The following is a 288,358-nucleotide window of genomic DNA, read 5'->3' on the forward strand; positions in this document are numbered from 1 at the left end:
CTGGCAACTGCAATAAGAGAAAGTTGGAGCCGGATTGATGAAGACTAAGTACAAGTGCTGCTTTGTAGTGTTTTTTTCATGATGCCATAATAATTTCCTCAGAATTGAGTGATTCAATATTTTTTTTTCCTCTGCTTGATCTGAAAAACAGATGCAATTGACTACAGTTTTTTCTTTTTAATTTTTTCAAGTGTTTCTTAAAGCCAGAAAGGTGGAATGTTAAATGAAAATTGTTTTGAGGCATGTCTGTGATTGTTTTTTTTCCTACACAATTAAACAGCTGAATCAACATTTTGCAAGAGTGGTGATTCCATACTTTTTGCCAGGAGTTTAATACAAATGCAAACTTCCTGACACCACGATGGGATTTGGTTTCTTGAACAGGGTGGTTCTCCAACTCTCTTGAACAATCAACATTTACACAATCCATGGTGATTGAAATTAGGGAGTCTATGCTGTGTGGATAACAATTCTGGGGTATAATCCTGAAACTCATTTGAAATGAACAAGTGGCTTGGATAAGCTACAAACTGTCCTCAGCATTACAAAACAAGCCCACAGTTGTATATGACTAACTATGGCTAGCTATACCATGATCTGATTAAATCAGAACCTTTACAGACATATGACCTGGAAGATTCATACAGCAAATAGAAATCATATAAATGGCAGGATTTCCTATACAGTATATTCTTGTCCCAGAATTGTGATAGAAACTGGAAGTCAAAGCACCAGCATGAAAGTCAAGCAACTAGAATTACAAGAACTACAAGTAGAACACAACATATTTGCCTGTCTGTACTGCTGCTTCTGTCTGTCTGGGCACAAACCCATACACATGCAAGTCACTGTATCATATCTATGGCTAGTCCATACGGTAACACAGAATACCTGTCTGCATGTATGTGTATGTTTGTGCTAGGTGATGGAGGTGAAGGTCTTTTGATAGTAAAATAATTTGTTAGCATCTGAACATTATCTAAATTCCACAAAGGTAACCATAAGCAGTAGATGGCAGTTGAACAAGCAGCAACTGTTTCAGTCTCTGGGTTCCTTTACTGGAATGGCCTCCTCAGATTGCCATTTATATTTAGCTTTTGGAGAAGGACATGGGGGCAGAGGTGCTGCTAGAAATCATGGGGCCCCACACAGCTGACCTAACAGCCCCCCTAAACCCCCAAATGTCAAAACAATATTTTCACACAAAATACATTAAAATCATTATTAGCAGGCATGTGAATGTAGGTGTATGGTCCCAAACACAGACAGTGTACATAAACTCCTCAGTCCCTTTCTCTTCAGCCTTAGCTGCACTGGACCATGAATGAACAGAACACACTATGTGTAGAGACTCCTGTTCATTCATAAACTGAAGCACAGTAAACACAGTTTACTATGCATCAGTTATGAATGAACACAATGAGTGATCAGTACCCATCACTCATTGTGGTCATTCAGGAAAGGAAGGTGAGGATAACTATGACATATAAACAGTACCCGCCCCTTCCCCCACTCTCCATCCTGAAAAATCCCCCTGTATGTGGAAAGAGGATAGTGCACAGGGAGGGTGATTGGTGGGGCAGGATTACTGGAACTGATTCCCTTTACAGCTCTCTCTGTAGCAGCTGAAAGCTAGGTGGAGGGAGAGGAGGAGCCATAGAGAGAGAGCCATAAAAGGGATTGGTTCCAGTAATTGTCCCCCCGCCCCCATCACCCTCCTTACCCACATCTAATTCCCCCTGCTGCCTGGGTCCCCCTGCTGACCCAGGCTCCATACAAGAGGACTGGTGGTACCCCCTTATCAGCAGCCCTGCATGGGGGTGAGTAGTAGATGCCTCAGACACTTGTTCACATGTGGGAAAATTATAACAGTAGGAAAGGTGATCTTTTAACTATTGGCTATGACTCCATGAATCTCAGAAAGTAGTGACTGCGAGTCCACCCCCCCCCCCTTTCCGTAGACATTAGACCATCTCTTTATTTAAAGTGTCTAGGGCTGTAGGCTTAGGGGGACAGCACCAGGTTTCAAAATTTACAATCATCTGGATATTTATTGCTAAGTTCCGCAGGTGAAGTAGAAGTAATAAGGTGTATGGCATGCAAAGAAGTCAAAAGCCTCTTTATTTCTCAGGAAACTTGAAACCATCTCTCCTTCCTATTGTTTAGATGTAAGTACAATCAAAAACTAGTACTGTGTATTAAGGAAAGCACAAGCTCCTTTCAATAGCAAGATCTATCATTAGTTTTTTTTTACGAAATTAAGAGACAAGTGACACAAGGGACTGTTTTTGTACAAAAGAGTGCCATCATTCAGTGTACCTAAGGCAGCATGATGACATCCATCTGAGCTACTGGAGCTCTGAACCTGACAACATTCACCTGACACCTGACAGCATAGATGGATGAAAGAACAGAGAGAATTGTAGGAAATATTTTTCATAACACTAGAAAATCTCCCTGTGAGATAACCATACCTCTAAATACCAGCAGCATTGGAATCATCCCCTTGGTAGTAAGGAAGAGCTTGGTTATTACGAATTGCAAGCAGTGTTCAAAGATGGGGACATTGATTGCAGTCATCGGGCCATTTATGGCTACACCATGTTGCATTTTGGGGTTTTTTAACGTTAATCTTTTTCTTTTATTGAAAATGTTGTCTAACAAACCCTCAAAATCTCTGACAATGTGGTATCAGTATTATTAAATTTCATTGTCCACCAGGCAGTCTGATGAAAACTGACTTGATGTCACAAAGAAGTATCGCTTAGTTGTGCTATGATTAGTGACAAGCCAAGATTCAGTGGAGCGAAATTAAGTGTTCCAGGAAACTGGTACTGACAGCTTGAACAAGACAACTTACTTTATCATAACACCGCAAATTGAATCTCATAACTCATACCGTGAGGTTAAGGAAAATCAGCTGTGATTGCCTTATTTAAATTGTAAGCCGCTAAACAACTGGGCAAGAAATCAGCGATTCACATTTAATCAAATCCTCTTTTTACAGCTTCACATTTTCTGCAAGATTTCTTGAAAGTCAGAGATCTTAAAAACCAACTTGAATAGTTCAGCTGCATACACAAGTTACCCAACAATATAGTTTCAAAATATAAAAGGATTGCAGTGCAGGTAATCTGGGAAAATCATATTAATAAAACAGAGATTTATCATCTGATATCATTTAACTCCAGAACTCCGGTAAGAAGAATGAAATCAGCTACTTACTGCCAGCAGCACCAGTCCCTGCAGCAATGTAAACAGAAACGACCCCCTATGGGACTTTAATGCAGCAGACATACTGTCACATATATATTCATAAATAACTTTTTTTTACTCATATACTTTATTGTAAAAAAACTTAATAAAAATACATTTATATTTAAAAACACACTAGCTCTGATGACAATTCCAGGGATGTATTCCCTTTTTAAGATTGCAACAATACAACATTCCCAAATTAAACTGACGCGTTTTGATCATTTCACTTTTAGATCTGCTTCAGGATGCATAAGAGCAGGAGGAATCTAAAAAAGTTAAACGGTTAATGTTGATCAGATATAACGAGGATCCTCCTGCGCTTAAATGGAGTCCTAACCTCAAAGCTGCTGACACTAACCTTATACCCAATAAGTGAATGAACCAATAAATGACACAGTGCAGCGCTAACAAAACTAAATAATAAATAAATAAATAAATAGTGATCATATAAACCAACTTAGTGCATAATATTCAATCCCCTTAATATCCACATCAGGGAGATCCACATATAAATAAATATAAGTGTATATTAATATATAAATGATTGTGTAACACGTGAATCCCCACTCACTGGGAATATACAGTGCACATAGTGAAATGTTAACCGTACACACAATACTGTGAAATAACACAAAAAAAATGTGCAGAACAACTGTAGACAAATGGTTATAAATAGTCCCAAAAATAACAACACATATAGTGGTACTCCAACTTCACTCTCATGCAGTTGTAGTGCTGTGTGGGAGATTCACAAGCGACAATCCTCCAATAGCCAGAATGCCCCCTCACCTCCTTACTTAGACCCCAAAGGGCCAGCTCGCTTTAGGGATCAACCGATCCTACAAGGACAGACTCCTCCCAGGGTTCCCCTCAATGGTGGCATGCGTCTCCAGCCTTCAACCAACTAGCAGCCAGCTCCTCCCAGGATCATAGTAAAATACAAACAGAGACCCTCCATAGTGAAACCTGGGATGAACTGTCTTTCCAGTGTCCTTGTGAAATATTTACATTGCTTCCTCTTACAGGCTTTAGGTTAAATGTGTACAAGAAAGCCTGTAAGAGGCAATATTACTACCTAGTCCCATCTACCATCAAAGCAGATGGAACATGTAGTGCCTGCGATTCCTAATCCCTCACTGCTCTGCAGTTCAGCAGCATTTTCTGCCTCAGGTCTGCATGAACCTGAGGCTGGGGGAACAATTTGCATTGCGCATTACACATGAGACACACTGATTAAAGGTGCAATACCCTGCAGGCTACATTGCAAAAAAAATGTAAACCCACACTGATTATGAGATCAATGTTTCTGCATTTACTACTTTTTGCCACATGTAGACTGTGCCTTTAACATTACTAAAATGTATGTTAAAAAGAGGTTTTTTTTTGTTTTGGAGTCTGTATACCCGCTGAGGATATTCCCCCTTATTTGTGGTACTGCTAACTATTGTCTCTGGTACAAAAAAATGATGGGAGTTGTCACAGGAAAAGGAGAAGTAGGAAGATCATCCAGTAGAAAACCTGCTCTGGTGACATCTGTCTAAGATGAGCTATCCCCTCACTTTGAAAAGATGTCTTCTTACTTTCTGCTATATATCTGGAACAGAAAGTGAAGGGGCAAATATTTCAATCCTTAAATTAATCAATTAATTTATAAATTTGATTTTGGGTCTTAAAAGAGAAGTATGGGTTTTAAAGTGCTACTCAACCCAGGACCCTGCATTCACTATATCTGGTCTCCCACAGTATACAGAACATGGAAATGCAATTATTTTAGTAAATTTAAACTGCTAACTACCTTTTCTCATCAGTATTATAGAGCAGTCTTGTGACTTCTATCAATGTCCAGCAGAGCACTGGTTAAAGCTTGTAGGAGGAGTTTTCTTTCTGCTGTAGGAGGATGTGAAACCCTTGACCCTCTGCCTGAACAGTGCTGATTGGCCCTGTGCTGATCACATACACTCTCCCAAGAAAAAAAAAAAACCCAATAGCAATACACACCAATCTGAGCATGTGCATGTGACTACGGATTCAGTCTGTATCAGGTGGTCATTTCAACAAAAGGAGTATAACAAACATGCTTTACTGCATATACAGACTGATTTTACTGTTGTGGGTTTAGTAACACTTTAAGGGAAAAAAAAATTATGCTCATCGGTCCAGTGTTGCATCTGTCCTTCCACTGTTTCTAAGACTGAGAACTGAGGGATCAAAAGACTGCTGAATGCTCAGTTCTCAGCCTTCAATGAGCAAAGAGCCAGGGACTGTCAGTTTCTGCTCTGCCCCTCCAGCGCTTACTGGAGCACTAGGCTGTGGGGGGGTGGGAGCGGCTGGCTCAGTCTCCCAGGAGCTCGATCAGAGGCTGAGCTAGCTGGTCCAGACACCTGGGTGGATCCTGACCATATGGTTGGGATCTTTTCAGAACCAGCTCTGGACATCAGCCAACAGTGGACGTTAGCTGGCTCTCGGCTGAAAACAGGTCACACGAGTGAATGAACTGCACTCCTGTGATCCATAAGATTAGTATAGTTAAAAAAAAACCCTCTGACTATACTTTTCCTTTAACAGCTTTAGCTCCGCCCCATAGCAGAAATGCTGCTACAAAGCAGTAGCTGTGTGCAAACTCACTTATATACTGTAGATGTGATTTTGCAGTTCCAAGTAGGGGGCACGAGCGAGGTGCACACGCGCCCTATCCGTGCCGCCATTTATGGCCTCGGCTGCCAATCACTGGGTCCTACCCGGTGATTACTCACTGGCGCCCTGTGATTGCTGAGGATCTCCGACGGGGGAAGAACTGTTAGTAAACAAAACAGTTCTCCCTGTTACCTCCTGCACACTGCTTTGCATGGCTGTGCACAGCACAGCCATGCAAAGCAGTGTGCTTACAGTGAAGCACAAACACAGAACATGATGTAAAACAGCACACAATTAACCCTTTGATTGTCCCACATGTCAACCCCTTCGTGCCCAGTACTATCAGTACAGTGTCAGTGCGTTTTATTAGCACTGATCACTGTATTGGTGTCAATGGGGAAGTCACAAAATCAGTTCCCCCCAGTGTCAGAATGGCCACCACAGTCTAGCTATAAGTTGCTGATCGCCGCCATTACTAGTAAAAATTAAAAAAAAAAAGCCTAGTATATATACCGCCATTTGTAAACGCTATAACATTCACGTAAACCAATTAATTTACACATATTGGGATTTTGTTTTTCGCAAAGACATGTAGCAAAATACTTTTTGTCCTAAAGTTATGGTGAAATTTGATTTTTTTTTATTTTTTTACTGGACATGTTTAATAGCAAAAAGTAAAAAATATTTTTTTTTTCTCAAAATTGTGTATTTTTTTTATAGCGCAAAAAATAAAAACCGCACAGGCAATCAAATACCACTGAAAGAAAGCTCTATTCATGGGGAAAAAAAGTACGTAAATGTAATTTGGGTGCAGCGTTGCATGACCGTGAAATTTTCATTTAAAGTAACACAGCACCGTAACACAAAAAATGGCCTGGCCAGGAAAGGGGGTAAATCCTCTGGAGGGCAATTCTATCCAAAACTAAAAAAAAAGGCTTGGCTTTACACTTTATAGGTATGCTCCTTCAAATTTTTGCAGGCATGTATCCATTGATTTGAAATAAAAATGTTTACATTTTGCTTGTTGTTAAAATAGAAATGACACATGGATAGAGAATTTAAAAACAACATTCAGTCCAATGGTGTACAGAGATAGAACACTGTCAGGGTTACATCTTTTATTCATAAAATACCTGATCCAGGAACCCTGGACATTACCTTCATGGCAGGATCAATCAGGTATTTTATAAATAAAAGCTGCAGATTTGAAAAAAAAGACTAAATACAAGGATACATTAATGGGTCTAAGATTATATGTTAATAATTGTGTTTATATATAATTAAAGGCTCAGAAAATATTATGTGTTTTTGTGATATGTTTTCAATATGGTAAAATAAACAGTTTGAATTTTTATGTAACTTAACTAGGTATTCTCAGTATTATTAACACTGAGGGATTTTCCTAATTAATATAAGGGATCTCTTTTCTTACTAGGTCACCAACCAGCTAACTGTATGGACAGGCTTCAGCTGACATCCGCAGAATTTTGTACATTCTGACTGGAGAGTTCAGTTGCATCTAACTGGCTCTTTTTTGTTCATTTCTAGTGTCCCCTGCATGATATGGCCTTTTAACAGTCTGGATAAAAAACTTTTGCTGATTAGAATTGGCTACCAGAGCAGATGACCAAATGTATAGCAATTTGTCTGCAGCTGAGATGCAGAATTGTTGGATGGCTCAATATATCAGGACAGCATTATGGGGTTGATTTACTAAAGCTGGAGAGTGCAAAATCTGGTGCAGCTCTGCATAAAAACCAATCAGCTTCCAGGTTTTATTGTCAAAGCTTAACTGAACAAGCTGAAGTTAGAAACTGATTGGGTACCATGCAGCTGCATCAGTTTTTGCATGCACCAACTTTAGTAAATCTACCCCTAAGTGTGAACCTTTTGAGTGAATCAGCTATCAGACTCAACACTGACAAATCTGCTGGTAAACCACCTTTTCTGCAGCAAAATAGTTTGTCCTATCCATTAAAACTGCTGTTTGTGTGTTAACTAATACAGTTGGAAGCCAGTGTTCATGGCTTGCTATAGTTCTACGATCATGGTTCAGTTACAATGGTATCACATTCATGGAATTCCTATTTGCCTCCTACCACAGGCTTGGATGTTCAACATATTGCTTATGGAAGTTGTTGCTTAACTGGAGACACAAAATACTTCCTGTCAGCTAGGATGTCACCATCTATTTCTAGAATGGTATCATAATTGGATTAGTGGAAAACAGTTTACCAAACACACAGGAAATATAATTACACTGGAAATATATTTGCAACTAGAAGGATTTTAGCAGGACAAATTGATTCACAGATCTGTTCTTGCCATAGAGGTTCGAACAGTATAATAGGTCTTATTAGGTATAACGCGTGACATAATTGTGTAGATGGTATCTGTGTATTTCATTTGGGGTACAGCATTTTTCATTACCTATGCCAGTTTTGACATTATTAGAGAGCAAGTCAGTCATTTTATGGAAAAATGACTTGCATTGCATTGTATCAATTTTTCAATTACTGACAACATAACACAAAATAATTCTTCTGTCGTCAAAGATTGCAACAGCAGTCAGGGTTTTCATTAAATCCTAACTACACTTTTGTTGAAAAAAAAATCCCCTCTGGGTAATCAATGCATATTTTGCAGAAAATTTAGCAAACTTTGTTACAGATTCCCATTTTTTTGTTGCTCTGAAGAAAAAGCGTCTTGTTCCGCTATGTCTTTTGGATGCTGGTTCTGAATGAGAGTGACTAATTAATTGTAATCAGCTGGTGCACTTGGAGTGCTCTGCTGAGAAATGCTACAGTGTCTGTGTTCCTTTAGGTGTGGTTAAACGTTAATTAGTAGGTCACCAAAATTCCATTTTTGTTGCAGAGAATGACCAAAATCTGACTTTTACCGTAGTACAGAGTTCTTCACACAAGGTGGAAATGACATTCTGGAAGCCTTCTGCATCTCAAATGTGTACAGAATGCCTTCAGGAGCCATACTGCATTACCTTTTTGGAAAAAACGGAGCTTCAGATTAAAAAGGAAAGGTAATTTTTAATAAATATTTTAATAATTACAATATGGCTTGTGTAGCAATTGTATATGCTATATTATATTTTTTGCGATATATTCTTACCACAAAAGTGGAGTTACCCTTTAAGTCAGTGAATAAGAAATGTGAGGTTCAACATTCACTTTTGTGCATTACTAGTCTATGGTGCTTTGCAGGCCATCTACTACCTGTTGGCCAAAGAAATCTTTGCCCTAAAAGTGAGGAACAATTTAATCCTGGAAGGAAGGATCTCAACAACAGCGCTGACACTGGGCCTTGTGTAAGAAAAGTGACTGCAAATAAAATTGTTCAGTATCACACAGCATCTGTTCTGATTCCTACCATCATTTTTCAAGATGTATCTAATCATTATTGAACAATCATTCCACAGCGTTTGCCAATGGCAGAGTGGTTATGCTACAGCTGCACAAGTGGCCCCAATGGAGGTGCTTAAAGCACAGCTTTGGTCAAATTGTAAAATCATATATTAATTTCCACTTTTAATTATTTTTATTAATTTTATTTCTTTGAATTCACTATGCTCTATGAGTAGGCACTGCTGTGTCACACATTTCACAGAGCCTGCCTTCTGAACAACAGAAGAGCAGAGAGGAGGAGATTCAGTAGGAGTCAGTACAGGAATCACAGCTTGCAGACAGCAAGGTACCATGGGATATGTAGTCATTAGAAATCAAAAGTAACACAGTAAACAGCAGAGAATAAGCTGCAAATCATGCAGGGTATCCAGAAAGTTGTGGAAAGAGATGCCCAGCAGACAAGCAGCACTTACAACACAAAAGGAGATTTTTCGAATAAGCCTAACTACTTCCAGTCCAGGCCAATTCTGCCATTCCTCTTGTACATGTAACAAACATCATTTTTTCTGGAAAACGACTTAGAAGACCCCAAAACATTATAATATATATATATATATACACACACACACACACATATAGAGCAGAGGCCCTAGAGAATAAAATGGCGGGCATTGCATATTTGTCACACGATATTTGTGGTTTTTCAAATGCAAATTGTTTGGAAAAAATTCACTTTAATGGATTTTAATGCATAAAACACAATATAATACCCAATTGATTTATTGTTTGATTGACCATTCAGATGCTGCCTTCCGAACTGTCATCACTGCAAGGAGATTAAAGAAAGCTTTCTCTCCTCTCCTAACACTGAAACTAAGCATGGGATGCCTGCAGGGAGGTTTCCTGCACGTCATGACATCTGTGACAACCCTGGGTTCACGCAGAAGCAGTGGGGAAACCGCATGCGATCTGGACAGGAATTGCATTCCTGCTCAAATCGCATACTAATCTTTGCAGTGAAATTTGCATCCATTAGCGCAAGTCGCACCGCAAAGTATCGGTTAAGGTATCAGTAGTATTTTCACGAGGATGAGTACTCATGAAAATACTCTATTGCCACCGATACCAGTATTCATGCATCCCTAATATGTATATTTCTATAATTTTATGCTTAAAAAAACACAGAAGCTTTTTTTGCACAATAGTATTGTATTATTACGTTGTATGGCACAATCTAAAGATTGATGGGCACACCTATGGATATTATTATATTATGGATTATACGCTGCTCAAAAAAATTAAAGGAACACTTTTTATTCAGAGTATAGAATCAAGTAATTTAAACTCCAGGGATATTGATCTGGTCAGTTAAGTAGCAGAGGGGGTTTTTAATGAGTTTCAGCTGCTTTGGTGTTAATGAAATGACAACAGGTGCACTAGATGGGCAACAATGAGAAAACCCCCAAAACAGGAATGGTTTTACAGGTAGAGGCCACAGATATTTTTTCCCCTACTCATCTTTTTTTACTTTTTTTCACTAGTTTTGCATTTGGCTAGATTCAGTGTCACTACTGGTAGCATGAGGCCATACCTGGACCCTACAGAGGTTGCACAGGCAGTCCAACTCTTCAAGGATGGCACATCAATATGTGCCATTGCCAGAAGGTTTGCTGTGTCTCCCAGCACAGACTTAAGAGCTTGGAGGAGATTCCAGGAGACAGGCAGTTACTCTAGGAGAGCTGGACAGGGCCATAGAAGGTCCTTAACCCATCAGCAGGACTGGTATCTGCTTTTCTGTGGAAGGAAGAACAGGATGAGCGCTGCCAGAGCCCTACAAAATGACCTCCAGCAGGCCACTGGTGTGAATGTCTCTAACCAATCAGAAACAGACTTCATGAGGATGGCCTGGGGGCCCAATGTCCTCTAGTTGGCCCTGTGCTCACTGCCCAACACCATAGAGCTTGATTGGCATTTGCCAATGAACACCAGAATTGGCAGGTCCGCCACTGGCGCTCTGTGCTTTTCACAGATGAGAGCAGGTTCACCCTGAGAAGCCATGGAGAACATTATGCTGCCTGTAACATTGTTCAGCATGACCGTTTTGGTGGTGGGTCAGTGATGGTCTGGGGAGGCATATCCATGGAGGGACGCACAGACCTCTACAGGCTAGACAATGGCACCCTGACTGCCATTAGGTATCGGGATGAACTCCTTGGACCCATTGTCAGATCCTACGCTGGTGCAGTGGGTCCTGGGTTCCTCCTGGTGCACGACAATGCCTGGCCTCATGTAGAGAGAGTATGTAGGCAGTTCCTGGAGGATGAAGGAATTGATACCATTGAATGGCCCCCATGCTCTCCTGACCTAAATCCAAAAGAACACCTCTGGGATATCATATTTCGGACCATCTGACGCCGCCAGGTTGCACTTCAGACTGTCCAGCAGCTCAGTGATGTACTGGTCCAGATCTGGGAGGAAATACCCCAGGACACATTCCGTGGTCTCATTAGGAGCATGCCCTGACTTTGTCAGGCAAGCATACAAGTACGTGGGGGCAATACAAACTACTGAGGACCATTTTGAGTTGCTGCAATGAAATTTCAGCAAAATAGACCAGCCTGCTGCATAATTTTTTCACTTTGATTTTCGGGATGTCTTTGAATTCAGTCCTCTGTAGGTTGATCATTTTCATTTCCATCAAACAATGGAGCATCCTTACATTCCTAACACATTACCCAGTCCATATCAGTATAGATATCCAGCATGATATTTTTCCCCATTAAGATCTTATGTGTTTTCAAAGTGTTCCTTTAATTTTTTTAAAGCAGTGTATTTAGATAAAACAATGTTTTGAGGCATATAAGCGCAGCACAGTAAATATTGATTTATTCACTGAAGGAGCACACAAATTTATGGGACTGTGTTTGGTGGCAGCAGTTCCTAATTGAGATCAGTGTTTTCAACCTTTTTTCAGTCAAACACTTTTGAATTGTGCACAATCTCAGGGCACACCGGTTTGAAGACTCACATCAGGTAGTGCATCCAAGCGCACTGTGTTTTTTTCTGTGTTCTAACGTGGCCCAGTTTTCCTATCCTGGCTGTCCTACCCCTGTGAAACATGTAAAAAAAAAGGTGCCAGCATAATTTTTAAAATTGCGCCATACCATGAGTTTTAGCAGGTGAAAATTAGCATTTTTGTGCGGTGTGGGAAAATGGGCAACAAGACCAAAAAAATTTAGTTTGTGAGGCTGTCATCTGTAGGTTGTATGCAGAGTTCAGTAGTTTGTAAGAGTTCAAAGATCAATAGTTTGTAAAGCAAACAAATCTGCTGTTTAAATTACTAAACTGTGCTTTACCAACTACATAACTGTGCCTTAAGCTGGCCATAGATGGCTCAAAGGGACCGGCTGAGATTCAAAACATCTTCGGGCAGGCTGATTGTACCCAAATTGATTGTTGTATAAATTAGGTACAACCATCCTGTTGGATTTTTCATATGAATACTGCCAGCAGCTATAGCCACTAGCAGTAATCACTGTGTTCTCCCAGTGTGGATGGCGCCCCCCTTCCCCCTGCTAGGAGAACACAATAGATCTACAGAAGGGATTCCCCCATCAACATTGCATCATCTATGACTGGCTTTAGATGTGACCATAGATAGATTGACATTTTGTTGGTTAAGAAGGAACCCTTCAGTGACACAGGGATACAGAGGATCCACACAAATTGTGTAAAGGTATTTAAATGTAAGCAGGGGGAGAAGAACATTTGCCTCCAAAGGCCTTGTACAGACATGGAAAAGACAAAGAGTATTTAATATTTATTACAGGCAATGATATGTTATATATGAATCCCTAGTTGATAACCAGGCTTCAAAAATATATTAATATGAAACACAAGAAAAAAGGGCTAGGGTATCGACCAAATATAATTGTACAAAATAAGACATATATTTTTCTAGCCCTTAGGAAGCAGACCACCTTTACATTAAAATAGAACACAACAAAGTCCCCATATACAGATTTGTAATCAAATATGTATGTATTGTTCATCAGCTAAGTACATCATTTCTTGATGGGGACGACCCTGAATATTTGTCAAGGTTTAGCAAGTTAACCATTTAAAATGTCTCTTAACCACTTGCCTACCGGGCACTTATACCCCCCTTCCTTACCAGGCCAATTTTCAGCTTTCAGCGCTGCCGCACTTTGATTGACAATTGCGCGGTCATGCAACATTGTACCCATATGAAATTTTGATCATTTTTTTCTCACAAATAGAGCTTTCTTTTGGTGGTATTTAATCGCCACTGGGCGCTTTACTTTTTGCGCTATAAATTAAAAAAGTGCAAAAAATTTGAAAAAAAAAAAAGTTTCTTTGTTTCTAATATAAAATTTTTCAAACAGGTATTTTTTCTCCTTCACTGATGTGCGTTGATGAGGCAGCACTGATGGGCACTGATAGGCGGCACTGATGGGCACTACTAAAGGGCACTGATAGGCAGTACTAATGAGGTGGCACGGATAGGCGGCACTGATAGGCAGCACTAATGAGGTGTCACGGATAGGCGGCACTAATATGCAGCACTGATAGGTGACACTGATGATGGGTACTGATAGATGGCACTGACTGGCATCACTGCTGGGCACTGACTGGTGGCACTGACTGGCACAACCGCTGGGCACTGACTGGTGGCACTGACTGGCAGCACTGCTGGGCTGCACTGGTGGGTGGCACTGGTGGGCAGCACTGGTGGGTGGGCACAGGTGGGTGGCACTGGTGGGCACAGGTGGGTGGCACTGGTGGGCACAGGTGGGTGAGCACTGCTGGGCACAGGTAGGTGGCACTTCTGGGCACAGGTGTGTGACACTGCAGAGTGGCACAGGTGGGTGCACTGCTGGGCACAGGTGGGCAGAGCTAGTGGGCGCACTGCTGGGCACAGGTGGGCGGAACTTGTGGGTGGCACTGCTGGGCACCGATCATCAGGGCACTGATCATCAGTGGCCCTCATGATCGGTGCCGATCCTCGCTCTGACAACTGCCGGTTCTCGGCAGTATTTCCTCACGATCTGACAGCATGAGGAAAGTGCAGCCGAGAACCGGCACTTGCATTTCCCTGTGATCAGCGTGTCATTGGACACCGCTGATCACGTGGTAAAAGGCCGGTATGATCGGCCTTTTACCACATCTCATGATCAGCTGTGTCCGTAGGACACAGCGATCACGGAGATCGCCGGGTGCGCGCCCCCTGGGGCGCGCAGGAGAGCGCGTTCTAGGGGGACGTCATATGACGTCCCCCCAGAACTGGCCGGCCGCAGTGAAGTCGTCATTCGGCTATCTGCGGTCAGCAACTAGTTAATTTACAGAAACCACAGAGATCCTCCAAACTGTGCCTGGAAATCAGAGGTCATGGAATAAACTATTTAAAGTGAATCTGTAGTTAGGCTTTAAAGAACAAAGCTATTAACAGTTGTTTTTTTTCTCAATTTTCTTACCATTGCAAAAAGCAACTGTTCTCAAACAACTTGTTTTTGATATTTAGTAGTAGTTTGTTGTGGGATTTTGATATATCGTTTTTTGTTTTTTAATAGTTTCTCACACATTTGTTCATATTTAAATGTATCCATAATAATCATATTTCTGTGTTTTGTTCCAGTGGATTCTTATCCAGAGACAGTCTTCAAAACTTCCTGCTCTTTATCACTTAGAATACACTTGATAGCTTTATTTACAAAAAGAGTTGATCAATGTCTTTAGAAACTCAGCAAAGGAGGATATGTTGGCATTAAGGATATCCAACCTACGGCCCAAGACGGCTATGAATGTGGACCAATACAAATTCTTAAACTTAAAAATGTTGATTTTTAAAAACATTTTTAAAAATGCGGCTGAATAAGAATTTGAGAGGGTCTCTTTACTGGACTTTTATAAGTTTTATCCTCCCAAAGAAAACTATTCCACACTTCCGAATCACACTTGTTAATGTTTCTGGCAGCACCTATATTTGTGAGCAGCTAGATTCAAGGATGAAGCACGCAAAGGGCAAAACCAAAATATCTATTGAGCACCTTGAGAATTGCTACTACATTCATCGCACAAGGTATTGATGCGTTAGTTTACCAAAAAAACAGAGTCAAATATCGCACTAGCTTTAACCTCCCTCATGGTCTGATTATGTCCATATTTCTGTGCTCAAAGCGGTACATTTTTTTGCATGGAAATATGTAGCTTTTTATTGTAGGCCTGTAATTTTTTAGGAATAACTCACTGAAATCTGTCCGAACAAGAGTCTAGTAAACATCCCGGGTATGTTAAAATTTGAAACACGAAATCATAAATTATAATTTAATAAATAATCATAAAAAATAATAATATAATAATAAAAAATGTAATTCAATAATATAATCAAACCAAAAACACTGAAATTTGAAATATAGCGCCAAGTTTGCACATTACTGAGCAAAGTCGTAGAATCGTTTTCAGTGTCTGATGACGAATTTCCCCACGAATCATTATCACTCAATTCTCAGTTCTAATTTACTATCGCTATTCTCTAGCTGGTCTAAAACCGATTTTGACCTTAAGGGACGCTTTTTGGACGCCATGGATGTTTCTCAGTTTCCAGGCAGAAAGAACAGTAAAAATGCAGGCATGGCACAGGACAAAGCACTCGAGACAAAATGTATGTGAAATGGTTTGATACAGTAATGTTATTTTAGTGAATATCACTTTTTGTCATTTTCAAATTTCCCGCCGTTCCATCCCCGTATGTCCCGTCGTTGCAGGGGACGGAACCCAGAAGACAGATGCCGGCATCCGCCGGAGGACATTACAAGGGACACTGCAAGAGGGACATCACGGGAGCGCAGGACAAGGTAAGAGAAGAACAGATCCCGAAGCAGCGCTGCATGGTAAGCCTGAGTGTAGCTCGGGGTTACCGCTTGTGGTACTGAAACTTTACCCCGAGCTACACTCGGGAATACCTCCAGGTAGGCTACATTTCCCTTTTTTACAATTAAAATATTACAAAAAAAAGGACATTTTATTACTCGGGTAGGTACATTATCTATATCAATGATTATTAACCTCCCTGGCGGTATGATTATTTCAGATTTTTGGTGCTGAAAGCGGTACCATTTTTTTGCATGGAAATATGTATTTTTTTTATTTGTAATTTTTAGGAAAAACTCACTGAAATCTGTCCGAACAAGAGTCTAGTAAACATCCCGGGTATGATAAAATTTGAAACACAAAATCATAAATTATAATTTAATAAATAATCATAAAAATAATATAAAAATAATAAAAAATTTAATTCAATAATATAATCAAACCAAAAACACTGAAATGTGAAATAGAGCGCCAAGTTCGCACATCGCTGAGCTCAGTCGCAAAATCGTTTTCAGTTTCTGATGACGAATTTCCCCCACGAATCATTATCACTCAATTCTGTAAGTGGTTCTGATTTACTATCGCTGTTCTCTAGCTGATCTAAACCGCTTTTGACCTAAAGGGACACTTTTTGGACGCCATGGACATTTCTCAGTTTCCAGGCAGAAAGAACAGACAAAAGGCAGGCAGGGCGCAGGACAAAGCACTAGGGACAATATGTATGTGAAATAGGTTGAAACAGCAATGTTTTACTGTGTAAAATGAAAAAAAAAAAAAATGACTTTTTTTTAAATTTTTAAATTTCCCGCCGCCGGCGGCGCCCGTACGTCCCGACGTCACAGGGACAGGACACAGAAGCCGGATGCCGGCATCGGCCGGGGACGCTGCAGGGGACACATCGTGGGAGCGCAGGGTAAGGTAAGTGAAGAACACATGCCGGAGCAGCGCCGCATGGTAAGCCCGAGTGTAGCTCGGGGTTACCGCTTTTGGTACTGAAATGTTACCCCGAGCTACACTCGGGAATACCGCCAAGGAGGTTAACTTATGATCTGCCCAACTTTTTCTCATAAGCGATCCTTATTGTTAGTGTATTTTATGCGTGCCTCAAGACAATTCATCTTCATTCCCCTGATGAATCCACGTGACCTGGTAGGGGAGGGGCTCTGACATCACGACGATTAAAGGAGCATCACACAGAGAGTACAGGCAAAGTGGATATCATATTAAGGATATCAAAATACCAAAGGGCATTTTAATGTTCTGGAATATGAGTGCATTAATGTTTAAAGCCCAAATAAATATTTTAAAGAAGATAAGGCACTATATTTGATTCTTTGATTGCATGTTACCAACGCATGGAGAAATAAGGAGAGGAGTTGTAGGAAGTGGAAAGACCCCCTGGAGCAGAGAGGGAGAAATCCATCCATCTTAATCCAGTATAATGGGCTCTGAAGGACAACAAGACACCCTGTGGAAAAAGAATATTACAACACTCATCCGCCCGTCCGTCTGGTATAAGGATACAGTCTGCAAATCACCCACTAGTTCATATAAGGGACACAAGCTGTTTTGGCCATACTTAATGGTTTGGTCAAAAAATAAGGTGAGTGCATAGAGAAGAAGGAGCACTATTTTGCAAAATCATCACAAAGTGGACTTTTGATTATAATTATGTTTATATTGATTAATATTTATTTGATTGCATCCAATCTGAGCACTTTAAATTATTTATTTTTAAATCAAAGGAAATTTTCACTGCACTATTTACAGTTTATGGAAATTGTATATTAAAATTTTTTAATTTTGAAAATCAACATATATTTAGTCACATAAGGCTATTAGTATAATTGTGAGTATTAGTGGAGTGCGACACAACTGTATATAATATTGACTGGAACTGCACATGAATATGGGTAGGTGTAAATTGTAGGCGAATCACAAGAATATTATTTATTATTCATTGATTTATAGTTTAAAATTGGTTTCAATACACCATAGTAGCTCACAAGCACTGCATATACATGTCCACTAGGTTTACTTTGGTCATCATCATCATTCACATGTTGTTTCTTCCACAAATCCCACAGACCTGTCAACTCTCTGTATGCTCTTCCGCTAAATTGTCCCTAATCCTCAGTTAAGTCACCTTTTCATTCAAATCTTTGATAGCTTCAAACTTATAAATGTTAGAGGGAGTGAAGGTTAAACCTTTCTGAATAATTGTATGTTCCTTCTGTGACAATTTCCTCAGGGACAAATTAATAACTAGATTTTTAATTTCTACAGAATAAAAAATAGTCCAAGTTGCCTTTTTTGGGATAGCACCCAAACCTTGTATGACAGTATATGTTGGAAGTTCAATATTGTGTGGGTGAGTTTTCAAAGTGGATAGTGTAGTAATTGGTGACATAGAAAAAGTAAGATATAACAAAACAAGATATTGAAGATGGTTGTGTATTTTGTGTAATCAGGTTTTGGATTAGTAGATGTTTCTTGTCTCTTATGAACTTACCGTATATACTCGAGTATAAGCCGAGTTTTTCAGCACATTTTTTGTGCTGAAAAACGGCCCCCTCGGCTTATACTCGAGTCAACGTCTGCAGGGGGCTGCTGTCTCTTACCTGGCTCCGGTCCCACGACGATCCGGTCCAAGAAGCGCGGCTGCTCCTTCATTCGGTTCGTCCACTGGATGTTCGCGCGGCTGCTCGGCTCCGCCTTCTCACCGGCGATTGGCCGCCAGAACTGTAGCTCAGGAAAGGCACACAGGCGGCCAATCACCGGCGAGGAGGCGGAGCTGAGCAGCCCCGCGAAAATCGAGTGAAGGAGATGCAGGTAAGTGTGCCGTGCTTAGGTGCTGCTCCAACCACATATGCTGGCTGTAGCAGCACCATACTGGAACAGGGGTCAGCAAGTGTCAGTGGGAGGAATAGTGCCCCATCATTGGTGTCACTGATACCAATGATGGGGCATTATTCCTCCCACTGACACCAACAATGGGGCACTTTTCCTCCCCCCCACTGACACCAACGATTGGGCACTATTCCTCCCCCCCCCACTGACACCAATGATGGGGCACTATTCCACCCCCCACTGACACCAATCATGGAGCACTATTCCACCCCCCACTGACACCAATCATGGGATACTATTCCTCCCCCCCACTGACACCAATCATGGGATACTATTCCTCCCCCCCACTGACACCAACGATGGGGCACTTTTCCTCCCCCCCACTGACACCAACGATGGGGCACTATTCCTCTACCACCCCACTGACACCAATGATGGAATACTATTCCTCCCACTGACACCAATGTTGGGACACTATTCCTCCCACTGACACCAAAGATGGGGCACTATTCCACTGACACCAATAATGGGGTGCTATTCCCCCCACTGATACTAATGATGGGGCACTATTCCTGCCACTGACACCAATGATGGGGCACTATTCCTCCCACTGACACCAATGATGGGGCACTATTCCTCCCACTGACACCAATGATGGGGCACTATTCCTCCCACTGACACCAATGATGGGGCACTATTCCTCCCACTGACACCAATGATGGGGCACTATTCCTCCCACTGACACCAATGATGAGGCACGATTCTTCCCACTGGTGTTCCCACCCTCGGCTTATACTCGAGTCAATAGTTTTTCCCAGTTTTTTGTGGTAAAATTAGGTGGGTCGGCTTATACTCGAGTATATACGGTATGTGTTTTGTATGGAAAATGTATTCATGTGAGCCTATGCAGGTGAATTGCTTTGCTTACTTTTTTTTATGAACCTGTTTGTATTGTGGTTTTGATAGTGACAGACATAGTGAAGGTACCTCTATGCATCCTCATTACTCTGGATCGCCACATCACAGTGCTTACCTACCTTTCAACAGGACCTTGGTTTATGCAGTGATGTTTGATAACTGCTGGATAATGGCCTGCATAGCAATTTCAACTAATGGGAACTGATGATGTAGACATGCATATTTTGGCTTATCAAGCTACATGGTACCCATTGTAGGGTTGCTGGTACCTTTGACTTTGTGCCTTTTTCTGCTTTTGGAAACAGATAACGAATATTGATAGAAACTCTATTTTTGTTCAAGATGTATCACAGGACATTATTTACACTGTTCTGGCCAATTCTTTAGGACTTTAAGTGAGTCTCATCTCACTACTGTAATGTGCACAACTTTATAGCTGCAAGGATATTATTGCATAAATCTTAGTCCCCAGTTTCAGCCACAGTTGGCCAACAGTGCTCATGACTTTATATTTGTACTGCAATGGCAGATACACAGGAGTTCTAGGGTTCTTTGCTTCAATTCAAGCTATGAACATTTTATAATACATTGCCTTATCCTTTTGGAATATGACTGCCTGACATGTTTACACTTAGAGTGGTTTTAAGGGCTAAAGGTTTTTTTTACCTTCATGCATTCTATGCATGAAGGTGAAAAAAAAACCCTTCTGTGTGCAGCAGCACCTCCAGCCCCCTCAATACTTAACCTGAGCCTCATCACAATCCTGCGATGTGAATAACAACTTCAGCTGTCCTGGGTCTCTGCTTCCTCATTGGCTGAGACTGTAAGCAGGAGCCATTGGCTCCCACTGCTGTCAAACACAGCCAGTCAGCCAATGAGGAGAGAAAGGGTTGGGGCCAAGCTGTGGCTCCATGTGTGAATAGACGCATGGAGCAGCAGGTGCACCCATAGCAAGCTGCTTGCTGTGGGGGCACCCGACAGCCAGAAGGAGCCAGGAGAGCCTTCAGGGGACACGAGAAGAGGAGGATCCAGGCTACTCCGTTCAGAAACCACTGCACACAGTAAGAATGACATGTTTGTTAATTTATAAAAAATAAAAAAAAAATAACCTTTAGAATCACTTTAAGCAACTGAAGAAACTAGCATCCTTAAATGATATGTGGTGATAAATTTATCCTCTTAGAGAGTTATCCCTAGAACAGATGTCCTCATTGGAAGATTTTCTCTTACCTCTTATTTTGGAGAACATAAAAACTTAACATTTCTCCCCACTTTCTTTCTTGGTGACAATTTTTACCAGTACAAATAGAAGGTCTAACCCTTCCCCACTCTCTCCAAAGCTACGAAAATGTTTTGCCTACAGTTACACTTCAAGGATACGATTTCTGCTTCTACTTCCACTGTTGAACTCTCATTCCTTTGTAAAGTAAATTTGTAAATTCTGTATAAACTTATATTCTATTTTGTATGATTTGCCTATGTATTGTACACTGCACTCATTGTGCACACGGCCCTAATAATGTTTTGATTAGGTTTGCATTCCTTCAAGTCCTGATAAGAAACTAGCCTGCCTATGTAATGCCCCTTGTTACCATAAAAATACAATTGTAATATTAATGCGATACCTACATAATCATGTGTATAAAAAACTTCAAAATGTGCCGAATAAACAAAACAGTTATTTGGAAAGAAGCAGAGTGTATCTTTTCCCTACTGCAGTAGTTATTAACATCTTGAGGCATACTTTTTTTTTCAGACTGTCACTCACGTTGTATCACCCCTCAAGCCTTCAAAGGTTCCATGGAAATGTAGTCTAGTCCTAACATCACTTTTGGGTCCCCTGTTTGATAGAGGATTGTGAAAGTACTTCACATCATGCTCAGACGATAGCATTTCTAATTGCCATCACCTCAGTCAGGAAACCGTTCAAAATGGCAACCCTCTGATGCAAGTTGCCTTTCCTGATGGTTTCTAATAAGGGATTAGTGAATCTACCCAGGTGCAACTCATCGAGGATTTGGCAAATCTTGTATGAATTTTTTATGAACGTGGTGGTGAATCCCATTGAAACCTATGGAGAGGCGAATCCTGTTTCTAAATTCTGCCCATTTACGGGCTAAAAGGCAACCTACTGTCAAAAATCTTTGCAAATACCCGGGGGGGGGGGGGTCCTTAAAGCTGTATGTGACATTACGAAACATTACAATTTTCATGGATAGCATACGCTGACAGCACATATTTGGTTATGGCATTTCTTTTCTTTTACTAGGAGCTTGGCTTACATATAGCAGCAGCACCACAATGGCAAACATCACCCCTCTAGTCTTCCCTGTCAAACTACTTAACCTTAAATAAACACAAAAGTGTGTGGTTGCCCCTTTAAGATGTGTGTAGCACCTCTAAATAATAACAAACAGTGAGGAGCTCAAGACCTACACCCATTTACAGTGTCGGTAATATTAATGCTTGAACAATGTTAATAGTGTTTAAATAGATAAATAATACGTGAGTTCTTTAAAAATAAAATCCAGTGAGTAACCAAAGTTCTTATACAGTGTCAATATAATTAATCTCTAAACAAAATTGGTACTTAAATATATAAATAGTACATAAGTACAAAATATATAAATAGTACATAAGTACAAAAAGTGAAGTCCAGTGAAGTACAAAAGCCCTCAATAGCCAATAAAAAAAAATTTCCACCTTAACATGTTTCAACAATCAGGCATCTTTAGGAATCTTCATGTGGTGGTGGCTGCATGTGTAAAGCAGAAGAGGATTTGTTTACCTTGAAATGAAGCCCTCCAGCAGCGCACTGTCACCGCTGACAGGGCTTCCATGTCCACCTGGACTTCCTTCCAGGTTCGTGATCTCCGGCCGGGTGACTGGGCAAACCGCGATAACGTCACTCCCCGCATATGTGTACGGGAGTCTCGGCGGCGGCACACAGCTCTGAAGGAAAGGGTATGCCATTCCTTCAGAGTGCATGCACCGTTGAAGTTACCGGCGACAGTAGAATATCTCCTAACATTTAGGAGATATTCATTTTACCTACAGGTAAGCTTTACTAGAAGCTTACCTGTAAGAATAGAAAATGAAAGTTTACTGCCACTTTAAGTACTGTATCAATATTGTTTACAGAATAATATTATTGACACTATATAAAAACTTTGGTTACTCACTGGATTTTATTTTTTAAGTACTCATGTATTATATCTGTTAAAGTACTATTTACATTGTTCAAGTATTAATATTACTGACACTATATATGGGTGTATTTTAGGTGTTTAGCACCTCAATTCGGTGTATTTCGGTTTGAAAAAGACCTTTTTCCCCCCAGTAGTTTTAGCAGCCACACGTGTTTGCATCAAGCAGAAGCTGACCAGAGATTACTGGCCACTATTTTTCTGGGACTCCCCCAGGTCTCATTAATGAAAAACTGTCCTGTTGGCCAGCTTTCCTAGCACCAGCTTCCAATACAATGATACTAGGGCTGCTTTTTTTTTTTTTTTTTTTTTTTTTACATAGAGGGGAGCAAACCAAACCTATCATCCCTATTAGCCATTCTAAACCTGCCAGTCATAGTTGAAGCAATAATGCAGCGCATTATGATTTTTAAAAAAATTCTCCCTTAAGAATGAACACAAATTTCCAGAGACCACACATCTGAAACACGCAGGCCATTAAGCTCATGGTGACAGCAAACCCCAATCTTATCCTAAATCATAAAGACGAGGAGGCCTTTTAAACATGATCCATCCTTTCTTCCCAAGATGGTGTGTTTCTTGCACATTTGTAAGGACATCATTCTGCCCTCTTTTTGTTCTCCTTTCGATCAGAAGGAAATTACTCTTTCTTGTCTGGATATAGTGAGAGCAGTCAGAATCTACCTTAATTATACTTCTGTTTTTTTGCAAGGTAGATTCAATATTTGTAATATCTGAAGGCCCTCGGAGATCTCTTTGACTTCTAGTGTGGCTATCACATGAAGCATTCCTCCGACAATGTCTTACTTAAGGGACAGGTATCTTCATTCCCTGCACTGCTCATTTCAAAAGAGCTGCAGGAACATCTTGGGCTGTTCGACATCAGGTTTCCATGTCTAAGATATACAGAGCTGTCACCAAGTCTTTTGGTCAAACATTCACTAAGTTCTAAAGTGTGGCTGAGGCAGCATAGCCTCCTTCGACTGAAAAAGCTTGCAAATAACTGTGTGATGAGGCAGACCTAACACCTGACAGATACTCTAAAAGTGATTTCAAAGTAAAAAAATGTATTTTTTTAAATTAAATATAACTAACAAAACTCACATGTATCTGATTTTTTTTTTCTTAAAGTCCCTCCTCAGGGCTTACTTTTTCAATTGTCCCTTAGCCACACTGTTCTATTCCCATTCTCTCTTTGACCCCTGCACTACTGTAACATATGGCCTCCTCAACGTGCGCACTCACACTCTGTACTACAACTGTATGTTCAGCCATTCAGAGCACCACACACACTGCCAGTGCAAAAGACCACAGAGTAACTGTCATTCACAGATATAAAAAGGACAGGCGTGGCTTTTGCTCTGTGTCCCTCTCCAATGATCCTAAATCATTAGAGAACAGAGAATGGACTACTCTCCTCCAATCCAAATCCAGACTCCATTTATGAGGGTGGAGGAGAGATTGTGGCATTTATCTACACCTCCTCCTTTCAAAGAACACCTTGCATTTTGTGAAAATACTACAAAACTTGTTTTAATGGAAGAGGTGCCAAGCAAGCAACCCCTTATATCTGTGTACTACAGCCGGATTTATAGATTGCAGCACCAGTAGTTTGACACTTACTGTACGAGCTGAATGAAGGTAAAAAAAAAGTTTACCATTATGCAGCAGCAGCCACACGTCATACACTTGATTAGTGGTCATTTATTTTTACAGTGCAAATGTCCAAAAATAGTTTTGGCCACATTTAAACTTTAAGTTGAAAAGAAATTTATGTATATTGACTTAGTGGGGGCCTCACATTCCAAAATTTGAGCTCAAGTCCTTTATAACTGTTGTTTTTCCGTTTCTTTTTTTTCCTTTGCACTATAAAAATGAGAGCAAGAATACCATTGCTACAATCAACACAGCCACATTAGATAAAATACACCCACTGTTCACTTCAGTAAAGTCTAAAACAGCAAGGAATAAAATGAGTCACATTTTAATAAACAATTATCTTATTTTCTACAAAAAAAAAATAAAAAAGGATCTTCTGAGGTTGCGCCATGGAGGAAACATAGTATAAGTCTTTAAGTAAATAATGGGAAGAATGATCAGCCAATATCAAAAGGGGAGGAAAATAAAACCTGCACAAGGTACCAGTGTATTAGATCACACACCCGCTCAAATATATTAAGCAGAACCAAATTCACTCATCCATTTTTCATATTTTTCTAGATCTGCAGCAGAAACAGATTTTGAGACTTTCTTTAATGCCAAATCAAAGTCTGTCATTGTCACAGGCATCTGTAGTTCATCCTTTGACAGCGCACGGATCTGTTCTGGAGTTAAGCCCTGGATTCTCCGGCGCATGGCCATCATGGAGGCATCTCTGGAAAAAAAAAATAAAATAAAAAATGTAATTTGCTACAAAACGTGCAACACAGAGATAAAGTAGTGTTTATAATGCATTGTAGAGTTGGTTGCAAAATCAGCTGAAGCTGGATAGCTTCAAAATACCTACAGCACTTGGTGTCTTGGAATGACCCTGAATCTATTTATGTTAAAGTTCAGGCCAAGTTATGTGACAAGAGGATGCAGCTTTAACAAGAGCTGTTTAGAGCTCTATGTAATCTCTTCTTAATTTTTTCCTCAGCTACTGAAGCTGGGGCTGATACTAATATGAAACCTGCCTGACCTCCTAAATTTACTGCAATAACAGGAAGATCCTGTTAAAATCACTGCTCTTTGAAAATGTCAGCAGTTAGCAGAATATAAGCTGCAATGTATGCAAGTTAGAGATGGAGATGAGGGCTTACTGACTTCTCACAAAAAGTCTAAATCTGCATATCACGAACAGCACAGTTAGGTAAAAAAAAAAAAAAAAAAAAAAAGGACTGTTTTAAACGTCTGATACAGCAAATTGTGAAATGACAGCTGTAGTTACATTCTTAAAGTGTTACTAAACCCACAACAGTAAAATCAGTCTGTATATGCAGTAAAGCATGCTTGTTATACTCACTCTGGAATCTAAAGGGTTAATCCTTTGCATTGTGCAAAAAGGCCATTTGATCCTGTCTTTTCTGCTCTTCTTCTTGTTCAAATGTCCACATCTTATCTCCTAATAAGACAGACTGAACTCGTAGCCATTCGGCAAATGCTCAGTTTAGTGTGTATTGCTAGAGAGGTTTTTTTTTTTCTTGGGAGAGTGCATGTGATCAGCACAGGGCCAATCAGCACTGTCCAGACAGAGGTCCGGGATTTTGTATTCTCCTAGAGCAAAAAGAAAACTCCTACAAGCTTTAACCAGTGCTCTGCTGAACATGGATAGAAATCACAAGACTGCTATATATTGCTGATGTGAAAATGTATTTAGCAGTTTATATTTACTAAAATAATTGCTCTTCCATGTTCTGTGTACTGTGTGAGTCCAGATGTAGTGAATGCAGGGTTCTGGGTTTAGTAACACTTTAAGGACTGAAAAGTGTAATTTTAAAAACCAAACTTTTTTTTATTGCTAGCTGATAAAAATATTTGTTTGCCTAACATACTTTGCACTTTTGGTTTGCTAATAGCAGATCCCCCTCCCATGGCAATTTTTAAAATGGATCATCTCTGGCATCTGTAGAATGCTGGGAATACATCAGAAGTGACCACTGAAGGAAAGGACATAAGCAATGTGGGACTCGGCAGAAGTGGTGGAGAAGATGGCAGCTCCAGCAGATGTGGTGAGAGACAGCTCTGTCATCGCTGGAGTTGAAAACTGGCTGGTGAGTACAGTTCTGCTTTAAGCAGTTTAAAGAGTTAATTCACCTTTACAAAAAAACTGCCTATGCAGATAAAGGGACATCTGTGAATAAATAAAACAAAACAACTTGTGCAGCTCTGACTAAAGTTAAATGATGACCTTTCTATAGGTGTAGGCAATGTACGTACCTCCTGAAGCCTGACTGGAATACTTCCAGGACATTGCTAAGATGTTGCTAAGTGAGGCCTAGTCATTACTGCTCACCTTCACCATCACAGTGAGCTTTTTCTTGGATTAAAGCCTCCTCACATACACTCTCTCCCCACTGATGCAGTAGCTTTGAGCTGAACATTTGATAGCTCACTCCTGTGATGGTGGAGGTGAGCACCTATAGAAACGGGTGGAAAGCCTGTATTGAAGTTAAAGCGTCTCTAAACCCACAACAGTAAAATCAGTCTGTATATGCAGTAAAGCATGCCTGTTATACTCACTGTGGAACCTAAGGGGCTAATCCTCTGCATTGTGTAAAAAGGATGTTTGATCCTAACTTCTCTGTTCCTCCCCTTCTTCCAGTGTCCTCCTCTTATCTCCTGATAAGATCATATCATGTGGAGTCACTCTGCACATGCTCAGTTTGGTGTGTATTGCCACAGAGGGTTTTTTTTTTCCTGGGAGAGAGCATGTGATCAGCACAGGGCCAATCAGCACTTTCCAGACAGGTCAGCGGTTCTGCATTCTTCTAGAGCAAAATGAAAACTCCTCCAACAAGCTTTAACCAGTGCTCTGCTGGACACTGATAGAAGTCACAAGACTGCTCTAAATGCTGATGAGAAAAGGTATTTAACAGTATATATTTACTAAAATAATTGCATTTCCATGTTGTGTGTAATGTGGGAGACCAGATATAGTGAAGGCAAGGTTCCCCTGTAAGACAAATAATGTTACTGCCTACAGTTACCCCATTGAGCTAAGCTATTCAACCCTCCGCAAATGTATTCATACCTCAAAATTGTAGATAAAGCCTTCAATGTTTGCATCCCTCTCACAAAGCTGCTGTGTCTGCATGGTGGCTCCTCATAGACTTCTATAGAAGTCTAATGTAAGTTACTGTGCAATGGCCAGTGAAGAATGAAGAAGACCATCAGCGCAAGGGGGAGATTGTGGAGTACGCTGTTCCCTTCAAGGTGTGGCTAATTTTCATGCCGAGGATTAAGTGTTCTGTTGGAGACATCTCCCACTTCTGGTGCATGACAGCTTCACATTTCATCTAACTGTGCCCGACGTTGAAACAGGCTGACCTGTTTCTATGCGCATTTTATATGCGCTTCTGGTGAGTGCATTATAAAGAAGAAATTTATCACAGATTCACTTATCACCTGATGTCACGATCTTCTTTGGACTTTTTACAATATTGATTATTGGTCTTTGAATTTTTTTGGATTTGCCATATTTGTTGATTTGTTTCACTGTAGTCACGATATTTGTTACCATTGCGCTGCAATCTCAGCACTACACTATATTCATGCATGTTATTCTGTTTTTTACATAACCTTAGCACCGATAAAGAGCACTTCACTTAGATTGCATTATTTGTAGCTGTTTGTTCACTCAAGTCACCAATTATTTATTTCATTCAGTAGAACGCGAAAGCGGAGAGAGTCATTTTCTACTATTTTATTGTTCCACATTATTTTCACTAGCGCTGCACTTTTTTTGCTGCTTTTTTCTTATCTACTACTACTACTACTACTACTACTACTACTACTACTACTACTGAGGATATAGAGGGTTGTCCTTTTGTGCTAGCGGCTGTTTGTATTAATCCCTCCCTTTTACGGATTTTGCCAACATCTAAGGGCTACACATAAATTTCTCTAAATCCAAAATACTCAACAAATTTCTACCATTTCCATTGTTTCAATCTTTAGAAGTCTCACACAAATAAGGGAGTTTCCATTGGTATTTGAATATCACTTCAACAAGTTATTTCCCATTCTGTGCAACAAACTATCCATCCCACTTACTTAGGTTTAGAGAGTTACTGTGAATCTAGGACACTTACCTCTCATGACAGGAAGGGATAGCTGCTTTTAAAATGTCCTCCCTATGTTACTCTGTTATTTTTGGAACCTGCCTGTAAATGCCCCTTCCTATATCTTTTGAATCCTGTAAAGGCAGATTTCTTGCTTCATTTGGCAATATGGCAAACTGCGACTACCTTTTCACATCATGACTTAAGCCAGAACTAAAATGTTGTCTAGTCTTCCCTTGATTAACAAATGTTTTCAAGTGGCACAAAGAGCTCTATTAGCAAAATACAATGCCAGCATTATAAGTGGCACTAGAAGCTGTAAACTGTGACCCCTTGGCCATACACAACTAGCTTTTGGATGCCCCCATTTACCCAATCAAATTATCAGTCACTCCTATAGGGTTTAGTACAGAGTGAAATATTCTGGAAGTTTACTTTTCCCACATATTTTTACTTCCCAGGATTTGCAACTCTTGGACTCTTCAAATTTTAGGCCTCACCCGTTTGTACAAAATTAACTACATCCAATGAACCCATAACATTTCAGCACTTGAGGTACCAACATAAGCTCACAAATGCTAAAATACCGAGCTACCTGCAGGTCAAACATTACTTTCAAACAAACAAGCATTTCAAAACCATTACCACAACAACCTGTGGTTAGCACGTCTGCCTGGCAGTACAAGGGTCATTGGTTCGAATCCCAGCCACGGCACCACCTGCCTGGAGTTTGCATGTTCTCCCTGTGCCTGCGTGGGTTTCCTCCGGGTACTCCGGTTTCCTCCCACACTCCAAAGACATGCTGGTAGGTGAATTGGCTCCTGTCTAAATTGTCCCTAGTATGTGTGAATGTGAGTTAGGGACCTTAGATTGTACACCCCTTGGGGGTTAGGGACTGATGTCAATGTACAATATATATATGTAAAGCGCTGCGTAAATTGATGGCGCTATATAAGTACCTGAAATAAAATAAATAAATATTCGAACTACAGTGCAAAAATGACCCCACTCCCTCAGACTATAAATTAACTGATCCTGACCCTATACTAGATGAAGACAAATGAAATCTGTCTCACTATTATTATTATACAGTATTTATATAGCGCCAACAGTTCGCTCAGCGCTGTACATTACAATGGGAGACAAAACATGCGACAGTACAATAACAATACAATGCGATACACGAGGGGTTCGAGGGCCCTGGGAGGTGGAGTGGTAGGAAGAGTGGAAGAGGTCGGGAATTAGCGGGGGGTGGGGTAGGCTTCCCTGAAGAGGTGGGTTTTCAGGGTGCACCTAAAGGAGAGGAGAGTAGGTAATAGTCTGATGGATTGGGGTAGGGAGTTCCATAGTATGGGTGACGCCCTGGAGAAGTCCTGGAGGCGGGCATGGGAGGAGGAGACTAGGGAACTAGAGAGAAGGAGGTCTTGTGAGGAGCGGAGGGTGCGTTTTGGGTGGTATTTGGATATTAGGTCGGTGATGTAGTTTGGGGCAGTATTATGGACAGTTTTGTACGTCAGTTTTAGGATTTTGAAGTTGATCCGTTGGGCAATCGGAAGCCAGTGGAGGGATTGGCAGAGGAGGGTGGCGGAATTGGAAGCGGTTGGTAAGGTGGATGAGTCTGGTTGCCGTATTCAGGATCGATTGAAGCAGGGATAGTCTGTGGCGAGGCAGGCCAGTGAGGAGAGAGTTGCAGTAATCGAGTCGTGATATGATGAGGGAGTGGATGAGCTGCTTAGTAGTTTCTGGGGTTAGGAACGTGTGTATTTTGGCGATGTTGCGGAGGTGGAGTCTGCATGAGTTTGTTAGTGAATGGACTTGGGGCAGGAAGGATAGATTGGAGTGTAGAATGACACCTAGTACTCTGGCTTTCGAGGCGGGCCTGATGGTGGAATTGTTGGACGTGGTGAAAAAGTCATTGGGGGGTGGTGTGCAGGCTGGGGGGAAGACTAGGAGCTCGGTTTTGGAGAGGTTCAGTTTAAGGAAGTGGAGCGACATCCAATCTGATATGTCGTTCAGTAGGCTTGTGATTCGGGCTGAGACTGAGGGGGTGAGGCGAGGGGTCGAGAGATAAACTTGCGTGTCGTCAGCACTATGTAAAGCTTGCTCGCACAAAGCTCTTACCCTACAAAGCAACTACCAAGAACTTACATGCTGGTGCATAGTTCCGAGTCGCCTAGCAATCATTATACTACCCATCTGTCTGCTTTCAACGATGCATGAAAACAGAGACATGTCTTCTCATATGGTTGACGCCCTATGGCACAGAAATTGTGAGCCAAACTATATAGCATAATATATTCACTTTGGGGCTACCACAAATGCAAAGGTCCTAACGAAGTACCACATTTCAAACTGACAGATATTGATAAATAATTTAAGCTTCAAAACCAGCTGTTTACTGCCACAAAACAAACTATTGCCAAATCATGGAAGACCCAAATCCTTTTCTGAAAAGTGTGACTGTCTCAGACCATGAGATCCCTGTGCTCAAATCCCAACAGCTAGTGCATGCATTTATCCATCAGGTGCTAAAGGGGTGTAACCACATATTAACACTAGAGATTCTGAAGACCCTCTGCACACTGGTATATACCCTTTGAAGCAGACTATGCAATAAATAGGGATATTTTGTTCACACATATTGCAATACATGCTTAATCTGGCCAACTGCATCAATGTAATCCACTCTGTGGCCAGTCCTACTCTGCTCTGCCTACGCAAATGCTACTGTGGACACAATGCTAGCATAGGGGAAAAGACACAATGGGGAGAGTTACAAGGTACAGGTCTGGCTACTGACCCAACAATACAACAAACAAGAGATCCCTGTGCTCAAATCCCAACCGCTAATGCATGCATTTATCCATCAGGTGCTAAAGGGGTGTAACCGCATATTAACACTAGAGATTCTGAAGACCCTCTGCACACTGGTATATACCCTTTCAAGCAGACTATGCAATAAATAGGGATATTTTGTTCACACATATTGCAATACATGCTTAAGCTGGCCAACTGCGTCAAAGTAATCCTTGTAGCTCTCCCCATATTGTCTTTTCCCCTATGCTAGCATTGTGTCCACAGTAGCATTTGCGTAGGCAGAGCAGAGTAGGACTGGCCATAGAGGGATTACTTTGACGCAGTTGGCCAGCTTAAGCATGTATTGCAATATGTGTGAACAAAATATCCCTATTCATTGCATAGTCTGCTTGAAAGGGTATATACCAGTGTGCAGAGGGTCCTCAGAATCTCTAGTGTTAATATGTGGTTACACCCCTTTAGCACCTGATGGATAAATGCATGCACTAGCTGTTGGGATTTGAGCACAGGGATCTCTTGTTTGTTGTCTCAGACCATGGTCTTAAGAAAAACAAAAGTCCAAAATAACTGAAAGAATAGCACTGAAAAAAAACCTGGGAACCTTGGGCACTACATTTCTCCCCTAAGAATTTTGACTGTGGTCTTCCGACATGCTAACTCTGCTCAGAAGTCCAAATGCCCAGTTGCCTCCCCTTCCCCCAGCTATCCATACCTCCCGCCCCCTCTTATTTATTTTCTATCCATCCATTTAGTTATTACATTTTGATACCTACAAACCATACACTCCTGGTAAAACCTAAAGGATAGCCACTTTACAATGTTATTCCATACCAGATATCTTTGTATGTTCTATGCCATGCACATTTTGTGTAACTGTATTGCTGTACTGAAAAATGGTACCACCTTCTTATTACCCGTACTTTTTGATGAAAGAAAAAGCCTTTGTGGGTAAGATGGGAAGACAAAATGGATAAAACGTACTATGTTTGAAAGTGCACTTCTGCTTTAATGTATGTGTCAGGAAAAAAAACTTAAATAAATCTGCAAAAATACTGGCTGAGATATTAAAATTTGTAATTACACTTCTAAGGAACTAAAACACATGATTGTGCAGGCAGATGTGCTCAAGACATTAAATGGACTACTAAATTATTAACAAAAGATTTCTGTTTTATCCAGTGAGGTTTTACCTTTAGCGTTAAACAGGCAAATGAATTGTGCATTACAATGAAGGAAAATTATAAATGAACATAGTGCATATTAAATCACCTTGTGTCTAGCTCTTGGCCATCTACTTTTTTAGAGTGGTCCTCAAATATTACATACATTTTATAAATTTTACTACCTGTTAATATTGCCAGCAGATCCTCATTTTTTCGACTTTCTTTAACAGGATAACAATGTTGTAATGAAAGTTCACAGCAGTGTTGTCACCCTGTATACTAGGTAGCCTTAACTAAATATGTAATTTTAAATAGGCTTTAAAGACTAGCTATACTCTAGCAAACCCCCAACCACACATACACACTTTGTTCCCTTTAACTTTCATGGAACTCCCACGTTCTGCCCCTTTCACAACTTTTTTCAGTCTACACAATTTGTTCTACAACTCTTTACCCCCTCAACTCTTTTCCTTAACAAATCTCAGCATCTACAATGTGTTACCCAAAAACTATAAAGTCAACGCTCCTACCCTCAACAACTTTTCAGCTCCCAAAGTTTGTACCCCTAACAGTTCTATTCGGATAAGCCCCAAGTCCTTCTGTAGTTGGTCTATTTTTTATGTTAAAGTCAACTGGCAGGTTGTAATGACAAGCATAGTAGTTTACAAATCATGTTGAGTTACCTACTGCTCCATCTGTGTTGCCATATTAAGTGTTAGGTGTAGGCCATGGCTATGTCTATTGTGGAGTTGGGCCAGATAACTGAGTCTTATCGTGAAGTGCTGATTGTTTACCCCCTAGTCATGTCTGCAATTTTATGGGCAGCTTAGGAAGGTGTTGCAGGTATTGGGGTCACTCCCGATGCTGGAACAGAATGTTGAGTAGTGGTCTGTCAGCCATCTTGGAAAAGTTCCACCTCTAATAGTTCTAGAATTTCTAATCTCAGTCCAAACATCTCCTAAACATTCTTTACCTCACATGCAGTCATTCAAATTTTAAAAATATCACACTGTCTCTGCTTTCTGTAACTAAGAATTTTAAGCAATGCATATCATACCTGCAAACATTAGTTATATCGGCACCAGAATACCCCTCAATTTTCTCAGCAATGACATCCAAATCTACTCCAGAATCCAATTCAACTTCTCGTAAGTTTATCTTCAGCAGTTCAGCTCTTCCAGCAGCTGTAAGAAAAAAGGAATTTTGTTTCTTTTTGTCTTGGATAGAATGTGGTAGAGATATTTTATTGATCCTACAATAAAAACAGAACTCTATTAAATTAATTTTGTTCATTTTTGTGTTCTTTCTAATCTAAAAAGACTAGACAAACTCTCCAAAATATTAGTCAAACAAAAGAAATTAACTGTCTACTATATTCAAAGATAAAACAAAGCATTAAGTTTAGATAAAGACCTATACGTACAGTAGACAACACCTGTGACTTAGCAGTAGTGAATGACAATAAAGCTGTCTATGGGATAGAACATATACAGGTGTACCTCAGTTTACGAGCACCTCGGTTAATGTAATTATCGGTTTACGAATGAAAATCCATTGAAAATAATGCCTCAGTTTACAAATTTTTTACAAATTTTTTTCGCAATACGAAGTGTATGTCAATGCTTATTTTTAAATGCAATTGCCGGCTTTTTTTTTTTCTTCACTATAGCTCACAGAATTAGCTGTCACTTTCCCCGGAGCTAAAGGATACTTTGTTTCTTTTATCTAAGAAAAGAAACTAAAAGGAAAAATTGTTTCTTTTAACTCGGGGAAATAACTAAAAGGAAACTTTCTTTCTTTTAGCTCGGAGTAAAGTGACAGCTGATTCTCTGGGCTTTAGTGAAGAAAAAGTCGGCAATTACATTTAAAACCGGCACTGACCTATAGTGACGGCGACTTTTTTTTTTTACTTTTTTCTGACCTCCAGAACAGATGAATTGGTTTTCAATGCATTCCTATGAATTTCCGCGTTTAGGTTTACGAATTTTTCACAATACGAAACGTCCCAGAGAACACATTAAATTCGTAAACCGGGGGACTGAAAAAGAGGTGGTAAGGGACGTATAACATTTAACCTTTACTATCACTTTAAGCCTACTATCTAGGTTCTGGTACCATTCTCAGGTGGGGGGGAAACTGTAATTCAGCTTTGCAGAGGACTCTTCCCCACACACACACACATTCAGGGGACAATTTACTAAAGGTTATCGCATGCGTTATGTCGGTCAGGTGACCACATACCGCATGCGATACTGAAAATGTCAATTCACTATTGCTAGTATGCTGTATTTACCGCAAATAGCAAAAACGCTTTGTTAAATACTGCATAAAAAGACCTTAAAATCAATTCACAGAAATAATTAAATGCATGCAGTAATTCAGCAGTGGTCAAGGCATGCGGTATGTGCTGGTTGTTAAGGAGCAGGTGTCCGCCGGCATCCTTAACAACCAGTAACTGTCATGGTTGGCAAGCAGGTGGCTGCCGCATCCTTAGTCATCAGCTGTCAGATACTGTCTCTTGTCAAAAACTGCCTCCTGTTTTTTTTTTTTTTTTTTTTACACTACACTTTTTTTCCTTGGTGAATGAGAAAGGAGGTCATGTACCCCATATTCATTCACATGGGGGGCTGTCCAAGAGCTGGCCCGCAGACCCCCACAATCACTGGCCAGGGTTGTGGGGAAGAGGCCCTTGTCCCCATCAACATGGGGACAAGGTGCTTTGGGGGAACCCGCTGACAGATGACTCATTACTTGTTTTCACTACTAAAATACGGCATGACTAACTTGTGCAGTATTTTAGTAGTGTTTCTTAGTGAATATTAAAAACAAAAAAAATTAAAAATACGCTGTGAGGTATCTTACCGCATACTTGGATGTGGTAAGATACCATTTTGTGAATTGTCCCCATCAGTTCAGGTTTCTGGTGGAAATTTTTTAAACAGATACCATTTCTGCTGTCACTCCTGTATTGCTAGATGATGAAAAGTTTTGCACAAGACTAGTTGCGCTGTTCTCTAAATGAATAGGTAAATAGATACTATTGTGGTATTGTATTTGGACAATGTAAACTATTGGCCAGGAGAGCAGACATTTTTTAGCTATTCCGTTTATTTTAGAGGAGGTCTTGTTAAAACACTAGAACCAAGTTATATAAATAAGAGTCAACAATAGCCCAGCCTGTCATATATGACACATGGTGTGTATCATATTACAGTACCATCTAGAGTTTGGAGTAAGAAATACTCCTTCATAGAAACTGATATAGGTAGGAACTGGAAAAGGGCTACACCCATGTGGGAACGGTTAATAAACTTAAATAAAAGGTCAGCAGTACATCCTAAATGGGGGACTCCACAAGACCAAGGAAAGCACGCTGACAGAGGGAACTCTGCCAAGAGGTAGCACTAGAAGCCACGTTACAAGAGAAAAACAATACAAAGAACCTGGTCTCTTGCAATTACTTGAAATGCTTGGAGTCCTGTTTGCTGGACACCATGTACCAGTTAAAACGGAAACTAAGTAACCTTTTAGTGTGTCCCTATAATATACGGACTATTGTCAATGTGTGTTGTATGCATATTTGTAGTACTCTGTATGTCTTATATTCCTGTGACTGTAGATAGTTTGTATATGTAGCATTCCGGTTTAGTGAAAGCATATTAATATTACTACAGAGTCAGATTTCTTATCTTTACTGATTTCTTCAGAATCAGAAAAACAGTAAGAGTTTCGATTTATATCAATTTCCAATTGAAAACAATTTGGGCTCTCATTTGAGATTTGCACATCCCGCATACAAAAAAAGAGAAGCCTTGAGACTGTCAGATGACCATCAGTTTAGGTGAGTATAAACTTTTTATGCCAGCAATTAGTTTGGTGGGGGCAGTCTGAAGTTTAGTTTTAACAATTCTTTAGATTCCCTATAAGGCAGCAAAGCCTTATTTTTTGAGTATGTACAGGTCTACTTTAAAAAGACCTTTAGAAAGAAAAAATTCAAGGCCTTAAGCCAGCCATACATGGGTCGAATTCTGAACAAATTTTCTTCCGAGAAATCATAATTATGAATTTCCGTTCGAATTTGAATGACAACTTTTGTGCAGCCATTGTATTTAAGTGGTTGGGCATGTTGGAAATTTTTTGAAAACTGAATGAATTTCTAATCAATGATAGGAGAATTGTGTGGGAAATATAATCGAAAAAGAAATGCACATGAGCTGTGACCTGTAAAGAAAAGAAAATGTCCAGACACAAAATGTCTTTTCTATAGCAACATGAGATGAAATTGAATGCTTGGTTGATCGAATTTCGTAATGATTGGAGGCACCATCAGATTACAAATCGCACAAAATTTGCTATCGACAAATTGTTCAGAAGTTAACCTATGTATGGCCTGCATTATATTTACTTGTATATTTGCTAACAGATGCACTAAAGTAGCCTAGAAAACATACACTATATTGCCAAAAGTATTGGGACAAACCTTTAAATCATTGGATTCAGGTGCTGAAGCGCAGAAGTCGCCAACTGTCTGTAGAGTCAAAAGCTACAGACCTCCAAAATTTGTGTGGCCTTCAGATTAGCACAAGAAAAGTGTGTTTAAAGCTTCATGGAATGGGTTTCCATGGCCGAGCAGCCCCAATCAAGCCTTACATTACCAAGTTTGCAGTGTTGGATGCAGTGGTGTAAAGCACACCACCACTTGACTCTAGAGCAGTGAAGACGTGTTCTCTGGAATGACCAATCACGCTTCTCTGTCTGGCAATTTGATGAATGTATCTTGGTTTAGTGGTTGCCAGGAGAACGGTACTTGCCTGATTGCTTTGTGCCAATTGTAAAATTTGGTGGAGATGGGATTATGGTGTGGGGTTGTTTTTCAGGGGTTGGGCTTGGCCTCTTAGTTGCAGTGAAGGGAACTCTTAAGGTGTCAGCATACTAAGACATTTTGGACAATTTCATGCTCCAAACTTTGTGGGAACAGTTTGGGGATGGCCCCTTGCTGTTCCAACATGACTGCGCATCAGTGCACAAAGCAAGGTCCATAAAGACTTGGATGAGCAAGTTTGGGGTGGAGGAACTTGACTGGCCTGCACAGAGTCCTAACCTGAACCAGATAGAACACCTTTGGGATAAATTAGAGCGGTGAGTGCAAGCCAGGCCTTCTTGTCTGACATTATTATTATACAGGATTTATATAGCGCCAATGGTTTGCTCAGCGCTTTACATTATAGTGGGAGACAATACAGTAACAATACAGTTCAATAGAAGAGGGATTTGAGGGCCCTGCTCCTTGGAGCTTACAATCTAGGAGGGAGGGGTGAACGGTACAGTAGGTAGTAACTGTGGGGGATGGAGTGGTTGGAAGAGTAGAGGATTCCAGAATTAGCAGAGGGCGGGATAGGCTTCCCTGAAGAGATAGGTTTTCAGTGATCGCCTAACATAAAGCCAAGTAGAGTAGGTGATAGTCTGATAGATTGGGGTAGGGAGTTCCAGAGGATGGGTGACGCCCTGGAGAAGTCTTGGAGATGAGCATGGGAGGAGGAGATAAGGGAGCTTTATATAAATTGGGGCAGTGTTGTGGATGGCTTTATATGTCATTCTTAGTGTTTTGAATTTTATCCGTTGGGCAACTGGGAGCCAGTGGAGGGATTGGCAGAGAGGGGTGGCGGATACAGAAAGGTTAGTGAGGTGGATGAGTCTGGCAGCAGCGTTCATTATAGACTGGAGGGGGGATAGCCTGCGATGAGGTAGGCCAATGAGGAGGCAGTTACAGTAGACGAGCGCGTGATATGACAAGGGAGTGAATAAGTTGCTTAGTGGTTTCCGGGGTTAGGAACGGGCGTATCCAGTGCCTGACCTCACAAATGCGCTTTTGAAAGAATGGTCAAACATTTTCAAACACACACCTAAACCTTGTGGACAGCCTTCCCAGAAGAGTTAAATCTGTAAAGGGTGGGTCAACTCAATATTGAACCCTATGCACTAAGACTGGGATGCCATTAAAGTTCATGTGCGTGTAAAGGCAGGCGTCCCAATACTTTTGGCAATATAGTGCATTTATGCAGCTCACCAGCTATTACCACTCCACAAATCACATATCTTCTACTCCACAAGTATGGGTTAACACCATCATTTCAAAACCAAAAATGTTCACTTTTCACAAGTCATTTTACCATTTTACATAATTATACCCCACTACTAACACAGGATATTAAAATCATTTTTTATATAAAAAGGTTTTCTACAATGTGTTATTTACTTCTGCAAACATGTTTAAATATAGTTCATCTCTGCCCCATATATGAAACACAGCATTTAAAAAAAAAAAGAAAAAGTGAATTCTTTCTGTGAAAGGTAGATTAAAGCAACTGGATTGGACGTGCAACTTGCGGTTTGTTTTCTGTATGCTGCTTGAGGTGTACTACATGCAACTGTCCCAGGTATAAAATGTACACCATATAATCTAGAATTTAATTTGGTCTGTCATTACATGTCCTTGAACTGGAAGAATATTATGGGATACAGGATTTACAGCATCCCCTGAAATGACTGGTGTCTGTATATTTAAATCTATGTACAAAAAGTTACTCCTTGTAGAAATGGGCCATTATATCCACCCATAATGTGACATCATTGTTTAGTTGCTGAAAATTAAAAATACAATGGAGCGAATTTATAAAAATGATGAAAGAAAAGGGTATTAGATTTCAATTTTAAATTTTTAGACAGTGGATTAAAACAGGGATGTATTTATCCTACAAATTTGGGCTCGTGCCTAGGGATGTGCCAAAAGTCAAGTCCACTTTTTCCTTTTCTTTAATATTATGCAACCTTCTTTATTGGGAAGATCTGTGAAAGGAGGCATCATTTATAAATGCCTAAGGCAGTTTGAACCCTAAATATGGCCAGAAAAGAAGCTGATTATCTGTCAGGGCAAACTGAACAGATTTCATAATAAATTCGATGTCAGACTTTCATACAAGTGTTTTGTTCACTGTGTTGGTTAAATGTCACCTCAAGTGTGTAGAAGAACCTTTAAACGGGATTCTGTCATGAAGCAAAACACTCACCCGATTAGGCTATGATTAATACAGTGAGGAACAGAAGTATTTGAACACCCTATGATTTTGCAAGTTCTCCCACTTATCATGGAGGGGTCTGAAATTCACATTGTAGGTGCATTCCCACTCTGAGAGACAGAATTTAAAAAGAAAATTCAGGAAATCACATTGTATGATTTTTAAAGAAGTTATTTGTCTTGCACTGCTGAACATAAGTATTTGAACACTTAAGAAAATCAGTGTTAATATTTGGTACAGAAGTCTTTGTTTGCAATTACAGAGGTCAAACGTTTCCTGTAGTTCGTGACCAGGTTTGCACACACTGCAACATGGATTTTGACTCACTCCTCCACACAGATCTCCTCTAGATCTTTCAGGTTTCAGGACTGTTGCTAAGCAACACGGAGTTTCAGCTCCCTCCAAAGATGTTCTATTGGATTTAGGTCTGGCTAGGCCACTCCAGAACCTTGATATGCGTCTTACGGAGCCACTCCTTGGTTATCCTGGCTGTGTGCTTCGGGTCATTGTCATGTTGGAAGACCCAGCCACGACCCATCTTTAATGCTCTGACTGAGGGAAGGAGGTTGTTGTTCAAAATCTCACCATAAATGGCCCCATTCATCCTCTCCTTAATACAGTGCAGTCATCCTGTCCCCTTTGCAGAAAAGCACCCCAAAGCATGATGTTACCACCCCCATGCTTCACAGTAGGGATGGTGTTCTTGGGATGCAACTCATCCTTTTTCCTCCAAACACGACGAGTGAAGTTTAGACCAAAACGTTCTACTTTGGTCTCATCTGACCACATGACTTTCTCCCATGCCTCCTCTGGATCATCCAGATGGTCATTGGCAAACTTCAGACAGGCCTGGACATGTGATGACTTGAGCAGGGGAACCTTCTGTGCAATGCATGATTTGAAACCATGACGGCGTAGTGTTCTACCGACAGTGACCTTTGAAACTGCGATCCCAGCTCTCTTCATGTCATTGACTAGCTCCTCCCTTGTAGTTCTGAGCTGATTCCTCACCTTTCTTATCAGTGATACCCCACGAGGTGAGATCTTGCATGGAGCCCCAGTCCGAGGGAGACTGACAGTCGTCTTTAGCCTCTTCCATTTTCTAACAGTTGCTCCAACAGTTGATCTCTTTTCACCCAGCTGCTTGGCAATTGCCCCGTAGCCCTTTCCAGCCTTGTGGAGGTCAACAATTTTGTCTCTGGTGTCTCTTGACAGCTCTTTGGTCTTGCCCATGGTAGTAGTTGGCGTCTGACTGACTGTGGGGTGGACAGGTGTCTTTAACGAGCTCAGACAGGTGCTACTAAGTTAGATTAATGAGTGGAGTAGAGGTGGACTTTTTAAAGGCACAGTAACAGGTCTCTGAGAGCCATAATTCTTGCTGTTTCTTAGGTGTTCAAATACTTATGTTCAGCAGTGCAAGACAAATAAATTCTTTAAAAATCATACAATGTGATTTCCTGAATTGTTTTTTTTTTAATTCTCTCAGAGTGGGAATTACCTACAATGTGAATTTCAGACCCCTCCATGATTTCTAAGTGGGAGAACTTGCAAAATCGCAGGGTGTTAAAATACTTCTGTTCCTCACTGTACACCCATTCCTCAAAGTACATGCCACATACTGACTAGACTAGTTAGCTGCAAATCTAAAAGTTACCTGTTAATAGAGTTAGTACTCAGCCCATGGGACAAGAAATAGCGGCTTCCATGAAGGCATAATCACACAGATATTTTGCTTTGTGATAGGTTGCCTTCAAGGAAAGGTCAGTCTATGCAAACTGATATTTCAGATTTTGATTGATGCTGAAGAGCTGGGCCAGTTCACACCAGTGTGTTGTCTTAACACATGTGCGTTGGACATGCACTATGATTTACAATCGATGTATCAAGAAACATTTTTTTTCTTCTTGATTGAGCTGCAATTCAAGAAACTGATTGTTTACGTGTGGGGGCTGTGGTGCATTAGAATGCATGTGTACTAGGGTGCATTATGTTAGTGCACTAGGGTAATAGTCAAATAGAATGCTACCGTAATACACCACAGTTCATTTACAATAACACACTGTAAAATACGTGTTTTATAATGTCTTATTGCATTGCACCAGTGTGAAGCAACTCTAACTGACCATTTCTTTGATCTCCTGGGCCTGTACACCTGATGTGATCATTATCAGGGTCTCCCAATATCCCTATGGTATTTATAAATCATGCTATAGTATGGTGGATTCAGCAGGGGGAACTGGAATGAGCAAAGAGGGGCAGGAACACAAAACAAGCTCAGTTAGATAGGTATTATGGAAGAGAGATCTCATTGTTGTAGTGTCCAATACATATAGGATTTCAAAGGTTGACCACTAGACTCCACCCTAAATCTAAAATTTTGCCTTCGGTAGCCTGAACTTCTATCTGCTGCACAGCTTCAATAGATACTCCTAAATGTATGACATTGAGTCTTCTTACTTATCGATATGCTGAAAGCATGTTTAAATTCCCCCTTTACCTGAACGCCAGAGCTATGAAGTGAAATCTATTTAATAGACCTGTGGTGAACTACCCACCTTCACTTTTCTTTTAAATATAAATTGATGAGCTGCCATTTAAATTATCAAACTTTTTTCATGGTAACATCAAGACTATAAATGCAAATGATAACATAAGAGGTAACTAATGCATTTTATGATTTCGCTAACTTGTCTTCCAATATTATATTTGGCTCAAAAGGTGGAGTTCTACTTTACTATCTAATTTCACACATCCAGCTATTGTTCTTTCCAGCAGCAATGACCGCTCTGAATGTTTGTGAAGTCTAAACAGCAAAGTCACAGACAGCAGCCATCAGTGAATTACGAGTGAGATCTGAGCCTTCAAGTGAAAAAGAAACTTTTGTTCTTTTCCCAGTTTAAACATTAAATGCAATAGATGTCTTCAGCAGCTTAGAACCATTTTGAGCTTACTCTCTTGACATTATCTGATGTATTTATAAATATTTAAAAGGTGAATTGCATGTGTTAACAGTGGTTAAAGGAAACATCCCCAGGGAAGAATTACTTTGTTTTAACTGTAGTTAGAAACTCACCGTTGTATACAGAAGTATTGTAAAGTTGCAGCTTTCCTGCTTACCATCATTTCTTCAAAATGTACCTGTCATTTTGAACCAGTCGATATAGGATGTGAAGGAGGACGAAAGTACTGCTAATTTTTTCTCCCAATAATGATGGGGCAGGGGGAAGTTATTTTTAATTCCGTCCTTTTTTTTAAAGCATAAAGAAAAATGATGGCAGAGCACCCTGTGACAGACTCTAGAAATGGAAGAATGGGAAGACATTTGGAATTATGCCAATAAAATGTCCTTATGTACATTCTATAAAGAAAACCAATGCAAAATTCTGTTTCATTGGTACCTTTTATACCTGAAATCTAATATAATATTAATCCAATATTATCTTCCGCTTGTTGGAGATGCAGTGAGTCTGTAGGGAGGCTATATTGGGAATGCCCTAGAATAAGTCTCTTTTGGGAATCTACAGAAGCCCTTTTAGAATCTCTTTTTGAATCGCCAATTCCTTTAGATCCAGTTTACTTTCTCCTAGGACACCCCTTACGTAACACAGCTAAATCGGCAGTCAAATTGATTAATCATAATCTAACCATTGATAAATGCTTGATAATGTTAAAGTAGAAACAACTACCACCTTCCCAAACTGATCTTTACAAAGGCATCTACAATGTTCACAATATGCAGTATTTGACAGCTCAAATTCACAATTCCGTATCCAAATTTAATAAAATCTGACGTCCCTGGCATCTTTTAGATTTATAATCCTATCAGTAGATATACTTTCTCAGTGTCTTGCTCATCTGGAGATGCGTGGGATTGACCAGTAGGGCAGGATTGGTTGTATCCCCACTACCCCTCCTCCCCTTACCTTTCTTCTAATTCTCTACTGTTCTTTTCTCTCTCTCTTTTTCTTTACCCACTTTCATTGCATGACTTGTGCTGCAAAAGACTTAATCGCCTACCCCCCACCCACCCATATATATGCCTTAATAATGACAGTCATGCTTTGGCACTTTTGTATTACTTCTGGATTTTGGAGTATTTCTTTTTAATACCAATGATGCATGGTTTATATGCTTGCATTGTTCAATCTCTTCGCTATAATTGTGTCATATGATGTTAGGATGTTTGTTCCACTCTATTTCATTATTGGATGATTAGACCTTGATGCAGCTTATTATACCTGTATTTTGTTTCCTAAAAATATTATTAAAAAAAAGAAAGTTAAAAAAAAGAAACAACTAATATCCAGAGCACTTGGACTATCTAAAAATGACTTTATTCAATGCAGGTTAAAAATGTTGGTATGATTTTTACAAATATATTAATAACCACAGATCATCACTGATTCAAATGAGATAAAGTTGTCTTAAAGTATAATTTTTTTTTTTTTGTATAGAGTGGAGAGGGATTAGAATATCATTCAGTTTTATTGCTGTCTGTGTTCCCATTAGAGAGATTCAACCTATTTGTCCTGTTAATGAATGAAAATGAGAGTAAAATAAAATCCCAAATTTTGGGTTGCCCCCAATTGGTGGTCTTCCAAAGGGGACACAAGTTTTGGCGACCCTGGTGATAACCAGGGATTCCCTAACATTAGAGGGATTTTCTCTCACTTTCTGTGTTGGCTATGGAATAGAAAGTGAAGAGAAATCTCTCTAGTGGGACACGGATGGCAAAAATAAACCTTACAGGGGTTATAGACCTCCCTTACTTTATCCAAAATGAAAAACGTTTTGCCTTTAGTTTTACTTTAACATACATATTACCGTATTTTTCGCTCCATAAGACGCACCTGACCATAAGACGCACCTAGGTTTTAGGCTGGCCATACATTATACAATTATCTGCAGATTTTCTGCCCAATTTCCTTTAGATTTACCTTCAACTATGTAGTGCAAGGGCCTGCCTAATTGGATACAACTGAAAGTGTTGTTTAGGTTTGTCCTCCTATTATATGGTTTTTGGTAAATCTAAACCAAAAATCTGCAGATAATTGTATAATGTATGGCCAGCCTTAGAGGGGAAAAACAAGAAAAAAAAATATTCTGAACCAATGGACTGCAGACACAGTGCAGGGGATGACCAGAGACTGCGGACACAGTGCAGGGGATGACCAGAGACTGCGGACACAGTGCAGGGGATGACCAGAGACTGCGGACACAGTGCAGGGGATGACCAGAGACTGCGGACACAGTGCAGGGGATGACCAGAGACTGCGGACACAGTGCAGGGGATGACCAGAGACTGCGGACACAGTGCAGGGGATGACCAGAGACTGCGGACACAGTGCAGGGGATGACCAGAGACTGCGGACACAGTGCAGGGGATGACCAGAGACTGCGGACACAGTGCAGGGGATGACCAGAGACTGCGGACACAGTGCAGGGGATGACCAGAGACTGCGGACACAGTGCAGGGGATGACCAGAGACTGCGGACACAGTGCAGGGGATGACCAGAGACTGCGGACACAGTGCAGGGGATGACCAGAGACTGCGGACACAGTGCAGGGGATGACCAGAGACTGCGGACACAGTGCAGGGGATGACCAGAGACTGCGGACACAGTGCAGGGGATGACCAGAGACTGCGGACACAGTGCAGGGGATGACCAGAGACTGCGGACACAGTGCAGGGGATGACCAGAGACTGCGGACACAGTGCAGGGGATGACCAGAGACTGCGGACACAGTGCAGGGGATGACCAGAGACTGCGGACACAGTGCAGGGGATGACCAGAGACTGCGGACACATTGCAGGGGATGACCAGAGACTGCAGACACAGTGCAGGGGATGACCAGAGACTGCGGACACAGTGCAGGGAATGACCAGAGACTGCAGACAGAGCAGGGGATGACCAGAGACTGCAAACAGAGCAGGGGATGACCAGAGACTGCAAACAGAGCAGGGGATGACCAGAGACTGCAGACAGTGCAGGGGATGACCAGAGACTGCTGACCTTTGGGGAGGGAGAGGGAGCGGGTACCTGAATTTGACAGGTACCCGCTCCCACTGTGAGGGACCGCCGAGCGGCACCACTAGCACTCCACTGGTCAGGCGCGCGCAGAGTGCGGAGTCTAAGCCCCAGGGTACTTGTTCACCAGGGCCCCTGATGGTGGGGATGGACTTGTAGTACCCCGAGACCAGGTCGCCTCTACTGAGCACACCTGTCAGTGGTAGTGGTGTTCGCCAGGGGTTCCAACCAGGGAGAGCCAGATGTGAGGAGGTCGGGAGACCTCGATGGGGTGGATGGATGGATGGCGGAGCAAGTGCGTAGTCAGACAGGCCGAGTCGATAATGTAGAGGACGGTAAGGTACAAGGGAACAGGCACAGAATCGTCGGGTCACACGCCAGGTCAGCAACAGGAGGTCAGATCTAATAAGGGGCATCCAGGGAGAGAGGTCAGGCAAGCAAGGGTCTGGGCAGGAGAAATCAGCAAGGTCAAGAGTAATCCGGGTCAAATAACTTACTAGGCACAGGTACAGGAACACAGGAAGCAGGTAAGACCAGAAGGCAACGAAATGACAGCTCAGGGACCTTTAAATATCCCGCCCTGCGCTGCCATTGGTGCCCAGCGGGCGGCCGCGGCTTCTACTGCGCATGCGCGAACTCGAACGCCGCGGCCGGCCCGGACCTAGTGCCCGTGTACTGGGTGGAGCAGTGCGCCTGCGCCGGGCCCATCGCGGCGGGGATCGAGGAGATCCCTGACACCCACTTCCGTGGAGTTGTCCTTCCTTCCTTCTTCCCGGGCCGGCTTCTGTGACAGCCGGGTGCCCACTGTGCATGCGCGAGAAGCGCTGCGCTTTGTGAATGGCCCGGCGCCTTCTGGAACCTGTCATGTGTCCCAGAACACACCGGATCATTCACAAAGCGCAGCACATGAGCAGTGAGCACCCGGCTGTCACAGAAGCCAGCGCGGGAAGACTGTGCAGCGCTGGAGCGAGGAACAGGTAAGGCCCTGCAGGAGAGAACAGCTGAGCGGCCGGCCCGGTATTCTGACATGGTGGCGGCAGAAATACCGGACCGGCCGCTTTATATTCGCTCCATAAGACTCACTGACATTTTCCCCCCTTTTTTGGGGGGAAAATAGTGCGTCTTATGGAGCGAAAAATACGGTATATGGCTCTCTGTGTCCATACACTGTGAGTGCAGGGCCCCATGGTGTATCCCCTCCCTGTCAGAGGAAAGGTCCATGATACTATATATAACCAGAGTGCAGCGCTAAGAAAGAGAGTAGATGCAAATATACGTATACAGTATGTATATGTATCGTGCAAAGAGTTCAAATATGTACTCCAGAATAAAGTGACTCTTGTGCTCTGATGACTAAGGGGTCCGGTATCCGTGTGATAGTGGTGAAGGTAATGTGCACTCACCGGACACGCATTGATATGCGCTTTGTATAAACAAATCCAGATGTCATCAGATGTAGGGTAATCCTCCCTCTAGTGTAATGTAGTATGGCACCGGTAAAGGTGGTCCTTATCCCTTTAGGGGTTCCCCTGTGATCCTGGCGAGTAGTATCCCTCTGGATAGGCAGATGTGCTGCAATGGTCCATCCAGGGAGCAGGTCTGTGGGCTAAAGCACTCCCCCAAGGGGTAATAGAGAGTCTCCCATAGTGTAGTATGTATTAAAATCTTTTATTGTGATGCATCAAGTTAGGGTGTACCAATGAATCCAGACGGAGATCAATGATGACTTCCCGTCAGATGTAGTAAGATGGCCGCCGGAGCTCCACGTTGCTCCGGCGGCGTGACGTCACGGCGTGGTGTGGCTCCTCTTGACGCGTATCGTGCTCAAGCACGTCCTAAGAGGGGAGTCATACTGTATACGTATATTTGCATCTACTCTCTTTCTTAGCTCTGCACTCTGGTTATATATATTGTTATTTGAGGGTGATATTGGTTACCTTTTTGTGTACAGCAGCTTACATCCATATCAAGGCGCTTATACCCACAATTCCTTTATCAAAGGTCCATGATACCCTACACTCACAGTATGTCCTCAGTCATCCAGCTGAATTAAGAGGGTTGTAGTTGCACACAAAGCCTCTTTTTATTACTTCTGGGGTACTAGAAAACAAAAAGAGCTGGGCTTTAAACATGTTACTAAAACAGTGCTGGAAGTTTAGGTGACACAATAGTTCGGTGTTCTTAGCACCGATATGATACAAGTAATAACAAGAAAGCTGGAGATATAAACAGCCACTAATTTCTCATTAAAAGTGTCATATCATTTTACTGCAGAGATAACTATCAATATCCCTCTTGATCTAGGAGCTTCATTTGAGAAAGCAGCAATATGGCCTTACTGTGGTCATTATAGTGACAAAAATCAAGACCCAAAGAGATTACCCAAAAATAAAAAATATCAAATATATATAAAAGAACAAAAATAAAATAAAGTCCCAATATGCAAAGTGTCCAAATAATGTGTCCAAACAAAGATCAATTTCTTGATAGGAAGACGCTTCCTACTCCACTGAAGAAGATGCAAATCAATCACAGGTGCTCTTCAAATACCTCAAAAAACAAAATCTCAACATAGTATATTACCTTTTAAATCCCAGAACTAAAGTGCCACACGTGTATCATGCAAAAAAAAAAAAAAAAAACACTCCAGTGTCACAGCACTCATGTGTGAAAAAAAAAAAATGTAAATATCACTGCAAACTATATATAAAGTGCATAATTACCCTAAAACAAACAAATTCCAGCTTGTAATCAACCACATATGTACAGAGTGTCCTTAGATTGGTATCCTCTTGTTCCTCAGGACCTCACAAACAGACCAGGAATCAGTATGTGAATTATAATCATATATAAAATTTATTGTAGCCACTTACATATAAAAACGATAAGATCAGCAAGACAGCATCAAACTCCTCATGCCCAGTATACGATCCCCTTTCCGTGTGTAGAGGGTCTCCCGATCACCAGGTAATTCCCCCTTGCTACTCCTATCCAGCACTATCACTTTGTAGCTCTGGGGGACACCTGAAGTGCACTGTTACTCTCCAGACCTCCAACACACAGGGATTCCAGAATCCAAAATGGCTGCCACAGCACTTCCGGGAACATCACGTGCCCTGGACGCGTTTCGTCTCTTCTGGACTTTGTCAACAAGGATACGGACATAAGGTTCCAGTTCTTTAAGTACCCACTCCTAACCTGGCGGAAATACCTCAGCGGCCATCTTACAAAGTGGAAAATTGAGATGAATGACTACCAAAGCTGATATACCATGCTAGATAGTCCATAGAGGAAGCAATATTACATCCCCACCCCATAGCTCTCATCCCTAAGTTATCCTCAAGCCATACTTCAGTCCCAAGGATAATTATACCACCTGCAGCCATTTTGGAAACTGAAAGAACAATTTTAAATAACCATAAGGTCGGGGGTAACACCACCCCTTCGCCATTGATTACAAAAATCTACAAATAATAAAATCATTCACAAAAATTATAAAATATTAAAGAATATTAGAAGTACATACTAAAAATTAAATTAAAAAAAAAAAAAAAATTACATTTATAAAAAAAAAAAACTTTAAAAATTAAAATTACAAAATCAGAAATAAAACAATTTAAATCCAAATCAATATTAAGACCCCTAGGTTTCAAGGTATTAAGTTTAAAGATCCAGAAAGTTTCATTACGGGATATTTCCTGTACTTTATTACATCCCCTCCAATGAGTATCAAGAATATCAATACCACAAAAACTCAGAACACTAGGATCCGAATTGTGAAAATCACGGAAATGCTTTGAAACACTATGTTCCTTCCTTCCTTTTTTTATGTTCCCCACATGTTCTTTAAGTCGAATTTTAAGATCTCTTTTCGTTCTACCCACGTATTGGATTTTACAGGGACATTCCAACAAGTAGGTGACATACTTCATATTGCATGTTATAAACTTCTTGATCATAAACTCCTCCCCCGTAACTGTAGATTTAAACGTGGAGATCTTTTTCACTTTAATACCAGTCGTTTTACATATCCTACACTTCCTACATGGGAAGAAACCTGTTAATCCAAACATCCGTGATTTTCTAGGGGGGGGGAGATAATCCCTTTTACTAATAGGCCCCTCAAGTTATCACTTTTTCTATATATAAAGGAAGGTTTCTCAGGTAGCGTCTTGGCTAGAATATCATCTTTATGTAACATCGGCCAATATTTTCTAATGACATTCTCCACTTCCCTATACTGGCAACTAAATTTGGAGATAAAAGCGTATTCCATTGAACTTTTCCCCTCCCTCCTTTTTTTCTTAATATTTCTCTTCTCCTTCCCATCTCCCAAATACTTTCTACTTACTGCATATCTCATCTTCTCTAGAGAATCCTGATCATACCCTTTAGCAACAAAACGTTCCTTAATATATTCCGACTGTGCAATATAGTCTTCCAATCTTGTGCAGTTTCTCATAATACGAATAAATTGGCCTTTAGGAATCCCTTGAATCCACAAAGGATGGTGACAACTACTAGTCGGGATAAATCCATTCTTGTCGGTATCCTTAAAGAACGTTTTGAAGCACAATCTATTCTCATACTTGAAAACATGTAAATCCAAAAAATTTAAATGGAATTTTAAATGTAATTTTTTTTTTTTTTAAATGTAATTTTTTTTTTTAATTTAATTTTTTTTTTTTAATTTAATTTTTAGTATGTACTTCTAATATTCTTTAATATTTTATAATTTTTGTGAATGATTTTATTATTTGTAGATTTTTGTAATCAATGGCGAAGGGGTGGTGTTACCCCCGACCTTATGGTTATTTAAAATTGTTCTTTCAGTTTCCAAAATGGCTGCAGGTGGTATAATTATCCTTGGGACTGAAGTATGGCTTGAGGATAACTTAGGGATGAGAGCTATGGGGTGGGGATGTAATATTGCTTCCTCTATGGACTATCTAGCATGGTATATCAGCTTTGGTAGTCATTCATCTCAATTTTCCACTTTGTAAGATGGCCGCTGAGGTATTTCCGCCAGGTTAGGAGTGGGTACTTAAAGAACTGGAACCTTATGTCCGTATCCTTGTTGACAAAGTCCAGAAGAGACGAAACGCGTCCAGGGCACGTGATGTTCCCGGAAGTGCTGTGGCAGCCATTTTGGATTCTGGAATCCCTGTGTGTTGGAGGTCTGGAGAGTAACAGTGCACTTCAGGTGTCCCCCAGAGCTACAAAGTTGATAGTGCTGGATAGGAGTAGCAAGGGGGAATTACCTGGTGATCGGGAGACCCTGTACACACGGAAAGGGGATCGTATACTGGGCATGAGGAGTTTGATGCTGTCTTGCTGATCTTATCGTTTTTATATGTAAGTGGCTACAATAAATTTTATATATGATTATAATTCACATACTGATTGCTGGTCTGTTTGTGAGGTCCTGAGGAACAAGAGGATACCAATCTAAGGACACTCTGTACATATGTGGTTGATTACAAGCTGGAATTTGTTTGTTTTAGGGTAATTATGCACTTTATATATAGTTTGCAGTGATATTTAAATTTTTTTTTTTTTTTTTTTTTCACACATGAGTGCTGTGACACTGGAGTGTTTTTTTTTTTTTTGCATGATACACGTGTGGCACTTTAGTTCTGGGATTTAAAAGGTAATATACTATTTTGAGATTTTGTTTTTTGAGGTATTTGAAGAGCACCTGTGATTGATTTGCATCTTCTTCAGTGGAGTAGGAAGCGTCTTCCTATCAAGAAATTGATCTTTGTTTGGACACTTTGCATATTGGGACTTTATTTTATTTTTGTTCTTTTATATATATTTGATATTTTTTATTTTTGGGTAATCTCTTTGGGTCTTGATTTTTGTCACTATAATTGCGGATTTTGGGTTTAAGTCAATGAATATATGTTTTATTAGTACTTCAGGGGAAGGATATTGATAAGACTTTAAGGGATTTCTGAGGATTTTATATATATATATATGTGTGCTGATTTATACTTATTCTTACTGTGGTCAGATTCTGGCTTCAAAAAAAAAAAAAAAAAAAAAAAAAGAAACATACATTTATAAAGCACAGCATGTTTTTACAATTGTGCTCAGTCATGTGACCTGTCAAAGTCATGTGACTGGCCTCTCCTCTAACCATGGAGTTCTCTTTGTGAAGCAGAGAGAGCTCCATAGCATATCTCAGGCTCTACACTGTAGTCTGCATATTATGAAAGTGATGTAAACTGCAGGCTGCTGGGTGGAGTATCACTGCAGAATAGACTGAAGAGCGGTCAGCGATAACCACTCACTGTTCTAAATGGAGCCGTAAGTGATTCTTGTTACTCTACTTTTTTGGGACAGTAGCAAATGTGCATAGCAGAAGTAAAGAAATATTATATTTTATTAAAGGATACAGTTTCTAAGAGACATTATATGAAAAGAGGAGAAAAGAGCAGCTCCTGAACTAAACCCTATGTATGCAGAAATGATTTCAATATAAATATTAAGTGTGGAAAATACCTCTTTGGATGAAATTAAGATTTAAAAAATGTCATTAAATTATTACATGCCAAATATGCCCATGTATATTAGAGGCTTGATGATTGGAAACAACCCCATGCCCTGCAAACATCTGGAATGATATCCCATTCTTCATACAATAAAGATCACCAATAAAACTCTCACCTTGAGGAAAGCCTACAAAGTCGTTAGTAAACATTTCCAACCTACATGACAGACTTGGGTCCCCTGTGATATCTAAAAAAAATGAAGGGCCCCTTTTAAGCAGTCAGATCCTCTCAAAATGAAAGCTACTGAAGGCCAAACGGCGCAATCGTAAACATTTTAAATTTACAGATAGCTGAAACATGTTAAGATAAAATACTTTGTTCCAACAAAGAAAATGGATAAAAATAAATCAAAACTGATGGGCCAAAGAGAGGTATTGGGGCAGACTGGCTAGCTCTGAACATGTGTAGGAAGAGTTGGAACTTGCATATTACTGTGTACAGGGTTTCGAGGCTCCTTATGAAGATATGAGTAAGCACCTCTAGTCTTTTCCGATTTAGGCTCCATGCACAGCTAAGCTCCTAGAAGCTATTATGAGACTTTTTCCTGCTCCTAGAAGCTATTAGTGTTATCCTATGTGTCCATGCATACTAGTTTATGTTAGAAGAGTTTTTCGAGCGTCAGCTTCTAGGAACAGAAAAAAAAAATATTTTTGTAAATATATAACAGGGTGTAGCGCTGAAAATAACCATATAAATATATATTCAGGATAAATGAAAGAACCAATAAGATCATAAAACCATAGATGATGAATAACAAAGTGCTAATGATAATAAAGTGACTAAGTGGTATCATAAAAAAGTGCCATTCTCATCAAACTTACTTGCATATATAAAACATAAAATATAGCACACGGATATGTAAGTGACTTCAGTGATAAGGTGCTGACAATTAAATAAAGTGACTGAATAGTGATCCATTCTGTCACTATGTAGTGACCAATGGTGTATAAAGTGCTTGAAATGATAATCAACATAAAGTCCAAAATAAGGTGCATAGGAGATCATGATGATCTTCAATATCTGGTGGTCTAATTTAATAAGGTGGTGATGTGGTCCAAATTATAAAGACTGCGCACTCACCAGATGCGCAATCAATCTGCGCATTTAGAGAAATCAATCTCAGAAACCTGGAGGTCCCTTTAAGGTCTGGTCTGGTCTCCCTCACTGTCCGACATCCGCTGGCCGCAATGGCACAGCCGCTCGGAGTGTAGGGGAGGACATCCTCGTCTGATATAATCACTTGGTGAACAGCAGATTTGGGTTGGCGACTGCAGAGATTCTCTTTGTCTGGTAAAGCTGGCCTTTTTAGGTTGTTCTGCAGGCTGCCTTAAGTCTGATGGGGAGGCCTGCCAAGATCCTAAACTCCTTGCACCCATGTGAGCCTGGACATGCCTTAACAAAGATGGTCGCCACAAGAGGCCCTCTTCACAGTGTATGCATGGTTGCCATAGTCAGCCATGAGACTGGAAACAGCCACAAACCCCGTATCGGATCGTGCACATACGCTGGTCACAGGTGAAAGGAAAACTGCTTGTTGGTGCATTTAGCAACATGAGATGCAGGACTGCGCCTGGGAGAGGCTGAACCAAGACGGACTCCAACTCCGTTGGCAGGTAGGGACTTAACGCAACATCAGTCTTGCAGGTGTAGATCTTGAGGACAAAAAGGAGCTTTTTGTAAAGTTTTTGGGAGTGTTTTCCTGGCAGAAACAAACACTCAACACTCCTAAAAGCTCTTTCCAGGCATATTTTTTCTTCATGTACTGTAAAAACGCAAATAAAACACTCCTAAATGCTTCTAAAACGCTAATACAAGCCAGAGCAAAAACACGATTAGCAATTTTCAAACCAGCGTTTTTTTCCTGGCGTTTCTTGAACTTATAAAAAATGCTAGTGTGCATGGAGCCTTAAAATGTATCTGCTTGGTAAATTTGGAATCCGAATGTTATAGGAATGCTAAAAGGCATCAAAATTCAGACATAGTGGCAGAAAAAAAATCTGCTTTTGTCAGATAGGCCATATTACATGTGCCTGACAGGGAGGGAGCTAGAATCAGAGGGGAGAGGAGTCATCATAGAACATTGTTCTGGAACAAGAGAGCATCTATCACTCTGAGTGGTGTTTTACATTCCCTTTGATACATTGACAGAGGGAATGTCAGTCGGGCCTTTTATCCCAGCTCCCTTAGTCCACCATTGCTAAAGTGAGGGTCATGGATTATGTAATGGATGTGGAGGAAGAGGAGTTTTACATATCCAGGAACCACTATAACCCAGGTGCTGACTATGTTCCTTCATTGTGTCTCCACAGCAGAAGTCAGCAGGAAGTGCACCAAACGTGGTGTGCATGCTTTCAACCAATAGGGCAGGTGGAAGTCCTTAAAGGCTAAGTTCACGTTAAAAATAAATAAGTTCACAGATCTGTGCCAGAGAAAGACACGGCTGTCTGGACAAAGCCCTGCACTGCCGCACTGTTTTTAAATTGTGACAGCGGGTGTGGGGAGAGGATCACCTGCCCGCTGCCACAATGGGGGATCAGGGGGTGAGTGGAGTGCTGCATTAGTAACATGTAACACCCTAAATATGGGTGGAACGTGTAACATCTTACCAAAGGTGAACTTATTCTTTAACTGTTGGGACATCCAAAAGCAGTCCAACTGAGGGGAAAGGAACAGCAAACAAAACACTAACAGGCCCACTAAAAACAACAGACCTAGGGACTACCTCCAGCTCAGGTAGTCACCTAAAAAACCTTATATCCAAAGCTGGCATCAGATACAGCCTGAACAATCACCTGGTAAAACTTAGAAAACATGTGAACAGAAGACTTGCATTAAGCCTTGCACATTTGGAAAACAGTAACCTGATGTCAAAGTGCCAAAAAAAGCATTCCTAGGTCTAGTGAAATGTGCTCTGACTGGAAATGGTGGAACCCTATCCTTAAAACCATGAGATTGGAACCACAGACAGCTGGTGGAATAAAAAGTTGTTTCATCCTTAAGGTTTATCATTCGCAATAACAAAAGAAAGAGTCAATCTTTCTTAAAGTGGTTGTAAAGCCTGGAGATTTTTTAACCTCATGAATTCTATGCAAGAAGGTAAAAAATCTTAGATACGCATCTCCCCCCGCAGCCACCCAATACTTACCCGAGTCTGATCTCGATCCAGCGATGTGCACAAGAAATTGTAAACAATAATATTGGTGTAGCACTACCATAAGTGAAATAGTAAATAAATATAATCAATAAAAAACATATAGAAGCATAATATTCTGACTCAGATTGTTGTGATAGCGATTTATCCCTTGTGAGACCTCTCTGCCTAGCCTGTATAAGCAGATATAATCACTGTGGACAATCATTATCAGATAGCTGAACTCACCAATACTGTGTTCATCCAGAAGTTGCTTTATTCTGTACATGTGAAACAGGATACAGCAGAATGAATGGTTTCCAGTATTATACGGTCAAAAGATGATACTTTCTGTAGCGTACTATGCAGAATACATGTGTGCCTGTTACATGTGGTCTGTTAGCTGCCTCCATGACACAGGAAGTGCTGAACTCAAGAAGAAGGGAGGAGCTTCATATACAAAGGAATTGTGTCATAGATCTCAGGGAGGCAATATAAAACAAATGCATTACCAAATAAGACCACTGGATGGCAGCATTACCAACTATAGAAATGTCCATAGGAAATGGTACAAAAAATAAACTATATGAATTCTCATGTACATTAACATAAATATTAACTGTGTAACAACATACATAAATAAGTGATGGATCCTTCAGGGATCTATATAACGTGAAACAACAAGTGACTAAGTGCATATATAACTGGTCACAAAACTGGACCCACAATACAGTGCAAAAACACCCAATCCCAATTTGGGATAAATAAACAAACTGACCTAGTGAGTCCAAAATAATGGGATAACCTTTGATCAAAAGTGACTAGTGCTGAGACTCCCAATAAATATATATCAAATACACGTTAGCTGCTTGGTAAATTCATTTATTCATACATTATCTGTTTAGCGCAGGGGGATTTTTTCCTATTTTTGATGTGCACAAGAGTAGCCGCTTTCCTGGCCCTCTGCCTCCTCATTGGCTCAGATACATTGTGGGAGCTATTGGCTCGTGTTGCTGTCAATCACAGCCAGTGAGGAGGAAGCAGAAGTGGGGCCGAGCCCAGTTCTGTGTGTCTTATCGACTCACAGAGCAGGGCTCTGGATCGAGCACACACAAATGTCCCCATAGCAAGTGGATTGCTATGGGGGCACTTGGTAAGGGGGAGGAGGTCAGGGTGCAAGCAGGGACCCAAGAAGAGGAGGATCTGGGCTGCTCTGCGCAAAACCCTTTTAATTTAAGCCCTTAGTATCACTTTAAGGAAGCAGTAGCTAAAAGATAAAGTATCACAACCTAAACCACATCAAGACAATGGAGAGAATCTCCTGATGAACTGGAATCAGACAACGGAAAGGAAGAATGTTATCCTGGTTGCTGTGAATGGCTGAAACTATCTTAAATCTTAACTCCAGGTTTTGCATTGCTTTACGTAGTTTGTTTAGGCCAAGTTGGCCTAAACAAACAAATGATTTCATTCACAAAGAAATGCTGCTGCCACACAATGATGCAGGCATTTTCACGACAGTGAGAGTAGGGGCCTGAGCATGGCGAAGTGAGCAGCATGAGCTCCAGGTGCCCGCCATCCATGTGTGCAGCCCTGTTGCCAATCTGCCCTGAATAGACTGACCAGAGTCCTGTCTTACTTGGGGCCGGGTTGGGAGCAGTGTTGGAAGCTGCGGTAGATCTGGGACCAGGTGGTCCTGGTGGCGGAGGATGGACTTGTGCCACTGGGGAAGGCAGAGGGCCAGTGAGGTGCACTGGATCCCTGGGAGAAGGAGGCGGTGGCTTCGGAGGAGAAGGGGACGGTGAGAGAGTCCCTGTGATCACTAATATGACTGCCCATGTGGCAGTCCATGTGACCGTGGCGGCAATTTTGAATGTGACAAGCCGTCCCAAAAGGTCCAGGAGAGCGGTGAGGCTTCATGGATGAAGAGGAGGTGGTACACTAAAGGTGATCCACTCTAGATTGAGACAGCACTCTTGGGAGATCCTGAGACACCCCAGCTTGCTCGATTTACAGAGACCCCCCACTGATGCATATGATCTTATCTGGAACCGGGTTCGAAGGCAACGGTTGGGACTGAATATGCAGTGGGATGTAAAGATTTTAATCGGTCGGCACAGGCAGTGTTGGTGAGTTGCCGTGGGTAACGGTGGGACACTTAATCTTGTGATGTATTCGATGTAATTGCTGCAGCCTAAAGCACTTCAGAGCATTGGGGGGACGGAGGACTACATTTGCTGGGGTTCTCAGTGATTTTCAGCGGCTGGCGGAACTGGTTAGATCAGTCCTGCTCCCAAAGTTACATAATAGATGATGTTAAAGTCACCAGAGGAAAAAAAAAAAAAATGGATCTTTCCTGGGGGTGGATAATACTGCAGTTGTGCACTAATAGCAAATTCAGCTGCAAAGTCTAAAGAGATAAAGGGCAGATCAGCTGGGGGGGTAAAAACCCCTCAAGGAGATGCGAATACTAGTACAGGAGAAAAGCCCAGAGAATTTAACCCCACACAAAGAACAGGTGAGAACCAAAAAAGGGGTGGGAGATCAATCCAGAAAGTCACTCGGGACACAAGAAGCGAACGAGATCAACGAGCTGATAAATGTGGATAGTGTAACAGACCAAAGTATTTTGAAACAACAGGGAGCTATGTCACAAATACCTACAAAATTTGATATGGCAAAATTGGAGAAGTCTGTGAAAAATGAAATGGTAGCAATACATAATGATCTGGGCTGAATGTTGACACAAGTGGAAGAAGTCGAGGGAAAAATGGAGATACAGGCGATTTTGATTACTAAACTAGAGACGCAGGTTAAACAGAAGCAAAGAGAACAGAGCAAGCTCACATTCAAATTAGAAGCTCAAGAGAACAGAGAAAAAAGAAAGAATTTAAGGATTCGCGGTTTACCAGGAGAGTCCCAAGGGGAAGATTAAAATAAAGAGAGTGCTTAATCCATTGATAGGCAGACCCGTAACAGAGCATTTAAAAATGGAGAGAGTACACAGGATAAGGCGGCCGCAAGGAGTGTCAGCAGACTCGCCCAGAGATGTGATTGTTTGACTCCATCACTACGAGGATAGAGAAAAAATATGGAAAAAACTCAAGGAGACCACAGAAATAAAATATGGAGAGACAAAGCTGCAAATATTCGCTGACATTGCAACTGAGACGTTAGCCAGGAGAAGATCCTTGAAACCGTTGCTGGAACAAATGAGAAAAAAAAAAAACTATATAACTGGGGTTTCCCGGCCTGTCTGATTGGGTGGAAAGATGAGAAATCAGCCAGACTGAGATTCCCAGAAGAATTAAGTGACTTTTGTGGAAAATTAGACTTACAGAAAATGGACATTGTGGGGTGGTCAGGAGGGTCTTTTTTCCCCACATTGGGGTGGTAGTTTCCACGTACTGAGAAAATCGGAGGGCTAGATAGGCAGTAGGAATTAGGTAGAGGATGAGAAGGTAATGGTGGGTTGTCTGGAGGCTAAATGCACTACCAAACTCTAGATCCCCTATGCTGCGAGAGGGGGGGGCGGAGTGGAAGTGTGTGTTTAGAGCTTCACCCCGGTATAGGAATCGCTAGTGGGAACATTCCACAACAGATTCTAGTGCAAAATTTAGGCTAGGGGTTTTGTAAAAGTAATATGGGGAAAAGAAAGGGTGGGTGGGTGGACAGAGGGGGGAGGGAGGGAGGGGAGGGAGGGGAGAGGGGGAGGGAGGGGAGAAGAGAGGGGAGGGGAGGAGAAGAGAGGGGAGGGGAGGAGGAAAGAGGGGAGGGGAGGAGGAAAGAGGGGAGGGGAGGAGGAGGAGGGAAGGGGAGGAGGAGGAGGGAAGGGAGGGGAGAGGAGAGGAGAGGAGAGGAGGGGAGGGGAGGGGAGGAGAGGAGAGGGGAGAGGAGAGGAGGGAGGGGAGAGGAGAGGAGGGAGGGGAGGGGAGAGGAGGGAGGGGAGGGGAGAGGTTGGAGGGGGAGAGGAGAGGAGGGAGGGGAGGGGGGGATGGACAGTCCTTGTTCTACTGTACATTATCTAGGTCTGTATTCTTTTGAAGGGAAGTATAGTTGAAAAGTGACTTAGCTTCAGAAATGAGTTTGATCAATTTTGTAACATATAACGTGAAAGGACTAAACTCCCCTACTAAATTACATAAAATACTTAAGGAAATCCACCAATATTCTACGGGTGTAGTGTTTTTACAAGAGACACATACAGTGGGGCAAAAAAGTATTTAGTCAGCCACCAATTGTGCAAGTTCTCCCACTTAAAAAGATGAGAGAGGCCTGTAATTGGCATCATAGGTAGACCTCAACTATGAGAGACAAAATGAGAAAAAAAATCCAGACAATCACGTTAGCTGATTTGGAAAGAATTTATTTGCAAATTATGGTGGAAAATAAGTATTTGGTCACCTACAAACAAGCAAGATTTCTGGCTCTCACAGACCTGTACCTTCTTCTTTAAGAGGCTCCTCTGTCCTGCACTCATTACCTGTATCAATGGCACCTGTTTGAACTTGTTATCAGTATAAAAGACACCTGTCCACAACCTCAAACAGTCACACTCCAAACTCCACTATGGTGAAGACCAAAGAGCTGTCGAAGGACACCAGAAACATAATTGTAGACCTGCACCAGGCTGGGAAGACTGAATCTGCAATAGGCAAGCAGCTTGGTGGGTACAAATCAACTGTGGGAGCAATAATTAGAAAATGGAAGACATACAAGACCACTGATAATCTCCCTCGATCTGGGGCTCCACACAAGATCTCACCCCGTGGGGTCAAAATGATCACAAGAACAGTGAGCAAAAATCCCATGACCACATGGGGGACCTAGTGAATGACCTGCAGAGAGCTGGGACCAACGTAACAAAGGCTACCATCAGTAACACACTACGCCTCCAGGGACTCAGATCCTGCATTGGCAGACGTGTCCCAATGCTTAAGCCAGTACATGTCCGGGCCCGTCTGAAGTTTGCTGGAGAGCATTTGGATGATCCAGAAGAGGATTGGGAGAATGTCATATGGTCAGATGAAACCAAAATAGAACTGTTTGGTAGAAACACAACTCGTCGTGTTTGGAGGAGAGAGAATGCCGAGTTGCATCCAAAGAACACCATACCTACTGTGAAGCATGGGGGTGGCAACATCATGCTTTGGGGCTGTTTCTCCGCAAAGGGACCAGGATGACTGATCCATGTACAGGACAGAATGAATGGGGCCATGTATTGTGAGATTTTGAGTGCAAACCTCCTTCCATCAGCAAGGGCATTGAAGATGAAACGTGGCTGGGTCTTCCAACATGGCAATGATCCCAAACATACCACCCGGGCAACGAAGGAGTGGCTTCGTAAGAAGCATTTCAAGGTCCTGGAGTGGCCTAGCCAGTTTCCAGATCTCAAACCCATAGAAAACCTTTGGAGGGAGTTGAAAGTACGTGTTGCCCAGCGACAGCCCCAAAACATCACTGCTCTTGAGGAGATCTGCATGGAGAAATGGGCCAACATACCAGCAACAGTGTGTGCCAACCTTGTGAAGACTTACAGGAAACGTTTGACCTCTGTCATTGCCAACAAAGGATATATAACAAAGTATTGAGATGAACTTTTGATATTGACCAAATACATATTATCCACCATAATTTGCAAATAAATTCTTTCCAAATCAGCCAATGTGATTGTCTGGATTTTTTTTCTCATTTTGTCTCTCATAGTTGAGGTCTACCTATGATGCCAATTACAGGCCTCTCTCATCTTTTTAAGTGGGAGAATTTGCACAATTGGTGGCTGACTAAATACTTTTTTGCCCCACTGTATATCACATGACACAAATGTTAAGTTATACTCAATGTATTATTCAACCTGGTATTATGCCGATTCACCAACAAAAAGAGCCAAAGGAATAGCAATTGGGTTCTCAAAACATATGGTTTTCACGCTGGAAAAGAGACTGGTGGACACAAAGGGTCGGTTTCTTTTCCTGAGAGGAAAATTACAAGGAGTTGACTATACATTAGCGAACATCCATTGCCCAAATAATGAACCAGTTGTATTTATGGAGAGTGTGTTGAAAAAATGTAATGACTTTAAAAAAGGTAGTCTGATTGTGGCAGGAGACTGTAATTTTTGTTTGGACCCATGGATGGATATGTCATCAAGTGCGCAGAGAGAAGGTGGTAGAAAATTAAAACAATTAAAAAAGGAACTACATCAATATCAACTGATAGATACGTGGCGAATGAAACATCCAAGAGAAAGGATTATACCTTTTTCTCTCCAGCGCACAGCTCGTACTCACAATTGGACTACATAATGATCGAACACAGACAATTGGATTCATTGGTCAAGTCTAACATAGGGGTTATGTCTGTGTCAGATCATGCACCTGTCAAAATGAGACTACGTGTAGGAGGAGAGCAGAATAGATTACCAAGTGGAGATTGAACGAGATGCTTATAAGAGACCAGGATCTAGAGAAAGGGTTAAGGAAGGAATTAGAGCAATTTTTTATACTGAATGAGACAGAGGAGGGATCTGTGGCCACAATATGGGAGTCACAGAAGGTATATATCAGGGGAATTTTGATCTTGATGGGGGCGGAAAGAAAGAAAGACCAGGAGAAAAAATTAAGGTTGGTGACAGAGGAGTTGTATAACTTAGAACAGTTACACAAAAAGAAACTAAGTTCAGAAATACTTCAGAAGATAACTACTAAAAGAGAAAAACTAAAAGATCTTATGGAAGTGGAAACAAGGAGGATCTTTAATAGGGTCTCAAAGGAACAGTATCAGTGGGGGAATCGACTTGGGAAATTGCTAATAAAAAGACTAAAGGAAAAGAAATCAAAGGATTACATAGAAAAAAATGAAAAATGAAAAAAGGAGGTATATTCCACCACTGACATTGCTAATACGTTTCAAAAATATTATAGTAGGTTGTATGATGTAAAGAATGGGGATCGGAAAGAAACGGAGGAAGAAAAGAAGGGAAAAAAGCAGAACTATCTAAAGGAGGTGGGTCTACCAAGAATCCCAGAAGAAACGTTTGAGGTCCTAGAGAGAATCATCTCCCTGGAGAAAATTATTTTGCCATTGAAGAGTACAGCAGCAAGAAAGAGTCCAGGTCCTGATGGTTATACGGTGGGTTACTATAAGAAATTTATAGATATACTTTTCCCTTGATTAGGTGCCTATATAAACGCATTAGGAGAAGGTCTGGAGATGAGAGAAGAATCACTGTAAGCATATATAACAATCGTACAATGTGCCAGCTATAGACCTATATCATTATTAAATATTGATACAAAGTTATATGCGAAAGAATTAGCAACTAGGATGAAAGAACTGATGCCGGAATGGATACATCTGGATCAGGTGGGATTCATCCCAGGAAGAGAAGGGAGGGACAATGGATTGAGATTGCCATTTCTTTTACAAAAAGCAAAGAGAAAAGCTGCCAGCAATAATTTTGTCGAATGATGCCGAAAAAGCTTTTGATAGGGTAGACTGGGTTTTATGATGGATATGTTAGAGGAGTTGGGTTTAGGGCCTAAAATTCTAAAATGGGTAAAAGGGCATTACAGTTGACCGTCAGCTGCAGTAAAGGTAAAACGGGTCCCTTTCACAGTTTTTTAAAATGAAGAATGGTACAAGACAGGGATGCCCATTATCTCCCCTGTTATTTGTAATATCTTTGGAACCCTTATTGGCGATGGTCAGAAAGAGTGTAGATGTAACAGGGATTAAGATAGGTGAAGTGGAATATAAGGTAGCAGCCTAGACAGACGACATGTTGTTCTATATGGTGGACCCCAGATTATCACTGCCAAATTTATTGAGACTATTAAAAGAATATGGAGAGTTATCAAATATGAAGATAAACTCCTCAAAGTCAGAGATCTTGAGTATTAGTCTCCCAAAAACAGAGAAGCAGCCATACAAAAAGAGTTCCCATTTTCCTGGAGGCAAAGGGAATTAAGCTATCTGGGTATAAAACTAATGTCATCAAGGAAGAATTTATACTAAGTAAATTATGTCCCATTAACAAATGAAATAAAGGGTGAGTCGGGGAGACTTTCAAGGGGACGGGCATCCTGGATAGGTCGCATACATTTGATAATAGTGCCAAAAATCTTATATAAATTTCACATGCTCCCAGTGCATATACCAGGGTCCTTCTTTGGGACATTAAAGAAACTGATACTCAGGTTTATTTGAACTAATAAAAAAACCAAGAGTAAAATATGAAGTATTGAGTTAAAAAAAAAAAAAAAAAAAAAAAAAAAGAAGAACGGGGGGCTAAATTTACCTAATTTTAGGAAATACTATTATTTCTGAATTGCCATCACGTATTGTAGATTATACACACAACGCACATGGGAAATGTTGGGCAATTATGGAAGGTGTTCTAAGTAAGGCACAATTAGAGAAGATTATTTGGATACCACACAAGTTTCATATTTTGGGTGAAAACACCAGCATGTTGACACGTAAGGTACTAAGAGTGTGTGATGCACTGCATAAGCAAATTGATTGGAAATACAATTCAGTATTGATTCCTCTGGTGGACACTAAGTATTTTCCACCTGGGAAAGACAATATTTTGGGATAGTGGATCAAAGATAGAAATGAACGTTTGAACGATATAGTAGATAAGGGGAAATTGCACACTTTTCAAAACTTAAAGGAAAAAAAAAAAAAAAAGATATATTTTTCACATTAGATGAATGGCAGTACTACCAACTAGGACATTTTGTTGCAGCACTATCACAACCTCTGAGGATGGTGGAGGATATGTGTCTGTTGGAAAAAATGTTGCATTCAACCATAATACGGAAACATGTTACCTCCAGGATTTATAAGATCCTTACTGATCTGGAGGGTTCTGATCCTCTCCCATACCTAAAGATGTGGGAAAAGGAGCTGGGAACAAAATTGAACGATAAACAAAAAAATAGGATATTTGAATTAACACACGAGGTGATGAGCATGAATACAGTTAAAATGAATTATAAGTGCTTAGCAAGATGGTATATCACACCAAGTGTGGCATATAAACAATGATTAGATGTCTCACCATTATGTTGGAGAGGGTGTGGGAATAAGGGAACAATGGCTCACATATGGTGGGATTGCCCTAAAATTCAGAAGTTCTGGCAGGAAATAATTCAAAATAAATAGGAGATATCAGGGACAAAAGTGTACAGAGGGACCCGTGGGTGTGTATATTTTATAACACAGAGACTTCTGTGAAACAGTACAAAAATAGTGTATTATATCATCTAATTAGTGCGGCCAAAAGTCTTATCCCTAAATATTGGCTAGCTCAAAAGCCCCCAAAAATAAAGGAGTGGATAAAGAGAGTCAAATACATATATAAGATGGAGGCGTTATATCATATGGATGAGGACAAAATGGAAAAATTGAGAGAAGTGTGGAGTAGATGGTATGATTTTAAATCATCTGAAAGATATTGGGAAGTGGTGGGAGCTTAAGTTAGGAAGAGTGGGGAGAGTTGGTAAGGGCAAACTGAGTAGCTATGGAAACTTGGATGAAGGAAAGGGATATAGTCTTTGAAGAATTTTTTGATACAATGGCTCGATTAAGTTATTTTAGATATGAAACAAACACTAACGAAATCCTGCATGCCTGCTGACGAAGGTAATTAAATACCCAAAGTCAGAGGGAATTTTGTAAGCAGTTCTGAAAGAAGACGTAATAGAAAAATAATTAAGCTGGGATACTATGATTACATATCTTAATTTACAAAAAAATAGAAACACAGAGCTCTACAAATGCATAGAGCCTCTGGTCCAATTGATAAGGACCAATATTAATATTCAAGGACTATGTACATATGCTATGTCCCTTTGCAGGACCAATCCTATCATTTCACTACCTAACTACTCACCACTCTCTCCACCATCCTCAAATTTTCTGAGCTGACAATAACCCCAAATCTAAGATGCTAAATAAATGCATCTATCGGGAGACTTTTTATTTGTTGCAACAAAGCTTTGAGTTTCAAAAGGCCACTGATCAATTACAGTATTTGGGGATATAGCTGACCGGAATAAATGGTAAACTATTGTCCTTGAATTATCCAACCTTGCTCAATAAATTGAAACCACTTCCTATTGCTAGGAGTAAATAGAATTTCTCTCATAGGCCACTCTCCCATAGGCTTGGCTGAGAGCAGTGGGAGCCATTGGCCCCTGCCACTGTCAGTCAAACCCAGTGACTGACAGTGGCAGTGTGTGTGTGCTAATGGAACCAGAGCCCAGCTCAGGAGTAAGCCCACACGTGTGCAATTATAGAAAGCAGCTTCCTATGTTGGCACATGCAGAAGGGGAGGAGCCAACAAGGGCCCCAGAAAAAGAGGTCCGGGGCTTGTCAGTAGAATATGTTTTTTATTTTAGGGGAAAAAAGAATTGAACTTTACAATTGCTTTTACTTTTTCGGAGTGCTCCCAATACAGGTTCCTTCTTACATTCTTGTAATTCCACAAACCCAAGTTAGATTATTTATTTGGAACCAGGTGAGACTTGGAACATTTACTCACATCTCACACCTTCGAAGAATAAGTGGCACAAATTTAGTTGCACAAAATCAGCCAGCTTACAAAGTGCTATACCATTTTTGAAACCCCTTTAGAGGAGTATTGAGGTAATGGAAATTGAACCTCTTCAAATAAATATTTTTTGGCTTCTCCTAAAATGGAGACATAAATCCTATTACAGATCATTCCAAATGAGTTTGGGACTCCATTAAATACTCCAGCAACCTCCCATCACTACACCTTACGCTTTTGTCTCATCAAAATAACTCTTCTTTTACTCTAGGCATCAATTCGCCGGAATCTTTCAGGTGATCAATTCAATCTAACATTACATTACTCAGGGATGCTCAATTCATATCGCCATGTAGTTCCAGGCGCCGGGCAGGTATTTTTTGTTCACCTTTAGCCCTGCTGCGGGCAAGCAGCAAGGCTCACCTGTCAAGTGGAAGCATTTGGGCGGCTGCACCGCCGCACAATTGCTTCCACACAGCCCACAGTGCCAACCTCCGCCCCCCTGCCTGCTATATGTTCCAGGCTCTGCTTGCCCATCTGCAGGCCTGGGGCCAGTCAATGGCTGCCGGTGGGTATAGGGGAGGGAGGAGAGCGGACACATCCACTCCCCCTCCCCTTCTTGTCCTGGCCCGGAAGTGATGTGACGTCACTTCCGGTTCCCCGTTGATCGATTCCTGGCCATCGAAGCTGGGAAAAAATGTGATAAAAAAAAAGTAAAAAAAAACACTTTTTTATTTTTATAAAAATTAAAGTTACACCCAAGCATATAACCCAAACCAAAATTCTTCAAGGCCCCTACCCCCACATATGTACGCACATACAAATGTAAAAGCACACGCTGGGGCGCCTATGCATGAAAATGACGATTGCGATACATGTTTTACACATCGCTGTGCATGCCAGAATGAGAGCAAAAATTTTAGCACCAGACCCCCTCCGTATTACTAAATTCTACTCTATGGATGCAATAGAACCCTTCCAATTCTTTCAGGAAAAATGCAAACTGCCTTCAAACTCTTCCCATACCTTCAGAAAAGAAACTTCATCCTAAACACAATTTTAAACCAAAATATTGTGATGATCCCCACAGTCCAGGCCTAATCTCCTTATGTTACTCCCTACTCTAGTCACCGCCAGCATATGTTACAAAAAAGCAAGAAAATTTAGGTTTCTCTATTGGCGATGAAACATATGGTTTAAGATACAAAAAAGGTCCGGTGCACACATTTACCGAAAAGTGCTATGTCACATCAATAACAAAAAAAATGCTGCAAAAAAAAAAAAAAATCTTCATGCAATTTTTTTATATGCTCCACCACCTTGTGCCACTAATATTGCACTCATCAACCATCCATGATCCCTTAATTAAAAGAAGGTCATATGCGCTTGTTTGCCCAGGGCTTTAAATCCTGGTGGGTTTCTCCTCTGTATTTTCAGATATCATCCCAATATGACCATATCCCTCAACAACAAATCATCATATACCAAACGAGATAAATCTCATAGTGTAGTAGTTTTATTAAAATAAAGCAATGTGAAAACAGGTATGTGCTCACATGATCCAGTTCCCAATATCTTGGCACTAATACACGCAGCCATAATGTATCACCGCAGTTCTGCACTATAGAGCCAGTGTATGTTCCAATCGCCGGAACCAGAGGTAATGTAAATCAATAGACTTACCGGGATTTAAAGCCCTGGGCAAACAAGCGCATATGACCTTCTTTTAATTAAGGGGTCATGGATGGTCGGTGAGTGCATTATTAGTGGCACAAAGTGGTGGAGCATATAGAAAAATTGCATGAAGATTTTCTTGAAGCACCAGGGGAAAACTTGTTTGCACGCTATATGGTGTGGGACTTTCATTTAGTGATTATATTATTAGTTTGTGTTATTGATACATAGCACTTTTTGGTATATGTGTACGCCAGATCTTTTTTGTATCTTATTGAATTTTAGAGTGTACACTTTGGGGGCAGCTAACACATATTATGAAAATTTTTCACAATTTTGGGATTAGGTTAAGGTTTAATTTATTTAATTTCTACTGACGATTTGTTAAAGGAAGGCGCTCGGTTTTATTTTTCTTACACATATGGTCTACCACCAAGTCCTGCTACCAAAACGTTCTTGTTTATGGAACAAACTTCAGAATCATCTCTAGATGGTACTTGATGCCAGAAAGAATAAACTCTGCCTGGGGTAATTCCCAGGGTGCGTAAAGCAGTAGTAAACTCAAAACCAAACATTTAATATATTGCAGATTACTAATCCTTAGATGTGGTAGCTGCATTTGTTTCCTTTTTTTAGCCTTTTTTCCCCTTTGTTTTCACCTGCTCATGTGTCCATTAATGCACCTCCTGTATTAGAGTGCCCCCACTCTGGATGCAGGAGCCAACCAAGACAGCAGAATTGTTATTTCTTAAGGGGAAGGGAGTGTACATTTAGATGCACTAACAAATTGAAGCTAAACTCCAACTAACCATTTTTTAAGCAGGTACAGCAACAGTATTTTCTTTTTGAGGTAAAGGGTTTACATAAATAAAAGCTTGCCATTGTATGCACTCCTGACAGTGGTAAATGGTTTGCCTGCCCAGAACACTAGTTGAAAGAAAAGAAAGCCTAAAAAAAAGAAAAAACTAATGCAGCCACCACATCTTAAAACTGGTAAGCTGCAGTATAATAAAGGTTTTTGGGTTTAACACCACGTTAACACCTCATTTACTTTCCCAAGTGATACCCTATATATCTGTATGAGATAACATGCCAACACATTCTAGGTTTTGGGTGGAGTTGGGCTTTAAGTCTTGATGTAATCTGACACAGCATTGGTTTTTTAAGGACTTTAATAATTCATTACGTATGCAAATGAGATAGGAGTAGTTCAAAATGATTTACTGCTTTCTGTACTCACCTGTAGGTAAAGGTATGTATATCCTTTTCTCTAATCTCCTTCGTAAAGCCTCATCAATGTCCCATGGGAAATTGGTAGCAGCCAGAACCATCACCATTTTCGATGGATCATCATTTTCCAGGGCACCTCCAACACCTAGTATATTAAAGATATAATTTCCAGAAGTAAAGCAGGAGCTGGGATAAAAATATGCAGCATGATTTCAATTCCAAACAAACTTCCCCTCAATGCTTTTAAGGATCACATCTCGGAAGCTCACAAGATGGCTCTGGTAGTTCAACAAGGTATATATTTATAGAGCAGAATGTCTCAGGCAATCTTTCAGATGGTATCTGTGTGTATATAGTAACTGGGGACTGAACCTTGAAGGCTGAACACAAAATAACTAGTGCTTTGCAGAGACAAATGAGTTACATATTCAACTGTATTCACTGCCCTCAAACTGTATATACTAATTTGTTCTTTGTTTAGCCGAGCCTGTAGCAGCATATAGTTCATTTTACTGGTATAGCTGCTGATTTTATTTTTTTTTTTTGGTCCAGCTGTACTGTAGATGTATTCCATCTTCCCCTGATCTTCTTGATAATTAGAAGATATAGGTTCTAAAGCTCTAAAGCTGAACATGCAAGACTAAGTTTTTTCTGACAGACACTATGCAGCACAGATGGAAGAATCCCCCTGCTGGGCTATTGTATTCTGAGTTTTCTCTGCAAGCGTTTTGAACATTTAACAGCATAAAAATTCAAGTTAGACTTTCCATTAATTTGTTTTTCCAGACATCTTTCAGGACAGCACCGCCAGAGACAGGAAACACTTCACCACCAAAGCTTAAAAAGGAGGCTTCTCCCCCAAAAATCCTCAGTTGTAGTAGAGTACCTCCAGCCAAGCTGAAACACATAAGCACAACAGAGTATAATACAGCATAAGGGAAGGCAATTGTTGCTGTTCTGAAAGACTATTGGAAAATAAGTTACCGATAAGTCGAACTTGAATTTTCCCAAAGCATCTTACAGGACAGAGAGGATAAACGAGAACTTACCAATGTACAGAGGGACAAAATCTTGCAAGACCTCTCTATCAAAGGCCTGATCCCTCACTAACAAAAGGGTCAATCTATTGTGGCGAACTGTGGATAGGCTTGACCATGGTGTCGCTTTGCAGATTTGTTCTGGAGTGGCATGTGGCTGCCAGAGCTCTACTGGATTGGACATGACTCTCCAAGGGTAGGACCAGGACACAGGCTTCTGTAGAAGCCATCCTTAGCCATCTAGCTATTGACCCTTTTGAGGACTTTAAGCCGTTTTTGGTGCCAGCATACAGAGCAAAAAGGATGTCTGAGCTCCTAAAATCCTTGGTTACCTCTAGGTAACGTAACACTGCTCTTCTCACATCCAAAGAAAGGACATTTTTTTTCCTTCTCCCCTGACTGAATCAGGATGACAATGACCTGAGAACAGTGATAAACGGAAGCAACTTTTAGAAGAAGAAATCCCGGATCAGTTTTTAAAATAATCTTATCTGAGAAAACAGACAAAAACGCTCCCTAATAGACAGAGGATGGAGTTTGTTGATTCTGCGTGCAGAAGTAACTGCTATCAGAAAAACTGCCTTTAAAGTAATGAATTTCAGAGATGCTGCATCCTCGGTTCAAAGGGTTCTTATGTTAGAGCCTGCAGTACTATTGATATATCCCATTTTGGAAAGACTAATTAGCACAGGTCCAGACTGAGCTACAGCCTTAAAAAAAAAATCTTACAATCAAATGTTTGAAAGAAATAGAACTTTTCAAAAATACACCTAAAGCAGCTACCTGCACCTTGAGGGTGCTGATTGCCAGACCCTTGTTTACAACCTCTTGTAAAGATTCTAGAATAGAGGATAGGTCTTCCAGCTGAGGATTTAAAAAAATACACCACAATTTGTATACTCTCCACACTTGACCATAAATGGCTCTTGTCACTTTCTCACAACTTGCCAGAAGAGCAGAGACTAGGCAGTCAAACAAACCCTTTTATTGAAAAAAGCGGCTCATCAGAAATCAGACTGTGAGGCTCAGTTTGGTTACCTCTGGGTAACAAAGGTTCTTGAAGCAGCAAGTCTATCTGACTGGAAGAGGCCAATACGGCTTGATTGCCAGATGAAGCAGCATGGAGAACCATGCTCTCATGGGCCAGAAGATGCTATGAAGGTGACAGATTCAGAGGGAAAGAATTGCATTCTTAGAACCTGGGGGATCCATTGAAAAGGGGGAAAGGTATAAAGCTGGAACTCCCAGGGATGTGCTAGAGCATCTCTCCACAGGAAACTGTCTTCTCTGTTCAGGGAATAAAACAGAGAGGCCTTCATGTTCTCTTGATTTTCCACTTGAGGATATCCCCATCTTTCCATAATCATAGAAAAAAAGTCCACTCTGCTTTCTGTACCTGGCGCCTGCTCAGGAAGTCGGTGACCAAATTCAAAGTGCCCTTAAGATGGACTGCCAATAAAGATGCCAAATGGCGCTCTACCCAAACAAGGATCTCCTGTGCCAAAGTTTGTAATGCTCTGCATGGACTCCTTGTCTGTTATAGGCCATGGCTGTAGCATCCTCAAAGAGGACCTGAATGTGATGACCCTGAAGGTCCTGAAAGAAAACTGAAAGGAGTTAAAAGCTATTGCTATGGCCTTATCCATTAGAACAGGGGTGTGAAACTGGCGGCCCTCCAGCTGTTGCAGCACTACAAGTTCCATCATGCCTCTACCTTTGGGAGTCATGCTTCTGTCAATCTTGAAATGCTTCATGGGACTTGCAGTTTGGCAACAGCTGGAGTTTTACACCTGTGAATTAGAGGATCTTGCTGCTTGGGACTTTGTCCGGGAGCCCTGCATCATTTTCTCTTCCAAGTAAACACTGCAATCCCAAGATTGCATCCGTGGTCAGTCTCTTTTCGACTGGAAAAGACCATGAAAGGCCCACCGTAAGATTTCCGCAAACTTGCAGAGGAAAAAACTGAAGTGGGCAAAAATGTGGCTTTGCCCACTGAATTGCTAGAATGGAAGGAGGTTAGAATCCCAAAGCCCAGATCGGATTTCTGATAGACTGGTGCTATTTGGACTGAAGCATAGTCACAATTGCCTGCCCACTCTGCCTTCTCTCTTGGCAGAAAAATGTTATGTTCCACAGAATTGATCAGATAGCCTAGAAAAGGAACTTCCTGAGCAGGAATTAAATTCGACTTTAAATATTCAAAATCCAACCAAGAGCTTCCAAATGTTTTTGAGTTAGACTTAAATCCTGCCTCAAAGGCTGCAAAGAAAAAAAGATCATTGAGATAAGGAATCACTACTATCCATTTCAGCCGTAGAGGAGCCAGGTCTTCCACCATTATCTTTGTGAACACAAACAGCCCTGTACTGCAGATCCAGACCCTGATCCACCAAAATCAATGCTTGCCTCAGGAATTTCTAATATTGAGGGCCAATAGGAATGTAGTCAGGCATCCCTTAGGTCTATCGATATCATGTAGAAACTTTGCACCAGGAGATTTCTGACTGAAAAAATAGTTGCCATCTGAAACTTTTTGTATTGGACAGATTTGTTCTATGACCTCAAATTGAGAATTATGTAAAACGTTCCCAAAGGTTTTCCCACCAGAAAAACGCTGGAGTAGGACCCCAGTTCTTTTTTCCTTTGGTACTGGTATAACAACTCTCTGCAGAATCACTTCCTGGATCAGGGAGTTCATTACCAGAGATTTTGCTGGATTCTTTGGAATGTATGTTACAAAATATCTTCGTGGGAGACAATACCCAAAGTGTACTCATTTTAAGTGAGGACTCCCATTGCAGAAGAAACCCCTGCAACCTCTTGTACTGTGCAGGAGGATGAAAATGGACTCCTGCTTTTTTACTTTTAAGAGTTCCATGTTTTCCTTTTTCATGTGCCTTATCCTCTTGCTGTTGAGTTCTTTGAGGATGAAAAAAAATCATCTAGATGGCTGTGCTTTCTTCTTTTTAACCGCGACAGACTTCTTTTTGTCTGCCGACGGTCCAGAATCAAGTGGATTCTCCTGGACAAGTTCTCAGTCAGAAGACTCTCCTGGCAGTGTTTGTAAGTGCCACTGATCTGGTCGACAACGGGAGGGTTCGGCTGAGGTGCCTGAAATACTGTACAACCCACAGCTTTGGATAAATTTAGGAAAAAATCCTCTTTGGAAGTACCTGTGATAATGAGCACTTTTAACTGGTTAAGCCAGTATTCATGTTTCCTAGCAACACAACTAGTTGCCATAGCAGGAATCAGATCCCCATAACAGACTGCCAGGATCTCTTAAGCAGAAGATCCATTCTTTTGTCCATCAGCTTCTTTAAAGTTAGTCCAAGTCTGCAAAAGCTAAATTCATACTTTTATAAGACCTGGGCTAGCGGTGTCACCTGTGTACATATGGTGGTATCTTATTTCTCTTCCTCAAAGCCTAGCGTAGCATGAACTCCATTAAGGATACAATCCACTACTTCCAACAATAATTTGTATTTAGAGTCTTTCCTCCTCCTCATCTGACTCCTCAATGGATATGGAGGGGGAATTAATTTCCTAGACAGAAGATCCCCTAGGCTCTGTACTAAGGCAGGCAGAAGACTGGGATGGGTGAAGATTTTAAAACAGCAGAAGCTTGTGAGGTGGGAATGCCCCACAGCATGGTGCAAAAAGATTGAAATGTGGCACAGAGATAATTTTTGATCAAGGAAATTGGCTCATTACATACTGCCAAAGATTCCTCCTTAACCAGCAAAGCAATACAGCCTTTGCACAGGGTTTATTGCCATGTATCTCCACCAGAAACATGGCACCACTTGTCAAAAACCAGCAGAGCCACTTCTGAAGATAACTGGGCTAAGACAACAGGCCAGCATAAGTCCTCCCTAAACACAGAATGGAAATAAGGAACCACAATATCCCCCATGCATATTAACATGATGCTTGGGAGAAACTTCCATAAGAAAGGAAAAAGGTGAAAAGGAGACATCCAGCCTTCCAGGACAGCCCTGAAAGATCCTAGCCCCCTCCCAGTTCTGAGGAGTTCCTGACAAGCCAGTGGAAACATGAAAGTGGAGGATGTGAGAGGACAAAAACTCCTTTTAAAAACTTTGGTGGTCACTTGCTTCCTGTCTTTGACGGGAAGAGCTTTAATCTCTTTTCAGGTGCTGTACTACAGCATATGTGTAGGGCTCATTGTACACTTACAACCACCACAATAGATCATGCCTGCATGCCATAGGACCTATTAGGGTTGTAAGTGTACAACAAGATGTACACATATACTGTCATTGATGTTATATAGGGATTGTATAGGATGGGTTTTCGGTCTGTTTTTTAGGTCTATAAATATTCTCAATACCTCGGAGGAAGAGAGCAACTTCAAAATGCGTCGGGACATGAAAAACTGTACTCTGCATTCTGGATCATGAAACCTTTGTGCAGCTTTGTGTAGTGCATTTATAGAATTTTATAGGTTTTGAATAAAACTTTTATACAGTTATCAATGCTAATATCTGGAATGCCTGTAAAGTCTCATTGGTCTTTCATGTATGCAGAAAATGCAAAGCATTCTGAATGGCATCTATAATGCAAAGCCAACCACCTATGTTCACAATGCATCAGGCAGACCGCAAGCAGAGATCACTAAAGCAGCTTCCACAGGCATTGGCTAGGGATTGGTTATACAGTCAGGTCCATAAATATTGGGACATCGACACAATTCTAACATTTTTGGCTCTATACACCACCACAATGGATTTGAAATGAAACAAACAAGATGTGCTTTAACTGCGGACTGACAGCTTTAATTTGAGGGTATTTACATCCAAATCAGGTGAACGGTGTAGGAATTACAACAGTTTGCATATGTGCCTCCCACTTATTAAGGGACCAAAAGTAATGGGACAATTGGCTTCTCAGCCGTTCCATGGCCAGGTGTGTGTTATTTCCTCATTATCCCAATTACAATGAGCAGATAAAAGGTTCAGAGTTCATTTCAAGTGTGCTATTTGCATTTGGAATCTGTTGATGTCAACTCTCAAGATGAGATCCGAAGAGCTGTCACTATCAGTGAAGCAAGCCATCATTAGGCTGAAAAAACAAAACAAACCCATCAGAGAGATAGCAAAAACATTAGGCGTGGCCAAAACAACTGTTTGGAACATTCTTAAAAAGAAGGAACGCACCGGTGAGTTCAGCAACACCAAAAGACCCGGAAGACCACGGAAAACAACTGTGGTGGATGACCGAAGAATTCTTTCCCCGGTGAAGAAAACACCCTTCACAACAGTTGGCCAGATCAAGAACACTCTCCAGGAGGTAGGTGTATGTGTGTCAAAGTCAATAATCAAGAGAAGACTTCACCAGAGTGAATACAGAGGGTTCACCACAAGATGTAAACCATTGGTGAGCCTCAAAAACAGGAAGGCCAGATTAGAGTTTGCCAAACGACATCTAAAAAAGCCTTCAAAGTTCTGGAACAACAGCCTATGGACAGATGAGACCGAGATCAACTTGTACCAGAGTGATGGGAAGAGAAGAGTATGGAGAAGGAAAGGAACTGCTCATGTTCCTAAGCATACCACCTCATCAGTGAAGCATGGTGGTGGTAGTGTCATGGCATGGGCATGTATGGCTGCCAATGGAACTGGTTCTCTTGTATTTATTGATGATGTGACTGCTGACAAAAGCAGCAGGATGGATTCTGAAGTGTTTCGGGCAATATTATCTGCTCATATTCAGCCAAATGCTTCAGAACTCATTGGACGCCACTTTACAGTGCAGATGGACAATGACCCAAAGCAGACTGCAAAAGCAACCAAAGAGTTTAAGGGAAAGAAGTGGAATGTTATGCAATGGCCAAGTCAATCACCTGACCTGAATCCGATTGAGCATGCATTTCACTTGCTGAAGACAAAACTGAAGGGAAAATGCCCCAAGAACAAGCAGGAACTGAAGACAGTTGCAGTAGAGGCCTGGAAGAGCATCACCAGGGATGAAACCCAGCGTCTGGTGATGTCTATGCGTTCCAGACTTCAGGCTGTAATTGACTGCAAAGGATTTGCAACCAAGTATTAAAAAGTGAAAGTTTGATTTATGATTATTATTCTGTCCCATTACTTTTGGTTCCTTAAAAAGTGAGAGGCACATATGCAAACTGTTGTAATTCCTACACAGTTCACCTGATTTGGATGTAAATACCCTCAAATTAAAGCTGACAGTCTGCAGTTAAAGCACATCTTGTTTGTTTCATTTCAAATCCATTGTGGTGGTGTATAGAGCCAAAAATGTTAGAATTGTGTCGATGTCCCAATATTTATGGACCTGACTGTACATAGTTACATTGGTCTAAACTGAATCAATGTAACTATGCAAAAAATATTCCTGGAATTCATCTTTAAATTTAAATATGACCCTGCACTGTTCTACAAGTTACTATGGATTTTTATTACAAAATGTTGTATTATAGTCAGAAAATTAAATTAAAACAGCCTTATAAGGATTAAAATATTGTTTTAAATGGTAATACTCTAATACAGAACAATAATTTAGCAAATACTTAAATACTTATAGCGACCTTATAAATTGGCATGTTCATCCATAAATTATTTTTGCCTTCAGCAGTTCTACCAAGCAATTCAGCACTTGAACGGAGTTTGTCTTTTTTAAGAACATTCGCTTCTTGTAAATTAGGATTCATCCATGGTTTATTACAAGAGAGTAAACCAGCAAATTTGGAAACACAACTGGAATATTTAGGATCCCGTGTTTAAGATCACATGGCAGCAAGTGAGTGCTTTGATTGTGTGCAGTACTGGGGCTTATTTGAAACAAGGAAAAAAAATTAATATTGAAGAACCTGTAAATGTCATATCTCAGAGAACAGAACATGAAACAGAAATCCATTCCTAGACAATGGGTTATATGCTGCTACCGTCAGGTGATTGGACACTAGTAAAAGCTATACCAAGTCTGCCCTCTAATGTACCAATATAACCCCCTGCCTACTCCATGTGGCTCCAGTTTTTTCAGCAAGCAATTAAGAAACAGAGAAAAAAAGTGGAGGGACCTGCTTCATCTACTGTACTATATGGAATTTAAAATTATGTTGAAATTCCTATTATCGTTATTGTACTATACAGGGCACAGGAATCAATTCATCTGCGGGGGGCATAGTCACAGATGGAGCGCAGTTTTATGCGTGAGTGCTGTTTTTGATGGAGTGCTAAGAAGCAGTTGAACACAGCAGTTTAACTAAAGCAGGATAACTCAAGTAGCAGGAAGATACAACAACAGGAAACTCTACTGCATGCTGGATAGACTGCAAGCAAACACCTTGGGAAACATCTCTTACAAGTCTGAGTCCCACTCCATGCACCTTTTAATATGTCCCCTCTACTCCTCCTTTTCATATTACTATCCTGCGTTCCCAAAATCTCACTTCTTTACCCCTCTGCTCCACCTCAAAACTTGTACATCTCACCCTCACTGCTACCATCTCCCTACTACTGCTCTCATCACCTCCTGCTGATAGTTTACTCTCCTGCTGACCCAAACACCATGACAGGAAGACATGTGCACTCGTGTACATCCCGCTCCCATCTTACTTTCCTCACCCTTCTTCTCCTAACCTCTGGGGATATCTCCCCAAACCCTGGTCCTCCACTATCTCACCCCCACACCAGGCATCCTCTTTCTTCTGGGAATAGCCTCAATCCCCTCGATTTAATATCAGTCCCCGTGCTCCCAAAAACCACCCTCCCTTATTCATGTGCGCTCTGGAATACCCGCTCTGTCTATAATAAGCTCACCTCTGTCTGTGACCTTTTTGTCTCCCACTCCCTTAACCTACTAGCAATTACAGAAACCTGGCTTTAAGCAGCAGATTCTTCTTCTCCCGCAGCACTTTCCTATGGAGGCCTTCTCTGGACCCACTCACCCAGACCCAGTGGTCAGAAAGGTGGTGGAGTTGGTTTGCTTCTATCCCCACTGAGCACCTTTCAAGTCCTCCCTAACCCTCCCTCTCTATCCTTCTCTTCTTTCGAGATTCACTGCATCTGGCTGTTTTCTCCCATTTCTCTGAGGATTGCAGTGATCTATCAGCCTCCTGGCCCGGTGTCCCGCTTTCTTGATGATTTTGCCGCCTGGCTACCCTACTTTCTCTCCTCTGAACTACCAACTATCATTCTCGGAGATTTTAACATCCCTATTGATGTCAACAACACGGCTACATCCCAACAACTTAACCTCATCTTTTGCATTAGCACAATGTATACAGTCCTCCACTCACTCTGATGGGAATACATTAGACCTTGTTTTTGATTTTGATATGGTTGACTGTCCCCTCCTTCTCAAAAAACTCCACTCTCTTGGCCTCAGAGACTCTGCTCTCTCTTGTTCTCCTCCTACCTATCACAGCGCTCCTTCAGCATTACCTATAATGCTGCCTCCTCCTCTTCACTCCCTCTTTCTGTAGGGGTCCCTCAAGGTTGTGTCCTTGTTCCCCTTCTCTTCTCCATCTACACCTCCTCCCTTGATCACTTGATAAACTCCCATGGCTTTAAGTACCATCTCTATGCTGATGACACACAAATCTATCTTTCTACCCCTCACCTCACCCCTTTAGTCTGCTCTCGCATTACTAATCTACTAAGTGACATATCGGCATGGATGTCACTCCACTTCCTCAAACTCAATTTTTCCAAAACTGAGCTCTTAGTATTCCCCCCAGCCCGTGCCCCCTCCCCGGACTTCTCCATCAAGATCAATAACACAATCATCAGTCCCTCCCCTCATGCCAGGGTACTAGGTGTAATCCTAGACTCCCATCTGTCCTTTCAGTCCCAAATCCAATCACTGTCCAAATCTTGTAGACTTCAGCTCCGCAACATCTACAAGATACGGCAGTTCCTAACCTTGGAAACCACTAAGCAACCTATTCACTCCCTTGTTATATCTCGCCTTGACTATTGTAACTCCCTCCTACCTAATCGCAGGCTATCCCCTCTTCAGTCGATCATGAATGCTGCTGCCAGGCTCATCCACCTTACTAGCCATTCTGTATCTGCCACCCCTCTCTGCCAATCCCTACACTGGCTTCCCATTGCCCAATGGATAAAATTCAAAACAATAATAACGTATAAAGCCATTTATAACTCTGCCCCAAATTACATCACCGATCTTGTCTCTATATATCACCCAAACCGTACTCTCCGCTCCTCGCAAGACCTCCTACTCTCTAGCTCCCTTGTCTCCTCCTCCCATGCTCGTCTCCAGGACTTCTCCAGAGCTTCCCCCATCCTCGAACTCTCTGCCCCAATTTATCAGACTGTTGCCTACTCTGCTCACTTTTAGACGATCTCTGAAAACTTATCTCTTCAGGGCAGCCTATCCTGCCCTCAGCTAATAATGGAATCTTCTACTCTTCCAACCAGTCCATCCCCCACAGTTACTACCTTTTGTACCACTAGCCCCTCCCTCCTAGATTGTAAGCTCCAAGAAGCAGGGCCCTCCTATCCCTCTTGTATTGAACTGTATTGTTGCTGTATTGTCTCCCGTTATATTGTAAAGCGCCGAGCAAACTGTTGGCGCTATATAAATCCGGTATAATAATAATAATAATTCATAAACCATGGGATGTCCCAAATCAATAAATCAAGGGATGAACAAGAAATCAACTTAACAGCAGCAACAGGCCCACAAGGAAGGCACAAGAGGGGTTTACACACGTTAAATAGCAGCAGAAACACTCTGAAACCAGAGCAAGCAACAGCAGGCTCAAACAGCCGCCTTGCAAAAAAGTAGTCTGGGAGAAATGTTAACAGAATTTCAAGTGGTGGCTCTGCACAAGGGAGAAGAACAGAAGCTAGATGCTGCACAGGCCTAAAGACCGGACCTCAACAGAAGAAGTGGTTAAGACAGGAAGGAAGGTTCATTTCCTGAAGGTAGAAGTCCTATATAAAATAGGGTCAAATAATCACCCAGCCTGGTGGAATAGAAGAGGGAAGCATCAGGCAGGACCTCCCTGCAAGGAATTGAAGAGAACAGGGGTCATGCCCCAAAGAAAAACGTGGCGCATAGTCACAGATGTCATGCCTGATCTTATTGTTTAAGATGAATGAAAATCATGCATTGTGCCATCTGGCAGAATGCGGGGAAAAATGTGAAATTCCTGTAAAGGCAATAAGACGTGCTGCAGGGAAGCAAGGAGAGAACCAGCTTCCAGGCTACCCACTCCACAAAGAGCAGAAGGAGGGAGAAAAGACAAATCAAAACTACTGCTGCTGAAGGTAATAGAGAACAGCAGGATCAGTTTCAGTTTTCATAAGAAATCCATGAAAATGGTAACTGAAACAGAAAGTGCTGACAGGAGGTTCTGCAGGAGCCTCAGCAAGGAAGAGCCATATTCAGAAGGAAGTGCACACGGCCAAGGGGTAAAGAAGGGCCAAGGGGTAAAGAAGAGGGTATACAAGGTTAACCGATATTACAGGGTACCAAGTGATACACTGAAATCTTTACCAGACAGTACAGGATGGGGAACAACAACAAACCCCATAATTACTTTCCCTATTAGCCCACTAGGCAAAAGAGTTTTTAGCAGAAGACTACTGCAGCAAGGGGGAAGTGACTTGCATGGTTGGAGAATAAGGGGCATGTCTAACTCAGAGGTTGGGAAACTCCTTCCTAGGGAATATCTGGGAATAGGGATAATATGAAATCACTGTGCAAGGCTGTAGAGCAGTGATAAGCCGCAGATGAGAGTTGAGCAAGGCAGACAAGTGCCGAAGCCTCTACAGACTGCAGGCGGAGAAGTAAGGAAACCACCGAAAGAGTATACTGATAAGGTCTTGAGAAGGTGAGGGCAGAATAGCCACATTAGCCCATAAAGGGGCAATTTGGCAATCTGCAGCTGTGGAAAAGGTAGGGAAGAGTGCTAGAGGGCTCAGGACAAAGCCCGAGGACTGAATGGCAAGGAGTGATATGATAGTAAGGAGTAGCAGAGGCACTATGTTTTGGAACTAGAGGGGAGTAGGATCTAGGAAACTCAGTGTAATAAACTACACCTGGGCTGTCTCAAAGGACAACCAGCATACATGAGAGTCGTCTCATGAGAAGCAACCGAAGAGTTCCTATGAGGGGAAAAAAAAATAATATGTGAGCATTGTCCAGATGTATACAAGACTGCCATGCTAAAGGAGAATGTCAGGCATAGACCTGTGCAGCAAGATAATAAATGATTGGGGGGGAAAACACCAGAAGGATGTGGGCTCAGGCACAAGGGAGTAATGTGAGCAGCAGTCAGGTATAAAATAAAATACAAATTCAGATTTCTGAATGCTGTGGTATTAAGTTTCCAGGGAGCAAGCAAAGCCCAATAATTTAGCACCACAAAACATTGCAAAAAAGGAAAAATGAAATTGAAATTTTTAATGTAAGACTTAGGGCTGTTAAGGGATGCGTGAACAGAAAACCATCACACTGTGTACTTTAAAAGAGCATTTCATTTCTTGAATTAGAGCTCTAGCAGCAGGTCTATAGGAGGCTAGACAAAATCCTAACTATGAAAACTAGACAACTATCGGTGCCAGAGGGGACCTTGTGGGAGCCTGGTCCTGCAATAGTTTTCACCAACACATTATGGGCATGCAGCCCCAAAAGGACAAGGGTTAATATGTATGCTTGGAAATCCTTGTATTTCCCAGAAGGAAAGAAAATTAACACTCACTGTGAAAACAGGGCCATAAAGTGGCTAGGGAATAGACAGAAAGAGGGCATCAATAATATTATTTGTGTACTTCTCTAGAAGGCAAAATTAAAGAAGGGCCAAGACATTCCATTTCCAATTTAGGGTAAATGTCAGTAAACTACCCCTTTGCCGCCAGAAATAGAAATTTCAATGTGAGGAAGGTAGATCTGGTAGGCTTAGAGGAGGAAGGACTGAAGGAAAAAAAGCTGTAATCTTGAAGAATGATTGGGATTATTTATATCAGGAGAAAGCTCACTAATAATTTTTCCATCCCAGTTAGCCATGGTCTGATCATCAGATAAGGTGGCTATGGCTATCTGTAGGGCAGAGCCTGCCAGAGCAAAGGGGGACTTCCAAAGAGTCTACAAACGTCTATCGACTGTATCTTTGAAGGAGGGGGTATCCTCAATAGAAACAGTAGATTGAGCATTCAGTGCACGAATGGGTAGGTCCACGGTGGGAACAGAGCATTTTTGTTAAATTCTGTACCCTCAGGCTTCAAAGTTGTCATGAAGTGAAAATTACCTCTTCAAATTGCACCAATTATTGTATAAGGCCCAACTTGACTGATGTAGAGTAGAAAACAGCTTTCTGCAAAGGGCATTATTTGTGCATTATGGAACATGTGGGGGCTGTGCAGTTCTAGGTGTATTTATGCAGAGACCAGCACATACTGCCTCGATGAATGAGTCCACTGTAGAAAGCATATGGCAAGAAGCTAAGGAAGTAACTTTCCTATATTGTGGTGATGAACGTTTTTGAGATTCCTCTGCTAAAAAGCTTGAAAGAAAAAAGGGGGTGCTGTTGCACTTAGGAAAAAATTAATTAACATATATGTGAAAAAATAAAACTACAGTATATAGAAGATATCTATATAGCAGCAGTCCTAAATGTGAATTCCTAAACACAAAATCGTATACATTTAAAAAATGGACAGCACTAAGGTCACAAATAGACAAAATAAACTTTGCAATCTTTAAAGTGATAGCGCTCAGCAAAATACAAATACAATATTAATATTCAGTCCCAACATGTGAATAATTGGTGCAATGGTGCTGTATCTTTAATGGTGATACTCCATATTGAAATGACAAGTGCTTCACTGTGTTCACACTGGTGCCTCACATAGATGTAAACTCACTGTCATTTCATGACCACCTATCTCTAGGTAAGTCACACTCGCTTTTTGGGACTATCCCAGTTTGCAATCCGGTCCTGATGGCAGATATTCCTTCGCCCTTATAACCATGGTTACTGGTAGTAGCCAATATTTCATATTATCAGCATAACTCAAAACAAAACCAGACATCCCATAGTGTAAAACTGTATACAACTTTAATATGGGGTCAAACAATAGAAATGCCACTCACAAAAAAGTGCCTTTCCTGGTACTAGGTACTTCATGAGGACGATCTATTGGTCGAAACTAGTTGAGGGCTTATGACACAACTTCCGCTGATGTCACTTCTGGCATTTGGAACACATGCTGGAATGCGGCTGCCATCTTAATTCCCATTCATAATATACAAAGCTAAATACACCTAGTGCCAGGAAAGGCGCTTTTTTTGTGAGTGGCATTTCTATTGTTTGACCCCATATTAAAGTTTTACACAGTTTTACACTATGGAATGTCTGGTTTTGTTTTGATTTATCAGATTAGTCAGATTTCAACAAAAGTGTCAGTGAGGTAAACTAAATCTGGTGAAATCAGCAGGAAATTTTTCTCCAAGAGAAGGCGTCCATCTCCTAAGTACACTAGCAAAAACTGGCAGCCTCAAAAGTGGGCAGGGTTATATGAGTACACTAAGGGACAGACCTAGCAAAGCTTTTGAAGGTTGCGGCATGCAACCCATGGTCTATAAATCGATTCATGTGTCCTGTACTGTATGTTAATGATCTAGAACCATTATCCACAGCAAGTCTTTAGATTTTAATTAATGTACACTACTAATTCCACACTAGAATAGGATGGCATAGTGGTTTAGTGTTTAGCACTTAAGCCTTGCAGCACTGGGATTCTCAGTTTGAATCTAGGCCAGGGTACTATCTGCATGTTCTCCCTGTGCTTGTGCGAGTTTCCTCCAGGTACACCGGTTTCCTCCCACACTTCAAAGACATGTCATGGAGGCTAATTGACTCCTGCCCAAAAATGGTACAGGTATGTATGCATGTGAGATAGAAACCTATATTAAGGGTAGGGACGGTTGTGAATGTACAGTATGTAAACTGACAGAGCTATAAAATACATGTAATATAATATTATAATATATATCATGCATACATGCATATACAGTATATATATATATATATATATATATATATATATATATATATATATATATATATATATACATATACACATACATACATACACACACACATATACATATACACACACACCTCTATCTTACAATCGGTTTGTTCACTCCCAAAGTATTTTTGACAAACAAAAATTGCATCCAGCAGAGCTATTAGCCCTGGTTTCTCTGATGCAAATCAGCGTTTGGTTGCAATTGAGTTGGACATTTTTTTTTATATGTATCAGCCACTGCAGTTAGTTACCATACCATCCATCTGAATGAGCAGCTCAGACTTGACTCTTCGACTGGCCTCATGTTCATCCGATGTTCCTCTACGACTGCAAATCGAGTCAATTTCATCAACGAAAATAGTAGTAGGTGCATAGAATCTTGCCTGTAAGAAGCAATAACTATTACTGATAAAATATACACTGGAAAACCATAAAAAGTACTGGAGTATACGTATAACAAAAGCACATGAAGCAAAATATATTTTCAGAAATGTAAACTAAAACCTATGGGGGTAATTCATAAAGGGTTTCATAGATGCTACTTAGAATTCTATTGGGCTTCACTGCAACTACCAGAAAAAGGTACATGAATCTGTCCATGGCCAGCTATGAGGTAGGGATGTAAACACTGGATCCTCCCTTCCACAGTGCAATCCCTACCTGGCCGATTTTGAAGTGAAGTGGGTGGAGCCCGACGGAGAACTAAGAGACTACTTACCATCAGGTCTGCCTTGCTTCTGATTGACAGCAGATGTTAGTGTGTGGATGCATAGACACTATTCAGTCCAAAATCAGATTTCTAATCATCCAATGGTATTTGCTGTCAATCAAAACCAAGGTGGATCTGATAGGGAACTAGTCTCTCAGTTCAATCCAACCAAAAGGTGCTGTGGCCATAATCACCTTATCAGGTCAGCATTCCCTGTGAGCTTGCCATTTTCCAAATAAGGGCATTGGTATATTTGGGTACTGACAGCACCAGGATCCCCAGCCACTTTGCTTACATTTATCTTTTGGCCAAGGAATATCCCAGCCGACACCCGAATGTAGCGGGGGATAGAGCCCTGTGTGGGACGCTATCTCATTTATGACAGCTCCCAGCACAGACACGTCCCATTCTGAGAACTAGCATGCCTCTGTATACCAGCTCAGAGCTGGTCTTAAATACTGCCAGTTTCCTAACCTAGTAACTGGGGGTAATACTTTTATGAATCGGTCACTGCCTTAGTTACATGTTCTTAACCACTTGCCTACCGGGCACTTTTACCCCCTTTCCTGCCCAGGCCAATGTTCAGTGCTTTAGCACGTTGAATGACAATTGCGCGGTCATGCAACAATGTACCCAAACAAAATGTTTATAATTTTTTTTTAGACCGATAGAGCTTTCTTTTTGTGGTATTAAATCACTGCTGGGTTTTTTTATTTTTTGCTAAACAAACTAAAAAAGACTGAAAATTTTGAAAAAAAAAGTTTTTTCTTAGTTTGTTATAACATTTTGTAAATAAGTATTTTTTTCTCCTTCGCTGATGTGCGCTTATGAGGCTACACTGATAGGCTGCACTGATAGACAGCACTGATGGGCATTGACAGGCATCACTGGTGGGCATTGACAGGCATCACTCATATATGGCACTGATAAGTGGCAGTGACTGGCACTGGTAGGAACTGTTAGGTGGCACTGCTGGGTCTCACTGACTGGCACTGATAGGCAGCACTGACTGGCACTAATGGGCACTGAAATGTGGCATTGATGTGCACTAGTATGTGGCATTGATGGGCACTGAAAGGCAGCACTGATAGGGCTACACTGATGATCAGGGCACTGATGATCAGTGTAGACGTCCCCTCTGGAGAATGCCGCTTACCAGCTCTCCTCTCCTCATGCTCTGTCAGCATGAGGAGAGGACTGCTGATAACCGGCATTTCCTTTTACATACGACCAGCTGTGATTGGACTCAAGAGCATGTGTCACTGGCTCTTTACTGCGATTACTATCCCAGGGACACAGCGCACCACCAATCGCCGTGCCGCGCACCCCCGGGGGGCGCATGCGCAGCTAGAGTGGGAGGACGTCATATGACGTCCTCCCATGCTCTGTCAGCGTGAGGAGAGGACTGCCGATAACTAGCATTTCCTTTCGCATATGATCAACTGTGATTGGCCTAAGTTGATCACGATAGAGCCTGTGTCATTGGCTCTTAACTGCAATTACTATCCCAGGGACACGGTGCACCACCAATCGACATGCCTCGCACCCCCAGGGGAGCGCACACGCAGCTAGAGTAGGAGGGCGTCTTATGACACCCTCCCAGAACGAGAGAGCTGCTGCCCGCCCGTCATTTCCTTATAAGGCGGGTAGGAGGCGATAAAATTGGCAGTAGTAAGTTACTTGAATTTGATGCAAGTGTCAGTACTTGTACCGAAACAAATGCAAATGCTTGCCAAATATATATACAGCAGCCTGAGTTGAGGGGGTTAAGGGTGATCGCAAAAAACAAACTGATACGAGGCATGGAGGAGCTCAGCTATAAGGAAAGATTAGAGGAACTGAATTTATTCTCTCTTGAGAAGAGGAGATTAAGGGGGGATATGATCAACATGTATAAATACATCAGTGGTTCATATAGGGAACTCAGTGTAGAGTTATTCATCCTGAGGTCATCACAGAGGACAAGGGGGCACTCTTTACGTCTGGAGGAAAAGAAATTTAATCTCCAAACATGGAAAGGTTTCATCACAGTGAGAGCTGTGAAAATGTGGAATAGACTCCCTCAAGAGTTGGTTCTGGCCAGCTCAGTGGATTGCTTTAAAAAAAAGGCCTGGATTCTTTCTTAGATACACAGAATATAACTGGATACTAACTTTTATAGGTAAAGTTGATCCAGGGAATATCTGATTGCCTCTCGGGGGATCAGGAAGGAATTTTTTTCCCTGCAGGAGCAAATTGGATCATGCTCTTTGCTGGGTTTTTTGCCTTTCTCTGGATCAACTGTGGGCATAGGATTATAACTTTTTTTTTTAATGGTTGAACTGGATGGACTTTTGTCTTTTTTTCAGCCAGACTTAGGCTGGCCATACACTATACAATTTTCTTACAATTTTCTTTAGATTTACCTTCAACTATGTAGTGCAAGAACCTGCCTAATTGGATACAATTGAAAGTGTTGTTTAGGTTTGACCTCATATTATATGGTTTTTGGGAAATCTAAAGCAAAATTCTCAAGAAAATTGTATAATGTATGGCCATCCTAACTATGTAAATTTGCCTAAATTAGGCAAGTTAGTTTTAAAGGGAACTACTGCCAGTAACCCAATGTATAAGTTTTACTGAATTTTCCTCGATAGTCTCAGTTCATACAGTGGTTAGTACTGTTGTGCTGCATTAGGACCTGGGTTTATATTGCAACAGGGACACCATCATTGGTTAGAAAATAACAGTTCTCTTGAAATTTGTGTGATTTTGCTCCACAACACAAAACCACGCCTTCAGATTATTTGCTCTCTATGTTATGAGGCTGATTAAATGACTGCTAGTATGACTGCAGGGCCATTTAAATGTGCTTTGTTTTGAAGACTGTCTAATGTGCACGATTCAGTCTGTAATGTGCTACACAATATGGCAGGCATCGGCAGCAAATATATCTAGGTACCTAATCAGTATATCAGCCACCCATTCAGTTTAAAAAAATCAAGACAAACTAGTTAGCAGGTAATTTATATAGAATAGACAGTTTTGTCTTTAAAAAGGACAAAAATGATTTTGGTTTAGACTGGAGATTTCCCTTTAACACAGTTACTCAAGGAAATCCTCAACTGTGCTCCATTGCTTGTCATTACCCCTACACATGTCTAGCTTTTATGTCTACACTTTGTACAAGGAATTGAAGTTTTAGCATTATAATAGAATGCTACAAAAAGGGTACTTAAATTAATTTTCAAACTGTGCACCACAAAAACATCTATTTTAGAAGCTATTGTACACAGGGCTCATTGAATTACTGAATGATTGGCTACAAAAGCCATGTCAAAAAATTACAAGACAACAAAATCAACAGCTAGAATACGTATTTAGAAAATGACTCTTCAGAAGAACAGAGTTATGTACTAGCTTTCAAAGGGAATTGACTGAAGCCACCGTACTTCCTGTACTGATGAGGCGGAGAGAAGAAATAAGAAGGTGCAGGTACCACCAAGACAGGTAGACCCAGAGGGCTATAACAAAAAACCCAGACGTTTGAATCCCTCCCCACTTTACTAAATATACATACTTTTGGTACTCTCTTTATCATCATACACACCCTGTCTCTGGGACGAGAAGTGAGAATGAATTGCCCAAAAGAGAAAAAAAAAGACAGCAGTAAAAGCCTGGCAGAGGCTTTAACCCCCCTCTACTGTACAATACTATACATTAAATGTTTTGGCTGGAGTTTAGCTTTAACAGTGAGATCTTCTGGCCACAATACAAGACCCTGTCCCTGTTTGCTTGTTGAATGGTGCAAGAACTGAAGTTTCATTCTCCATAACAAAAACCGATAAAAAAACCCTGAAAACATTCTGGAGAGGTGCTGCCTCTCCAAGGGCCACAGCAGGTCTACAGACCCAGGACATCATTGCACATATTACAGGGGTAAGGTACCCATGAACAAGAGATAAAAGTTATTTATTAAGAAATATATTGCAACTCTGGAAAGATCCTTCCTATTACATCTGTGTGTGAAAAAATATATATATATACATATACACACACACATACAGTGGGGATCGAAAGTTTGGGCACCCCAGCTAAAAATTTGTATTAATGTGCATAAAGAAGCCAAGGAAAGATGGAAACATCTCCAAAAGGCATTAAATTACAGATTAGACATTCTTATAATATGTCAACAAAAGTTAGATTTTATTTCCATCATTTACACTTTCAAAATAACAGAAAACAAAAAAATGGCGTCTGCAAAAGTTTGGGCACCCTGCAGAATTTATAGCATGCACTGCCCTCTTTGCAAAGCTGAGACCTGCCAGTGTCATGGATTGTTCTCAATCATCGTCTGGGAAGACCAGGTGATGGCAATCTCAAAGGTTTTAAATGCCCAGACTCATCTGACCTTGCCCCAACAATCAGCACTATGGGTTCTTCTAAGCAGTTGCCCAGAAATCTCAAAGAACTGGAAGACTTTTGTAAGGAAGAATGGGCAAAGATACCTCAAACAAGAATTGAAAGACTCTTGGCTGGCTACAAAAAGCGTTTACAAGCTGTGATACTTGCCAAAGGGGGCAGTACAAGATATTATCTCTGCAGGGTGCCCAAACTTTTGCAGACGCCATTTTTTGTTTTCTGTTATTTTGAAAGTGTAAATGATGGAAATAAAATCTAACTTTTGTTGACATATTATAAGAATGTCTAATCTGTAATTTGATGCCTTTTGGAGATTTTTCCATCTTTCCGTGGCTTCTTTATGCACATTAATACAAATTTTTAGCTGGGGTGCCCAAACTTTCGATCCCCACTGTGTATATATATATATATATATATATATATATATATATATATATATAAATAATATCTCTCCATTTGCCGACCGTCTCTTGTAGGAGTACGACAGCAGAAAGTCTCTCGTGTGCTAGGGGGCACGTTGGCTATGCTGTGCTTAGTCACAGCACAAGTCAATCTGCGGGTGCCAGCCAATAACAGACCAACCGCACCAGCTGATCAGCGAGGAGGAAGACAGGGCAGAGCTCTGTCAATGTAAACAATACAGGGCTCTGCCTTGCCAGTGGGGATGTGCCAGTCTGTTTCCCTGCAAAGGGAGTAAAAACCGGCACATCTCTTAGTGAAAGCACCTGACAGTACATACAAACACTGGTTAGGCACACATTTAACCCCTTGGTCACCCTAGATGTTTAACCCCTTCCGAGCCAGTGTCATTAGTACAGTGACCATGTATATTTTTAGTACTGATCACTGTATACCACAAAGTGTCAAAAGTGTCAGATTGCCCACCATACTATTGCAGACTCAATAAGTCGCTGATCGCCGCCATTACTAGTTGAAAAAGAAAAAAAAAAATTTGCAGTATACAGTATATACTATAGTTTGTAGACGCTATAACTTTTCTACAAACCAATCAATATATGCTTGTTGGATTTTTGTTTACCAAAAATATGTAGCAGAATACATATTGGTCTAAATTTATGAAGAAATTTGAATTTTTTTACTCGATATCCTTTATAGCAGAAAGTAAAAAACGGGGGGGGGGGGGGGGGGTTCTGTAATTTTTAATTTATAGTGCAAAAAATAAAAATCCCAGTGGTGATCAAATACCACCAAAAGAAAGCCGTTTGTGTGCAAAAAAAATTCTACATTTAATTTGTGTATAGCGCTGCGCAACCGTTAAAGTAACGCACTGCCAAAAAGCAAAAAATGGCCTGGTCTTGCAGGGGGGTAAATCTTCCAGAGGTCAAGTGGATATATATATATATATATATTATATATTATATAATATACACATACACACACTTGCCAAAAGTATTGGGACCCCCCTCCAAATCATTGGGTACAGGTGAAAGAATGGGTCACTCTCAGGAGCTCAGTGAACTCAAGCGTGGTACCATGATAGGTTGCCGCCTGTGCAATAAGTCCATCCATGACATTTCCTTGCTAATAAATATTCCACGGTCAGCTGTTAGTGGTATTATAACAAAGTGCAACTGGAAGCAACAGCAACTCAGCCACAAAGTGGTAGACCATGTAAAATGAAAGAGCAGGGTTAGTGCATGCTGAAGGGCACAGTGTGCAGAAGTCTCCAACTGTCTGCAGAGTCAATAGCTAAAGACCTCCAAACTTCGCGTGGCCTTCAGATTAGCACAACAGCAGTGCTTAGAGAGCTTCATGGAATGGGCTTCCATGGCCGAGCAGCTGCATCCAAGCCTTACATCACCAAGTGCAATGCAAAGCGCCGGATGCAGTGGTGTAAAGCACGCCGCCACTGGACTCTGAAGCAGTGGAGACGTGTTCTTTGGTGTGACCAATCACGCTTCTCTGTCTGGCAATCTGATGGACGTGTCTGGGTTTGGCGGTTGCAAGGAGAACTGTACTTGCCTGACTGAATTGTGCCAAGCGTAAAGTTTGGTGGAGGGGGGATTATGGTGTGGTGGGGCTTGGCCCCTTGGTTCCAGTGAAGGAAACTCAAGGCGTCAGCATACCAAGACATTTTGGACAATTTCATGCTCCCAACTTTGTGGGAACAGTATGGGGATGGTTCCTTCCTGTTCCAACATAACTGCATAGCTGTGCACAAAGGAAGGTCCATAAAGACATGGATGAGCAAGAGTTTGGGGTGGAGAAATTTGACTGGCCTGCACAGAGTCCTGACCTCAACCCAATAGAACACCTTTGGGATGCATTAGAGCAGAAACTGCAAGCCAGGCCTTCTCGTCCAACATCAATGCCTGACCTCACAAATGCGCTTCTGGAAGAATGGTCAAACATTCCCATAGATACACTCCTAAACCCTGTGGACAGCCTTCCCAGAAGAGGTAAAGCTGTTCTAGCTGCAAAGGGTGAGCCAACTCAATATTGAACCCTATAGACTAAAACTGGGATGCCATTAAAATTCTTGTGTGTGTAACACACACACATATATATATATATATACACATATACACACACACACACACACACATATATATATATACACATATACACACACACACACACACACACACACACACAGGATATAAAGTCTACACACCCCTGTTAAAATGTCAGGTTTCTATGATCTAAAGAAATGAGACAAAGATAAATAATTTCAGAACTTTTTCCACCTTTAATGTAACCTATAAACTGTACAACTCAGTTGAACAACAAACTGAAATCTTTTAGGTGGAGGGAAGTAAAAATAAAAAAACTAAAAAATAGTATGGTTGCATAAGTGTGCACACCCTTAAACTAATACTTTGTTGAAGCACCTTTTGATTTTATTACAGCACTCAGTCTTTTTTGGGTATGAGTCTGAGTCTATCAGTATGGCACATCTTGACTTGGCAATATTTGCCCACTCTTCCTTGCAAAAACACTCCAAAATCGGTCAGATTGCAAGGGTATCTCCTGTGCACAGCCCTCTTCAGACCACCCCACAGATTTTCGATCGGATTCAGGTCTGCGCTCTGGCTGGGCCATTCCAAAACGTTAATCTTCTTCTGGTGAAGCCATTCATTTGTTGATTTGGATGTATGCTTTGGGTCGTTGTCATGCTGAAGTTCCTCTTCATGTTTAGCTTTCTAGCAGAAGCCTGAAGGTTTTGTGCCAATATTGACTGGTACTTGGAACTGTTCATAATTCCCTCTACCTTGACTAAGGCCCCATTTCCAGCTGAAGAAAAACAGCCCTAAAGCATGATGCTGCCACCACCATACTTCACTGTGGGTATGGTGTTCTTTTGGTGATGTGCAGTATTGTTTTTGCGCCAAACATATCTTTTGGAATTATGGCCAAAAAGTTCAACTTTGGTTTCATCAGATCATAACACATTTTCCCACATGCTTTTGGAAGACTTCAGATGTGTTTTTGGAAAATTTAGACCAGTTTTCTTCTCGTCTTTTCATCAATTTTGGAGGGATGTCCAGTTCTTGGTAATTTCACTATTGCAACAGATTTTCTGCACTTGATGATGACTAACTTCACTGTTCTTCATGATATATTTAATGCCTTGGAAATTCTTTTGTACCCTTCTCCTGACTGATACCTTTTAACACTGAGATCCCTCTGATGCTTTAGAAGCTCTCTGCGGACCATTGATTTTGCTGTAGGATGCGACTAATAAAATGTCAGGAAAGACCTAGTAGAACAGCTGAACTTTATTTGGGGTTAATCAGAGGCACTTTGAATGATGGCAGGTGTGTACTGACTATTTAACATGATTTTGAATGTGATTGCTTAATTCTGAACACAGCTATAAGAGGGTGTGCACACTTATGCAACCACATTATTTTAGTTTTTTATGTTTACTTCACCCCCCCTAAAAGATCTCAGTTTGTTTCTCAATTGAGTTGCACAGTTTATAGGTCACATTAAAAGGTGGAAAAAGTTCTGAAATGATTTATCTTTGTCTCTTTTCTTTTATATCACAGAAACCTGACATTTTAATTTTAACAGGGGTGTGTAGACTAATATATATATATATATATATATATATATATATATATATATATATATATATATATATATATATATATATACACACACACACACACACATACATACATACATACATACATATATATATATATATATGTATATATATATATATATATATATATATATATATATATATATATATATATATATATATATATTTTGTGTGTGTGTATAGTATTATATTATATATACACATACTTGTAAGGATTAAATGGAATATAACTGAATCCATTTTGTATACACTAGTACAAGATGCTAGTTTAACATACATATATATGAAATTTGTACACACTAACAAAACTGTCTATGGCAGCTTCATGTAGAAATGAGTGTTTTTGCAAACTTTACAAAAAAAAAGATAAGCTTTACTCTCATTTCTGAAAAGTTGTAACCACAGCTTATGCGTGGGGTCAGATTACAGCCATGGTCTGGGCGTTAGAACAGATATGGCATGACAGATAAAGCAGAAGAGTGAAAATGCAAACCTCATACAAATAATTGTTGAGTTAAGGTAAAAAAATGTACATGTATTTGATTGGATGGTCTGAGGGTGTGTTTGCCCAAAGACTACAGTATAAAAACCCTGACGTTATGCCAATAAAACTGAAGTGCTTGCAATTGCAACTGAGGTGACTTGAGTGCATTCACTTTCCAAGATCTCGTAGCTGTGTCCAGGTGTGACCGTTGGTATCTTGAGGGGGCCCCCACGGAACAGGAAAAAGACCACCTACCTACTTGCAATATTCTTGAAAAAATATTCATACCCCTTGAAATTTTCCACATTTTGTCCTGTTACAACCAAAAACATAAATGTATTTTATGTGAATGTTGAATGCAGTTTTTTTTTTTTTTTACCTTTAGCCCTGCTGCGGGCAAGCAGCAGGGCTCACCTGTCAGGTGAAAGCATTCGGGCAGCCGCGCTGCTGCCTGAATGCTTTCACACAGCCCACAGTGCCAGCCTCTGCCCCCCTCCCTTCTGCTTGCCCATCTGCAGGCCTGGTCCAGTTCAGCTTGCGCCTTCGGCTAGAGGGAAGGGAGGAGAGTGGACATGTCCACTCCCCTTCTTGTCCTGACCCAGAAGTGACGTTATGATGTCACTTCCGTGTCCCTGTTGACAGATTTCCTGGCCACCAAGGCCGGGAAAGAATGTGATGCAATGTGATGTGCACTGCTTTACATTCAGTGGAGCACAGGGGAAATACCCAGGGTCTTTTAGACATGGGGGGGGGAGGGGGAAGCATCAAGTTTTTTTTTTTTTTGAGAGGATGTTATGTGCTTGGCTGTAACTTTAATTTTTCAATTAAAAACATTTTCTTTACTTTTTTTTTTTTTCATCACATAGGGGACAAAAAAGTCCCTTATGTGATGATCACCCACAATCATCACATAAGGGACTTTTTGTCCCCTATGTGATGAAATAAAAAAAAAGAGTAAAAAAAGCGGAGTGGAAAACAGGAGTTTATAGTAGGAGTCTACTAATCGGTGACAACTGATATTTCCTGTTAATATTGTAACTGGGATAATGTGTGCTAGCAGGGTTGAAGGTTTTGTGCAGTGCACAGTGTGCTACATGTATGCAGCAACAGCTCCAGGATGGATACCGCTGCAACATATGTGAGCGGCTTGCCCTTCTGGAAACTCGCGTTAGAGATCTGGAGGAGAAAGTTGCAACACTGGTCTGAACTTACAACCTGGAAAGGGGTCTTCTGTTCTCTGAGCAGGGAGCTAATGGCACTGATGTGGAGGGGCTAATCAGGATTATCAGGGAAGATGGGTTACTGTAACGAGTGGTAGGGGCTCACAGAAAAGGAAGGCCAGCCCTGGGTTTGAGCACCCAAACAAATTTGCCAAGGTAGGTGAAGATGTGGGGGTGGCATGCTCAGGTGTGGCAGCCCTGGATGTCACTGCTATCCCTAACAGCCGGGAGGGCAGACCATCTGGGAGGGTGGTGAGGGTAGTGCAGGAAGGCCTAGACAGCTGGTGGTAGTAGGGGATTCTATAATCAGAAGGACTGATAGAATAATTTGTTGCCAGGATCGCCTAAACCGAATGGTCTGCAGTCTCCCTGGTTCCAGGGTTCGGCATGTGGTGGACCAGGTTGATGAATTAGTGGGAGGGGCTGGGCATGACCCAGCTGTCTTGGTTCATGTTGGAAAATCGAAAAAGAATTCTCCTGCGCTCCAAGACTCAGACAGGTGGCACAAGATGGAACCAGGCCTGGGGAGAACGAACACCACTGCATAAAGGGCTGTGCAGCTCCAAACCAAGGCTGGGGAAGCCCAATCAGCACTGTAAAATGAAATAAAAAACAAGAAGCGCACCAGCCTTGCGCATTACCTCAGCGACCAAAATTTATTACTTGTAAAAAACATACTCACAAACAGCGAATAAAATCAGGCATGTAAGTCCTCTCAGGGACTTGAAGATAACATGAGTCCCATCAGGGGAATAGGTGTTCAGTACAGCTGACGCGTTTCGAAGGGAGTCTCTTCTTCCTCAGAGCTCTGAGGAAGAAGGGACTCCCTTCGAAACGCGTCAGCTGTACTGAACACCTATTCCCCTGATGGGACTCATGTTATCTTCAAGTCCCTGAGAGGACTTACATGCCTGATTTTATTCGCTGTTTGTGAGTATGTTTTTTACAAGTAATAAATTTTGGTCGCTGAGGTAATGCGCAAGGCTGGTGCGCTTCTTGTTTTTTATTTCATTTTACAGTGTTGGTTCATGTTGGAACCAATGACAGAATACATGGAAGGTGGAGGCTCCTTAAGAATCAATTTAAAGAACTAGGCTGCAAGTTGAAGGGAAGGGCCTCCAAGGTGATATTCTCTGACATATTCCCTGTGCCATGCGCAACTCAGGAAGAAGAACAGGGGGAAATTAGAGAACTCAATGAATGGCTCAAGATCTGGTATAAGAGGGAAAAATTTGGGTTTCTAGAACACTGGGCTGACTTTTCATTAGGGTGCAACCTATATGCTAGAGATGGTCTGCACCTAAATGGAAGGGGGTCTGCAGTGCTAGGGGAAAGGTTTATGGGAAGGCTGGAGGAGTATTTAAACTAGGATCGAGGGAGGAGGGAGAATTCGCTTATAAACAGGGTAGACAGATCAGACAGGGGTCAATATTTATTGTTGGTGGGTGGAATGGGGAAAGATGGGGGGAAGGCTATGGCAGATGATGAGAAGGTTCCTATGTAACAAACAACCAGTGGAATTGGTACCATTTGTATGAAAATAAAAAATATGCAAAATACGTGTGAACAAGATGTCAATGAGTTAAACTGTTTGTTCACCAATGCCAGAAGTCTGCCAAGCAAAATAGGCAAGTTGGAAGCTTTGGTATATGAACAGAACTATGATTTAACTGGTATTGCTGAATCTTGGCTTCATTCTTCACATGACTGGGCCATTAACCTCCCTAGTGGTCTGATTATGTCAATATTTTTTTTGCATGGAAATATGTTTTTTTTATTGTAGGCCTGTAATTCTTAGGAATAACTTACTGAAATCTGTCCAAACAAGAGTCTAGTCCCAGGTATGATAAAATTTGAAACACGAAATCATAAATAATATAATAATCATAAAAAATAATCTAATAATAAATTAAATTCAATATAATCAAACCAAAAACATTGAAATTTGAAAAAGAGCGCCAAGTTTGCGCATCACTGAGCTCAGTCGCAAAATTGTTTTCAGTGTCTGAAGACGAATTTCCCCACGAATCATTATTACTCAATTCTGCAAGTGGTTCTAATTTACTATCGCTGTTCTCTAGCTGGTCTAAAACCGCTTTTGACCTAAAGGGACGCTTTTTGGATGACATGGACCTCTCAGTTTCAAGGCAGAAAGAACAGTAAAAATGCAGGCAGGGCACAGGACAAAGCACTCGGGACAAAATGTATGTGAAATGGTTTGATACAGTAATGTAATACTATAAGATTTTAGTGTATTTAGTGAATGTCACATTTTAACATTTTTGAATTTCCCGCCGGTTCCGTCCTGATGCTCGAAGGGAACGGAACCCAGAAGACAAATGCCGGCATCGGCTGGAAGACATGGCCGGGGATGCTGTAGGGGGGACATCGCAGGAGCGCAGGACATGGTAAGTGCAAGAGGGAATCCCTGAGCAACACTGCAGGGTAATCCCGAGTGTAGCTCAGGGTTACCGCTTTTGGTACTGAAAGTTAACCCCGAGCTACACTCGGGAATACCGCCAGGGGGGTTAATATTCCTGGCTATGTTCTCTTTCGGAGAGACAGGGTAAATAGGAAAGGTGGTGGTGTCTGCCTCTATGTGAGAAGTGATCTCAGAGCGAGTGTGAAAGAGGACCTAGTTGATGGAGAGTGTGATGAGGCTGAAGCATTATGGGTGGAACTGCATATGCGGGTGTGTACTACAAAAGTAATCATTGGAGTTTGTTATAGGCCTCCCAGTGTTAATGAGGAGATGGAAACTCATCTCCTTGCACACATCAAAAGGGCTACAAGGGCTGTGACAGTGATAATAATGGGGGATTTTAACTACCCGGAAATTGACTGGAATAATGGTACTGCAGGAACAGTTAAAGGGCAAACATTTTTAAACAATTTTATGGTACAGTTCATAGAAACCCCTACTAGGAATGATGCTCTGCTGGACCTGGTAATCTCAAACCATGCAGAGCTTATTACTGTCAATATAAAAGAACTTCTGCGTAGCAGTGACCATAATATGATTTAATTTATTGTTAGCTGTAAACAGCAAGCACCTACAGGAATAATAAAACCGCTCAATTTCAAGAGATCCAATTTTCCAAGCCTGAGAGCTGCTCTCCAAGACTTCGACTGGGAGGGAATATTGGCATCGATGAACACAACACAGAAATGGGAGTTCTTCAAAAAGACTGTATGCGTACACACTGCAAAATATATTCCCATGAACAACTAGTTTAAAAGGCTAAAAATCAAACCTATTTGGCTTACGGCCAAAGTTAAAAAAGCTATAGATAATAAGAAAAGAGCTTTTATTTAATATAAAAATGAAGAAACGCTATCATCGTTTAAACATTACAAAGAATATAACAGAATATGTAAAAAGGAGATAAAGGCCGCAAAAATTTAAAATGAACGACAGATTGCAAAAGATAGCAGGACCAAGCCCAAAACAATTATTCAAATATATTAATAGTAAAAAAGTCCAGTCTGAGCATGTAGGCCCTTTACAAAATAATCTAGAGTGGGTGACTGGGGACAAAGAGAAGGCAAATTTATTTAATACCTTCTTAATCTCGGTGTATACAAAGTAGCATGGTGGAGCTCTTGTCCATAATGGGTATGGTATTGACACAGCTCCAGATGATCCACACTGGCCCACAATTGATATGAGCTAAAAATATTTAGACAGTATAAAAGGTGACTAAAGCACCTGGACCAGATGGCATACACCCACGGGTCCTTAAAAAATTGAGCTCTGTCATTTCAAAGTCATTGTTTCTAATTTTTGGGACACTTTAATGACTGGCATAGTACCACTGGATTGGCATAAGGCCAATGTGGTGCCAATATTTAAAAAGGGGTCAAAATCTTTACCAAGTAATTATAGACCTGTTAGTTTAACTTCTATAGTTGGGAAGATACTGGAGCGTTTAATAAAAGACCACATAGATGAGTTCTTGCTGCTGGAAAAAATATTTTAGGCAACAGACAGCATGGATTCATGAAAGACAGAAGTTGTTAAACAAATCTGATTTCTTTTTATTAGGGGGTGAGCAAAACCTTGGACAGAGGGGTGGCGGTGGACGTGGTATACTTGGATTTTGCAAAAGCGTTTGACACAGTTCCCCACACACAGCTAATGTGTAAGGTAAAGTCTACAGTCTTGGGAAAAATCCGTATGTAAATTGATAGAAAACTGGCTAAAAGATTGTATTCAAAGAGTAGTGGTTAATGATTCATGTTCTGAATGGTCTAGGGTTGTCAGTGGTGTACCCCAAGGTGCAGTGTTGGGACCCTTACTTTTTAATATAATTATAAACGATATAGGGTCTGAGATTAAAAATCCCAGCTTGGTGTCTTTGCAGATGACACCAAGCTGTGCAGTGGAATAACATCCTTACAGGATGTCTTCAATTTACAAGCCGACCTCAATGCTCTGTTTAACTGGGCAACTATGTAGCAAATACTATGTGGCAAATGAGGTTTAATGTTGATAAATGTAAGGTTATGCACTTGGGGGCTAAGAACATGCATGCATCATACATACTAGGGGGGTACAACTGGGGGAATCAATGGAGGAAAAGGATATGGGAGTTCTGGTAGAAAGTACAGAGAAGGGCAACTAAACTGATAGGAGGCATGGAGGAGATCAGCTATGAGGAAAGATTAGAGGAACTGAATTTATTCTCTCTTGAGAAGAGGAGATTAAGGGGGGATATGATCAACATGTATAAATACATCAGTGGTTCATATAGTGAACTCGGTGTAGAGCTATTCAACTTGAGGTCATCACAGAGGACAAGGGGGCATCCTTTACGTCTGGAGGAAAAGAAATTTAATCTCCAAAACATGGAAAGGTTTCTTCACAGTGAGAGCTGTGAGAATGTGGAATAGACTCCATCAAGAGTTGGTTCTGGCCAGCACAGTGGATTGCTTTAAAAAACGCCTGGATTCTGTCTTAGATACACAGAATATAGCTGGATACTAACATTTATAGGTAAAGTTGACCCAATTGCCTCTCAGGGGATCAGGAAGGATTTTTTTTCCCTGCAGGAGCAAATTGGATCATGCTTTGCTGGTTTTTTTTTGCCTTCCTCTGTATCAACTGTGGGTATAGGATTATAACTTTTTTTTTTTTTTTTTTAATGGTAGAACTGGATGGACTTTAGTCTTTTTTCAGCCATACTAACTATGTAACTATGTAAATGACTGCCTAAAGTCTGGAACCCATGGACATTACCAAAGACTGGATTTACTCGTTTCTGATGCTTTGCCAGGCTCTAACTGCAGTTCTTTGTGGGTCATTCTGCCTTTAGTTTTGCCTTCAGCAAGTGAAATGCATGCTCAATTGGACTGAGATCAGGCGATTGACTCAGCCACTGCAGAATACTCCACTTATTTTCCTTTAAAAGCTCCTGGGTTGCTTTTGCAGAGTGTTTTGGATCATTGTCCATCTGTACTGTGAAGCGACGTCCAAATCAACTTTGCTGCATTTGGCTGAATCTGGGCTGACAGTATCTCTAAACACTGTAGAATTCATCTGGCTGCTTCTGTCACATCATCAATAAACACCAATGACCCAGTGCCACTGGAAGCCATGCACGTCCATGCCATCACACTGCCTCCACCATGTTTTACAGATGAAGTTGTGTGCTTTGGATCATGAGCTGTTCCATGCCTTCTCCACACTTTTTTCTTCCCGTCATTCTGGTGCAGATTCATTTTAGTTTCATCCGTCCAAAAAATACTTTTCCAGAACTGGTCTGGCTTTTTTAGATGTTTTTTGGCAAAGTCGAATCTGGCTTTTCTATTCTTCAGGCTTATGAATGGTTTATACCTTGTGGTGAACCCTCTGTATTTGCTCTCGTGAAGTCTTCTCTTGATTGTAGACTGACAATGATACACCCACCTCCTAGAGAATGTCCTTCACTTGTCTGGATGTTGTGAATGTTTTTTTCTTTACCATAGAGAGGATCCTGCGATCATCCACTGCTGTTTTCCGTGGACGTCCATGCCTTTTTACGTTGCTGAGCTCACCAGTGAGTTCTTCTTTCCTCAGAATGTACCAAACTGTTAATTTGGCCACTCCTAATGCTGCTGCTATCTCTGGATTTGTTTTGTTTTTGAAGACTTACAATGGCTTTTTTCACTTGCATGGACAGCTCCTTTGAACTCATGATGTAGGTTCACAGAAACAGATTCCAAATGCAAATACCACACTTAGAATCAACGCCAGACCTTTTACCAGCTTAATTGATGAAGAAATAACGAAGGAGTAGCCCACACCTGGCCATAAAACAGCTTTTGATTCAATTGTCCAATTACTTTTGGTCCCTTGAAAAAGGGAGGGTGGCTAATCTTAAGAACTGTAATTCCTAAACCCTTCCTCCTATTTGGATGTACATACCCTCACATTAAACCTGAGAGTGTGCTCTTTCAGCCCATATCCATTATAGAACTATAGCTTGAATATGTTTTGGTAAATACATGAAAAAACTAAAAATTGTGCCTTTGTCCAAATGTATATGGACTTAACTGTATACACACATTGTATATATTAATATAAAGAGCTACCACACTATCTTCCCTAGAAGCTTTATTATCCTAAACTCTTCTGGGAAGGCCATTTTAGGATTTTGTGGAGTGTGTTTTTTAGCTGTATGGGCACAAATTCCCATAAAGCATTTGTGAGGTCAGGTGATGTTGGTTGAGAATACCTGGCTCAAAATCTGAATTCTTAAGCTAGTCAAATTTTTTATTATTATTATTATACAGTATTTATAAAGCGCCAATAGTTCACTCAGCGCTGTACATTACAAAGGGGGACAGAACATGTGACAGAACAATACCAATACAATGCAAAACACGAGGGGATCGAGGGCCCTGCTCTTTCGAGCTTACAATCTAGAAGGGACGGGATAGTGGTACAGGAGGAGATAGCTGTGGGGGATGGAGTGGTAGGAAGAGTGGAGGAGGTCGGTCAAGTTAGCAGGGGGTAGGCTTCCCTGAAGAGATGGGTTTTCAGGGTGCGCCTAAAGGAGAGGAGAGTAGGTGATAATCTGATGGGTTGGGGAAGGGAGTTCCAGAGGATGGGTGACACCCTGGAGAAGTCCTGGAGGCGGGCATGGGAGGAGGAGACCAGGGAACTAGAGAGAAGGAGGTCTTGTGAGGAGCGGAGTGTGCGTGCTGGGCGGTACTTGGATATTAGGTCGGTGATGTAGTTCGGGGCAGTATGGTGGACAGCTTTGTACGTCAGGGTTAGGATTTTAAATTTGATCCATTGCGCAATCGAAAGCCAGTGGAGGGATTGGCAGAGGGGGGTGGCGGAAACGGAAATTTATAACCAGGTATGGTCATTCTGGTTCATGAGAAGAAGTCGATCTGTGAAAATGCACTGCAGACCATAGGCTGCAGTGCTGATCTGTGTATTCTGACAGCTGGGAGGCAGAGGAGTTTCCCCACAGTCAGAATAGAAGAACACAGTGGGGAGGATTCCCGTATCCACACCAACTGTGTGAATGGGGGATTCAGTTCAGTTTTTTTTTTCATTCAGCTTGCTTGCTGAACGAAAAAAAATGGAGCCATGTATAAGCACCCGTACTCCTCAAAGGTGCTCAGTAGAGTTGAGGTCAGGGCTCTGTGCAGGCCAATTGAGTTTCTCCACACCAAACTAATTCTTCATGGACCTGGCTTTGTGTACAGAGGCATGGCCATGCTGCAATCCCTTGTGGTGTGAAAACCTAACTCCATGAAAATAACAAATTTCTAGTTTGTAATTAGTTGTGAAACGGCTTGAATATTTTCTGAATTATCAGCGATATGTACAACTAACTTAAAGAGAAATTTAGAAGGCTATCATTCAGGACCTTACAGAAGTTGCCTGTCTCTGGCTTGAATACAGATTTAGAAAGCAGCACAGTGGCTAAATGGTTAGCACTTCTGTCTGGCAGCACTTGCCTGGAGTTTGCACATTCTTCCTGTGGCTGCATGGGCTTCCTCCAGGGACTCCGGTTTCTTCCCACACTCCAAAGACATGCTAGTAGGTTTATTGGTTCCTATCTAAAACTGACCCTAGTATGTGTATGTATGAATGCGAGCTAAGGACCTTAGAGTGTATACTCCCTGAGGGTTAGGAGCTGATGCGAATGTACTATATATATATATATATATATATATATATATATATATATATATATATATATATATATATGTAAAGCGCTATATAAATTTACAGTGCTATACAAGTACTTGTAATAAACAAGAACTTAAAAAAGCCATAACTCCTGATCTGTACATTTGCTCTAATATAACTCCAACACCATGACAGGCAATTAATGTTTTCAGAAGGAAAGCTTAGCAATGGCAACCTCCATATTCTCTCACTACAGATTTCCTTTAATGAATTGGCTTGGAAATCCCTGGCATGCATACATACAAGCTCAAGATCTGGTATTCACAGAACACCATAGTATGGATGACTACAGGATTTTGCAGTGAGGTAGCTTGGTGTACTTACACTAGAATGATGACAAACAAAAGAAATGGGCAGATAGGCTGTGGCCATTTTAAATATTTCAGTGCTTGTCAGGAATGGACTTGCCAGTAATGGTGGGACTCACCTGCCTTGTGGGCTGCAGTACCAGAGCTGGCCAGCGGGTGCTCCCAGCAATCAGAGACTCAACCCTGCAGCCAGCCAAACACCTGAAGTTGATTATGCTGGTGTATTTAAGGGATGGCCAGACCTGCAGTCTGGGCCTTGGTGTGTGTTTTTCCTGGGCCCTGTATCTTGTTCCTGCATCCCTGTCCCCGTCCCTGTCTGATTCGTTGCTGACCCTGCCTGATCCGGACCTCTGCTGACTTCTCCTGTTTTATCCCTGGCTTGTGACCCCGACCATTCTCTGCCTGACCCCCTGTACCTACCTGCCCGATTGTTATTGACCCGGCCTGCCTGACGACGCTTGCATTGTATGTACTGTTATCTGTGGGTGGTTTGGTTTGGTTCGTTTGCACTGTGTTATGTTTTAGTATTGCACTGCGTTTATGTTTGTATTGTTAGTCTTTAATAAATTATATTGTTTATAACTTATCTGAAGCCTGCGTTTCCCTGCGTCAGTTCACATACCTCTGGTCATACCCTGGAGCCCTGACATTACACCAAGGCCAATCCTGACCAGAAGTGGCTGCACAGGGAAGCCATCTTGGCTTGTTGCTGGGAAGGATGGATCTTGATGAGGTTGTGTATTTATCTCTGCTAGTGTTAGATGACAGAGAGTATGCTTATCAAACTCTGAAGGAGTATCCCAGGGATGAACTGCTAGAATGTATACGGATCGCTCATTGCCTAGTAGATCAGGGCACAGAGTTCTCTGAGGTGCAGCCATTGATTCAGGTTTGTGCTGAGTTGGTTTCATCTGGTACCCCCGAATGCAGGGATGAATTTTTGCCCCCATTTAGTGCCGACCAGGTAGAGTCCCTGGTATGGTTATTAGAGGATGATGTGGATTACTTTCTGGAGCGTTATTCTGCATGTTCACAACAGGTACTAAGAGATTGTATAAACGCAGTGCAGTCTTTGGTCAGACAGGCTTTGTGTAAGCTGAGCTTTGTTCAACCCGTACTGCAGACATGGTCAGACTTGTTGCACCCAGCCTCAGTCAGCTTGCAAAAACCCAGTCCTGCTTCTAATCTATTTCTTCAAAGCTATATTCCTGCATTCCCAACAGCACCTCCAGTTACAGCCCAGTATACCCTGCTATCTACCGCATGTCAGTCCCCTGCTCCCACTCGCTGCACCTATCCTGCCTTTAACCCTGTAAAGAAGCCCTCTGTAGCAACTGTTCCCTCCCCTGTTCCATCCTCCAGCTCTTCTCTGTCTCCAGCTGCTCCATCCGTTTACAAACCTGCGCTTACTTACGGTGCTCCGGTAACTAAAACCAGGAAAAGGCAAAAGTTCTTTCCAACCAATACCATCCTGCCAGTATCCAAACCGGTCAGCCTCCCATCTGAGAACCTGCCTTCCGTGGTGCAGCCTGGTGCCTCGGCGCCCACAATTCAGCCTGATGCCTCTACCCAGCCTGATGCCTCCATTCAGCCCGATGCCTCTACCCAGCATGATGTTTCTACCCAGCCTGATGAACTGATCCAGCCTGATGATTCCATTAGGCCAGTTGACTCGATGCCCGCTGTCGATCCAGACGATCCGGTACCTGATAACCCAGTACCCGCTGTCATGCCTGATGACCCGATGCCCGCTGTCGAGCCAGACGATCCAATGCCTGATGACCCAGTGCCCGCTGTCATGCCTGGTGACTCGGTGCCCGCTGTCGGGCCAGACGATCCAATGTCTGACCCAGTGCCCGCGGTCATGCCAGTTGACTCGGAGCCCACTGTCGTGCCTGGTGACTCGGTGCCCACTGCCTTGCCAGATGACGTGGTGCCCGCTGGCGAGCCAAATGACCTGATGCCTGGTGACCCAGTGCCCGCTGTCGAGCCAGACAATCCCATGCCTGATGACCCAGTGCCCAGAGCCCTGACAGTGCTTAATATTATAGAGTAACTAGAACAGTGTTTCTCAACCTTTTTCAGTCAAGGCATGCTTTAAAGTTATGCAAAATCTCAAAGCACCCCATTCTAAAATGTAAAAAACTAAACAATTTTACATAATGCAGCAACATCTACATATGTAGGACACTCAACTTGATTTATTTGTTCAAAGTAAATACACCTTTGCCCAGTGGTACTGACTAGTATTGCAATGTTTCTCTACCTCATTCAGTTAATGTAATGGAAAGGGGCGAGGAGGGGAAAACAAAGTTGCTGTGCAGACAGCGAACATCCTCCTTATCAGCTGATGACATCAATGGTTGTTAGGATGCTGGCAGCTGGAAGGTTGTAATGGTGCACAATGAAAATCTATGATTTTGTCTAATTAAAAGGCAGAATTGGTCCACCGGCTGACTTGTTTATTTTGGGGCAATTTTTAGGCATTTTGCCAAGGCATCCTTGAGAAAACCTGAAGGCACCCAAGAGTGCTTGAGCACCCTGGTTGAAAAAGGTTGAACTAGAGTAGGTATTTAAAAGGAACGATAACCATTAGTTGGCTGACCTGGCTTATGACATTTAAGCTGTTCATAGAGGAGAGAGGATTCTCATTAGATATTTCTGCTTTTGAGTGGACTGGCCAACAATCTCATATTTATGGTGGCAAAAGATAACCCACAGCTGACTACTCCCTCGAGAAGTAACCAAAATTGTCTGAAAGCTAAACATTTTCTTGTTTGTACAGAGTAAGGAATGGTAAACCCCTGTCAAGCTTTTTTTGTTTTGCTTTTGCAATGTCTCATTGAAGAGATTTTACTTCACTTCCTAATTAAGCAGCTGTCACTGGAACAAATGTCCACATTGGAAAATTTACCCTCTAATCTTGTTTGGTGACAACTCCAAAGTTTAGATTTTCCCTTCCTTTCAGTCCCAGCGAGACTGAATTGTCAACAGGACAAACAGAGTGGATGCATCTCCCCAGTGGGGCACAGACAGCAATAAAAACCTGATGTGGGTCTTAATCCTTCCCTGCTTTATATAAAAAATAAATGCATAAATAGAAATGCATTACTTTAATTACTATTCTTTCTGCCATGGTAAGGTGTCACTGGTTTTAACTTCTCTTTAATTTCTTCATATTTGTATGAGGTTTTATCCTGTGCACGTTTTTTGTGACAGATGACTGACAGATATGCCTTTGACTACCCTGGTATGTCCATGGTCCATTATAGGCTCCCATCTCATTTATTAGTAGTACTTGCTATGGCTTACTTCATGTTGTATTTTTCTATATTAAATCAGCATTTTAGAACGTGCCAACTTCTTGCAAATATTCTCACACTGTATCATTTCTTTAATTCTATTCTCATTTATTTATACATTTTCCACATTCCTAGATGTCTCTTCCTGCTGCTTTCAACATTTAGACAGATGAAGCTGAGTCATGCAGTGAATTTCAAAGAAAAATGTACCATTTCAAATAATAATCGGACCAGCTTTTCAGACTCCCCTCTGTACTTGGACGTTAATGTTGAAGAAGAAACATTGAAAAATGTTGTTCCGCATTCTGTGGCTACAGCTTTAGCCAGCATAGTTTTGCCAGTTCCAGGTGGTCCAACCATTAGAACACCCTGAAAGGGAGTAGATTAGGTTTATATTACAGTTTTGTTTATATGCAAAATTATAAACAAACTTAGAATAAAAAGGACCTTTATTACTCATTAAATATATTTCAATAAAAAAAGAAATCTACACATTTTAAATCTATAAAGGAGAGCTGATACTGCTCTCTGCTGAATACATCAGATTTTACTTCATTTTACAAAGCATCCATAAAAAAAAATTAAAAAAAAAAAAAAAGACTATGGTGTGTAGCCTGTGCTGTCTGCCAGATGTGTGAATTAGCACATTTGTCAAGCAGCACTTAGGTCCTCAGTTCGATCTTGGCCAGGACACTATCTGCCTGGAGTTTACATGTTCTTTCTGTGCTTGCATGGGTTACCTCTGGGTACTCTTCCCAAAGCAGAAAGACACCCTAACAGGTAATTGGCTCCTGAGGAAAAGGAATTTATAATCTGTAAAGAGCTGCATAAAATTTTAGGCACTATATAGGGTCTAATGCACACTAGAAAAGCTAAAAACTACTTTAGAAACGCTGGGCAAAAAAACGCTAATGCTTTAGCATTTTTGTTGGCGTTTAGCAATGTTTAGCCTAGGGTGTAAGCTAAGTTTAGTAGCTTCGGCGTTAACAAGCTGGGCTTTTGTTAATGAGAGGGCCAGGAAGTCCACTCCAGCCTTAACCATGGATGAGTCATCAGGGGGTTCTCCACTGACAGCTGAATTAAAAAAAAAAAAAAAAAAAAAAAATCATTGCTGGCAATAATAATTAAAAAAAAAAAAAAAAAAAGTGAAAAAAAAACTAGCGTGGGAGTCCCCTCCAATCCATACCAGGCCCTTTGGGTCTGGTATGTTTTCTAAGGGGAACCCCATGCCAAAATAAAAGAAAAAAAAACTGCATGGGTACACCCAAAATACATACCGGACCCTTATCCGAGCATGCAGTCTGGCAGGCCAGGAAAAGGGTGGGGACGAGCGAGCACCTTCCCATATCATACCAGGTTACATGCTCTCAACATGGGGGATGGTGTCCCCATGTTGTCCAAGGTCCTCTTCCCCACAACCCTGGCCGGTGGTTGTGGGGGTCTGGCCGCCAAAATTCCAGAATTACCTGGCTGAGGCATGCATTCAGTTTATGCTGAATTATAAAATGTTGGGTGTACTAATCTTTAAAACAAACATTTTATATATTTAACTTTCACTGTACACAGTGGTGAAAATAATTATTTGATCCCTTGCAGATTTTGCAAGTTTGTCCACTTACAAAGAAATGGAGGGTCTTTAATTTTTTATCATAGGTGTATTTTAAATGATAGAGACAGAATATCAATCAACAATCCAGAAAAAACACATGATACAAATGTCATAAATGGAGTTGCAGATCAGCGAGTAAAATAAGTATTTGATCCCCAAGCAAAACATGACTTTGTACTTGGTGGAGAAACCCTTGTTGGCCAGCACAGAGGTAAGAGGTTTCTTGTAGTTGGTTACCAGGTTTGCACATATCTCAAGAGGTATTTTGTTCCTCTCTTCTTTACAGATCTTCTCTAAATCCTTAAGGTTTCTTGCGGTTTGGCAACTCGAAGTTTCAGCTCCTTCCCTAAATTGTCTATAGGATAAAGGTCTAGAGACTGGCTAGGCCACTCCGTGACCTTAATGTGCTTCTTCTTCAGCCACTCCTTTGTTGCCTTGGCGGTATGTTTCGAGTCATTGTCATGCTGGAAGACCCATCCATGACCCATCTTCAGTGTTCTGGCTGAGGAAAGAAGGTTCTCATCCAAGATTTTACAATACATGGCATGGCAGAGAAAGAGCCCCAAAGCATAATGTTTCCACCTCCGTGCTTGACTGTAGGGATGGTGTTCTTAGGGTCATAGTCAGCATTTTTCTTCCTCCAAACACAGCGAGTCGAGTTAATGCCAAAAAGCTAAATTTTGGTCTCATCTGACCACAGCACTTTCTCCCAATCCTTCTCTGAATCATTTCGATGTTCACTGGCAAACTTCAGATGGGCCTGTACATGTGCCTTCTTGAGGAGGGGGACCTTGCGTACGCTGAAGGATTTCAATCCATGGCGGCGTATTGTGTTACCAATATTTTTTTTCGCAACTGTGGTCCCAACTGCCTTGAGATCATTCACAAGCTCCTCCCATGTAGTTCCGGGCTGATCCCTCACTTTTCTCATGATTATTATTATTGCACAGCATTTATATAGCGCCAACAGTTTGCTCAGCGCTGTACATTACAATGGGAGACAATACATGAGACAGTACAGTAACAATACAATAAAATACACAAGGGGTTCGAGGGCCCTGCTCCTTGGAGCTTACAATCTAGGAGGGAGGGGAGAGTGGTACAGGAGGAGATAGCTGTGGGGGATGGAGTGGTGGGGAGATCGGAGGAGATCAGCAGTTAGGTGAGGGAGGGGTAGGCTTCTCTGAAGAGATGGGTTTTCAGGGTGCGCCTAAAAGGTGAGGAGGGTAGGTGACAGTTTGATGGATTGGGGTAGTGAGTTCCAGAGGATGGGGGAAGCCCAGGAAAAGTCCTGGAGACGGGCATGGGAGGAGGAGACCAGGGAGCTGGAGAGTAGGAGGTCTCTTGAGGAGCGGAGAGTGCGTTTTGGGTGGTAGATGGATATCAGGTTGGTGATGTAGTTAGGGACAGTGTTATGATCATCCTTACCCCATGAGGTGAATTTCTTGCATGGAGCTCCAGAGCAATTGATAGTTATTTTGTATTTCTTCCATTTGCGAATAATCGCTCCAACAGTTCTCACCAAGCTTCTTGCTGATGGTCTTGTAGCCCATTCCAGCATTGTGCAGGTCTACATTCTTGTGCCTGCTGTCCTTTGACACCTCTTTAGTCTTGCCCATGTTGGTGAGAAAGATTCTTTGGACAGGTATCTTTTATACACATAACGAGCTGTCGTTAAGAGCACCATCTTAAATTGACAGGACTAATCTGTGTACCACATGAGCACATAGCCAGTCTGTGGGAGCCAAAATTATTGTGGGTTGGTAGGGGATCAAAATACTTATTTTACTCAAGCAAACCCTGCAATAAAAAAACGCTGAAAACTGTGCAACCAAATCAATCCATCAAAATGTGTCAAACCCTCAAAAGGGATCTTCAGTATCACCGGATCATACAGCTGCACCTCCAGCCAAAATTATTGTGGGTTGGTAGGGGATCAAAATAGTTATTTTACTCACTGAACTGCAACTAAATTTGTAACATTTATATTGTGGTTTTTTTTCGGAATTTTGGTTGATATTCTGTCTCATTTAAAATACACCTATGATAAAAAGCCTTCATTTCTTTGTAAGTGGGGTGATTGTAGCCATATTAGTGCACTTGCGACAGAATTGAGTACTGTCCGTGATACTTTTTTATTTGCACTAACATACAATTTTGAGGACGAGCTTTTGGGGTATGTCCATTTCTTCAAGGTCCAGGCAGTACTACTTCACAAAGTTTTAGCAGAATGTTAAAAGAAATATTAAAAGGGGGAGGAAAAAAAAAAAAAAACAGAAAAAAAAACACACACAAACAAATGTACTCAGCAATGGTTATATCAGTAGGAAATTTCTTTCTGATTATGATGTCACAAATAATGGAGGCAAACCCTGCAATACAAAACGCTGCAGACTGTGCAACCAAATCAATCCATCAAAATGTGTCAGACTCTCAAAAGGGATCTTCAGTATCACCGGATCATACAGCTGCACCTCCAGTAATGTTGTGTACCTTATCCAGTGCAGAAAATGTAGCAAAGGATCTTACATTGGCGAAACAGGACAGAACCAAAATATTAGTGTCATTAGTTCTATACTAACCCGCCAGGGTCTTCTGATGCCCTTGAAGAAATCAGGCATCCACATTGGCAGGACTACAGCTTCTCTTAATAGTTTCTTTGCTTCCTCTAGATCAGCAATGTCGTCCCTATTTAATAAGATAGAGAAAAGAAAGATTTGTAAAGCCTATAAAGTGTCGATCTTTTCATAAACCATTGGAAAGATGTATTAATTTATCCATCTCTATATGATTTGACATCAAGGAGACGAATTTGGAGCTAGAGGCATAAGCCTCCACTCCATTTTTTGTGTATTGTAACATAAGGAACTTTCATGGTACTTTGAAAACATATTGATACTAATGGGTGCTCCATATGCTTTACTGTGTTTTGAAAACAACCAGCAATTTAAAGTCAAATGAATGAAGACCTTCAAAATGGCATTGCAAGGCATCTGAAAGCGCACATCAGCTGGTAAATCCTACATAATACCACTTTTTGGTTCAGTCAAATCTGATGGCAATGAGCTTTCGGGTTCATTTGTTTAAAGATGAATTACAGACATGGATTTTTTTGCATACTGACATGGGTCCAGCTAAGACCAATGTATATATATATATATATATATATATATATATATATATATATATATATATATATATATATATATATATATATATATATATATATATATATATATATCATACATATATACATATACACACACACACACACACACATATATACACACACACACTACACACCTCAAAAAAATTTAAAGGAATACTTTGAAATACATCAGATCTCTATGGGGAAAAATATCATGTTGGATAGCTATACTGATATGGACTGGGTAATGTGTTAGGAATGTACGGATGCCCTATCATTTGATGGAAATGAAAACCATCAACCTACAGAGGACTGAATTCAATGACATCCCGAAAATCAAAGTAAAAAAATGATGCATAAGGCTAGTCCACTTTGCTGAAATTTCATTGCAGCAACTCAAAATGGTACTCAGTAGTTTGTCGTCAGGCATGCATACAAGCATGTGGGGGCCATACAATGTCGGGGCATGCTCCTAACGAGACGACGGATGGTATCTTGAGGTATTTCCTCCCATATCTGGACCAGGGCATCACTGCGCTCCTGGACAGTCTGTGGTGCAACCTGGTTGTGTCAGATGGACCGAAACATGATATTCCAGAGTTGTTCTATTGGATTTAGGTCAGGCAAGCATGGGGGCCTTACAATAGTATCAATTCCTTCATCCTCCAGGAACTGCCTGCATACTCTCGCCAAATGAGGCTGGGCATTGTCATGCACCAGGAGGAACCCAAAACCCACTGCACCAGCGTAGGGTCTGACAATGGGTTCATCCCAATACTTAATGGCAGTCAGGGTGCCATTGTCTAGCCTGTAGAGGTATGTGCGTTCCTCCATGAATATGTCCCCCCAGACCATCACTGACCCACCACCAAAACAGTCATGCTGAATGATGTTACAGGCAGCATAATGTTCTCCACGGCTTCTCCAGACCCTTTCACGTCTGTCATATGCACTCAGGGTGAAACTGCTCTCATCTGTGAAAAGAACAGGGCGCCAGTGGCGGACCTGCCAATTCTGGTGTTCAATGGCAAATGTCAATCAGGCTCTATGGTGCCGGGCAGTGAGCACAGGGCCTACTAGAGGTCGTTGGGACCTCAGGCCACCCTGATGAAGTCTGTTTCTGATTGTTTGGTCAGAGACATTCACACCAGTGACCTGCTAGAGGTCATTTTGTAGGGTTCTTGCAGTACTCTTTAGACTGTGCTGGGAGACACAGCAAACCTTATAGCAATGGCACGTATTGATGTGCCATCCTGGAGGAGTTGGCCTGCCTGTGCAACCTCTGTAGGGTCCAGGTATCGCCTCATGCTACTAGTAGTGACACTGACCATATCCAAATGCAAAACCATTGAAAAACAGAAAAGTTGAGTGGGGAAAAATACATTAGTGGCCGCCACCTGTAAAACCATTCCTGCTTTGGGGGTTTTCTCACTGTTGCCCATCTAGTGCACCTGTTGTTCATTTCATTAACACCAAAGCAGCTGAAACTGATTAACAACCCCCCCGCTACTTAACTGACCAGATCAATATCCCAGTAGTTTAATTGACTTAATGCTATACTCTGATTAAAAAGTGTTCCTAAATTTTTTTGAGCAGTGTATGTCATACCTGTGGGATCCCTGTGGAGGAGCTACTAAAGTGGTTACTGCTGTCTTCCAGTCCTGAATCATATGGCTGCCCTGCTGCATAGTGAACACAGTGGGTCATTAGCTTGGGACAGATGCCATTCACAGAACGCTTTGCATTATTTTCAATGCTCTCTGACTATCCACACCTGAAATTCAGCTTTCAAAATCTGCATGGAATTTGTATGTTTTGTAACGCTTACTCACACAATTAAAAAAAAAAATATACACACACACATTCAATAATAAGCTCCACTGAGGGAAAATAAGTGGACTATTAAATTAGGTATAAACCCTAAAATGTGTGAAATTGTGTTGGCTAAAAACACCCTTTTTCAACCAGGGTGTCCAGGCATTCAGGGGTGCCTTTAGGTTCCTTCAGAGGTGCCTTGGCAAAATGCTTAAAAGTTGCACAAAAAATGTATATCAGCCAGCAGGTAGATCAAACTGAGTTACACAAAGTCCCAGATTTTCATTGTGGATTATTATAACCTTCCAGCCACTGGTGTCCTAACAACCAATGGTTCATAAGGCGGATGTTGGGCACCATACAGCATCCTTGTTTGCCCTTCCACTGCCCCTCTTTGTCAGCACTGGGGTAACATTAGTTCAGTTAGGAGATAATCACTGCAGTACTAGTCAGTATCAGTGTGCAAAGGTGTATTTGCTTACAAAAAATAAATCAAGTTGGGTGTCCTACATGTAAGAATGTTGTTGCATTATGTAAAACTATTTGTTTAGGTTTTTTTTACACTTTAGAATAGGGTGCCTCGAGATTGTGCGAAATTTTAAAGAGTGCCCCGACTGACAAAAGGTTGAGAACCACAGAGCTAAAACATTGTGTGTTAAAAGCAACTCATAAAATACTCTTTTCACCTTTGTTAGTGAGTGAGCATCATCATCCACCACATCTAAAGTCTACTAAGCTGCAATATATTCTATTATTTTCCTTGGATTTGGATACATTCAGACTGTAAATTAATGAATGTCAAAAGCATGATAAACACAAGGCCCAGGGCACTCAAGAATGGGTACTAATAATAATGGTATGTACTCTCAGAAAGGGACACAGAAGCACAGTTTTTGCAGATGCAAATTCTCTTGGCTTTCCAAATATCACCGGTGAGTTCCCTCATTTCACGGAGCATGCACAGAGAATTAAAATAAACCCTCCTTATAAAAAGAGAATATATTTTCCCATTAAACTTGGATTTAGATTTTGCACACTACATAGTAGCCTATGGCATTTATTAAAATGAGCCCTAGACATAGGACTTTGAAGCAGTGTTTACCAGTACTCTGCCCAAGCTTTTTATTTACAATACTGAGATATTCTCCTACAAAAAAAAAAAATCATCTCATTGTTAATACAACAGCCGGTCCAAATATGCAGCTTTATTGTAAATACATATTACATTTCAAGTAACTGGAGAATAAATTCCCAGGTAGGTGCAGGATTTACAGATTTAAATATAGCCCTATTTTACTTAGTCATAAATCATTTAAGCCAGTAACAATTTCCAAAAAGTACTTTTGTAAAGATTGGGGATTTAACTGTACTGCTGCCACTTGGTTTTCTGCATATGGACATACTATATTCATTAGCTAGGAAAAATATTATAAGTGGTATTTATACTTATCTTACACCATCACCCAGAAGGAAAAGATCTTGGCCTGATCAACCATGATACCGAGTTGCAGAAATTGCCAGAAATGGGAAGCTAGAGCTACAGGGCTAGACACACATACTAAGCATGACAAATGCTGGCCATTGTAAAGCAATATTTTTAATGTTTATCAGCCTGATAGGACTGCTCTAGTACTTTTTAGCAGTCAAGGTAATCCAAAACTATTTAGGGCCCTTTCATACTGATTTTTTACGTGCTTTCGGTGTTTAACTACTTCCTGCCTACTGCAGAAAAGAGGCCAGGCAGGAGTACCGTTATCCTGGGTGGAAACTATATGATGTTCTCCAGGCGCACCTCCTGCACGCTCTAGCGGCTGTGCTAAAGCTCGATTTGTCACCCATACAGATGACAGATTGTTGTACCGGGCCAGCCCCGGTACCATGTGATAGCTGTGACCAATGTCAGCTGTACACAATGAATGGATTTCATTCATAGCCATTCATTGTGTACTATTGTGATGACTTTTGTGATTAGTCACAGTGATCACATGGTACAAACAGGGCTAATCAAAGCCCATCTATACCATGTGATAGCCGTGACCAATCATACTATCACAATAGTACACTTTGGCAATGAATGGATGCCAGTCATAAAAATGATTGCATACAACAGTGATTACCACTATTATAAGCAATCAGTGTTAAAAAAAAATTAAAATATCTATTTAATTTCTTCCAAAAACTCACCATGCCTCTTACGAAATAATTGGACTATCTAATTTCAGACTACTTTTTGGGGGGTATTTGTACTGTCCTAGCATTTTAGTGCCTCACAAAATGGGAAAGCAGTCAGTAAGTCATGATTGATCAACTTTCAAATAATTTTATATATATATATATATATATATATATATATATATATATATATACACACACACACACACACACACACACACACACACACACACACACATATATATATACACACACACATACACATATACATATATATATACACACACACACACACACTCTATTTTGCCAAACATGTTGGGATACCCCTCCAAATCATTGGATTCAGGTGTTCCAGTCACCTCCATGGCCATAAATATATATTTATTAATACATCATATTTTTTAATATTCAGACTCCATTCACATAAAGGCTTTTGGAATCGCAGATGGAATTGCCGCGATTCTGCCAGAGATTTCTAAACCTGCTGTTAAAATGTGAAATTGCTCATCAGCGTGTTCAGATGCCATTCATTTCAATGGTACATGAAAACATGGGATCATTTTTCATGCAACGTGTATCCCCCTAAAGTAGTTCACGGTAATTGTGGCAAAATCACAGCACGTTTCCAGGTTCCATTGAAATGAATGGTACCTGAACACAGCAATTTCACATTTTAACAGCGTGTTTTGAAATCGTGGGCACAATTGTGGCGATTCCAAAGGCCTATATGTGAACGGAGTCTTACATAAACAAAATATTACACACAGATTTGGGTTATTTTTACAAATGAAATGTAGCAGAATACATTTTGGCCTAAATTTATGAAGTAAGATTATTTACTGGCAAAAGCAGGAAGCAGGAAAAATGGGTTTTTCATTTTCAAACATTTCAGCATTTTTCCACTTATATAGCAAAAAATGAATTTCATACCATGAAAAGAAAGCTTTCTCTGTCTTAAAAAATGATAAAATTTTCATTTGGGTACAGCGTTGCTTTACTTGGTAATAGTCAAAAAGTGTGAGAGCACTGAAATCCGAAAATTTGCCTGGGCAGGAAGGGGGTAAAAGTGTCTGGTACTGAGGTGTTTAAAAAGCATAACAAAAATGCATTAAAAAAAGGGTATCACTTAAAGCCTATGGAACTCTTCACACCAATGTGCTGCAAAAATGCAGTGCGTTTTTAAAAGTCCTGCATGCTGCATTTTTAATGCATGTTTAAAAAGTGCAACAAAAATGCACACTCGTTAAAATGAAATGAAAACACATAAAAACCCCACTGCGGTTGCCTTTGTTGGTGCAATTTTTTTAGTCACATGTCCAGGGTTCCCATGTGCATGATTGGAATCTGGCAACCAGAAAATGCATAAAAAAACATCATGTATTTTTAGTCCCCATCCAAACAGGGCATTTCAGTAGCTGCTAGAGAGAAAAACATACCAGTAGTTTGTACAATATATCCTGAAAATGCAGGGAATGAGATTGCTGTGCTTTTGTTACCAGGTCTGTACACTTTCTGCAGCCATAACAATGTCTTATTCTCCCTGGTTGATTTTTTTCATGCTTAGACAAGTAATTGAACATCAATTTAACCTTGCAATGTTTATGAGGGATGACATGGAACTGTCACAGCCTATTTAATTATGCAAGAGCCATCTATACAAGACCAAACAGCAAATTACATAATGCCCTGGTTGATTTTATATTAATGTTATATACTGGAACAATCAGCCAAGGAGGATGGAAACCCTAAAAGTCCATAAAAATGAATAACTAAATAATTAATAAGAACCTAAGACTTGGTTTAGCCCATCAGACTCTACCTATAACTGGGATTCACTGTGGACTGGACTAATCACATTCACATATATATATTGTTTTTTCTGTTATAGGCACTGAAGAATAAGTGGTGAATTCTGAATTCCATGTTGCCAACAGAAACTGCTATCAATGACTAGACTCTCATGAGGCAAATGAAAGTTAAGCCACAAAATGACTAATGAAAGGTCATATCCTACATAGATAACGAGTGAACATTCCAAGAGCTTTAAGGTTCTGGAGAAGAACCATTTAGGTTGTGTAATAAAACTTTCCTCAACATTGAACCAGACCACCGATAAACAAAAAAAAAAAAAGGAAATGTTTAACTACATCTTGCCCTTTCAACACTAAAGCTAGCCAATACATGGATCTGGGAAAAGCCCTACAAAAGAAGCAGAGAAGCCAAACCTTTGTCTACGCAAAGGAAAATCTGAACTGGTCTAGGTAAGGTAAACCCTGTGGGGCTGAAAATCCCTCTGGAGAAGGGGGGTTTCTGAGTAGGGAGTACTGAGTACCAGAGCTTGAAAGTAAAGGATCCATCTGAGGGAGGGAGTGGAAGTCTCGAGAAGGTACAACTCCAACAGCAACTTCAACATACTGCATTATTTAGGTGTAAATTTGGAGTGATGGCAGGAGTTCCTTCAAAAGGTATGCTAGGACTCTAAATCTGAGCCAAAGATGGTAACAGGGGCCATAAGCACAGCTTTATTAAGGGGTCAGGGAGGGACTTAGCAGGAGAGGCCGCCAGATCGCACTAAGAACCTCTGTGGAAAGTATGCCCAGTGGATGAATACAGCCAGTTATAGTCTGGAGGGCACACGAGGGAAGACATTGCTTCATCTTACAGAGCTGATGAAGACTCCAATAAAGATGACCCTATAATAATAAAGGGTCCCAGATTCTAGATTACAGGTGTCTGTTCTGCGTATGCCAGGTAAACACCCACCAGAACCACTAGGAGAGTATGGGCCTAGGTCACCGGTCACCTATGGCAGCAGGAATGCCCCTTCTGGGTCTTAGCAAAGGCATGTTGCTTCTGCACAGCAGTAATGCATTAGGCCCCATGCGAGGCAAGGCCAAGCAGTTACTAAAAGACCAACTCAGACAGGAGGTAGGGAGGAATACTGGTTGAACTTCCAGAGGAGAAATTAAAAAAGGAAAAAAGAATAAACTGAAAAATATACTGTACTCAGAAGAGCTGAGAAGGCATCCAACCTTCAAGGACACTAGCAAAAAACGGAGGCATGCTAAGTAGAGAGGAAGTGTTATATGAAGGCTGGTTTACAATTTTTCTCTTTCCTAGTGTCCAAACACCCAGTAGGCAGCAGTATAACCTGAATGTGGGATGATAAAAGAAAGGCATTTGAAAGATGCAAAAAAAAAGTAGCGGTCTGATCAGCAAAATGTAGCTTGTAAGCCTTAGTGCTAATTGCTTTGCCAAATGCTGCACATCACCCCTAGAATGCCATCCCCACAATGAACCACAGTATTTTTTCTTTGCATCTGCGAGGCTTAGGAAACTTCACCACAAACTATACACATACCAGTGAATATTGGGATTCCTGGAAATAATGTCTCTTTCTAAAGCTTCGACCAGATCCTTGTCATATCCAGCACAATCAAACTTCTTTATTTCACCATCTCCACCTACATCTTGCTGATTTTTCCGACCCTGTACAAAAGAAGGATAAGACAAATTTATCATGACTCAGCTCAATAAAAACAGAACAAACATAGGATTTCACAGAAAGTCTTGCCATGCACAAGAGATCCCTCATTATTCATCTGAGACTCTTTTTGATTTGAAGTTGACATGGTGCTACATGTGATCAGTTAAAACACCAGCCATTTGATGGCTTGACAGTTTGTTTGAGAGCACAAGCAATAACCTTCACAGCATGCCTTGAGTATAACGGTTTTGGAAAATAGTTAAACTGATGAGTTTAGTTCCACTTAAGATCTGTGAATTTTGGAGCAATTCACTCTCTCTGAAACAACCCAAGATTCATTAAATAAGTAGTAAATAGATATTTAAAAATACATTTTAGCTTTTACCTTCATTTTTAAATCAAACTTGGCAAACTACCACTTGGTAAAGTACAGTTTCAAGCTATATAAATGTTAAGGAGATACAAAATGAATTGCACACAAGGAATTCACTATAGGATCCATTTGAGAAGATACACAATAAATCACACATGCACAAGCAATTCCAATTAATTGATGATGTACAAGAGAATATCATGCTCTCTATGGTACTTCTGACACCAAATGGAATGAAACTTTCTGCTTGAGATGCTCATCCATCAACATACAGGACACATGTAAACACAGTAGAGGGTTTGGTTACAGTGAGAATATTCATACTGGAGAACAGGGAATTTAACCTAGAAGTAATAAAATAAAAACCGTTTAATATGAAGATTATCCCAATCCCAACTTCCGTCGATTTAGTTTGAGCATTGATGAGTTAAAGCATGCTTTAGGTTTTTTTGCCCGCTGTGTCCCGAAAGGAAACATTTTCCCCTCGCTTCCTGTCAGGATGTACACAAAAAAACACATTGAGTGAGGAAGGGTTAGAACGTTTGTTAATGTTTTTATGCTACCTGTGCCTTCCTGCTGCAGTGATGACGGCTCCCCCATTTCCATATGAGTGTCACAGAGACAGGAAATGAGGGAAATCATCCCAACGGGAACACAGGCTGCAAAAAAAAAACCCCTAAAAAGGCTCTATCCCTCCCACTCTGTCCAAATAAAAAAAAATTTTTTGTTGCCGTGGCTTATTAAAGTGGGGATAACATTAAAGTGGATCTAATCCTAAAAACAAATATGCTTACAAATCCCTAGATGTGGTGTTCATTTTATTTCAGGTGGTCATCTTGCCAGTAATACACTTCCTGTACTAAAGTGACAACAGTCACTCACTGTACTGTATCTATGAAAGCGAATTGTGTCACTAGGGCAGGAAGTGTGTTGGGACTACAGAACATCTTTTCCTCTACAAATCATGTAAAAAATAGAAGGAAGAGGTGGTCTGTAGTGCACAGAAGTGAAATTCAACAGGGCTGACATTTTTGAGGATTTCAGTGCATCAGAGAGAAAGAATACAGAAACTCGCTGAATTTTTAGCAGATCAATAAGCATTTTTGGTACTTGCACATTTCCCCATGTTTTGATGCTTTAAAAAAGCTGCAAGTATTGGTAAGAGATACTCAATACGTTTTTGCACCTACATACACTTTAAAAAATTAATTTTTGCAGTCTATTGACCCAATTTGCCCTAGGATTACTATGCTTCTCTGTGTTGCCTGAACATCAACCAAGGAATGGTTTGATGGCCAGCCTGTAGAAGTCTAAGCAGCTGCCTCAACCTTGGAGTTCAAGGTTGAGTACTTCAGCAGATAGCAATCTGCTGGCTGTTTCCACAGAGTCTTCTAATCTGAGGTCTTCACTTTTACTTACTGTAAATATTAGGAAGGGGACCTGTGCAAAAGTATAGCTTAAAAATTGTAGTCTAAAGACCTGAGGCATTGGGTCCTTGTAAAGCCACAACACGTTCACACTCATCACAAGCCTGCCGCAGGAACACGAACAGTCAACTACAAGTGAATATAATCTCTATGCAAAAAAATGTATAATAAATCTTATTATAATATCGAAAAGCTGCAGTTACTTTGATAATTACATGTCATCTGTGAGATATTCAAAGAATCCAGAGAGGTTCAGTTTCTTCTCTAGGTTTATAAGGAAAACACTATCTTTTATAGAGCTGTCAAGAAAGCATTATAAAGGAGTTGAGCACATAGAGTTATCTCTGCTTGTCTTACTGACTTTTAGAAAGCTGCAATATTCGGTGTGGCACACTTTCTAAAAACTATTTCCTGTCTGCCATCTAGTGACCATTACTAAAAGAAACAAATTCAGAACAGACTACATAGATACAGCTACATTTATACACTCATCAGTGCTTCGGGAAAAACATTAAAAGGCCCCAAGCAGTGGCGTAGCGTGGGTTGACAGCACCCAGGGCAAGGCAAGTATTACCCCCTAACCCGTGGACTCCGAGTTAATTCCACCAGAATATATATATATATATATATATATATATATATATATATATATATATATATATATACACATACATATATACATACATATACATATATACATATACACACACCGCAGGGGATATCTCCCCGAATCCTGGCCCTCCACCACCTCCCTCACCCACACAACACCCTCCCACCTCCACGTCCTGCCGCAACCCCCGCAACTTAGTATCTGTCCCCCTGCTCCCTAAAATCACCCCCCCTCCCCCGTTTTCATGTGCACTCCTGAACGCCCGATCGGTGTGCAACAAGCTTACCGCCATCCACGACCTCTGTTTCCCTCAACCTCCTAGCGATCACGGAAACCTGGATCCAGGCCACTGACTCTACCTCCCCTGCTGCACTCTCCTACGGAGGTCTCACCTGGACCCACTCACCCAGACCCAACAGTCGTAAAGGTGGTGGGGTTGGTCTGCTCCTGTCACCACAGAGCACCTTCCGAGTCCTCCCAAACCCCCCCCCTCTCTATCCTGCTCCTCCTTCGAGGCCCACTGCGTCCGACTATTCTCCCCAACCCCCCTGAAGATTGCTGTGATATACCGGCCTCCTGGATCCATATCCCACTTCCTGGATGACTTTTCCTCCTGGCTACCCTTCTTCCTCTCCTCTGAGCTACCCACCATCAACCTTGGGGATTTCAACATCCCTGTCAACCTCGACAACCGGGCCACATCCCATCACCTCCACTTAACCTCCTCCTTTGCACTTGCACAGTGCATACAATCCACCACCCACTCCGACGGTAATATCCTTGATCTCGTCTTCTCCAACCACTGCGCTCCCCACAACCTCACTAACACCCCCTTCCCTCTCTCTGACCACAACCTGATTACCTTCTCTATCTCCTCATCCTCCAATGCCTACCCCTCCAAAATGTCACACTACTACCAGCCGTAACCTCCACAACCTTAACCCTGCCCCCCTCCACGACAGCATCCTCCCCCTGTCCTGCCCCGACTTGGCTATGACTGCCTATAACAACACGCTGTCAACAGCCCTTGACTCACTAGCGCCTTTAACCACACGCAACATCAGACCCCGACCGCTCCAGCCATGGCAGACTGATCACACCAAAACCCTCAAACGACACAGTCGTGCCCTGGAGCGACTATGGCGCAAAACCAAATCCCAACAAGCCTTCACCCGCTACAAATCTGCCTTCCACACCTACACCTCCTCCCTCCACGCAGCCAAACAAGCCTACTTCCTGACCCTCATCAAGGCCCTCTCCTCCAATCCTCGCCGACTCTTCTCCACCTTCAACTCTCTACTCTCTCCACCCCCACCTCCACCCAGCACCTCACTCACGGCCCTTGAGATTGCCAATCACTTCAAAAACAAGATTGACACAATTCGCAAGGACATCGCCGCAACTCACACTCCCTCTCAACCCGTCCCCTCTCACACAGCTACGCCCTCATCACCCCTCTCCCTCGAAATAACACGCAGGGACTTCGTCACTGCTCAAACTCCCTCCAACCCCATTCCCCCTCACTCAGCTACCCCCTCATCACCCCTCTCCCACGGCCCCACCACTGCTCTGACCTCCACTTCCACCCCACCCTACATTCCTCATACTGAAGCCCCCTCAACACTCCGCACCTTTGACCTTACTACCATCGAGGAAGTCTCCAAGGGCCTCTCTGATGCCCGCCTCACCACCTGCCCCCTCGACCCTATCCCCTCACAAATCCTACAACCTCCTTCCCCCTCCATCCTATGCTCCCTCACCCACATCTTTAATCTCTCCCTCTCCTCCGGCACTTTCCCCTCCCCTCTGAAGCATGCACACATCACCCCCATACTTAAAAAGCCCTCCCTGGACCCCAATAACCCAAACAACCTCAGACCCATCTCCCTGCTCCCATTCACATCCAAACTCCTCGAGCGCCTATTCTACACCCGCCTAAGCTCTCACCTCAATGACAACAACCTCCTCAATCCCCTACAGTCCGGCTTCCGTCCCCTACACTCCACCGAAACTGCCTTACTCAAACTCTCCAATGACCTGCTAACCGCCAAAGCTAATGGCCACTATTCAGTGCTCCTACTCCTTGACCTCTCCACGCCCTTCGACACAGTCGACCACCCCCTCCTCCTCAAAAAACGACACTCCCTCGGCCTCGGAGATTCTGCTATCTCCTGGCTCTCATCCTACCTGTCACAACGCTCTTTCAGCGTTACCTATAATGCTACCACCTCCCAATCACTGCCTCTCTCTGTTGGGGTCCCTCAAGGCTCCATCCTCGGGCCCCTTCTCTTCTCTATCTACACCTCCTCCCTTGGCCAACTCATACACTCTCACGGCTTCAACTACCATCTATATGCCGAAGACACACAAATCTATCTCTCAACCCCCCACCTCACCCCCTCAGTCTCCACCCGAATCACACACCTACTGAGCAAATTATCAGACTGGATGTCGCTCCACTTCCTTAAACTGAACCTCTCCAAAACCGAGTTTCTTGTCTTCCCCCCATCCCAGACCCCACCCCCCATTGACTTCTCCATCATGTCCAACAACGCCACCATCAAACCTGCCCTGCAGGCCAAAGTACTTGGTGTCATTCTGGACTCCAACCTATCCTTCCAGCCCCAAGTCCAATCTTTAACAAACTCATGCAGACTCCACCTCCGCAACATCGCCAAAATATGCATGTTCCTAACCCCATAAACCACTAAACAGCTCATCCACTCCCTCATCATATCACGACTCGATTACTGCAACTCCCTCCTTACTGGCCTGCCTTGCCGCTGGCTATCCCCGCTTCAGTCGATCCTGAATACGGCTGCCAGACTCATTCACCTTTCCAACCGCTCCGTTTCCGCCACCCCCCTCTGCCAATCCCTCCACTGGCTTCCGATTGCGCAATGGATCAAATTCAAAATCCTAACACTGACGTACAAAGCCGTCCACCATACTGCCCCGAACTACATCACCGACCTAATATCAAAGTACCACACAGCACGCACACTCCGCTCCTCACAAGACCTCCTCTCTAGTTCCCTGTTCTCCTCCTCCCATGCCCGCCTCCAGGACTTCTCCAGGGTGTCACCCATCCTCTGGAACTCCCTGCCCCAACCCTTCAGATTATCACCTACTCAACTCTCCTTTAGGCGCACCCTGAAAACCCACCTCTTCAGGGAAGCCTACCCCACCCTCTGCTAACTTGCCGATCTCCTCCACTCTTCCTACCACTCCATCCCCCACAGCTTTCTCCTCCTGTGCCACCATCCCCTCCATCTTAGATTGTAAGCTCGAAAGAGCAGGGCCCTCGATCCCCTCATGTTTTGCACTGTATTGTTATTGTTCTGTCACATGTTCTGTCCCCCTTTGTAATATACAGCGCTAAACGAACTATTGGCGCTTTATAAATACTGTATAATAATATATATGTTTATTTTTTAATTTGTTTAAGGAAACTCTGTGCCTTACCTTACCCCTTCCTTACAAATCCCTTCCCCTTCCAGCACAAACCTCGGCAACCCTTCCCTCCCCAATCTGCCCTCCCAGTACAAATCCCCCCTGCTAACACTAATTGCCCCTTCCCAGAGCAAATCATCCCCCTCCAATCCCACTCCTAGCACAAATCCTCTCCCCTCCCAAATCACCCCCCACAGCACAAATACTCTAATCAATTCCCTCACTCCTCCCAGCAAAACACCACCCCTAGCACAAATTTTTAACCACCCTCAATTCCTCCAGGTTTTATGCCCCCTCCAGTGCAATTTTCGCTCCCTGAAACAGACCTTAGATCAGTGTTACTCAATACAAGGGGGCATCCCTTCTGGCTTCTACTCCTTCTCTTGTGCTTGATATATTTCAGAGCTGAGCCTGGCAGTCATAACACCAGGCTGGTCCCAGGTGATGATCAGTGCACAATGTCTGGACAGTGGTGCTTCGTGCAGGGTCGAGACCTCCTTCTGTACCATATACGTGGGTACTTAGTCCGCACCGGCCCCTCAGGGTGCCCTCATATTGTCTCCCTGTGCCTGGTGAGGAAGGAGGGGTACCGGGACACACAATGAGATCCAGGGAAGCCCTGCGGCAGCCTTGCTGTGCACTCCGGGCAGGCTTTGTAATACAAGAAACCACAGAGCAGGAGAACCAGCCCACCTGAAACTTACAGTCAATGATGACCCAGTGCGCTGCCCTCCGAGCCTATAGCAGAAGGAGAGGAATTTAACTCTTGGAGAGCTGAAGCTGTTGCACCTTGGACTTGCGTCCCAGCAGACTGCGCCCCTCTAAATGTTGTGCCCAGGGCCACCGCACTGGCTGCTACTAAAATGTGCTGGAGATTTTAAAATACGACTAAAACAGGAAGAAGAAACAGAGATTTTTAGTAAAAAGCAGCATACATAATACACATCAACACTTGTTGGGCACACACTTGACCCCTTGATTACCCCCCCCCCCCAGCCAGTTTTATTAGTACAGTGACAGTGTATACTTATATCAATGATCACTGTATTAGTGTCACTGGTGAGGTCATTGTCAGTTAGTGTCAGATTGATCACCGCACTATCAAAGTCCCACTATAAGTCACTGATCACCACCATTACTAGTAAAAAAAAATAAATAAAATTTCCAGTATACAGTGGTGAAAATAGTTATTTGATCCCCTGCAGGTTTTGTAAGTTTTCCCACTTACAAAGAAATGAAGGGTCTATAATTTTTATCATAGGTATATTTTAAATGATAGAGAGACAGAATATCAACCAAAAATCCAGAAAAAAATAAACACGATACAAATGTTATAAATTGAGTTGCAGTTCAGTGAGTATGACAAGTATTTGATCCCCTACCAGCCAACAATAATTGTGGCTTCCACAGGCTGGCTATGTGCTCATGTGGTACACAGATTAGTCCTGTCAATTTAGGAGGGTGTTTCTAATGACAACTCGTTATGTGTATAAAAGACACCTGTCTACAGAATCTTTCTTCCATTCAAATCTCACCATCATGGACAAGACGAAAGAGCTGTCAAAGGACGTCAGGGACAAGATTGTAGACCTGAACAAGGCTGGAATGGGCTAAAGGACCATCAGCAAGAAGCTTGGTGAGAAGGAACCAACTGTTGGAGCGATTATTCGCAAATGGAAAATATACAAAATAACTATCAATCGCCTTCAGTCAGGAGCTCCATGAAAGATTTCGCCTCATGGGGTAAGGATGATCAGGAGAAAAGTGAGGGATCAGCCCAGACCTACACAGGAGGAGCTTGTGAATGATTTCAAGGCAGTTGGGACCACAGTCACCAAACAAACCATTGGTAAACTCAATACGCCGCCATAGATTGAAATCCTGCAGCACCCGCAAGGTCCCCCTTCTGAAGAAGACACATGTATAGGCCCAGCTGAAGTTTGCCAATGAACATCTAAATGATTCAGAGAAAGTGCTGTGGTCAGATGAGACCACATGTGAGCTCTTTGGCATTAACTCGACTTGCCGTGTTTGGAGAAAGAAAAATGCTGACTATCCCCTAAGATCACAATCCCTACAGTCAAACACTGTGGAAACATTATGCTTTGGGGCTGTTTCTCTGCTAAAGATACAGCCAAGAAACGTAAGGATTTAGAGAAGATCTGTAAAGAAGAGTGGACCAAAATCCCTCCTGAGATGTGTGCAAACCTGGTAACCAACTACAAGAAACGTATCTCTGTGCTTGCCAACAAGGGTTTCCACCAAGTACCAAGTCATGTTTTGCTTGAGGATCAAATTTTTTTCCATAAAGTTTATTTATAAACTCAGAGCATACAATAGGTACAGGTAATACAAGGTGTCAGTCGGAAATATAATAGGAGGTAATACACATTCAGCAAACAAAAAGATACATAGCAATACATAGGCAAAGAATCAGACGTAAGTCATCCCAGGGAAAAGAAAACAGGGGAAAGATGAGCACATGCAAAACGCAGGAACATTAAAGGCATATCTGGTCTCAAGCCCTTATTCAGCATATTGGAATCACAGCACTGGCAGGGTCGATGATATATAACCTCAGTTACTGAGCAGCAGCAAAGAGCAGGGCCAGTGAGTCAAAGGTATGCATAGGAAATGTATACAGTAGGTGTGAGGGGGGGGGGGGGTGCAAGGGCTTGTAGGATAGGGCCTTTTACTTTTGATGAAACTGAGGTAACCCACTACAGGTTGCCAACACGTGGGTAAAGGGTTCGGAAAAGGAGATATGTAAAAGTAAAACATATGTGCAGCTGGATTGCAGATAGGGAGTGGGGCTCCTATGCGTAGAGAAGTGTACCAAAATGGAAAGGGGAGAATGAAAGCTAAACTCTGAGTAGGAAAGCAAGGAAATGGGGATTAATAATTTAAGAATAAGCATGGAAGAGATGGGAACAAGGAAAAGAAAAAGAGAAAAAAAAAAAAAAAAAAAAAAAAAAAAAAAAAGGGGGGGGGGGGGGAGGGTGGGTAAGTCACCTTTACTCAAGACTCCCAGGACATGAGAGATACGCGCAACCCTGGCAGAGAAGCGAGCTGGGGACAGTTGCAGGCGTAGCAGGGTGCCAAGCGTAACTTGCTCCAAGCAGTACAGGACATCGAGACAAAAGGACCTCAATCACAACCTTAAAAAAACAGAGAGCCGATATATCGCCAGAAACGCTACGGGGTATCAGAGAGATTCAGAATCAGTCAGCAAGGCCCATGAAAGAACGATATTCAGGGGTCATTCGGAAGTGAATCCAACAGGACCACGTATGAGAAAATTTAGTAGGGTTATCCAGAGAAGAAGCAATCAGCTCTTCCATTTCAGCAATTCTGTTCAAACCAATCTCGCACTGTGGGGGGGTGAACAGACCCCCAGAGAACCGGTAAGCAGAGTTTAGCAGCGTTAAGCATATGCATAGCCAGAGATTTGAAATATAGACGTTTGGGAAGCGGAGTGTGGTGGAGGAGGAGTTGGGCCGGAGAGAACTCACTATCAAGAGGGCTGAACCATAGGGCAGTCCCACCAGATATGAAGAAGAGATCCAACAGGAGCCCCACATCTCCAGCAATTACTAGGTCTAGATGGATAAAAATGATGGATTCTAGAAGGTGTATTGTATCAACGTGTCGCCAACTTGTATCAGTTTTCTTGTGCCGAAACATTCAAGGAGCACTTTTGAGAAAAGGTAAAGATTTGGTCGCAATCAGAGGAAGAAAGTCAATGTTTAAGTCTCTTTTCCAAGCGGGAAGTGAACCAGAGGTTCTGTCACCAAGAAGAAGCAGATAGGTAAATGATACTAAATGCCTCCGTGGTTCAGCCTTTGAACAGAGTGACTCAAAGGAGGTGAGAGCGCGGACCCATTTATGGCGATATGCAGGAGAGAGAAGAAAATGTCTGATTTGAAGATAGGCCCAAAAGGGAAAGGTGAGATCACCCATAGTACTTGCCAGGGCAGAACAACACTTCAGCTGACCTTTGTGAAAAAAGTGGTTCGCCAATACTTGACTGTGTGGCCAATGTGCTGATGGAAAGGACTTATGCATAACGGAAGCGAAATTCCGGATTGAGGCGAAGAGAAATTAGTGGGTTGGGGGCATCGGAAATGGAGGCCGATTTACAGGCTAAGCGAAAGGTTTTAAGGGAAGGACCTATTATTGGATGTAGGAGGAGGTCTTGAGGAATGTGTTTGGTCATAAGCCACGGGATCGATGAAGGGGGAAGTGGAACAAGAGTGTTCCAGCTGGACCCACGCTTTGGTGGTAAAGTGAATATTCCAATCGATTATCCTAGTAAGATGGCAGGCCCGATGTTAAAGTTGCAGGTCAGGTAGTCCAATCCCCCCCTTGGATTTGGGGAGCACAAGTTGGGAGAAGGAAATACGTGGCAGTTTATGATTCCAGAGAAAAAGAGAGCACATTCTTCTGCATGAAACAAAAAAGGCGGGTGGTAAATGGATAGGTAAGGTTTGGAATAGATAGAGGAGGAGCGGGAGGATATTCATTTTTAGTATAGCACCCCTACCAAACCAGAAGCATGAGCAATGCCACCTAGTTAGGTCTGCTCGGATGGCACCAAGGGTTGGAAGAAAGTTTTTGACATAAAGATCAGAGAGGTTACCCGTAAGCTGTATTCCCAGATAGGTAAGGGAGTCCCTTTCCCATTAAAATGGGAACTGTGACTGACAAAAGGAAACCAGGTCTGGAGGAAGAGTAATGTTTAAGGCATAGGATGTAAAATTATTAATTTTGAGGTTCGAGATATATTAAAAAAAGGAAAAATCCTTAAGTAGGTTGGGCAAGGTAATTCGGGGCTCCGTCAGATACAAAAGAATATCGTCTGCGTAGGCAGCAAGTTTGTATTCCTTGTTCGCCACGGAATTACCCGATATCTGGGTTTAAGCGGAGTTTGCGTAACAATGATTCTAGTGATATCACAAAAAGAAGCGGGGATAGGGGGCAACCTTGGCGCGTACCATTCCCAAGAGAGAATGGATGAGATAGATGCCCATTCACATGGACCTGAGCCGTTGGACCGGAATACAGTGCCATAATGAAATTGAGCATGGTGTCCCCTAAACCAATCACCTGTAGGGATGCCTTTAACTAACCCCAGGACACCCTATCAAAAGACTTCTCGGCATCTAGGGAAAGAAATTCTGGACTGCGAGAATCGTGAAGTCGGTGGAGAAGGTTAAGAGCCTTGATGGTGTTATCCCTTGCTTCCCTTCCCGGGATGAAGCCCACTTGGTCAAGGTCAATCAGGGAGGGTAACAAGGGAAGGAGACGGTTGGCTAGGATCTTTGCGTAGATTTTGATGTCTAAGTTGAAAAGAGAGATGGGCCAAAGTGACATCTTTACCTTCTTTGGGGATGACAGTGATATGAGCTTCCAGGAGGTGATGATGTTGCGTGGAGGGTGAAGAGAAAGTGTTGAAGGCGGAGAGGAAGGGTCCACTCAAAATATCTAGAAACTCCTTGTAATATGCCACAGAAAGACCATCAGGGCCTGGGCTTTTACCAGGTTTCATTTGCTGGATGGCTCGGAGAGTTCCTCCGCTGTGATATGATTTTCCAAATCCTGAACAGTATCATCAGGTACAGTGGAAGGACTATAGAGGTGAAGAAAGTCAGAGATTAGGGTGTCTCTAGGCTTATTGGACTCAGAAGGGCGATGTTCTGGAGGGAGATTGTATAATATTTTGTAGTATTGCTCAAAGTGAGATGCTATATCCGCATTTGAGGTGGCCAAAGAGCCATCCGAGCCCCTAATCTTGTGAACCGTTAAACTCGACTTTTTTGTCTGGAGGGATCTGGCTAAGAATCTCCCACTTTTGTTAGCAAACTCATAAAAAAGTTTTTGCGACAGAATGAATCTGCGCTTAGCTGCCTTGCCTAGTTCGTTTAAGAGCTGTGTGCGGGTGTTCGTGAGATCAGATAAAGTCGAGACGGCCTGATTATGTTTGTGCGCCTTTTCCAGGAATTTAATGTGATCTAAGAGTTGTAAGCGAGTCTGTCTCTCTTTTTTTACGTTTTGTGGTCATAGCTATTAGGACTCCTCCGATGACGCATTTATGTGCCTCCCATTGAGTTAACGAAGAGGTATCTGGAGTTTGATTGTTCGAAAAGTAGTCCGTTAATTGGGAGCGAACCTCTGCTTCATTGGCCAAGTCAGAAAGAAAAGAGGCATCCAAATGCCATATCTTAGAACGGGAATGTTTCTCCGGAAATCGTAATGTCATAGTGATTGGGTGATGATCAGAGAAGATCATCGGTTCGATGGAGGAATCATTGAGGAAAGAGGTCAGCTTGCGTGATAAAGAGGTAATCGATTCTGGAATATTTGTTGTGTGGAGGGGGGAAAAATGTATAGTCTTTGACATTCGGGCGGAGGACTCGCAGAGAGTCGTGAAGTTGCAGATCTTGAAGTTGAGCGTGAATCTGTCTAATGGATTTATATGGCAAGAAAGAGCTTCCCGAGGAAGAGTCCAATAAAGGGCATAGGGGAACGTTAAAATCACCTCCCAAGATTAGGATACCCGCCTGGAAGGAGGAGAGTGAAGAGGTAATGGAGCGGAAAAAGGATACCTGTCTAGTGTTGGGTGCGTAAAGATTTGCTAAAGTGATGGGCCTACTGGCAAAGTTACCTTTTAGAAACAGAAATCTACCATCCGGATCCGGAAGGGACTCCGAGATAGCCAGAGAGAGGTGCTTTGCAATCAAAATGGCAACGCCTTTAGATTTAGCATGAGGGTTAGGAGCATGATAAACTGTCGGAAAATGGGAGTCGGTAAGCTTGGGTATGGCATCGTGACGAAAGTGCGTTTCCTGAAGAAAGACAATATCCGCTCTCTGTTTAAAAAGGTGCAAAAGCAGGAGAGAGCGCTTTTCAGGGGTATTCAGACCCTTCACATTAATAGACAGAACTTTCAGCGAAATATGTCCTGACAGGGAGTTGAGAGAAGGCATGTCCAGGACAGTAAAGGAAACCTAAAAGGGATGAGAAAAGGGAGTAAGGAGAGAAAAAAAAAAAAAAGGGGGGGGGTGGAGGGGGAAGGAAAAGAAAAGAAACAAGGAAGAGGAAATGAGGGGAGGAGAGAGAGAGAGAGAGCGAGCCGGCAGTGGGGGTAGACCAGCTGACCCACCAAGATGTGGAAAGGAGGAAAGAAGAACAAGAAAGAAGAAGGGGTAGGAGGGAAATAGCAGAAAGAGGAACAAGGAATGAAAGGAGATGAGAAGCAGAGGACAAGGGAGTAAAGACGGCCAGAAAATGTTCAGCGAGAGCTCTCAAAGCTCGCTGTGTAGGAAACACGGTGGACTTAGATCCAAAATGAAAGAGTCCGCCGGGCCATAGACCTTAAAAAAATGCAAGAATCGGGGAGGGAGGGTGAGCACAATTTGTTTGAATGAAGATATAGATGGGGGCACAACCGCCATCTTCCAGCATAATGGGTGAGGTAAGACGCAGCAACAAGCTTAGGGATATCAGAAGGAAAATGTAACAAATGTCATGAGGGCAAGGAGACCGAATATATATCATTAGGGCGTATCGTGGTGGAAGCATTGTATGCAGGGAAATAAGAAAATGCACATCTATGTGGAATGCAGTCCTGGCATGATCTTAAAGTTATGGGCAGAGTTGTGGTATTGTAGGTGTGCCGTGGTAGGGCCAGTGTGCGAGTCCATGCTGAAAATAAAACATCAGTGAAAGCCAGATGGAAAATCTGCATATCATTAAGATGAAAAGCAAATCGTATCATAATCTGTTTAGGGCAAAAACATTGCAACATCACAGAAACAGCAGGGCAACCATTCAGAAAAAAAAAAAAGCAACCATCAAAAGGAAACAGTTGGGAAAAATGAGACATAGTGCACCATTTCTTTTTGGAACCCTAAGGTATCTCTCATCTGTCCTAACTCTTCTCTTCCCGACTTCCTCCCAAAAACTCAAACCATCCATCTCCCACCCCGCTCCCGCAGGACTCCACGACATTCTAAAAATCATGTAGCACCTCCTGTCTGAAAAGAAAAAATAGCGGTAGCTAGGCAAGGGGAGAGGGGAGAGGACGGGACTAGGGGGGAGCTCAGCAGAAGCTCCAAATGATGGTTTCAAAACCTGTAAGCAGTAAATGTGGTTTAGATGGGTGTTATGACATGAGGTGGAGGAGGGGTCTGGACCCCGCAGGGAACAACACATGGAGAGTGTAACGAGGTGATACTTGTTTTCAGATATGTAACATAATAATAGTATGGAAATGATAGCCCGGGTCCCGGATCCCTTCCTCCCCCGCCATCCCACACTACCCCTGGAAAAGGTATAAAGGCGAGCTGGAGTATGAAGCCTCTCACAGTAAACTAGGATGAAGAACAGTAGGGATCATGGTCAGGAAAATACAGACAATATGTAATGGAGGGCATGTAAATCACCCCTGACCACTGCAAGATCAACAAAAGACCCCTGGGAGGCCATACAACCAAACAGGGGCCGGGCATAGAGGGTCTGGAGATCCATACTCTCCAGAGACTCTAGGCAGCGGACAAATCAGCATATACATTACAAACAAAACTAGAGAAAGACTGTAGGACCATCCCCCAGGCTTCCATCAGAGGTAGTGCAAATGTAGCAATAAAAAGGTCAGTGACATGGAGGGTGCCTGCGGAGGTACATCAGGACTGGCAGTCCATTGGAGAAGCGGAGACGGAGAGGGAAAAGGTCTTCATGATCGATGAGGCGAATTTAGCAACATCTGCAGGGGCATTAAAAGACCTGGACCAGGGCAGATGGTTAGAGAGCAGAAAATGAAAGGGTGAAGGTGTTCAGTTAAGGGGCCAAATAGGACCCGAGGTGCTACCGGCATGGTCCTGGAGTCAGATGGGAGGAATCTGGTAAAATCATAGTCTGGATAAGTATTGCTGATGAGAGAAAGTCAGGGAAGAGATTGAAGAAAGGCCTTTAGGCATCATGGCAGGGTCTGCGATGTGCAGGAGAGGCCATCGGGCTGTTGTTGGTAGTGGAGCCTCTGGCAGGAAGTCTTGGAGGAGTGGAAGGGACCGATCGGCGGCGGAGATGGGGGCCTTGCCAATCCATGTCACTTGGTACTCAACCAGATTCAGTAGCATTTGGAAGACGCAGAGATCTGTACCAATCTGGAAGCTCAACTAGAGGAATGTCCAGTGCGGAACAGAAGCTGGGGAGATCCTCTGGATCTCGCAGGTAGGCTGTGCGCCCCTGAGCTTGAGCGGAGAGACAGAATAGAAATCGCCACCTGTATGGTATGTAATGAGAGCGAAGTGTGTCCAGCAGGGGGCGAAGTTCTCGCCTTTGTTGCAAGATTATGGAGGAGAGGTCCTGGAACAGGTGTATCTCATTACCCTGAAATAAAAGGTGTCTTCTTTCTCTGGCCCTTCTGAGAATGTCTCCTTTGATTGGAAAGCTGACCAAGCAACACACCACATCTCTTGGGGGGTCAGAATCTCTGCCTCTGGAGCGAAGCGCTCTGTGTGCACGTTCCAGATCAATGGGTGCAGCAGGTGGACAGATTCAGGCAAGCCATGCAATCTGATATGTCTGCGACCTCTATTATCCCGATCTTCAATCTGTCTATAAAAATCACGAATATGAGATGTGTGCGATACTGACAACTGCTGTATCTCCACTATGGCATCAGCATTAGATCTGCTTGTGAATTTCACCTCCTCTATTCTTGTACTTAACAAATGAAGGTCTTCCCTTAGGTCACTGAGGGCTGTGGTAAAAGTAGCTTTAATGTCAGCTGCAACTGCCTGCAGATCTCTTAAAGAAAGTGTATGAGTGTCTGAAGAGAGATCATGCTGTGGGACAGATGCAATGCCAGCCCCAGTGTCTGTGCTATGAGCACGTTGATGTAATGGAGGGAGGAGGGGGGGGGGGGATGCTGCATGTGGTCTGTCCCTCTGCTGAGAGCTAAACAGCTCCTAAATATGTCTGGACTGCTGGGGGTTATGTGCCCGCGGAGAGCGGGAACGGGAGCCGGTGATATTCCGGTCCGCTTTCCCCATCATGTAATGGCTCTGTCTCACCCGCTCCTCTGCTAATATCGATGCAAGGTCTCTGGCTGGCAGGAGCTCCTGTATCACACTACCATCTTGGATCTCGGCAGACCACGCCCCCAAAAACTACAACTTTCAAACAGTCCAATTAATATACACTTATTGGGATTTTTCTTTTTTTACCAAAGACATGTAGCAGAGTACATTTTGGACTTAAATTATGAAGAAATTTGATTTTGTTAATATTGGATATGTTTTATAGCAGGAAGTAAAAAATACTGGTCTTTTTTCATTTATATAATAAAAAATTAAAAACCCAGTAGTGATCAAATACCATCAAAAGAAAGCTCTATTTGTCTGAAAAAAAAGGTTATACATTTCATTTGGTTACAGTGTTGCATGACATTGCATGCAATTACCATTTAAGGTAGCACAGTGCTAAAGAGCAAAAAATCATGAAGGGGTAAAACCTTCCAGAGCTCACGTGATTAACAATTATCTATAATTTTGGCCACAAAAACACACACCATAAAAGTTTTGAAATGAGGGCACAGCAGATTGGAGTATTGCTAACAGCTTATTTATTTCTAGGATTTTTTTGGTTAAATGAAAAAGCTCCAAAATGACCCTGTAACAGAAAGTCAAAAAGTAAAGTGATTTCACCTCTGGGGAACAATCTGCACAAGAAAAACCCAGCAGTTCTATAGTTATAAATGATTTTCTCTGGATCTGCAGAATAACTGTGGCTATGTTACGCTTTGGTGCTCAATGAACACGGAAGAAGTGCAAAAAGTGTGTCAGCTAAAAAATCCAAACTTCCCATAAAGCACACAATTAATGGAGAAGTTAACAGCCAGCAAAGTCAAATGATCAAGTGACAGTGCAGTACACAAACTCAGCATTACTTTACTTCTTAAGACGCATCTGCTTAGTTCAACCAACATCTGTATTTTGTAAAGCTAGGTCTAGGAAAGAAAAATCAGGTTTAGTAAGTGAAAGGAACACACCTGTCAAAGGCATATCCATAAAAATTGACAGTCTCCCCAATTGTGTGCACTAATTTGTACTGTCTATTTCTCGCTATCAGGTGTGTGATGAGTAGGAGAAATGTTCTCCAAATAGATCTTACGTTCACGAAAGCTCTCTACATGCTAATGCACATTTAGGAAAGTCTTACATTTATATTTAGTTTTCATATGTCTTTAAAGGATTGGTCATTTTGGCCTCTGCTCTCCTCCTACTACCTCCTCCTTAGCTGGTTTCTTATGCTTTTATGGTTAAAAAAAATGGTAAAGAAATTCCACAAATACTAACAGAAGCAGGTAAACGGACACCTATGGCAAGTGTCCACACATAAATGGACCAAACAGACATGGTCTTCTGTAGACTGTACAAAAATAAAATTCTCATTTAACCATAAAAAGTGTCCATCTGAACAGTTCAGTTATTGAATGTTCTGTATATGATAATGGTCAATATACCGAATTTCGTTTCATACCCATGACAGTTAAAGCTTGAAGTGGTTGTAAACCCCTACATCTATCCAGTGAAATGACCAGCCTCAGGTGATAAAAAGATGAAACAAATCCTCCTACATAAGACGTACCTGTTTATCTGAAATCTTCTCTTCTCTATATCCAAAGTGCTGAATTTATAAAGTTTGTCTGAGAGTTCAGACAAAAAAAGTGGGCAGAGAGCTGAAATTGCACACTGCAGCTCAGTGAAGAGAGCTCTGATTGCTAATTGGAGGGATGGGAAACAATCCCCTCTACGCAGCACACAGGAACAGAGCTCAAGCTGTCAATATGCTGGAGGCCCCTTTCCTGTCACCATTTTTCTCGTTGTCAAGAAAACTTGTCAGAAGTAATTCATGCTGATAGAGATATGAAGCAGCAGAGAGAAATGAAACTTAGTGCTCCTAATTGAGAAAAGTACACAATATTGAGGGATATGCTTTGTTCATATGTCATGTCTGAGGTTTACAACCACTTTAATTAGGACTAAAATTACAAAGTGGGGGGAAGGGGAGTAAAAACAGAGAACTGTGAAAGGAGAAAAATGTAAGTTTGTGAGAATCTTGTTGCTTTCAACTGTAAAACAATTTGAAAGCATTACACTACTAGCATTACAATTACAATTTAGAATTGTTCAATATTAATTCCATTTCAACCTAATGGATCAGAGCTGATTTAAAAAAAAAAAAAAAAAAGTCCAAAAGGGTTTGATTTAAGACCCTGAAAATGTTAAATTACGTTGATCTATCAGGGGTTTCCAGGCACTTGTACTTGCACCAAGTAACTGCTATTCAGAGCACTTACATTCTCATCTTACTGCTAGAAGCGAAGTATTCTTTATCATCAAGTGCCTTAAAGTAGACCTTCATCTTGCTATGCAAGGTGCACGGGAGGACTTCAACCTTAGCTTTTAGAGCGGACTCAGATTAAGGAACACAATGCACATATAATGAACACGATGTAGAGAACTAAACTCCAGAAAGACATACAAATGTAAAATTCAATACATGCAACATGAACAAATTTGAAATGGTCTTGATGTCCGCTTTCTGTAGTGCTTCATACAGCAGAATTTTGGCTGGAAGAGGGAGGATCAGCTCTAGAAGCCGGCTAAGCTTCATTGCAATACACATGCAAAAAAGACATGTTGTAAAGAGATAACTGCAGAGTGACCAAATGGCTGGGTGGAAGGAAAGAAAATTGCTCAATTCCCACCTCCCACTGTGCTATTCTATTCTGCCATCAGGGGGCACAAAAGACTGCCTGGCCCTTGTAGTCAGCCATCTATGGAAAAAACTATATTCAAGTTCATAGAAGATGCCCACGGAACCTTCAAGATTTGAAGACTGTTTGTATGGAAGAATGGGCCAAAATCACACATGAGCAATGCGTGCAACTAGTTTCTGCATACAGGACGAGTCTTGAAGCTTTCATTACCAACAAAAGATTTTGTACAAAGTATTAAATACATTTCAGTTAGCATGTTCAATACTTTTTACCTGTATCATTCCATTTTATTACACATAACTTAATTTCTGAATGTTTTGGTTTCTTTGTATGTATGGATTGCATGGGTTGTTTCTGACATGTGGTGCAAAATTTCATTTCAATAGCACCTTTAGAAATCTATTAACTTAGAAAAATGGTGACGTGTTCAATACTTATTTTACCCGCTGTATAGGAGCACGCATTTTGATATTTGTTTAGCATACAAAGTTTGTGACATTTCATATAATAATTTATTCATTCACTTGGCGCACTTTTCTCATATTATTAGTTTGATCGATTTGTGTACACTTAAAACGACAGCTTATGTATTTTTGGTATTTATTTTTACATATCTTGTGTTAGAGTATTGCAGTCCTTGATATTTACACTTTATAGACACAGAGTGCAGGTGTTGGTTTAATATATTAAATTTACATCTACAGTCTCTATAGCCAAAAAAAAAATAAATGTTTTAGTGGAGTTCTAATAAGAATTATTATTAAATCTGGTCATAAGACTGGACACAATATCAGTTCTTGAAGCAACTGGTTGGACTACTGCTAACAACTTGTTTTTAAATTTCTAGGATTTCATCTCATTTAAATGGAAAAGCTCCAAAAGTGACTGTAACATCCAGCCAAAAACTAAAGTGTTTTGGCCTCTGGGGAACAATCTGCACATGAAAACCCAACAGTTCAAGGATTATAAATGACTTTCTCTGGATCTGCAGAATAACTGTCGCTATGTTACGTTTTAGTGCCCAATGAACATGAAATAAGCGCTAAAAAAGTGTGTGAGCTAAAATATTCAAACTTTCCATTAAACACGTAATTAATGGAGAAGTTAACAGCTAGCAAAGTCAAAACGATCAAGTGACAGAGCAGTACACGAACTCAGCATTACTTTACTTCTTAATACGCATCAGCTTGGTCCAAACAACATCTGTATTTTCTAAAGCTAGGCCTATGAGAGAAAATCAGGTTTATAAGTGAAAGGACACAGCTGTCAGAGGCATACTCCATAAGATTTGGCATAGTCTCTGAAATTGTATGTACTACATTACAATATCTAAAAAAAAAATAAATGAAAAATAGCAAGTCTTATGCTGGCCATATACTCTACATGCTGATGTGCATTTTATATTTAGGGCCCCGTACACAATTGCGAATCTTGCCATTTGTGATTACCCACAGAAGACTCAGTGGGGATTCATGCAAATTGGTGTGGGTGGGAAGCCCCACTGAGAGCAATGGGAGCCTGACACAAATGGACCAAACCGAAGTGGTCGTATATAGAGACTGTATACAAATATAGTTCTCACACAACCATACAGTTCATCTTAACCATTTTTTTTTGCCTAAGCTTTTGTAAGGTACATGACAAAAATCTACAGTGCTTTTATTCATAATTATTAAATATTATTTCCATTTCATCCTAACAGGTCAGACCGGATTTAAAAAACAAAAAAACCGATGTCATAATTACCCAGCTCCTAATGGTTTTAACTACTTTGATCCATCAGGAGTTGCCAAGTACTTGTACTTGCTTGTACCAAGTAACTGCTATTCAGAGCACTTACAATCATACTAGTCTTACTGCTAGAAGCAAAGTATACTTTATCATCAATTGCCCCTGATTCACTCAAAAGTAAACCAGCATCTGGCTAGGCAAGGTGCACAGGAAGAATTAAGCCTTCAAGCACTTAAAAGTTTCTACAGATTAAGAAAAAAAACTATTAAAGCTAGACTCTAGAAAAAGACAAACACACCAAATGAACACACAAATTCATTAAATGGAACTTGTGTAATTCTGAATTGATCTTGATATCAGCTCTCTATTCAGTGCCTTGAAAAAGTATTCATACCCCTTGAAAATTTTCCACAATTTGTCATGTTACAACCAAAAACATAAATATATTTCATTGGGATTTTATGTGACAGACCAACACAAAGTGGCAAATAATTGTGAAGTGGAAGGAAAATGATAAATGGTTTTCAAATTTTTTTACAAATAAATATCTGAGAAGTGTGGCGTGCATTTGTGTTCAGTCCCCCTGAGTCAATACTTTGTAGAACCACCTTTCATTGCAATTACAGCTGCAAGTCTTTTTGTGTATGTCTCTACCAGCTTTGCACATGTAGAAGAATTCATTTTTTGCCCATTCTTCTTTGCAAAATAGCTCAAGCTCCATCAGATTGGATGGAGAGCGTCTGTGAACAGCAATTTTCAAGTCTTGCCACAGATTCTCAATTGGATTTAGATCTGAACTTTGACTGGGCCATTCTAACACATGAATATGCTTTGATCTAAACCATTCCATTGAAGCTCTGGCTGTATGTTTCGGGTCGTTGTTCTGCTGGAAGGTGAACCTCCTCCCCAGTCTCAAGTCTTTTGCAGATTGCTCTGTATTTGCTGTATTTGGCTCCATCCATCTTCCCATCAACTCTAATCAGCTTCCCTGTCCCTCCAGAAGAAAAGCATCCCCATAACATGATGCTGCCAACACCACGTTTCACGGTGGGGGTGGTGTGTAATCTTAGTTTTCCACCACACATAGCATTTTGCGTTTAGGCCAAAACACTCAATTTGGGTCTCATCTGACCAGAGCACCTTCTTCCATGCTTGCTGTGTACTCCACCTGGCTTCTTGCAAACTACAAACAGGATTTCTTATGGCTTTCTTTCAACAATGGCTTTCTTCTTGCCACTCTTCCATAAAGGCCAGATTTGTGGAGTGCACAACTAATAGTTGTCCTGTGGACAGATTCTCCCACTTGAGCTGTGGATCTCTGCAGCTCCTCCAGAGTTACCATGGGCCTCTTGGCTGTTTCTCTGATTAATGCTCTCCTTGCCTGGCCTGTCAGCTTAGGTGGACGGCCACGTTTTGGTAAGTTTGCAGTTGTGCCATACTCTTTCCATTTTCAGATGATGGATTGAACGGTGTTCCGTGAGATGTTCAAAGTTTGGGATGTGTTTTTTATAACCTAACACTGGTTTAAATGTCTCCACAACTTTATCCCTGACATGTCGGGTGTGTTCCTTGACCTTCATGATGCTGTTTGTTCACTAATGTTCTCCAACAAACCTCTGAGGGCTTCACAGAACAGCTGTATTTATACTGAGATTAAATTACACACAGGTGGACTCTATTTACCAATTAGGTGACTTCTGAAGGCGATTGGTTCCACTAGATTTTAGTTAGGGGTATCGGAGTAAAGGGGGCTGAATACAAATGCACGCCACACTTTTCAGATATTTGTAAAACATTTTTAAAACCATTTATCATTTTCCTTCCACTTCACAATTATGTGCCAATTTGTGTTGGTCTATCACATAAAATCCTAATGAAATAGATTTACAGTTTTTGGTTGTAACATGACAAATTGTGGAACATTTCAAGGGGTATAAATACTTTTTCAAGGCACTGTAATACTTCATAAAACAGTGATCTGGATGGGAGAGGTAGCGTCAGCTCTAGGAGGCGGTTAAGTTTTGTTGCAACACATATGGGCAGAACAGAAATATGCTGTAAGGAGGAAAGAGCAGAGTCACAAAAGGGTGACATCATGAATGTGTGACTGTTCACACTAGTGGTCTCAAGGTTGTGTTCTTGACCATGCTGTGCTACTGCTGCATTGGTGTTCAAGAACCTGGTTGGCAAGGCATCTGGAATTTTAAACTGACTATGCAGAATTAAAAATCGTTTTGCAAGCTACAGTTCCCATGTATGTATTTCAACAGTGTGCTTAGTCACTTGCCTGGAGTTCAGCTTGTAGGAAGAAGCAGTCTGCTTCCAGCACTGTAGATGGTAGAGCGGCATCACAGCTTGGAAAGGAAGTCAGGGGAACTTGGTTTCTCGGATTTCCTGGTTACTGGGGGCAGCGGTCTGGTTGGCTGCATTGCATCCAGGTGGTTCCTTGGTGGCCATCTTGGGTCAGCAGAGTCTCTTTAAGTCCATGCTCTCCAGGTTTTGTCTCACTTTCGCATGTGGGTTGTGTAAGAACAGGATTAGCAGCAGGGAAAAGGATTCAGATGAGAAGAGAAAGCTTAAGGCTCACAGTTTCCTTGGACATCTTCTCATTTGAGAACGAGACAGCCAGGCCGCATTCTGCCCCTCCAGACAGACGTTGTAAGTTCGGATGATAACTGCTCCACTACACACATTGGAATTAGTGAGTCCTCCTAGTTGGGCCCTCTCCCACCAGGTTTGTTGCGAACTATTTTGCCTTTACTGCAATACATGCTCTGCACAATGCAAGCTCTTCTGATTGTACCTGGACTGTGTGCGAGTTATAGCCGCAGCATGCTGCACCCACCCACCCACAAACCTTAAAGCCACTCTGTCACTTCCCAAAAAAATTAAAAGGCTTAGAACCTGCAATGGCAGACAATGATAACAATTTACTAAAACTGGTGCGCTCAGAATCTGGTGCAGCTGTGCATGGTAGCCAATCAGCTTCTAACGTCACCTTGTTAATTAACCTTGGAAAACAAAACCTGGAAGCTGATTGGTTTCTTTACAGAGCTGGACTAGATTTTGCACGTTAGTTTTAGTAAATCTCAATTAATTCTTACCTCTAAGTCTTCAGCATTCAAAAATACCTGGCAGTGTTGAATACCTGCATCCACTGCTACATGCTTTGGTTCCTGACATAGGTACAGCAGAAGAACAACTGAGCGTAATTGGAAACAAAAGCATTTTACATTCCCATAAGTGTCAAATGTTGAAGACAAGACGCTAGCACTTGAGAGGATAGTCTCTTTAGAGCTTGTAAGAAAACTTGTGGAGAGACAGATATTAGAGAGCAAGAACAAGAGAACAAGAGAGAGACTCAGTACACTAGCTCTGCTCACTGCTAAAAGGGCCTGTATCAATGGTCTTTGGGATAAAAGTAAATGGTATTTCAGTTTGAGATACTTCTGAGATCATTCAGAATTCACTGGCTTACTTCTGACCTGCTTTAAGTGGGTTTTGTATTCCTAAACACTTGTGTGGGTGTGCAAAACCCACTTGTGGTGAAAAAAAACCCATGGACATAGGCCTTAATAATTTAAACCCTTTTTTGATCACTTTAAATCCAGAGTATCTAAAGGAAGATTCTATTAATTTTACAAACACTAAGCATTTGAGTTATAATTGTAATATAGTAACAATATTTTTCCTTTAGTGGCCATCTGTATTTTAGGCATTGTTTAATTGTTCTTTACTATCCGTGCAGCCTATGCACAAGGTCAACAAAGCAAACCTGTCAAGAAAATAAAGACGCATTTCACCACTGTGCACCGGACACTCACTGTTGCACTGACCACCTTTACCTGTACTGTCTATGTCTGCACACGGTTTGGAACATCCCCTGCCCCCCCACCTAACAGCACCAGTCTGCTGACTCTTAGCACTACATTGTGTGCATACTCCATCTAACCTGGCAGTAGTGGGATTTTAAATGGAATGGCAATTATTAGTTCATTTGTCTAGTTGCTTTAATAGATACAATTATAATCACATTTGCTAAACTACAGATGGCCACTAAAGGAAAAATATTGTTACTATATTACAATTATAACTCAAATGCTTACTGTTTGTAAAATTAATAGAATCTTCCTTTAGATACTCTGGATTTAAAGTGATCAAAAAAAGGTTTAAATAACAAACATTTTATATTTACCCACTCTGTGCAACGGTTTTGCACAGAGCAGCCCTGATTCTCTTCTTTTGGAGCTCAGGGCTTCTCTTCTGCATGTGTCACCAAAGGAAACCGCTTCTTATGGTGGCACATGTGTGGGATCAATCCCAAGCTTCATTCTGTGTATCTGACACACAGTACAGCTTGGTCCTGCACCCTGCTTCATCATCACTGGATTTGATTGGTAGCAGCAGGCGCCAATGACTCCCCCCACTGCTCTCATTGAAAACAATAAGGAGGGATAGAGCTAGAGCAGAACGCTGGATTGCGATCGGGAAATATAAGGAGGGGCTTGAGGGGGAGGCGGGTTTGGAGATGAACTGACAATAAGTTTTTTGTTTTTTTACCTTAATGTAGGTGCCTCCCAAGGTGAGATTAGGCTCCATACTACATAGTGCTGAGCATAGCACAAAACACATCACAACAGAGCTTATGCCTGTTAGTTATTTTAATAAAGAAAGATTATTAATTTACATATTGGCGTGCAATGTTAGCATTGCTGGTACAACTCAGCAAAAGTTAAGCCAACGGTCTTGGCTGCTGGAAAATGAAGGGTGGTTAAATATGAACACGTAGTTGCAATATATTGCACATAATTGCTCCTTGCACTGCTTTATTAAAAAAGCCTGACAGTTTTTTATGTATGCATCCTATTTTCCTGATACAGAATCAAACATCAGAAGATTAGCACAGTAAATGAATCAGACTGCAGACTTCTGACACTCTTGCTCATATAACAGTGTCTGCCAAATACATTTTTATCCTTTATTGCATAATTAGGTTGCAAGCCTATTTTTAGGCAAAGCTTAAGGTACAGGGAAATCTAAACAGCATGATTTTCTAGCAAGCAAGAGCCATTTTTATTTAGCTCACAAGACCACAAAGGAAGTAAATAAAGTCTATATTCTACAAGACATTAATAAGGCACCAAGAAAAGCCCGCAGGGCAGAATCCTTTATGCAGAATCTGAAAATGATCGGAACGGCGGTGCTGTCTGTAGCACTTCTGCTGACACTTGTGGCTGGTTGCTAAGCAAGCCTGCTGTTCAATCAGTGTGCCTGCATGCCAGTCACACACACTAATGAGCTGCTCTCTCAAAACCGTGTTCAGAAATCCACACAAACTGCAGTCTGGCTGCTTATTTTTACAATCATCTCATATGCACACAAAAATAAATTATTCTTCCTACATTGTATAAAAAAAAAAAAAAAAAAAAAAAAAACACAACAACAACATGCACACCCAACCCATACATTAGCAAAGATATATAAAAAAAAAAAAGACCAAAATACCTAGATAATTACTTCGCTTTACAAGTAACCTATTTAGAGAAAGGCCAAGGCTGCTATTTTTTAAAAGGCTCATACAAATGGACGTATTTGCCCAAAAAAAAAAAAAAATGGAACAAAACACAGTAGTATTTGGTGCCTGGAATCACAGGTGGCAAGTACAACCCACTGTCAGCAGCCTGTCAAAATAAATGGCAGGCTGATTTTTGCAGCAGCTGTACACACATTTAAGCAGTACTTCAAACAGGTTCTATGCATACAGCAGTGTTTCTCAACTCCAGTCCTCATGGACCCTCAACAGGTCATGTTTTCAGGATTTCCCTCAGATGAAACAGCTGTGGTAATTACTAAGGCAGTGAAACTGATCAAATCACCTGTGCAAAATAATGGAAATCCTGAAAACATGACCTGTTGGGGGTCCATGAGGACTGGAGTTGAGAAACACTGGCATACAGGAACACATGTCCCAACTGCAGAAAGTCCATGTCTGGGACATATGCGATATGCATTTACCTCTCTGATAAGCATTGCTACCGCTGTTTGGATTGACAGTTTGCTGGCAGTGGGCTGTACATGCCATCTTTGACCTCCAGACACCGAAATATGCCTAGTTGTATAAACTGGGTGTGCATATGTCCTTTGAAAGTGGCAGTCCTTCCTAATTAAAAAGACCTGATAGGTAGACCAAAGGCCAAATTGAAGGAATGCAATTAGCAGAATCAGATTTGTCAGCCTGCCATGTGCGCTTCATTAGTTGGCCGTTAGGCTGCTTGTCAGGTCTCTCAAAAAGGCAGCTCATCAGCCAGCATGCATACAGCAAGTTGACAACACTGCTCTCAATTGTGAGACAGTGGCTTGGAGTTGTCAACCTGCATCAGGAAGTGCGATTATTGGCAGGATCTTGATAAGAAACTTTGTAATAGATTGATCACATTATTTGCTTAAAAATTATATACAGAGAGACATGATGCCAAAACATACTGAAAAATAGCTTTGCAAACACTTTAAACAAGAGTCAGACAATTATTCTTTTTAGAAACAGGTACCTTTAAAGTATGTGGAATTTTGTCTTCATCTTGCATAAGAAAGTTAGGATCAAAGCAGACTAAAGCAATAGAAGTTTCTGCTTTTTTTATTATCCTCATCCTCACATCAATCAAGTGAGGTACCAAGAAAAAGAAATTCAATCAAATAGCAATCAAATTAGAATATCATCAATCAATTGTTCTTTGAATTTTTAAACTTACTTCAAATGACTTGAAAACCCAGAAAAAAAATAAAATTAAAACCAAAACTTGCAAACTGCAATTTAAAAAAAAAAAAAAAAAAACAAGTCTGTGGCTCTCAATAGTCTAGTCTTTCAGGAGTCAAATCTAATATTTACCATGTGAAACCAAAATGATTTCATATCAATTTTAGGTTGCATGTTTTTTAAAGAGGGAGTTGGTGGTGCAGCCGGTGCAGTTGCATATCATTTACCATAACAGCTGGCCTACGGAATGACACTTGTAGTCGAGTTCTTCAGAATGGCAACAGAAGAATATAATAAAGTAGAAAGTGATAAAATAATATCGGTCCTTTTTTATAAAACAACTGTAGGGGCATATTTTTAAAGCAGTGACTTCAATAAACATTCACTTATAATAATCAGTCACTTAAAAACACATGACCTTGGAAGATTTACCTGCAGTGTATGTTTGGCAAACGTCAGATGCACTGCTTTACAAATATGTCCCATAGACTGAGTCATCACACACTGATCAATGCCCCCCCCCCCCTTTATACATGGCGCATCAAGGCACCAAATAAAAACAATAGGGGTGGGATTTCCCAAAAGTAAAGCATACATACATGAGATCAGCTTCTTTCCCCAATATTTCATAATTCGGATGTGTGTCTTTGGTACCATTCACTTGTTTTAAAAAAAGTATCCAGTTCTCATTGTATTGCTTCCTTTGTGTGAAATCCCCGCTGTTCCTAATTCATACTGATCACACCAGGGCATTAAAGCACACTCATCCCAGAGTGGTCAGTTTACTTCTTTGCATTCTACTTGGGAGCACAGACTGCCTATACTTCAATATTCAGACTTCTGCTGACATGCCTCCCTGCATAGCTCCTCTCTTGGAAAAGCAGTATACTGCTGTTTCTCTGCCTTCGCTGACAGCCTCTTCGCAGTCGCCACCTCCACCTCTCCAAGCTCCTTATGCAGATGAAAACAGAGGTCATGTGATCGCCTCTGATATTTATACAAACACATTCTTACAAATGTTTTGCTCTGCATTTCTTATTTAACTGTTTCCCGCCCGCCATGTACTGCGGCAGGTACAGCCAAAGTGACGTACCCGTACGTCGCTCTGGCTGTACTAACACAGGGGGACGTGCAGCGCTCCCTCCTTGCAACTGCTGTGTGCAGGGGACACAGCAGAATGAAGATGCCGGTGAATGGAACCTGGTGGTCATGTGATCGCTATGAGATCACAATGTAAGCACGGCTGTTATGAATCAATCTCATTCACAACAGCTCTGCTCCTCTTCCTAGTGAGCTGTGCGTGGCCCACAGCTGTCACATGATACATGGGACCAATCACAGCACCCTGTACCATGTGAGCAGATCCAGTCAATCGCAGATCACTATCCTGAGCTGTCAAAACTTAACTCATTCATGACAGTTCAGGAATGAGTTAGGTTCATGACACCAAGCTTTGCAGTGCGGGAGAAATGATCTTTAATTCTCTTGCAAAGCAAAGTGTATAAAAAAAAAAAAAAAAACTGTGATCACTCCCCCCCACCATAGTACAATGTTAACATTGTACTATTCTGATAAAAGTATTACAAAAAATAATTAAAAAAATGTAAAAAAAACAAATACCATATTGAGAATTTTTTTTTTTTTAAGTGTTTTTTTTTTTTTTTTTTTTACTTGCCAACGGCTTACCCACATTTTGAGGGCGAGCAGCAGCTCTTTGCAAAATAAATATAATGGTGTTTGCGAGCTACTATGGTAAATAATTTATGTGCATATAATAAATATGTGCATAAAATGTGAATCTAAAATATAAATAAATATATAATTAATTATTGTGGTTTACCAACACTGTTACACATAGTTTATTCACACAGGTTTATGACTAATAAAAAATAATTAATATGTGCTTTATAAAGTTCCATTACCTTGTTACGCAGGACTTTTGACAGTTCTTTTCTGATCCCTCTGGCTCAGTATCTAGCCTAGTCAGTGCTTCCCCGTAAGAACTAACAAACTCAGTGACTATTTATACACTGACATTAATTGCAATTTAAAAAAGCAGCAGATGTGGGACATTAACCTCTAATTGGCATTTTAACCCGTGCGTGTCTCCTTGTGTGTCTGTACCAAGGCCAAACATTCCAGGGTATGTAAACTTTTGATCATGGCCATTTGGGTGATTTCTGTTATGATTTAAAAAGGAGCCTGTGGCAGTGCGGTGTCCTGCCACGGTCAAAATAAAGCTGAAAACCCTGGATTCTCAACCAGGCAGGTTGAGGGGCGCCAGAGAGTTGATATATTGCAGAGGAAACTGGCTTTTCAGTTTCCTCATATATTCATTAAGTCTGTTTTGGGATCTGGAGCCTGGAGATTTCAAAGAGATCTGGGAGGGATGAAATCTCTAATCCGGGGTCCGTGTTTTGAGAACCCCCAGCACACTGATTGCACAGGTGTGTGCAGGCCTTTTTGTAGAGGCCTAACCATGGTTCTGGGCTCCACCCCGGCAGATGGAGTCAGGAGGGCTCCACCCCGGCAGACAGGAGGTCTCTGCCTTGGAGTCAGGTGAAAGCCAGACTAGCTGTGTGCTAGTGGCCATAATTTGGGAAGAGTCTGCAGGAGACAGACAGTGAACTGTGTACAAGCCAGGAGGCTGAATCTATGTTGGTATTTCTTGATGGTGGTATACCCCTGCGTGGGAAGCATTTGTGTTATTTGAACTTTCTTTAAATAAAAGTGGGCAAAAAAGCCCTTAAAGAAGCGAGTTGCTGTGTGCTTAAACAAGAAAAGCTCTACCAGTTGAAGCGAGTTCCCACAGAGCCAAACAACTATTTGATTATTATTATTATTATTATACAGTATTTATAAAGCGCCAATAGTTCACTCAGCGCTGTACATTACAAAGGGGGACAGAACATGTGACAGAACAATACCAATACAATGCAAAACATGAGGGGATCGAGGGCCCTGCTCTTTCGAGCTTACAATCTAGAAGGGATGGGATAGTGGTACAGGAGGAGATAGCTGTGGGGGATGGAGTGGTAGGAAGAGTGGAGGAGGTCAGCAAGTTAGCAGGGGGTGAGGTAGGCTTCCCTGAAGAGATGGGTTTTCAGGGTGCGCCTAAAGGAGAGGAGAGTAGGTGATAATCTGATGGGTTGGGGCAGGGAGTTCCAGAGGATGGGTGACACCCTGGAGAAGTCCTGGAGGCGGGCATGGGAGGAGGAGACCAGGGAACTAGAGAGAAGGAGGTCTTGTGAGGAGCGGAGTGTGCGTGTTGGGCGGTACTTGGATATTAGGTCAGTGATGTAGTTCGGGGCAGTATGGTGGACAGCTTTGTACGTCAGTGTTAGGATTTTAAATTTGATCCGTTGCGCAATCGGAAGCCAGTGGAGGGATTGGCAGAGGGGGGTGGCGGAAATGGAGCGGTTGGAAAGGTGAATGAGTCTGGCAGCCGTATTCAGGATCAACTGAAGCGGGGATAGCCAGCGGCGAGGCAGGCCAGTGAGGAGGGAGTTGCAGTAGTCGAGTCGTGATATGATGAGGGAGTGGATGAGCTGTTTAGTGGTTTCTGGGGTTAGGAACGAGCGGATTTTGGCGATGTTGCGGAGGTGGAGTCTGCACGAGTTTGTTAAAGATTGGACTTGGGGCTGGAAGGATAGGTTGGAGTCCAGAATGACACCAAGTACTCTGGCCTGCAGAGCGGGTTTGATATTGACGTTGTTGGATGTGATGTAGAAGTCAATGGGGGGTGGGGTTCGGGCTGGGGGGAAGACAAGGAGCTCGGTTTTGGAGAGATTCAGTTTAAGGAAGTGGAGCGACATCCAATCTGATATGTCGCTCAGTAGGTGTGTGATTTGGGCAGAGACCGAAGGGGTGAGGTGGGGGGTTGAGAGATAGATTTGTGTGTCGTCGGCATAGAGGTGGTAGTTGAAGCCGTGAGAGTGTATGAGTTGGCCAAGGGAGGAGGTGTAGATGGAGAAGAGAAGGGGCCCAAGGACAGAGCCTTGAGGGACCCCAACAGAGAGGGGGAGTGAGGGGGAGGTGGTAGCATTATAGGTAACGCTGAAAGAGCGTTGTGACAGGTAGGATGAGAGCCAGGAGAGAGCAGAATCTCGGAGGCCGAGGGAGTGTAGTATTTTGAGGAGGAGGGGGTGGTCAACTGTGTCGAAGGCCGCAGAGAGGTCAAGGAGTAGGAGCACTGAATAGTGGCCATTAGCTTTGGCGGTTAGAAGGTCGTTGGAGAGTTTGAGTAAGGCGGTTTCGGTGGAGTGTAGGGGGCGGAAGCCGGACTGTAGGGGATCGAGGAGGTTGTTGTCGTTGAGGTGAGAGCATAGGCGGGTGTAGACGAGACGCTTGAGGAGTTTAGATGTAAGTGGGAGCAGGGAGATGGGTCTGAGGTTGTTCGGGTCATTGGGGTCCAGGGAGGGCTTTTTAAGTATGGGGGTGATGTGTGCATGCTTCAGTGGGGAGGGGAAAGTGCCGGAGGAGAGGGAGAGATTAAAGATGTGGGTGAGGGAGCGTAGGATGGAGGGGGAGGGAGGTCGTAGGAATTGTGAGGGGATAGGGTCGAGGGGGCAGGTGGTGAGGCGGGCATCAGAGAGGATCTTGGAGACTTCCTCAATGGTAGTAAGGTCAAAGGTGTGGAGTGTTGGGGGAGCTTCAGTATGAGGAATGTAGGGTGGGGTGGGAGTGGAGGTCAGAGCAGTGGTGGGGCCGTGGGAGAGGGGTAATGAGGGGGTAGCCGAGTGAGGGGGAACGGGGTCGGAGGGAGTTTGAGCAGTGACGAAGTCCCTGCGGGTAATGTCGAGGGGGGGGGGGGGATGAGGGGGTAGCTGTGTGAGAGGGGACGGGTTGAGAGGGCGTGTGAGTTGCGGCAATGTCCTTGCGAATTGTGTCAATCTTGTTTTTGAAGTGATTGGCAATCTCAAGGGCGGTGAGTGAGGTGCTGGGTGGAGGTGGGGGTGGAGAGAGTAGAGAGTTGAAGGTGGAGAAGAGTCGGCGAGGATTGGAGGAGAGGGCCTTGATGAGGGTCAGGAAGTAGGCTTGTTTGGCTGCGTGGAGGGAGGAGGTGTAGGTGCGGAAGGCAGATTTGTAGCAGGTGAAGGCTTGTTGGGATTTTGTTTTGCGCCATAGTCGCTCCAGGGCACGACTGCGTCGTTTGAGGGTTTTGGTGTGATCAGTCTGCCAGGGCTGGAGCGGTCGGAGTCTGATGTTGCGTGTGGTTAAAGGCGCTAGTGAGTCAAGGGCTGCTGACAGCGCGTTGTTGTAGGCAGTCATAGCCAAGTCGGGGCAGGACAGGGGGAGGATGCGGTCGTGGAGTTGATCAGCTGCAGAGTGGAGGGGGGCAGGGTTAAGGTTGCGGAGGTTACGGCTGGTAGTAGTGTGACATTTGGAGGGGTTTTTGTTGGAGGACGAGGAGATAGAGAAGGTGATCAGGTTGTGGTCAGAGAGAGGGAAGGGGGTGTTAGTGAGGTTGTGGGGAGCGCAGCGGTTGGAGAAGACAAGATCAAGGATATTACCGTCGGAGTGGGTGGTGGATTGTATGCACTGTGCAAGTGCAAAGGAGGAGGTTAAGTGGAGGAGACGGGCTGTGTCCGGGTTGTCAAGGTTGACAGGGATGTTGAAATCCCCAAGAATGATGGTGGGTAGCTCAGAGGAGAGGAAGAAGGGTAATTATTTGATAATAAATGGCTTCATATGATCATCATCCTTCAATAAAAGAGCATTTTCTGGCATTAATAGTCATATTTTCAATATCAAAAATGTCACAATTTCTGCCAGGGTATGCAAACTTTTGAGCACAACCGTATTTTTTTTTTAGGCTTCAAAATGAAAGCTAGAAGCTGACTGGTTGCCATGCACAGCTGCTCCAGTTTTGATCAATTCCCTTAGAGCTTATTTACACTTTTGCGACTTGTCATGCGACTTTGGGGTCCACGGCTGCATGAACAGTTGCACCCCATGTTTCCCCATGAGTACCATTCATATCTGGGTGACTTCAAGTCACAGCAACTTGAAAGTAGTTTCCTGCACTACTTTTGTCTGACTTCCTTGCGACTTGAGGGCCATAGGCTTCAAAGTAAACCCTCCAAAATCACACCTGAATGACATACATGTGACTTGGTGCGACTTTGTACAGTACAGAACAATCATTCTGGGTCTAAGCCAAAGTTGCATCCATCCAAAGTTAAGTCAAAGTCCCACTGTAAAGTCGCAATGAAAATCGCATTATTCTAAAGTTGCACAAGTGTGAATGGAGCCTTTAATGTTCTCAAATGTGCTCTAAAGATAATTAAACTTGATATGATTTAGTGGTAAGTACTGTTTAGTTAAAGCTCATCTCTAGTTGAAAAAAATTATCTACCCAATGTACCTGCCCCTAGCTCTTCACTAGTGTTTTTATCTTCCAGTCGGTCTGCTGTGCATACACTGGTTCCTGTTATGGATGCCAGAAGAGTAAAATCTGATAGCCCTCAAAAGGGTCCTCACGGGGTCATGAAGGCTTACAGACTGGTCAGTCAACCCTAAGTACAGCTTTCCACTCCTTTAAGGAATGCCATTAATAGTTATGCTGTAGTAGACTTCGGTAAGCTATTTTTTTTTTAACTAATGATCGGCTAGTAGACAGGGGTTAGGGGTCCGGCACGAAGATTCTTTTTAGCCCAGAGTTGCAGATAATGGAGCTCATGGGAATTTAAAACCCAAGTTCTTGTGGTATTGTGAGTTTTCTCCAGCAACTTGACACATTCTGGTAGTTATTGGTTTTCAAATATTCAAGTGCTTGAGTGCACAATAGTTTGTAAGCCATTGTGGGTTAGGAAGAACATGATTGTGTGCACTTTGTAAAATGTTAAGTATATTTGGGCAAATACTATAAAAATTCTGTAAATTACCAACTGTAACCAATCAGTTGAGACCTAACATAAGATTGCCAGTCATGGCAGATGTTGAAAATGTAATTATAAAATTTAGCAGGAAACCAAGTCTAGGAGCCAGATTCTTCTACTAAACATGCACGTCTAATGACAGTACCAATGAATGCTCAAACATAGAAGAGACCCTGTTGTCAAAACAATATATAGTATTTCAATTTAGGAAAATGTACTTTAGGCGCACACACTATTGCCCCATTCTGACCAAAAATTTTTACTAAGGTATTAAGGCTGATGGAAGACTGCCACTAGCAAAATGCCAAAATCACCAGTGACCGATCACTAAAGCTGGCCATACTCTAACTGAATTTCAGTTTCTGAGAAATGGCCCTACATTCTTCAATTAAAAATAGAAGGAGCTGGGCAGATATTTCAAGGTAGAACAGTGACTGCAGCAAAGTAGATGCAGTCACTGTTAGGCAATGCTCACTATATGTTGACAGCCGCTGGCATTGGTTGTCAGAATACAATAAACTCAGAAGAGGATTTGTTCATCCATGCTGTATAGTGTGGACAGAGGAATCTGTTAGATGGTGAAATCTATTACTGTATGGTCAGCTTAATAGGGTGCCCGTTTGCCGGTAAGGAATCACTACCTCTGTACCTAAAGCACCGAGGTGTTGCTCCCATCACAAGTGATCAAGCCTGTATCCCCGCCTCTGCAATCTTCCCATGCAGCAGGGGCGAAGACAGCCGAGGGACCTGTGATATGCAATCATTAAGAGTGCAGACTATGCCCACCTTTTTTGCCTGTCTCTTTCATTCAAAGAAGCTGTACTATACCTGATCATGATCTATGAATGGAGGAGGCTGATTTTTCATTCATCTGCCTGTCTTCCACTAATAAATCACAGTACTGTGTACATTTGCTAAAAAGTAGAATGTCTCATCTGTCCACATAACAATCCTCCAATAATGTTGTGGTACATTAGGTTAGTTTGATTTTAAATAAAGTTGGAATCGGATGGGTTGTCTTTCCCTCAGCACCGAATCCCTAATACTCACCTGGCCAGCATCACCTTTGCGCTCCTGCCCTTGTTTTAGTGGCCATTAAAATCCTTATTGTCAGCTGGTGTTAGATGCTAAGGAGAGTAGTTTCTCTCCCCCATTATTGTAACAATGCTCAGGTCGAGCAATTGACTTTTAGACTTTAAGGAAGAACTCCAGACAAAAATCTTTAACTTTTCCATGTAGTGGGGTTGTGCCCGAACTGAATGAGTTAACTGCTTGTTTTTGTCTAAGGGATTGCAGAGCGGAGATAATCCGCGAATCCTCCGAGCACAGGAATGGTCCCACCGCTCCGCCCCCCCGCCCGCACGCTAGAGGTCTTCTGAATGGACTGTTCCTGATGTCATAACACCCACAGACCAGCTCTTGACGCAAGGACAGCAGGAACTGTCCACTGCTGGATGTGGTGGAGCACTGTTTTCCGGAAAATCTTAGGATCAGTTTCTTTGCGCTCCTGGACAAAACAAGCAGTTAACCCATGCAGTGCGAGCTCAGCCCCGCTGCATGCGAAAATAAAAAATTTGCCTGGAGTTCTGCTTTAAGAAATCTGACACTGCAGAGGGTCTCACACTAATCTTAGTGCCTATTTGCCAGCACTGCGGCAGAGGCTGTGCTGGCAAGTGGGGTACCAGGGTGTTCGGGGTGGGGGGAGGTGCATTTTACAAATATATTGTCATTTTGCCCTAAAGAGTCAGTGTGACAGTTTCATTAAAATTTAATCCAAAAGGTTTTAAGTGGAAAAAAAAACAAAAAAAAACAAAAACACAAAACAAACAATCCTCTTCTTTTTGAGTCCCCTGCTGACAGTCCTGGCTCCCCTTCCCTGCCAAGCTCCCCAATAGCAGGCCCTTGCTATGGAGCACTCGAGCAGGCTCGCTCTGAGCTGCACTCCTATGAACGGACATTGGCCATTCACACACAGAGCATGGCTCAGCCATGCCTCCCACTCTCTCCTCCTTGGCTCACTGGGTGTGATTGACAGCAGCAGGGCCAATGGCTCTCAATGCTGTGTGGGCCAATGAGGAGAGAGAGTCTAGGGAGAGTCACAGATCTCATGCACATTGCTGGATTGAGATGGGGCTCAGGTAAGTATAAAGGGAGGCTGAGCTGCACCCAGAAGGTTTATTACCTTAATGCATTAAGGTAAAAAAAAAAAAAAAACCTTCTGCCTTTAGAACCACTTTAAATTCATCATATATGTTAAAATTGAACTGTACAATCTTTATATATTCTGTATTCAATCAGTCAAGCTTCTGCACTACACTGTTACTGGTAGATTTAAATGCCCCTCCTAGGGGGAGTAACGATAAGGAGGATGTTGATTATGATGATGATATTCGTCTTTTTCAAAAAGACTATTTACAGTAACTACGGACTGATGGAGTCAAAAAAGTCTTTATAAATGTCTTTTGAACAGGTTATATCAAAATTCAATTGTAAATGAATAAAAAACATTACTCAGTGGAATATCTGATACTTATGACTCTCTAAGAATTTTGTTCAATACAGGTATGACAAAGCAAATGCTGCAGCTCAGATATGTTCACAAACGTTTAGGACATTATTATAGGATTATTAAATGAAAAAAAAAAAAATCAAACAGAGGCAAGTATTATAAAGTCAGCTTGTTCTGGAAATGCTGCCTTGATCATATAAAATTCTGTTTTTTCATGCCTTCTGTGTGTCTCCTCTGATGTTATCGTTGGGAAATACTGCAGGAACACAACCACAGGCCTGCCAGATACACGAAATGTACAGCAGATGCTGCTAGGCAAGTGGGAATCATTAAACAGCACTGATCAATATGCTGCGTGTTTCTCCCTTTTTTTCATGGTTCTGCAGCGTCATCAATTTATGGCAACACGCACCTGCAATAGGCTATGCCATAGACAGAACAGGAAGGGGAGATTTCTGCTAGTAGTAAATAACAATCTATGTCATTACTGTAAAAATGCTGCTAAGCTTTTCCAGGGAGGCCTCTGCCTGTGAGAAGTAATGCTAAACAAAGGCTATTATTTTTGCATTTTCCTGTTGACTACGTGGTTTCCATGGATAACAACCATGGAAACAATAATTTAAATAAATATCTTTTAAAAATGCATTTTTGGAATAGAGTGTTTAGAGGGATAAGACAAAGGATATATAAATCCACTTATTGTGTCCCTTTTGCTCTGGTAAAGTTGAACTCTAGGTTAGTGTAAGTTAACCTTGAAGTGCCCCCCCCACACACACACACACTGCAAACACCACCAAACACCCATCTACAATACAGAAGCATCAGAGAACGGAGGAGAATGTTGGCGGCCAGTGGAGCAAGAAATAAGATAAGTATTGTGCTTATTCCTATCCCACTAGAATAAATAAGCATTTAACCCTTAGGCCCCTTTCACAGGGGGCAGACTCAGTTTTGTTCAGCAAGGGATCTGTCCGCTAACCCCCTGCTGATCAGAGCAGAGCAGGCAGATGACAGGTCTCTGTCCGCTCAATTTATGCAGTGGACAAGGACAAAGCCCGCTCTGCTCTATGGGTGGTCAGATGTAAATGGATTTCACTGTTTACACCCAACTCCCCTCTGATCCAATCCACTTAGATGGAGGGGGACAGATCCTGTTATAATTTTTTTATTTAGCAGACGGGATCAGTTTGAAGGTAGGTGGATGTAATCCGACATAAATCCATTTACACCTGCCAGTCCATAGGGGTGAATAAAGGGCCCGATCAGGTCCACCTGAAAAACGGACAGGCAGACCTGATCAGACCTTTCATGTTAAAAGGGTCTTACAGTGAGGAAAGGGTGCACTGCTAGATTATACTAACCCGAAGTTCAACTTTAAATAAGCATTGTGCTGTATCGGTTTGAGGATTAAAAAAACAAAAAAAAAACAAAAAAAAAACCACACCTTTTTTTGTCCCTGACATAAATCTTGTCAACCGATACATTTTTGTTCTGCAGTCTTATCGGTTACATTGTCACCAACAATATCTGATGACTACAGGACCAATCTAGTGCAGAGAAGAGGGGAGGGGAAGGCTATTAAAGCCCAGTGACAACACTGCTCCTCCACAGATACAATAATACAATATATTAAGCGAGCGTTGCGTCACCCTAGGACAAGAAGTGAGTTACTGGTAGGATCGCAGGTGAAAATAAAGAAAAAAAAAGCCCGATAAAAGAAAACAAGTGAATCTACTATATTCAACGTACAAGTAGGCTGCAATTTATTACATTTGTTCCTTGGACAAGATACACTATAGTGGCCAATTCCACCTTTCATACCATTTTCATGTGACACATATTTAGGATACATGTAGCATGGTCGCATTCTGCAGCCCCCATGCTCTAACGGCCCTCCACCCCCTTATCTGCATTGCAGGGTTCTTCTCCTTGTAGCATCATGTATATTCCTGAATTTGGCAATGGCAGCGCTGCCACAAAGTATCTGTGAATGAAAAAACTAAAAGTTCCATCTACCACCATGACAGAGGGCCTTGTAGTTCTCAGTGGAACCCATGTATGGCAACCTGCACTTGTAGTTTATTGTTTACTTCATCCAGCTCCATAACTAATGGTCCATCTAGGTACAGACCTGAGGCTTGAAGAAGTGTGGAAGAGTTCTTCTGTCTTTCATGAATCCATGCTGTCTGTTGCTTAAAATATTTTTTTTTCCAGCAAGAATACAATAATACAAGAGAGGATTTTGCTCACTTTAGAAACCGCAGCTTGGCATTGCATGCCATTATTAAGCTTGTGATCTACCAGAACTCCCAGATCCTTCTCCACCATTGATTCCCCCAGTTGTACCCCCCCAGTATGTATGATGCATGCATATTCTTAGCCCCCAAGTGCAGAACTTTACATTTATCAACATTAAACCTCATTTGCCACACAGTTGCCCAATTAAACAGTGCATTGGAGGTCGGCTTGCAAGCTGGAGACATCCTGTAAGGACGTTATTCCACTGCACAGCTTGGTGTCATCTGCAAAGACTGAAATGGGATTTTTAATCTCAGACCCTATATCGTTTATAAATATATTAAAAAGTAAGGGTACCAACACTGAACCCTGGGGTACACCACTGACAACCATAAACCATTCAGAGTATGAATCATTAACCACTACTCTCTGAATACGATCTTTTAGCCAGTTTTCTGCCATTTACATAAAGATTTTTCTAAGCCCGTAGACTTTACCTTACATATTAGCCGTGTGTGGGGAACTGTGTCAAACACTTTTGCAAAATCCAAGTATACCACGTCCACCACCACCCCTCTGTCCAAGTATACCATATCCACCACCACCCCTCTGTGGATTGCTTTTAGTGGAAGGCAGAGCAGTAGCTGTTAGGCGTTCCGGAGGCATTTGTAAATACCAAGGTGGATTTTGTATTGAAATATTGGGCTGCAACTGAAAGCAAGCGGCATAGTCCTATTAACCTAAAAGGGAGAGTATGTATACATTTGACACGGCCTGTACTACACCATCTGGCTGCAAAATCAGGATTTAGGTGGCGGGTCGTGCAGCGATAAAAACAAGGAAGTTGATCAGCTTTGCCACCTGTGTGAAATGGCTCTTACAGTTTCTGAAAAAGCAACAATACAATATACACAATTTTTACCTTGTCATCTTTCACTCTGCCTCTGAGATCTCTGTCTCGGTTTGAAGGTTTCTCATTCTTTGAAATAGGATGGGCTCTGCCCACTGGCCCATGAGCCTGTATTGCTGGAGACTCTTTCCGCAAAGGCTTTACATCTCTGTTGGGTCTTCTAACTTGTGGAGGAGCCCTGAGGAGACAACACAGATGTGGTTTTTAGCTGACTCTTGCACCCAAACATTTTTTGCTACTATAATCTTGTGCAAGCACTGAAAATCACAATCAAAGCTTATTCAAATAAATGTGGAAATAGAGCTCTAGCTAAATTTTTCTTTTTATGTTTGGATAGAGTGGAGAGTGGTTTTAACCTCACAGGTGTCAGCTTTCCCCGGTGAATGACTATCCCTTAACTTCAGGCCTTCCACAAGGTCAGTGGAACAGAAAGTGAGAACAATTTAACCACTGAGCTCCTGGGCACCAACACAAAACACTTTAATTGTTGGTGTTGCTCCTGAAATCCACTCCTACACTCATGGGTATCAGGTAAACAATGTTCTATGTAAATCTTGTTCTGCACAAACCCAACTGCAGCTACTGAAGTGCTGGATACTTTGTTTTCCTAATGTAGACTAATGAGGAGCCACTGTAGGAATCCTTAGACTATAGCAAGATTACAGTCCTAATATTTAGCGGTTAGATACTGTTTTTTCCCCATGGGTGAGGGAGTGGATTCCAAAAGCTGATGTGACTTGGGATCCGGTCCTACTGGTTACCAACCAGGCTCTGGCAACTGCATGAACAGCCCCTTTAAGCTGTTTCTTGAACACAATTTAAAGTGGTATTAAACCCAAACATTTTTTATATTGCGGCTTACCAATTCTTAGATGCTCAGCATTTACTGTATTTTTGTAAAACTTTTATGCAAAAGGAAAACAAAAAACGATTTGCTGTAACTGATTATAAAGTATTCACTGGAGCTTGGCTTCAATTTGTTAGTATATCTAAATATGCTAGTACATCCAACATTCCCCTCCCCCAAAACTAACAATAGTGCGGTCTAAATAAGCCCCCGTGCTCATTCATCCAGTGGGGGTACTCTAATACAAGAGGTGCGTTACTGGCCAGATCACCAGGTGAAAACAGATGGTGAAAAAAAGAAACCTAGTGCAACCACCATACATAAAGGATTGGTAAGCTGGAATATATTCATTTTTTGGTTTTGACTTGAGTACTGTTTTAAAGACCGATATATTTTTTTGTACGAATATTAGCTAAATGATGATGGAAAACATCAAATATCAATGATAACATTTCTGCACACAACATATACATGATTTGATGTGCAATTATGTTTATACACGTTAACCAATATATTTTTATCCAGTACTACCATATTAGAAAATAGAGCAAACAGAATGGCTGTAAAAATAAAAAGATGGATTGCTTTAGCTGTCTGAACATTGAATGCTGTAAAACACAAGATGAGCTGTTTTTGCCAGTAACTTTGTCCACATGTCAATGCCAGACAAATGATGTCTTTACAGCAGAATCTAATATTAAACCCGTCTGTCTCTTAGCTCCACAACAACACACTGCTTTTAAATAAAAGGTGGCAGATTGTAGCTCAGAGAGATTACACCACGGTGGACGGAATCATTCAGCTACCAGACATATCGAAAATAAAACAGACTAACCAAGAGACAATTCATAAAAATATCCCTCTGAGCAGCTGTAACAATCCTACAAGCAAATGGATATATTATTGATTGCAAAAAACCACCAAATGAAGCTTTTGCAAGGAAATGCATGTCAGAAAAAAAGACAGCATCCACAGTAAATAGCTTTAAGTATTTATTACAAGGTCAAACAGATCGAAGGTTCATCTGAAGCATGATTCCAGCAAGCAGACAGGCTGTGAAAGCTTTGCAGATAGATAATGATGGATTTAGGGTTTGTGAACCGTGGACAAAAATGATAGCATTGGCACATTCAATATCAATGAAAATGATGAAATCATAAAAGGGTTTGCAATCTTAAAGTGAACTTAACCCGCCCTTAGGTAACAGCACTGGCATAAAAAGTACCTGTGTTGGTCTTAAAGGTCCCGTACACAAAGTAATTAGAAATCGCAGGCAGAATTGCAGCATTTCTGCCTGTAATTCTAAATCAGTCAGAAGGAACATTTGGCTGCCATTATTCTTTAATGGCCACCCAAACTCAGGGAGATTCTGAGGCGATTGTTGCATGACAAACGCGGCAAAACATGCTGTTAAAAATCACACTAAGCTTGTCACCCAAAAAGGAGCAAGAGCTTTTCTTGGCCAACAAGCAAGCATAGGGTAGTCAATTAAAGCAAAAAAAATAAAACCGCTCGTTCCCACTGCGCAAGGTCTGAACGGGGCCTAAAAAGAGAAATCTGGGATTACGAAAAAAAAAACAAAAAGTCAGCTCTTAGGCTACTCAGAGCAGTGACCAGTCACTGCACTCCACTCTGCTCCTTCAGCGCTCAGCTTGGGATATGCAGGCACAGCTGGCTCCACCTCTCAGCTACATGCCAAAAGGCAGGGCCAGTCACTCAGGCACACTATCAGTTGACTCTGGGTCAGAGGAGCACAATAATAAATGTACTCCTGTAACCCTAAACAAAAGTATGCCCAAAAAAGGTTTGGACACACTGCTCTTTTAAAAATGATGCCTGTGTCTGTGTGGAGCCCCACTGAATCCTAATTCCAGGCAGAATACAGAGACCCAACTTCTCTCTAAATCAAGATAAAGTCTGCATCTGCAGCACTTAGCCACATAATTTCCCAGAGCGTGATAAACGCTTGTTAAATCTACAGCATTAAAGTAAACCCAACCTAACTTAAAAAGGTGCCCAAGAAAACACTTCTTGTGGTGCCTGTTAGGGATTGATTTAAAAACAAAAACAATTCCTATGTCCCCGTGGAGCCACTGAATCCTGAGCCTAGGTTGTACATGGCATCACAACATCTGCCTAAGATACACATCTAGCAAAGAAGAACTAGCAGGCGGCATACTGTATCAGCACCTCTGAATTGTTATCCTAAATAATTTTTAAGACTGATCACGTTAAAGTGGTTGTAAAGGTTGAAAGCGCTTTACCTTCATGTATTCTATGCATGAAGGTAAAAAACCTGTGTGTGGCGACCCCCACAGCCCCCTAATACTTATTTAAGCCCGATCTCGATCCAGCGATGTGCACTGCAGCCTCGGCTCTCCCGGGTCTCTCTCTCTCCTCATTGGCTGAAACAACAGTAGGAGCCATTGACTCCCACTGCTGTCAATCACAGCCAGTGAGGAGGGAGATGGGAGCAGGGCTGAGCCATGCTTTGTGTGTCTTATGGACACATGCCTGATCTCGTCTGAACTCCTCTGAACTCAGAAGCTGAGCAAGGTCAGCCGTGGTTTGTACTTGGAGGGGAACAGCCAGGGAATATCAGGTGCTGTGTTTTAAAAAGTATCTCGGGAAGAGGATGCTAGGGCAGTCTGACGTGATTCGCTCTGTTTTCAGCGGCAGAAACCTAATAGAGTAAGTATGCCTTTTGGGACCTTTATCTGTTTGTCGAAGAGTTATCAGACTTTTGCCTTGCACTTTCCCTTGGTGCAGAAGTTATGGGCCCATCATTGTACGACACTCGACAGTTTCTTGGGCCCAAAAACAAACGGGACGTGAGGTCTATCTTAGATCTCAAGGCAACAGAAGTCAGTCTAGATGACCTTCAGTTTCAGATGGGATTGGTCTGATCAGTGGTGGTCTCTCTGATCTCTCTGCAGATTTCGGGTGTCCATAGTCCTTAATGACGCATATCTTCATGTGCCAATATTTTCAGGCTCATCAAGGTTTCCTGCTATTTGTAGTAAAGAATCGCAGTGCCCTTTGGGCTGGCCACAAACCCCCCCCCCACCACCAAATGTTCACAAAGCTCCTAGCCTCGGTGCTGGGCTTGCTGAGGATTTAGTGTGGTGGATGCACGGTCAGTTCCAAGTTTAAAGCTAAGTATAAGAAGCAAAAAAGGTATCCTTCAATACGTCTCTGCATGAAGAAATGATATCTACATTGACAAACTTTCCTACGTGCAGTTCTACTCCAGAAGAACATTCCGTCTGTCTGGGTCATGAAGATCCAACCATTCCAGAGTCCGAATTGGTGGTTGCTCAGAATCTGGAGAAGGGGTAATTTTCCTTCCAGGGATATGGAAAATAGTAACCATCGATGTCAGTCTCTCCGGTTGGGGGGCTGATTTGGAGGTGGGTACAGTTCAGGGGACTTGGTCTCCACAAGAGAAAATACTGGCCATCAATATCTTGGAGCTTCGGGCAGTACGCCTTGCTCTGGATTATTGGATGAACGAGTTGCACAGATTGTGGTCAGGGTTCGGTCAGACAATGCATCAGCAGTGGCGTATATTAATCACCAGGGCGGCACCAGGAGTGGCATCAGGAAAAGGTGAACCACATTCTGTCTGGGGCAGAATAGCATGTGCCATCTCTGTTGGCAGTACATGTTCCAGGTACAGAAAACTGGCAAGAGTTTTTTTCCCCCAGTCGTCAGTGGCTAATACTGGGAGGGGAGTCCCTGCATTCCGATACGTTCCTGCCAGCCTGCCACTCCAGATGTGGATCTACTGGATTCCAGGTTTTACAAGTTAGACAGGTTGTGCCCAGGTTGAGAGTCCCACTGGCTATAAGGGTGGATGCACTGGTAACACCTTAAAGGACCAGTTCTCCCTAATCTTTGCCTTCCCCCAATTCAACCATTGCTGTGTCTTCGAGCAGGATCCGGGAGGAGGGAACACTAAAAATAGTGGTAGCCTGGCCTAAACCAGGAAGGCTTGGTACACAGACATAGTATCTGGCAGGGGATGCTACTTGGACACGTCTGGTCCGCCCAGACATATTGCCTTGGGTACAATAATGTATCTTGCTTTACAATCACTAAGATTGATGGCTTGGCTATTGAAGCCCAGGTCTGGAAGGATCAGGGGGATTTGTGTCTGGTTTTCTCCTGAGCACCAGGGAGCATTCATTACACGACCTGGAAATATTATTTGCTTGGTGTGAAGCCAGGGAGTGGCACCCGCAGAAATGTGCTCTTGAAAGGTTCCTGTCCTTTTTTCTTGGGAGGGGAAATGGAATTGGCCTTAAGTACCGTTAGGGGTCAGATTTTGGCTCTATACATTTTTCCCCCAAAGAGACCACTGTTTTTCACTCCTTGATTTGTACTTGTATAGTCTTGGCTGTCCTTGCAGAAGCAACCTTTTGAACCAATTTGAGAGACTTTGTTGGTCCTTTGACACAAAAAGTGGCTTCTTTGGTTACCATCACTTTGGCAAGAAGAGAGTCAGAGCTGGCGGCCATTTCATGTAAGAAGCCGTTCTTCGTGTTGCATCATGATAAGGTGATGTTGCATCCTTATTCATTGTTCTTGCTTAGAGTGGTTTCTACTTTTCACTTGCATCAGGACAGTGTCTTGCCTTTCTTTTTTCCTAGTGCACAAGCGGCAGGGGAAAGACTTGGTTGGTGGCACAGATCAGGAATCCTGGTTTGTGCGGCCAGAAGGGCCCAGGATGGACAGGCAGCATCCAGGTCAACTATTTGTCATACAAAAAGTGCCAAATATGGCAGTGGAGGGGGGAAGGGCTGGGTGACACCATATTAACAACCACCATCAATCCCAAAGGTCCTACTCAGCTGAACGTGACACTCTGCAGCCAAAGGCTGAATCCTCTGACTCTGACATCCACTTGGTAAAACTTTGTGAATGTATGAATTTAAGACCATGTAGTTGCCCTGCAAAATTGTGCAACTAGCACCTGATGGTGGGTAGCTCAAGATGTACCCACACTCCTGGTGGAGTGTACTCTCATCCGCAAAAAGTGGGACCTTGTCCTTTCGAACCATATGCTTGAATTATTAACTGGCGGATCCAATGAGAAATAGTCGCCTTGGATGCCACCTGCCCCTTCCTAGGCCCCTCTAGCATCTGACCTCCTGACCTGTGCTGTCGCCTTCAAGAAGACAGTTACAGCACATACCACTTCCAAGGTATACAGAGATATTTCTCTTGCGGACGAAGGCTTGGAAAGAATGAAGGCAGAACTATGCCCTGATTGAGATGAAAACCAGAAACCACCTTCTGCACGGATGAGGTCACAACACACCTTATCATGATGCAAAATCAGAAATGGTTCTCTACAAGACAGAGCTGCCAGCTTCAACACCATTCTTGAAGAAGTGATTGCCACTAGAAACAACACCTTACAAGTCAACAGGACCAGTGGAATCTCTCCAATAGGTTAAATGGTTGCTTTGCAAAACCTCCAAAACCAAGTTCAGGTCCCAATGACACAAAAGGCAACCTGACAGGAGGAGCCATACACATACGTAAAAAAGTGCGGACCTGTTGCGCAAGGGTTCCTTACCCTGGACACAAAAACACAGACCTTGTTGTTGAACCTGGATGCCAATAGATCTACATCCGGGCAACCCCATCCTTGAAAACATCAAGATGCAAAGCCCATGGAATCAACTGACAGCAACTGAAATAATCCACCTGCCAATTTTCCACACCTGGAATGAACACTACTGACAGACTTGGAACATATCACTCTGCCTAGGTCAGAATGTAGTTCACCTCCTTCTGAGCACCTCAACTCCTGGTACCGCCCAACTGCTGTGGTATTGTCGGACTGAATCCTTACAACCCAACCCTGAAGCTTGGATGTCCAATACCTCAGAGCCAGCCTCACTGCTCGAAGTTCCAGGAAATTGATGGGAAGAACCCTTTCCGTGGAAGCCATGTTCCCGGAAATGTAGCCTCCTCCAGAACTGCCCCCCAACCTGAAAGGCTTGCATCGGTGATTACCAACTTCCACACCACTGGCTGCAAGCATCTTCCCTTCTCCAAATTGTGAGTTATCAACCACCAATTCAGGCTCTGCCGCACTTCTGGAGACAGATTCCGGCCCTAGATTACTGCATATCTCTTTTTGTTCCAAACAGACAGAATGTAACTCCAGAATGGAGTGGAATTGAGCATAGGGAATAGCTTCGAACGAGGACACCATCTTCCCCAGCAACCTCATACAGATGCGAATTGAAAGATACCTCTTTGCCTTCAAACTGCAAACCTCGTTCCTCAGGGTGCAACATTTCCCAGGGGGCAGAAATACCTTTGCCTGAACAGTGTCTAGGACCATCCCCAAATACTCCAGGCTCTGCACTGGTTCCTGGGCCGACTTCTTGAGGTTGAGCACCCAGCCCAACTGTTCCAGGATCTGCATCGTAAGGATCACATCCTGTTTCAGATCTGTCACCGACTGATTTCTGAGCAAGAGATCGTATAGATAACCTGTGACCAACACTCCTCGAGTTCTGAGTAGCCCCAACACCGGAGCAAGAATTTTTGTGAAAATTGTGGGAGCCATGGCCAGCCCAAACGGTAGTGCTAGGAACTAGAAATGCTGAGCCCCTACTGCAAACTGCAGAAATTTTTGGTGAGGAATTAATATTTTTGGAGCATGCAGGTATGCATCCCTGATGTCTATTTACGCTAAAATAATCTCCCTCCTGTAAGGAGGCCACTACTGACTGAACCGATTCTATACAAAAGGATCAAACATTTAGGAATGGATTTAGCCCCTTGAGGTCCAAAATGGGCCTTACATCCCCATTTGGTTTTGGGACTGTAAACAGGTTTGAATAAAACTTCTGAAACCTGAACCTCTGTGATTACTCCTTGAGCCAATAGACAATCGAGTGCCTGAAATAAAGCTCTTCTTTTCTCTGGATTCATTGGTGCATTTGATCTTAGAAACCGGGGAGAAGGAAATACCTGAAATTCTAGTTTTTACCCCAGAGAAATCATGGAAATTACCATTTGTCTTGGATTAGGGCTTTCCATGCAGCCACAAAATTCAAAAGCCTTCCCCTCACCCAAACAAGTGAGGGTGCCCCTTCATAAAGAGGCAGACTTTGGATCTGTCTTAGATAAAAAAATACTGCCTGGTAGATGAAAGCCCAGCAACCAAAGTCCCTGACATCTTAAAAGAAGGGTGTTTTTTATTTCTTCTTAGATGGTAGAAGAGTACTTTTACCCCCTGAAATCTTTTGGTTTTATTTGTCCAAATCTTCCCCAAACAGCCATCCCGCATGAAAGGGAAAACCTGCCAACAATTTTTTGCATGGCAGTTCTGCGGACCAACTCTTCAGCCACAAAACCCTGTGCATGTGCACTAATAAGAGGGCCAAGCAAGAAATTTGCCGAATTGAATCCTTAAGAGCATAAACTGGGAAACACAAAGCACGCGGAACATCCTCCAAATCCTTGGCAAAGCATTTCCCCTGCACCAATGGGCTTCCAATCTGCTGCTTGATACGGTCAGAAACTCTGGCAAATGCCAATAGCTGCCACAGCTGCCTGTGCAGCAGAACCTGCCAAGGAGAAGGAGGCCTTAAGGAGAGATTCCAGCTTCTTATCCGGTGGGTCCTTGAAAACCAGGACATTATCCACAGGACATGTTAAAGGTTTATTCAGAAATGGAACAGCTGCGTCCACTACAGGCAACCCCCATTTCTTAAAAAAACTTTTGTTCCATGGGGTATAAAACAGAAAATCTCTTTGGTGGAACAAAAACCCTGTCTGGGTGATCCCAGTCAGTCAGCATACATAATTTACTCCAGAAGAGGATGCACCAGAAAAGCCTGAGTACTCTGTGAAAAATCTGAGAAAACAGTTTTAAAGAGCAGGTTTTGAGTTTGTACATAATTTTCTCCAGGATGCAAATGTTAAAAGGCAGCAAAACAGATGTCCCCAGTACCATTATATACACAAACACACATACACACCTGTGTTCCGCTGGCACTGGTGGAGGCCAGACTGCAGGGTCTCTCGCCGGTTCATCTTGTAAAGCAACAGGGAAATCTGCAGGTTTTTCAATTTTAAAAGATTCTAAAGTATTTACAATAGTTTTCACTTGTTCATACTCTTCCACTAACTCTTGGCACACCTGCAATAAGAAAAACACAAAACATTACAAACATGTTCTTTTAATTTCTTATCAGTGTTCTCTCAGTGCCTGCTTGCTGAACAAGGCATTACTGAAAATGCTGCCAAACAGACAACAGCAAGGTACAATATAAGGGCTCTGTCACACTGGCAGCTGGGGTGGCGGTGAGGTAATAGGAGGCAGTCCAGCCACCCGCCCAACTGACCACCTAAAGAAGGATATGAAGCAACTCAATGCTAAAACACAAGCTACAGCCATGATAATGTACTTGGTAGCTGTAGCAAAAGTTAAGCCCCCCCCCGAACGCAACCTATTCAAGTGAATGTGGCTGAGCTGCAACTGTTTTGCAACCACACCACAATAATTACACACGGTCGCAGCATGGTGCTTCAGTCTTTAGGCTTAAAACACAGACTAAGGAGGCAACATACACTATTGCCTCCCAGCCACCTGTCAACCAATGGCTGCTACACGTCTGAACGAGGCCTCAAGGAAAACTAGATTTAAAAAAAAGGGAGAAAAAAAAAAAGATTAATGCAATATTCAAAATTGAATTGAGTTGCTCCCAAATTGCGAGTCAAATTAGGGGAACTTAATGGCAGTGATATATTTGACGTAACAGTCTTAGGATTACTGCACTGGAATTTTTACATTTAGAAAATTACTTGCAAATGAAAATGACTGAAGGAGTGCAAGGGGTGTATTTAACCACTAGCCTACAGGGCACTTCTACCCCCTTCCTGTCCAGGCCAATTTCCAGCTTTCAGTGCTGTCACACTTTGATTGACAATTGCGCGGTCAAACAACACTGTACCCATATGAAATATTTATCATTTTTTTGTGACAGATAGAGCTTTCTTTTGGTGGTATTTAATCACCTCTGGGTTTTTGATTTTTTCTTAAACAAACCAAAAACCACTGAAAACTAAAAAAAAAAAAAAAAGAAAAAAAGTTTTTTTCTTAGTTTTTGTTATAAAATTTTGTAAATAAGTGATTTTTCTCCTTCACTGATGTGCGCTAATGAGGCTGCAGTGATGGGCACTGACAGGCTGCACTGACGGACACTGATAGGTGGCACTGATGAGGAGGCACTGATGGGCATTGACAGGCATCACTGATGGGCACTGAAAGGCAGCACTGATACATGGCACTGACAGGCAGCACTGACTGGCACTGATGGGTGACACTGAAAGGCAGCTCAGATGGGCACTGATATGTGGCATTGATGTGCACTGCAAGGCACTGATATGTGGCACTGGCACGAGGCACTGACATAAGGCACTGATGGACACTGACAGGTGGCACTGCTGGGGCTACACTGATCATCAGGGCACACTGATCATCAGTGCCCTGATGATCAGTGTACATGTACCCTCCGCAGAAAGCAGATTACCGGCTCTCCTCTCCTCTCGAGCTGTCAGCGTGACAGCTCGAGAGGAGAGAAATGCCGATAATCGGCATTTCCCGGTTTACATGTGATCAGCTGTGATTGGACACAGCTGATCACATGACCGAGCCGACATCTTCAGCTCTTTCCGTGATCAGTGATCCGCTGTGTCCGAGGGACGCAGCGCACCGCTGATTGCCACGCTGCGCGCTCCCTGAGCCGCGCATGCACAGTGAGAATGGGAGGACATCATATGACGTCCTCCCAGAACGAGAGAACCACCTTGCGCCCGTCATATTACTATATGGCAGGCGGGAGGTGGTAAAAAAAAAAAAAAAAAAAAAAAAAAAAAAGGAAGAAGAAGAAGAAGAAGAGCAATTCATCCTGTGAAACTGCATGTGCATTAATTCTGTAAATGGGTAAAAAATACTTAATGTTATTAGGTTTTTTCTCAAATATGTGAAATCAGGATAATACCACATTATAGCCACTAGATGGCACCGACTATCATAGTAATTAAGTATCTATTTCCTATTATCAGCTCTGTCTATTGGCCATAATGCAGTATATTCCTAATCCACACAGAGAAGAAAAAATGGCCTAGTAACATTTGACCTTGCCCCCACTTATACAGAACAAATGCACATGTAGTTTCACTGGACAAATAGCTTTGAAAATGGTTTTCTAAATAAAAAAAAGTCTAAGACAAATGTTAACATAATCATGGCAGACAGAATCAATTTAAAGCTGAAGTTTAATCAGTTTAATCTCTACTACTTCATTTCCCCCCTGATCAACATGCTAATGACAGTTTTCAACAAAACCTTTCAGTTTTCATTACAGGCAGTCCCTGATTTACTTACATCCAACTTACATATGAAGGGATCCAGTGCTGTCAGCAAGAGGTCTCTATGCTTCCCTATGTAATGCAGGCTGGTCATGGCTGATGACGGAAAGGGGGTTCACAGGATGATGTACAGTTTCTGATAACATCCTAGCACATGCAAGCAGTGGGCTGGTTCTTGGGAGCAGTTTGGCAATATATTCATAATGCCTTAAATGAGTGGTTGGATGTCAATCTGGACGACTGGGGGGGACCGGGTGGACTGAATTTGCATGCAGATCACCCTTGGCAACTCTGACACATAATGCCGAACCTCCCTGATTGAAAGAACTCAAATCCAATGACTAAAGGGGGCAGACCAGGTACAGTAAGGCTGGGGTGCAAAGTACTAGATTTCTCCATCCAGGAAATGTGGTGGGCTCTATCGGATTTGCTTCTGATCACACTGAAAAAGTAAACATTTGCAGTATAGTAAAGCAGCCTGTACAAGTGTGCATGGCTAAAAGTAATGCTGGGCATAGAGAGATCGAAATTTGCCCAGTTCAGCAGGGACAGGCCAAATTATGATCTGTGTGTGATCCTCCCTGTTCGACAGAGCGACTTCTGTCAAACAGAAATGCAGGAAAACTTTTGTCGACCACTGGCTGCAGCCGCTAATCAGTATATTCTGACAACAGCAGGCGACACTGTCAGAATGTACAAATGGTGGGAATGGTTTAAGAAGTCCTCTATCCATCTAGCTTATGTGGATAGATGATGCGATCTCATGTGGATGGAGGATGTTGCAGCCATCCAGGTGAGTATGTATGTTTGTTTTTTTCCCCTCCAAACTTCTCTTTTAAAAACAAAAAAGTCATATTTACAAATCAGCCATCCCTTCTTTATCAATTCTGCAAATACAAATAAATACCACATCTTGCATCTGACCAAAGTTCTCATTGCCAAGCCTATCTAGTGCCAGTGGAAGTGGCATGCTGCTCCCTGTCCTCTCAAATGCTGCTTGTGTAACATGCCTGGGCATACTGAATACTGCCATCCCAGGAACATGCACTAAGCCAAGAAATGAGTCAGTAGTTAGGCCCCATTCACACTTGGAAATGGGGCCCTTTGCGATGAGCTGTGGGAGATACAGAGGGAGTTCATGCGATTAGCTCCCGCAGTTCATCATAGAGGGCCCCATTTGCAAGGGTGCATGGGGCCTAACTCTATATGACCAATTGAGCTTCATGTGTCTGTCGGAATAAACACTGCACCTTTTAAAATGTCTTGGGAAAAAAATGAGATTTGAATTAGACAAATGTTGAGGTACTCCTTACAGCTGCAAAACGGATATGAAAAAAAAAAAAAAAAGGGTTGAAGGGTTCACTTTTTTTTGCACTTTTTAATGAATATTGCCTACCAATTGTACTAATCCTGATAATTCAGACCACAGCAAATAAATATACATCAGTGTATTTTAGTGTATGTATGCATAAATCCTTCAGTTGTAACCAACTCCCCGGGCACCACCTCTGATATGCTTGAAAGCCTTTGATTAATGTTTTGGTAATTTTTTTTATACAAGGTAGGTTACAAAGTCTCTCCTCAACCCTCCCCAATTGCTTGGCCTGGGCCATATAATCTATCAGCAAATTCCATGCAGATATTGTCCTAGACTAGATTTAAACCAAGGACCCCAGTGCTGTAAGACATAAGTGCTAACCACTAAATCACCATGCTACCCTATGCCAGTGTAAAATACATTAACTTAAACCTCAGTGGTTGCTTTGGGTCTCAATGCCATTTTACCTTGTTTCAAATAAGCCTCAGTGTTGAAAAACACACTGAATAGCAGACTTTGATAATACAGTGTAACAACACAGCACTGCACACAATCAGAGTACTCACTTGCTGCCATTTGGTCTTCACTACTGGATCCCTAATACTCTGGAAGTGTTTTTGAATTTGCTGGATTACTCCCTGGTAATAAACCATGGATGAGTCATAATTTCCAAGAAGCGCATATTCTCTGCCCTTTTTAGCATTGTCGCACATCTCGGCCAGATTCATTCTTGAGAGTCTAGAAAATGTAGACAGAAGGCAGTAGAAAAGGTCACATCATTATTCAGAAAATGCACAGCTGTAAACACATAAACATCAAACCCACTGCTGAGAAAATTACTAATAAAGCTGTAATATAAAAGCTTCAGATGTCAGTTATATCTTTTGGTGATAATAATAAAAATCTGTATATATTGCTGCAAATGGTTCTTAATATGATCCTGTGTATTGATTTTGGCAAGGGCTGAAAAGATGCAAAATCAGTAGCACTCCAATTTCGAGTCCTTTAACATCTGAACTGGTCATATAGCATAACCCCAGTATCATTTTAGAAAAACAACCCTTGTTTTTAATCAGCTTCAAGAGGTGTATGTCATGTGATAAATGTATAGCGTTTTAAAATAGAAATTAAGAGAATTTTGGATTTCAGAAAATACTAAGTACTGGAGCTGTTGTCTTTTTAAACGTCTGTTAGGGCTTATTTACACCATATCTGTTGAGCTTTTTTGATATGCATAAATCAACTCAAAGTGGTTGTAAAGGTTGAAGATATTTTTTACCTGCATGCATTCTATGCATGAAGGTAAAAAACCTAAGGTGTTCAGCTCCCCCCCTCAGCATCCCCCCCCCCCCCCAAATATGTCATACTTACCTGCTCTGTGCAGAGATTTTGCACAGAGCAGCCCCTATCCTCCTCTTCTCGGTTCTCCTGGCTCCTCCTTTTCTTGATCTTGCCATCATGGCACACCTGCAGGCTTGATCATGAGCCGTGCTGCCTGCGTCCATACAGACAGAGTAGCTCTGACTCACAGCAGCGACAGCCAATGGCCAAAAATGTATTGCCAAAAAAACAAGTACATAGCAGAAATGTAAAAATTGCTCTGGTCCATAATAGGGTTGAACAGGCTTGAGAGGCGAAGTGGTTAAACAAAACACACATAATGTTGCAAAATCTCAGTGTGTCATACCAGAATCCAGTATACATTTAATATTTACCCAGATCACTTTAATTGCACAACTTTGAGAGCCCGCATTCTGTAGTTTAAAAAGAATCTACAGTATATGTTTAGTATCATTTATCTTTTAGTAAAACTATGCACTTGCTTTGTATACAAACACAAATATACCATACATGATCCCTTTGTATGAAGAGGGTACCGTTGCTTCTGTGTTACCTTCCGCAAAGAGATTACAAGACAAGGCAGTCTTCCACTGCAGCTTTGAAAATGAAAAGGCAGAAGACCATTCATTCCTTTAGGCAACACAGGCAGTTACTCCTTTAGGCACTTTCATAAATGAGATCCGCGGTTTCCTGGGAAACACGACTTTAGACAAAACTATAAATGCTTTTGAAGTTTTGTTTCTTTGTTCTGGTAACAGGAGAACTACAAAGCTATACTATATAGTCTTGCTTTAAAAGGAAATCTGTCACCAAGCTTACATTAAACCACATGCGGTTTTCTTGCTTTTCCTGAACACAGAAAACCATTTTAATTGCTGCTAAATCAGCCTAACTAGGGTAGGGGAGAGTCTAAATATTTGTGCTATAAATGATTAAAGAGCCAGTTCACCAAAAAGTTATATTTTGTAATTAAAATTAAAGATTGGGAGCTTTGACAGCCCATGATTTCTTCTTTGTCTTGGATATTGCAACAGCAGGATCTTCTTACCAATATTCCTAATTCTCTTCTTGTCTACTTTTGCATGCCCCAGCATATATCTCATTCTACTTCATATAAAATTAAAAATTCAGTAGCAGGAGTGGGACCCCCTTCATAAGGGCCACAGCAGACCCAGCAACCCAAACGCAGATGTCCCACTCGGGAACTTTCCACACTAGCGGACCGCTAGCATATGCAATGAACATACTGTAATTTGGAAGTGATTGCAGAGCAGCTCTATTCACTAGCGCTTGCCGAAGGTGACATGGTGTATAATTCCTGCATGGCTCAACTGCACGGTTTTACCACCCCCTAACAGCTAGTATGAACATGGTCTATAAAGCATAGGATATTTGCAGGTGGTGAAACTCTAAAGCATCTTCCAAAAATGTAAATATTCAAATCAACTAAAATAGTTTTGGATGAACCAGTCCAAAGCTCTAAGTAGTTATCAATCTTTTTCAATTGGAGGAAGCCTTTAAAAAAAAAAAAAAACTTTCAGGTCTCAGGGAACTCCTGCTAACACCACCCTGCCTCTCCACCTCATCCAATCAGAGAACGCTTTGCATTCATTCAGATGAATGGGACCCATGCCGAGTGGCCGACCTCCTGTGTTCAGAATTCGTCAGGCCAGCTGCACAGCATAGAACCTGGAAGAAAGTGGAGATCACTTGAATAGCGTTGGCTACTTCAATGATTTCCAGTTTCCAGGGACATAGGCCAGGTATGGTATATATGAGGGGCATTCAAGTCAAACCAGGACTTTAAATTTACATGTATAAAAAGGAATGCTAGTGTGAGGATACTACATGCGTAGTAAGGGAAAAGTGTGTCCTAATACTGATAGGCGGCACATATGTTGTGTGCCAGTCCAGAGACCGTTAATCAAGATGGCAGACAACAGTGTTAGCGCGTGCATGGAACAGCGTATAGCGATAAAGTTTCTTGTGAACAAAAAGGTGTAAAACACATGGATATCTACAGAAGACTTCAAGCACAGTACGGTGAGGCCTGGTTCATACCTGTGCATTTTTCAGTGCTTTTTGCAGAAACTCACTAAAGTCTATTTAACATGGTTTCCTGTGGGACACGTTCACATCTATGCATTTTCAGCTGCTGTGTGGATAGGGTCAGGGACCAGCAAATTGCTGCACGCATAGGTGTGAACCAGGCCTAAGACATTTGAGTGGTGTAAATGTTTCAAAGATGGCTGTATGCCTGTCAGTGATGATCCTTGCTGTGGTGGTTCTCAGCCCACAGCAGTCATTCCTGTGAGCATTCAGTGAGTGGAATGCCTGATCCTGGATAATCAACGCATAACCTGTCATGACATTGTACAAGAGACGAATCCTCGGAGGTCAGCATTTCTCCTGTGATGTGTCCCAGAAGGCTGCAGAGAAGGGGGGGAATGCGAACTTCCGGGTCAGAATGCCACAGCAAAAACCAGGTACTTGTTCCCCCCAAAAAAAGTGGAGGGGGGAAGAGGATGCAAACAAGTGGAACTTGCCTTTTTGGGTGACGTTCCGCTTTAAAGAGGAGTTCCGGCCCCCACCCTCCCAAAAATTAAAAGTCAGCAGCTACAAATACTGTAGCTGCTGACTTTTAATATTAGAGCACTTACCTGTCCTTTTCCATCTTTATAAAGTTTCATTACCTTGTTAAGCAGGACTTTTGACAGTTCTTTTCTGATCCCCATGGCTCAGTATCTAGCCTAGTCAGTGTTTCCAAGTAAGAGCTAACAAACGTATTGACTATTTATACACTGACACTAATTGCAATTTAAAAAGCCACAGATGTGGGACATTAACCTCTAATTGGCATTTTAACCCATGTGGATCACCTTGTGTGTCTGTACCAAGGCCAAACATTCCAGGGTATAAAAACTTTTGATTATGGCCATTTGGGCGATTTCAGTTATTACAATTTAAGCCAAAACAACTACCTGATAATAAATGGCTTCATATGGTCATCATCCTTCAATGAAAGAGCATTTTTTGGCATGATCAGTCATATTTTCAATATCAATGCCAAAATTTCACTATTTCTGCCAGGGTATGCAAACTTTGTGAGCACAACTGTATGTGCTCACAGTTTTTAGAACAACCACCCCAAAAAACTTTTAGTGGGCAAAGTCTTTAGGTAGAAGAAACTTTGTATGTCTCTTTTGCCAAAAACACTCCTCTGTTAGTAATTTTTCAAATTACCTACACTACCTACAGGGCGGGACATTGTAAATACATTCAACATCATAAAAATGCTGAGAGTTCTGCCAAATATCAGGACAAAATATAACTACAGGGAGCATGTGTGGAACAAACATCAGCAGCCACCCACTTGAGAAGACACCAGTCCAAAATCGGCACAGAACGCAGCACCAGCGATCAGCGTAGGTCTTGCATTGCAGGATGTAGGTAAAGTAAGAGGTAGGTTTTCTGTAAAGTACAAACATGCTGCACATACCTTCAAAATTATAACAAGTATTCCTTGGAATCTGTGATGGCTCAGCTTCAATTTAAAGCGGACTTTTCAATTTTTTGACATGTCCTAATACACAGAAACAATAAATTTTTTTTGGAAGATGTCTAGATTTTAGACATTAAAAAGCAAAAAAGCAGTTCTTTCTAGAAAAAAAAAAAATCACCAGCAGCTACAAATTCTGTAGCTGCCGACTTTTAATAAAACGAACACTTACCTGTCCAGGGATCCAGCACTGTCCTTACCTGAATCTGTTAATCACCGGTTTTTGGGCTCCCGACGCCAGCATTTGTAGTGTGGGAACTGAACTGTGACAGCCTGCAGCTTCACATCCGGCTTCCTACTGTGCATGCATGAGCCACACTGCTCTTTATGAATGGTCCAGAAAACTTCTGGGACTTGTGATGTGTCCCAGAAGACCGCAAACAGAGGGGGCTGAACTTTCACTCGGATCGCCAAGGTGGATGTGGGAGTGGGTACCTGTCAAACCTAGGTACTTGCTTCCCCACCTCAATAAATTATATGCCAAATGTAGTAGAGGAGGAAGGGAGGAGGACTTAAGGTGGACCTTTTCCTTTTGGGTGAAGTGCCACTTTAAAGTATGTAAACCCTAAATCTATTTTTAATATGTTTGGAGTCATGTTTCACTGTGCACAATTTTCTTAAAGTACAGCTAAAGGCTCCTGTATGACATTCTAAACCAGTACCAAATCCAGTTACTATGTGATGTACAAGCCATATAAAAGTAAATAAAATATTCTTTTACTTTAGCCAAATCCTCTTTCATTTGTATCTCGTATGCTCCCCCTCCCAGACACTGCAGCTCACAGTTGGAGGGTTGCAGCAACAGATAAGAGTGTTGACAATCCAGAAAGCAGTGGGCAGGACTGGTTGTGGCCAGGCTCTGATTGACAAGCTTCAGGCTTATGAATCTGCAGTGACAACACTGATGGGCATGCCCCCTGTGGGATTTTTTCATCCCACTGTAGTGCAAGCAGGCACAGCCTACATGAGCATGGAAACTCTGCTTTGAATACGGGAACAGTGCAGCATTATTGCCACATTATCACAGGAAGCTGTAGGTGGAATTCACTGGTACACTCAATAAGTATCTATGGGACTTTGCAGGGGGAGTAAGAGAAAACTGTACATGAGGATGCACCTATATTTAAAAGCAGAACTTCACCCAAAAAGGGGAACTTGCACTGTTCTTCCTCCTCCTCCACCCCTCCCGTTATATTGGGCACACATTTTTTTTTTGGGGGGGGGGGGGGGGGATGGGGAGTGATTACCTGGTTTTGATGCTTGAACAATCAAATGGAAGTTCTCCTCCCCCTGCTTCATACCTGCAGTCCTCTGGGGAACATCACAGGTCCCAGAAGTCTGCAAAACCAGAAAGCCAAGCACTGCCAACGCATGCAAACTGGCAATCTGGCTGTCAAGCCACAGGCAGTAAAAGCTGGTTGCCCACAATTAGGATGCTGGCACCAGGGGCTAAATGCCAATGAAGAAAATGGCTCGGGTGAGAACAGCACTCAATGCCTGGACAGGTGAGTTGCTGTTTATTAAAAGTCAGTTTTTGTAGGTGCTGACTTTTAATAAATTTTTTAATAGGAGACTGGAGAATCACTTCAGTGTTTCAGCACATAGTGTTTCAGCACATATTTCTAGTACATGGGAGGCCAAAGTTCTACTTGAAAGGATACACACACACCATAAAAAAAAAAAAAAAATTAAATACACTTTTTTTGCAGGCAGTGCCCTTGCAGTCCATTGAAAAACTACAAGCCGTCAGACGCAGTCGATGACTGTACCCCGCATGGCCGCACGGTTTTCAAATTGTGACAGAGGGTGCGGGGAGATTATTATTAAAAATTGGAGCTTCACTCTCTATATCAACATGGACTATTTTTAATCCCTAAACTACTAGTAGCAATGCACCAATATATTGGCGGCTGAAATATATCCGCCAAAAATAAATGTTATTGGCATTTTGCTGATAGGGAAAAAGTTGCCGATAATAACCACCAAAAACACACAATTTTTCCTGCGATTTTACCATGTTTAGATTGCATTTTTCATAGGCCATGTGACAAAAAAAACGCATCAAAAATACAACATGTGCATTTTCTTTTACAATGGATTTTATTATAGATAGTGCGGCATCAGAGAAACAGTCATAGGCAAGATTACTGACATAAAAAAATAAAACATACATTTCTTCTGATGAAGAACACAATAAATGCACTGAGGTATTGACAGAGAAATAAACTGGAGTACGGAAGCACAATATATGAAGGGATGATATGAGACATAATAATTTGCAAAAATGGTAGACCAATGAATTAGTAAACGAAGGCCAAAGACGATCACAAAATCCACATACAGAAGGCAGGAAAAATTGAATATGGAGCTTCACTGGATGCACATTGGTACTCCACTACCAGGACTCTCAAGGAAGTCCGACAGCTATATAAAATATTGCCGGTACGGTTCTCTAGGGCTCCAGGGGATCACACCAGAAAAATCTTATATCGACAAAAGGGTCTGGTCAAATCTAGAGGGTTGGGCTATATCAAGCCAGGGGCGCAAGATCTGTAGAAACTTTGTATGAGTGTCCAACAGCATAGCCGTCAGCTTTTCATTAACCATTATAAAAATTCATCCGGTTCTTAACTGCCTCAAAGCTGAGAAGGAGTTTTCCAAGCTTTCGTGATCGTTAATTTGATAGCCATAAATGGATGCGATGCCAGCTGTCGCTTAGGACGAAGTAGGCCCACTAATGGTTTAAATAATAGCACCTTGTATGGGTTGCGCTTAATATTTGTGTGAAACATAGTGCGGAGAAGGGCAAAGACCCTAATCCACAATCTGCAAACCTTGTGACAAGTCCACCAAATATGAGCCATGGTGCCTATTTGTTGACAACCCCGAAAACAAGTCGGGGAGTATGAAGGGATAAAACGAGCCAGACGGGCGGGCGTATAATTCCATCTATAGAGGAACTTATAGGCATTTTCTAAAATAATAACATTCCTTGAACATTTAGACAATACTTGAGTCGTGATCCGCTAGTCTTACGGGCAAATAAAATTTGTTTACTAATTCTAGGTCACATAGAGCCCCAGATAAAAGACAGAAGTTTCTGCTGATGAATGCGAAGTACCGTATTTTTCGGACTATACGGCGCACCGGATTATAAGACGCAGTATTAGTGAACGGATCTATTTTCTTATATAAGACGCACCGGATTATAAGGCGCATAAAGCGAAACAAAATAGTCGGATAAGTCAGACTTTATTCAAATCATTAACAATAACTGTCAATATTACACAATAGATCCAGTCAGACCACAATATTACACAATATTAAAGCGAAACAAAATAGCCGGATAGGTCAGATATTACACAAAAGAGTATGCTCACTTTTTCAATCATTCATATTCTACGAATCCATCAAATTCCTCGTCTTCGGTGTCGGAATTTAACAATTGGGCGATAGCGGCATCAAGCAAGCCCGGATCCCTCTCGTCATCATCCGATTCAGTCTCATTGCTGTTGCTTGGCTGTTCATTGATGATTCCGGCCTTTGTGAAAGCTCGGACGACAGTTGAAACCGATACCTTAGCCCAGGCATCGACGATCCATTGGCAGATAGTGGCATAACTAGCCCGGCGTTGCCTGCCTGTGTTGGTAAATGTGTGCTCACCTTCTGTCATCCATTGCTCCCATGCGGCTTGCAATTTAGCCTTGAACGCCCTGTTGACACCAATATCTAGTGGTTGGAGTTCTTTGGTCAATCCTCCAGGAATGATGGCAAGCTCCGAATTGGTTTTCTTCACTTGGCTTTTGACAGTGTCAGTGAGATGAGCGCACATAGAGTCGTAGATCAATAAGGCCGGAGACTTGTGGAAGAAGCCATCTGGTCTCCTGACGTAAACTTCTCTCAGCCACTCACTCATTTTCTCCTCGTCCATCCAGCCTTTTGGATTGACCTTGACGATGATCCCAAGAGGAAACGTTTCCTTTGGCAAAGTCTTCCTCTTAAAAATGACCATGGGTGGTAGTTTCTGGCCATTAGCCTGGCAACCGAGAACTACAGTGAAGGATGATTTCTCATTCCCTGTGGTGCGTATAGATACAGTAGACGTCCCTGTTTTTTCTACAGTACGGTTTGCGGGGATGTCAAAGGTGAGAGGGATCTCGTCCATGTTTGTGATGTGGTCTGACTGGATCTTCTTTTCGATCATCTTGTCCTTGCAGTAAGTGCGGAAGATGGCCATCCTTTCTTCATAATCCTTTGGCAGTTGCTGCGAAGTGGTAGTTCTTGTGCGGATGGAGAGATGACGCCTTTTCATAAAACGGAAGCACCAAGAAGGACCTCCTTGAAATTCGTTGATCTTCATATCTCGTGCCATCGCTGTTGCCTTAAGTCGAATGGAGACTGTAGAGACGCTTCTACCTGCTGTTCTCTGTTCAATAATCCACTGCTCAATTTTGTCCTCTAATTGTGGCCATCTTGCCTTGTTCCCTCGGAAACTCTTCTTCGTCTTCTTTGCTTGACGCAGGTCATCTTCTTGTTTCCTCCACTTCCGTACCATTGATTCATTAATGTTGAATTTTTTCGCTGCTGCTCTATTCCCATGTTGTACTGCTTGGCTGATGGCCTTGAGTTTGATATCCGTGTCGTAAGCATGTCTCTTAACAGGTCTCTTAACAGGTGCCATTTTGGGGTTCTTAATTACCGGATTTGGAAGCACAGTACGTATCAGGTAGTTTTTGGTAAGTGAAAAAGCTTTGATTTGTTGTTGATTGCTTGGCTCTGATTGGTTTATCGTCACCAGGATAAGCTCGAATAAGCAAGGGGAGTGGCTTCGTCGCTTACCAAAGTCATAATAAAACATTTTGACAGATTCTTCAGCACAGTGCGAACATACACTGTTCATACATAAGGCGCATCGGAATATAAGGCGCATTGCCGATTTTTGTACAAATATAGGGATTTTATGTGCGCCTTATAGTCCGAAAAATACGGTATATATGCGAAGGGACAGGGACCGGTAAAACCCGAAACACATACAATAATTTAGAGAGATAAGTCATGCGAATCGCATTGCTTCTACTGAACCATGAAAGCGGGAAATAAGCCCAGGAGGACAACACTTCTGACAAATCCATAAATTTGGAGGGAAAATTAGCCTGATACAGTCCTTCGTAAGACGGAGTGAGCTTAATCCCCAAATATGGCAAGGCCAAAAGCCATTGAAAAGGGAACAAATGTTTGAGTCGCCAGCAGTGATGGGTCAAGGGTAACCAACATGGCTTTAGATTTAGCAGGGTTGACATGAAGGCCCGAAAGAGCAGTGAAGGAGTCCAGGACCGCAAGCAGGTTTGGCAGAGTAACCCCCGGATTCGCAACTGTCAACAATAGATCGTCAGCAAACAACAAAAACTTATGCCGAGAACCGGCTACTTCCATTCCTTTCAGGATGCATACGAATAGCTTCTGCCAGGGGTTCCAAAGCCAAAATGAATATTATGGGAAAAAGCGGGCAACTCTGTCTAGTACCACTACCAATCAGGAATGTCGAAGTTTTGCTTGGGGGCATGTATAAAGCGCCGAAATCCAACGCAAGAACAAGGGACCGAAACCAAAATGGTGAAGGACCGACATGAGGTAAGGCCAGGATAAGATATCAAAAGCCTTATTGATGTCAAAGGATAAGAGAATCATATCCATTTTGTGAGTAAGCCAGGTGTTGCAATTGTAAAATTCGCCTGATGGCGTCCCCCGCTTGTCTATGGGGGACAAAACCAAGCAGACGAGAAAGAAAAGAATTCAAACGAGTAGCTAAGATTTTAGTAAGAATTTTCATATCAATATTGAGAAGAGAAATTGGCCTATAATTCGCCCAGGAAGAATGGTCCCGATCAGATTTCGGGATCAGTACCACATTAGCAGTCAGCAAGTCGGGGGAAAAAGTCGAACCTCCATTCACCGCATTGAACATAGCGGCGAGGTGATGAGGGGCAAGAACATCAGCTAATTTCTTGTAGTACATAGCCGTGTATCCATTTGGGCGTTTGCTTGTCTTTAAATCAGCAATACAACGCAAAACTTCCTATATTTGAATATTGCAGTCCATCAAGTCTCTATGGGCCAGAGTCAAAGTAGGCAAAGACAGACAGGACAAAGAATCAGAGATAGCCTGGGGATCAGCCGGAGTAGGGTCCGTGTAAAGTTTAGCAAGGAGATACCGGAACTCCTGCAACACCGCTACAGGATTACTAGTTAGAACATTATGACGAGTGCGTAGGGAGATCGATTTAGGATTGTGCGTGAAGGAACGCAGCCTACACGCTAACATGGAATCCAGTTTATTTGCTTTACTGTACCACTTCTGACATGTCCAGCGCAAGGAGCACTCAGCATCATCTGTTAAGCAGAGATCCAATTCCAGGCAGGCCTGGTCCAACAACCTACGGTTGGAGGGAGTCAGTGATTGCTTAAATTGAGACGATACAGAAGCTAGTTGTAATTCAAGTTGACGCTGTTTATGTTGCCTCTCCCTTTTACGCCTCGAAGCTACCTGAATAATATGGCCCCGGACAGCCTTATAAGCTTCCCACAGCGTCACTGAAGAAGAGACAGAACCAAAGTTAAGCTGGAAATAATCTTGGGATTTGCGCAGAAGATCCGCCAGAATCTGTTGCAGTGAGAGCAGGGAATCATTCATATCCAAGAGGTGTAGGAAGGCTTATAGAGCAGAGATCAACAAACCACCAAAATAGGGTCATGATCAGACCACGGTACCGTAAGAATAACGGTAACACAAAAGCATGATCAATTCTAGAGTGGGAGTGATGGGGATGAGAATAATGAGTGTAGTCTTTCCCCCCAGGGTGGAGCTCACGCCATAAATCTACCAAGTCATGAGTCCGTAAAGTTTGGGCAAAAGATTTGGCTGCAGTGGAAGGATTAGAATCCTCTTAGGGATACTTATCAAGTGTAGGATTCAAAACTAAATTTGAATCCCCAGCCACCAGGAGAGTGCCCCGTTGAGGAGTTACCAGGAGGGAGCAGACATGATAAAAGCTCCAGGATTTACATTGGGAGCATAGTAGGTCAAAAGTGTAACGTCTACATCCTGAAACCCTGTAATAAAAGATACCTACCATTTGGATCAGCAATACGCTTCACACAAACAAATGGGGGTTTTTTTTATGGAAAGCAATGAGGACTCTCCATTGTTTAGTAGGGCCAGTAGCCTGAAAAACCTGAGGATAGCGAGCATTGAAATACTTCGGGCTGGAGGTGGCAGAAAAACAAGTTTCAAGCAAGCAATATCCACATGGCGAGCCTGGAGGAACATGAATATCTTCACCCTCTTTTGGGTGGAGTTCATTCCCTGGACATTTAGAGAACCAATTCAGTGACATGGCAACCAAAAAAAAAAAAAAGAAGATCGCCTCTGTCACGATCCCCGGGAACCCTGAAAAAGATTTGATAAAAAACACAAAATACACAAGAGACCAGGAAGAGAAAAAAGAGGCGAGAAGGAAAAAAGAAGGCAAGAAACCATCTTGCATACAATCAATATACATTTGACACAATAAGATCAGCACAAATAACATAACCAGCTGTGGGGGGTAAACCCACATGAAGGCTGGGCAGTGGGCAGGACAACCTTTCAGTCCACATACCAGCTCAAAGGGGGACGCAGTAGTCCACCGGAACCACTCGGCTTAACTAAAACATAAAATTATTTAGCAAAACAACATAGGCTAATTAACTCCACTATCAAATAATCATCAAATGGTAAATAAGGCCATATGAACTACGGTCGTCAAGTGACACAGAGGTGGGGAAACTCCAGGATAGCCATTAGCGCGAGTCCGTTCATGGGTCTAGCCCAATAAACAGGATCATGCTCACAGCAGGAAATCCACATCCGATTCCACCCACTATCAGCAGCAGAATAGAGACAACTAAGCAGAGCTAGCATGTCCACAAGGGCAGAGGCCTAAATAAAGGAGGGAATACAGCACGTAACTACTCAGGATACGGAATGTCAGCTTGCAGAGACTTTCTGTTAACGTTGAGGCTGAATAGATCGAAGAGCTTGAAAGCTGCTTTGATTTAAAGGAGGTGACTTGCATAAAGATTGGGATCCCCGCAAACGTGCAGGGACAGAAGCCTCCTCAGTCTGGGAATGTGGCAATTCAAGTTTCAGTTCCTGAAAATGGCGACAAAGATCCGCAGAAGAAGCCTGGAACTGACAATCTTGATAGGAAAAAGAGAGCTTGAATGGGAAAACCCATCTGTATTTGATACCAGCGGACTGTAGAATTTTTAGATAGGGCCTCAGGGTACAGCGTTTTGCTATTGTGACTGGAGACAAGTCGGCAAACAACTGAAGGGGGTTACCCTGAAATTCCAGTGCTGGTCGGTTCCGAGCCGCCTGTAGGAGGCGCTCTTTAGTGCGATAATAGTGGAACTTAATAATAATGTTCCTTGGAGGGCCCTCTGTGGGTTTAGGGTCTAAAGCTCTGTGGATACGGTCAAATTCCAAAAGTTTCAGAGGAATCTTGGGAGCCAGCTCTTGAAAAAAGGCAGTAGCCCTGTAAATCAGTAATCACTCCAGGAACCTCACGAATGTGGAGATTCTCTCTACGGGCCCTGTTCTCTACATCTTCCAATTTATCATTTAAAGTTTCCAGCTCAGCATGTTAATCCTCCACCTCCTGTTCATGGCCCTCCAAAACTGTAGCTACCAGATCAATACACTGTTCTAATTGATCTTGTAAGAGGCCTAAAGGAATTGGGGCATCGTGCTCATCAGAGGACAGCTTACGAGAGGCAATTGTAATCTCTTACCACACAATAGAATGGAATTTGTGTAATAAAGCTTCAGGATTGTGCTCAGGACGACTGGTTAAAACAGAGGGAAACTGATGCTGACTGTCCTCACCAGAGTCCGGATCCCCTTTGAGCCGTGTGGTGTCATCAGGCTCAGGAGGGCAGGGCACCATCTTACCAGCCTGTCGAAACGAGAATCTTTCTGCTGAGCCCGGTGTCTGGGCTTAGTGCGCGGGGTGCGATACATCTTCAGGCGTAGCCCGGGTGTTCCACAAGCACCTCCGACCTATTGTACCGACATATGGGGGCTTAAAAGCCCGATATGCCGAAGTGAATGTTCCAGTGGCGCAGAGCAGGGAGATCAAGCGGCCATCTTCCCTGGCTGCGCGCAAGCGCCCCCCGCGTTTTTGCTGTGTTTTCAATTCACTTCTGGCCTGGTTCAAACCAATGCAGTTTGTGTTTTGTCCATTTTGCGGTGCATTTTTGCACACACTTTTTTTATGTGTTTTTTGGCCAATTTGTTGCTGGGCAGATTGAAAATGTGTCAAAATTGCACTAAATGCATTTTCTGCAGCGTCCCCATTGAAGTCTGTTGAACCAAAAACACAAAAGTTTTGCATTTTAAAAAGTCCTTGACCCTTTCCAAAAATGCAGCAGCTCAAAAAAAAGCATAGATGTCCCATAGGAAACCATCTTAAATGGACTGTAGTGTGTTTCTGCAAAAAACCCTAAAAATCACATTGGTGTGAACCAGGCCTCAATGGGGAGGTGAGTTTTTTTTTAACGCAACAAATATGCACCAAAAATGCAGCAATCAGGATTTTTAACACAGCAATGGAAGTGCAACGGACCAGTGTGAAGACAGACATTGAATTTAAAGAGATGCATATTTCTTAAGCTTTTCTTTTAAGCAAAAGCGCCACAAAAACTGCTCAGTGTGAAAGCAGCCGATTGGCCAAAAAGGTGCTGAAAATAAACTCATTCATTTAACCACAAGCCTACAGGGAACTTATACTCCCTTCCTGGAGATCAAGATAAAGTTTAGGCACCTCATAAAGTGTGCAAACGGTGTGTTGAGGACCTCCGAAACTGGTTCAAGGGTAAGAAAAATCTTTCCGATATGGGACTCCTATGGTATGGCAAGAGCAAAAGAACCATAGTGATGACTGTTACTTTTGTTCATGCGATGTGAAAGGGTTTAATTCCAAATGGAAGCATTCCATTTCATTCCCCAATCTTCACTCAGCAATTTGTCCCATCCCCCATGGCACAGATATACCCAAGCCCCCTGCTACCTTGGAAGAGTTATCTAGCTCCGATGAAGGTGAAGTCATACCTGAACCAGATGACAAATCAAGTTCTGACTTTGAAGATGATACAAGACCAATATTGTTTTCTCAGGAGGGGATGAATGATTTGGTAAGAGACTTGAATCTTCCCAAAGATGCCGCTGAGTTACTCGGATCAAAGCTGAAAAGCAGGAATTTATTGTTGCCAGGAGTGTCATCTTCATGGTTCAGACATCATGAAAAGGAGTTCGTTCCTTACTTCGCCCAGGAAGACAAGTTGGTTTATTGCATCAATGTCGAAGGTCTGATGGGTCAATTTAAAAGCCAATATGATTCAGAGCAATGGCGTCTTTTTATAGATTCTTCAGAAAGAATCTTCTCAAAGCAGTTTTACTCCACAACAATGGTTTGTACGCTTCCATACCTGTAGGTCATGCCGTACACTTGAAGGAAACCTACGAGAACTGGAATTGGTTCTTCATAAACTTAAATATGAAAACCATGGTTGGCAAGTGTGTGGGGACTTGAAGGTCTTGTGCACGCTGCTCGGGCAACAAGCTGGGTATACCAAATACCCTTGTTTTCTGTGTCTATGGGACAGTCGAGACCAACAAAATCACTGGACCAAGAATAGTTGGCAGCCGAGGGTGCTAACAGTCAGTGAAAAAAATGTCCTCCGAGAAACTCTGGTACCTTCCCACAAAGTTCTTCTACCACCTCTCCACATAAAATTGAGATTGATGAAGCAATTCGTAAAATCACTTCCAAGAGATGGAGAATGCTTCAAATACTTGGTCACCAAGTTTCCAGGCCTGTCGGAGGGAAAATTGAAGGAAGGTGTGTTCGTCGGACCAGACATTAGAAGTCTTATAGTTGATCAAGAGTTTGTCAATACCATGACGGATCCTCAAAAAGAAGGGTGGATTGCAGTCGTACAGAAATTTTTAGGCAATAACAAAGATCCTCACTACAAAAAGATCGGACGAATGCTGAAAGCATTTCAAGCTTTACGTTGCCTGATGAGTTTGAAAGTGCATTTCCTCCAGTCCCACCTTGACTACTTTCCTGAAAATTTGGGAGCTGTGAGTGAGGAACAAGGTGAATGATTCCACCAAGACATTAAAAGAGATGGAAAGGAGATACCAGGGAAAATGGAGCATTACAATGATGGCAGACTACTGTTGGATGCTTCAGAGAGACATTCCAGATGCTACTCACAAGCGTAAATGCACCAAGAGGAGCCTCACAGGGAAGAAGAATCGAGTTTAGTGTGTGTAGGCGAGCTCATTTCAGTTCAAAAAAGGATTTTCATGAAAAAAATTGTAATAAAACCTTATTTTATAAGTCTATTTCCATTTATTTTGAGGTATTGCCTTATTTAACATAGTTACCTAAATTGTCAGGAAAAGTGATGTCCTATGACAAAATGGAGGTCATTTTTGGATTCAGCGCACCAAAAAAACATAAAGATTACGTGGAATAACTAAAACAGCTCTTGAAAAAAATTTTTTTGCAGACCTGTGTTACCAACAAAGGATTTTGCAGGAAGTATTAAATAAATTTAATTTAGCGTGTTCAATACTTTTTCCCTGTGTCATTCCATTTTATTGCATGTAACTTAGTTTCTGAACGTATTTGTTTTGATTTCCTTGTATGGATTGCAAGTGTTGTTACCAACATGTGGTGAAAATTTCATGTCAACAGGACCTTTAGAAATATATTTACTGAGAAAAATGGTGACGTGTTCAACACTTATTTTACCTGCTATATAAAAAATATATATATTTTTTTTTTAAAAACTGTCCATTTCGGTTTTCAGCCAAATGCATCCTGAATTTTTGGTTTTGGTCCAAGAATTTTCATTTCAGTGCACCACTACTTACTAGCATTATAGGAAAGTATATTATATCTACTTGTTTTAAACTTTTTTTCAGTTACTTCCTGGTTTCCATGCCTAGGCAAATAATGTCATATATCCCAGGAGTCTTTAGGGGGGGGGGCTTTCTTAGCTAAGGCAGATGGATTGCTGATTCCAATAAGTAAATTCATCTGCCCTCACTTAAGATGGCCAAGGCCAGAAATGGTAGTTGAGGTGTTTCTCTCAGCAAAATAAAGCATGGAAAAACATGGATGGACGGGAAGTTTGCATTGAATATTAAAAATGAATGAAATAGTATTTTGGTTTGCGCTGCTTAGATGAAGTGTATTTCTTCGTAATTATATTCCCTCTTCTTTTAGCATAAATGTTTTTGGATACACATGACCCTGTGCTGCCAAGATCAGTTTAAGAAAATCGTATACAGTCAAACATGATGCCAAACATACTGAAAATAGATTTTAAGTTTACCTACACTTTAGCTGAGCTCTGTTCCAGTGTCTTTGCCTAGACTGAGATGTCATCAATCTGCTACAGGCAGGAGGAAGCATTTTCACAGTCTCCTTTTTCCCTGTGATCAGACTGCAACTCTGTAGCAAGCCACTGAAATGAGGCTGATTTCTGTCAGACAGTTGGAAACCCAACCAAAAACTAACTGCACTGGCACCCTAACTTACATGTCTGTACATTTCTGAGCCAATGTCTTTCGATGCGTGATAAAAAAAAAAAAAAAAAAAAAAAAAAAAGGAGGAGAAGAGGGACCTTCCATCTGAAGGCATTGACAATGTGTGTGCTACAATCTCTATTAGAGGTAATAAATACTTGAGATGTTACATTTATACTTCACTTAGCATAAAATAATTTGATGCAGATCTACATTATCCACTTTATAAACGGCGGCTGGTAGAATATCTTAAAAACACTCCTGGCTCCTGACCCTGCCATGTATTCCTGGCTCCACTGTCCCACCAGAGAGCTTGAAACTGACAGATGGTGGGTGAAATATAAGAGATCAATGAACTTCACGGACATCCCCTCCAGTGGATGAATGGAAGAAACACATATAACAACACTTCTGGGTTTTGGATGTCACTTTCCCCAGCTGCTGTGGCCAGGAAAGAAGCTGTTGAAGCACAATCTGTGTTCCATTAGCTTCAGTGGAGGGCAAGAGAGGCATTAGTAAAGAAAATCTGTCATTAAGTGTTCTTGCATGGCAGACCACTTACTGTTATCTCACATATACATTCTTATTATTACAGCCAAATTTACCACCCTAACTCCTCCCACAGTTTTTACACTACATAGACAGTAAAATACCGAAACGTGCGGATTGTTCCCGATTGGTGTGCTATTACTTTGTGGAACGAATGCTTCAAGAAATATCGGCATTTTTGTGGTGAAATTGGTCCCATAGGAATGAATGACGGAATGTTCAAAACTACAGCGGGAGCTGACAACAGCTAGAGTGTGAGCTGAAAAATCAGGACATGATCTCTAAACTGCCATCACTCCCTCATTTTCAAGCCCACCTACACAAATCTTACATCAAAACGTTCAGCTAACCCTGCTGCCACTAAAAATGTCCACGGCTAAGCCATAGTCCTAATAGTTTTCACTATATGACCATTTGTTTTCAACTCACGCCGCCTATTGACATTCATTGAAACTCCACTCTAGCCACCTAAAATTTGAAGGGCAATTTCTAAACTGCGACTGTGCCTTAATATTTCAGAGACATACTATGCATCAAAATGTAGGTCTGGGTCTTGTAATTCTTACAATATAAAGCTCTTCGGTGTAGGATTTATAATTTTTAAACTACAACTGTTTGAAGATGGCAACCGCCAGTGAAGTGAGCAAGTTGGAGCAGTTTGTTTTTAACCGCTCTTCTCTGCCCCTGCTGTAGAGTGAGTTGCCATAGGAACCCAGGTGTGTGAGCAGGCAGCAGAGTGACAAGCCACTCCACCCAGTTAATCTGCCCACTCCAGTTGTAGACTACTGGTGGAGGCAAGAGCACTTCATACAATTTCCCCAGAAATTGTAGCTTTTCTAGTTACTGTGTGCTATCATTTTTTTTTGGGGGGGGGGGGGGGGCTGTCTTCCCATGTAATAGCAATAAAGTAAAGTGTGACAATAAATTTCAAAAACAAATCTAAACAGTGGTTGTAAACTCTTGCATATACCCAGTAACATGGGTAGACTCAGGTGATACACAGAGATGAAAAAAATCCTCCTAAGTTGTACCTGTCTGTCTGCTGCCCCCTCTTCTCTACAGCTGTCCAAAACACATTTTACCCAAGATTTCTCAGCTCTTAAAAGCAGAGGGCAGGGATCTGAAGTATCACACTGCAAATCTCAGTGAGGGGAGCTTTGAGTCCTGATTGGAGGGAAGTGACACACACCCCTCCTCACAGTACACTGAGAAAATGTGGAACTGAGGCTGCCGATCACAGGCTGTGTGCTGGAGCTCCCTCCCTTGTCACCTTTTTTGTCTATGGTGTCAGGAAAACCTTTTAAAAGTGACTCATGCAGATAACAAAGAAACCAGACAGCAGAGAGGAATAACACTCAGTGCTCTGTTTAGAAGTATAGAAGGATGTGCTTTGTTCATATTTCATCTCTGAGGTTTCCAATCACTTTAAGAAACATAATAAAATAACATTTATTTTCTTAAACCCCTCCTCCATGTGTACATGAATAAGAACATAAACACATACGGCCTACGTACAAAAGCAACAAAACAGTGATACTTAGCTCTTCATCAAAGGTCCACCGTCCCTTGCTGGCATCTTCCACTGGCCTTCAGGTTCCAGACTGTGGCCATTTTCATTGGTCGGCGCAGACTGATGTCATTCCTGCTCATGTGTCATGCCAGGAAACAGGACCTGTGCCAGAATGTACACTGAAGCGCAGCTCAGTGTATATGCCAAGGAAGGCTGCAAGCAGGCATGTAGGGTTAACCCTTTTACTGCCACAAACATATGCAGTACGATGGGGGCAGTGGGGGGGGTTTACATGTACTTTGCCAGAAGTGTGTGTGTGAGGCAGCCGATACAGAAGCTATTTTTTTTTGTTCTACCTGCAGATTAAATGAAAAAAACTGACTTGATTCCCCATCCACACACTTGAGGTGGATGGGGGAATCCTCTTGCTGAAGTAAAGCACTCTGACAGCGGGGAGACTTTCCTGTTGTCAATATACAGTCAGGTCCATAAATATTGGGACATCGACACAATTCTAACGTTTTTGGCTCTATACACCACCACAATGGATTTGAAATTAAACAAACAAGATGTGCTTTAACTGCAGACTGTCAGCTTTAATTTGAGGGTATTTACATCCAAATCAGGTGAACGGTGTAGGAATTACAACAGTTTGCATATGTGCCTCCCACTTGCTAAGGGACCAAAAGTAATGGGACAGAATAATATTCATAAATCAAACTTTTATTTTTAATACTTGGTTACAAATCCTTTGCAGTCAATTATAGCCTGAAGTCTGGAACGCATAGACATCCCCAGACGCTGGGTTTCATCCCTGGTGATGCTCTGCCAGGCCTCTACTGCAACGGTCTTCAGTTCCTGCTTGTTCTTGGGGCATTTTCTCTTCAGTTTTGTCTTCAGCAAGTGAAATGCATGCTCAATCGGATTCAGGTCAGGTGATTGACTTGGCCATTGCAGAACATTCCTCTTCTTTCCCTTAAAAAACTCTTTGGTTGCTTTTGCAGCATGCTTTGGGTCATTGTCCATCTTCTCTGTGAAGCGGCGTCCAATGAGTTCTGAAGCATTTGGCTGAATATGAGCAGATAATATTGCCCGAAACACTTCAGAATTCATCCTGCTGCTTTTGTCAGCAGTCACATCAATAAATACAAGAGAACCAGTTCCATTGGCAGCCATACATGCCCACGCCATGACACTACCACCACCATGCTTCACTGATGAGGTGGTATGCTTAGGATCATGAGCAGTTCCTTTCCTTCTCCATACTCTTCTCTTCCCATCACTCTGGTACAAGTTGATCTTGGTCTCATCTATCCATAGGATGTTGTTCCAGAACTGTGAAGGCTTTTTTAGATGTCGTTTGGCAAACTCTAATCCGGCCTTCCTGTTTTTGAGGCTCACCGATGGTTTCAATCTTGTGGTGAACACTCTGGTGAAGTCTTCTCTTGATTGTTGACTGACACACATACAGCTACCTCCTGGAGAGTGTTCTTGATCTGGCCAACTGTTGTGAAGGGTGTTTTCTTCACCAGGGAAAGAATTCTTCGGTCATCCACCACAGTTGTTTTCCGTGGTCTTCCGGGTCTTTTGGTGTTGCTGAGCTCACCGGTGCGTTCCTTCTTTTTAAGAATGTTCCAAACAGTTGTTTTGGCCACGCCTAATGTTTTTGCTATCTCTCTGATGGGTTTGTTTTGTTTTTTTCAGCCTAATGATGGCTTGCTAGTGACAGCTCTTTGGATCTCATCTTGAGAGTTGACAGCAACAGATTCCAAATGCAAATAGCACACTTGAAATGAACTCTGGACCTTTTATCTGCTCATTGTAATTGGGATAATGAGGGAATAACACACGCCTGGCCATGGAACAGCTGAGAAGCCAATTGTCCCATTACTTTTGGTCCCTTAACAAGTGGGAGGCACATATGCAAACTGTTGTAATTCCTACACCGTTCACCTGATATGGATGTAAATACCCTCAAATTAAAGCTGCCAATCTGCAGTTAAAGCACATCTTGTTTGTTTCATTTCAAATCCATTGTGGTGACGTATAGAGCCAAAAATTTTAGAATTGTGTTGATGTCCCAATATTTATGGACCTGACTGTATATGGATTGGAGATGTCTATTATAGCCAGTGGTGCTGATCGAGCAGGGAAAATATGATAGGCTGTTTGTACAGAGGTTGGTTGGTAGATCAACTTCTGTACAACAAGCCTGCCCATACATGGATTGAAATTCATCCAGTCCCTGCTGAACTGGATAAATTTCGATCCATGTATGGCCAGCTCAATTTTGATAAACCAACTATCAGCTGTCAGCTGGAAAACATCCGGTGGCTGTACAGCTGCCTGATCACTTCCACACATCCTGGTAACAGCCGGACCCTCACATGCGTACCTAGGGTTGCCACCTCAACACTTTAAACCTGAACACATATTAACCACTTTCGTGCCGCCCTACAGCAGAAATACTGCTACAGGGTGGCATGGGTGCACAAAATCACATATAATATATATATATATATATATATATATACATACATACATGTGATTTTGCAATTCCGGGTAGGGGGCGCATGCCCTACCCGCGCCAGCATTCGCGGCCTTAGCTGTCAATCATCGGGTCCTGGCTGGTGATTTCTCGCTGGCACCCAGTGATCGCCAAGTATCTCCAACAAGGGAGAGACCTGCATATAAACAACACAGATCTCTCCCTTGTCAGCTCCTGCACACTGCTTTGCATGGCTCTGCATAGCACAGCCATACAAAGCAGTGTTTTTACAGTGAAACATGCACACTGTTAACCCTTTGATCGCCCCAGATGTTAACCCCTTCCTGCCCAGTGCCATTAGTACAGTGTCAGTGCTTTTTATTAGTATTGGTGACTCTGGGGATGTCAGTGAGACCAAGTCAGTTCCCCACAGTGTCAGAATGCCCGCCGCAGTCCCGCTAAAAGTTGCTGATCACCACCATTATTCGTGAAAAAAAAAAAAACAATTCTAGCATCTATACTGAATTTTTAAAGCTATAACTTTCATATAAACCAATTAATTTACACGGATTGGGATTATTTTTTAGCAAAGACGTAGAAGAATACATTTTGACCTAAATTTATGACAAAATATGATTTTTTAAATTTTTTAATGGACATGTTTAATAGCAAAAAGTCAAAAACTTTGTTTTTTTTTCTCAAAATTGTCTGTTTTTGTTTATAGCGTAAAAAATTAAAGAACGCACAGGCGATCAAATACCACTGAAAGAAAGCTCTATTTGTAGGGGTGGGGGGGGGGGGGGGTGGGGAGGACGTAAATTTCATTTGGGTGCAGCGTTGCATGACTGTGCAATTGTCAGTTAAAATAACACAGCGCCATAATGCACAAAATGGCCTGGTCAGGAAGGGGGGGTAAATCCTCTGGAGGGCAAGTGGTTGATAACACAGGTTCTGAGGCTAATTTAATGCACATAAGGCACCAAGTGAGTTTAATTACCACCTTAATCAGCCACAGAACCGTATTTTGTGTTCAGTTTTAAAGGGATGAGGTGGCAACCCCATGAACACCTCCTGCTGTGTTTTCCAGGCTCTATGTGCCTATCAGCAAACCTGGGACTGGCATGGCAGGTGCTGCTGTGTAGAGGGGAAGGAGATCAGTGAACATCCATTTGCTGATCTCCCCTTCCTGTTACTGACCTGGAAATAATCTATAAAATGTCACTTCCAAGTCCCGGTGTCACTGTCCCCATCGAGTACAGCTGGGGAAGAGTCTAATGGAGATTGATCTGCATTAATTTCATTTAGACCCCTTATGTCTCATTAACCACCTAAGAACCAGGTTTTTTCTGTCCCCTTTTCTTCACAGGAAACAGTTTTTTTGCTCGAAAAGTACTTAGAACATCCACACATTATGAATTTTGTAAAGCTGAGCCCCTAGAAAAAAAAAATTGGTGGGTTTTGCAATTTTTTTTACGTCACACAGTATTTGCACAGCAGTTTTTCACACACAATTTCTTGGGAAAAAATACAATTTTGAATTTTAAACGAAATTCAAACAAGAAAAAAAAAACCCTATTTTTTGTAAAATAAAAAAGACGATGTCACGTTGAAACAAATAGATACCAAACATGTCATGCTTTAAAATTGTGCACACCCGTACAAGGATGATAAATGACATAAATTTTACTATCCAGAGGCAATGCTTTAAAAGCCTTTACAGGTTACCACTTTAGATTTACAGAAGAGGTTCTAGCGTTCATGTGCGGGACAATTGCTGTTTGCGGGCGTGCAGGACAGATGTGTTCGCCTTTGTAAGCAAGCACAGGGGAATGGTGGCATTTTTTTTTTCTTTAAGAGACAAATGTGAAAAAAATAAATAAAGATCACTTTTATTGCTGTCACAAAGAATGTAAACATCCCTTGTGACAGCAATAAGCATGTGACAGGTACTCTTTATTGAGGGATCTATAAGACCCCAAATCCCTCCTCTGCACTTAAAAGCATTCAATCACAATTAGTTTTTTTTATTAACCCCTTGACACTGACATAACACAAATATGCGGCTTAACAGAACTGGGCTTTTTTCTGTGGGGCCGTATATTTGCATATCTGTCTTTGTGCTGCACAAAGACCGCGTTGTCACTGAGAGCGCCGGGTCCCGTTCTAACGATTGGGACTCCTGATTCCAGATCACATGATCGCTGTGATAGCCTCTGATTGGCTATCACAGTGATCAGTCACTGTACAGCCCGGCCCCCTTGTTTTTTTTCCTCTCTCTCTCTATGAATGGAGGAGAGAGATACATTGTATCGCTCTAACTCCTGGCATAGAGAGAAAAAAATGTTTGTTAAAAAAAAAAAAAAAAATTTAATAAAAATAAAATATTAAAAAATAAAAGAAAAAATATCTAGATCAAAGTTAGATCTAGTTCAGTGCCAGGGTTAGTGTTTGGGTCAAGTTCAGGGTCAAAGGTCAAAAGGCCAGGGTCAAAGGTCAGGATTTATAACCAATTTGGTGTCAGTGTGTTTTATGTAAAAGACAAAAACAAAATGCGCACTATTGCTTCTGGGCTGTACTACGGGTACAAACAACAAATAACATACACATATATGGTATTTCTGCGATTATCAAGAGCTAGAGAATTTATTTTGGGTTGTTCTTTGGTGGTAGGTTATGGTAGTAACAAGAAACACACAGCTAAAAATAAAAAAATATATGTATTTTTTTTTGCTATTTTGGGCTAGTTTTCCTTTGATAATAAAAAAAAAAATCAGGAGATATCCATTACCATTTACCACCAATCAAAGCCCAATTTGTCCTGAAGAAAACAAGATATAATTCACCTGGATGTACAAAATATTTGTGATGATTTGTATGGTTTTACTAACACATGCAAAATTGTGCTTAGCCATTTAGATTTCCGAGTAAACTGGAAGTGATGTCAGGTCATCGCTTCCGGTTTACTACAGGTGAAACTCGAAAAGTTAGAATATCGTGCAAAAGTTCATTTATTTCAGTAATGCAACTTAAAAGGTGAAACTAATATATGAGATAGACTCATTACATGCAAAGCAAGATAGTTCAAGCCGTGATTTGTCATAATTGTGATGATTATGGCTTACAGCTCATGAAAACCCCAAATCCACAATCTCAGAAAATTAGAATATTGTGAAAAGGTGCAATATTCTCGGCTCAAAGTGTCCCACTCTAATCAGCTAATTAAGCCATAACATCTGCAAAGGGTTCCTGAGCCTTTAAATGGTCTCTCAGTCTGGTTCAGTAGGAATCCCAATCATGGGAAAGACTGCTGACCTGACAGTTGTGCAGAAAACCATCATTGACACCCTCCATAAGGAGGAAAAGCTTCAAAAGGTAATTGCAAAAGAAGTTGGATGTTCCCAAAGTGCTGTATCAAAGCACATTAATAGAAAGTTGTGTGGAAGGGAAAAGTGTGGAAGAAAAAGGTGCACAAGCAGCAGGGATGACCGCAGCCTGGAGAGGATTGGCAGGAAAAGGCCATTCAAAAGTGTTGGGGACTTTCACAAGGAGTGGACTGAGGCTGGAGTCAGTGCATCAAGAGCCACCACACACAGACGGATCCTGGACATGGGCTTCAAATGTCGTATTCCTCTTGTCAAGCTGCTCCTGAACAACAAACAATGTCAGAAGAGTCTTACCTGGGCTAAAGAAAAACAGACCTGGTCTGTTGCTCAGTGGTCCAAAGTCCTCTTTTCTGATGAGAGCAACGTTTGCATCTCATTTGGAAACCAAGGACCCAGAGTATAGAGGAAGAATGGAGAGGCACACACTGCAAGATGCTTGAAGTCCAGTGTGAAGTTTCCACAGTCTGTGTTGATTTGGGGAGCCATGTCATCTGCTGGTGTTGGTCCACTGTGCTTCATTAAGTCCTGGGTCAACGCAGCCGTCTACCAGGAGATTTTGGAGCACTTCATGCTTCCTTCCACAGACGAGCTTTATGGGGATGCTGACTTCATTTTCCAGCAGGACTTGGCACCTGCCCACACTGCCAAAAGCACCAAAACCTGGTTCAATGACCGTGGGATTACTGTGCTTGATTGGCCAGCAAACTCGCCTGACCTGAACCCCATAGAGAATCTATGGGGCATTGCCAAGAGAAAGATGAGAAACATGAGACCGAACAATGCAAAAGAGCTGAAGGCCGCTATTGAAGCATCCTGGTCTTCCATAACACCTCAGCAGTGCCACAGGCTGATAGCTTCCATGCCACGCCGTATTGAGGCAGTAATTGCTACAAAAGGGGCCCAAACTGAGTACATATGCATGCTTATACTTTTCAGAGGTCCGATATTGTTCTATGTACAATCCTTGTTTTATTGATTGCATGTAATATTCTAATTTTCTGAGATTGTGGATTTGGGGTTTTCATGAGCTGTAAGCCATAATCATCACAATTATGACAAATCACGGCTTGAACTATCTTGCTTTGCATGTAATGAGTCTATCTCATATATTAGTTTCACCTTTTAAGTTGCATTACTGAAATAAATGAACTTTTGCACAATATTCTAATTTTTCGAGTTTCAACTGTATATAACGGAGCTGAACAAAACTGATCCAGTCTTTGGCTCCATGACCAGTGGTCGCCAATTCCAGCTTGTCGATCAGGACACCCATTTGGAGGGGACATCCCATGAAGGCGGCGGGAGGGGGATGTTCCCTCCTGCTGCTTGTAATAGCGATCGAGCGTCTAGTTAGCAGCTCTGATCACTATTACAAGAAAGCCGATGGTCAGCTGCAGTACAACCGGTACAACCACTTGAAGACCGTTGACATACCAGGTACGCGATTGGTTGGCAAGTGGTTGAAGAGAACCTGTCACCAAATATACATCACCTAGGGGACTTTTGGACACGGTCCACCATAATTATTATTATACAGGATTTCTATAGCGCCAACAGTTTGCTCAGCGCTGTACAATATATTGGGGCAGCACAGTGGTTAAATGGTTAGCACTTCCGCCTGACAGTACTAGGGTCGTTGGTTCGAATCCCAACCACGGCACCATGTGACTGGAGTCTGCATGTTCTCCCTGTGCCTGCGTGGGTTTCCTCTGGGTCCTCCGGTTTCCTCCCACACTCCAAAGACATGCTGGTAGGTTAATTGGCTCCTGTCTAAATTGTCCTTTGTATGTGTATGTATGAATGTAAGTTAGGGACCTTAGATTGCACACCCCATGAGGGTTAGGGACTGATGTGAATGTACAATATATATGTAATGCGCTGCGTAAATTGACAGCACTATATAAGTACCTACAATAAATAATAAAGGGAGATAATACAGCAACAATACAGTTCAATACAAGAGGGTTAGGAGGGCATGATCCTGATAGCTTACAATCTAGGAGGGAGGGGCTAGTGGTACAAAAGGTGTGTGTACACACAAGTCATTCCAGTTCAGGAATCCCCAATACATCCCAGTATCAGAGGTCAGCACAGACTGATGTCAGAACCCAACACATAGAGGGGGGATTTATTAAAACTGGAGAGTGCAAAATCTGGTGCAGCTGTGCATAGTAGCCAATCAGCTTCCAGGTTTTATTGTCAAAGCTTCATTGAACAAGCTGAGGTTAGAAGCTGATTGGTTACTATGCAGAGCTGCACCAGATTCTGAGGCTCCACTTGTAGAAAATCTCCCCCATAGACTCCTCACTGTGTGTAATATCCCCTCCTCAGGCTATGTACTATCACAGCTCAGTCTTCCCTCCCCCTCAGTGTACTATCACAGTCAGTCTTACCTCCTCAGCACAGCTCTGTCCTCTCCTCCACCAGAAGCACTACAATAGGGATAAATGAAGCCGTGGACAGGGATGGAGGAGCCGGCCGCGTGGAATCTGGGATTTGTAGTTCTTGAAGGCCCCGAGTTCTCAATCAGTGCACGAGCAGCAGACTACATCTCCCAGCATGCCCCGCGCGGGGGTCACTGATCCAGCTGGTGGAGATTTATGGTTCAGGGATGATGTCGCGGTGCAGGCGGGCGGCTCTGTATCCGGGAACGGGCGGTATTATGGGGTGCCAGGCCGGTCTCGGTATCAGCCGGTGTAACAGTGACGAGCACCACGCCTCGACTGGCAGGCGCCTATGTTTGAGGTGTTGTCATGGCTGCGGCCGGATGCTGCGACCCAGGAGGAGGAGGAGTCTGGGAGTCAGTTATACAACAGGGGATTGGGCGCAGTACAGGGCTCAGACACTGAAGAGAATGCATCTTATAGGAATAGGGGGAAATAAACACGTGAGGGGTTGGTGTGTGTTCAGTATGCAATCAGGAGTAGTTCTCTATGAACACGCCATGTGTTTCTATGGTGTTCAGTATAAGTGATGTACAGGAGCTGCTGTGTAGGGCCAATTCACACTGTTGTGTGCTAAAGTGTATGGAGAATGGATGGACATTTCCATCCAGTTTAGTCGCACGCTGACTTACATTTTGACGTCCAATAACATATATTGTAGCGTGCGTTAAAACGTACTGCATTTTTACAGGATAGAGAGGCTGAGTAAGCCTTTGACAGAGAGGCTGAGTAAGTGGAGTGCCATCCAGGCCGATATGTCGCTTAGTAGGCTAGCGATACGGGTGGAAACTGAAGAGGTGAGGGGTAGACAGATTTGTCAACAGCATAGAGATGGTAGTTGAAGCCGTGGGAGTTTATCAAGTGACCAAGGGAGGAGGTGTAGATGGAGAAGAGAAGGGGTCCAAGGACAGAACCTTGGGGGACCTCTACAGAGAGAGGGAGTCAGGAGGAGATGGCAGCGTTATAGGTAACACTGAAGGAGCGCTGTGATAGATAGGAGGAGAACCAGGAGAGAGCGGAGTCGCTGAGGCCAAAAGAGTGTAGTTTTTTGAGGAGGAGGGGATGCTCAACCGTGTCAAAAGCCGCGGAGAGGTCGAGTAGTAGGAGTATTGAATAGTGGCCGTTGGTTTTTGCAGTTAGTAGGTCATTAGAGAGCTTTAGTAGGGCAGTTTCGGTGGAGTGTAGGGGGCGAAAGCCAGACTGTAGGGGGTCGAGAAGGTTGTTGTCAGTGAGGTGGGAGCTCAGACGATTGTAGACTAAGCGTTCTAGGAGTTTAGAGGTAAATGGCAGCAGGGAGATGGGTCTAAGGTTGTTCAGGTTGGTGGGGTCTAGGGAGGGTTTCTTAAGTATGGGAGTGATGTGCGCATGCTTTAGAGGGGAGGGGAATGTACCTGTAGAGAGGGAGAGATTGAAGATGTGAGTGAGGGAGCATAGGACGGAAGAGGAGGGTGACCGAAGGCGTTGTGAGGGGACAGGGTCCAGGAGGCAGATGGTGAGGCGGGCTTCTGAGAAGACCTTTAGGACCTCTTCGGTGGTAGCAGGGTCAAAGGAGGACAGTGTTGAGGGAGGTATGGTGTGAGGGATGCTAAGTGGGGTAGGTGTCTGTGTAGTGACGATGTCCCTACGAATTGCGTCGATCTTGTTTTGGAAGTGGTGTGCAATCTTGTGGTCAGTGATTGAGCTGGGTCGTGGTGGGGGTGGAGAAAGTAGAGAGTTAAAGGTATAGAAGAGCCGACGAGGACTCGAAGAGAAGGTATCAATGAGGGTGACAAAGTAAGCTTGTTTGGCAGCGTGAAGGGAGGAAGTGTATGTTAGGAAGGCAGATTTACAATGGGTGAACGCTTGGTGGGATTTGGTTTTACGCCATAATCGCTCCAGCACGCGACTGTGTCGGTTGAGATTTCGGGTGTGGTAAGTCTGCCAAGGTTGCAGAGGTCGGGGCCTGATGCTTCGTGTTGTTAAGGGAGCAAGCGAGTCTAGAGCGGATGAGAGAAAGAGTTGTAGACAGTGGTGGCCAGGTCGGGGCAGGACAGGGGGTTGATGCTGTCGTAGAGCTGGTCAGTTGTGGAGTGGAAGGGAACCGGGTTTAGGTTTCGGAGAGTTCTGCTGGAAATTGTCTGCAGTTTAGTGGGGTAGGTGTTAGAGGATGAGCAGACTGTGAAGGTGATCAGATTGTGATCAGAGAGGGGAAATGGGGTGTTTGAGAGGTTAGAGGGAGAACAGTGGTGAGAGAAGACAAGGTCTAAGGTATTCCCGTCGGAATGAGTGGAGGACTGAATACACTGCGCTAGTTCAAAAGAAGAGGTTAAGTAGAGGAGTTGGGATGTAGCCGGGTTATTGACGTTAATAGGGATGTTGAAGTCTCCGAGGATGATAGATATGTACTAATATAGTGCCGTCAATGTATGCAGCGCTTTACGTATATACTGTATATTACAGTCACATCAGTCCCTAACCCTCAAGGGGTGTACAATCTAGTGGAAGGCTCTCTCGGGTGGGGAGGGACAGGCAGGGCAGGGGTGTTGTTGGTCACTGTCAGCCTCTCTCCATGGGGGGGGAGTCTGGTGTTGGTCGGTGTCAGGCTTTCTTTGTGGGGGGGGAGGGGGTCTGCTTTTGTTCGGTGTCAGGCTCTGTCTGACAGGGAGGGGAGGCGTCTGATTTTTGTGTTGCCTAGGGCAGCACAAAACATAAATACACCACTGGGTATACCACGGTATTGCACGATGAGAGTGCGCCCTTGTCTGCTTGTTCTCTGGAGGAAAAGAGATTTAACTTATAAATACAGTAATACCTCAGTTTACGAATTTAATTCGTTCTGCGGGACTTTTCATATAGCGAAAAATTCGTAAACCGAAACACAACTTCCCATAGGAATGCATTGAAAACCAGTTAATCCGTTCCAGAGGTCAGAAAAAAAGTTTTAAAAAAGTCTTTTATCTGTTCAAAACTCTTTATAAAGTGCACTTTAGAGGCATAAATACTGTACAGGGACAGGATTAATCAAGCAATAACAGTTCAAACATCCAACTTCAACTTTTAAAGCATCATACATCAACTTAAAACATGGCAAACTTTTCAAAACAATTTCAACACATTTTGGAAGAGGAGGAGGAGCAGGGCAACTGGGCAGCACTAACACAAGCAGGTTCTTCTTCATGTCTAGGCTGTTTTTGTAGGAACCTTAACATTGTCTGCTGGTTCCGAAGCCTTTTAAGCATCCCTCGGAAAGGGGACATGATGTCAGTGTCCAAACTGTTCACAAGTCTCTGGACTAGAGCCTTATCTGGGTGGTGCTGCTGTACAAAAGTCTGTAGGTTTACAAACATTTGGCATGCCTCCTTGAGTTCCCTGGAAGAGAGCTGTTCCTCACTTGCTTCCTCCTCAAATGAGATCCACTCCTCCATCGCCTCCTTCTGCAGTTCCACCAGGTCCTCAGTGGTTAGCTCATGATTGTGTCCCTCCACCAGCTCACAGACATCCTCCTCAGTCATCTCCAGCCCCATGGTTCTCCCCAAGAAAACAATCTCCTCCAACACTGTTGACTCTGGTGCAAGTGCAGAAGCATCGGAGTCAGGTGTCACAACACAGTATTGCCACAGGTTGCGCCAAGCAGAATATAGGATTCTATGGCTGACTCCGGCCCAGGCAATGGTGATAATCTGCAGACAGCTCACGATGTCAAAATGGTCTCTCCAAATGTCATGGAGGGTGAGGCTTGATCGATCAAAGCATTGCTGGAAAAGCTCCCTTGTGTAGAGTTGTTTAAAATTGGAGATGGCCTGCTTGCCCATCAGCTGAAGTAGTCGGTGGTGTTAGGTGGAAGGAACATGACTGTGATGAAGTTAAAGTCCTCCAGCAAGTCTTCCTCAAGGCCTGGAGGATGAGCATTGTCCATGAGCAGCACAGCCTTGAGAAGCAGGTTATTGTCCACAAGGTACTGCTTGACAGCAGGACCAAAAACCAGATTGACCCACTGCACAAACAAGAGGCATGTGATCCAAGCCTTTGGGTTGGACTGCCACAAAACACTGAACTGCTCCTTCTTCACCTTGGGTTTCTTGAAGGCCCATGGGTTCTCTGAGTGGTAGATGAGCAGGGACAGGATCTTAAGGTCCCCACTGGTATTGGTGCAGAACAGGAGGGTGAGACGGTCCTTCATCAGCTTGTGGTCAGGCAATTAGTTCTCCTCTTACCTCTGTGACAAAAGTATGCTTTGGCATTCTCTTCCAGAAGAGCCCAGTCTTGTCGCAGTTGAAGACCTGCCGAGGAAGGTAGCCCTCTGAAACCATGACCTCCAGGAACTCAGTAGCAAATTCCTCAGCTGCAGCAACATTGGAACTTGCGGCCTCTCCATGCCTGACCACGCTATGGATGTCAGATCTGGTCTTTAACCTTTTGAATCACCCTCTGCTCGTCTTGAAGCCTTCTGCATCGGCTGGCATTCCTGGCTGTTGGTCGAGGAGGTCAGTGTGCAAGGCCTTGGCTTTTTCGCAGATGATTGTCTCGGTCACTGTGTCCCCTGCACGCTGCTTCTCTTCAATCCAGAGCAGGAGCAACTTTTCAACCTCCTCCAGAACAGGTGGCCTTTGCTTGGAGACCCTGGTGACTCCCTTGGCTGCATCTCTCCCAGTTATCTTCTCTTTCATCTTTAGGATGGTACCAATTGTGGATGCACTCCTACAATACTCTTTGGCAAGGTCAGTCAATCGCATTCCTCCTTCATGCTTCCTGACGATTTCTTTCTTGATCTCGAGCAGAATCATCCCCCTCTTCCCAGCTTACGCTGCTTTCTTGGGTGCCAACACCACAGTCACTACGTAAGCAGAAAATAAAAAAAAAATGCTTTACACCTACACCCAGGCTCTCAATGCTCCAGTCCAAGAGCCACAAGTCTATCCACACAAGCTAATGAAAACCCTAAAAATCTGTCCACATGAGCTGGCATGGAAACCACCCCACAATGCAAAACACACAGTAACAGGCATGCACAGCACATGAGCTGGCATGGAAACCACCCCAAAATGCAAAACACACAGTAACAGGCATGCACAGCACATGAGCTGGCATGGAAACCAACCTACAATGCAGAACACACAGTAAAAGACATGCAAACGACAGAGCTCAGCTCCCTACCTTTCCACAGACTCCAGCATGCACGGTGCTATAAACCTTCCAGGCGCAATGCATCATGGGAAAACTTGCTTCATATTGCGGGAAAAATCCATAAACCGAGGCATTATTTTCAATGGATTTTCCTTCGTAAACCGAAAATTCCATTAACTGAGGCGTTCGTAAACTGAGGTACCACTGTACAGAAAGACTTGTTCACAGTAAGAGCTGTGAAAATACAGAATAGACTCCCTCAAGAACTAGTTCTGGCCAGCTCAGTAGATTTTATTAAAAATGAGCTGGATGCATTCCTAAATGCATAAGCATGAACGGATACCAACATCAATAGGTACAAACAGCAGGGGTATTAGATCAAGGGAATATCCAATTGATTACTTTTTCCCCAGCTGGGAAAAATTGGATCATGCTTTGTTGGGGTTTTTTTTCTTTCCTTTGGATCAGCTGTGTGTATATGATTCTGTATATGGAGATTTTAGATTTGTTCTTTTCTGATGGTTGAACTAGATGGACTTGTTTCTTTATTCAACCTGACTATGTAACTGTGTTGTTTTTTGGTGGGTTGCACGTGATGTGTAGTTATGGTCTTGTTTTCTATGGTTAATTTACCATGTGTGTGCCCCAATTTATACATGTTGAGCACCCATTGGAGTGGCACAGTTATCGGTTTCTTTAACCACTAGCCTACTGGGCACTTATACCCCCTTCCTGCCCAGGCCAATTTCCAGCTTTCAGCGCTGTCGCACTTTGAATGACAATTACGCGGTCATGCAACACTGTACCCATATGAAATCTTTATAATTTTTTTGTGACAGATAGAGCTTTCTTTTGGTGGTATTTAATCACCTCGAGGTTTTTTATTTTTTCTTAAACCAAAAACCACTGAAAATTTTGAAAAAAAAAGTTTTTTCTTAGTTTTTGTTATAAAAGTTTGTAAATAAGTAATTTTTCTCCTTCACTTATGTGCGCTAATGAGGCTGCACTGATGGGCACTGATAGGCTGCATTGATGGGCACTGATGAGGAGGCACTGGTAGGTGACACTGATGGGCATTGACAGGCATCACTGATGGGCACTGAAAGGCAGCACTGATACATGGCACTGTCTGGCACTGTTAGGCGGCACTGACTGACACTGTTAGGCGGCACTGACTAGCACTGTTAGGCGGCACTGACTGGCACTGATAGGTGGCACTGCTGCACACAGGCAGCACTGACTGCCACTGATAGACGACACTGATAGGTGGCACTGATTGGCAGCACTGATAGGTGGTACTGATTGGCATTGATAGGTGGCAATGACTGGCACTGATGGATGACACTGAAAGGCAGCTCAGATGGGCACTGATATGTGGCAGTGATTTGCACTGGTATGCACTGATATGTGGCATTGATCGGCACTGACAGCTGGCACTGTCGGACTTTAACAGGTGGCACTGCTGGGGCTACACTGATTATCAGGGCACACTGATCATCAGTGCCCTGATGATCAGTGTACATGTCCCCTCCGCGGAAAGCCGATTACCGCTCAGCGTGACAGCTCGAGAGAAGAGAAATGCCGATAACTGGCATTTCCGTGTTTACATGTGATCAGCTGTGATTGGACACAGCTGATCACATGACCGAGCCGACATCTTCGGCTCTTTCTGTGATCCGCTGTGTCCGAGGGACACAGAGCACCGCTGATCGCCGCGCTGCGCGCTCCCTGAGCCGCTCATGCGCGCTCCCTGAGCCGCTCATGCGCGATGAGAATGGGAGGACGTCATATGACGTCCTCTCAGAACGAAAGAACAACCTTGCGCGCCTTCATTGGACTATATGGCAGGCGGGAGGTGGTTAAAGAAAGTGCCCACTGAGCAATGTAATATTTGATAAATGGTCAACCTCATAGTTGGCAACACACAGTCGTATCTGAGGAGTACAACAAATGGTTGTTACACTAATTGACCTTGTAGTTTTGATCTAACTCAGGGGTCCTCAAACTTTCTAAAGGACTAGTTCACTGTCCTTTGGATCTCGGGAAACCAGACTGTGCCCAGTAAATTCCCCAGTGCAGCAAATGCCCCTGTGGCAGTGGGAGTAGAAAATGCCCCAGGGCGTGTGAGCAATGGAAGTAGAAAATGACTCAACCACTAATGCCAATTGTGCTTTATCATTGGCATCATTGGGAAGCATAATGCCCAGTTGTTGCTAACAGTGGGAGGAATAGTGCACCACCATTGGTGTCATTGGGAACACCCCCCCCCCCCCCATCAGTTGGGGAAAAAGTGTGCTAGCATTGGTGCTACTGGGGAAAAAATGCCCCATCATTGGTAACAGTGAGAAAAATAGTGCCCCATCATTAGTGTTAGTGGAAAGAATAGCTGCAATAGCCCCATCACGTGTATCAGTGGAAGGAATAGTGCTCCATCTTTGGTGTCAATGGGAAGAATAGTGCCCCATCATTAGTATAAATGGGAAGAATAGTCCTCCAACATTGTGGCAAAGGGAAGAGTAGTGCTCATCCTTGGTAATCAGTAAGAAAAATAGTGCCCCCAGTGGGAGGAATAGTTCTCTATCAGTGGTTTCAATGGGAAGAATAGTGCATAATCATTGGTATCAGATGGAGGAATAGTGCTTCATCATTTTGCCAATGGGATGAATAGTACCCTATTATTTTTAGGTTAAATCTTTGTTTTAGGACTAGTTCACACTGGGCATGGGTTATGGACCACATAACGTTTGCATCATGGTGTGCATTGTTTCAAAGCATTGCAGTCACTGACACATATTGTAAGCTCTTTGTGTGTTACGTAAAGATACAGCATGACTGCATTTTTCCTCAACACACACCAATGCACTAGTATGGTATAAATGAGACATAAACAGCATTTGTTTTTGCTGTGTCCTTGCATTGAGCAATTTGGATTGATTAAGATTAAAGGATAAGTTCACCTTTGGTAACATGTTATATGTTCCTCCTGTTTTAAGGGTGGAACATGTAACATGTTCCCAATGCTGCAGGTGCTGTCCAATTACTTCACCCCCGAGACAGCAGTACGGGGAGAAGTTCCCCTTACTAGCTGTCACTTTTTGAAAACAGCACAGCCGTGTGGGGCTCCACCCAGACGGACGTGTCATTTATTCACAGAGTTCTGTGAATGAATGAACTACAAGTCCCAACAACCCTAGCATCTGTCTTCTTTAGTTCTCAATAAACTACCAAGGCACTGTGGAGCACTGTGGTAGTTCATTGATTCTTCCTGTCAGTATATCTGCTTGTCCATAAATCCTGTACAGCAAGCAGTCTGCTTGTCCATAAATCCTGTACAGCAAGCAGATATACTGACAGGTCTGCAGGAGACCTGCGTGGCACCAGCGATCTGCTGATCGCTGGTACAATGCCTTACAGGCTCCTGCAACAAAAAATAATAAATGCACATTTTTTTATGTGCAAAAAAATGTGCATTTACTATTTTTTGTCAAAAGGTGAACTTATCCTTTAACTCAGCTCAGGTCAATGCAGCTCAATGCTCTAGCTGTGAATGAGCTCTTAGTTATCCAGTTTCACCTCTAATAGAGATTTAAAAGATAACCATACATTTTGTATAGTAATCCTTTAACAGCTGACACCCCTGCAACTAGCAAACCCTGGAAGCTAGATTCACACCTATGCAGTTTGCGTTTGATCCGTTTCTGAAGTGCAATTTGCGTTTTTGCACATACATTTTTGACATGTTTTTACCATGTTTTTTATGTGTTTTGCATTTTTTTGTTTATTTTTCTTGTTGCTAGGCAGATTTAAAATGCAAAACGCAGCAAAAATGCAGCAAAAACGCACTACATGCTTTTCTGCAGTGTTTCCATTGCAGTCTATAGAACCAAAAAGGCAACTTTTTGCATTTAAAAAAGTCCCGGAACCTTTCCAAAATACGCACCAGGTGAAAACGCAGAGATGTGAACCTGTCCCATAGGAAATCATGTTAAATGGATTGTAGTGCGTTTCTGCAAAATGCTGCGGAAAACGCACACCCCTGTTCACTCTCCTCTTATTTCTTCATTGTGAAGCCACTGGAAGTTAGGGATTAACAGAAACAAACTGAAATTAAAAATTTTTCGCACATAGTCGAAAGATGAAGTTTTGTCTAAAAGAAAAAAAATTCAATTTTCATAGCCTTATTCATATGCTTGTACTGCAGTATTGTGAATGAAACAAAAACATTTGGTAAGGACTGTTGGTGAGATGTGGTGTCATCCATTCTGAATGACGCCCCAACACACCTTGAGAAGTATTGCAGTGCAGTGTGCTGCCGAAACTTGCATGCACCTTTTTTGGTTTGTTTTGGTGCAGCCCTTTCAAATAATTGGACTGCTATAACACAATGCACATAAACACGCTTCATAATATGCATGTGCAAACATAGCACAATGGTATAAATCTAGCCTTAAATAGCACACCTAAAAAGCTAAAAAATGTAATGTGCAATCTGGTGAGTTTATGAATTTGCTATCAAATAAATAAATAAAATAATATGCAATCAATTGGTTTCTCAAGCCCAGTATAATATTGTCAAGAGAACCAGAGAGCACACAGAGACAGATTGCACGGAACCCGACCTGCGGGCGTTTATTGGGGAGGTTTTTGGGGCACAGACAACAGTTCCGTTAGTCCACAGATCCACACCAGACACAGCAGCATAGTAAAGTTCTCTGGAAGGCAATATGAAACAACAGGGGTATGGTAATCCACAGGGTTAATCCACATAGGCAGCTCCAGGCAGGGAAGGATTAAGTCCAGGAAGATTCACGGGAACAGCAGAAGATTCCTCCACAGTGAAGAGATTCTGGGCAGCACGGACAGTCAGGTCAGCCAGGGAGAGGAGAAGGGGGATGGGGGATCATCCTCCGAGAGAAGCTGGCACTGCAGCACAGTCTTCTCTCTCACACACGCAGCCAGGAGAACACAAAGGGGGGTTGCCCTGCTCTCAAGTGCAGAGCTGGGCTCCTTGCTGCTGCAGTGGTAACCCGAGACTTCCTGTCGGGTTACCATGGCAATGGGCCCCATCCCCCAGGTCTCTGGACTACCCAGGGAACAAGGCCTTTGTCCCTGTTAGGCATGGAGCCTGGGGAGATGTGCAGAGTTGGTAGGGAGGAGGGGGCCTGTTTGTGGATTCCCTCAGCAGGGGGCCAGACTGCAGGCAACAGGGGGGTGAGGGGCTGCTGGGGGCTGCTTGTGTCAGGGACACAGAGGACTAGAAGTCCCAGCATGGACGGGACAGAAGAGTGAGGGGCTGCTGAGGGGTGGGGGTGGCAGGCAGCAAGCCTAGAGGATGGGGGGGAAGGGCCAGCTCCATGACAAATATATTATCTGTACCTGTCCTGGAGATTAGGTGTCATTTGGAGGTATACATTTTCTGTGGCCACTCCTGACACTGAAGCACAGTAACTAAAAGAGCTGTTGGCTCATGGGAGGTGTTTTTTTCTTGTTTCAGACCTTTTTAGCAATGGCATGGAAGACTGCCACATGGCTGCTTATTGTTTTTAATTCTATGCATAACCATTAGTCATGGGGATCACATAAATAGTGCGTTTGGCATATTGTTTTATTCTTAAAGTATAATTAAAATTAAAACTTTTGTTTTGGACAAAGTGGAGAGGTATTAGAACAGCTATGTAGTCTTTATCTTTTGGATCACTGAAAACAATCTCGGACACCTGTGATAATTAGATTGGCAAGTGAGCCCAATTTAAGGAAAAACTACTAAAGGACGGTGTTCCACATTATTAAGCTGAGCGCCATTTTCAAGCAATATGGGGAAAAAAAAGGATCTCTCTGCTGCCAAAAAGAGTGAAATAGTTCAATGCCTTGGACAAGGTATGAAAACATTAGATATTTCATGAAAACTTAAGCGTGATCATCGCACTATTAAGAGATTTGTGGCTGAATCAGAGCACAGAGGGGTTCATGCAGATAAAGGCACATTGAGGAAGATTTCTGCCAGATCCATGCATCGGATCAAGAGAGCAGCTGCTAAAATACCATTACATAGCTGCAAACAGATATTTGAAGCTGCTGGTGCCTCTGGAGTCCCACGGCTGCTGGTGCCTCTGGAGTCCCACGGACATCAAGGTGTAGAGTCCTCCAGAGTCTTACAACTGTGCATAAACCTTCTATTCGGCCACCACTAACCAATGCTCACAAGCAGAAACAGCTGCATTGGGCAGAAAAATCCATGAAGACTAATTTTCAAACAGTCCTGTTCATTGATGAGTGCCGTGCAACCCTGGATGGTCCAGATGGACAGAGTAGTGGATGGTTGGTGGACGGCCACCCTGTTCCAACAAGGCTGCGACGTCAGCAAGGCAGTGGTGAGGTCATGTTTTGGGCCGGAATCATGGGAACAGAGCTGGTCGGTCCCTTTAGGGGCCCCGAAGGTGTAAAGATGACCTCTGCAAAGTATGTGGAGTTTATGACTGACCACTTTCATCCCTGGTACAGAAGGAAGAACTATGCTTTCCATAATAAAATCATCTTCATGCATGACAATGCACCATCTCATGCTGCAAAGAATACCTCTGCATCAATGGCTGCTATGGGGATAAAAGGAGAGAAAGTTATGGTGTGGCCTCCATCCTCCCCTGACCTCAATCCTATTGAGAACCTTTGGAACATCCTCAAGCAAAAGATCTATGAGGGTGGGAGGCAATTTACATCCAAACAGCAGCTCTGGGAGGATATTCTGACATCTTGCAAACAAATTTAAGCAGAAACTGTCCAAAAACTCACAAGTTCAATGGATGCAAGACTTGTGAAGCTGCTATGAAATAAGGGGTCCTATGTTTCAATGTAACGTGACCTGTTAAAATGTTTAAAAAGTTAAAACGTTGTTAAAAGTTTGATTGAAATAGCTTTTGATTTCAGTAAATATGCTGCAAACACAACAAATGACAATTTTCAGTTCTTTACAACCTATAAAGTGTTTTGAAACTTACTGTGCGTAATAATTTGGAACAGTGCATTGTAAGTTTTTTATGTTTAACAAAAATACTGTTCTCATTAGGAAGTTTGTTCAATAAAATTGGAATTGTACTCTTAATAGTTGATAACATGAGAATTATGCTGACTGTTATTTACATCAATTATTTAGGTAAATGAGAAAAATATAATTTGCATAATAATTTGGAACAGGGTGTATATAACCAGAACAGACAGTGCAAAGTCCACATATGTTTATCTGCTGTTTCTCTACAAACAGAAAACAGGAACTTTTATTATAGAAAAGATAGAGTTTAACCATAGATGCAGCTACAAACCTATAAACACTGCCATCTACTGGTTGAAGAATATATTTCTACTGAATACTGAATTAGTTGTAGAGGTAAGAATACATGAACACTGTATTCCAACATTATCAAAGTGAAAGAAAGAAAATCTTAAATTTTTGGTTATCCATAGAACAGGAATAGAGGAGAAATCTTCCAATGGTGGTAATAGTTCTTGTAAAAACCAGGGATTTCCTCACTTTGGAAGGATTTTCTCCCATGTCCTGTTTTGGGTACTGCATCTTCCAGTGGGACCCCAAAACTGACAGTGGCTGTAACTCTACCTTACTCTATACAAGATGAAAAGAAAGTTTTGTTTATAGTTTACTATAGAATTCTTTAAACTACCTTCAGATACTGTTCTATTGTCAGTTTGGATACAAATGGTGAATTGCAGAATTTATCGAGAAAACATTTATTTTGTCACAGTAAATGTTTTTCTTTATGTGTGGCTTCTGTACTATGGCAAACTTAAAAGCTTTAAGTCTACAGTCTGATCTCTGATCTTCTAATAAATATAATGAATGAATTGTCTGGAAGACTCGTCACTTTATCTGTGTCCATTTCCGAATGAAAATATTCTGCTGGTAATGCTGGCAAATTTCCCAGGCACCTAAGAAAAACAAATGAATCAACATTTAGAGTGCGCTGCAGAGATGCAGAATGTATGCCGTCACCATCCCCTCTGCAGTCAATGATTACTCTGCACATTGAGGGTTTAAGTTAGCAGCAGCAACAACAAAATACTAATTGATTGGTCACATTGCTTTCCCATTCTGGTCAATATGAGACAATCCCTAAAATTGTAATCCATTTTGCTTCCATGCTTTATTATAATGTTTGCTGCAGTGTTTCCAGAAAACCATCTTTCTTTTTACCCACTTCAAGTCCGGACACTTTTACCCCCTTCTTGTCCAGGCCAATTTTCAGTTTTCAGCGGTGTCCCACTTTGAATGACAGTTGCGCGGTCATGCAACACTGTACCCATATGAATTTTTTAGCATTTTATTTTTTTGCTATATAAATTTTAACCACCTTCCGCCCAACATATAGTACAATGACGGGCGCAAGGTGGTTCTCTCATTCTGATAGGACGTCATGTAACATCCTTCCATTCTCACGCGCATGTGCGGCTCAGGGAGCACGCAGCGCGGCGATCGCCAGTGCTCTGTGTCCCTCGGACACAGCGGATCACGGAAAGAGCCAAAGATGTCAGCTCAGTCATGTGATCACCTGTGTCCAATCACAGCTGATCACATATAAACATGGAAATGCCAGTTATCTGCATTTCTCTCCTCTCGAGCTGTCACGCAACCCTGCACTGCTCCCATCTGGCCGTTTAATACATGTGCCGGACGGGAAGTGGTTAATATATACACATACAATGAGTGTGTATCCACACAAATAAAAGTCCACAAACATCAAGTGACAACATCAGTGATGTGCAAATCTTCTCTTGAAGAGATGATGAAGACACTCGTGCCCTTCACCACAATATAAAGTTGGCCTCTTACCAAATATGAAAGATCCCCACCACAAAGATCAGCCAGGCATGTAATTACCAGAGCTCCAGACATTCATCAATGGCAATAGCAGGGCACCAACTTCCGGTTTCAGTGATTCCAAGGATAAGCATGTCAGATCAGGCCACATCCACACTCATGGAAGAGAACAGAGGCCAAAACTGCCAAACAATTTATTTAAAGCAATAGAAAGGTACTCACAGAGGTAAAAGAAAATACAGCAAGTCACAGTATGTACTGATGCCTCCCCACTGGCCACACGGTGAGCGTGCTGACGTCACAAGTTAAGCCCTGCCCGACATGTTTTTGCCATCGAACAGCATCATCCAGGGAACAGTATTTTAATAATTGTATTAACTGTTAAAAAATGAACATGGAAACAACTCAAAGAATATTAGTGTTATAGGGCCTTGTATGTTTTGATGCAGCAAGACTCTTGCATTTTGCTGTGTGAAAATTCATGGCAAGTAGAAATCCCATTCTTACATACAGTGTATACATTCCAACTTCCCCAGATAACTGAGGGGATCACCGCTGCAATGGGGGGGTATTCCCATATACAGTTAATAAGAATGGGCCTACCTGGAAAGTGGGCAAGATCTTTGTGGGACGTAAGAAAGAGGGCCGTAGGTGGGGGTGACAGTGTACTTATGTTGTCTTCTGGATGTTCATAACAAGAGTATCATAGATAGCTTATCCTGTGACATTTTACACTTCTTCAAGGATTGGATGTGATGGGATGTCAGTTGGTTTGCCCATCTGTAGAACCAGATAACATGAATAAGAAAAAACATGAATTTCCTTTTAAATGCATTGATCAAATGTTTCTTCTCCCTTTCATCTCTGATCAGGGACTAATTTGACTGCAATGGACATCACACCTATAAATATATTCTAGGTTCTCAGATCTTAACATCTAAGGGATCATAGATAGGGCTATAACATACTGCAGACAGGCCAGGTATGCTGAAATGTCCACATCTGTCTTCATTGATCTTATCTCCTACTGTTTTACTCTTACTTTGAAGGGAAAGTGTTTTTTTTTTAAAAAAAGGTTGCTTAATTGAGCAATTGGAAGAGCAGAACAGGTAAAACATAGAAGATCATATGAAATCACTGACATATACTGATTCTGTATTGAAAAACAGAAAATAAAATCCTTCATATTCTGAAATGTTTCTATATCTTTTGAATGTTCATGGAGTTATTTTACATGCATTCCAAGCATAAACAGTTTTACGAAGATTGTACTAAGCACAATGGCTCAGTGCCGACAGGTGCTCACAAAGAACCAGGTGTAAGCAACCTTGGCATGCCTGCTGTTGAACTACAAATCCCAAGAGACTTTGAAAGTAATAGGTATGATTCCTAGAGGCAGAAGCTTTATGAACTTTGTAGCTTCACCACTCATATAGTGCTGGTGTTGCCTACCCTTTGGTCTAGACCAGTGGTCTCCAAACTGCGGCCCAAAGGCCAGATGTGGCCCTTTACTTGCCTTTATCTGGCCTTTGGGGCACCATGTCACCAACTGACACCAATTATGGGGTACCATTCCCCCTACAAACATCATCAATGGGGCACTATTCTTCCCATTGCTACCAACAATGGGGAACTATTCCTCCCAATGAAGCCAATGATGAGCCACTGATGCTAGGGAATTTTTATTCCCAGTAGCCACAATCTGGCCCCCCTAAAGCCTGAAGCTCAGAAAAGTTTTCCTTTTGCTTAGAAAGTTTGGAGACCCCTGGTCTAGATTGATGCTTTAGAGCTCTTTCCTATCCACTTATCTAGAAGAGCTTTTGATATGGTCACTTGTGTTCCATAACCTTAAAGGCTAACTTTTCATTTAAAGAGAATATGTTGTAAAAATTAAAAATAAAACTGCTGTAAGTATAAAGTACAGATGCATATCTGCAGCAGTCTCCAATAGCTTGCTTTTACAGCTTAATGTTGAACTGTTGACAGGTGAACCTTAGACACTGCTTGGTATTGTCAAACCCTTCCTGCCATGTCGATACCCTTAAAGTGACTCTGTCATGAGAAAATTGTTGACCATAGTTGACTTTTCAAATTTCCAAAAGAGGGTCAGCAGGTGCTGCCCCTCTAATTTTCTTATGAGAGAGTCACTTTAATGGCCAGTGAGGCAGTTCATAATAATAAAGGACCAATAGGAATGTGGGTTGTTGGGAAGTAATAGCAAGCTCCAACACTACCCAAAAGTTTTGGGGCTTTGCTTATCAGAATTGCTTGGAAATCAGCTGTAAAAACGGTTATCAGAGGTTGCTGCATGTATGTATAGAATGGGGAAATTAACTCACCAAAATATTTTTAAAAATGGTCCACCAGGAGTTTTTCGCCATAATGTGCTTGTATGCATGGCATTCAGACATACAGTACATGCACATACATTCAGAGAATATATGCAATGATAGCTGGCAGGGAGAATGATGTATGACCCTATGGATCTACCTGTCAGCTAATTTTTAATTTTACGTTTAGTCCCACTTTAAGAAGTTTACAGTCCATTGAAGACCAACAAATGGAGCTCAATGGTAGAAATTAGGACCTGAGTCCTGTCAGTTCATCTTGTAATGTAGGAAGTACCAAGACAGGTCCAGGGAGGCCTGTTAGCCTAGAAATAGTTATACTTGTCCCGTTATTTGTCATATGCAATTGCTGGCTATTGGGATTGGATTGCGTGTGTAATCCACTCTCATTATAGATCAGCTGTTTGCCGAGTGCAATGAATATTTAATGAAGCGCTGACGTCTCACGTCCATCCGCTCCGTGAGGACGCCGATGACGAAATGCGTAGGGTGGAGCCTTTTGGATGTGACGTCAGCACGCTCCCGGTCCGCTTGTACGGCACATGTGTAAGCCGGGCTGGATTTGCGATACTTGGTTGATCTAATATGCTGTTTACACTGGTGTCAGTCTGGGCACCTTTCTTTGTAAGTGCATTTTTTATTTAATATTGATGTTTTTAGCATATACTGCACCATGAGTTTTTTTTTTTTCTTCTGAGTGGCGGTTTGAACATAAATAGTTTTTGGAGTGGATATTCAGCCCTGCAGATCATTACTCCTTGGAGTTCATCCTTTAAAGTTTCAAGTGTTGCTGTCACCATACAGACCATCGCTCCCAGAGCAACAAGCGCTATATGCTGGTTTATCAATCAGCATATTGCGCTGGTGAGTTTTATTTTACCGATTTTGGTGGTGGATTCACTTGGTGATATATATAATTTTGGACACAATTGAATATTTGAACATCACAAACACCTTGGACTTTTTGTTTGCTGGACTTTATTTTTCATTCATTTATTTGTTTGATATTTATTTGCACACATTTTAGCGCAGCCTGTTTTTTGATATTTTGCATATCCTATAGATATTATAGGTTAGGTTTTGCAGCTTATTTTTGATTATTATTTACTTATTTATCCGTGGCGCTATTTCCATTTACTACAGCCTAGAAATAGCATCATGGTGTCAAGGTCCTCTTCAGAATAAACTGTCTGACATTGCTTCTTTAGTAAAAACCTGCAATCATTCATCAGTTCTGTGAACATATATAGATCTCCAAGATCAGCAAAAAGAGAATGACATAACAATCAAAGAATGGTATGGAAAAAATAGCAAGAGGAAAGAAGACAGCAGGTAAGTCCCCCATCTCTTTTTGTTTCTAAACAGTCCAGTTACAAAGCTGGCAGTCCCAAATCACAACTCATATCTTGTAAATAAAAACCTGTTTACAATGTATTTATTTCCACTATAGTTATCTCATTAACATAATACATAACACAGAGTACGTACTTCCGTTCACAGCGGGCACCCTCTCCCAACCTTTACAATCCATTGTCTCTACAACATACGATGCAAGCAGGAAGAGTCCAAACAGAAACATTTCTTGCTGCCAACTGATTTCCACAATCCGTATTACAGACAAATGAAGATGCATCAAGAATTAATAGGACTGTTATGTAAGAAGAGTAAGAGTCAATCATAAAAGCCTGTGGAAATAACTTTAATAAAGTCTAGCAGTCATGGTTTTTTAATGTTAATGTACTGAATCTTTACTACTCTGATGCTTTTATAGTCAAAGAATAAAATTATGACATTTTGACAATTTAAAAAAAAATATGATCTGACATAGCTTGTGTTTATTGCGGCCTATTTTTAATTATTTTTTTTTTTACCATATTAGGTATGACAATGCTCTATATAGCTCAAGTTACATGTGGGCATCTCTTTTTTTTATATAAAATCTTAACTGATTGACTATACAATAAACTGGGGTCCTTGCTTTCCTACAGTAGTCAGCAAATTTATAACAAGAACAAGAACCTTCATACACCAATAAAGTCATAGCATAATGTAGTTCAGACCCTAAACCCAGCAATGGGGAAGACCTAACCAAATCTGACCTATAGAAAGTAGATAGTAAAGCGTAGGGAAACTCCAAAACAAGCATGTATTATAATGCAGCTTACCAAACTTTAAATGTGGTGCAGGCATGTTTATTTGTTTTAGGCTTTTCTTTAATTTCACCTGGTGATCCAGCCAGTAACGCACTTCCTGTCTTAGAGGGGCTCCTCTATGGATGGAGGAGCAACAGAGACACCATTGGACATCAGCCCTGTCATACTTTAGAGAGAATAGTGTTAGATGCACTAGCATTTTGGATGGACTAGATTACAAATTAAAGCCAAACTCCAGCTAACGCTTTTAAAAGAAACAAAAACCCATGAATTTAACGGTTTAAAAAACTGTTACATTGCGGTATGTTGGGAATGCTAACTGTCAAATTTACTTGTGCTCTCAACCAAACTGTCAAACTTTCAAATGACTGATGTCATAACTGATCATATGTGCAGTTGCAGATCAAACAAAGGCTAAGATGGCAGCTTCCTTGGCTGAAAAGGATAGGAGGGGTTAATTCCACTTTAAGCAGTTACAGCAACAGTTTTTCTCCTTTTGGGATAAGGGTTTTATATAAATAAATAAAAATGACTATTGTAACCACTCCTGTCATTGTTAAATGGTTGTCTCAACCTACTAAATGTCACTTTTGCTGGACAGGTTGGTGTGTTAAGGGAAGCTGAAAAATAACAGCTTTACTGGCTGGGTTACTAGGTGAAAATAAAGGAAAAAAGACTTGTAACCATTCCTTATCCAATATGAAAACAAAAAGTTTTGCCTTTAGTTCTATTTTCAGCAAAGTTCCAAAGATTTGTGGATCACTCATACTTAGTCCTAGCCTGCTTTTCCAGTGCTATTTTTATTTACAAATGATCAGTTCAAGGGCAGTTAAAACCTATTTTAAAGTTATGTGGTTTACATTAATTTCAGTGTTCTTTATAACTGTCATTTTTCCACATCTGCTTGGACACGTTTTCTCCACATGGTGGCACTCACTTGCTGATTTCAAGGTCCACCAGTGATTCTTCAAGTTGGTGTTTGGAGAGACTGGTGACAAGAATACTTACAGTTTTCAATTGCATTGGACAGAAATACATTACAATCAGGTATTATGTGTAATGTTCTGATATTACATGCTATGTGGCATGCTTTTTTTTTATTTTATAAAGCTTGATTTTTTAATGAGTGAACATGCTAAACCAAAGTTACTTAAAAAAAAAGTTTGAAAACCTTACTCAATGTGTGTACATGACATTAGCAATTGGCGGTTTACAAGTTAGCATACTGCACTACTGCTAATGTGTAGAAATCTTCATGATTTTAGTGCAACCATCTAATTCCCAGGTGTCCATGCAGCCTCTCCTTCCTGTTTTGGAAAGGAAGCGGAATCTTTTCATGTCCTTTATGGGAGAGAGTCATGGGGAATACATATTCCCTATTAATTCTGGGTATCTTGCTGTCAAAGATGTGCTGAATATATAAAGTATCCACACTACTAAGTACATTTCTTCACACCATAGTTTCTTCTAATGTGGCCCGTACTTTGCTATGGAAATTGAAGTTTTAGTCCATGACCCTTATCAAAGCTTAATAAGACTTTTATCTGACCTATTGCTGCTTGGGTCTCTTCAATACTAAAAAAGCCATGTCCCCATTCCTCTTCCACAACCAAAATGTGTGATAAAACGATTGCTCCTATAACCTGCATTGGTCTGGAAGCAGATCAAAAAGGTTAAAATACCCCAGCAGGCATGGTGTTCCTTCTGCCTCCACTAATATGGAAGGGCTCAGGAATGGTTCTGAGATTTAGAGTCTTATGTGGATCCTTAGGGTTTTACTGCAGATGTACTTTTTTATGCTGATGCCATTGAGGAGAGCTCATGAAGTAGGAACCTGATGCCAGAGGATGATTACATATGACCTCATCAGAAAAAGAACAAAATATGATTAAATATACAATCATGTATATTTATACATAAATACATTTATTCAGGTTAAAATTTGTCTTCTTAGGCCTCTGGAGTTTTTTTTATTCAAGCTACTGATGGCAGTAGCATAATAAATGAGACCCTTAGGTTCCATGCACACTAGTGTTTTTTTAAGCCCAAAAACCATTTGAAAAAACGCTGGTTAAAAAACACTGGTAATAGCGTTTTTTACGAGTGTTTGTGATTTATTAGCATATTTACAGTAGATTTAGAGAAAAACAAAACTAGAAAAAAAGGGGAGCATTTTAGTAACATTTAGCAGTTTTTTCTGCTGGAAAAACACTCCAAAACATCTCTGCAAAAACAATTTTTTTTCTGCTCCTAGATGTTGAAGCTCAGAAAAAGGTTAATAGCCTAAGGCAGTGTGCATGGACACATAGGATAACACTATTTCGTTTCTAGGAGCAAAAAAAAATTGCTAACAATAACTTCTAGGTGCTTAAAAAACGCTAGTGGTGCATGGAGCCTAAAAGAGCTTTTCAGTTCATATTAAGTAAAACTATAAAACACATACTTTGACTGAAGAAATACACACAAATCCTACCCATTAAAGTGTACTGTACACCTTTTCTTGACAAAGTAGCCACTAAAAAGCCACAAAAGGTATTGATTGTGCGTTTTAATTTATTATAATGATCAATAAATACCAACATTCCCAAATAATCTACTCTGAAGGATGTATTTAGTTAGTGGGCGTCTCTGCTGATCACATATCGGTTCCATTTTGGAGCCCTATCATTTTTATCATCAATGTATTAGTGTTTGAAAATGTTGGTACACACTATGAGAAAATCAGGGGGAAAAAATCTGTACGAGGAATGATTGTCAGATTTTCATATTGTTTGTCCACGAATTTTGACATATGATTCAGATTTTCCAAACAAAAATTTCCAAAGGGACAAACTCCAAAGTTTTTCTCGGACGTGAACAGAACTAACAATTTTTGTTTAGTGCGTACTGTAAACAATAATAATCTACATTACAGTGTTTGTCGTTCGAGAATTTTTGAACAATTAGTACCACCCTTGGGTTCAACTTGCTGTGACACATCTTTTTCCCAACATGGCATGCACAAGTCAGAGACACCCAGGAAAAGTCTGAGCAGATTTTTGCTGGCACCAAACAAACAGAGTTTCAATACAGGCAGGATTTGTAAAGGAAGTCCATAGCATAACACCAACAAAACATCTGCTCATCCAAGTCACTATCAAAATGTACAAACAGGGTGCCTCTAATGGGTTCCTGAAAACAAACAACCAGCACTTGTACCTTTTAGTGATCTGTTAGCACTTAGCCTTTTCACTCAGCAGCGAGCACCCATGGCTGAAAGAGAGAGAGAGACCCTGAGCTTCAGCGATCAAAAAGGCCTCCGGGCAGCTGAGACTAATAATTAGGTCTGACTACCAGGCGAGTTGCGGACCCTGAAAATGGAGTCTTTATCCCATCCAAAGCTCTACAAGTCCTCCAGGCTTTAAGACCCAGAACATAACCTATTAAGAGTCTAAAAAAAAAGAAAGTGTCTCCACATTTGTCATGAACCCTGGAGACCTCACCATATGTTAATGAGAATCCTATGTGGTACATATACTACATATACACTGTCCATATCCTGCCAGTCAGTACCTCACACTATGTGGTTGATTTACTAACACTAGAGAGTGCAAAATCAAGTGCAGCTGTGCATGATAGCCAATCAGCTTCTAACTTCAGCTTGTTCAATTAAGCTTTGACAATAAAACCTGGAAGCCAATTGGTTTATATGCAGAGCTGAACCAGATTTAGCACTTTCCAGTTTTAGTCATTCAACCCAAGTGTATAATTTGTAATTATAACTGTACGTGGGTGCAGCCATATTCATTCATTACATATACAGTTTCTGCTTCTTCCATCTGCAATGCTGCCTGATTATTATTTTCTTTCACTGTTCTTCTTTCTCAAAGCAAGTCTTTCATTCTGCTGGAAATGAATACAATACACTTTCAAGAGATAATATTTAAGATCATGTCCAGATAGAATGCTGATTACTTGATATGCAGATCATAACAAGAGGGAAAATGTATTAATATAAACTTGAAATAAAGTTATGAAAATAACAAAAAATATGTGTGCAGAAAGTTGACAGTTATATAAAAATTGTTTTGGGGTGAACATTACACCAATCACCTACACTATCTGCTGTTTCAATATATACAATTGTTTTCTGCTTCATTTACCCTTTTAAAAAAGGCCTTGTATGGACATGCTTTTGGTCTTAGTGGTTGCTTGTAGTGTAGTGGATTTTAGTTCCTTCATGTGCATTAGAGTATGCTTATTTCACATATACTGTACTTGTACATTGTCCATTACCGAGATCTCTGTCCATGGTGCTGAACATTTGAGTATATTGTCCCATTATGACTATCAGTGCTCGTCACTGCTTATTCCTATCAAATTTATTGACTTCTCTGCCATCAGAGTTCGGCTGCCTGTTTTCTAGTTCAAGCAACTGCATTATTTTTTATGAAGGGCGTGATAGTTATAGCCACAAAAGATAACATAGAAAATGATACAAATTACAAACACTAAAGAGTTATTTGCAAATATAGAAATATATGAAATTTATAAAGATGAGCCACTGGCAATAGCAGGAGACTTATAAGAATTGACACAAAACATTTCCTTTCAATGAATTAACCACTTGACCAAAGAATATTATAAGCCCATAATGCTTCTCTTTTTTTAGCACAATGCCTGACATAATGAGATTGGTTAGGAGCTTCACCAGGGCAGACATTACCTACTTGCCAGCTTGGTTGCCCTCAACAGACCATCTTAAAACTTAGCATAATGTCTCAGTGATAACCACTGTTTTCTGTGTGAGAGAAGACATCTTTAACCAAGTGTGAGAAAATGTGCACCTGGACCACCTCACATTATCACTCACATTCAATGCAATCCCCTATCCCCGTAGATAGAATAAAACTTAGGCATACACCTGTTAGGCCTTTTAACACTTTAATAAAACTGTGTTTACATTGTTGTGTCATCTGCAGTCTCTTAGTTCTTATAGTAAAACACCACTGTTGGGACCTGAATTTGAGACCTACAAACTCTGCTCTGCCTAGCATTATCTCTTCTTGCTGAGCCACCTGAAATGCTGGACAGCTACTGAGACAATTCCTTGGTCAGTCTTGCATTGTACCTTGTTTCTAGTGAACCGTGAACTCTTTGCTCCTCCCATGAACTTCCTATTTATGCCATGCCTTTGCACTTCCTGTTTGCTAGTTTATTGTACTCTCTTCAGCCAATATCTCACTCTTGTAACTCCTGCTGCCATCTGTATCTTCACTACCATTTGTTACTGACCTTTGGTCTGTTTCTTGACTACATTTCCATATGATCCCAACCTGCGGCCACTTGTTACTGACCTTTGACTTGTCCCTTGATTATACTTCTGCTTGATCCAGACCTGCAACCATTGTTATTGACCTTTGGCTTGTTTATTGATTACACCGTCTGCTTGATCTGTACCTGCTATAGTTGCTACTGGACCCAGGCTTGCTCACCTCCTGGTGGGACAACCCTGAGGACCGTGACCTGGACCTAGCATGCAGAAAAATCCATCTCTGGTCTGGTCAGTGGGAGCCTTTCTACTGCTTTAGCTACTGCTATCCAAGCCTGACCCCTGACTGTGACAACCTTACTGTGCTCTTTTTTTCTAGTACATCGTGGGCAATTCTCCCTCACTGGAAATTTCCTGCTGCTGGCCAATTTTATATTGCTGTATCATCTCTTACTGCTCGATCCCTACCTGCTATAGTTGCTACTGGACCCAGGCTTGCTCACCTCTTAGTGGGACAATCATGAGGACCATGACCTGGATCTAGCATGCAGCAAAACCCATCTCCACCTTTAGGAGCTCTAGTGGATATCAGTTAATGCTTAGACCCCACACCTTAGGTGAGCCCATGTCATCAACCACCAGGGTGACCTGCTTGTATACTTATTCTGCTGGTCAGTGGGAGCCTTTCTACTGCTTTAGCTACTACTGTCCAAGCCTGACCCCTGACTATGACAACCTTACTGTACTCTTTTTTTTTTTCTAGTACATTGTGGGCAATTCTCCCTCAGTGAAAATGTCCTGCCGCTGGCCAATTTTATACTGCTGTATCATCTCTTAATTCTAAAATCAAACCATTACCCTCCCCAGCCACTTTCTGCCATCTCATCCCTAGTTCCCTCTTTTCTGAAAATCACAAATTGCTTTTTTTTCTTTTTATTTCCTTTGCTTCCATTGCAATGCCCATACAGCCCTTAGCAAAATTAACCTTTGCTAATCTGTCTATCACTAGTAATAAAATGATTTACCTTTTTTACACATAAGGAATTTTTTAAGAATTTTCTTAGGCTACAAATCAGTTAATATATAACATGTAAGTGAACAACCGATCATATTCCTTAATATAACAATATACATTTGGTTCTATTCTATAGCAATGAACATCATATTAACTGCAAAATATTATTCTCAAACAGTATTTATTGTCACTGTTCCCTGAAAAAAAAATATTTTGTAATGTATTGGGGTCAAGTTGGCATAAATATTTGAAGAAAACACCCCATGCTGTTCTTCTGCTTGTTACACAGTAATGTATTCTTTCTTATTTTCACTGTTGCAATTGAACCGTGTAACCTACAGAGATAAGACATGGATCTGATAGATAAAAGAATCTGACTTTAATGGTAGGAGATCAATTTAATTTTCAGGTGCAAGATCATATCATATGTAATATCTTCCCTCATAGCATTGAGAAATAGGGAATAGAAGTATACAGTGTCATTCATACAGATGGCCCAGTATTAAAAATTACACTTAGGGCCAAACTACATCATGTGCCACAAACTCAGTGGAGGTTACTTTGCTTTCTCCTATGTTCTCCCCATCTCCCCATTCTTTCATCACCATCTGGCAACGACCTCCTTCCATTACTGTTTACTCTACATTTTTCTAGTTCCTTCTTGACTAGCCTGTCCACTAGTTAGAGCTCATGTACACTGCAGCTGAAAAACTCACGTTTAGGAACTGTTCAGCGTTTTTTTCAGCAGCCCCTGAACTCACCCTAATGTTTTCCTATGTGTCCATGTACACATCTGCGTTTACAGTCCTTTACAGGCATTTTAGTTTACAGTCATTTTTTTGAACGCAGAAAACTTGCATTCAGCAGTCGAGTTTATCAGTGCTGCAAACGCAAAACGCTTGCAAATGCTTGTAAATGCGGCAAATCGCGTTTATAAGCGTTTGCATCTGAAAATTTTTTTAAACTCTTCCAGTTCCCGATGCTGTCCAGAGCCTTTTTTCATCATGAAAAATGCATGCAAAGCATTTTCAAGGTACTCGGATGGACAAAACACTGAAAACAGGATGTTCCTACCAAGCTTGTCACACATTGTAATGACCAATTCACATGTCAGACCTCTCCCACCCTTGGAAACAAAAGATATGTTAATGACCATTCACACATCAAATTCCTCATGAAGACCCCCTGCCAGGTAACCTTAATGACTCCCTCCACCAGACACCATTCCCACCCTTGGAAATAAAAGAAATGTTAATGAGCAACTCACACCTAAGCTAATTTCAACACATACTGCTCTGTCTGCTTCTACTCTCTGTATTTCTCTGAAACAGTCTGAAATAGGTAATAATTTACTACTTTTCAGTGCATTCTGGGCATTTGGGAGGTTTTCCTGTGCTTATCTTTAAAAAACGCTTCTAAACGCAAACGCACATAAATGTGTTATGCAAACGTGGCCAAACAGACATTTTTTAACCTACGTTTTCCAGCAGTCAGTTTCCATCATTCAGAAGTGTCCCGTGTACATGGGGCCTTACACTTCTGCCTGTTTCCTATCTCACTGGTCTCCAGATAATACCACAGCAATAAATGAAAGTCAGACTGTTACAGGTAAAGCAGCCAAAGGATTGTGAGAAGCTTTAATATGATAGATGCAACAGCTGCTCTATATTCTAAGAAAAATGCAGACACCAGTTTATGGTGTGAGTCTTAAAGGCTGGGAGATAAGATTGCAGGATTTTATTTTTTTAAATAGTAGTAGGAGAAAGGTCCAAATACAGTTGATATGTCATGGTCTGGAATCAGGCTTTGTGGTCAGTGGCAGCAGTTGAGAGATTCATGAGTAATCAGCTGGATTAATACACAAACAGACCAGCTTAGGGGAAGATGCAAGCTCAGGGTCTACGCACTAGCTGGTCTTTACTAGAGCTACTGATTCTGGATATGGGCCTCCTGCGTCCTAATGCCAGATTATGGCCCTCTGGATTGCCCAAGCAGGAAGAGAGCAAGAGGGGTCATGTAGAGGATGAAGGAAATAAGGAGCAAACAGCAGCGTAGACGATGAACAAGCCAAAGGGTCAGTAACAAGTAGTAGTTGGATGAGATCAAACAGAAGCATATTCGAGTGAACAAGCCAAGCGTCGATAATGAGTGGTAACAGAGATTAGGACAGCTGCAGGTTTGCAAAGGAACAAGGTATCAGCTGGAGAGAGCTCAAAAACCTGGCAAATAGGAAGTGCGGAAACATGGCTTAAATTAGGAAGTTCATGGGAGGAACAAAGAGTTCAGTGTTCACCAGAAGCAAGATGCAAGGCATGGTTGCTCAAAGGAACAGGCAGGGAGCTGCCCAGAATCTCAGATGGCACAGCGAGAAGAGCTACAGCCAGATATCACGGAGAACCCAGGTTCAGATCTGGACCCTGACATCCTGGAAGATGGACACCTTAGTCATTTAGTAGGTAGGCTACCAAATAAAGTCTCTTGGTGGACCAGATAACTGCTGTAGTGCCAGAGTAAGGTGAACGCAACCAAATTTCAGTCATTCTATAGGTATCACAGGCAGCAGCTCTTCAAAAAGTGCTGTTATTATGAACTGTAAATTGCACTACGTGGTTGCAGGATGGTTGCAGCATGGCTCTATTCACTTGAATGTGTCATGTGTACACCCCTGGCCGTTGCCTTAGTAGCTTAAGGGGGAGCAGTTGGGAAGCAGTAAAAAGTTGGCTCAGCTGTGTGTTTTTACTGCCCCCAACCACAAGTGAACGATCCCTTAGGGCCTTTTCACACTGATGTGCTTTTGTGCAGCTTAAGAGTATATTCATACCACATGTGAGCGGCTATTCCAGCGCAGTCCACCCACATGGACAAGGCAAAATGCCTTGTCTCCCATGTGCCTGGTTCACCGTGTTGTGGCATTGTGCGCATTCTGCAAGGAGCAGTAGGAGACAGTCCACTGCCCCACACTGCATGGCCTGCAATTGAACTTTATGAAATGTATGTGTGATATCTCAATAAAGTTTGTTAAACAAAGGAAACAGTGAGATGCGCCGAGCTTAGTTCATCATCACTGCGCTGATCTCAGTCCCACCCCTTACGGCTCTATCACACTGATGCGCTTTTGATGCATTCCCATTGACTTACAATGAAAGGTGTCTTTTTGGTGCGCTTCTGAAAAACTGCACCAAAGATGCAGCATGCAGGTCTTTTCAAAGCGCAGAGAACTTGCAGTGTGAACAGTTACATAGGATTTAAAGGGGAATAGTTTTCATGAGCTTTTGTTGCCATGGAAAAGCGCAACAGAAGTGCACCAGTGTGCAAGAGGCCTCATTGGATTAATTTCTGATATTTACTTCTGACACTTCCCACTAGCAGCAAGAAAAGGTAGGTATCTCATATCTATTTTATAGGCAGATTTTTGCTGGGCATGTTATACATAGCAACAGGATCACTTTAACCTCCTCCCATCCAGCCCATTGCCAATAAACAGCAAGATGGGAGCGTTGTTGATGCGGGGGGATGTTTTAAACATCCCCCCGAATCCATTGCCTGTGCACACTCCCTGTGAGCGTGCAGCACTGCGATCTGTGCCCTCAACACAGATCGATGTACAAGACCACTGTGTGAGGTCCCGATTCATGTGATCAGTGATTGGCCAATAAGTGATCACATGAACAGTAGTAAACAAGATGTCACTGCCTGGCATCATTATTTACTACTTGTGAATGATCACAGAGGTCACATGGTACAAGGCTATTCACAACAGCCTTGTACCATGTGACAAGCTGTGACCAATTACAGCTCTCACAGTATTTCTCAATGACTGCAAGAATGCAGTCAAAGAGATGGAGGAATAATTGCTTTTACAGTGTTTATGGGTTTAAAATCAATGTATAAAAAGAGAAAAAAAAAAAAATCTTCATCACCCCCAAGTAGTACAGTGTCACTATGGTGACACTGTACTGCTAGGATGAGAGTATGTAAAAAAAAAAGAATAAATACATAATAAAAAAAATTAAATAAAAATGTAAAAAAAAATATATATATATATACAAATTATAATTTATTTTAGAAACTGATTTGGGTTTTTTTTCACCAAAACGATAGCTGAATACACCTAAGAATAGACTTCCCCTCACTTTGCAGAGATTTTATCTCACTTCCTATTGTGTCTCTGGGACAAAAAGTGATGGAAAACCTCTTCAAGCAAACCAAAAAAACTGATATGGGTTTGAATTATTCCCTACTCTTTAACCACCTTCCGCCCGCCCTATAGTCCAATGACGGGCGCAAGGTGGTTCTCTCGTTCTGATAGAACGTCATATGACATCCTCCCATTCTCATCGTGCATGCACGGCTCAGGGAGCGTGCAGCGCGGCGATCGGTGGTGAGCTGTGTCCCTCGGACACAGCGGATCACCGATTTAAGGAAAGTGCCGAAGATGTCGGCTTGGTCATGTGATCAGCTGTGTCCAATCACAGCTGATCACATGTAAGCAGGGAAATGCTGGTTATCAGCATTTCTCTCCTCTCGAGTTGTCACGCTGACAGCTCGAGAAGAGAGGAGAGCCGGTAATCGGCATTCCGCGGAGGGGACATGTACCCTGATGATCAGGGCACTAATGATCAGTGTGCCCTGATGATCAGTGTGGCCCCATCAGTGCCAGCTGTCAGTGCTGAACAGTGCCACATGCCAGTGCCCATCAGTGCCACATCAATGCCACATATCAGTGCCTACCAGTGCACATCAATGCAACATATCAGTGCCCATCTGAGCTGCCTTTCAGTGTCACCCATCAGTGCCAGTCAGTGCTACCTATCAATGCCTATCAGTGCTGCCAGTCAGTGCCGCCTATCAGTGCCCGTCAGTGCTGCCTATCAGTGCCAGTCAGTGCCACCTAACAGTGCCAGTCAATGCTGGCTATCAGTGCCATATATCAGTGCCGCCTATCAGTGCTGCTTTTCAGTGCCCATCAGTGATGCCTGTCAATGCCCATCACTGCCACCTACCAGTGCCTCCTCATCAGTGCCACCTATCAGTGTCCATCAGTGCAGCCTATCAGTGCCCATCACTGCAGCCTCATTAGCGCACATCAGTGAAGGAGAAAAATCACTTATTTACAAAATTTTACAACAAAACTAAGAAAAAACGTTTTTTTTTCAAAATTTTCAGTGGTTTTTGGTTTAAGAAAAAATAAAAAACCCAGAGGTGATTAAATACCACCAAAATAAAGCTCTATCTGTCACAAAAAAATGATAAAAATTTCATATGGGTACAGTGTTGCATGACCGCGCAATTGTCATTCAAAGTGTGACAGCGCTGAAAGCTGGAAATTGGCCTGGGCAGGAAGGGGGTATAAGTGCCATGTAGGCAAGTGGTTAAAAAAATTCTCCCAGGGAAATCTTCATATAAACTTGTCCCAAAACCTCATTCACAGACAGCTTTATTAAGGCAATACAGTTTTTTTTCTTAGATTTAGTAGGAATTTTGAAGGTTGTGTCCACTAACAATTATTTTAGTGTATTTTTATCACAAATATTTTGATATTTTTGGGGGAGGGTTTGTCAGGTAGGCTATACAGGGCCCATGATTTCTAACAGCAGCCCTGGGTGCAAGCACAGTGAAATACTGATGTCTATGAACTTAGAGTATTATTTGTCCAAAGGTTGGATGTAAACACAGAACTCACTGCCTGTCACTTTCATAGGATTAATTGTAAGAATGGGACACAGACATACTGTAGATCTTATTTACATCCCTTCCATATTAACTCAGAATTTCTGATTTGCGCAAACAGGTACAAGAAAACTTGATCATTTTTAATTGACTGAAATCATTGCTTGTGTTGGGCAGCATTTGCACCTTTTGTATTTATACATGTCCCAACCTTTGTAAATACACTCTAGAATATTTTTTACAACCATCAAAAGCCTACAGGATTATTCAGTAAGGAAACACTTTGCTAATAAGTGTGATTAATCTGGCTGTTAGGGGTTCATTCACACTCTCAGAAGAGCAATCCACATAAAGATTTCTCTTCAGAGAACTTTTGACAGGTGATACAATGCCTCCTAAATGCCTGCTATAACCTCTGAAACCCACACTAGTGTGCTGTTTGCAAGGCGCTTGCAGAGTGCCCCATTCACTTCAAAACAACAGGGGGGTATAAGTATTGCTGCGGCTGTGAAGCTCAGCATTGTGGCCAGGGAATGTGTACTCGCCTATTTCACTACCTCTGCAGTTAAAGGGAGTAGCCAGTTTGGGGGTGGAAAAAGTGAGGCTCACCTGCAAGTTTTTACTGCTCACCAGCTGCTAGTGTGAACAAGACCTTATGCCTTAGTGCACTTTGCACTCTAGTCTTGCTCTTTATGCCATCTTAGTGAATACGTGTTTGGTTTTAAAATAATAATAGATACATTCTATAAATGTGCCAGTGAGGAATGTGGGGGCACTACATAGCAAACACATTTTAACAGTCATTTGTCTAGACAAGGTTGAAAAATAATATAAGGCCCCTTTATTTGCAGTAATGTCTTATGTGTTCAGTGATCATAAAACTGAATAAAACACTGAAATGCGACTTTTTGCCAGACCAATACAACCTTCTTGTTCTGTATTCCTTTCATTATTAAGCTTACTATTAAATCCTCTTTTATATGCCAGCCCATTCCACCTCTAATTATAAACATGACAACCCTATGTATTGCCATAATCCAATACACTGATGGTTAGAGATGGAAGGAACCAATCTTTATTCCATTGTTTGATGTATTATTCATTATCGCTACAGCATAATGAAGGAATCATTTGAATAACAAAGCAGTATGGGCTTCTTCTGTGAACTGCTTAAAGGATAAAAATGGATATCAGTTATTATTAACTACACAGTTTTTAACAGCAGTAACCCAAAAACTACATGAGATAATTTCTCCACTCTGTAATGTTTTACAAATGGAATGTTGAAAAAAATGTTCTTAAAGAGAACCTAATAAGATGGCCTAAGATCCTGTCTAACTCTGAAGGCTGTTGTTACTGACTCCTAAAACAGTGATAATTCTGACAGAAGACTCATTCACTCCCTTATCATCTCCCGACTTGACTACTGTAACTCCCTCCTCGCCGGCCTACCCCAACACAGGCTATCCCTGCTTCAGTCTATCCTGAATTCTGTGGCCAGACTCATCCACCTTACCAACCGCTCCGTCTCCGCCACCACCCTCTGCCAATCCCTCCACTGGCTTCCGATTGCCCAACGCATAAAATTAAAAATACTAACATTGACTTACAAAGCTGTTCATAACACTGCCCCAAACTACATCACCAACCTCATTTCCATCTACCACCAAAAACGCACTCTCTGCTCCTCACAAGACCTCCTACTCTCCAGCTCCCTGGTCTCCTCCTCCCATGCCAGTTTCCAGGATTTCTCCAGGGCTTCCCCCATCCTCTGGAACTCACTACCCCAATCCATCAGACTGTGACCTACCCTCCTCACCTTTAGGCGCACCCTGAAAACCCATCTCTTCAGAGAAGCCTACCCCGCCCTCACCTAACTGCTGATCTCCTCCGCTCTCCCCACCACTCCATCCCCCACAGCTATTTCCTCGTGTACCACTCTCCCCTCCCTCCTAGATTGTAAGCTCCAAGGAGCAGGGCCCTCGAACCCCTCGTGTATTTTATTATATTGTTACTGTACTGTCTCATGTATTGTCTCCCATTGTAATGTACAGAGCTGAGCAAACTGTTGGTGCTATATAAATGCTGTGTAATAATAATAATAATAATAATAATAAGACTGTCACATAGTGCTGTAGGCATCTGCAAAGTCCCAAAATATTGCTGAATCTCCTTGCCTGTGACAAGCCTCCTTAAATTACCCCCCCCCCCACCTTTTAAAATTTACATCAGTATGCAGCTCTGTATGCTGATGTGAAACCACATAACATTTGTTTCTTTAAAATAAACATTTTACAATTTTTGCTTCTAATTACCTTTTTGAGTTTCTGCTTCCTGGTTTCCCTGACACATAAGTGACATGACTAGGGCAATATCATCAATGCCTTCAGGGAGATCTGGTCTCTAAACCCATTCCTAAACAGTACATAGGCAGGTGCAGTCTGTTTCTTCCACTGTAGGTGGTACTCGACCCAAGTTGCACCACAGCCTGCAGATGGAGTCCAAGGGAAACATGTTTTTATGGTTTCCTGGGTCAATGGAACAGGGTCCGGTTGGCTACGCTGCGGCCATGTGACCCTTGGTGGCCTTCTTTGGTCAGCAATCCCTGACTCCCGGGTTTGGCACACTTTGTGCGAGTGGCTAGTGTAAGGAGAGAGACCCTGCATGTCAGGGACAGTAACTAGCAGTAGGTATAGGTTCCTGATGAGGAGGGAAAGGCTAGGGACATGCTAACCTGACAGAAGCCCCCATGTTGTGACTGGCCAGGCCGCACTTCACCCTCTAAACAGAGTCTGTCAACACCTCTCCTCAGCCGCATCTGCTACTACATTGAACTGTGAGTTGATTACCAAATCAGTGCTCTCCCGCTAGGGTTTTTGTAATGTTGGCCTTCTGCTTAATACAAGTTTTAAGTTTTGCTATGACTGGATTCTGTGTATTTACTGACTGCACCATGCTGCACCTCCTCACACTTGGCAGCAGCCGGCAGGATATATCCCTTGCAGCTTGTGTGAAAGGAGGACTGGGCTGCAGCTTGGCTCTGCTTGGGTCGGCCCTAGCTCTGATACCTAAGTTTAATTGCTTTAACATCCCCTGGGAAGAATAGGAGGAGAGGGACCTGAACCAAGGCCTGGCTGGGCTAGTGGTAGAGCTGGCTATCAACGCTTTAGAGAAGGATGCGGTGATGTTGCTGCCAGAGAAGGAACTGGCCACTGTGGAACAGACTGTGTCACATCTGGAGGGCCTCTTTTGGGTGAAGATACCACTGCTGGAGCTGAGGGGGAAGTTTTTCAGCAAGAGACAACAGGAGGATGAGAACATCGCCCGTTACGCAGTGGCCATGCAAAACCTCTGGAGAAGCAGGACGTGCGTGGCTACGCTGACATAAGTGACTCTGATTACATGCTGAGGGATGAATTCTTCACAGGCCTGAAGCCTGGCCCAGTCCGGAGAGCATTCCACAAGAAGCATGAAATACAACTTAAACTTCCATGAGGTGGTGGTGGAGGTGGTTGCCCGAGAACAAGAAGAAGCAGATGTAACTGTATCAGTGAACAAAAAGCATGAACCAGTATAACTCAAAAAAGAGGCTTTGGCTCCTTCACCACTTTCAGCCCTGCAATCTGCACTGAAGGAATTAGCTCAAAATGTAAACACTTTAAAGCAAGACAGAGCCTCTTCCAAAAAGGACTTCCAAAAAGCCCAACCCCAGAGGAGTGAAAACCCACTGCGCAGGGATCCGGAAGAAGACCGCACTGGTGGTGCGGCTGGTATGGGTATATTTCCAGGAACTGTGGGTGGTCTGGATCCAAAAACTTTTCCAGGCCGACTTTAAACTAGTGTCGCCCGGGACAGAAGGACTACCCCCAGGACCAGCTTGTCATAGTCCCAGTATGCCGGAAGCTATGGCTGCCCCCCAGCCCATTGGTGTCCACTCTAGTCAATGGACAGAAAGTCCCATGCTTGATTGACAAAGAGTCAGAGATCACTGTTATGGAATATGACTTCTACTTACAAAGATTTGGTGCACGGCACGGGAACAGCTAGCTCCCTGCTGGCTCTCCCTCTGAGCAGCCAATAATCTTCCTACCCTAGTGGAAGGCATCACCTGGCTAAAGATACACCGCCCATCCGGAAGCGGTACCGACATATTCGACCAGTGTTCTGTTAAGTGGTCAAGGATTTGCTCCGCAACATGCTGCAAGGTGGGGTGATTCAGTAGAGTCATAGTCCCTGGGCCGCCCCTGTTGTCCTTGTGTGCAAGAAAGTCAGTGGCCTGTGGTTCTGTATGGACTATTGTAAACTCAATGAATGCACATATAGGGATGCCTACTCTCTGCCTCAGGTAGAAGAATCCCTAATGGCACTTGGAAGAGCAAATTTGTCTCCACCTTAGACATGACCAGTGGCTACCTGCAGGTGCTGTTCCAGGACCAAGACCAAGAGAAAACCACTTTCATCACGCCTCTGAGACTCTGAGCCTAACTGAATGCCCTTTGGCCTCAGCAATGCCTCCAGTACCTTTCAGCACTTAATGGAAAGATGTCTGGGAGACTTCAATCTACTTCTATGACATCATTATCTTTTTCAAGACATTTGAAGACCAGATGTTCTCACGATTGGCACAGTATGGAGTGAAACTGAAGCCCAGTAAGTGCTACATGACGAGACAAAAAATACAATACCTGGGACATGTGGTTGAGGCCAGGGGCATGTCTTTGGACCCCACCAAGGTGCAAGCTGTCCAGGACTGGCACACCTAAAGAACTGTCATGGAGCTGCGCTCTGTTCTCGAGCTGGTGAGGTACTACCAGCGATTCATTCATAAATTTGCCCAAATAGCTGCCCCACTGACCCAGTTGCTGAGTGGGCACAGTACTCAAAAGGGGGGGTGGGTCCTCTCCATCTATAACAGCCCTGTGGCAGGACACAGCAACAACAGTGTTTTGAGGCCCTAAAACAAAAACTAACGTCCGCCCTGTTGCTGGCCTATGCAGACTATACCAAGCCCTTCTGAGTCTATATGGATGGGAGCCTGCAGGGCCTGGGAGCCATCCTAGCCCAAGTACCTGATGGCCAGGAATGGGTGATAGCCTATGCCAGCCGCAGTCAGTAGCATACTGAGACGAATCCTCATAACTACAGTTCTTTTAAGCTGGAACTTCTCGCCCTGGTCTGGGCCACCACTGAGAAATTTGGGGAGTAACTCACATGGCTGAGATCCAGGACTTCACCGATAACAATCCCCTGGCCTATCTGGAAACAACCAACCTGGGAGAACTGGAGCAGAGGTGGGCCACCTTCTAATCCAATTAAATATTAAAATGTATTACCGTTCCAGGAAGCTCAATGAGCACGCAGACGCCCTCTCCCTTTTCCCAGTGGAGTGTCCCAGCAAAGAGTGGATAGCAGCCAGGAAGATGTAGAGGTCACCCCAGTTTTGCACATGTGACAGCAGCACAATGTGTCATTGTGTGAAGATAGGAAAATGTTTCACGGGATTTGCATTTAGGGTTAATACGAAGTTCCAGATTGCGGTTTCTGAGCAGAGAAAGCTGTGTTTTTGTCTCTTTAGATTCTGCAATTCTGGATCAGAACTTGCAATCCTGTGTCAGATGCCTGCAACCTGTCTGTGTGCAGGGTTGTTATATACATAGGTCTGAGGAAAGCTCAGCGCGCCCAGTGTGGAGAAAGCTTTCAGTTTGGAGACCATTCCCAGTGTGGTAGATGGAAGGTCTCACCCAGGGTCAGGGGGCCCCAGCCAGAAGCCGAGAGACAGAGGGTCTCACTCAGGGGTCAGAGGTGCCCCAGCCAGAAGCCAGGAGACAGCAGGTCTCAGTTCCAGGAGTCAGGTTGGCTCCTATTAGGATGTAAGGAGAACCCCAATCCATAGGCGAGAGGAGGGCCGTGCAGCAGGGAGCTGCAACTAAAGGCCAGAGAGACAAGCATTCCAGGAGAGCTGGACAACACAGTAAAAGGGACTGGTGAAAGAAGTCGCAGCGCTGCCAACAAGTGAGCCAGGTGACTCGGTAATTTTGTTGGTGCATATTGTGTGGAAGAACCCCCTGCGTGGGCAACTGATGTACATGAAAACTTTCTATTTATTTGAATAAAAGTGGGCCGCCATGCCCTAAAAAAACAGGTTGGACTGGCACAACTCATTTAAATGCACCTACCGCTTGAGTTTAATCACCCTAATCCCACACCCATCCCAGCTACCTCACATGCTATTGAAAGATGGGGTCTCAAATCGAGACCCAAGATGGCTGAACTCTATGAACGAGAGAAGCAGGCTCTAATCCAGCAGAAAGAACCAGACTTCATTTAGGTACAATGCATCGTGTCCTGCTAGGACATGCTTAATGTTGCAGGTGGGCATTGCGGGGTAGACAAGACAGAGGCCCCAGTATGGAGGTACTTCTTTTGTCCTCATCTGTCGCACTGGGTGCATAAAGCCTGCCAAGAGCGGAAGAGTTATACAATCCACAAGGGCTCCACAGAAAAGGTGCCACCCATGACCATCACCACCTCTGAGCCCTTTGAGTTGGTGACAATAGACTTCCTCACAATCTCTTTTGGAAGCACATCGTCCAGCTGTTCAAACCAAGGTCCAAACTGTGAGTCTGTGATCACGACAGAAATGTGCCACCTGAGTGACATCCAGAGGTCCCACACCACTCCCTATCATCCTCAAGGCTTGTGAGCAATTCAACCTCATGCTGCTGGGCATGTTGCGAGCTTTGAAACTGAGTTACCCAGACTTGTGGCACCAACATGTAGAGGCCATGGTGTGGGCCTATAACAACACAGTCCACCGATCCACCAGGCAAACACCCTTTTTCCTCATGTTTGGGCGGTATGGCTGCATGCCCGTGGACCTCCTATTGAACACCCCTGAAAGACTCCCATCTCCCAACCCTAGTACCTGGGTATAGGAACATTGGGAGCAAAAGCAACGCCCCAAACAGCTGGTGCTGAATAGACACAAAGACATGGCTCCAAAATCGGCCCTCAAAGAAACGGGGGACCAGGTGTTAGTGAAGAACATAAAACACACCTGAGGTAGTACGCTGGAGTTTAAGTGGGAACGCACCACATACCAGGTGGTGGGGCAACCTTTCCCACCTACCCCTGTCTATGACCCGGTCTCTGAGGGGCCTGACCATGTCAAGAAGTGATTGAATCAAAATATATTAAGGCCTTCTGTACTGGGTGACAAGTGCGCCGAGAAGTCTGCTGAGGACCTAAAAGCTTTCAACCCTGCCGTCCTTCCACTGTTGCAGGAGGCATCCCTAGACCGGTTCCTGCTACTGCTTGAACTGAACCAAAGGGCTCTGGAATTGAAAGTCCAGTGGAGCAGGACACCCCATCCATTGCCACAGATGGTGCTGGTCCAGAAGAAAATTCTACTTTGGGCCCAGGTGAAGAGAGGCCTGAAGACATTGATGACCCCATGCAACCTGTGGTCCCCGAGTCACTACCTGAAGATGAACTGTTACCAAGGGACTCTGATGAAAGCCCAGTCATCCGTCGCCCCGTGCTGCCTAATCGTGAGCAACTACCTGCAAGCTTCTCTTATTATGTTGTTTAACTGTATTTACTATTTCTGCCTTACCTTGTTTTATTACTTTACTGTTGACATTTGATTGTGTGGCAATGCCGAGGACTGTATCTGTACAGTGCTCTCCACTGTAGGTGGCACTCAACCTTTTGTTATAAAGGTTTTACATAAATAAATAGTTGTAAGCACTCTTGCTAGTATTGAATGGTTTGTCTCATCTCTGTAACTGATACATTCTACTGGAGGGCTTTAAAAAAAAACAACAGACTTACTGCCCGGATCACCAAATGAAAATAGAAGAAAGAAAGCCTAAAAAAGAAAACTTAATGCAGCCATCATATGTAAGAAATGCTGCAATTTAAGAAATGCCTGCTTTTGGGTTTAATACTGCTTTAGGTGATAAAAAGATACTAATACTGCTTCCTAGAAAAATAAAACTTTAAAAAAATTCCCACCCTCATTCACCAATTAAAAAAAAAAAAGAAGAAGTCAGTAAAATTCCCCAATATCTGTTTTATAAAAGCTAATTCTAACAAGAAATCTTAGCAGTAGTAATTATATAAGATCGCAGAAGTCCAATTTTTTGGATTTGATAGTAAAGTACTGGAATCTCTGCCAGGTTTTTACTGCTGAATGTGTCTCTTCTGGAGAGATCCATCCTCTCTATTTGTCCTGATGACCACTGTCACTGAGACAGAAGAGAAGGTAAAGAAAAATCTAAAATGTTATGCTTGCTACTGGAATAGGAGGTGAAGGGAAAACTTATAATGCAGATACTGTATTTGTTTTGATGAGAACTGCCTAAGGCCTCATGCACACTGGATGTTTTTGATGCTGCTCTTAGGGGCGTCTGCCATTTTTTTTCTGCCTCCAAATGCTCCTGCATGTCAATGCACACATAGGCATTCAGAGGCGTTTAGAGGCTGAGGTGTTTAGAGGAAAAAAAAAAATCATTGCCAGCGCGTCTGGGAGCAGCAGCATTTTGACAGAAAAAAAACGCTTGACGTGTTTAAACGTGTGTTAGCGCATCTAAATTCTCATTAACACTATGAACATTAATTAATTTCAGTGGCCAGAACAAATTATTATTCCAATAGCTTTCCGCGTCTAAACACGCCAACACACGCCTAAACGCGTTACACGCATTTACAAGCGTCAAGCATTTTTTCTGCCAAAACACCACTGCCAGGAGAAAGCTGTCTAGGAGAGATAGCAAAAACATTCAGTGTGCATCTAAAGCCTAGTGAGCACGATCAGAAAATCGTACGAAAAATACCGCTTTCGAAGCAATCATACAATAATCTGATCGCTAGTACACAGCTTTTGTCTGAAATTATTTGAAGGGACAAGCAAAATTTTTCTTTCATTTAATCAGTACAGTTTTCGTCCGTAAATACAATACAATACATTGCATCACTTCGAACAAGAATTTTCGTAACTTTAGTAAACACTTCACTTTCAATATGAGACTAGCATGCAAAAAAAATGGACGATCATTCATCCAATAACCTCATGGTGTGTAAAGGGGCTTAAGAATAGACTTCCCCTCACTTTGCAGAGATTTTATCTCACTTCCTATTGTGTCTCTGGGACAAAAAGTGATGGAAAACGTCTTCAAGCAAACCAAAAAAACTGATATGGGTTTTAATTATACCCTACTCTTTAACCACCTTCCGCCCGCCCTATAGTCCAATGACGAGCGCAAGGTGGTTTTCTCGTTCTGATAGGACGTCATATGATGTCCTACCATTCTCACTGCGCATGCGCGGCTCAGGGAGCGCGCAGCGCGGCGATCGCCTGTGCGCTGTGTCCCTCGGACACAGCGGATCAGGGAAAGAGCCGAAGATGTCGGCTCTGTCATGTGATCAGCTGTGTCCAATCACAGCTGATCACATGTAAACACAGAAATGCCGGTCATTGGCATTTCTCTCCTCTCGAGCTGTCACGCTGACAGCTCGAGAGGAGAGCCAGTAATCGGCTTTCCGCGGAGGGGACATGTACACTGATCATCAGGGCACTGATGATCAGTGTGCCCTGATGATCAGTGTGGCCCCAGAAGTGCCACCTGTCAGTGCCCATCAGTGCCACGTGCCAGTGCCCATCAGTGCCACGTGCCAGTGCCCATCAGTGCCACATCAATGCCACATATCAGTGCATACCAGTGCACATCAATGCCACATATCAGTGCCCATCTGAGCTGCCTTTCAATGTCATCCATCAGTGCCAGTCAGTGCTACCTATCAATGCCAATCAGTGTTGCCTATCAGTGCGCATCAGTGCCAGTCAGTGCCGCCTATCAGTGTCAGTCAGTGCCGCCTATCAGTGCCAGTCAGTGCTGCCTATCAGTGCCATATATCAGTGTCATGTATCAGTGTCATGTATCAGTGCTGCCTTTCAGTGCCCATCAGTGATGCCTGTCAATGCCCATCAGTGCAACCTACCAGTGCCTCCTCATCAGTGCCCATCAGTGTCACCTATCAGTGTCCATCAGTGCAGCCTATAAGTGCCCATCACTGCAGCCTCATTAGCGCACATCAGTGAAGGAGAAAAATCACTTCTTTACAAAATTGTATAACAAAAACTAAGAAAAAACTCTTTTTTTTTCAAAATTTTCAGTGGTTTTTGGTTTGTTTAAGAAAAAATAAAAATCCCAGAGGTGATTGAATACCACCAAAAGAAAGCTCTCTCTGTCATATGGGTACAGTGTCGCATGACTGCGCAATTGTCATTCAAAGTGTGACAGCGCTGAAAGCTGGAAATTGGCCTGGGCAGGAAGGGGGTATAAGTGTCCTGTAGGCTAGTGGTTAAAAAAAAAAAAAAAAAAAAAAACAGCTTTGGGTATAATTCAATTTCTTTTTTCTATTCAATAATAGTACTTGTAGTTGCAAACTGTATAGACTTACAGCATATTCACAGCAGCTGATCTACAGAGATAGTTATTAGACACTCTGACTCTACCAATATCTTCACGAGGGAAATTTTATAAATCTCTACACAAAATATAATAATGGACTGTGGAACAGCAAAAGTGAAATTGTGACTAGGGATGAGGTTTGTTTTTGAGGTGAATCCCTGGGATTTGTTTAATTCATAAATTGCAAAGTTTTTGTCAGAAATTCTGGAGGTTCACTACAAGAAATAAGGAACAACCGATCATGCATTGTATAGCCTTTCCCCCAGTCAGTTGACTTTTGAGAACCTTTTTTTTACAGGTAGCAAAGAACCAAAATATATTGTCAGTGGGGAAGATTAACTAAAACTGGTGCACACAGAATCTGGTGCAGCTGTGCATAGTAACCAATCAGCTTCTAACTTCAGCTTGTTCAATTAAACTTTGACAATGAAATCTAGAAGCTGATTGGTTACTATGCAGAGCTGCGCCAGATTCTGTGCGCACCACTTTTAGTAAATCTCCACCCATTGTTCAATAAAGAAGTTAGCGAAGCTGACAATTCTGTGTTGAGGCAGACATTTATTTATTTATTTTACATTGGTACTTGGCCACCATGGCAGTGTCTGCAGACAGTATTGTCACCCTATAACGGAAAGTGTCTGAAGTATCTCCATGGCAAAGCATTATTGTAATGAAAGCTGCAGACTAAGAAATATTAAAAAACGACTACTGAAAGTACATTTAACCAATTTCTATAGTAAAATGTTGGCTGTGCAGGTCTTTCGTCAATCTGGGTGGACGTCTTCCCGGATCCCTGCATCACACACGCCCCCGGGGCCACGCTGCGGCGAGTTCTGTTACTGGCTGTGTCCATCGGGCACAGCCGATGACTGATCTGTTTACTGGCACGTTGCCAGTACCATGTGACCAATGTCACTGTGTGGCTTCCTTTCATGCCATCCATTGTATACATTTGTGATCCTAGCTGTGATTGGTCACAGTGATCACATGGTAAAGACTGGGTCAATCACAGCCCATATGTGTCATGTGATTAGCAGTGGCCAAAGTGTGACAGTGCTGAAAGCTGAAAATTGGCCTGGGCAGGAAGGGGGTAAAAATGCCTGGTATTGAAGTGGTTGTAAACCTCAGACATGAAATATGAACAAAGCATATTCTTCTATAGTGTGTACTTGTCTCAATTAAAGTGTTACTAAACCCATGACCCTGCATTCACTATATCTGGTCTCACACAGTGCACAGAACATGGAAATACAATTATTTTAGCAAATATAAACTACTAAATACCTTTTCTCATCAGCAGGATATATCAGTCTTGTGACTTCTATCAGTGTCCGACTGAGCACGTTTAATCTTGTAGGAGGAGTTTTCATTCTCCTCTGAGTGTCCTATGAGGCTACATGAACCCTGACCCTCTGTCTGGACAGTGCTGATTGGCCTTGTGCTGACCACATGCACCCTCCCCCCCAAAAAAACTCTCTAGCAATACCCACTAAACTGAGTATGTGCAGATTGATTCCTAGGGCTTAGGTTCCACAGTGAAGTTAACAAGCATGCTTACCTATACAGAATTATTTTACTGTTGTGGGTTTAGTAACACTTTAAGAGCACTGTGATTTCTGTCTGCTGGTTTGTTCCTCTGCTATCAGCATGAATCACTTCTGATAAGTTATCCTGACACCAATAGAAAAAAGGTGACAGGGGAGGGACCTCCAGCACACAGCCTGTGTTTGACAACCTCAGCTCTGTTCATGTTTGCTGTGTAAAGGGGGTGTTTCCCTTCCCTCCAAACAGCTCTCAGAGCTCTCCTCACTGAGTTCTGCAGTTTGTAATTTCATCTCTCTTACTCCTGTTTTCTGACAGCACTAAGAACACTACGGATAAACCGATACAACTTATGTAGGAGGATTTGTTTCACCTCTGTGTATCACCTGAGGCCAGTCAGTTCACTGGGTATATGTAAGGGTTTACAAACACTTTACCATATTAAAAATTCTATAAGGTTTTAGTGATTGAGTAGTGGGGAAAATAATTATTTGATCCCCTGCGGATTTTGTAGGTTTGCCCATTTACAAACAAATGAAGGGTCTATCATTTTTATCATAGGTGTATTTTAAATGATAGAGACATAATATCAACCAAAAATCCAGAAAAAACACATGATACAAATGTTCTAAATTGAGTTGCAGTTCAGTGAGTAAAATAAGTATTTGATCCTCTACCAACCAACAATAATTCTGGCTCCCACTGTTAGAGATCCGGGTATGACCAGAAATGTGTGGACTGACACAGGGAAGTAGCAGGCTTCAGGAACACAAGCGTAGTCAGGCTGGAGAGCTGGAATGGTCAGGCAGGCCGTAAGGTACTGTCAAGCACCGCCCGGCGAGATCTCTAGTGACCCACAGAACAGGATTCCCCAGGGCGTGGAGTCTAAGCCCCAGTCTGCCTTTTCACCAGAGCCCCTGATGGTGGGGATGGACTTGGCGCAGGACTGAGACCAGGTCGCGGACCCTGAGTGCACCCAACTGTGGTAGAGGGGTCCGCCGAGGGTATGTACTGGGGGAAAGCCTGATATGAAGGGGCTGGCAGGTTTGGACAGTAGTGACTGGATCTGTGCGGGATGGATGGATCGTCTGGGTACCGTCAGGCATAGTCAGGCAGGCCAGGTCAGCAACGTGTGGGCAGTGAGGTACCGGAGGAGCAGGCAGAGAATAGTCAGGGTCACAAGCTGGGTTCAGTAACTCACGGGCAGCACAGTACAGAGGATCAGGCAGAAGGATGGTCAGGCAAGCCAGGGGTTCAACAGGAGATGGTCAGCAGAGGTCAGGATCAGCAAGCAGGGTCAGTAACTAGGCAGGAACACAGGATACCAGGTACAGGGGCTCATGGGAAACATTACACCAAGGCCCTGACTGCAGGTCTGGTCCTGCTTAAATACACCTCCTGCAATCAGCTTCAGCTGATGGCTGACTGCAGGAGTGAGCTTCTGGTTGCTGAGAGCACCCGCTGGTCAGCCCTGGTACTGCAGCCCACACAGCAGGTGAGTCCCACCACCAGTGCTGAGTCCATTCCTGACACCCACAGACTGGCTATGTGCTCATGCGGTACACAGATTAATCCTGTCAATTTAAGAAGGTGCTCCTAATGACAGCTTGTTATGTGTATAAAAGACACCTGTCCACAGAATATCTTTCTTGGGCACCACCATGGGCAAGATCAAAGAGCTGTCAAAGGACACTAGGGACAAGATTGTAGACCTATACAAGGCTGGAATGGGTTACAAGACCATCAGCAAGAAGCTTGGTGAGAGGGAAACAATGGAGCACTTATTCGCAAATGGAAGAAATAGAAAATAGCCATCAGTATAACCATCATCAAAATAACCATCAATCGCCCTTGGTCTGGAGCTCCATACAAGATTTCATCTCATGGGGTAAGGATGATCATGAGAAAAGTGAAGGATCAGCCCAGAACTACACTGGAGGACCTGTGAATGATCTCAGGGCAGTTGGGACCACAGTCAAAAAAGACCATTGGTGACACAATATGCTGCAATGGATTGAAATCCTGCAGCGCCTGCAAGGTCCCCCTCCTCAAGAAGGCACTTGTACAGGCCCGTCTGAAGTTTGCCAGTGAACATCTAAATGATTCAGAGAAGGATTTGGAGAAGGTGCTGTGGTCAGATGACACCAAAATTGAGCTCTTTGGCATTAACTCGACTCGCCGTGTTTGGAGGAAGAAAAATGCTGGCTATGACCCTAAGAACCCCATTTTTACAGTGAAGCACAGAGGTGGAAACATTATGCTTTGAGGCTGTTTCTCTGCTAAAGGTACAGGCCACCTTTGCCGCATTGAGGGGCCAATGGGCGGGGCCAATGGGCGGGGCCAATGGGCGGGGCCATGTATTGTAAAATCTTGGATGAGAACCTTCTTCCTTCAGCCAGAACACTGAAGATGGGACATGGATGGGTCTTCCGGCATGACAATAACCCAAAACACACCGCCAAGGCAACAAAGGAGTGGCTCAAGAAGAAGCACATTAAGGTCATGGAGTGGTCTAGCAAGTCTCCAGACATTAATCCTATAGAAAATTTATGGAGGGAGCTGAAACTTTGAGTTGCCAAGCGACAGTCAAGATACCTTAAGGATTTAGAGAAGATCTGTAAAGAACAGTGGACCAAATACCTCCTGAGATGTGTGCAAACCTGGTAACCAACTACAAGAAAAGAAAAGTACGAAGTCATGTTTTGCTTGGGGGATTAAATACTTATTTTACTCACTGAACTACAGCTCAATTTATAACATTTGTATCGTGTTTTTTCTGGATTTCTGGTTGATATTCTGTCTCTATCATGTAAAATACACCTATGATAAAAAATTATAGACCCTTCATTTCTTTGTAATTGGGCAATCTTTAAAAATCTGCAGAGGATCAAATAATTATTTTCCCCACTGTATACACTTTAAATTATGGTATAGAAATGAATGTAGAAAATTAGGCCAATGCAGTGAGGCAGATTACGCTGTTGAAGGAAAGCAGTGATAGGCTTGCCAAGTGTAACAAGGCAACAGCCTAAAGCAGGTGCTGTAAATCTAGCTGACACTATACAGCAGCTTCCGTAGAACTGCTTTTCTTTCTATAGCAGGTGATTTCCCAGAATTCATGAATAATAGAGCGCGGAGCTGTGTCACCTCTCACACACTACAGGGGGTTCATCGCTGCAAAGGAGGAACGTCTTGTAAGTCAAGGCTGCCTGTTGTGTATTGCGCTGACGGCTGGCAGACACCACATTCCTATATTTTCTCTTCGGTCTAAAGATGCTTTCAAAGCACAAATGTTCGGAACAATCCAAAGCATAAATATTTATAGAGCTCTAGAAAAAAAATACCTTTCGAGACTTTTCTTACTTCTCTTATCAAAACCTATTTGTTCTCCAAAGTATAGCATTTATCATCTTTTAAATTTGAAAATTGATGTGTTCTTCTACAGGACATGAAATACTAAATGTTTTATATATATATATATATATATATATATATATATAGTAACATTAGGGGATGTCTAGCTCAGTGGTAGATGCATTTTCAAGTGAGTTCACGTCAGCCAGGAACTATTTTCAGGGCTTGGTAGCCCACTTTTATTAAAAGGAAAGGCAAAACAAAAGCCCAACATAAGGTTTCCCACGCAGGGATTCTATTCCAGTAAAATACACAAAGTCCAAATGAAAATACTAGCCCACTTAGCTATTCTTCAGCAGCACTGCTGCTATAGTTACTGGTCCTTCTGACCACCAGCTCTTTCAGGTACACATCTTAGAGCTACACACGACTCCTCTGGCCATGAACTGTCTCTTACAGACCTTCATACTTCGGCTGCCACCTGCAGCCTCTGACTCCTGTAAGAGACCTCCTGTCTCTCTTGGGTGGAGCCCTGAGATATTCCTAAACCTCCATTATAAGGCCTGTGTGCACCTGGGCACACACCTGCTGTTCCTCCACAAAACCTGGACACTGGGTTAGAGATTCTGTCCCACCCAAGACACTATGAAATCTCCAAACTACGGAACCCCTTCCAGGAATACCAAAACCTGGAGAAAGATGCAAAAGCAGTCTTCTCCACTCAACAGTTATACTCCGTAGTCCTGCACTCAGCCAATATGCACACCCTGTGTCCTTTAACTGACAAATTTCACAGTAACAGTCTCATGCTGTCACTATATATATATATATATATATATATATATATATATATAATATATACACTATATTGCCAAAAGTATTGGGACACCCCTCCAAATCATTGGGTTCAGGCGTTCCAATCACCTCAATGGCCACAGGTGTAAAAAATCAAGCACCTAGGCATCCAGACTGTTTCAACAAACATTTGTGACAGAATGGGCCACTCTCAGGATCTCAGTGAATTCGAGTGTGGTGCTGTGATAGGTTGCCACCTGTGCAAAAAGTCCATCCATGAAATGTCCTTGCTACTAAATATTCCACAGTCAACTGTTCGTCGTATTAAAAGAAGAAGTGGTAGGCCAGGTAAAATGACAGAGCGGGGTCAGCGCATGCTAAAGCACACAGTGCGCAGAAGTCCCCAACTGTCTGCAGAGTCAACAGCTAAAAACCTCCAAACTTCATGTGGCCTTCAGGTTAGCACAACAGTGCATAGAGAGTTTCATGGAATGGGTTTCCATGGCCGAACAGCTGCATCCAAGCCTTACATCACCAACTGCAATACAAAGTGTCTGATGCAATGGTGTAAAGCACGCCGCCACTGCACTCTAGAGCAGTGGAGATGTGTTCTCTGGAGTGACCAATCACGCTTCTCTGTCTGACAATCTGATGGACGTGTCTGTGTTTGGTGGTTGTCAGGAGAACAGTACTTGCCTGACTGCATTGTGCCAAGTGTAAAGTTTGTGTAAAGGAATTCCTGTGAGATGGCTGGCTAATAGAAACGTGCATGCGCGCAGCAATCTCCACAGAATGGTGACCAGACGTGCGCATGCTCACAGAAATGCGCGATCGCTCACAGGCACACGCACAGTGACTATTGGCACCACACGGACTATTTAACGGATGTTTCTGCCTGTGCTTAGTGCTGACTGGTCTTCAGCTATTTCCCGTGTCCTGCTTATTCATGTATGAGCCCCTTGTTGCTGACCCAGCTTGTTCCTGACCTGACTTCGAATTCCGCTCCTGACTTGTTGCTGGTTCCTGTCCCGGCTCTGTTCCTGACTTCGGCTCTGCTCATGATTTGGTACCTCGCTGCCCACCTCTTGATGACCTTGGCTATTCCTATGACCCTGTTCCTGTCTCTGATTCTAGCTTCCTGTCCTGCTCAAGTGCCCGTCTGGTTGTCTACTATACCTGCTCTGCACACCATTGAATGTTCCTGCTTCAAATCGGCTGGAAGATATTACACACCACATATTCTGAACCTGTTGTGCAAGTGGAGTGCCCTTTTAACCCAGGTGGGATTCCGGAACATCGCTACTGTTCCTGAACTGGTGATTCTCCAGTCTCTTCAGGACTCCAACTGCAAGCTCTTCTGGCAACATCTGCTGGCACTCTTGTTCCCCTGGTCCTTTGGCACCCTCTGTTCCACTTTCAACAGGGTCAGGGCTCGTGACACAAGTGAGGCGTAACTCGTCATTTCATTCTCTTATCAGGTAGGTGATAGTTTTGTGGAGGGGGGATTATGGTGTGGGGTTATTTTTCAGGGGTTGGGCTTGGCCCCTTACTTTCAGTGAAGGGAACTCTTAAGGCATCAGCATATCAAGACATTTTTGACAATTTCATGCTGCCAACTTTGTGGGAACAGTGTGGGGATGGCCCCTTCTTGTTCCAACATGACTGCGCACCAGTGCACAAAGCAAGGTCTATAAAGACATGGATGAGCGAGTTTGGGGTGGAGCAATTTGACTGGCCTGCACAGAGTCCTGACCTCAACCCAAAAGAACACCTTTGGGATGAATTAGAGTGGAGACTGCGAGCCAGGCCTTCTCGTCCGATATCAGTGCCTGACCTCACAAATGTACTTCTGGAAGAATGGTCATACATTCCCATAGACACACTCCTAAACCTTGTGGACAGACTTCCCAGAAGAGTTGAAGCTGTTATAGCTGCAAAGGATGGGCCAACTCAATATTGAACCCTACGGACTAAGACTGGGATGCCATTAAAGTTCATGTGTGTGTAATAAAAAATAATTTTTCAAAAAAAGTGTGTGTAAAGGCAGGCATCCCAATACATTTGGCAATATAGTGTGTGTGTTATATATATATATATATGTTGAAGCCAAACTACAGCTAACACTTTATAATCAGTTGCAGCAAACATTTTTTTTCCTTTTGTTTTACATGAAAAATAAAGGCTGATCATTTTAATCACCCCTGCCAATGTAAATGGTGTTTCTCATTATTATTATTATTATACAGGGTTTATATAGCGCCAACAGTTTGCGCAGCACTTTACAATATAAAGGGAGACAGTACAATTACAATACAGTTCAGTACATAAGGAATAGGGGGGCTCTGCTCATGGAGCTTACAATCTAAAGTTTCATCAATGTAAATTGATAGCTTAAACTTTTGAAAAGCAGAAGACTTTCTGGCTGAATGAAAGATGAAAAAAGAAGTGAGAAAGCCTAAAAAAGGAAACTAATTCAGCCATCACATCTAAGAATCAATAAGATGCAATATAATGAATGTTTGCTTTGTGGTTTAATACTGCTAAAACCACTAGCCTACTGGGCACTTATACCCCCTTCCTGCCCAGGCCAATTTCCAGCTTTCAGCGCTGTTACACTTTGATTGACAATTGCACGGTTATGCAACAATGTAAAAATATGAAATTTTTATCGTTTTTTTTGTGACAGATAGAGCTTTCTTTTGGTGGTATTTAATCACCTCTGGGTTTTTGTTTTTGTTATAACATTTTGTAAATAAGTGATTTTTCTCCTTCACTGATGTGCGTTAATGAGGCTGCAGTGATGGGCACTGATAGGCTGCACTGATGGGCACTGATAGGTGGCACTGATGAGGAGGCACTGGTAGGTGGCACTGATGGGCATTGACAGGCATCACTGATGGGCACTGAAAAGCAGCACTCATATATGGCACTAATAGGTGGCACTGATAGGTGGCACTGACTGGCACTGATAGACGGCACTGATAGGCAGCACTGACAGGCACTGATAAGCGGCACTGACTGGCAGCACTGATAGGTGGCACTGACTGGCATTGATAGCATTGACTGGAACTGATGGGTGACACTGAAAGGCAGCTCAGATGGGCACTGATATGTGGCATTGATGTGGCACTGGCAGGTGGCACTGATGAGCAATGACAGCTAGCACTGATGGACACTGACAGGTGGCACTGATGGAGCTACACAGATCATCAGGGCACACTGATCATCAGTACCCTGATGATCAGTGCACATGTCCCCTCTGAGGATTGCCGATTACCGGCTCTCCTCTCCTTTGTCAGCGTGACAGCTCATGAGGAGAGAAATGCTGATAAACAGCATTTCCCTATTTATATGTGATCAGCTGTGATTGGATACATTGGATACAGCTGATCACATGACCGAGTCGACATCTTCGGCTCTTTCCGTGGATCGGTGATCCGCTGTGTCTGAGGGACACAGCGCACCACCGATCGCCGCGCTGCAAGCTCCCGGAGCCGCGCATGTGCGGTTAGAATGGGACGATGTCATATGACGTCCTCCCAGAACTAGAGAACTGCCTTGCACTATACACTATACGGAGGGCAGGAGGCGGTTACAGTGATACTAAACCTAAAAATGTTTTTTTTACCTTAATGCATTACTTACATTAAGGTAAAAAAAAATGTTTTTAGTTTCCCTTTGCTCCACTTTCCCTGTGTGAAGGGGAAGAGAGGGGAGAAGAGGTCAATGCTGTTCTTGGCTTCATATCTTCTCCCAGGGCTTCTTCTTCACACAGCACTCTTGCTGCTGTCAATCAAGTGCGGTGAAGAGGAAGTGTGTGTGTGGGGGGGGCTAAGTCCTGTGTGTATGTCTATTGAGTACAGCTCCATAGACACATGGGTTGGGAGTGAGTATGCAACATTTGTTTTCCCCCCAGCAAACGGCTTGCTATGGGGACACACGAAGAACAGAAGGAGCCAGAAGCACCAGCATGGGACCCAAAAAGAGGAGGATCGGGGCCACTCTGTGCAATAACACAGCACAGAGCAGGTGAGTATAACATGTTTGTTATGTTAATTAAAAAATAAAAATTGCCTTTAGTAACACTTACAGTCCCCACTTTGTAAGTCAGATGGCATTGTCACGGCTACAATGTATGAACTTTAAAGGACCATTACTATTTCTCCCTATACGTATTATTTTTTATTTCAAATGATGTCTGTATTCATATTTTTACATACAGACCAAGCTGTGCACGAAAAGTGATAGTTAGGGCTGGTTCACACCGAAAAACAGTGTGGGAAACCCACTTTCTGTGAAGTTTACGGCACCATGTTTAAAATACACTGCACTTGCAATCTGCAGCACGTGTCAGTGTTAACTTATCGACTCCCCCCCAAACACAGGCCACAAATGCAGTGCATTTTCCTACACTAGATAGCATGTGAATAACAAATGAATGAATGGGCAATGAATGACTGTGCTGAAATCGCTCTGCACCCAGATTATTATTTATTTATTTCAGGTACTTATATACTGTAGCACTGTCAATTTACACAGCACTTCACATATATATTGTACATTCACATCAGTCCCTAACCCTCAAGGGGTGTACAATCTAAGGTCCCTAACCTACACTCATACATACACATACTAGGGACAATTTAGACAGGATCCAATTCACCTACCAGCATGTCTTTGGAGTGTGGGAGGAAACCAGAGTACCCAGAAGAAACCCATGCGGATACAGGGAAAACATGCAAACTTCAAGTAGGTGGTGCCGTGGCTGGGATTCGAACCAATGACCCTAGTACTGCCAGGCAGAAGTGCTAACCATTTAGCCACTGTGCTGTCATTACATGTGAATGACAGGACAGGGAGATTCACCCTCTCTATGTGTCCTGTTTATCATTATCATTGAAATTGAAATTAATAAGAAAAGTAATACAGCAGAAATCTTCCAATGAGGAAACTAGCTCTGGTGACCTGGGGGTCCCCAAAGAATTCTCTTAATTTGCAGGAATTTCCTCTCACTTCCTGTTTGGCTACGGGACAGAAGGTAAAGGGAAATCTCTGCAATGTGACACAGATGGTAAAAAAAAATAAAAAATCTGACGGGTTATAACCCTTCCTTGCTCTATCCAAAATGAAAAAAAAAAAGTTTTGCCTATAGTTCTAATTTAACCATTTCCCTGCCATCCTATAGCAGAAGTCCTGCTCCAGGGTGGCAAGGCTGTGCAAAATCACGTATATATACGTGATTTGCATTTCTGGGTAGGGTGCGCACGCGCCCTACCCGCACTGCTGTTGGCGGCTAGGGCTGTCAATCACAGGGTGCACCCAGCGATCATCATGGAAAGCTGACAGGGGAGAGACCTGTGTGTAAACAACACAGGTCTCTCTCCTGTTGGCAACGGCATGCTGCTGTGTATTTCTCTGCACAGCAGAAAGGTACAAAGCAGCATGTCTCAGTATTAAGCACACTCAGCACAAAATGTAAAACAGCACACAGCTAACCCTTTGATCGCTCAAAAGTTAACCCCTTCCTGCCCAGTGTCATTAGTACAGTGTCAGTCCTTCTTATTAGCACTGATCACTGTACTACTATCACTGGAGATGTCAGTGGCCGTTAGCCAGTTCCCCCCCCAGTGTCAGAATGCCCGCCGCAGTTCTGCAGTCCCACTATGAATTGCTGATCGCTGCCATTGCTAGTAAAAAAAAAAATTCCACTATATATACCGCCACTTGTAGACATTATAACTTGCACTTAAACCGATTAATTTACATGTATTGGGATTTTTTTTAGCAAAGACATGCAGCAGAATACATTTTGGCGTAAATTTATGATGAAATTAGATTTTTTGTTTTTTAAGTTTTTTATTGGATATGTTTTATAGAAAAAAGTCAAAAATATGTCTTTGTTTTTTTTCAAAATTGTCAGCCTTTTTTTTGTTTATAGCGCAAAAAACTAAAAAACGCAGAGGCGATTAAATAACACTGAAAGCTCTATTTGTGGGGAAAAAAATTACATAAATTTTATTTATGTACAGCATTGCATGACCGTGCAATTGTCAGTTAAAATAACACAGCGCCGTATGGCCTGGTCAGGAAGGGGGGTAAATCCTCTGGAAGACAAGTGGTTAAAGTCCATTTATATCTATATGCTCATCTAAGACTTCCTGTGCATATTGTGTCAATGCAGCTGGGGGATTTCACTGCAGAATGAACAGCACTTTGTCATCTTTCTAAAATAAGTGAAATAACAGATCTACCAGCAGATCAATAAGTAATACAACTAAATCACAGGCATGACTCTGAAAAACAAAAACTACTGAAATTTACTTTACTCCTATACACACTAAAACTCCAGTTATCTAAGTCTATGTCATTTTAAATATACACCCTGTTCCAAATTATTATGCAAATTATATTTTTCTCATTTACCTAAATAATTGATTATAAATAACAGTCAGCATAATTCTCATGTTATCAACTATTAAGAGTACAATTCCAATTTTATTGAACAAACCTCCTAATGATAACAGTATTATTTTAAACATAAAAAACTTACAATGCACTGTTCCAAATTATTACGCACAGTAAGTTTCAAAACACTTTATAGGTTGTAAAGAACTGAAAATTGTCATTTGTTGTGTTTGCAGCATATTTACTGAAATCAAAAGCTATTTCAATCAAACTTTTAACAACATTTTAACTTTTTAAACATTTTACCAGGTCACGTTACATTGAAACATAGGACCCCTTATTTGATAGCAGCTTCACAAGTCTTGCATCCATTGAACTTGTGAGTTTTAGGACAGTTTCTGCTTGAATTTGTTTGCAAGATGTCAGAATATCCTCCCAGAGCTGCTGTTTGGATGTAAACTGCCTCCCACCCTCATAGATCTTTTGCTTGAGGATGCTCCAAAGGTTCTCAATAGGATTGAGGTCATGGGAGGATGGAGGCCACACCATGACTTTCTCTCCTTTTATCCCCTTAGCAGTCATTGATGCAGAGGTATTCTTTGCAGCATGAGATGGTGCATTGTCATGCATGAGGATGATTTTATTACGGAAAGCATAGTTCTTCCTTCTGTACCAGGGAAGAAAGTGGTCAGTCATAAACTCCACATACTTTGCAGAGGTCATCTTTACACCTTCGGCGCCCCTAAAGGGGCTGACCAGCTCTGTTCCCATGATTCCAGCCCAAAACATGACTCCACCACCGCCTTGCTGACGTCGCAGCCTTGTTGGAACAGGGTCGCCGTCCACCAACCATCCACTACTCCATCCATCTGGACCATCCAGGGTTGCACGGCACTCATCAGTAAACAGGACTGTTTGAAAATTAGTCTTCATGGATTTTTCTGCCCAATGCAGCCGTTTCTGCTTGTGAGCATTGGTTAGCGGTGGCCAAATAGAAGGTTTATGCACAGTTGCAAGACTCTGGAGGACTCTACACCTTGATGTCCGTGGGACTCCAGAGGCACCAGCAGCTTCAAATATCTGTTTGCTGCTATGTAATGGTATTTTAGCAGCTGCTCTCTTGATCCGATGCATGGATCTGGCAGAAATCTTCCTCAATGTGCCTTTATCTGCACGAACCCGTCTGTGCTCTGAATCAGCCACAAATCTCTTAATAGTGCGATGATCACACTTAAGTTTTCGTGAGTCATCCATGAGTTAAACTGAAAAACAAAATATTTAATCTTTGTGACACTTAAATAGAATTTGCATAATAATTTGGAACAGGGTGTATGTCAATAAAATAAATCAGAAATTGGTCCCCCTAAAGCTTTACCAGAGGCATCAATTTATGGCCTATAACACTGAGGGTGTATTTATAAAAGGTTTGCATAGCAATTCTCCCAGTGAAAGTGCATGTACATTTGTTTTGTGCAAATGGGGCAAAACAAATGTCATTAGGTTAGTTCCTGGGCTGTTTGACTGTTTTTCATTGATTTCAGACAGAAAATATACAATAATTAGCACCATCTAGTGGCCAAATGTGATATTTATTGTTTTAAATAAATTAAATACATTCAGCCAGAACAGAAAATAGCCTAATAGCAGTCATTTTGCCACATTTGCACAGGATAAATGTACAAATTGCTTTGCAAATTGTTTATAAATACACCCCCCCGTATTAACTTGACTCCACCAGGCTGACTCCAAACAAGCCTCTTTGTCTAATTATGCCCTAATCACATCTATGCCAGATTTCTAAGGATGTTTCAAGGAGTACAAGACAGCCGGCAAATATGTTATAACCATCATATATCATGACATCATCCCTGGCCATGCGGGATCTCCTGCATGGTAGGGGTGGGGAAAGACCTGACAACCTACCCTGTAAAATAATTGCTAAGAGAATTCATGGAAAAAGTCACTTACGAGTAACGGTCCATGCAATCGCCAAGGGTCGGATATGACTGAATGGATAGATAGTGAGATCATGACATCAGTGTATTGATTTCACTGTTCAACAGGTAAAAAGTTTTGGGCATAAAATTAGCTAATCTTACATAATTTTGGGGTGCTGAAAACGAAAATGACCCTAAAAAATGTTGATTGGCTCTAGTTTCCATGATATATTCACCCATCTAATGACGTAAGCCATTCAAAATTATGATGCAACTTCAGCTGCATATTGCGCAATTGATACTGGTGACCAATAGAAAATTGCATGTATACTGAGATGATGCAATATTAGCCTTTAATTGCATCACTTCACTGCATAAAAGCTGCAGTATCTGTAGCTGATTGTAGTTCGACAGCGTCTTTACATTTCGTTTTATGCTTATATAGGCTACTCAGTAATGCCTCGAACTTGTGTGAATAAAGCAGATAATTTCTGCTATATCTGCGGTAAAATAACTTTTATCTCACAAAAAAGGAGGATAACAGGAATGATTAAGAAAAACTACAACTTGTATTTTGGCTGCAAGATAGGAGACCAGGACAAGAGCTGGGCACCACATATATGCTGCAATTCTTGTGGGACGGCACTGGAGCAATGGTTGAATGGAAAAAAGGCATCTATGCCTTTCGCTGTGCCAATGATTTGGAGAGAGCCAACAGATCATGTTAGTAATTGTTACTTTTGTATGGTGCCTCCAATTGTAAAAGGGCTAAATAAGAAGAAAAAGTTATCTGTGCACTATCCAAATATTCCATCGGCAATACGTCCAGTTCCTCATGGAGAGGGGCTACCAATTCCTAAAGCACCAGAATCCTTCGTGGTTGAGTCAAGTGAGGAAGAACCTGAAGCGTGTAGTCACGTGCAGTTGTAAGAGATAGCCCTTTCCTCGAATACAAGAGAAAATCCAAGAGAAGCAAAACCGACACAAACTGAAGACAAAACTAGTGAGAATCCTAAGTATTAAAATGATTCAACTTAGCTTATGGCTATAATTTTTCTTGGTAATCCTATGCAATATATTATGCCATTTAGGCTTTGTTATGTAGTCAATATCACTTGCTTTATATTTGTGGAAAGACATCTATCTATATAATTATTGTGCATTATGTAGTCATTACGCCTATAGTAGAAAACGTTCCGTTTACAGAAAAACTAGAGCCAATTGACAAATTTCATTGTTATATTTGAACTCAGAATGTGAAATTCATTAAGAAATGGATCCTTTTGTTTCCAAAACTGGCAAAAAATAAAAATTTGTTGAACAGTGTTTCAGTATATATTTTAAAGTTATATTGCTGTACTGCAATTGTACTGTTTGTCGTGTTGCATTAAAGTATCTGCCAATTAAAATAATCCAGAGAATTATGTTTTGACAAATAGAACTGGTAAAAATAAATTTATTTTTCCTGTATTTCCCATTAATTTACTGTTTTCAATGTAAAAAAAAAAGTAAACATATGTTTTCTGTACTTTTCTGAATTTCTGATTCTGATTATTTTACACCATTGGTTAATGCAGGACCTCATTGCTTCATATTATGAGATGACAAAATATACTTTTGTAAGAACATCCTTGGTTGGCCATTAGTGAAGACCATGCTGGTCCAGGGCTCCTTGCTTCGTCTTCCAGGAACAAGACCAAGTTGGGAGTATCACACACCTTGACTATGGGGGAGCTCAACCATTTTGGCTACTCACGTACTCCCCACCTGAGGCCCATCTCCACAGAACACTTTGATACTTCTTCAAATAAATGATTGTCCACAAGGTCAACCTCTTTAGATGCTTGCTTAAAAAAAACTGGCAAAGCAGTTCGAACATTTCTTCCTTTTATAGCTTTCCATAATCTTTGGTAACTCCTGCATCAAAACAGAGTTCAGCCTTCCCATGCTTAGACTTTCAAAAGCTCTCCTTATTTTTAATGTCCTTCTTTCATGAGTGCCTAGGGGCCTACCCCAGAGGGGTATTTCTCCAATTCCCCTGCTGGCATCAGATCACTATTTTCCCATGAGACTCTCTCTCTCTTTTCCTTCAGGGGGTATATATAACTAGGTGACCCACACAACTAACAGGGGGGGGGACTTACAGATGAAGAGGATTGACCCCTATCCTACATTTTAATTGAATTTGAAAATGAAAATCTTGATGTGTGACCAGTGCCCCCACCAAAGCACCCTCTGTTTCTTCATTGCTTTAAATGAAAGACTGACTTTGCCCAAAACTGCCATTCCAATTTTGCATGGTTTTTGGAACATCGTGTACTGGCTTCTGTCCCTCCTGACCAGCCTCTTTCTGCTGACCTGGGCCCCTGTGCTCTCTCCTGCCCACCCCCCATACTCCCTGCTGCTGGGAATTGATAGAGAGCGTGGAAGGAACCAATAAATATGTTATTTACCAGCCCCTTCTTTTCTGAATGAACAGAGTCAGTGACTGACTGTCCATTCATAACTGAAGCATAGTAAACTGTGGATGGATCGACTTGAGTAAATCAGTCAGCCCATACTCAGAGCAAATCGCGGATGGTTCCTGCTGAATTGGACAAAGTCTTAAGACAAATTTTCGTTCCATCACTGTATAGACAAATATAATTAAATTGATGGCTGTTTCCCTACATAAAATTAAACTGATCACTGTTTTCCTACGTGTAGCTGATAGGTACACTTTAAAACAAGCATCCGAGCAGTGATGTCTCAGAATCACACACAATACAAAGTTATTTTTCTCACATGTAGAAAATACACAATATCCAGGATGTCTCCCTCTCTCTCTGGCTATGTAATTAGTCATCTTCAGAATTATAAAAGCATTTGCACAAAAGACTTCTGTTGTACCAAAACACTCTTTCCTGCAGTATCCAATCACATCTCCATTGTCCACATAATTCTCACAGCAGGCCTTGCTCTGTCAGTTCAATACGTGAACAGTAATTGGTTGCTCTCCAGTATAAAGAAGTAGGACAGTACAGCCTTGTGATAATGCAGTAACATCATGTTCAACCAAAGCTGTAGAAGTCATCCTACACAACATGCAGCGCTGGTGTCTTGATAAAGGTTCTCTAGCTTACGTCAGCGTGCCTACAAAACCATGCATCCTACTTCCGTTTACTTATGAAGTTTTCATATCACCGTTAACCGTAGGCTATCTCTAGTTACAGGACTACTAGAACACAAATGGTTTTATTTTCATTACCATAAGATTTTATTTGAAGAATAGACCTTGGCATAGAGCAGGCATCACTAAATGGTGGACCGCGGTCTGAATACGGACAGAGTAATAGTCCTGTCAGGACCGTGGACACCACATAGAAGCCTGAGTGGACTCCTCTGCTCTCTCCACTTCAACTGTTAGTAATCCAGAGGAATGGCAGGATGTACTCCTCTTCTGTATGTACTCTTCTGCTTCGGTCATCATCGCAACTGCTGTTGAATTCCAGCAGGGAAGAGGGCAGGAGGAATGGAGGGAAGGACTCCTCATCTGAATGTACCGGCTTGTCGCCGTTGAACTCAGAGCAGGGAGGAGGGCAGGAAACACTGCAGGTCTACAGGGGAGCGGGGAAGGAGAGCCAACCTTTCATGCTGGTCACTCGCCTTTTACCAGTTAGAATTGGGCAGCTCCCGCCCCCAGTGGAAACCTTCCATGCCTACCGTCCTCCTCCCTGCTCTGAGTTCAGCGGCGGCAAGTTGGTACATTCAGAAGAGGAGTCCTTCCTTCCATTCCTCCCGCCCTCCTCCCTGCTCTGAGTGCAGTGGTGGCGACAGCAAGCCAGTACATTCAGAAGAGGAGTCCTTCCTTCCATTCCACCCTCCCTCTTCCCTGCTGTGACTTCAACAGTAGCGGCGGCGGAGGCTGCGGCAGATGAGTACATACAGAATAATAGTCCACCCCACCATTCCTCCCACCCTCCACAATGCATTAAGATATGGGGAAGATTATGGGGTAGAAGGGGCTGTGATATCAGAGGAGGGATCTGTGATATGGGGGGGGCTGTGAGATTGGGGAACTGTGATATGGGGGAGCAGTGATGTGGGGGGGCTGAGAGAGGGGGAAGCTGTGATATGGGGGTGCTGTTAGCGGGGGGAGCTGTGATATGTGAGGCTGTGAAGTGAGGGGGGAGCTGTGATGTTGGGGGCTGTGCAGTAAGAGGGGGAGCTGTAATATGGGGGGGCTGTGAAGTGAGAGGGGGGAGCTGTGATATGGGGGACTGAGAAGTGAGGGGGGAGCTGTAAAATAGTGGGGCTGTGAGAGGGGGGAGCCATGATATGGGGGGCTGTGACGTGAGGGGGGGAACTGTGAAATGGGGGGCTGTGATAGGAGAGAGTTGTGATGTGAGAGGGGGATCTGTAATACTGGGGGGCTGTGATGTTAGAAGGAGAGCTGTGATATGGGGGGCTGTGATGTGAGGAGAGCTGTGACATGGGGGAACTGTAATGTTACAGGGGAGCTGTGATATGGGGGCCTGTGATATGAGAGGAGGGAGCTGTGATATGAGGGGTCTGTGATGTCAGGAGAGGGGGAGATGTGAAGTGTGGGGTTGTGATTGCAAGGGGGACTGTGATGTCAAGGAAAGACTGTGATGTGAAAGGGGGCTGTGATGTAAGCGTGGCTTTAATGTTGGGGGACTCTAATGTGAAAGGGAGTTGTGATGTATGGGGGGCTGTGATGGGAAAGGGGGGACTGAGGACATTAATGTAAAGGGGACTGTGATGTGAAAGACCTGAGTAAAAGAAGAAAAATGAGTTTCGGACCTCTGCAGAAAGAAAATGTTACCAACCGGACCTCCGTAAATTTTAATTCAGTACCCCTGGCATAGAGCATGAGCTTGGGAGCTCTGGGTGTAGTCATATTGCATATAAGACATTACATATAAGCTTATATAGTTACATAGTTACAGAGTTAGTCTGACTGAAAAAAGACAAAAGTCCATCCAGTTCAACCATAAAAAAAAAGAGTTATAATCCTACACCCACAGTTGATCCAGAGGAAGGCAAAAAAAAACCCAGCAAAGCACGATCCAATTTGCACCTGCTGGGAAAAAAATTCCTTCCTGATCCCCCGAGAGCCAATTGGATATTCCCTGGATCAACTTTACCTATAAAAGTTAGTATCCAGTTATATTCTGTGTATCTAAGAAAGAATCCAGGCCTTTTTTGAAGCAATCCACTGAGCTGGCCAGAACCAACTCTTGAGGGAGTCTATTCCACATTTTTAGCTCTCACTGTGAAGAAACCGTTCCGTGTTTGGAGATTACATTTCTTTTCCTCCAGACATAAAGAGTGCCCCCTTGTCCTCTGTGTTGACCTCAGGGTGAATAGCTCTACAGCGAGTTCACTATATGAACCACTGATGTATTTATACATGTTGATCATATCCCCCCTTAATCTCCTCTCCTCAAGAGAGAATAAATTCAGTTCCTCTAATCTTTCCTCATAGCTGAGCTCCTCCATGCCTCTTATCAGTTTGGTTGCCCTTCTCTGTACTTTCTCCAGTTCCCCAATGTTCTTTTGTGAATTGGTGCCCAAAACTGAACTGCATATTCCAGATGAGGTGTTACTAATGATTTGTACCGGGGTAATATGATATCTCTCTCTCTGGAGTCTATACCTCTTTTAATACAAGAGAGGATTTTGCTCGCTTTGGAAAAAGCAGCTTGGCATTGCATTCCATTATTAAGCTTGTGATCTACCAGAACTCCCAGATCCTTCTCCACCATTGATTCCCCCAGTTGTACCCCCCCCCTAGTATGTATGATGCATGCATATTCTTAGCCCCCAAGTGCAGAACTTTACATTTATCAACATTAAATCTCATTTGCCACATAGTTGCCCAATTAAACAGTGCATTGAGGTCGGCTTGTAAGTTGAAGACATCCTGTAAGGACGTTATTCCACTGCACAGCTTGGTGTCATCTGCAAAGACTGAAATGGGATTTTTAATCTCAGACCCTATATCGTTTATAAATGTATTAAAAAGTAAGGGTCCCAACACTGAACCCTGGGGTACACCACTGATGACCCCAGACCATAAAGACTATAAAGTCAAAATAATTGTCCTAAGTGGAAATAAAATTGAAAAGAGTATGGTGAGACATAAGGGGTAGGATTTAGTCTAAGGATGCATACACACTATACGAATTTTGGTTGGTTCCTGAGCAACCGTCTGAAATTAACTACATGGGTGGCCCCGTCAGCCTCCTCCAGCCTGACATTCTTAGACTGAAAAATGAACATCATGAGGCATAAGGGGCATAAGGGGCGGGATGCCATCCTAAGAGTAGCTGCATAAGCCCACCAATAAACTTTGGATCTAGTTAGAAGATACATGCCACACAATGTTTGCACAAAGTTTTATTTAAAAGAATAGAGGTCCAGGGCTGAAGAGCACTACAAACCTAGCTGGGAGATGGGAGCTGTGAGCATGAAGCTAGAGAAAATGGAGAAAGTAGGATAGAAGGGGAAAGCCAGAAGAGAAGAAAAAAAGAGAAAGCTAAGGAGGAATGACCAAAGACTGAGAGAGGGAATGGAGAGAGAAAGGGACAGGGAAGGTCCTCAGAGGTTGACATTTTAATTATAAAAACTGCAATGGTAGAAAAGAGTAAAGATTTGTTATATTCACTGACATTAATTACTTTTTAAACAAAGACAGTCTCCAATGGGCGTTTGTAATATTAATATCCATCATTAAGTTGATATGATGATACAGCCTTTCTTCTCAGGGATAGGTGTGTGTCTTGTTATTTAGGTGTGTTAGCTCAATGCAAGGTTTTAAGGCCTCTACAAGAAATCTTATATCTCAATTTTGTGCTAAAAATTGACACTCATTAACTTTCAAACAAGTGACAAGACTGTATTGTTAGTCTGGTAGATATTTTCTAATGATGGACCAATGGAAATGTAATTTTAAATGTAGGCTCCACTTTAGGAAGGTGGAGGTATAGTACGCAAGGACTTGGTTTTGGTCCTTGGCCACTACTTCTCTGATGATGATGATGATGATGATGAATATATTGCTCAGCAGGCAGTTAATTCCTGGATGTGTAGTTAGAACATTTTAGCTAGGTGCTCCAGCAACTACATATCTGTTGGCAGGTGTTGGCACCCTTTCATTGTTGCCACCCCTGACCTGCAAGGATGTAGTCCTGTGATAGCGTTGCATTAGAGAGTCCTTCTGGAGGGCTGAAAGTTCAGGGTGAAGAGAGAAGACACTTGAGAGAAGACAGAGAGACCATGCCACTCCTGGCCTTTAGCTGCAGGTCTGTAGCTTGGTTTAGAGTGGCCCTTGAGCCTAGAGAGGATGTGCTGCAAAATGCCTGTAACTATAAGAAATGTTTTGGAGCAGAGTTATGCAGTAAAGCAGGTAAAATGCACTTGGACTGTAATTTTATTTATTCCGAGTAACAGGCCTCAGGCCAGGAATAGGAGTGTGAGCAGGCTTCAGGTCAAGAAGAGGTGACACAATATGGCGGAGTTTCTCAAAAACAACAGGTAGAAGACTGTCCTATGCAAGAAGGGGTGGGGCAAGGGTCCAGATGACACCAACAGCCAGGCAATATGGACCCTCCTTGCACACAGTGGTGTATATAGGTATTGTGCTGCCCTAGGCAACACAAAAAATCTGCCGTACCACCCTCCACCCGCCCACGCCACCATCCCACCCAGTGCTCATGACTGCTCCCTGGCTTCCCTCACTTTACTCTTCCACCTACCCTCCAGCCCTGGTGCCCCTTGGAGTCTCCTCATAGGCGACATAGGAATCAGCGTAGGACAACAAGCGTCGCTTCTTCTGGGAGGCAACACTGACCCCCCGAAAACTGCCGCCCAAGGCAAAACAGCTTGTTTGCCTCGTAGTAAATACCCCCTTGCTTACACATTCAGGAAAAGACAATGGGGTTGATTTACTAAAACTGTAGAGTGCAAAACCTGGTGCACCTGTGCATGGTAGCCAATCAGCTTCTAACTTCACCTTGTTCAATTAAGCTTTGACAAAATAAACAAATTTGCATGAAAGCAAAAATGCAATGTTGTTAGGATGTCCCAAAAGTTTTTTTCAAGCTTTTTTTTTTATACTTTCATCTGTTAATTCTACCAGTAACACACTTCCAGTCCTAGGACACTCACTCATTCCACTGTGTCAGGACAACAGAAACAGGATAGGACTAAAGGACTCCAACCCTCTCCTATTCTCCATAATGTAGTGAAGAGAAAACAGGGGAAAATAGCTGAGAACAATGTAACTGATGACAGCACATGCAGAGAGCACAGGAAGTTATCAGGTAACAACATTTCTGGCAAGATTAACAGGTCTTTTTTGAACATATTAAACAGGTACAACGAAAAACTGTTAAAAGGTATGTTTAACACACCAAAAGGGACCAAATAAAAAAAAGTTCATTGTTAGAGTTTGCATACGCTGTAAGTGACAACATCACAATCATTTAGCAGAATTTAAAGAATGTCTTTTTCAGTACTGAGGTCAAGCAGGAGATTCGACATGCAGTGGCTCTCTCCACTCTCTTCCTCCTCACAGGGCAGAATGATAGCAGGAGGCTCTCGCTGCTGTCAATCAAATCTTATGACGATGAGCAGGAGGCAGGGTGAAGCCTCGCTGTCTGTGCCTATGGACACAAACAATGGGGTTTGGGAGCAAACAAGCACAAGTACCCCTTCAGCAAGTGGCTTGCTAAGAGGGTACTCAGAAGGCAGAAGTGCAGAAGAGGAGGATCTGGGATTCTCTGTGCAAAACCATTGCACAGAGCAGGCAAGTATGACATGTTTTTTCAAAAATAAAGGATTTGAATCACTTTAAACATACCCAGGTGAAACACATATTGATCTGTTTTATTAGACAAAAAAACTAATAAAATTTATAACCCTCGAATTTTTCTCTGGACAATTCGAGTCAGATAGGTTTATTAGGTCTGTTGAGTGTTTTAAGCATTCAAGTCAAAAGGGTATCTGGTTTGTTGGCTTTAAGATAATATGTATGCCTAGCCCGCTGACTGGCCACAATGTTTGCAGGTGCTGGTCAGGTTTAATACTGGCTTATCAGGCACATCAAGGACTACAACAAATTGGCACCTGTCCGCACAGTGCCACGGCATGTAGTGAATTCCACTTAGTAAAAATGGCTTCAGCTTGGTCTCTTACTCATGGAAGAACCCCCTCAAATGTGTTTCATCCAGCAGAGGCTTAATTGTAGAGGCCTAGAGGTCTTACATTAATCTTCTTACTGTTACTGCAAAGACAAACAAGCCTTTTAGTTAACAAAGCCAGCCAACTGACCTGCTCAGGGATCAGTGATCCCAGTGATGTTTTAATATTAATTGACAAATGTTCCTTTCAAAAACCTTGGTCTAGAATAATAATTGTGTGGTAGAACAAAAGATCTTAATTAGAGCAGGAAATGCTAAAAAGAATAAGTGCTACAAGCTGAGTTCAAAATCCTAAACTCAAAATTGGATAAGACTTAGGCAAGCCATAGATGATGAGATTTTCTTTCCTGCAATCATAGGTTCCAGGATAGAAAATCGCTCAATTCCCCCATCAACACAGTCACAGATCTGCTGGTGGGGGAGCCTTCCCTGCCAGCAGAACACAATGGTCACTACTGACGGGTATAGCCAGCAGCAGTGATCGCATTCCGACAGGCTGGTTATACTGTAGTCAATTGATGGATCCACTTTAGTGCAAAAAATGGATAGCACACAGAAAACGTAACACATGTGAACCACATTGTAAACCGCACAAATAGCACGAGTGCACTGTCATATGTGAAAACAACACAAATAAACACGTCCTCAGCTCAAGACATGTGCCATAGTGATATAAGTGAACTGTACATATGAAAAGGAGGAAACAATGTGGATAAAGTGGTAAAAATATATAAATAATGAAATATTAAATAATGATGAACTGGTATAACAATAATCAATACATAACAATCCCAAAAGTGATATATACCAGTGCAAGACTAAACATGGATGACATAAATGTCAAAAAAGAATATATATAAACTAGAAAAGCTACAATTTCTGAGGAAATTGTGTGAAGTGTTCTTGCCTCCACCAGTAGTCTACAACTGGAGTGGGCGGAGTAACTGGGTGGAGTGGCTTGTCACTCTGCTACCTGCTCACACACCTGGGTTGCTATGGCAACTCACTCTACAGCAAGGGCAGAGAAGAGTGGTTAAAAACAAACTGCTCTAACTTGCTCACTTCACTGGCAGTTGCCATCTTCAAACGATTGTAGTTTAAAAATTATAAATCCTACACTGAAGAGCTTTATATTGTGAGAATCACAAGACCCAGAACTACATTTTGATGCATAGTATGTCTCTGAAATATTAAAAATGAAGGCACAGTCGCAGTTTAGAAATTGCCCTTCAAATTTGAGGTGGCTAGAGTGGAGTTTCAATGAATGTCAATGGGCGGCGTGAGTTGCAAACAAATGGTCATATTGTAAAAACTATCAGGACTATAATTTAGCCATGGACATTTTTAGTGGCAGCAGGGATAGCTGAATGTTTTGATATAAGATTTGTGTAGGTGGGCTTGAAAATGAGGGAGTGATGGCAGTTTAGAAATCATGTCCTGATTTTACAGTTCACACTCTAGCTTTTGTCAGCTCCCACTCTAATTTTGAACATTCTGCCATTCATTCCTATGGGACCAATTTCACCACAAAAACGCCGATATTTCGTGAACCGTTTGGTGAAACGTTCCACAAAGTAATAGCGCACCAATCGGGAACAATCCGCACGTTTCGGTATATTACTGTCTATGTAGTGTAAAAACTGTGGGAGGAGTTAGGGTGGTAAATTTGGCTATAATAATAAGAATTTATATGTGAGATAACAGTAAGTGGTCTGCCATGCGAGAACACTTAATGATGGGTGAAAAATAAACACAAAAACAAACACGTCATAAATAATGGCATAAATATTGCCACAAAAATGTGAATAAACACAAAAGATGGTGTAAAGTCCACGATAAACTACTACGTGTAAAGTCCAATATTAGATTCCCAAATAAACTTGATGGGTGATAGTGAAAGTGATCGACTTGACAAGAAATCCACCACCGGCTAAATTGCCTCCTCACTTCCACACCTCCTCCCTAAGGGCCAACACACTTCAAAGGCGCTCAACGCCAAACAGATCAGCATCCCATGGGGGCCTTACGCACTAATCCAGGAACCGTCAATCGTCAACAACAGTGGTTGTACCCCCTCACGGAAAAAATGCACTAGACAGCCTCTCAAAGAATCCCAAAAGAGGAGAGAAGGAACACTTCCATAGTGTAGTAATTAGTGTAATTTATTGAGCAGCATAATGCCAAATGCCCACTTACATCAAATACAAGGTATATAAAGATCAGAACAGCATGTAACAGTCTGGGTGTACTTGCATGGGTGTAGCAAGATGGTGGCTGCTGTCTATGCCGGAACTGACGTCACCACTCTTCCGTCCTACGTGTTGCGTCACAAGTCATGTGACTTCCTCATGTATTCTATACATGAAGGTAAAAAATCTTCTGTGTGCTGCTACCCTCACAGCCCCCCTAATACTCACCTGAGCCCCCTCTTGATCCAGCGATGTGCACGAGAGCCTTGGCTGTCCTGAGTCTCTCTCTATTCATTGGCTCAGACACAGCATCAGGAGCCATTAGCTCCCACTGCTGTCAATCACAGCCAGTGAGCCAATGAGAAGAGAGCGAAGGGGGGGCAAGCCACGGCTCTATATGTCTTATGGATGTTTAGAGCGTTAGAGCGAGGCTTGGGAGAGAGCACACACCAGTGCCCCCATAGCATGCGACTTGCTATTAGAGGCACTGGTCAAGGGGGAGGAGCCAGGAGTTACGGTGGGAGACCCGAGTAGAAGAGGATCGGGGCTGCTCTGTGCAATACCATTGCACACAGCAGGTAAGTATAACATGTTTGTTATTTAAAAAAACAAACAAACTCATATATCACTTTAAGGTGGAATTCAGAAGCATTAGACAAGCATGTATACATTTTTGACACTAAAGGGAAGTTTACCAAGTTTATTAATCTTCTACACTTGCCTCTTCAGAGTGGTTAGTCCAACACCCCTTCATCTTGGTCTGATTTGTTTCTGAACCATGAACTTCAAATCAGATTGAGAATGTGTTTTCCCAAACATCCAGGAACATGTAATGGACACTATCTAATGTATAATCTGTGTTGTGCCACCTACTTCTTCTTCTCCTTTTGTGTCGTTTTGTGTTGTTTTTACATGGACAAGAATAAAGAATATGTGTTTTTTTTTAAAAAAAAAATGACCTTATTCCTCCTTGCCTTGGCCTAAACTATCCCTTGCCCAACAGACGTACAGTTTCCGAGATTCTATGGCAACATCCATGGCCTCCATAGGTGGTGTACATACAGCAGTGGAAGACTCCCTCCCCTGGCTACCCTTGTGCAGTACAGCTCCATAGACTTCTATGGGGCTTGTTTATGGGGCTATGGGGTTGCACAGGGCTGTGTTGCACTGTGTGACCAGGAGAGAGAGCCTTTCACCGCAGCATATAAACAAACAACAGAGGCCACGAATGTCAGAGGTATACATCTGAGGGAGAAGAGGGTAGCATTGTTTAGATAAGGGCAATGTATTGAAATGTTTCACTCATGTCTCCCCTTTCCCCTCAAGACTGTACATATCAAAGTGGAACTACACTGTATCTGAGCACCACAAACCAAAATCAATATTTCATTCATTTTTAATATTCAAAGCAAATTCCTCCATCCGTGTGTGTGTGTGTGTGTGTGTGTCTGTGTGTGTGTGTGTGTGTATCTGTCTGTGTGTGTGTGTGTGTGTCTGTCTGTCTGTGTGTGTGTGTGTGTGTATCTGTCTGTGTGTGTGTGTCTGTCTGTCTGTCTGTGTGTGTGTGTCTGTGTCTGTGTGTGTGTGTGTGTGTGTGTGTATCTGTCTGTGTGTGTGTGTCTGTGTGTGTCTGTGTGTGTGTCTGTCTGTCTGTCAGTGTGTGTGTCTGTGTGTGTGTGTGTCTGTGTGTGTGTGTGTGTGTGTGTGTGTGTGTCTGTGTGTGTGTGTCTGTGTGTGTGTGTCTGTGTGTGTGTGTCTGTGTGTGTGTGTGTCTGTGTGTGTGTGTCTGTGTGTGTGTGTGTCTGTCTGTCGGTGTGTGTGTCTGTGTGTGTCTGTGTGTGTGTCTGTCTGTCTGTCGGTGTGTGTGTCTGTGTGTGTGTGTGTCTGTGTGTGTGTGTGTCTGTGTGTCTGTGTGTGTGTCTGTCTGTCTGTCGGTGTGTGTGTCTGTGTGTGTGTGTCTGTGTGTGTGTGTCTGTGTGTGTGTGTCTGTGTGTGTGTGTGTCTGTCTGTCGGTGTGTGTGTCTGTGTGTGTCTGTGTGTGTGTGTCTGTGTGTGTGTCTGTCTGTCTGTCGGTGTGTGTGTCTGTGTGTGTGTGTGTCTGTGTGTGTGTCTGTGTGTGTGTCTGTCTGTCTGTCGGTGTGTGTGTCTGTGTGTGTGTGTGTCTGTGTGTGTGTCTGTCTGTCGGTGTGTGTGTCTGTGTGTGTGTCTGTCTGTGTGTGTGTCTGTGTGTGTGTGTGTGTCTGTGTGTGTCTGTCTGTGTGTGTGTCTGTGTGTGTGCCTGTCTGTGTGTGTGTGTGTCTGTCTGTGTGTGTGTGTCTGTGTGTGTGTGTGTGTCTGTCTGTCGGTGTGTGTGTCTGTGTGTGTCTGTGTGTGTGTCTGTCTGTCTGTCGGTGTGTGTGTCTGTGTGTGTGTGTGTGTCTGTGTGTGTGTCTGTGTGTCTGTCTGTCTGTCGGTGTGTGTGTCTGTGTGTGTGTGTGTCTGTGTGTGTGTGTGTCTGTCTGTCTGTCGGTGTGTGTGTCTGTGTGTGTGTCTGTCTGTGTGTGTGTGTGTGTCTGTGTGTGTCTGTCTGTGTGTGTGTCTGTGTGTGTGCCTGTCTGTGTGTGTGTGTGTCTGTGTGTGTGTCTGTCGGTGTGTCTGTCTGTCGGTGCGTGTGTCTGTCTGTGTGTGTGTGTCTGTCGGTGTGTCTGTCTGTGTGTGTGTGTGTGTGTGTGTCTGTCTGCCTGTGTGTCTGTGTGTTTTCGGTGGGTGAGCTCTGAAATGAAATCTGTTAGGAAGAGAGCTTTGTACTTGTGGGGGGGGGGGGGAGAACTTGGATGTACACAGCGCACCCCTCAACCCTGCACTCTGTACACAGCGTACCCCTCAACCCTGCTCCCCGGACACAGCGCACCCCTCAATCCTGCACTCTGCAACCCTTCACTCTGTACACAGCACACCCCTCAACCCTGCACTCTGCACACAGCGCACCCCTCAACCCTGCACCACGTACACAGCGCACCCCTCAACCCTGCACCCCGTACACAGCGCACCCCTCAATTCTGCACTCTGCAACCCTTCACTCTGTACACAGCGCACCTCTCAACCCTGCACTCTGCACACAGCGCACCCCTCAACCCTGCACCACGTACACAGCGCACCCCTTAATCCTGCACTCTGTACACAGCGCACCCCTCAATCCTGCACTCTGAACACAGGGCACCCCTCAACCCTGCACTCCATACACAGCGCACCCCTCAACCCTGCACCCCATACACAGCACACCCCTCAATCCTGCACTCTGTACACAGCGCATTCCTCAATCCTGCACTCTGTACACAGCGCACCCCTCAACCCTGCACTCTGCATACAGCGCACCCCTCAATCCTGCACTCTGCACACAGCGCCCCCCTCAACCCTGCACCCCGTACACAGCACACCCCTCAATCCTGCACTCTGTACACAGCACACCCCTCAATCCTGCACTCTGTACACAGCGCACCCCTCAATCCTGCACTCTGTACACAGCGCACCCCTCAACCCTGCACTCTGCAACCCTTCACTCTGTACACAGCGCACCCCTCAACCCTGCACTCTGCACACAGCGCACCCCTCAATCCTGCACTCTGTACACAGGGCACCCCTCAACCCGTCACTCCGTACACAGCGCACCCCTCAATCCTGCACTCTGCACACAGCGCACCCCTGAACCCTGCACTCTGCACACAGCGCAGCCCTTAACCCTGCACTCTGTACACGGCAGTTCTCAACCCTGCACCCCATGCACAGCACACCTCTCAATCCTGCACTCTGTACACAGGGCAGCCCTGAACCTTGCACCCCATACACAGAGCACCCCTCAATCCTGCACTCTGTACACAGGGCACCCTCAACCTTGCACTCTGTACACAGCGCTCCCCTCAACCCTGCACTCTGTACACGGCAGCCCTCAACCCTGCACCCCGTACACAGCACACCCCTCAATCCTGCACTCTGTAAACAGCGCACCCCTCAACCCTGCACTCTGTACACAGGGCACCCCTCAACCCTGCACTCTGTACACAGGGCACCCCTCAACCCTGCACTCTGTACACAGGGCACCCCTCAACCCTGCACTCTGTACACAGGGCACCCCTCAACCCTGCACTCCGTACACAGGGCACCCCTCAACCCTGCACTCTGTACACAGCACACCCCTCAATCCTGCACTCCGTACACAGGGCACCCCTCAACACTGCACTCCGTACACAGCGCACCCCTCAACACTGCACTCCGTACACACGGCACCCCTCAACCCTGCACTCTGTACACAGGGCAGCCCTGAACCTTGCACTCCATACACAGAGCACCCCTCAATCCTGCACTCTGTACACAGGGCACCCTCAACCTTGCACTCTGTACACAGCGCTCCCCTCAACCCTGCACTCTGCACACAGCGCACCCCTCAACCCTGCACTCTGTACACGGCAGCCCTCAACCCTGCACCCCGTACACAGCACACCCCTCAATCCTGCACTCTGTAAACAGCGCACCCCTCAACCCTGCACTCTGTACACAGGGCACCCCTCAACCCTGCACTCTGTACACAGGGCACCCCTCAACCCTGCACTCTGTACACAGGGCACCCCTAAACCCTGCACTCTGTACACAGGGCACCCCTAAACCCTGCACTCCGTACACAGCACACCCCTCAACCCTGCACTCCGTACACAGGGCACCCCTCAACACTGCACTCCGTACACAGCGCACCCCTCAACACTGCACTCCATACACACAGCACCCCTCAACCCTGCACTCCGTACACAGCGCACCCATCAACCCTGCACTCTGTACACAGGGCACCCCTCAACCCTGCACTCTGTACACGGCAGCCCTCAACCCTGCACCCCGTACACAGGGCACCCCTCAACCCTGCACTCTGTACACAGCACACCCCTCAATCCTGCACTCCGTACACAGGGCACCCCTCACCACTGCACTCCTTACACAGCGCACCCCTCAACACTGCACTCCATACACACAGCATCCCTCAACCCTGCACTCCATACACAGCGCACCCATCAACCCTGCACTCTGTACACAGGGTACCCCTCAATCCTGCACTACATAGAGTGTAACCCTGAACTTCGTACACAGTGCACCCCTCAACCCTGCACTCCGTACATAGTGTACCCCTCAGCACTGCACTTCATACACAATGTAACCCTGAACTCCTTACACAGCGCACCCCTCAATCCTGCACTTCGTACATAGCACACCCCTCAACCCTACTCTGCATATATAGTGTACCCCTCAATTCTGCACTTCGGACATAGCATACCCCTCAACCCTGCATTGCATACATAGCACACCCCTCAATCGTGCACTGCATACACAGCGCAACCCTGAACTGCATACATAGTGCAACCCTGAACTCTGCAGTCTGTATGTAGTGCCACCTTCAACCCTGCACACTTTATGTACCCTGGCAGCCCATCCTTGGAGATGCTGATCACATTGTTCTCTGTTCCTACCTGCACTCAGTCAACCTTCATAGTTGTGTGTTCTCTGCTATGCTTATTGTTAATAACAAGTTCTAGAATCTTCCGTCTATTGGTGGGTCTTGTCCCCTCCGCAGACTGTGGTGTGCAGGAAGAGAGGAGATTGGCTGCTAGAGGCTACAGCAACCAATCAGTGAACAGTAATGATCTGTTGTAATCTCTACCAACCAATCAGTGAGCAATAATAATGTGCAGTAACCTATTATGTACCTGATGGTAGAACCTGAGATGTAGAGGAGGGCCTCCCTTGCGGCTCTGTCTCAGGGGCCCTGGTAAAGTTACAGGGAGCTCCGGAGCACAGAAGTGCATGAGTGCCTGATAGGACTTCTGCAGTTTACCTGTCATGCACCTGATGGTAGAACCTGAGATGTAGAGGAGGGCCTCCCTTGTGGCTCTGTCTCAGGGGCCCTGGTAAAGTTACAGGGAGCTCCAGAGCACAGAGGTGCACGAGTGCCTGATAGGACTTCTGCAGTTTACCTGTCATGCACCTGATGGTAGAACCTGAGATGTAGAGGAGGGCCTCCCTTGCGGCTCTGTCTCAGGGGCCCTGGCAAAGTTACAGGGAGCGCCGGAGCACAGAGCTGCATTAGTGCCTGATAGGACTTCTGCGGGAATTATGTGCATCAGGAATGCAGGAGCTACTGTAGGGTGGCACACTGGCAGAGGTGCAGGAATGGTTTGGCAGCTGGTGCTCAGGCAGACGTGCAGGTGCAGGATACTGGCGGGGTAAGCCGGTTTGGGAGCAGGATCATAGTAAGCAAGGTCTGGCGGTACGGGTCAGCAACTAGCAGGCAAGTAAGACAGAATCGGTAGCCAAAAGAATAGTCCAGAGGGCAGGCAGGGGTCGATGCAGGCAGTGTTCCAGTGAGGTCAATGGCAGATTGGATCAGCAATAGAAAGACAGGTAGCAGGATACACAGATGCACAGGAGTAAAGACCAAACAGCATTGATGCATAGTCCCAGCTCAGTTTAAATAGCCCGCCTGGCGCCAACGTGCCATCGCGCATGCGCATGCACACCTGTGCGTACAGACTGCACACGCGCACCTGCCGACCGGCCGAGAGCAAATCTTACAGGAGCCCTGCGCCCGCGCATATCTATGCGCCTTCCCTAACATTGCCCCCTCCTTATAGGCAGCCTCCAGATGCCCAACCAGGCACGTTTTTCAGGATGCCTGCAGAAGAATGCCCAAATTAATTCCTTGGCATGAACATTAGTCTCTGGCTCCCAAGAGTTCTCTTCTGCCCCATACCCCTTCCACTTATTCAAGTATTGTACCTGATTCCTTCTTTTCCTGCAGTCCAGGATGGTCTCCACTTCATATTCCTTCTTTCCATCAACGATTACTGGTTCCGGGGGACCTGGAAAAGGATCGGTGACAAAGGGTTTTAGCAGAGAGACATGAAATACAGGGTGAACCTTCAAAGAATCAGACAGTACAAGTTCATAAGAGATATTATTAATTCTTTTCTTGACAGGAAAGGGTCCTATGAATCTAGGTCCTAGCTTCTTCATCGGGCATGCCAATCTTATATTAGTTGTGGATAGCTAGACCTGTTCTCCGGGTTCCAGAATTAATTCACCTCTTTGTTTCCTGTCAAAGACTTGTATTGTCCTCCTGTGCTTTGGCTATGGTTTCTTTTAGGATCCTATTGTTCTGCTGGAAAAAATTCAGGGTGTCTTGGACAGCTGGAATTGCAGATTCAGGCTGCTCATTAGAGAGAAATGATGGATAAAAACCATAATTTGAAAAAAACGGGGATTGCTTGGTTGCTGAGTGGATGGCGTTATTATAAGCAAACTCAGACAAGGGTAATAGGGATAACCAATCATCCTGAGAGAAAGATGTGAAAGATATTGCTCCAGGGTTTGATTTGTTCTTTCTGTCTGGCCATTGGTTTGTGGGTGGTATGCAGATGAGAATGAAAGTTCAATCTTTAGGGTCTCGCAGAGTGCCCTCCAGAATCAAGAAGTGAACTGGACCCCACGATCAGATACAATGTTAGTAGGGGTACCATGTAGACAAACTATCTCCTTAATGAAGACTTTTGCTGTTTCCGATGCAGAAAGTGTACCCTTCATGAGCAGAAAATGGGCCATTTTGGAGAATCAGTCAACTACCACAAGATAGTAGCGTATCCTTCAGAGGATGGAAGTTCCACAATAAAATCCATGGCAATCATCCTCCATGATCTATCAGGGATTGGAAGGGACCTGAGCAAACCCCATGCCTTGTTTCTGCTGCTCTTGCTACAGGTACACTTGACACAGGAATTCACATATGATTTACAATCTTTGGCCAGGTCAGGCCACCAGAACAGGCGCTGTACCAAATCAGTGGTTTTGTGAATTCCAAAATGCCCTGCTAGTGGGGGGTCATGGCTCAATTCCAGTACCGCCAGCCAGAGTTCTTCAGGCACAAAGATCTTATCCTCCCACCATAGCAATCCTTCCTTGTCCAACAGGGGAACTCCCGGAGGTGAGGAGGCTTCTACCGATGCCTGCTTAATCTGGGTAATGACGTCTGCCTGCAACAATAAAAAGCTCCCGGCTGACAGGACGGTATCTGAGGAAGGTGACTGCTTAGGATCGCCAAACATGCGGTACAATGCATCATGTTTAATGTTCTTAGCCCCAGGTCTGTAGGTAATATGGAACACGAATCTAGAGAAAACCAGTGCCCACCTGGCTTGACGGGGGTCTCAGTCTCTTGGCTGTCTTCAGGTATTCCAGGTTTTTGTGATCGATGTAAATCTGAATAGGGTGAGCTGATCCTTCCAGAAGATACTGCCATTTCTCTAGAGCAGACTTTATTGCCAGTAACTCGTGGTCACCAATGTCATAATTTTTCTCAGCAGATGAACACTTAAGTGACAAGAATGCAATGGGGTGTAGTAAGGTTTTTAACCCCTGGCGTTGTTACAGAACCACCACAAGTGCATTTTTTGAGGCGGTCACCTCCAAGATATATGGTAGTGCTGGGTCAGGATGACTTAGAATGGGTGTGGAAGTAAATAGGCCTTTCAATTTTTCAAAAGCAGCCTGCGCCTCTGGGGATCAGTTGAAACGTGTACCTTGCTTGGTTAATCGTGTAATTGGCGATGATAGCGGAAAATCCCTTGATGAATTTTCGGTAAAAGTTTGCAAAGCCGATGAAACGCTGAATTCCTTTCTTATCTGTAGGAGCAGGCCAGTCCAAGATGGCAGACACTTTCTGGTGATCCATTTTAATTCCCTCTGTAGAGATGATCAATCCCAAGAACTGGATACTGTGTTGCTCAAACTCACATTTCTCTGGTTTAGCATGTAATCCATGCTGTCAGAGCTGCTCCAACACCTTTTTAATGTGAACATGGTGTAGAGAAGCAGAGAAGACCAACATATAATCAAGACAGACAATGACAAAAATGTCCAGGAAGCCTCTAAAAATGTCATTGACAAAGTACTGAAATGTTGCCGGTGCGTTACATAATCTAAAAGGCAATACCAGGTATTCAAAATGGCCGAACCGAGCGCGGAAGGCCATTTTCCATTCATCCCCTTCCCTGATTCGTACCTGTAATGTACCTGGTTGGGGAGCCTGACGTGGAGAGAGGGCATCCTCTTACCACTCCTGCTCAGGACCCCTGATAGGGTAGACAGAAGGTACTGAGCCAGGAGGGGCACGAGTGCCTGATGGGTCTGCGGTGACAGCTGGCAGGTGATGACCAGGAAGACCAGGATGCAGGTCAGTTGCACATGCAGATGAGCAGGTGCAGCAGCAGGAAGGTATAGCGGAGGTATGGACAACCAAGGCAGCCTTGCAGCTTGGTTGTAGATAGCCATACCTCCTCACCAGGTTCCAGGATCAAGCCCCCCTTTCTTTTCTTATCAAATAATTTCTTATCATCTTGTTGGGCTTTCAGGATTGCCTCCTGTAGTATCTTGTTATTCTGTTGGAGGAACACAAAAGTATTCTGTACTGCTGGAATCATTAATTCAGGCACCGTATTGGATAAGAATAACGGATGGAATCCGTAGTTTGAAAAGAAGGGAGATAGTTTAGTGGCCGAGTGCTTTGAGCTGTTATACGCGAATTCGGCCAAGGGTAATAATGACACCCTGTTGTGTTGAGAAAATGAGGTAAAGCAACGGATATATTGTTCTAACGTCCAATTCGTTCTGTTTTTCCATTGGTCTGGGGGTGATAGGCAGAAGAAAATGAGAATTCTATTTTTAGTTTTTCACAAAGTGCTTTTAAGAATTTCGAGGTGAATTGTAGTCCTCGATCAGAAATAATATTTCTCAGAACTCAATGGAGCCTTACTACTTCTTTAATGAAGCTTTCGGCCGTCTCTGTTGCAGAGGGTACTTCTTTCATGGGAATGAAATGAGCCATCTTAGAAAATCGGTCAACCACAACAAACATGCCCGAACAACCTTCAGATGGGGGCAATTCCATGATGAAATCCATTGAGATCATCCTCCAAGGTTGGTCAGGGACTGGTAAGGGCCTCAGTAGTCCCCATGTTTTGCTGCTATTGCTCTTATTACGTATGTATGTAGAGCAAGCGTTTACGTAAGCTTTGCAGTTCTTCTATTCAGGCCACCAGAACAGACGTATTAAGTCTAGAGTTTTGTAGACCCCAAAGTGTCCTGCAAGGGGATGATCATGACATAATCCTAAAACTGTTAGCCGCACACTTTTTGGTGCAAAAATTCTGTCTCCAGACCACAGTAAGCCCTCTCTAGCCGATAAGATTACTCCTGATGGTGAGAGAGCCCCCAATGATGCCTGCTGGACTTGTGACAACAGTTCTGTTTGTAAGAGACAGAAAAATCCTGCTGAAAGCACCGTGCTGGGAATGGGAAGATCCCTGGGATCATCGAACATCCGAGACAGGGCGTCGGGTTTGACATTCTTGGAGCATGGCCTATAGGTTACGTGAAATGTAAATTGTGAAAAGAAAAGTGCCCACCTGGCTTGTCGGGGGTTCAAACGTTTCGCCGTCTTCAGGTATTCAAGATTCTTATGGTCCGTATAGATCAGGATGGGGTGTGCTGCTCCTTCCAAGAGATACCTCCACTCCTCCAAAGCCTATTTGATAGCCAGCAGTTCTCGATCCCCTACATCATAGTTCCTCTATGGAGGGAATAATTTGTGGGAAAAGAATGCTACTGGTTGTAGTAGGAGTCTCAGGCCCTGATGCTGAGATAGGACTGCCCCAACTGCATTCTCCAGTTTGTCAACATCCACCACAAAGGAGTGTCAGATCTGGGTGGCTTAGGATGGGTTACATAGTTACATAGTTAATCTGGCTGAAAAAAGACAAAAGTCCATCCAGTTCAACCATAGAAAAAAAAAATTATAATCCTATACCCACAGTTAATCCAGAGGAAGGCAAAAAAATCCCAGCAAAGCATGACCCAATTTGCTCCTGCAGGGAAAAAAAATTATTTCTGATCAACCGAGAGGCAATTGGATATTCCCTGGATCAACTTTATCTATCAATGTTAGTATCCAGTTATATTCTGTGTATCTAGGAAAGAATCCAGGCCTTTTTTAAAGCAATCCACTGAGCTGGCCAGAACCAACTCTTGAGGGAGTCTATTCCACATTTTCACAGCTCTCACTGTGAAAAAACCTTTCCGTGTTTGGAGATTAAATTTCTTTTCCTCCAGATGTAAAGAGTGCCCCTTGTCCTCTGTGATGACCTCAGGGTGAATAGCTCTACACCGAGTTCACTATATGAACCACTGATGTATTTATTCATGTTGATTATATCCCCCCTTAATTTCCTCTTCTCAAGAGAGAATAAATTCAGTTCCTCTAATCTTTCCTCATAGCTGAGCTCCTCCATGCCTCTTATCAGTTTGGTTGCCCTTCTCTGTACTTTCTCCAGTTCCCCAATGTTCTTTTTGTGAATTGGTGCCCAAAACTGAACTGCGTATTCCAGATGAGGTCTTAGTAATGATTTGTACCGGGGTAATATGATCTCTCTCTCTCTGGAGTCAATACCTCTTTTAATACAAGAGAGGATTTTGCTCGCTTTAGAAACCGCAGCTTGGCATTGCATGCCATTATTAAGCTTGTGATCTACCAGAACTCCCAGATCCTTCTCCACCATTGATTCCCCCAGTTGTACCCCCCCTAGTATGCATGATGCATGCATATTCTTAGCCCCCAAGTGCAGAACTTTACATTTATCAACATTAAATATCATTTGCCACGTAGTTGCCCAATTAAACAGTGCATTGAGGTCGGCTTGTAAGTTGGAGACATCCTGTAAGGACATTATTCCACTGCACAGCTGGTGTCATCTGCAAAGACTGAAATGGGATTTTTAATCTCAGACCCTATATCGTTTATAAATATATTAAAAAGTAAGGGTCCCAAAACTGAACCTTGGGGTACACCACTGACAACCATAAACCATTCAGAGTATGAATCATTAACCACTACTCTCTGAATACAATCTTTTAGCCAGTTTTCTGCCATTTACATAAAGATTTTTCTAAGCCCGTAGACTTTACCTTACACATTAGCCGTTTGTCGGGAACTGTGTGAAACCCCTTTGCAAAATCCAAGTATACCACGTCCACCGCCATCCCTCTGTCCAAGGTTTTGCTCACCTCCTCATAAAAGAAATCAGATTTGTTTGACAACTTCTGTCTTTAATGAAGCCATGCTGTCTGTTGCTTAAAATATTTATATCCAGCAGCAATAACTCATCTATGTGGTCTTTTATTAAACTCTCCAGTATCTTCCTAACTATAGAAGTTAAACTAACAGGTCTATAATTACTTGGTAAAGATTTTGACCCCTTTTTATATTGGCACCACATTGGCCTTACGCCAGTCCAGTGGTACTATGCCAGTCATTAAAGAGTCCCTAAAAATTAGAAACAATGCCTTTGAAATGACAGATCTCAATTCTTTAAGGACCCATGGGTGTATGCCATCCGGTCCAGGTGCTTTATTCACCTTTATTCTGTCTAAATATTTTTGGATCATATCAATTGTGAGCCAATGTGGATTATCTGGAGCTGAGTCAATACCATGCTTATTATGGACAAGAGCTCCCCCATGCTTACTTACACAGAGCTGAAGAAGGTATTAAATAAATTCGCCTTCTCTTTGTCCCCAGTCACCCACTCTAGATTATTTTGTAAATGACCTACATGCTCGGACCGAACCTTTTTACTATTAATATATTTGAAGGATTTTTGGGGGTTGGTCCGGCTATTTTTGCAATCTGTCGCTCGTTTTCAATTTTTGCGGCCTTGATTTCCTTTTTGCATATTCTGTTATATTCTTTGCAGTGTTTAAACGATGATAGCATTCCTTCATTTTTATATTTAATAAAAGCTCTTTTCTTATTTTCCATAGCTTTTTTAACATTCTCACCGTAAACCTCATAGGTTTGAATTTTAGCCGTTTAAACTTGTTGCCCATGGGAATATATTTTGCACTGTGTTCACATACAGTCTTTTTGAATTCCCATTTCTCTTTTGTGTTCATTGATGCCAATATTCCCTCCCAGTCTAAGTCTTGGAGAGCAGCTCTCAGTCTTGGAAAATTAGCTCTCTTAAAATTGAGCATTTTTATTTTTCTCGTATGTGCTTGCTGTTTACAGCTAACAATAAATGAAATCATATTATGGTCACTGCTACCCAGATGTTCTTTTATATGGACATTCATAATAAGCTCTGCATGGTTTGAGATTACCAGGTCCAGCAGAGCATCATTCCTAGTTAGGGCCTCTATGAACTGTACCATAAAATTGTCCTGTAGTAGGTTTAAAAATGTTTGCCCTGTAACTGTTCCTGCAGTACCATTACTTCAGTCAATTTCTGGGTAGTTAAAATCCCCCATTATTATCACTGTCCCAGCCCTTGCAGCCTTTTGCAACCCTGTGCAAGGAGCTGAGTCTCCACCTCCTCATTAACACTGGGAGGCCTATAACAAACTCCAATGATTACCTTTGTACCTTTGTAGAACACACCCCCATGTGCAGTTCCACCCATAATACTTTGGCCTCATCACACTCTCCATCAACTAGGTCCTCTTTTACACTCGCTCTGAGATCACTTCTCACATAGAGACAGACACCACCACCTTTCCTATTTACCCTGTCTCTCCGAAAGAGAACATAGCCAGGAATATTAATGGCCCAGTCATGTGAAGAATGAAGCCAAAATTCAGCAATACCAATTAAATCATAGTTCTCTTCATGCACCAAAGCTTCCAACTTACCTATTTTGCTTGGCAGACTTTTGGCATTGGTGAACAAACACTTTAATCCATTGACACCTTGTTCACACGTATTTTGCATATTTTCTTATTTTCATAAAAATGGTACCAATTCCACTGGTTTGTTTGTAACATGGGAACCTTCTTATCTGCCATAGTCTTCCCTCCATCTTTCCCCATTCCACCCAGCAATATGTACCGACCCATGTCTGATCTGTGTACCCCGTTATAATCTAATTCTCCCACCCAAATAGTTTGGGGATCAGAGGAAGGGAGTATAGATTTTTCACCGTGATCTTATTTAATTGTCTGTAGACCACACAGAGCTGAAGAGAATGATCTTTTTTCTCCACAAAGTAAATTCCTGCTCCCGCAGGGGAGGTAGATGGCTAGATAAATCCCTTGCTGAGACTGTCATAAAGATATTCTTTTAGGGTCTCTAGTTCAAGTTCAGACTGGGGGAAAATTCAGCCAAAAGGAATTTCTGCCCCAGGTAGTAGTTCAATGGGACAGTCAAAAGATCTGTGAGGTGGCAGAGTGTCAGCTCCCTTCTTGTTGAAGACATCCGAGAATTCATGATATGCTTCAGGAACCATCAGGCGGAGTTCATTATCAGAGTCCATACATAGTAGCGTGGAAGTCTGAACTGTATTGCCTGTCAGGCAATGCTCCTGACAATAGGCAGAACGGAAGTCCACTTTCTCCATAGCCCAGTTGATATGGGGATTATGTGCCTGAAGCCATGGCATTCCCAAGATGACAGGATATAATGGTGACGAGATGACATCCAGGCGTAACAATTCCTTGTGGGCATGAATTGAAGTAAATACAGGCAGCAAAATTGTTTCCTGTGTTACAGTCATGGATTTAGTACTGGTTCCATCTACCAGATAGACAGAGAGTCCTTGGGCTTTAGGTTATAAGAGAAACTGATGTTGTGTTACGAAGGACTGGTCTAAGAAGCAACTGCAGGCCCCAGAGTCAATAATGGCGGAAACTGGAAGGACCTTTCCCAGAAGCTGGAAAAAGATGGAAAGAGTTACTTGAGCTTAAGCAGGTAGTGCAGGTGATCTACTGGTGGAAGAGATGGAAAGGCACTTACGTAGTTTAGTTGGGCAATTCCGCACATAGTGACCTGCTGATCCACAGTAAAGGCACAGGTTGTTCAGTCGCCGCCGCTGGCAATCCTCTGGTGACAGGGATGGGCGCAGGAGACCTAACTGCATGGGCTCAAGTTCATCTGATTCTGGCGTTGCCGTAGGTGCTGCTGAAGGTGCTGGACTGGCAGAAGATGGTACCCTAGGTAGCATCCATGCAGGACGGGTTTGGCCAGAGGATCTCTCCAGGCGTCGCTCTCTGAGCCTCCGGTCAATCTGGATTGACAGGTCAATCAGCCCTTCTAAAGAACTTAGTACCCCCACTCTGGCTAATTCATCCTTTAGGGGTATCGAGAGTACCATGCGAAATTGGTAACGCAGGCATTCCAGTCTGTGTCAGCGCTCCAGCATGTAAATTCAGTCACATAATCTTCTACAGCCCTGCGGCCTTGCTGAAGCATGTGAAGAGCCACCTCTGCCGAAGCTGAACGTTGTGGATCATCATATAACTGTGCCATAGTGTCAAAGAAGCTTTTAAGAGTGGACAATCTGGCATCTTCTTTTTCCAAGAGATGATGAGCCCAGGTCTGAGGTTCTCCTTGTAATAGAGAGATTACAAATCCCACTTTGGTGGCTTCTAGTGAGAAGGTGCAGGGTTGCAACGCAAAAAATAGCTGACATGCGTTGCGGAATGCACGAAACTTAGTCCGATCCCCGAAAAATCTCTCTGGTGTGGGCACTCTTGGTTCAGGAGGAAGCATCATAATGGTGGAAGTGGCTGGAGCAGCGGCCTGGGAAGTAGAAGGAGCTGAAGTAGAACTGGCGGAAGCTGCAGTAGTCAGGTTCCTGGGTGCAGGCAGGGCATGGAGGTGACTCTCAAGCTGTGTATAACCATCCTGAAGGCTTTTGACACCCTGGGTCAGTGCTGCAATATACTGACAGATTTCATCAAGCCGGGAGCCCCTTCTTTCAGGTTCCGACACGGTCGTTTGGTACAGTCACGTACCTGATGGTAGAACCTGAGATGTAGAGGAGGGCATCCTTTGCGGCTCTGGCTCAGGGTGTCAAGGTCCTACCTTTCTTCAGAGCTTGTGCATCTCCATGAGCTGGCATCCATCTTGGTTTTCTGCAAAGCATGGTGGGAACCTTTATGCCTTCAGGCTTCTGCGGCTCCTCCTCAGAAGGGTGTGGTTGAGCACATTTAAACCTGCTGTCTGCAAGTGTGCTCTGCACTTGTGTCCTGTATGTTGCCCTGTTGCAAGCTCTTGTGTTGTTCCCATTGCTCTCCTGGTAACCGACTCGGCTTTGACAAGACTACTCTCTGCGTTAACCCTTTATCTGACCTCCCGTTGCTGAACCCGGCCCGTGACCTGAGTATTCTTTGCCTACCGTCTAGTACTGTCTGCTCCGTTGTTATTGACCCGGCTTGTCTGACTACTCTACTCGTGTTCCCATCTAGCTCCCACCAGCTGTACGCCATTGGCGGCAGTCGTTATCGCAGCTGGGGTCACTCGGGGGCCGCGACCTGGTCTCAGGCTGCGTCAAGTCCATCCCCACCATCAGGGGCCCTGGTGAAGGGTAGCCTGGGGCTTAGACTCCGCGCCCTGAGGGACTCTGGTCTGTGGGTAGTGGCTGTCGTCAGTCGCAGCGTGACCGTACCATAGGCCTGCCTGCCCATTCCAGCGTTCCTGCCCTGACACAGGGGCCCTGGTAAAATGACAGGGAGTGACAGAGCACAGAGTTGCACAAGTGCCTGATAGGACTTCCGCGGGAATGACGTGTGTCAAGAATGTAGGAGTTGCTGTAGGGTAGCACACTGGCAGAGGTACAGGAATGGTTTGGCAGCTGACGCTCAGGCAGACATGCAGATGCAGGATACTGGCGGGGTAAGCCGGTTTAGGAGCAGGATCAGCGTAAGCAAGGTCAGGTGGTCCGGGTCAGCAACTAGCAGGCAAGTAAGACAGAATCGGCAGACAGAAGAATGAAAAAAGGGCAGGCAGGGTTCAATGCAGGAAGCATTCTAGAGAGGTCAATGACAGCAAAGAACAAAGGTATACCGCTCAGGCAATCAATCCAGATCAATCCACAACAGGTGCAGGCTCTGGCTCGCCACCGCACAGGATGCAATAGGAAGAAGGGTCAGCTGCACACCGGAGGATAGATGAATATAGTGTGTATTTATTGATCCATAGGACACACAAAACAGGTCAATGACAGATCTGATCAGCAATAGAAAAACAAGTAGCAGGATACACAGATGCACAGGAGTAAAGACCAAATGGCATTGATGCAGAGTCTCAGCTCAGTTTAAATAGCTCGCCTGGTGCCAACGTGCCATCGCGTATGTGCACCTCTGCGTGCGACAGCGCACGGCCGACCGGCCGCGAGCAGAGCCAGCAGGAGCCCTGTACCCGCGCATATCTATATGCCTTCCCTGACATAACCTCTAGCAGCCAATCAGTTTGCAGTAATGATGTGCAGTAACCTCTAGCAACCAATCAGTGAGTGGTAATGTTGTGCAGTAACCATTAGCAACCAATCCGTGAGTGGTAATGTTGTGCAGTAACCATTAGCAACCAATCCGTGAGTGGTAATGTTGTGCAGTAACCTCTAAGAACCAATGGGTGAGCAGTAAGGATATGCAGTACCCTCTAGCAATTAATCAGTGAGCAGTATTGATGTGCAGTAACCTCTAACAACCAATCAGCCAGCAGAAATTAAGTGTTGTAAGCTCTAGCAACTGATCAGTGAGCAGTAATGATATGCTGTAACCTCTGGCAACCAATTGCTGCCTGATCTACTGCAGTAAACTGAATCTAGGTGCTAATTATTGTATGTCTCAGAGTGGAGAGCTGGGGGGGGGGGCAAAAAAAATGTTTGTCCAGGGTCCAAGCAATATTGAAGAGGGCCCTGACACCAAGCACATAGCTTGGCACACAGTTAACCCTTTGATCGCCCTAGATGTTTAACCCCTTCAAAGCCAGTGTCAGTACAGTGTCAGTGCATATTTTAACACTGATCACTGTATTAGTGTCACTGGTTTCCACAAAGTCTTAGTGTCAGTTTGTAAAAACATCCACCATAATATCGCAGTCTCGCTATAAGTCACTGACCACCACCTTTACTAGTATGCAAATACATTTTTTTAAATTCCAGTATATTTCCCATAGTTTGTAGACACTTTAGCTTTTGTGAAAACTAATCAATATATACTTATTGGGATTTTTTTTACCAAAAGTATGTAGCAGAATACATTTTGGCGTAAATTTATGAAGAAATTAGATTTTTTTTTACATTTTTATTGGATATGTTTTATAGCAGAAAATAAAAAATGTTTTTTTCACAATTGTTGGATGTTTTTGTTTATAATGCAAAAAGTAAAAATGCAGAGGTGATTAAATACCTCCAAAAGAAAACTCTATTTGTGGGGGAAAAAATGACATAAATTTCATTTATGTACAGCGTTGCATGACCGCGCAATTGTCAGTTAAAGTAACGCAGCACAGTATCTCAAAAAATGGCCTAGTCAGGAAGGATGGAGTAAATCTTCCAGAGATCAAGTGGTTAAAAATGAATTAAATGGTGTTTTTTGTTTGTGGTGCTCAGATGCAGTGCAGTTCTGCTTTAACCTCAGTGCATGAACACAGCAACAGAAAGACATTTAACCCTTTAGAAGCACCTGCTTAAACGCTACCCTGTGAATCCCTGTAAATTGTACAAAATCTCTTCTACATTTATTCAGTCTGAAGGCCTGAGAAGAGTGTGCTGCCATTTAGGGATAATGGAATATATAATATCTGGGAAAATGGGGAGAATAATGGGATAAATAATATTTATAGACAGTGGAAAATAAAATACAAAGATTTTGGATTACATACACATTCTGCATATTTAGTGCAATGTTACAGTTCTTCAGTTGTGATATATTATTAGATGGTGCTGTGGAATCCATCCTATATACAATATATACAATAACCATGTCTTACATGAAGTTTGCATTCCCCTCCCCGGTCTCAGCACCTGACAGAAGCAGCTCAGTAGCAAGGAAAGGTGAGTGCATACTGCAGAAGGGGGGTGGAGGTAAGTGATCCTTTTAATTTGCCCTACAGTAGTATTGTAGGCTTTGCTCCTACAATAGACTGAATAGGAGAAATGGAGAATTAGGAGAAAATAATGGTTTAAATAGTGGGAAAATGGTAATTGCATAAAATACATACATAATCCTGGATTACCCTTAGAAGAATGTTGGTGAAAGTTTCTCGATCTATGATCTGCTTGATAAATACAATAAATCTTTCCAGACAGCAACACGGTGCAAAAGTAATGAATGATCAGCAAATCAATCATTTGCATTTTATAAATGTATATAGTACTTCTTTTTGATTTGGGGAGTATGCGTTACTTTTACCTCTACAAACATTTCTATTGAAGGGAAAATCCAGCAGGTGGCGATGTGGAGCAGATACAGTCTGCTTATGGGCTGACTAGCAAATTCTGTGTAATAATGACTCATGCTTTGCACAGTAGTAACTTGTATCAACAAAGCTTGAAAGTTTTCATAAAAAGAAAAATGTACAGCATTTAACTCCGGTAAACCCGCATCTCAATTCCACTGATTAAGACAGATGGTATATTTGTTGTTATTACCGAATATACTGTAGATCCCACTTTATAAAAATTATTATTAGACCTGATGTTAATTAGATGGAAGTTAGGTATGTTTACATTTTTAACCTGGGGTAGAAAACTTATTCTTGCAATGAAATTGGACAACATAAGCAGACATCATCTACATCAGGGGTGTCCAATATTTTGACCTTCCTGGGCCAAATTAGAAGAAGAGAAATTGTCTTTGGCCGCACAAGACATCACAGCTGATGAGCTTTTCCTTCTGCAGCTCTCAGCGGCTCTCAACAGCTAGGTGCGGCCGTGAGTCTTGTTCACTATAATGACAGGTCGCCTGCGGCCACACCTATTTGCAGCTCTCTGCACAACCAGCGATTACCTGTGGTGATCATTGCTGAACAAAGACAAAGTGCTCTCTGGCTGTGCAGAGAGCTACAAATAGATGCGGCCACCAGTGACCTGTCATTATAGTGAATGGGGCCAGCAGCTGCACCTACCTACAAGAGAGACCCTGGGAGCCACAGAAGGAACTGACACTACAATTTGCAGCGGCCCTAATTGCCGGTGTGAATGAAGCCTATGTATGCTAAATACACTATATTGCCAAAAGTATTGGGACACCCCTCCAAATCATTGGATTCAGGTGTTCCAATCACCTCCATGGCTACAGGTGTATAAAATCAAGCACCTAGGCATGCAGACTGCTTCTATAAACATTTGTGAAAGAATGGGCCGCTCTCAGGAGCTCAGTGAATTCAAAAATGGTATTATGATAGGTTGCCACCTATCAGTGCATAATTTGTTAGACATGCATTTCTTTTGAATTTTTTGTTGCTATTCTGTCTCTCAGTGTTACAATACACCTACCATTCGATTTTTAGACTGATCATTTCTTTGTGAGTGGGCAAACATTCAAAATCAGCAGGGGATCAAATACTTATTTCCTTCACTGTAAGTTCATCTTTGATATCTCCTTGCTACTATTCCATGGTCAGCTGTTAGTGGTATTATAACAAAATGGAAGCAACCGGGAACAACAGCAACTCAACCAGGAAGTGGTAGGTCATGTAAATTGTGCATTGTGCCAAGAGTAAAGTTTGGTGGAGGGGGGATTATGGTATGGGGTTGTTTTCCAGGGGTTGGCTTGGCCCCTTAGTTCCAGTGAAGGGAACACTTAAGGCGTCAGCTGTTAGTGGTATTATAACAAAATGGAAGCAACCGGGAACAACAGCAACTCAACCAGGAAGTGGTAGGCCATGTAAATTGTGCATTGTGCCAAGAGTAAAGTTTGGTGGAGGGGGGATTATGGTATGGGTTTGTTTTCCAGGGGTTGGCTTGGCCCCTTACTTCCAGTGAAGGGAACACTTAAGGCGTCAGCATACCAAGACATTTTGGACAATTTCATTCTCCCAACGTTCTGGGAACAGTTTGGGGATGGCCCTTTCCTGTTCCAACATGGCTGCACACCAGTGCACAAAGCAAGTTCCATAAAGACATGGATGAGCGAGTTTGGGGTGGAGGAACTTGACTGGCCTGCACAGAGTCCTGACCTCAACCCGACAGAACACCTTTGGGATGAATTAGAGCAGAGACTGTGAGCCAGGCCTTCTCGTCCGACATGAGTGCCTGACCTCACAAATGCGCTTCTGGAAGAATGGTCAAACATTCCCATAGACACACTACTAAACCTTGTGGAAAGCCTTCCCAGAAGAGTTGGAGCTGTTATAGCTGTATAGGGTGGGCCAACTCAATATTGAACCCTACAGACTAATACTGGGATGCCAAGTTCATGTGCGTATAAAGGCAAGCGTCCCAATACTTTTGTCGAAATAGTGTATATGAAAGGGATCTGAGAACTTACTAGTAGGTCACCAACCCCAAAAAATATTACAGAATTGAAACAATTATAAATGTGTGGTCTAAGGTGGCCTCTCAGTAAATAATCAAAAATACAAAAGTATAAAATATCAAAAAGTTTATTTACAAAATTCTCATAAAAAATAAATACCCATACAAAAAAGGTTTACAATCAATATAAATCATATGACCATATACATAGCAATGACTTTATATATTCTTATAAAAGCAGTAATGTCATAGATTACACTGTCAACAGGTTTCGTGGTCAGAAATCGCTTCTTCGGGACCTCATATTCCCATATGACCTATTGAACATGTCATTTTTCAGTTGATGCTAAAGATTTAGAAAGAACATACAAATACATAATAAGAATAGTGCATAGGTACATTTCTCCAAATAGTCCCCAAGGTGGGGATCATCTGATCAGAAGGAGCAGGGTAATAAATTGCAGAAGGAGGAGAAAATGAAAAAAAAGGGAGGTGAAAGCCAAACCAAAAAATATACACCACATAATAATATACAAATACTTATGAAAACAAGGAGTGGGCATGAGAAAAAACACATGAAGGAGGGCCATCACATCTGTCCGGGTGTGAGGAGGCCAATGGAAACCAACAAGGAGAAATGAACATTCTCCATATAACTTAGAACCAATCGGAAATTCCCAATCTACACCAGGAAAAGGGTCAAATCTAAGTACATAACAATGACAAAGAAGAAAGGGTGGGGGTAATTAATCATCATGTCATCAGCGGGTGACAACTACAGGAGCAGCAGATAGGTGGTAAGGTGCTGCATAGGCTGTAACCTGGGGCAGGCATGTAGGCAGAAGTGTCATCTGACAGACTGCAGGCTGGTAAAAACTATGGCACAGAAACTCTAGCAACATTCTGCATACTGGAATGGCCTTCCGGACAGCCTAACAGAGGTTCTATCCTTTTCCCACTCTACGCAAAATGTAAAAAATAGAATAACAGTTTGGCTGGAGTTGAGTTATCTCCTCCTAGTCCTTGAGGTCCCTTGAATGTTTTTATTAAAACTTTGTTGTATACATACCTTTTTCTTTATATGTCTGGCTGGTCACATGACACACAGGTCATGCTGTCATTGGGTGGTCTTCAGCGCTGGGTGGTTTCAGTGATCCAGAGTATGCTGCTTAATGTTACCAGCATCTATTCCTGCAGTATTGTGTTGTGAGGGAATGGTGTTGTGGTGATGCCCCTTCCCCAAGGACTGGGTTTTTGATACCCTGGACTTTCAGGTAGTTTGTTAAATGATGCTAGGTGCCATTCAATTCAGAAGTGGACCAGCGCAAGATAATAGTCTGTGGGAATTGGGGGGGGGATAGTTCCAGAAGTTGACCTGTTCATACACTGATCGAAATTTTGCCAGGAGTTGATGAACCGGATTAGATTTTCTCAGTGGGTGCACTGTCAGAACCCTCCCATCCAACATCTTTTGAAAAAGCCTAGCGGAG

At 42.6% G+C, this 288,358-nt stretch overlaps 2 protein-coding genes across 2 annotated transcripts; both read right to left on the reverse strand.

The window, feature by feature from the left end:
- Positions 1 to 25,084: 25,084 nt before the first annotated feature.
- KATNAL1 (katanin catalytic subunit A1 like 1) lies at positions 25,085 to 199,618 on the reverse strand. The gene is made up of 11 exons (XM_089656145.1): positions 199,228 to 199,618; positions 171,928 to 172,099; positions 167,649 to 167,809; positions 158,805 to 158,970; positions 118,994 to 119,121; positions 111,080 to 111,185; positions 107,099 to 107,257; positions 84,458 to 84,584; positions 69,127 to 69,261; positions 33,916 to 34,042; positions 25,085 to 25,490 (listed from the first exon to the last, which is right to left on the reverse strand). Exons 2-11 carry the CDS (start codon positions 172,087 to 172,089, stop codon positions 25,292 to 25,294), a joined length of 1,470 nt encoding a protein of 489 aa, XP_089512271.1. The 5' UTR covers positions 172,090 to 172,099; positions 199,228 to 199,618; the 3' UTR covers positions 25,085 to 25,291.
- A 4,060-nt stretch (positions 199,619 to 203,678) lies between these two features.
- LOC149442401 (putative CENPB DNA-binding domain-containing protein 1) lies at positions 203,679 to 204,041 on the reverse strand. The gene has a single exon (XM_089656142.1). It carries the CDS (start codon positions 204,039 to 204,041, stop codon positions 203,679 to 203,681), a length of 363 nt encoding a protein of 120 aa, XP_089512268.1.
- Between the last annotated feature and the right edge of the window lie 84,317 nt (positions 204,042 to 288,358).

Source organism: Staurois parvus, unplaced genomic scaffold (genome assembly GCF_062004578.1).
Source record: "Staurois parvus isolate SC_StPar_1 unplaced genomic scaffold, SC_StPar_1.0 ptg000891l, whole genome shotgun sequence".
NCBI classification, from domain to species: Eukaryota; Metazoa; Chordata; class Amphibia; order Anura; family Ranidae; genus Staurois; species Staurois parvus.

What these genes read in the sequence shown, in the direction of transcription:
- KATNAL1 (XM_089656145.1), bottom strand. Translation starts at nt 172,089, where the DNA reads ATGAATCTGGCCGAGATGTGCGACAATGCTAAAAAGGGCAGAGAATAT. An exon ending in GCTGCTCATTCAGATGGATG is followed by an intron (nt 69,262 to 84,457) that starts GTATGGTAACTA and finishes TTAATATACTAG; the next exon opens with GTGTTGGAGGTGCCCTGGAA. An exon ending in GATATAACTAATGTTTGCAG is followed by an intron (nt 25,491 to 33,915) that starts GTATGATATGCA and finishes TTTTTTTTCCAG; the next exon opens with AGATGCCTCCATGATGGCCA.
- LOC149442401 (XM_089656142.1), bottom strand. Translation starts at nt 204,041, where the DNA reads ATGATTCTGCTCGAGATCAAGAAAGAAATCGTCAGGAAGCATGAAGGA.